The following is a 288358-nucleotide window of genomic DNA, read 5'->3' on the forward strand; positions in this document are numbered from 1 at the left end:
TCTTGTAACTAACACTCCTTTGTATGAACCCAAGTACTTTATTAGCCTTGTTACGAGCAAAAACACATTGTTTACTTGGCTTAAGGTTCCTACTTATCATTACTCCTAAATCTCTCTCAAAGTCGGATTTCTCTATGGATCGTTGTTCATCTGGTATCTGGTTTCCCTGTTTACATCTCCTATACTGAGTACTTTACATTTGTCCACATTGAATTTCATCTGCCATTTTTCAGACCATTCGAAAAATTTTTTTAGATCCTCCTATAGTTTTGCAGAGTCCTCGTCAGATTTAATAACACGTCCTATTTTAGTTTCATCAGCAAATTTACTTATGCTGCTGTCTATGCCGATATCTATGTCGTTTATGTATATAATAAATAACATTGGTCCAGGTACTGAGCCTTGGGGAACTCCACTTGTGACGTTGCTCCAATGGGACTTTGTGCCGTTAATGATCACTCGCTGTTTCCTGTCCTGTAACCACGCCCTAATCCATTTAAGGATGTTACCTTTGATGCCATGTGCTTCTACCTTTCTAATTAGTCTTTCGTGGGGGACTCTGTCGAAGGCTTTGCTAAAGTTGAGATATACCACATCATAATTGTGCCCCTCGTCCACCGATTCGAAAACTGATGAAAAGAATGTTAATAGATTAGTTAGACAAGAACGTCCGCTTGTGAAGCCATGCTGGGAATCATTGATCAATAGGTGCTTCTCCGGGTGATTTCGTATAGAGTTTGAAATGATTGCTTCTAGTAATTTGCCTACTATTGATGTTAGACTGATTGGGCGGTAGTTAGAGGATAGTGATCTATCTCCCTTCTTGAAAATCGGTATTACATTCGCTATCCTCCAGGATTCTGGTACTACACCTGTTTTTAAGGACATGTTAAACAACTTTGCTAAGGGCTACTAAGCTCTTCCTTACATTCCTTTAATACTCTGGCAAATATCTCATTGGGACCAGGTGACTTATTAGGCTTTAGTTTGTCTATTTGCTTATTAACATCGTTACTAGTCACTACTATCTCGCTAAATTTGTTTTCTTCACTATCTCTGAATAGAGTCGGTGCCTCGGGTATCATGTTTAAATTTTCAGTGGTGAAAACTTTTGAAAAATATTTATTCAAATTATTGCTCATTTCTCCGTCGTTATCAGTGAGCTCGCCGGTATCTGACCGTATTGGTCCAATCTTTTCTCGTGTTTTACTTTGATACATTTGGTAGAATCCTTTGGGGTTTGTCTTTGCCTCCCTTGCTATCCTTACCTCATTATTCCTCTTGGCTTTCCTTATCTCGGTTTTAACCCTACTCGCCAATATCTTATAATAATCCTGGAGGTAAATTTCGCCATGCTTTATCCTTCTACCTATAGCCTTCCTTTGGGTGAAATAGGAACCGAGTCTGTATGGGTAGAAATCATGGAAGGAAGAGAAAAACAAATTTTGGGAGTGATTTATAGGCCCCCAAGTCTTGGGAAGGAAGCAGCTCAGCCCATATGGCAGGAAATGAGTAGGGCAGCAAAATATAACAACCTGTGCATTATGGGGGATTTCAACTTCAGAAATATTGACTAGGACAACATTGTAGGTGACTATGAATCTGAAGACTTCCTAGACGCAGTACAGGACAATTTTTTGAAACAACTAATTACAGAACCTACTAGAGGTGACAATATATTAGACCTAGTATTAACAAATAAAGAAAATATTATCAGAGATATCACAGTAGGGGAAGAACTAGGTAACAGTGATCACAGAGAAATCAGGTTCACCCTAAATTGGGAAACGAAAAACATTGACAATATGGTTGGCGGATTATCAGGGGTTAAGAAGGTACCTAGGTGAGGTCACCTGGGAACAGTCACGTCAGTCACCAGTAGGAAGGGGTGAGGTCATAGATGACACAACAATTGATCATGACACAACAATTGATCATGACTATAATATATTCACTAGTATACTATATAAAGCACAAGAACAAAATATACCATACAGAAAAATTAGGTCAAATAAGAATGAGCCAAGGTGGATGACCAGGAAACTCAAACATGACATAGGAATAAAGAAAGGAATATATAAGAAATTAAAGGGAGGGGAGGAGCAGCTCAGAAATAGGTATAATGAACTATCGAGGAATGTTAAGAAAAATGTAAGGAAAGCAAAGAGAGACTATGAAATCAAAATAGCAAGAGAATCCAAGGCGAATCCCAAGGGATTTTTCCAGGTATATAGAACAAAGGTCAAGGACAAAGTTGGGCCTTTAAAGTCAGGGAGGGGAGAAGTGATAAATGGCAGTGCAGAAATAAGCAAAGCATTGAACAGCTACTTCTTATCAGTTTTCACAGAGGAAATTCGCGATGAAATTCCAGAGATGGAACTGATATTTAAGGGAAAGGAAGAAGAGAAATTAAAGAATATCACTATTAGAAAAGAGGATGGTCTTAAGAAGATAAATAAACTAAAGAAGACAAAATCCCCAGGGCCGGATGAAATTTTCCCTAGAGTCTTGAAAGAGTGTAGGGAACAGATTAGCGGACCCCTCGTAAACTTATTTACAAAATCGTTAGACACCGGAGTTGTGCCAGACTTGTGGATACAGGCAAATGTAGTACCCATATTCAAAAAGGGAGACAGAGCATCAGCGTCAAATTACCCGCGGATCAGTTTGACGTCAGTAGTGGGGAAATTTCTTGAATCAATTATAGCAGATAACATCCGATCGCATTTAGAGAAAAGCAAATTAATCTACGACTCTCAACATGGGCTTACAAAGGGAAAATCTTATCTAACAAATCTGCTGACATTTTTTAGGAAAGTCTTCGAGGTAGTAGATAATGACGAAAATTACGATGTTATTTACTTAGACTTTAGCAAAGCATTTAACAGAGTACCGCATGAGAGGCTTCTGAGAAAAATTTAGGCTCATGGTATCGAGGGAAAAGTTTTAAATTGGATAAAATCATGGCTCACCGATAGAATGCAGAGGGTCAGCGTAGATGGTGTTATATCTGAGTGGGGTCGTGTAACCAGTGGGGTTCCCCAGGGGTCAGTACTAAGCCCACTCGTGTTCATAATCTACATAAACGATCTAGATACTGGGATCAGCAGTGACATAAGCAAGTTTGCGGATGACACCAAAATAGGGCGGCAGATTAATTCAGGTCAGGATGCAAATGCATTACAGGAGGATCTAAATAAACTGCAGGGGTGGTCTGAAAAATGGCAAATGAAATTCAACACCAGCAAGTGCAGCGTACTTAATATTGGAAGAACAAATACTGTCAATGTATACAGCCTTAACAACATCAACCTAGAGAAGTCGACTTGTGAAAGAGACCTAGGGGTACTTGTAAGCCCGGACCAACGGCCTAGAAAACAGTGAGTTAATGTTCGAAATAAGGCAAACGGAGTATTGGGTTTTATATCTAGAAGTGTAAGTAATAAGAGTGCAGAGGTCTTATTGCAACTATATCTTGTGCTAGTCAGGACGCACCTCGATTATGCGGTTCAGTTCTGGTGCCCTTATTATAGAATGGATATCAATTCACTAGAGTCGGTGCAGCGAAGAATGACGAAAATGATTCCGGGACTTAGAAACCTTCCATATCAGGATAGGTTAAAGAAACTAAACTTGCATTCCCTAGAAAGACGAAGAATGCGGAGAGATATGATAGAAGTATTCAAGTGGGTGAAAGGAATCAATAAAGGTGATATAGATAAAGTCCTTATAATATCCGAGCAGGATAGGACTCGGAACAACGGATTCAAGTTGGATAAGTTTAGGTTTAGGAGGGAGATAGGAAGGAACTGGTTTACAAATAGGGTGGTGGACGAGTGGAACAAGCTTAGCAACTTTGTAGTAAGTGCTGGAACGCTGGAAAGTTTCAAAGGGAGGCTGGATAGATTCATGGATGATAGAGAGTGGTAGTAAATCTCGACAGGAGCTGCCATGCACAGGCCAACCGGCCTATTGCAGACTCCTTATTTTCTTATGTTCTTATTACTAATATGTTAATAAAAAGTAGCCCAAGTTTGAATGTAAATGGAAGTGTTTATTGTATTCCATGTAGCAAATGTAATTGTAATTATGTAGGACAGACAGGAAAAACATTGCAGCTCAGAATCAGACAACATAAGTACAATATGAGAACAGCATCTGAAAGCAGTGCCCTGTTCGTTCATGTTAGGAATAATAATCATCCAATTGCTTGGGAAAAAAGCTTCGAAGTACAGTATTCAAATCATCCTGTGTCGCAGAAAGACTTCTGGTTGAAGGTAGTTTGATTAAGGAATTAAAATCAATAAACCTTAGTGATGGTCCATGTAATCCAGTTGCCTCTAAAAATGTCTTGAATAAAGTTGAAGGCTAAGGTACTCCTTTGTTTCCCTTTTCCCGTGTGATTTTATCAAGATTTATCTTATCCACGTTTTCATTGTGGATCTACATGAAATATAAATAAATAAATAAATAAATATATATATATATATATATATATATATATATATATATATATATATATATATATATATATATATATATATATATATATATATATATATATATATATATATATATATATATATATATATATATATATATAAACAAGAGGAGAACCAGGGAAAACACAAACATCTTGTCTGTTTTCTATTGGTTCTGATGATGGACAATGATTTTTCCGAAATGTTAGTAATTAAAGCAACCCAACGTCAATACAACCCATCTTTCATTTTGGTCACAAATTCTTCAAATGTAGAAGACATGTGAAAATAATTGAAGAACTTAACTTCATTAGCTTTCAGATATAAATAAAATGTGTAAAATACACCTTGTAACAGTCTAGTGCTGGTTATTGGATGGACCAACTACTACGCTTCAGATTCGCTCAGCCTGGCATTAACAAAAAAAATAATCGTCAGAAATGTCCATCGACTTTGTTTTATATTTGATAGGGACCAAAAGATTTTCGTCCTTGATAACTGAATCAAGTTTAAAATTGATGATACCAACCATTTGTCATGTGTTTTATGAACAATGGATCCTTAGGCATGAAGGCCCGTTAGGATTAATGTGGATACACAACACCTTATACTAATACTTCAGTACACAAGTAGGCAGCACGACTGGCACTGCCTCTAACCGCCTACACTTTTCCAATTATAAAGTTGAGTACCTATCTGCAGATAAGTGGCCTGGGTTTACTCCAGGATCTAACCAGCAACACTCGGGATAGGAGGGGATTGATGTATCCACTCTGCCGCAGCATTTCTTTAATTTACAGACAAGATTTAATCTAAGGCACACACGCAAACGCTTTCGTTGAAAAAAAATTGAAGAATAATTTACACTTTAATACACTCTAAAGGAAAATATATCTACTTAACGTTATCATACACTGCTAAACTCCCTTAAGTAATACAAGCCACAATATACTATCCTAGCATTAATGTGCACAGATAATATGAAAAACTTTTTCTCATGTGGTCTCCATACACTGTTGTAAGTCTAATCTTGAGTATTTTTATCAGCGACAGAGAGATGTTGCTGGTGATGGTGGTGGTCACCACAGCCGCTGCCAGCATCCTCCCGCAGCTTAGTTCCTCTGGTATGTAGCAACACCAAATTGATGACCAACCTATTGCCAGGTGATAAGTCTATAACTCTACCGCGACCCTTATTCAATATTACTGACCTCATGCTCACCGCTAGTCATCTTCCCCATCTCAGTCATGAACCACCCAAACGTCTGATCATCCTTGAGTTATGCCCGGTTAAGGATAATCCTCGTCGTGTTCCTGGCCAGACACTCGAACCACTACATATAGTTTCTGTTTATATTTACAATTTCTAGTTGACACTGCCGGGATTATTGTTATAACTTGTTCCTTACTTGGTAAAACTGAACCCTTAAGCCAGCCAATAATCAAACTCCCAGTCCAGTTGTTAACCTCCTTTTTACCAGTCTATGTTTGCAACATGGCATCCACATCTCCCCAACACTATATCTAAACATAGCTTTAGGCTCAGTTAACATTCTCCATTGTACTGTAAAGAAGTGAAACCTAACTTCATCTTTCATTTCTTTTGGCAACTTTTAAGAACATTTCTATATCCAATTTATGCGTAAAAAATGTTCTCTTCATAATCACACAAATATTCCGGTTACTGTCGTTAACAAGGACCTCCGTAATAATTCGATCTTTGAGACGCGGTACAGCTTACCTGCTCTGTTTGACCTAAGCACCTGGAAATAAATTTCGATTATTAGCACAAATGTTCTACTTACACTTACTTTTCATTAAAATTTCGTGTCTTTTCTCACATATATATAGTCAATTCTTCCATATATATAGTCAATTCTTCCATATATCATCCAAACTATCTCCAAAAGTTCCAGCATTAACAATAATTCAAAGTACGGACTCAACACACACTGTGTGTGTTATACATATGTTACATATTTGCATGTAATACATATAATACACAATAATTATATTTGGTACACCTGTAATATAACAATAAATAAATCACTACTTCTCTCTCAGGTGTGGGAGACTTGTTGTCAGTTGCAGGTGGTGCTGTGGGCGCCGTACTGGAGGCGGTGTCTCAGCCCACCTGCTCCCTCATCCTCCTCACAGATGGCACCACCTCACCCTCCACCATCCTCAAGGTGATGTTTGTTTTATGTAGCCACCTCCTGCTGTATGTTCTTATGTAGCCTCCACCTGCTGTATCTTTTTATGTAGCCTCCACCTGCCGTATGTTCTTATGTAGCCTCCACCTGCTGTATATTCTTATGTAGCCTCCACCTTCTGTATGTTCTTATGTCGCCTCCACCTGCTGTATGTTCTTATGTAGCCTCCACCTGCTGTATGTTCATATGTAGCCTCCACTGCTGTATCACCTGCCTCCACCTGCTGTATGTTCTTAATGTAGCCTCCACCTGCTGTATGTTCTTATGTAGCCTCCACCTGCTGTATGTTCATATGTAGCCTCCACCTGCTGTATGTTCTTATGTCCACCTGCTGTATGTTTTATGTAGCCTGCTGTATATATGTGTTCTTACCTGCCTATGTGTATGTTCTTATGTAGCCTCCCCTCCACCTGCTGTATGTTCTTATGTAACCTCCATCTCCTGAATGTTCTTATGTAGCCTCCACCTGCTGTATTCTTATGTAGCCTCCACCTGCTGTATGTTCTTATGTAGCCTCCACCTGTTGTATGTTCTTATGTAGCCTCCACCTGCTGTACGTTCTTATGTAGCCTCCACCTGCTGTATGTTCTTATGTAGCCTCCACCTGCTGTATGTTCTTATGTAGCCTCCACCTGCTGTATGTTCTTATGTAACCTCCACCTGTTGTATGTTCTTATGTAGCCTCCATCTCCTGAATGTTCTTATGTAGCCTCCACCTGCCGTATGTTCTTATGTAGCCTCCACCTGCTATCACCTGTAACTAATAATATTTTACTTAAGTTTTCTTCTATATCTTCTAACTCTCCTATTAATTAATTGTTTTACTGAACCTCCTGATCACTGATGGGTGATCTGAGATTTTCTTTGTAGCAGTTTTTCTCTTACACACTTGACTGTTTGATCAACTCCGAGGGCTGTAGTCCTTGGTCTTGGTGTATTTCTTAAAGGAAGGGTTGGACCATCATATATTACACAGGCCTGAGGTGGGTTACAAGGTTTCGTCCCTCTTTCTCTGGACATAATATTTTTTTTTCCACTGTATGGTTAAACCTTCATGAGCTTAATTACCAAACTTTACATTGCCGAGAGCGCCCGTTTCTACCCTCCAGCCATTTTGAGGCAAAATTAGTAGCTTTTATATATAATTTATATCGCTTCTCTCAGGAGGAGAGTGTAGTGCAAGGGACCCCCTGGGGTGTGGGGGTGTTCGAGGTGACACTGGAAGGCCAAGAGCGAAACGTGACACAAGCGCTACTTTCCCATCTGTTTCACCAGGCTCGACAGGTAGGTCACTCTCCTGTCTTCACCATAGGTAATTCAATTTTGTACCTGTTACACCAGGCTTTATAAGAATGTCCTTTCCGTGCCTGTTTCACAAGGTTCCACAGGTATCTCAGTTTCGTACCTGTTCCACCAGGTTCCACTCAGATAATATAAAGTTTAAGGCAACCAAGATATCCTCCTTGGCTTTTGCCTACATAAGGATACCAACTAATCTCTTCAACTTAACCTGACCTCCAACCTGATCCAAATATGGCTTTCGTTCTGCCAGGGATTAGCTGGATTAGTCTGTAGAACTGAGCCAGATTTATTTAGCTGATTCCTGGTGGTATGTAGCGCCACGCCACTGACCTCAACAACGGAACTACGCCTTCGGCTCTCAAATGATTTTCAATACGCCATATTGTCTCCATGGGAAAAAATAAATAAAGAAAGAAAACAATTAGAATTTATGTTCCAAAGCACATTTATGTGATATAAATTGAATGCAAAATTTTGTCCCGGAATCACTTTAGCCCATCAAAATTCATCGAACACAATGATCACGATTTGTGCTTCGATCAAAAATATACTTCTAAAGGGTCACAAAGCACAGTCATGGCATCTTACCAAGTGGCATACTTTTGGGGATGAAGCATGACTCCTTCTTTAAAAAAAATGTACATAAACAAGTCTCACAACTAGTGAGGAAAGGAGGCCACTTATATTACTTGCCTGTTAGGTAAGTTACACTCAGATTATTGTTGTTAAGGCTGTTAAATTCCTTTCGCCTTACAGTACAGTTATAAATCCAAATGTCAATTATAACACATAGATAATTATCACAGATGCAAGTAATGGTGGTGTTGAGTCATGATCTCCGCAAGCCACAGGTGTGGGTGGCGATGGTTATTAATGACCCGGTCGTACACAGGTGAGAATGGGGTCTCGGTGTGTGCTGGTGGTGGTGGTGAGTCACGACCCGGTCTTCCTCGACACCTTCGCCGAGTGGTCCCTCAAGGGTCGCCTCCTGGTGTGGGCCACCAAGCTACTGGTGGTCACCAGCCTCCCACTCCCACAGCTCCACTCCCTCCTGTCCTCCCACTGGACCTTCTCCATGATGAACACCATCTTCCTCAACCTGGAGGACACACCACCCAACCTCAGGTAATATACACAATGAACACCATCTTGTTCAACCTGGAGGACACACCACCCAACCTCAGGTAATATACACAATGAACACCATCTTGTTCAACCTGGAGGACACACACACACCAACCTCAGGTAATATACACAATTCATGTTATTCTAGCCCAGGGGTCACCAAACTACGGCCGGCGGGCCGGATCCCAAGTCCTTCCCCGGCTCGTGGTAGCTCCGCCTACGCTCTGACGTTACCAGAGCTTTCGTTCTGGCTTGCAAGTATTGAACAGAATGATTATGCGGCCCGCGCTCGTCATTCTTTCAGTTATCCGGCCCACTGTGAAAAAAGTTTGGTGACCCCTGTTCTAGCCTAATGTTTATATGGTCATAATATAAACTTCATTGAATTTTTTTAATAATCACATTCAATATACAGTCGAACATCTTATGGTAAAAGTGAAGGTAGTTATAAATATCAATGTATTATGAAAAGATTTCTGTGATAACCTGTAACATAAAGATTCAGTTATTAATACAATGTTTCTCATGCCATGGACAGGGTCAGGATGTACACCCACCTGCCATACAGTCCAGAGGGAGCCCAGGTGGTGAGAGTTGCCTCCTGGTTGCCGGAACGCGGCCTCGTCCCAAAACCGGACAGTTCTCTATTCTCCTGTAAATTCTCCAAGTAATTATGCGTATATATATATATATATATATATATATATATATATATATATATATATATATATATATATATATATATATATATATATATATATATATATTTATATATATGGTCGTGTACGTACCTTTGTTTTGTCATCATGAGAAATTAATCATTCATGTTTCCAGATAATATTTGAGAGCATAAAAAATAATAAAAAAAGAGCGCTTCACATTGTATTAACACTGCCATTGCATACTACAGCACGTAAATACCATCCTCTTATCTCTAAGTATGCAGACTCTTAGAATCATAGTCTGAGTTTCTTTCAGTTTTGTTATAGGATTCAGGGAACAACGAATGTGTTCAAAGGAACTGTCGAACTCTGTATCCCCTTAATCTCATCACTTCTGGAGAGTCTCTGGCAGTCAGACAAGTTCCTTTTATTTACTTCAAACTGAAGACTACAGATTTCATCAATTCTAAGATTCCTAATCCTTAATCATCAATGATCGTTCTGAAGTCATCTAGAATAATATTACCACAAGACAGAAGCTGACTGATATAAAGATTTACATACGTATACAGTTCTCTATCGCATTCGCTCACTTCAGTACAACATAAAAAGAACTATATGATAGGTTCTGTTTCACAGGCACTACATCACCCTCCCAGACCAGTACAATAACTTGAAAACAAAACTATTTTAATTTCAAGTGGACAGTTATTCGTGCAAATATGAGCCTCATTCAAATGATCCTCGCTACGGACTACACTTTGGTATGGACGTGGTGAACAATTTCCTCGGAGCAGCCTAGTCGCTATGCACTCTTGGTCAGCCACTGTTCACTGCGTCGTACAGTCAAAGAAACAATACAACCCCAGGCAGCACGGATTTAGAGAACACAGAGGAACCCATACAGCCTTAGCCCTAATTTACGAAAACATAGCAAACGCAATGCACAACAGGGATCAATGTAACGTAGTATTAAAGGACGTAGCAAAAGCATTCGACAAGGTCTGGCACCTAGGGCTCAAATACAAAATTACCACCCAAGAACTTCCCAACAACTTTACTTCCTTTCTTTGTAACTTCCTTGACAATAAAGAGGCCAAAATTATCATTGGTAACCATATAGGCCCAAGCATCAAGTTATACAGCGGAATACCACAGGGAAGTAACCTCTCGCCCACACTCTACACAATATACACGGCGGACATGCCACCTCCTACACACGGAGAATACGTAGCTTATGCTGATGACGTCACCCAAATTATCCGACATCCAGGCAAGGGCAAACAGATGATGGCACGAAAAACAGCCCACGCCATCGAACAAATCAACGAATATGAAAAAAAGTGGAAAATACAAACCAATACACAGAAACTAAAGATCATACACATTGCCAAAATAAACCCAGCACCAATCACAGTCAACAACGTACCTATACACTACTCCAACGAAGGCAAAATTCTGGGACTCACAATAACAAGAACAGGCATAGCAAAACACATAACACAACGCAAAAAGCTTGCCCAATCACAACTCACGAAACTACGGAGATTTAGCAAAATGGACACCAAAATTCAACTACATCTATTCAAAGCACTTGTCCGCCCCCACCTACAGTATCCACCAATACCACACAGCACGATCAGCAAAACCAGCCAACTTAAACTTCAATCAGTACAAAACAAAGCTATCCGTAGAGCATCAAAACAACTCCCCCCATACACCGCCAAAATACAAGAACTTCACGAATTATACGATATCGAACCACTGAACACACGTACACACAGCCAAGCCCAGAGAATATGGAGCAAACTTGAAGAGTTGGAGGACCCATTATTCTCCCAGTTAAAAGAGGAAGCAACTACTAAAACACACAGCTCGTGGCCCAGGAGCCTCCATGCTAATATCGAAGAACAAGACCCACTTTACACATATATGTGAACAAATAACACCACCATCTAGCAAACATAAATTAACACCCATTACACTAATGAATACCTAGCTAGCTTAGCTCCCCCTTCACTTGCCTCCCTTGAGCGGGCGGGCGTCTGCTGCGTGCGGCCACCACCCCAACCTATCAACTCGTCTCAGCTAGGTGGACAGCCCACCTGCTATCTCCCCCTCCTACTCTACTTCCCGTTTCTATGCTTTCCTTCTCTCTCTCCTCTCCTTTCCCAGGGCAAAGCCATTTGCCACTTTAATGCATTATCATCATCATCATCATAAACTGAAGGAGTTGCTTATTCACGAGAATAAGACATGTGCCTCACTTACATGTTTCGAGTAAAGATTCCTGTCAATTAACTTTTATATTATTTATCACGGGCACTATCTTTGGAAATGAATCTTCAACAAAATATACACATTTCATCTTTTCTTTGTAACGTACAGATTTATTAAATTTAGGTGTGTTAGGATTAAACTTACAGTATATCATAAGAATGTTCTCTCCCAAGAGATTTGCATAAAGCAAGACTTTTTTTACCCTCAACGGTAAATGCATATTAAATTTTATGTGTTTTAATCATTTCTGGCCTTCATTTTGCTGTGTAAATGCCTCAGCAATTAACCCCTCACAGTATTTTGTTTTCTCTTACGGGGATTAGGCCACCCGGGCACAGGTCATCGACCCACAACGGGGCCTGGGGGGTGAAAAAATAAGAGTAAAAATAAATTAAAAATAGAAAAGAAAAAGATCATATTAATCTACACCACGAAGATGCCGGAAAACCAGCTTTTTAAAGTGAGACAGATTGTAAGAGTATGGCAACAGAAGAAGACAGAGCATTCCACAGTTTGGCTGTGTGAGGAAAGAAGGATGTACTATAACGGGTTATTCTCGTGTGACCGACATCCACAGAGAAACTGTGAGCACTGCGGGCAAGACGAATGTTAGGAGCCAAGGATCTTGCCGGCGTTGCACAGGATGCCAAATTCACGGAACATATGCCGTTAAAGTGCCTGTAAAAGAGAGAGAGTGAAGCAACATTGCGGCGGAGAGAAATAGAAGAAAGATTATCAACTAAAGGAGGAGAGTCAATAAGACGAAATGCTTTTGATTCCACCCTATCTAACAGCTGGGCAGAAGAAGAGCCACCCCAGATATGAGAGCAGGACTCCAAGTTAAGACGATTGAATCCCTTATAAACTTGAAGCAACTGCTCAGGAGTAAAGTAGCTACGGCATCTGTACAGCATTCCCAGCTTTCGGAAGGCAGCTTTAGCAATGTTGTGGATGTGTGGCTTCCATGACATATTAGAGGAAATGGTGAGACCTAGCATATCTATTTTAGAATTTGGCAGAATGATTGCGTCCTGAAATGTGATTGGTGGGAGATCATCTAATTTGGAAAGTGTAATGGGTAAATATTGAATTTTATTACAAATGAATTTAACCAAGTTTCTACCTCCCCATTCGGAGATGCTGCACAGATCTGCATTGATAGATGAAATGATATCAGTTCGAGAAACAGATCTAGTTTGAGAATTCGGGGGAAGGAAAAAATGTGAAGAGCTGAATCATCAGCATATTTATGGATAGAATTAATCGTAGTGTGAAGTAAATCATTGATAAAAATAAGGAAGAGAGTAGGTGAAAGAACAGAAACCTGTGGGACACCACTATTGGTAGAGAAAGAGCGAGAGGTCGATCCCTCGACAACAACTGCCATGGATCAGTTCTCAAGGAAGCTAGAAATGAGAGAACAAAGTGGGGGAGAGAAACCATAAGAGGGAAGTTGAGAAGCAGAGACTTGTCCCATACCCTGTTAAATGCTTTGGAGATGTAAAGGGCCACGACGAAACTTTCCCCATAATCCCTAGAAGAGGATGACCTTAAAGATCCGTGCAGTAGGAGAGCAGATCACCAGTAGATTTCGCCTGGTGAAAGCCATACTGGTGATCCGACAAAAGAGAAAAGCGTTCAAGGTGACGGAAAAAGTGAGAGTTTAAGATAGTTTCGAAAATCTTAGAGAAGGATGAAGCTAGGGCAATGGGGCGATAGTTAGAAGGATTAGAATGGTCACCCTTCTTCGGGATGGGCTGAACCAATGCATGCTTCCAAGAAAAAGGAAAAATTTAAGTTTTGAGGCATAAGCGAAAGAGGTGAGCAAGCACGGGGGTTAGAATTTCAGCACACTCCCTCAGAACACGAGGGGGTATTCTGTCCGGTCCATGCCCCTTGCTCACATCCAACCTGGATAACACACTAGCAACCCTACGAGTAGAGATTACAGGAAAGTGCATACGTTCAGTAGGAGGAGCAGGAGTAGGAGGGATAGAGTTGGAACCATCTACGGTGGAGTTAGAGGAGAATAAGGTGCCAAAGACATTGGCTTTTTCGGGGGGAAAGCTGGCTATAGAGTTATCAGGTCGGAAGAAAGGAGGAAAAGAGGGAGTGCGGTAGTTATTACAGATGTTTTTGGATATACTTAAAGAAGAGTTAGTCAGGTCAGCGGTCTTTCTTTCAATAAAATTCCACTTGGTCCTACGAAGAATAGCCTTACAACGATTCCTAGCAGTAATGAAAGAGGAGTGGGTAACAGGAGGAGATAGTTTCATAACTTGATACAAGTGATCGTGAGCCCTTCGTGCCCAGTTCGCCGTCCGGCTGACAGCATACAGCGACATCGCTTTCCAGTGTAAATAAAATGGTTAATTAATGGCTTCCTAAAAAAACCATCGACATGGGACGAGGTTTGTTCCACTCTACGATTTTTTTTGCGATTTTTCCACCAAGTTTGATGAAAAACGATTGTGCCGTTTCGGCTGCCCAGAACAGACACACACACAGACAGACACACGGCTATTCCTATAGTATATTAGATGCCCTATCTCTCTCCCTACATGCAAGAGAACAGGAGCAATTAAACCGTGATTGCAAAGTGGAAGTTTTGGTAGAAGATAGGATAAATGCACTCATACCACCCTGTATAACCCCAGCAATGCTGTCAGCACATACCGAGGCGTCCCGAGTGGAAAAGCTACATTCACCCCAAGGAAAGTCTGAGAAGAATGGACGAATTAACGGTTCTGGTTAAACACAAGAAATACTCCCTGCCACGTTCGTAGGGTGATACGGTATAAATAATTTGCAATAAAAGTTTAAAGTCCTGCTTTAATAGTAGAGATAAGTTTATTTCTCAAGAAACAGGGCCGCCATTTGCAATGACGTCACTACCCTGCAAATGATGCAGGATGGAGATACGAGTCAATTTAGAAGTAATGACATTGTCTGGACTTTGTTTGAGAATGCATGATGCTAGGTACACATGACAACATAGTGCTGTTATTGTTTTGATGATTAACTAATGAATCACTGAGATATATCATCATTTATATTAATGAATGGGTAAAATTTTACTTTGACTACCATATGTATTTGGATGCTTATATTCGAGATAGGCTATATTGGGAAAATTTTAAAGTGTGGTCATCCCTTTACTTAGACGTGCAGACTATGTTTTTCTGATGGTTTGCGATGTGTTATGAATGATTTAGACCTTCATTTCTATCGGAAATCACTAGTTTTGAGTTACTACCCCCCCCCGCCCCCAATGTATGTTAAGCTAACCTTATAACTCATCATACCCTAACCTAACCTAACCTAACCTAACCTAACCTATCATATGACCTGCATTTTCTTATGCGATCGAAAAATGTTTTGCGACTAAAATCCCATAGAAATAATTTGTCTTATTGTTTAAAATACTTAATCCTATAGTTAGAATCTTAAGGTTACCCAGATGACCAAAACCAAAATAATACCAATATTTTTTGGAATGTTTATACTATGAAATTTGTAGCAAGGGCAGCTAATATCCATTGAATTAGTTAATGTGCTTAGTAATATTTACATATTCAATATAGCATTACTGTGTAGCACAGTAAAGCACAATTAATTATCTAAATATATTTATTAACAGAGCCGATCAGCCGAGAAGGTTGGACAACTACTTCCAGGATTCATCAAGGATGATGAAAGAATGTTACCAAAAGTAGATGTTATTATGATAGTTAGTATTATCAAGAACTCGGCCATCCAGCTATTAAGCACGTTAAATTACAAGTCTACGGACTTGGCGCACCCTCATTCAACTACTACTACATGTTGTCTGATCATCTCAAGCCCATCCCCTGGTCATGGTCGCCCCTAGTCCTTCCACAACATTAAATATAAACATCAGTGACGAAAACATACATTATCCAGACGTGAAATAGAAAACAGTGATGAAAACTTCCATGTTGGAGTTATCGGTCTTTTGCATCATTTTGGCATCCAGCAAGTAAATACAAGCGATGATACACGAGCAGTAATTTATTTTAACCTAAAAATCAGGTATGCCTGTACAGTATATATCAACATTGTATATGGCCACAAGACCTGTATTTCTGCAAGTAACAACACATATATCACAGCTGGCTGGGCGGCTCGCAATAGTCAGTGACGTCACAACCAATCACAGAGCTTTTCGCAGTCACGTGAATTTTTAACAACTTTAACATCTTTTTACACACTTTTTGACCTAATTTATTTTAAAATATCATTACCATAGTGAAGTTTATCATTTTCTTTACCAATGGACCTGCCATCTTACCAACAAATTCGACCGCCAACTCGTCCATTCTCGCAAGGATCGCCGGTTTACCCTCCGATAGTGCCTTAGTTGGCGTTTAGAGGTGGGGTGGGGGAGGTGGTCGTGCCCAATTTGATTTAATAGAAATAAGATTGTGATCAGAAGACCGTAATGGGGCAGAAATTGAGTATGAATAGTGTGAGGGGTTAGAGGTAAAACAAAAATCAAGAATGTTATCAAGTTGATCGTGTCGATATGGAACACGTGCAGGGGTGTTTATTTGCTCCAGATCATTAAGTAAGGAAAACGAGAGTGCCTCAACTCCACCTGGGTCATTCTTGCAGAGCCAAGCCACTGTGGTGCACAGTGAATTCCCCTAGGTAGACGATCTCGGTGTTGGGGTGTGTGAATAGCAACGACTCATGGCAAGAAGTGAGATAGTCAAAAAGTTCCAATTAGTTTAGTAGAGTTGGGAGAACAGTATAGGAAACAAAGAAAAATAGTCATAGTTGTTAAGAGATATTTTGAGCCAGATGACATCATAAAGAGAAGATTCAAGAGCCGTGAGTCTAGCTGTAGGTGTACGTGTGTTGCAGTAGGTGCATACACCTCCCTTAGAACGGAAAGAGGTATAAAGGTTGTAGTTGGAGACTTGAAAATGTTTGGGTGAAGCTGCCTTGGTCAGTTGAAGTTCAGATTTTATTCTTTACAGAGACCAACATACACAAGGGTTTTAAAAACAATTAATTAAGCCTAACCTAATATAACGGTATTTTGATGTTAAAGAATCGAAACTAACAACTTAACCTAACAAAACTTATCCTTTAATATCTTGTGTTATTAACTGCGTTTCTCTTCTCTGTAGACATAGGGATTATTACCCTGGCAACAGGTTGCAGTTTTTCTAAGAATGCATCATTCGTAGAGATGTGTATTAATTTAACAATGTCTGAAAAGGAATAACTACGATTATTACACACATCCACGTTTCAGGAGAGGCAATGAACAACTGAAAAACTTGGCGAGAAAGATAAGGAATATTAATACTCGCCATTGATTGACTGAAACAGAACCTCCCCGACATTAATTTGCTAGACAACCAACATGGACCATCGAATCCGGGAAAAATTGCCCATCTTTTTTAAAAAATACCCGCGTCTGTATTAGTTAATATCTATTTATGCAAATTCTCAATGCATATGTTCATGCGTGGTATTTTCCCCTGTCTTTTTAAAGGGTAAATTTTCGAAATCGATAGGGCGGGTTTAAATCGCCAATTAACCCCCTCAGATTCTACGGTGCCCAGGTGAATGTGACCGCCATACCGTTCGCGCCGTTTTGGGACGAGGTGAAGGGACCTGACAACACGACACAGTACTCCGGCACTGACTACATGTTGCTGGCGACCATTGCTGACGCTCTCAACTTCACCATCTACAATGTGCCCGGCCCCACCACCTGGGAAGAGGTAAGAAACAACATATGGACATCATTTATAACTTTAAATATCCTTAACTATGAGGATGTAGCGTACCGTCTCTTGGCTCTCATTTCTGTCCGGGAAGTTCTCCAAGAAAACTAAAGCCTTGTAGAGTAAAGTTCTGTCTCACGCGGTCTTCATACATTCATTTATAAGTTTAAGTAACTTGTAAGCACTACTTTTTAACAATAAACATTCATCAAATAACTTAAATATACGGTATACCATAATTATACACAATTCGTAAGATTAAACTGTTGTAACTCCGTCAAAATAAAGTCAGAATTTGCTGAAACACGAAGTCGTCAACGAGCTTAAGGATATATTGCTTCTTCATAAATTTGGTTAAAATCAGACATTATATGTAGATTTCTGCATAGCTAAGGAAGTGTCACGAAGGGGGACAGAAAAGGGACGGTTGGACAGACAGACGAAACCATCTCTCTTCTGGGGGTGCAGAGTCAACATTCACAGAAAAGTCAATATCAGATATATAAATTAACCACATTAGAAAATTGAAACTAATATTTTAACAACACAGTTGTATTTCCCAGTGACATTTTCTTCTGTTGTGAGTACAAGTGACACCTTACATCTGAATGAAACTTTTGAATAAATATATTTAAAATGTCCTGCACCACCTGTCAAAATACATAACGTCATTGTGAAGGCTGTGCTCCCACGGTCAGACCCGCCCCTTGTGCTGGGTCTGACCTGGTGAGTTATTTTTTTTAACGTACTGGCCATACATTTCAAATGCCATTTAAGTAGGTGTGAACATGAAGCATGATTATTAATGATTACATTATGAAGAGGTGACACACACACATATACGATGCATAACTTTCTAGTGTCAGTGATACAATTATATTGACAGGTTACAGACCTTGTGGAGGAGAGAGTATCCTTCATCGCCCCAGTATACCACATCTTATTGCCAGAACGTCTCGAGCGCTATGACCACTTGTGGGTGTACGAGTACGGGTCTCTGGACTTCAGTATGGCCCAGCCGGGTATCAAACCACAGTGGCAGTCGCTCTACTACCCGTTCATTGACTTGGTGTGGGCGGCCGTCCTGCTGGCGCTGCTGCTCACCCCTGTGGTCCTGCTGCTGGTGATTGGATGTTTCCGTTTTATTTCCAATGTGTATTATTTTAACATATAATGCGCTTAATCTATATTTGCACATTTAGTTTGGTTAAAATAAGAAAAAAAATAAAATCATGTTTATATCATATTAAAGTAGAATGAAGGATTATCTTCCATACTATAGGACTAGGCGTGTGTTTGTTTGACTGTGTGTGTGTCTGTTCTGGGCAGCCGAAACGGCACAATCGTTTTTCATCAAACTTGGTGGCAAAATAGCAAAAAATTCATAGAGTGGAACAAACCTGGTCCCATGTCGATGGTTTCTTTAGGAAGGCATAAGATAACAATTTTATTTACGATGGAAAACGATGCAAGTCTACGGACTTGGCACACCCTAATTAACCATGCAAGTCTACGTACTTGGCACACCCTCATTCGCTATATGCTGTCACGAGCGTTCAAACTCTCACAAGGGCACGAACGTGCCCGCGATCACTTGTTATAATTATTAGAACAAGTTTACTCATCAGTCCTATGGTACCCACAAAAAATGAAGCAGGAGCAAAGATAGATACGTAAATAACTATTAAGCTGTAAAAATGAAGTCGGTGTTTGCTATCGTCCGAAGAAATTACAAGTGTACAAAATATTAAAATTACTGTTTATATGCACCATCAAGGACAAGTAAAGATAATCACATAAAAAGTGTTCGGTTTATGGGATCATGCCTTCAAGTTCAGCTTCATTAAGTGTATCTAAATCCTGACAATATTAATTGGTCGGTCACTTTGCCAAATGGTTTAGTAGTACTTCCAGTGACTCATCATCCCCAGTGTGATCTTCTAATCAACCACAAGATGTTCTACCACAGGGCTAGGGAGAGATGATAGATAAAATACAGACTACTTCCTGATTTACCCAAACAATATTTTTTCGTGTCTCATTTATAATTACGAAATTATGAGTCGAGTAAATAATCTTTGTTTAACAAGTACTAGTTTTGCAAAATTTAGTAACAAATGTTACAATAGTCTTGTTCATGTTATTGAGGATTTATTGGATATGGTTTCTAGGTGCTTCGAGTCTAAATCGGCAATGACTTTATTTCCATGTATGTTTTGCTGGAAATGCAAGGTATTGAGGATAAGGGCTGGCAAGACATCCTTCTCATCGGAAAATATGGAAATGGGATATTTCCTGCCGGCCTTCGCATTGTCATAAGACGCATTTCTATATTACATTTACAGCATTAACGGTATTTTTTTTTTCGGTTACCTACTAATATCACTTTACTTCTTCATAATTATACTTTTCAATTCATTATAATTATGTTTGCCACCCTTAACCAATAACAACAGTCAAGAAACCAGGCGAAGACCATGCCAAGGGCAGGTTTTATTATTAACTCTATACGTATTCCTTGCACTGACAGATCGCTCACAATAACTGTTACATGTTACCTGCACAATAAGTATCGATGTAAGTAAATCTCTGATACGTGATGTTAACGACAGATTATTCGTGGGAGTGAGTGGAGGGATGGCGAGAGCGGGATAGAGGCAGCGGTGGTGGTGCATGACTGTACTGGGATGTTGTTAGGGCAGAATCTTCCACGACGACTGCCCAGGACCAACTCAAGCCGTGTACTCGTGGCAACCTGGCTGGTGTTTTCTCTTGTAATCGGGACTGCCTACCGTGGCAACCTCACCGCATTCCTCACGCTACCGAAGTACCCACCCCGAGCTGAGACACTTGAACAACTCGTTGCTGCGACTGACAGGTAGTGTTAACGCTCCCCCCACCCACAACACACTCGAACACAAACACAATGTGTATATATATATATATAATTTAGAAAAAATCTTACAGAATAACGATGCCACCATACGGAATAGTGTTCAAAAATTTCTTCAGCAAGTCAGATTCACGTCTGTTCCAAAGACTGGCAGAACGAATAGAATTCGTTCCAACAGTAGTCGTCGGACAAGAAGAAGCCATTCACAAGAAGTAAGCCATTGTTGTTGTTAGTAGGGAGTAGTGTTCAGTCTTCTGGATAGATACTGTTATAAAAAAATCTGTTGCTGAAGAATTAACTCGTTTAGACGACAACTTACCCCTTAGCTATTTTAATCTAGGTAACAACCAGACGATTTTATTCACCGGCAGGGAGCCCCTGCCCTCTAAAAGGTTAAAACCAGGAGTGATTATATATATATATATATATATATATATATATATATATATATATATATATATATATATATATATATATATATAGCAGGCAGCTACCTCCTGGGAAGAAATTGGAAGCATAATGTTTTGTCTAATGTTAGAACCTACTGCCAATGGCATCACAAAAATTGTGACAATGTCCCAGGTTGCTCATTTGTCTTTTTGCCTCATTTAAACACAATTGCAGGGTCTCATTTGTTTCTCTTATTTGACAACACATCTTTCATATACGTTCCTTATTTTTAAGTTTTTATTTTTTTATTTTTTATTTATTACTAGCGGAATCGCCGCCCTCTGGGCGGCTCTTTCGCTAGGCCACGGTAGGACGCCACTCCTCCGGGAGGCTCCACATTGTCTCACTGTAGTGCATTAAGGTGTCTGCTCTGATCCTAACTTTGTACTCGTCAGAAGGCATTTTTTCCAGGGCATTTTTAAATGACTGTACATATGTGTTGTGCTCATGCATCATTTCTTGGATAGATAGGACAATGTCATGTCTGACACCTTGAATGTTGCCACACCTGATTGTAGTCTGCTTTTCATGATCTTCCATGAAGTAGATTTGGAGGAACTTTGCCTGCTCATCTTCCAGTGATAAGAGGGATCCTGCTTTGTGATAGACTTGACCCTGGACTTTGAATGTGGGCATGTATCCGTGCTCACGAACTACTCTGGTAGCTCCAAAGGATGTCATCTGGAAGCATGAATTATACTTCCGTATATTTTCCAAGAAGTGTTTTGACTCTGGTGTTGTTCCCAGCATGAGAGTCTTCAATGGTTGTGGTGGTTTTTCCAAATTTGGCAGTCGTACTTTCCCATGAGAGCAGCACAGTCCAGCAGATTCTCCTTTGTACTTCTTTGCACCGCAGTATTCACATTTCTTATCCATGTTGCCAATGACAACAGAAGGATACTTTTCATATTCTATATATAACATCATCCACCATCACTACATATAAAACCATCCATCATCACTACATATAACACAACCCATCATCACTACATATAACACCATCCATCATCACTACATATAACACCATCATCCATCATCATCACTGCATATAACACCATCCATCATCACTAAACACATACACACACACACACACACACACACACACACACACACATATATATATATATATATATATATATATATATATATATATATATTTATATATATATATATATATATATATATAAATATATATATATATATATATATATATATATATATATATATATATATATATATATATATATATATATATATATATATATATACAAAGATGTATATGTTATATGCACGATGATGGATGTGTTATATGTAGTGATGATGTAGTATGATGGATGATGTAGTGATGATGGATGATATGTAGATGATGGATGGTGTTATATGTAGTGATGATGGATGGTGTTATATGTAGTGATGATGGATGGTGTTATATGTAGTGATGATGGATGGTGTTATATGTAGTGATAATGCCGTTGTAGTGGAATTTACCTACACCGTTAATGAACTATTGATGGAAGAATAAGTTTTGGGGACTGAACAATGAGACAATGTGGAGCCTCCCGGAGGGTGGCGTCCTACCGTGGCCTAGCGAATGAGCCGCCTGGACCAAACTTGGCATGGATAGCAAGTGTCATGTGGGGATCTCAAAAAAACTCCAACCAACCCGGTCCGACACACCCAACCCGATCCGACCCGTTAAACCACACAGAGGTTGAAAAGGATGTGGAAATGTTGTAAAGTCCTCAACTGAGCTCACTAACATGGTCGACCCAAACATTATCTACCACTACAAGGATCACAAGTGGCTGCGTGAATGCGCAATTCTGGCACCAAAGAATGAAACAGTGGCTGAAATCAACATGACTCTACTCAGACAGCTTCCAGGCAGTGAGACCCCATTCAAATCTGTTGATACAGTAATCGACCAGGACCAAGCAGTCCAGTACCCTGCAGAATTCCTTAATTCTTTGGAGCCCGCTGGAATGCCTCCTCACCACCTCACTCTCAAGATTGGAACTCCTATAATGCTCTTAAGAAATCTTGAACCACCAATCCTCTGCAATGGCACAAGACTGGTGGTGAAGAACATGATGCCACATGTACTGGAAGCTACAATACTGACAGGAAAAGCTAAAGGAGAGGACGTTTCTATACCAAGGATACCTCTCATCACCACTGACCTGCCATTTGAGTTCAAGCGACTTCAGTTCCCGGTTAAAGTGAGCTTTGCCATGACCATCTACAAAAGCCAGGGACAGTCCCTAAAGATGGTTGGCCTAAATCTGGTGTTTCCTTGCTTCTCTCATGGACAGTTCTATGTTGGATGCTCCAGAGTGAGAACTGGCAAATATCTGTACATACTTGCTGCTAATGGCAAAACCAAAAATGTGGTCTACCTTAATGCACTACAGTGAGCCAATGTGGAGCCTCCCGGAGGGTGGCGTCCTACCGTGGTATCGCGAAAGAGCCGCCCGGAGGGCGGCGATTCCGCTAGTATATATATATTCAGAAAAATCCTGCAGTCTCCCGTTTAAAACACTGCACCTTTTGCGTACCCACTTCCCAATACTCCCTGCACATCTTTGTTACCACCAATCTTACAGACAGAATATGGCCATTTTCGAATTTCTACCACGATTTCTTCATCCACACTACAAATCAATACTTTTGTTTTTGCCACACTCACTCTCAAGCCCCTTGACACCATTCCATCCTTTAATTTCGTAAATTTCTCCACTACCTCTTCAATAATATCAGCTATAAACACTTAAGTTGTCAGCATACAAGAACTTGGCACCAGTTACCATGTAACGCTGTCCAAGGTTCAAATATTACAAGGCCAATTAAAATGGGATGAAGGAAGAGGTGAAAGGGTGTTCACTGGCCTGACACACTAAGATATAAGAATGCAGACACTACATTGAATAACGTGGCCAGTAAAGTGAACTATTTGATCGATAAATATATACCCAAGACCAAACCCACTGGCTCCATGAATATAAGAAGAAAATTAGATATGAACCATGTGGCGGTTGGCAAAGTTAAGAAACACTTCAGAAATTCGAGACGTGGATTGGGACATGCAATGTGCATGACAAGAGGATGCATGCCAGATCCGAGAGCCAAGCAAAGTCAGAGTGTAAGAGGGATGAAAAAAAGTTCCAGAGGCAGTTTGCAAGCGAGGTCAAGTCAAACCCAAAGGCTTTCTACCGTAATGCAAAATCGAAATTAAAAATGCATGTAAGCATATCAGATCTGAGGCTTGAAGATGGTATTTACGCAGATTCAAACCAGGACAAGGCGGAGGCACTAAACAAATTATTTTCCTCGTTGTTCATAAGAGGATGCAAACAATCTATCTGCATTTGAGGAAAGACGGTTTGACACAGCGCTGACCCACATTGTGTTCTCAGAAGAAGTTATAAGAAATAAATTGTCATCCCACTAAGAGAGTTGTGAAACGAGCTTGCTGAACCCCTGAAGATCCTGTTCTGCAAATGCCTGGATGAACAAAATGTCCCCAATGACTGAAAAATGGCTTATGCGAGTCCTAATTCCTATATAAAATAAGGGCAATTGTCACTCCACGAATAATTTTAGACCAGTGAGCTTGACCAGCATAGTGTGTTGAGAACTAGAGAGCATCAAAAGAGATGCCATGATGGAACAGCTACTATGAAACAATCTTGTAAAGGACTGCCGACATGGTTTTATGCTGGGATGCTCCTGCTTAACATAATCACACAAGGTCCTGGCTGTTTGGACCCAAATTCTGAAACAGAGTTGCAATATTGACACTATATACCTAGATTTTGCCAAGGTTTTCGACAGCGTACCCCATGAAAGGCTGAGAATTAAATTGAAAAGGTACGGTTTGGGGAAATGTCAAAGTGTGGATTGGAGACTTTCTGCATGACTGCAGACAGTGTGTGGTGATTAATGGTACGAAATCGTTATGTGTACCTGTGAGAAGCGGGATACCACGGGGCAGTGTCTTGGGCCCATTGTTGTCTGTTTGGTTATAATGATATGCCATACGCTATACACTCCCCCATACAGATGTTTGCAGACGGCGCCAAGTTATTTAGAGACATTAAGAACCAAACACACTGTGAAGAACTACAGAAAGAACTCTATGAGCTTCAAAAATGGTCTAAGAAATAACTGCTAAGATTCCATGTCACGAAGTGCAAGAGGATGCACCTGAGTTGCACAAACAGTGAGGAGGCGTATCACATGTCTCAAGAGGACGAAGAACCTGCATTAATTAAGACCGAATGTGAAAAGGACCTAGGTGTGTATTTCAACAAGGAACTTAAATTCTTAGGCCATTGTGAGAAGAAGGTGAATCAGGCAAAGAAACTAGTAGGACTTATAAGAAAGTCGTTTAGATATCTGGATAGCCTGTCGCTCATCAAGTTCTTCAAGAGTGAGGTGCTTCCCTGTCTGGAGTATGCCACGCCGTCTGGTCCCCGAGATATGCTAGAGACTGTCAATTGATTGAAAATGTACAAAGGAGGGCCACCAGACGGGTGCCTGCTCTGCAGAACCTCAGCTACCCAGAGAGGTTAGAACATCTGCAACTGCCTAGCTTATACTACATACAGGCAAGGGCGACCTAATCGATGTGTATAAACATCTGAGAGAGCACTACTTGGTCGAACGTACATACCTGGAGCTGGCAGACGCTTGCTTCACAAGGGCTCACAGATTAAAGTTGAAGAAGTCACAAGTTCAGAAAACGGTGAGGGCAACTTTTTTTTGGAGTGAGAATTGTGAACTCTTGGAACAATCTGCCAGAGTGTTGTGACGGCACCGAGTGGGAGCTCATTCAAGGCCAGGCTTACCTAACATTGGAGCAGGTTCCGATATATTCAGGAGCCAGTTCATGCCCAGTAATTGCCAACAGTGCATAACAGAGACAGGCGTCACCGACCGCCCAAGCAGTTAACAAGCTCATTAGCGTAGAAGAGGATAAAAATAAAAGTAAAAGTAAAAAGAACATTATAAGAGATGCCATGATGGAGCATCTGCGAAACATACTTGTGAAGGACTGCCAACATAGTTTTATGCCTGATGATATTGTATTCTCTAAAGTACTATTATTCCATTGAAATACTGTACAGTATACTGTACTGTATGGTAAGTTGTTTCTTGAAGTTTGCCCTTTCACGTTTTCTTTAGCTTTGACCGAATCAATTTCGCACACTAATTAGTGCAGAGAATCTGCATATTTTAAAGACAATAAAATTCCCTCAAACCAAATGTTCTCCTCTTTGGCCAAAAGCCATATAGCATATCCTTTCTTAAGATCCTCAGGATTTTTTTTTCCTTACTATACCTTATAGCAGACAAGCACACATGGAAAACCGACGTTACCAGCAGCTGAAGATAGCAGAGAGGTTCACCAAGGCGGATGGGACCCCCAAATTATACATTGGTCGGGACAGTATGCTTCCTGGCCAGGCTTCCTGGCCTATTCCTCATGATGCTCCCTACAAACCCATCTTAAATCGCTGCCTCATGGCTGTCATTGAGGTCAGTCACTAAACGCTTGGACAATGGAATATTACACCTGAATCTCAACTGAGAAAGTATGATTTGTTAAATCAACAAAAAGTGAATGTATGTGTAGAAGTTCTCCTTTTTCTTTTTTCCTCTTCACCACTGATCGGCTCGTTAGCCGCTTGGGCGATCGGTCACGTCTCTGTTATGCACTGTTGGCAAGTACTGGGCATGCACCGGCTCCTCATTGTACAGTCTAGTTTAAGATTCTTCGAACACTGCTGAAGACAGCTGGCAACTCAAGGCCGTTTGTTTACTATAGTATGTAGAATAATATAATATGAAACAACAAAGCCCAACCATCAAATTAAGCAACGGGGAACGAAGTAACCAATCACAGATCACTTTTACATTTATTCATAATTTTTACTACGTACTATAGTAAACAAACGGCCTTGAGTTGCCAGCTGTCTCCAGCAGTGTTAGAAGAATTTTGAATGACACTGTACCTGAACCAGCTCCAGTGTTGGTCAAGTCTGGTCTTGAAAGAGCTCACATTCGGTGCCGCCACAACACTTTCTGGTAGATTGTTCCAAGAGTTCAGAACTCTCACTCAGAAAAAGTTTGCCCTCACAGTTTTCTGGACCAGCGGCTTCTTCAATCTTGAGCTGTGATCTCCTGTGGGGCGAGCGTCCGCCAGCTCCATGTAAGGACACTCGACTGAGGAGGATGTATGCAAGAGCCAGAAACCAGGCAAAGGCAGAGTGTAGAAGCGCTGAAAAGGAGTTCCAAAGGCTGGTTGCAAGCAGGACAAGTCAAACCCAAAGGAGTTTTACCGCTATGCAAAGTCAAAATTAAAAACGCGAGTAGGAGTATCAGACCTGAGGCTTGAAGTTGGTAGTTATGCAGATTCTGACCAGGATAAAGCTGAGGCATTGAACAGCTTTTTTTCCTCGGTGTTCACAAGAGAGGGTGCGATTAACCTTCCTGCGTTTGAGGACAGACGGTTCGACACACTGACCCACATTGTGTTCACAGAAGAGGGTATTAGAAATAAACTGCCAAAGCTAAAGGTCCATAAGAGTCCCGGCCCTGACATGGTGCATCCCAGAGTGCTAAGAGAGTTGTGCAACAAGCTTGCCGAGCCCCTGAAGATCCTGTTTTGTAAATGCCTGGATAAACAAAAGGTCCCCACTGATTGGAAAGCGGCTTATGTGAGTCTATCTTCAATAAGGGTGATCGTTACCCCACAAACAACTATAGACCGGTGAACCTGACCAGCATAATATGTAAACTCTTACTCTTACTCTTATCCTCTTCGCCACTCATCGGCTTGTTAGCCGCTTGGGCGATCTGTCACATCTCTGATTACTTTTCCTTTTCATTTATCTTTTTCACCAAAAGATCGGCTCGCTAGCCGCCCGGGCGATCGGTCACGTCTCTGTCACGCACTGTTGGCAAATACTGGGCATGCACCGGCTCCTGAATATACCTGAACCCGCTCCAGTGTTGGTACTTGAGAGTATTATCAGAGATGCCGCAATGGAACATCTACTACGAAACAACCTTGTAAAGGATTGCCAACACGGTTTTATGCCGGGGTGCTCCTGCTTAACACAATTGCTCAAGGTATTGCATATTTGGACCCATATTCTGGAACGGGTTGGTAATATCGACAATATATACCTAGATTTTGCCAAGGCTTTCGGCAGTGTGCCCCACGAGAAGCTGAAAATCAAACTGGAAGGGTACGGAATTCGGGGAAATGTCTTCGCGTGGATAGAAAACTTTCTACATGACTGCAAGCAGTGTGTGGTAATTAATGGCACGAAATCATCATCTGTACCTGTCACAAGTGGGATACCACAGGGTAATGTATTGGGCCCACTGTTGTTTGTTTGTTTCATAAATGACATGCCCGACGTTGTACACTCCTCCATACAAATGTTTGCCGATGACGCCAAATAATTTTGGGAAATCAAGAACCATGCAGACTGTGAAGAGCTGCAAAAGGATCTTTGTGAGCTCCAAGAATGGTAGAAGAAATGGCTCCTGAGACTCAATGTCACGAAGTGTAAGAGGATGCGCCTGGGGCATACCAACAGTAAGGAGGCGTATCATATGTCGCAACGGGATGAAGAACCTGCACTATTGGAAACTGAGTGTGAGAAGGACCCAGGTGTGCATATTGACAATGAGCTGAAGTTCTCGGGCCATTGCGAGAAGAAGGTAAATCAGGCAAATAAATTATTGGGTCTTATGAGAAGGTCGTTCAGGTATCTAGACGGTTCGACCCTCATAACGATCTTCAAGAGTGAAGTCCTTCCCCATCTGGAGTACTGTCACCCCATCTGGTCCCTGAGATATGCTAGGGACTGTCAGTTGGTTGAAAATGTTCAAAGGAGGGCCACCAGACTGGTGTCTGCACTTCAGTACTTCAACTACCCTCAGAGATTGGAGCGCCTGAACTTGCGTAGCTTATACTACTGACAGGCAAGGGGTGACCTAATTGAGGTGTATAAGCACCTCAGGGGGCACTACTCAAGTCGAGTGTCCTTACTTGGAGCTGGCAGACGCTCGCCCCACAAGGGGTCACAGCTCAAGATTGAACAAGCGGCAAGTCCAGAAAACTGTGAGGGAAAACTTTTTCGGAGTGAGGGTTATAAATTCTTGGAACAATCTACCAGAAAGTGTTGTGACGGCACTGAGTGTGAGCTCTTTCAAGACAAGACTTGACCAACACTGGAGCAGGTTCAGGTACATTCAGGAACCAGTGCATGACCAGTACTTGCCAACAGTGCGTAACAGAGACGTAACCGATCGCTCAAGCGGCTAACAAGCCGATTAGTGGTGAAGAGGAAAAAAGTAAGTAAAAGTTTGACCCAACCCCCAAACATAGAGTTCTTGATTTAGGCACTTGCCATTAGTTAACACCATACAAGACACATGTACACAAAAAAATTCTCTTCTTTGCTTCCCATTCCCAATATTTTACTCAGGGGTTTTTGTATAGTAAAAAGTAATTACTACTGACCTCAGAATATCTCCTAAGATCAAGTGCTCGTTGTGCTCGCCATGTTCCCCCAACCATAAGTTCTTGGATCCCTCCCCTTTTGATATTCCTGGATTTGCCCGTCAAAGGTCGACTTTCTAAATTCGTCTGTACCATATTCTGTCTTCAGCTTCACAAATCTACAATACAGGTTGCTATTTCCTTTTACAACCTTCTCCTGAACTTGCATTTCATCGATGTTCATTATCTTCATCAACCTCCGGTCCACTGCTCATTCTAGTGCCTCCATAAGATGCTCCATCAGTTTAATCCCATTGTAGTTTCCACAGATTCTTATGTACAGTATTACCCCGCTTTACACGGTTTCACTTTCCGCGATTTCTCATTTACGCGGTACCTTGCCAGAACCGGACTTTCACTTTCCGCGGTGCATCTACTCATATACGCGGTGAAGTAAAATTTTTTTTTTTTATTTAGCTCATAAAATTCATACAAATTACCCGGCCAGAATATAATTTACATTGCTGGAATTCTTACAATATGATGATCATTTTGAATATAAACATCATGGATTTTGCATTAGACATACAAATTTTAGGTCTAATGTAATAATTTGGTTTACACAAAGCAAATATTTTGTCTTTTGTGCAAAATATATGAAGTTTACATTCAAAATATTCCCTGACCTGCAAGGAATCCAGAAATGTCAATTATATTATCCTAACTTTAGTCTGAGGTATTATTTATTACTAAACGTCAAAATCTAGTGTTTTCAGCCAAACATTTCTCTGGCAGGGAGGGAAGGTGGGGGGTGGGGGGGAGGGTTGGGACCAACCACCCAGCTGGCGTGAGTGTGAGGAGAGGGGGAAGGCAAGGTGGGGTACTTTGATTGACAGATAGTGTCCTTGAAGAATATTTCTTTGTTTATTTACTGAAGATATTTGTTTTAGCTCATAAAATTCATACAAATTACCCGGCCAGAATATAATTTACATGCTGGAATTCTTACAATATGATGATCATTTTGAATATAAACATCATGGATTTTGCATTAGACACACAAATTTTAGATCTAATGTAATAATTTGATTTACACAAAGCAAATATTTTATCTTTTGTGCAAAATATATGAGGTTTACATTCAAAATATTCCCTGACCTGCAAGGAATCCAGAAATGTCAATTATATTATCCTAACTTTAGTCTGGGGTATTATTTATTACTAAACGTTAAAATCTAGTGTTTTCACCCAAACATTTCTGAGAGAGGTAGGAGCTAGTGAGCTGGGAAGAGGGGGGGGGGGGATTTGAGTCCATTATTTGAATGGACATTAACCTGGCGACTGTATTTTTCTTAAATAGGTATTGTGTCGGAAAAAGTGGAGTTTGGGGGTCGGGCCAGTCTCTATTGGAATTAATCCAGTATGTTCTGTCGTTCACTTTGCGGGGTTTTCACTTTCCGCGGTACCCCGTGGGTTCAATTGACCGCGTAAATATGGGTACTACTGTATAGTAAACTCTCTGTTAGCCAGAATGGAAATCAGGACCAAAAAAATCCGAGAAAACAACTGGGTCTGCAAACGAGTTTCCAGAGATGAAAATCAGATGCATTTTCTGGAAAAATCCAGAGAAAATCTCTCCAAACATTTCCATTCCAAGAATGGGATGAAATGTTCTGCGAGTTCCAAGAGATTGCATTATGCTCTGCAGCATCCTTTCGTGCCCAGGTGGGTAGATGGGCTGGAGGTTTATGTGCTGCAATTGGCTAATTCTGTCATGGGACTGCATGGGATGCCTGTGATAGGCTGATGCATCTCCCAGGTTATTACCCCCTAAGCCAAGCATCATGACATGACACACTTTGTTCAAACTGTACAGTAGTCCTCTGTCATTGTACAAGGTTGATCCCTCTCTCGCTGCAGTTTTTGCAAAAATTTGCGTTCTGCGGTACTGTACATTACTGCACCAGGACACAATCAGCTAAAAATACCTGTACAATGTTAAACCAGTGTTAAGACATAAACAATGATTACAGTGTGTATTTTACTGTAAATTAACATTGTTAGTGTGAGCATCATACCTACGGTATCATGCATAAGAGTGGACAACAGTGTTTGCGTTCTGTAGCCTAAGCATCGTACATATGGTACCGTGCGTGCCTGCATCAGAAACTCAAGACAGCAGCATTTGGTGGTGAGTACAGTACAGTACAGTACAGTACAGTATATTTTGCTCATATATAATTATAGTGTATACTGTACAGTATTATACCTGTATCTTATTTGTTTATACAGTGATCCCTGGGTTAACGAGCGCCTTGGTTAAAGAAATTTCGGTTAACGAATTACCTTCCATAAGATTCTTAACTTCGGTTAACGAGCATTCCCTTGATTAACAAATTCCTTATGAGCGCCCCTCCACATGTTTTCGCTTGCATACTAGCTGTCATATTAGTCCGCCAATACAGTAATCGGTTCTAGGGCTTAAATTCCTTACTACTGTATTTTAGTAAATATCAAGAAGTTTGTACTATTCAATAGTTTTAAAAGTCGTACATTAAATTTTTTTGTCATTTTAACAATTATTTAACATAATTTAAGTACATTGTACAGGGAAACTAGTTTTTAGCATGCCAAACAGCCTGTCAACACACCATACAGGCGTCAGTCTCTGTGTCTTTTCAGTGGGGGTAACATCTTGCTTGAAACTCTCTTTAACATAAATGCTTTTTTTCTGTGTTTCCAGTCAAATTATTGGTCATTTTGAAATTTATTTTACATATTGACAATATATAATGCAGTACAGTGTTGATTTAAAGAAAATAATCTTTAATTACACCAAGTGAACTAAAATTTTATGGGTGAAATGGTGCCATGGGGTGAGTTCTCTTCCACCCCAATGCCTTCTCTTCTCCCTTCTCCTCCACCCCCATTCTAATTCCCATCATCATCTAGTACATGCACACATAAAAGTAAGTGTACTTTACTACCTTTTTTGTTGACTTTAGGCAATTTTCCGTGAGCTGGAACCAATTACCCAAAAACCCATTGAAACAATGGTTTCGGTTAACGAGCAACCTTCTAGAACGAATTGTGCTCGTTAACCGAGGGACCACTGTACTGTACAGTATAGTGTACACAATAGTACTGTATACATCATTTTGTTTCTTTACAGTATATTGCATTTGAACAGTGGCATTTGCATAAATAAATACAACTCTGTGTCTGTCCGTGCAAATTGCGTAGTTTAGACTCTCGGGAAAGCTTTTCCCAGCACCAATGTGTAGTTATAATCACAGAAAACTTTCCTCAGCACCCAGAAACATTCTGGGGAGTGTGTGATACTCTGAGTTTTATCTTTTACTTTTACCCTCTTCGCCACTGATCAGCTCGTTAGCAGCTTGGGTGATCAGTCATGTCTCTGTTACTCACTGTTGGCAAGTACTGGGCAAGCACTGGCTCCTGAATGTTTCTGAACCTGCTCCACTGTTGGTCAAGTCTGGTATTACATGAGCTCACACTCGGTGCCGTCACAACACTCTCTGGCAGGGTGTTCCAAGAGTTCACAATTCTCAGTCCGAAAAAGTTTACCTTCACAGTTTTCTGGCTTTGTGGCTTCTTCAACCTTGAGCTGTGACCACTTGTGGGGTGGGTGTCCGCCAGCTCTAGGTATGGACTCTCGACTGAGTAGTTCCTTTTGAGATGTTTATACACCTCCATTCGGGCACTCCTTGCCCATCTGTAATATAAGCTAGGCAGTTGCAGGAGCTCTAATTTCTCTGAATAACTGAGATGCCAAAGTGCAGGCACCAGTCTGATGGCCCTCCTTTGGACATTTTCAATCAACAGACAGTCCCTAGCATATCTCGGGGTGACAATACTCCAGGCGGGTAAGCACCTCACTCTTGAAGATCTTTACGAGGGACGGACCGTCTAGATATATGACCTTCTTTTAAGACCCACTAGTTTAGTTGCTTGATTCACCTTCTTCTCACAATGGCAGTATCTGTCCATGTGAGATATACTGTATAGTTTAGACTCTTGGAAAACTTTTCCCAGTTCACCAGAAAAATTCTGGGGATGTAAGATTTTTTCCGGATTTGAGAAGTTGTTCTGGCTAATGGAGATATCACTATTGCCTGTAATTTCTCGTCCCTCCACATTTCCAACCCTTAATCAATCACCCAACACCCTCACTACCTCTACTGCTACCGCCGATGTTGTACAAGCCTTCCCTCTGTCCATCCTTTCTAGTTCCATCCTCTTGTCCTTTTTCTGCATATCCATCACTGGTCCTTCATTTGCCACTATTTCTGCAAAGACTTGTCTCTTTATTTTCCACATTCGGTACGCTCACTTTCTCCTAAATTCTTCTTTTTCATCAGTCTTGCATTTGCTCCTCTGCAGATGTTTTTCTCTCTATGTTGTTGTGCAATTCCTGTACAGCTTCCCACCTCGCTTTACCAACTGCTTTCTTCCCTTGCCAATTAACTACTTTACATTTTTCCTCTGCCCAGCCATACCCTGTTCTTTTTCACATCTTGAGGATTTTTTCTCTCTCTCTTCTTTATATTTAATTTTCTTTAATGTTTAAATTTCCCTACAAATGTCCAAGGTCTTTGCTTTCACTGACTTCACCATTGATCTCCACTTGTGCCCTGGGCCAGAGACCCAAACCAGGTGCTACTGTATCATCCAAGCCAGATGGACCTGGAGCTCAAGGACATCATATAATTATAAGCAAATCTAAATGGAAATGGTAAAGTTAATCATGATAGGCCTACCTACCAAAAGGTATGAAGCACCTCAGGTTTGTCAAATAATGCTTACCGGTAAGAATGTATCTGATGAACTGACATGACTTGTGTAATTGTTAAACTGATTTAGTGGCAGAAGATTTGACTTCGTAACTTAAGAGTAATAATTTTCACTTGCACCTGAAGCTGGATCATCAGACCTATTTACTCCATGTTTACATTCCCTAACTACATTTCTGTCTTCTGCTCATTCCTTGATCATTCTAACTGGCCATCTTCACAACAAATTAAAAAAAATTATATTTCTCCTCATTTTAGTTACTGTATAACCATATATTTTGTATATGACTACAATAAACATAATGCAAATTTATCAGGCATGTTTATCATGACTCAGGATAAGTGTGGGTTCTCATATCTAATCTGGTCAATAGGCTGGACTGTATGAGAAATGGAGCAAGGACCTGTTGTACCAAGTCCAGATGAACAGCCGCAGGAGGCAGCAGCAGCAACGGGCGCAGCAACAGGAGGAGGAAGAGTCTCAGAAAGAGACAGAGTCAGGCAGTGGCATCAAGGCTCTCACCATCACACACCTGCAGGGAGCATACATGCTCCTCCTCTTGGGCTCTGGTCTTGCAGGACTTGTCTTTATCACGGAGGCCTTTCCCAAGTGGCTTTTGCAGGGAAAAAAGTAATTAGTTGTACTGGGTATTTTATTATCTGAAATGTGAATACTGCTTTACTTAGGTATTTCTGCAATAGGAGCATGCATAGGGTGGTCCAAATTAATACACACTACAGTATTTGGAATTTTAAATAATTTACATACTGTAGTATTCTAATGCATATCTTTTAATTTCAGGGTATATAATTAAGACATCCCACAGTTATGCTAGCCATATACAATAGTTCATCATGCCAGGTCAGCTGACTGTGTGGCACTGAATGAACACTGTGGAATGGCATTTAGCCATGAACTCTTTGGCACAAATTCAATGTAATTTTAAGTGAGAGTGCAGTACAGTATCATGTTTGCAAACGAGCAACCAAAACTACTATTTTATAAATATTAGACATGTGGAAAACAATAGGTTGTATTAAAAATCATGATAAAGACCACAATGGGTGGTCAAAAACTGTCAGGAATAAGGAAAACATTGATTGACTCAGAACAAGTCTTGGATGCTCTCTACAAAATTCAAAACAGTGATTATATCACAAAAGTTGGGAACCCACTGTAAGGGCTGTAATGAGCGGGATGGTTGTCCACCGCTCGTTTGCTTGCTCACGGACCCACTAGAGGGGTAAATGGAGGTGAAAAGGTCGCTGCTGCCTCGTCGCACGCCAGACACGATCCAGCCATCACCACAGCTGTACTTCGCCCCGCTGTTCGATTCCAACTCTGGCTGTGTACTCATCTGAGGTTCCTGGGGCTCGTGGGCTGATTCCCCAGTCCTTCACTATACGGCTGTCAACTCCGGTCACCTACTCAAGCTACTGCTGCGCTGCCACGTGATTGCCACTTCCTCCACGCCCTATCCACCATTCGTGCCCTGGCATCTCTCCTGTGTGGCAAGACATCGCCCACCAATGCTGGTGCCAAGTGAGGAAGCTGCCCTGGACCTTCCCCCTGAGAGTGTATCACCGCGTTACCAGAACATTCCACTGTGCTGGTTAGGAGAAAGATTTATCGGCAGCCATAGGAAGTACCTGTTCTTTGTTGTATTGACTGTTTTGTTTTAAGTAATTGTTTGACTCCAGTGCTGTTTATTTAATATTTGTGTGAGCGGTGTCAGAGTTAAATTATTGTGATTATTTTCGTAGTAAAGAAATGTCAATCTCTAATGGTTGTTTATTACTCCTTGGAAACCCATGGTTCTTGACTTTCCTTTTTATAAGATCCTCATTAGGCTGGCAAGGGATTTATATCCCGAAGGCCAGGCCTTTACACCCACATACAACCATAATGAGAATAAGGCATAAAGACATGAAAGACAACAAAGATACCAGACTGAGAGTTGGCAGGGAAATATCAATGAGGATCGAAAATAATGGGATAATCCCATTCAACTTATTGGACATACTAATAAGCCAAGCATGTGGTTCTGGGACAGTGAGGACACCCATGTTTCCACAGAGAAACACCGAGTGTATAGCAAGTTAAAGTGTGGTGTGCTTTTGGCAAAAATGGGCATCACAGGAACCTTCTGTTTCAAAGATGAGCTTGACAATTCTCTTACCATCAATTATGAATGGTACCAAAATCTCATCCAAGGTAAATTCTTGCCAGCACTGAAGAGATGCAGAAAAGTGCAGATGGGGTTGGTGGTGTTCCAGCAGCATGGAGCACCACCCCCACCATATTAAAAGCCAAACTAGAATACCTACATGGTGCATTCAATAGTGATCCCCTCATCTCAAACAGGACTCCTAACATTTGGCTGCTGCATCCAGCAGATATAAACCCATGTGACTGCTTTCTCTGGGGTTATCTTAAGGATTGCATGTACCATAAGCACCCACACACCATTGGAGAAAACAAATAAATACAAATTTGAGACCTAAAACAGAACATTATCAATATCATCCAGATTACACTTGACATGCTGGAGCAAGTTGTTGACAACTTCAATCTTCATGTGACCATAATTGAAGGGTGAGGAGCATGGATCGAGCATACAGTATCATTAACTAACTTGAATGTTTACTTTTTTAACGTGTGGCCACTGCACAATGCAGTACAGAGTAATGGTGTCCACTATTTAAAGCTTACATCTTTGCATGACACATTGTGATAAAATAATGATGATGCCATGAATTCCCTTTTTTTATCCTCTTAACCACTGATTGGCTCGTTAGCCGCTTGGGTGATCAGTCACATCTCTGTTACGCACTGTTGGCAAGTACTGGCTCCTGGCAATGATTTTGTGGTTGTAGGCCTCTTGACCTGGGCTGTACCTCCAACTCGGTGGAGATTGAGTTTTCACAAATACAATCACGTCTAGCACTAAAAATCTTACATTGATTTACACTTTCACATCACTAAGACAATCTTAGTGATCTTATGTAATCACTGTCCAATTTCTGCCTCCCAATAACAAAGGCCTGAATGCCGAAAACGCTTTGTTACAGAGACGCAACACGACCCAACCCGCGCGCCCAAGGCCTAACAAGAAGAAATTGAATTCCCTGTGGACAAACTTCAGGATGGATTTACAGTGTCTGAATCCATGAAATCTGGTGCTGGTGTTGAAAATATATATAAAACAAGCCTCTGGTGGATGTCATTATTATCAATGCCAATTGTTATACTGTACTAATTTACTTAATTATTGATCTTAGGAAATTATTAACGTGATGTTGTGTGCAACACCTTTTCATTTCCATAATGAATCCATCCTCAATTTTTTTTTTTCATTTAAGCAATACTGTATTTGTATCCTTACTTGTATATAATCTTTGAGACACTGTATTATAGTTAACAGGTTTTTATTATAATTTGGCCTACTGATTGTGGCGATATAGCACTTAAGAATTTCAGGTCCTCATATGAGTTCCCAGTGGCCAGGAACCGCAAAGTTATTGATAACCGCTGACTTGGAAGAATGGCTTCTTCTGCTACTGTATATTTTTTTTCAATGAGTGGCGTGACCATCTGCAGTAACTTGTCAAAACATTCTCCATCCATTTGCAGGAAATTCTTGTAGTTGACCGGCTCATTGATAGCAATTCAGGTAAAAGATTCTCAAGAGTGTAATGATTCCGCTTCTTCAGCCATGTTTTGGCCATCATATCCGTTTGTGCCTTGTTTTCTTGTCCTTGCCTAGCGAAACTGCGAGAGCAAGAGCTATACAAGCGTCACTGTCAATATTCATGGTTGGTGATACAAAACCTCATGCGTCAAAGACAAGTCCGCAACTGATCATTGAACAATATTATTGCACTGTTAGTGGCAGACACATTTTGACGAATTATTGCTGTCAATTATACTGAGTAAATTTTATTGATCATGTATGGGCCACTTTATTCCCGCCTCTCTGCACTTGTTTACACTTACCAGGTGTCTCTGACTTCGTGTTCTTTCATTACCAACTTCATGTGTTATGCAATCATGCCTAAAATCCCCAGTGATAGTTCCTCAAGGGGGCAGTTTGATGTGATGTGATAAGGCATAATAAGAGTGGTGATGGACCAGCAAAGATTGGTAGAGACATGAACTTGCCACCCTAGACCGTCTCTACCATCCTCAACACCAACACGGGTAAATAAAGGTCCCAATTTATGCTTTACATTCCTTAATTAATGCTTATTATGCTTGCTTTATATGTATGCTTTATTTTCTTGCTTGACAGTGTGCACAGCAGAGATATATCAAGGGTAGATGGAAGTGTTTGAGGGGTGGTGGGTCCTTAATCCCCTGAATTTGTTATACTATGAGATTAATTGCTTCAATAACCATTGATTCACTAACCAATGACTTTTCACAGTCCCCACATGAGTGGGTTATCAGGGTATGCCTGAAGATGTTATCGTACAGGAAGCCAGACATAGACGCCAATACCACCTGGTTCACAGTCACAAGATGATAAGCTTTACGGCTGCACCCATTCTGGTTAATTCTCCTCCATCAAAAACAAACCCAGACAACAGTGTACCCCTAGCTAGTTTTAAATATAACTGAAAATAGAAATATGATGAAGATTCCTTTACAAAGAGTATGCCATGAGAATATCATAAAAAAAAAACTTTTATAAAACATCAGAACTTTGGTAAGATACATACAGCTACAGTCCTGCATCAATACAGTGCCATCTCCAGGCTATCTGACTCATGTAACCGAGCTAGGTTCAGTATCACCTTTGGCACTGATCATGTCACCAAGGTTGTTGAACTCAACGACACAGTCCAAGGATATATCCACAATGTAGAGTTTCTTCAGCTTTGCTAAGGCCACAAGATTACCTGTACATAGAGTACAGTACAATTAAAATAAGGAAAATCCTGTAGTCTGCCTTTTACACCACTACGTATCTAGTACTGTCTATACCTACTTTCCATGCTTATTTCACATCATTTAGTTGCTGCCAACACCTTTCTTACAGACAGCACATAAGTCATATTCACTGGTCCTTTTGTTTTTGTCAATTTCATTCTCATACCCTTGACTATTCCATCCTTCCATTCCTTAAATTTATCCACTACCTCTTCATTACTATCTCTTATCAACATAAAGTTATCAGCATACATATAACTCCAAGGGCATACTAGTCCTCAAATCCTAGAATACAGTACAGTAGCGCCTTTAGCACCATGATAACAGGAGGAGGCTCAAGACAGACTCTTGACAAATTCCTAATTCCCCTCACCATAATTTTACTGTCACAGATGTTCTTGATCTCTCATACAATGCCAAAACCATTGCCCACTGCATTAACTCAAGATTAAATGTAAAACACATATTCCAGAAATTGTATGAGAGAATCTTGAGGCAGCGGTGGTTGTAGCTACATTGCCAATTCATAAATATAATTTTCTTGATTATTTAAGCAAATATACAAACATATAGAAACTTCTCATGATCTTAATTAACGATGAATAGTTTATTATAAAAATGCTACCTTTGGATTATTTAATATTGATCCTGACAGTGATACTACTAAAAATAGATCCACCTGTCACAATCCCCATTGCATACAGCCTTACTTAGCCAAGTATTGCAAGGTAAAATTGCGAGTTCAAGTGCCAGGGCGAGGTCAACGGAACTTTGGCTGACTATACATCTGATTCACACTACAATCCTTGGTGCCAAAGGACATCATTCTTGGAAAAGTGTCACACAGTGAATGGTGTCATGTACGTAATGGTGGGAAGCAGAAAAAATAAGATTATAAACAATTGTGTACACAGATGCTAGAAATTAGTTGGTTGCAGGAAAGTGGACCCTTCTTATCCTCTTAATATTGCCTGGAAATCACTGCTCAAGAAATATTAAACTTCCAGAGCTAATAGAACACATTTGTATTTGGCCAAATCATGATGAAATTCCTAGATCGTAAGCAAAATGACCTGCAGCTGCAGGTCTTTTAGTATCCTATGATGTGCTTTCTGCATTACATTTAGACTAGGTTTTTATCTTTATCATCCATTTTCTATACAGATAATTATATACCTACCTAATTTCCCTAATGATCATGACAACTTGAAATCACTTCGACAGCAAGGAGGATCCTCCTCACTGTTTTTGATAGCCATCTTCCTGTCATCTTCAATGTACAGGTATGTTCCTCCTGATGAACCATTTTCTGTTTCGTATTGATTGATGGGAAGTTATTATGACTATTTACTTTCCATTCCTCTTGCTATATCATGCAAAGAACAAAATTGAAAAGAATATTAGTGTAATTGGATTTTATTTTTGACAAAGTAAATACCACTCATATTTACAAAATATAATAATAAATAAATGACAATGGAAAAGTTAAGTACAACATAAATGACAAAGTCCCAACCTAGTAATGAAAACAAACAAACAAACAAACAAACAATCCATCAGGGTCACTACAAATTTCAAAAGAATTTTTGTCTATCAAACAACTAAATACGTACTCAACTAAGTACAATACAGTAAAGTACTGTACTGTAAACCAGGAAAAAAAATTGATTTCTGTACGTAGTTTGAAAATGATACAGCACTGTACTTTAAGACAATTCCAGTATAATTAAGCCACCAAATAGCTAAAACACAAAAACAGGGATATATTTCTTCTTCATAAAAATGCATGTAGTACTGCAAATGATTTTGAAGTATAAATGAGGTACGTACAACACAGCACATACAATTTTATTTTCTTCTTTGATTTTCTCCACTCTGAGGAAAGATATTCCTTTAAGTGTTTATGACATATTTTGAATAATGTCAACATTAATTCTAATAAAATGACTAATCAAATAATTAGGGAATGACTAACATAATTTTGGCAAACTATTACAAATTATAATAAATTGATGATTAAAGAGCATGAGGCACTTCTTACAAATAAATTACATTGGCTTTGGATGTTAGGTCCAACTCATTATAAGGGACCAATCCTCTCTTTATCTAAAACACAGCTACAAGGGTATAAAATATAACTACAGTATCAATTATATAAAATTAGTTCATATTTATACACTAAAATTAGTGAGCAATATCATAAAATGTCTTTCAAGAACAAATAGAGAATTACTACATAATTTTTACCACTCCCTGAATATTACTCAAATATCACCTACATCTTCACTATGTCTGCCACACATTCTTTTACATGCACAACACCAAAATATATTAAATTTCGTTACCCTTCACACACAAAAGAAAAAACAGAACTTTGTACACAGGACTGTTAGGTACCATAAAATGACCAATTCCTAAAACATCAAATTACTATTAATCAGTCCAGTTCATGTAATGTTGGTGACTGCAGTGATTGGTATACTTCATTAAAATCTTCAACAATTTAAAATAATCATACTGTATTCATGTTAGATCATGATGCTTTACATGTTTTTAATACATTGTACCATGACCTCAATATAATTTCAATCTGGTATACTACAGTATATAAACCTCACTCTGGCCTTTCATCTTCCTTTCACTATTACTGAATTGCTGTTCCCCATTTAACATACTCATTTTATTCATTATTCTTGTGCAAAGCTCAACCCATACCAACACTATACAAGCAGCTCACTTGTTACATCGACCAACAGTACTATATTTCCCTATATTGTGTTAATCACTTACATTTAACACAGTTTTCTACAAGTTTCTAGCCCATGTTGGCACTCAACTGTTATAGATGAAAATTTAACTAGCATATAATAATGTGACTACTATGATGAATAATACAGTACTGTACAGTGTACTTGAAAAGCTATCTTAAACATAATAATTTACATTTCCCCCCATTGTTTTGTTGAAGTTCCATTAGTTTTCATGCACTAGAAAGTCTTTGATATCTTGTCATCATTTGTCATTTCTTCTGAAAATCTCACCAGAATACAGTACAGAGTATATCAAGTCTTGTAACTTCCCCAACTTATTTCTTTAGTAACATTTCACATTTCAATTTTCCTCTTTCGTAATATGCAACTGCCATTATTTTAGCTTAGTATTTCTTTTCTGGTACACTTCAAAATATTCTGCTGGCTGTAGTCTGATACTCAATTGATATGGGACTTGCAGCCATCTGTCAGAATTTTGCTTACTAGTAGTAGTCTACTCGTTGCTGAATTTGTCTTCACAGCCAACATTTTTGCTATTTTAATGACATTACCTACTATTTTTACATTTCAGCCCCACTTTCAAATTTTTTGCATCTTTAGTGATTCCTTGAGTGCATTACAAACACATGAATTTTTAGTCTCTACTCTCCCCAGTTATAGAGATTTTAAAATGGTTACATTTAGTTAGATGATGGGGGTGCCAAGAAGATTTCTGCTGTGTACCAGCTCATAAAAGAATATGGGGTAATGAAATGGCATATCGAGCAGTGAAACCTCGCGGCCACATCGACTTAAGCACCCCCACCCCTTTTGGTGATTACCTGCCAGGGATAAGTACTACAACCTATGTGGTCTGGTAACAACAATGGGATTGTGGTTGTAACATGTTCTTGGATGTATCCCTTTTTTGTCATGGGCAAAGGAAATAGCCCTTGGCCAGTTACATACAGTATATGCCAGACCTAACTTAGTCATGGATATTTAATGGAAAAAAATGGCAATGCTGTAACCTTACTTTGTAAATTGTACTATTACTTTGACTATGCAACACATGCTGGTTGAGTGTCCAAGTCTTGAAAACATAAAATTTTATCACCTTACAAAGCTCCATGAGAGAGATGGTACATACCTTCTCTCCTCGGTACTGTACAATACTCAGTGAAGATGTTAATTTGTATTGAAAGTATAGTTTTTTTATTTAATGAGTAACCTGGCTTCCTTGCATTCTTCTATTGTACCTGTATATGGCATTTAAAAGATTTTATCATAACTTAAATTCTATCTTTTATATATTGGATTTACTATTGGCATAATTTAGCCAATTTGACTCACTTTAGTCATAATTAATTTAATTTTTATATGTAATTAATCAATCTTATGGCACCAGATGATAGCAATCAAGCAATCGTTATAACTAAAACTTTTCAGTGTCACAATCAATGTATCATTCAATTACAGCCAATCCAAAAATTATCAAGACCCTCAAGGTACATGATTTATGTCTTTGTTTGATGTTTCAGGTGCCTGGGGTTTCAATACACCTTGAACTTATGACCACACCCTTTAACTTCCAACCCTGTCCATACTCTAATTTTACAACACTATTTTGCTAAGTCAAAACCTCTTTCACTTGATCATCACTGTATACATTATGCAACCATGCAGATGCAACTACAACATATTCTTGTTCCAACTATAACCTTCAACCAATTGCTTCCATTATATTGCAAATACAGTACTTGTATGTCCTACCTTGTGTATTAAAGCCCTTCAGTATAACTTACTTACAACACACAGTGCTATATATAAACTTTGGTAAATGTTACCATCAACAGCATCAACACCAAACCTGGGACACTTGCCATCTGATAAAATAGAGAAGTTTTCTCTATCATAAGTGTTAAATCGAAACTATAATTTATCATCTGAAATTTAACTATCCCTGCTGAAGTTGACATGTATGAGAGCAAGATGAACATACAATAAGAAGGTTAAGCCCCCCCAAAAAAAAAGAAAGAACAAAGCAGGGAGGTATATGAACAAAAGAAAATTAATGCTAGAAGGGTGTAGAATGCAAGCATTTCACAAGTATGTACAGTACAGTATAGAAATTCTTGGATGTGACATTGCCTTAATTACCTTACTCAATAATGTGAAGTAGGAAAAGATCTAAACCACCCCTCTATTCTTTTAAGACAACTTCCTTGAATCTTATTATTATTTTCTATTACATACTGTAATGTGCACAGTACACACTGCATACATTACTTCAAACTCACTACTCTAACACATTTTATCTCTCTAGTCCATACTTCCACCTTCTGGCTACAATTACTATAGCTTCCCTGTACAGTGCAGCACAGATCACATCTCTTAAATCTTTTATCTCAAAGCACTTTTTGGGGGATGTAGTCCACTTTATGCTTGCCTTTCTTGAGTCATTAATAAATACTTTTCTGAGGAAGCTTTTCTGGGTAATACTTTTAATTAGCTTCTTCATACCAGCCTCTCAACCCACATAATACCTCCATGCAAGTAAGAACCAATGGTCAGGCTTTTAGCACATACCCTTTTTCCACCACTTTTTTCAGCAATGAGTATGCCTTTCACCTAGCTCAATGTCTCACTTCTGGTGGCACTTTTTGCTGGAGTTTTGATTTAATACACCTGGTGGCACTCTTGAAGCACGCACGCACGCGCACACACACACACACACAATCAATTCTCACATCAAAGTACTGTATTGGTAAAAAAATAACCATACACCAAGTACAAAAGTGTTTGATAAACTAGTGCACATTATATTTTAATGCAGAGAACATAAGTTATGAGTAACTGTAGATTATCATAATTTGATTAGGTTAGGATTTAATTTGATTAGCTTAAAGAGGGCATAAGACCTTGGCAGCATACTTCAGTTAGCTTAAGTTAGGTTAGGGGTTAATGTGGTCATTATAAAGAGGGCAACCAAGCTCAGCAGCATGGTTATGTTAAACTGGGATTAATTTGATTCAGGTATCCTGAAGAAGTCATATGATTTCAGGAGAATCCTAAGTGATCATCATTCAAAACACTGCCTTTTCACAAAAATAAAAGTTAGTAATAACAATATGTTTCAGCACATTCACTTTTTTTTGTACAAAAGAAAAATTTTGATTAACATAAATATTTACAAATCTCTGGAAGCATTTACAATAATGCCGAAACAAATAATATGTCACAGAAAGTAGAACATCAGTAATGACCATGAGAATCTAAATACATTAGTTGCTGAATATACACAGTACTATATATACAATATATGTACATAAATATGCACATGCGAATTAATAAATATAACATTTCCAGTAACATTTTCTAAGCTAAGTAATTGTTATCATATAACTCCACTCTATATAAAATACAATACATGAAACTAGTTCTGATAAACATTTTGTGACCTACTGTAATATCACAAAAAAATGAGACCATGATTCATTATTTCACCAAATGTGATGGACATTAACAACCGAGTCTTCTTTTCTCCGTATTTAAAACTTGTAATTTTTTATATCCAAATAAAGAATAATTATTTTTAGAGATGTGAATTTAGTCCACATACTTCTTTATAACCAATCACTGCATAAATTAAATAACTTTCACTGTATGTACACATTCAACTGCACAGTATTAAAAAAAAAATTGGCTATAAATCTATATTCTGGTTTTCTATAGCCAAAAAAATCTTCCCTGACAGTTAACATTTAGGAACATTTTCATTCCTATTTTGCAAATAAAATCATGTACAAAGGTAAGTCAAAAAATCATCCACAATTTGCCTGACTGTTTTTTTCAGTATTGTCTACACTGCTGACTGTTGATGGCACTGCAATCACTGAGTAAACAGATCGCTGCTTTGAGCAGTTCATGCCTTGACACTCAGTTTTTCAGTTATAAACACACTGCTTACATGGCAACACCCTTTTTGACATGCACTAAAGAGGAGCAGTATATTATCATGTTATTCATGGACTGTAATTCACAGATTATTTGTACAGCATGGTGATCAAGTTTTGAGACAGCAGACCATGTTCAAATGAACTGAACTTTTCATAAATGGAAGAAAATGTCTCGCTAATACAGTTCATTAAGGGCTGTTATTCACATTGACAACTTAATGATAAAACTGAATACGTGTGCAAAATGTTTCTCACTTGACACCTTGAAGTAAGCCACCATTTTAAGACTGAAAGCAAACAGCAGTGCATGTAACAGAAATACATGTCATCTCCTTCAAAGAAGTTCAGAATTCAGCCATAAGCTGGTAAAGTTAAGCACTAGTTGAAGTTTGAGGTTCTTTATCATTCATCCCACAGCTCTGACCTTGGCCCATCTGATTTTCACCTGTTTGGACCTCTGAAAGAATGTTTGCTAATAGTTGAGTGAGGCAGTGCATGTGTGGCTTCATATGCAGCTAAAAGCCTTTTTTCTGATGGTATACAAAATCTTGTGCACTACTGAACCAAGTGTGTAGACAAGCAGGTTAATTGTATGGAAATAAGAGACTTTCCAATCATGTAACATGTAAGTGTGAAATAAAGAAGCACTTTGGATACATTTGGAATATCCTTTATAAATATTTTCACATGTTAAAACTGTGGTACTGTATCTATATATGAAAGGCAGCCTCATCACTAAACTTAACAAAAGCTTATGACTAGTGTTAAGAAGTCAACTTCATCCTTTGCACTTCTTCCTCAGTACAATATAAACTTTGGCCAAGTGGGAAATATTTACAATATTCTTCAAAATGCAGTTTAGCTTAAAACACAATATTACTGGTTGGAAAAATTATAGAAAAATGGTGGTACTGTATATGGACCATCAGGCAAATGGGACCCACTGTCACTTCCCACTCTAGCTATAATCGAACTCGTAACACTTAAAAACTTTCCATTGTCACATCCCTAAAAAAAAAGTCAGCTTACCTACAGTATAGACAAAAGTGTTTAATAATTAATAAAGATTGTGCATGGATGATAAACTCTCAGCAGTTTCAAGTAGAAATGTCTTTGCAATATAGAAATTTGTCATACATGAATACAACCATACAAATAAACCAATAAATACCTAAAAGAAGACAGTCTTTTTAAAAAAATAAATGCCTACCTTTTATATCTTTTACAATAATTACTTCCAAATTATGATGTCTGGTTACTATAAATTTTGATGATGATACAGTACAACCTTTTTCTTGAGTAGCCCCAAAAGGACTTATTAAAGAATCACTTGTGAATCAGTGTCCCCTAAAAATCTGATAAGTCAACCTGCATGCTGCAATAAATTATTTTAGCACTGTACTACTTTTCAGGTCTAACACTGCTATTTCAAATTGCCCTTACTTAAAAACAGGACTTCATGCACTTGAAAAAGTGTTATACAGTACAGCCATTTGGAAATCTTAGTTTTCTGTTCCTCATCTTCTAAGTTCAGAAGCTCTTTTGTTTCAATCTCTCTTTTCTTTTGAAAAATATATACTGTATGTAAATAACACCATAATTTTTTGCCCCTTCCCTCTCCCATAAAAGTTGGCAATAACTGCATGAACACAACAGACTCCTTAATGGTAAGTGTGGTATTATTAATTATGAATTGCAAAATCTTGGTGTGAAGCAGCTAAGAGGCCTTAAAACCACAGTGCATACCAAACAAAACATAACAGATCAAATTTTGGCTAAATTTCTCAAATTCAAAATACTGTACAGGTATTAAAAAAAAAATATCTCGTCAGAACAAGCTTTGAAGATCGTAAAACAATAACAATGTAATCAAAATGAAAGTGCCCTTAATATTTACTAAAAACACTTCCAAGATTTCAATGTTATGAATAGCACTGATTATGTAAAATCCCCAAAGTTAAATAAAAATGCAGCTTGAGGATACATCATCAACAATGAACTGTTTTGGATAAACACCACACACTACACCCTGATTTTAAAATAGTCATCTCAGTTACCAGCTCTTCAGGAACAAAATTCCTAATTACAGTACAGTACTTAAAATTGAAGTGCACTTATATAACACTGATAGCAAACATCTTGAGGAGTCTAGTTATTAAAATTTTACCCAAGTAAAATCTGAGTGAAACAGCATATGAGACTTGTAGAAAAACTGGTTGTAGTCAACTGTACTGAATGCCAGTAAACACAGACATATATGTTAAACTTAGATGACTGCAAGTTGATGAACGTAAGTTAAATGTGGATGATTTCAGGATAACCATGGATGAATGCAAGTTAAAAATAGATGACTGCCTGTTAAATACTGATGGTTGCAGATCAAAGATAAATGAATACAAGTTCAACAGGTATAAGGTAAATATGGATGAATACAATTTAAACATGATGAAGTAAAATATTAACTACTGCACATTAATCATGAATGAATACAGTACAAGTTAAATATGGAGGAATACAAGTTATACACATTAAATATGGATGAACACAAATTTAACATGAGTATGACCAAGGTTTGCAAAATGGTTGCTTAAGTTCTCAGGGATTTTCTTAGGTGAGAAATATAAAATTGAAGGATATATGCTACTGCACTCTAAAGGGAGTGATATTATATACTGTACTGTATATACAGCAAGAGTAAATCTTTACAATATTTCAGGAAATATATGTATGTATAGCATATAGTATTGAGATATTTAGTATGTTCTAATGAAATGGGTAGAAGGAGTTGATAGATTAAAAGGTTCAATGTAAAGGCAGCAAGAGGTTACTGCGAGCCTGTGGATGACCAGTATCTAACAATTGTACATATGGTAATCAAAAAGTTTTCAACCATCCAACTGGATAGGAAACTGATAAAAGATGACAAGGATGTGTAAGCAATCATAGGTAAGTATACATAAGGAAGATGCAAATTCGTCATGCAAAAATGTTGAGTAAGTTCATAATGTAGAATAAGTTTTTTTGTGAAATACCTTAATATGGTGTGTCCACTTTTTTTCACAACAGGCATATACCGGTAAGTCAATCAAAACAAACATATCCAACTTAGGAAGCAGTGAATGTGGAAGACTCTATTCAACTTGTTAAGATTCTTAAAAACACTAATGCATTTCTTCCACTGTACTTAATTGGGAAATAGACAAGATAAAATTATTGTCATGGGTGAGTTTTGAATTAATGGTTAACCACTCCCTTAAATTACCCCCCTGCGATTTCTGAACCCTTTGATCTTCCTACAAAAAACATAGTAGAAGAGTCAAAACACTAGATATAAATAAAAAATGTTATTTACTATACAGTACTAATGATGACTGGCTAGCAACTTGCTCACAAAAAAGAAAGGGACCACTGACTGAAATTTCTTTCTTGATGCCAGCATTTAGGACTGTTGGGCTTATATCACTTGGTACATTATTGGTTGTGAAATATAAATTTCTAAAACCAAGCAAGTGTAATATGTTTTTCTGAAAACAAACTTCTAAGGACATTTTCAAGTTCTTTTATGTTTTTATGTCATTTTACAACAGCTGATGTTGTAATATTTGACATTCTAAAAAGTACAATACTGTATTACAACATTTTCTGAGAAATGTCTCCTTTATTAATGAATTTACCCAAAATTGCAGTGGATTATTTCACTATTAATATAATTTCATTTAAGTTTAATTATAAAACTGGATATCTAAAGATGATTTTAGCCATTCTCTCTACTGTACTGTTTCAACATGTGAACACACCACACACACACAATGAATGCAATTTTAAATTACTGCTCAATATATCAAGATGATATTCTGATTGACCCCATGAAGACTGGCTTCCTCAAATGCCTACCAACAAATACAGTAACTCACAACGTCCTCCATTACCTTTACATCCTCACAAGACTTTAAGCATTCTTCCATTTCCCATCCCTTTAAACTGGTCAAATTTACCTTACTAATACTCTCTTTGCCAGTCTATAAACCAATATCCCTTTCACAAAAGGCCTTTTTATCAACCCTGTCACTACCTTGCAATCCCAGTATGGAAAAAAAAAATTACTAGTAAACCATTATTTCTTCTGACCAAAAGCTATTTTGACAAATACTGAAGTACTATAGCACTTTACCTTTGTGGTAAATATAATCATGGCGTCATTTACAAACAAATGGATATACAGACAGGCAGACGGGGTCAAACCTAAGCTTTTCTCCAGTTTCACATATAGGAAACAAATGCTCAAAAGTGTTATACAGTACGTACACATAGTACGCAAATACGAAGGTATGGAAAATACTGTCATATCATTATTAAGACTCATTTCATAATACCTGTGAGACTCCTGAAATTTAGACTGATGTATATACAGTATAGTCTTCATTTACGCGGTCAATTGAGCCCGTGGAGGTCCGCGTAAAACAAGAAACGCGTAAACGAAATAACAGAACAAAAGGGATTAATTGAAATAGAGACTGGGCCGACCCCCAAACTACACTTTTTCCGACACAATACGTACGTTGTAGTAAAAATAACATCTTAATTTTATGATGGTATGCATACACAATTAATATTTAAGAGAAATATCAAGAATATTAGGTTTTTTAACACTTACGTTAGTAGAAAAGATGGCTGGGCACACGGGGATGGGGGGGGGTTGGTTCCGAGGCAGAGGGCAAATTATTGGCCCTCACCTGTATCACTTGTATCACTATCCACCACAGAGGCTTGCAGGGCCTCTTTGTCAAACCCCTCAAAGTCCATATAAGTCCATATCCTCACTATCACTGACTTGGGCCGGCTGTGGTGGGTGGCGGGTGAAGAACTCGGTAATGTTTTGTTGACTGGGCGACCTTGTGCGCACCCTGCCCGCGCCGCTTCCCGCGTGAATGATGGAATGAACCATGTAAATAAAAATTGTCGGTCTGGCAAGGTGCCGCGTAAATGACCAAACGCGTAAACCAAATCCACGTAAATCGAGACTATACTGTACAGTCTTTGTTGTTTCTTTACTGGTTATGCCCCAAAAAGTGGTCTCTTAGCAGATTGTGCTCAATTGGTATTTCCCAACAAATGTGATGATATAATATAAAAAATTACACAGTGAATATGGACATAAAATTAAATAAATGAATTTAGAAATTTGCAATAATAAAAGTCCAACAAGGCATTTAACAACTTGCATTTGAGATAATTGCACAGAAGTGCCTTAGCTGAGTTTTCTTATCTGTAAGATGTTTTATTAAAAATACATCTTTATTTATCTTGCAATTGATAAACCAAGTGTCACAAAGTATACTTGATAGCTGTCTTTAATATACAAAGGCCAATTAGATTATGAAAATAATGATAAAAACATATTCCACAACAAAAAGTCTCTCTGACAAATGGCCGTGTAGTACAGTAATTGAAAAACAATTCAATAATCTAAGTGGAGAATTTTATCTTTAAAATTTTATCTTACTTTATCTATTGTCCATCTTATATCAAGACTGAGAACTCATGTTGCTATATAATCATAAGAGTGATAGGCACCAATTCTGGTTAACATAAGATGGTTTGGGTTTTTTCTGAGCCATTAAGATTTATCACTAAAGAAATTTGGGATACAGTATACAGATAAAAATTTCTGGCGCATATTTTAGTGCTGTTATTTCTATAATTTCTCTGTTTTATTTATTAATGTTAAATGAGAAAAAAATCATAACCTTCCAAATATTTGTTCACTTAACTCTGTGTCTGATCCTACTCCATAAAATATGCAAATTAATCTGTTAGATGACTGGTCAAATGAACTCCAGTTTTAAAAGGTCCCAAACTTACTCTAACAATTAGGATTGGGGTCTAGTTCTAATGGATACTAATCCTACTGGGCCTCAATACTAATTATCAGGTAATAATAAATGGGAAGGAAAAATACTGAGCAGTAAAATGGTAGGATGAAAATACTGTACATTGAAGTAATATCTATCATCAAAATGTTAAAAGATGTGTATTTAAGTACATGCAACACGTTCATGTACTCTGCAAATTACTTATTGAATAGGAGGTAGTTCTGGAGTGAAGTAAATGCGTCTAAGTTGCTCAATATGCTAAAAAAATTGCAAAATAACAAGTCATATTTTGTGCAAATTACTTTTTGCACAACTTTATCAGCTTTTACTAAAGTTTCAGGCTTACACAATGTTGCTTTTATACCTTTTATCCTCAAATTATAACACAAAAAAATATGCATTAAGACCTTAACATCCTAATTATGAAACTTAAATTTTTTTTATCTAGTACTGTACTGTACAGTACTTTCAACATCTAGGAAAGCTCTGCATAAGAGAAACCTTTTATGAAAATTCCAGTGATTGAATGCAGAGCTCTCCAGTTTGAATCATGTGCTGCATATCAAAATATGATATAGATGTTGATTACAGTAAGTTTAAAAGATAACTTGAAAATTTTTTTCAGTAAGACTATCTTCCTTGAGCACATTTGTGTAATGATTTATTTATCACATGACCCACAAATATCTCATGGATCCTAGGTAAAACTAAAGCTATTGTACAGTACTACAGTATGTAGGAGTCCTAAATTGAATACTTAAAGGTTTTTATACTGTATTACAAATTTTTCCATCCACGAATCTAGCTGTATTTACATACACATCTCACGTTTTAATTTATCACATCAACTGCTTGTATGTCCGTTTCTTTTACCCATATTTTCTCCTACACGATTAATTTTGTTAATAAAATTACTGCCTTGGTACACTAATAATTTTCAGAAATAACTGCCAAAGCCTGTGCAGCTGGGTGAGAGCTGCTATCAGGTAACCATGGCTAAATCCTAAAGCAGGGAAAATGGCCAGAAAACAACGATGATGATGAATTATATTGGAGTCATAAAAAATAAGATTTGATCTCTGGGCTTGGCAACCTGAACACTACGTATATGCCTTACAATGGCATGCATGTAAAGCTTGGTATTAAATGTAAAAAAGGCCATCCCAGTCATCAGTAAAACTTTTCCAATAATACTGATACACAGGGCAGTGAATTGATAACTTTAGAAATTGGCACACAACTGACGATGTCACAATTTGTAATGTACGTATATATATCGAATGGACTTAAGTTTGATATATACAGTACAGAAAGAAAATGATTAAGATGTTATTATTTCCAATACTGCTGTAGTCAGCAAAAAAAAATTCTGCACCCCTTGGTCTAATGGCCTCTGCAACGATCACTGACTGAGGCCATGTTAATTTGGTAAAGTTGGTATTTCTGGTTGTGTGATGCATTGTATAACCGGTATGTTTTTGTTTTTTTAAATCACATATAGTTAATACAGGGAAATTAACAGGAATCACTCGGTGTGTCATATTGTATAACACCATAAAGGTGAAGAAATTTTTGTTGTTGACTGTACCTCTGGATATTATCATAAGGTTACAATGCATAATTTCATATTCTTTCTAACTCAGGTTCCTCATACTTTAATTTATTCTTGGCTAGCTTCCCTAAATTGAATTTTTGTGCCACATTCACAATTTCACTTTCTTTTAGAGGCTGGGTTTCAAAACTGACATAATTTAAACCAAATTCCCTATTCTGTTGCATTTGCCAGTTCCCTATTTTTAATTTTTTTCCTAGTTCCTTGTTAACCCTTAAGCCCCGGACTAGGGTGCTGGTGGCAGTACCTCCCCACCCGGGGGTAAATCGAGAAAAATAAACTTTTCCAAAAATAATTTTTAACCTTTTAAAATAATAAAACAATAAAAATTAAGTAAGAACTATATATTGATGCTCTAGAAACTTTCCTGACTGCACAGAAGGAGGGGGGGGGGGATAAGGAGACAGTGTTGGTTTGATAGCTGACACTCGTGGTCCCTAAGCACTTAGCTATTTTTAGCTCGCCTTTGTGTCCGAAGTGGCCGATACTGTATGTATTTACTGATCTTAATACTTATTTGCTATAAATAATTCATTTAGAATATTTTATTTGCATAATTTTTCATAAAAAAAGTCCTTGGCAACACTCGCCAGTCGGTCGCCAGTCTGCCTGGCTGTTTTTGTGTTTGGTAGAGCAAGAAGTGCATAAAATAATAATAATTCCACAAATAAATACATTTATAACATAATCACAGCATTGTTTTACAGTAATACTACCCTATAATACAACTACACTACTTTTAGCAATATTACTTTGACACAACATGATAAAATGGACAAACAATGAAAATGAAACAAATAAAAGTAGGTAATTATGTTCAGGAAGTTTCCCTGTGGCTGAGTGAGTGGTGTGAGAGGCAAATAGTCACACTGGAACCTGTTAACCCACGCTGGGCATTTAAACAGTGGCGGGAATAGGCGCGCATTCTGGAATGTCACCTGGGGCACGCTGGACGGACGTTCTGGAACGTCACCCGGGACTTAAGGGTTAAGTTGAATTTAAAAAAGTTCCTTGTTTAATTTTTTTAAAGCCGTAACCCCTATTTCACATTTCTTCTGGCTAAGTGACTCTATTTCTCATACTTTTTGTCCAGGTTCTTCATTTCACATATTTTTGCCGTGTTCCCTGTTTCCAGGTTAGCAAAAGCATATTACCAAAGATGATATCACTGCTAAATGTACAGCATTACAAATGAAAAAGTAAACAAGAGTTCTAATCTATCATAAAAACTCTATACCTACTAAGGATCTGCTTCTATTCTTTATAGCTACTAAAAAGGGGTTTTACAGGTGTCGGTGTTGTCTCCAAAAAAAAAAAGGTTCTCAGCATCATATTTACACAATTTACATAATACTCATTAATAATTTAACTTTGAATACACTGCAGAGGAGCCAAATTCCCCACCAGCACCAAAACATTAAATAATACAACACCATACAACCCTCACTCAAGTACTGTACTGTATATCACCATAACATAATCAAGAGGGACATCTGCTGCAGGTTATCAACTGAGACATTTGCTGCAGACGTGTGCTGCAGTATATCAACCTGAGGCATGTGCTGTAGTATATCACCTGAGACATGTGCTACAGAGTATCACCTGAGACATGTGCTACAGAGTATCACCTGAGACATGTGCTGCAGTATATCAACCCAGACATCTGCTGTAGCTTATCAACTGAGATATCTGCTTTACTATATCAACCAAGACACCTGCTGCGGTATATCAACTGAGACATCTGCTTTAATATACCAATGAATCACAAGTGCTACAACCATCAACCAAACCATGTTACAATTATCAACCATGACACCTGTGCCAGCCACCAACTACTGTATATCACTACAACCCTCAAACAACATAACCATCAACCATGTATGACAACTACTATAACTCAAGAGTGATTTGTGAAGATATTGTTAAATCTTTAATCAAGAAAACTTCTGCAGTCGTAAACTTTGAAACCTCCAATACTATAGTTATCAATCAAGACAACTATCAAAATCATTAATTAGGACACCTAATATAATTATCAACCAATAAACTATCACACTCATTAACCCTTTCACTACAGGGATGCCAATTTTAACATTTTGTTTGGCTAATAACAGACGATTTATTCACCTGGGGGAGGGGGGAGGGGGTGCGAGCGAGCGTACATAAGGGGTTAAGAACATCGATAAGACATCTGCTACAAAATGATCCACAATTCCTGCCATTACCATCAACTGTAATTCCTGTCAATATCCATCGACCATTACAAGCAAGTTTCTTTTGAAATGAAGACTTTAGAAACTTCCCCGCTATAACAAAAGAAGTTATGATAAAGATACAGTACTTTTAACTAAGTAGTTTGATGTACAAACTCTCTCCAGTGCTTAGAGTTGCAGCAGCCCAGATTCACTCTAATTGTTGTCCCTTTCTAATGTTCTCACATGGGCTAAGGCCCATGAAACCTAACAATTCAGGACACAAATAATATACTATTCTAATTTACAATAACAAACTATTTTTCTGTTACACATTTCAATTCACTGGATAGGAAAGGATACTTAAATTTAATCCTAGGTCCCTAACAGACTTGACAGGGCACTGTTTGCTATTAAGCTGGTCACACTATGATAATTTCCCTTAACACTCGCATCTAAGCTTTCTTGCTAAGGAATGGAATAGGAAAAGGCTTAAGCACATATTTACTCACCATTTCCAAGATTCTATTTCAACCTGGGCAAAATTATTATCACTGATTAACCTTAACTAATTTGATTTACATTTCTCATTAAATTGAGAATTCTCTTAGTGAAAAGTGTACTACGTATTTCTTTGTTCTGGCTTAAACATAATGAGGCAACAACATTCATATTCAAGAGTAAGGAGAATTCAGGTTCATCTAGCAATGTTTGGTTTTGCCCACCACTATGTCACATTCCATTCATCCCCAAAGACATATACAAGTTTAACCAATGCAAATATAACAACATACAGTAAACACTCGAAGATCTGGACCCGGGAAATCTGGATTTCGGAAGATCTGGACAAAAAATTTAGGGGTTCTGGGCTGAGAAGCCTCCTAGAAATTTTCCCAAGAAACATTCCCAAACCAGAGCAAACAACATTTTAGGCCCGTGGGCGCTGCTTGACCCGTCAGTTGCTTGGACACAGGTGCCCGAGGAGGTGGGAAACATAAACACAGACACAGTTGACAATTGTTGCTTGTGGGAATATTATTTCGTTCGCTCTAGTAATGATACAATGCTTCTTATTATGTTATCATAGGTAAATACATGGTTTATATACAGTAATTTGTTTATCACTACATTAGTACTGTATTTTTGGTGTTTCTCAGATCATTTATTATTCGCCGAAAAATTCGGACAATTGGCTTTTCCGGACAGGTTGGTCCCCCCCTTTTAGTTCGGATCTTCGAGAGTTCACTGTATTGTAATGTACTAAACAATCACAAAGGATGCTTTCATGTGCCATATACAATCACTCAATTCATAATAACCATCATCTAACCATAGTCTATTGTTTTAACATCAAACTATTAAAGACTAGTTACTGAATATTTTGTCATTCTACCCTATATTATTTATATCTCGCCTGCCTAATAATAGCATACTAATTTTACATCATTATTGATAAATAAGTATACTGATAATTACACTGTCTCTGTAATATAAACTGATGACATCTCTTGTATTGTAATGCATTTAATAATAGTTTGCCACATCATATTAATATTATTTACATTCTTAACAAACAAAGCCTCATTTCAGTAACTTAGTTTCATCAACTTGCCAGATTTGATTGTCAAAATTATTTTATTTATTTATTTTTTTTATGATTTAGACATTGAAATATAATATATCAGAAGAGGAAGTAGAAGAAGGAACTGTTTAGTGGAGGAATATAGTTGGCACACTGACAAAACATTATTTTACCTTTATTAACAATAAGGAAAATAACGGCATTTAGATATCACACCAAAAATATAAATGTTCTTTTGTTGGTAAAGCATATAATGTTATTGTCCGCTATTATGCTATGTTTTGGAAAGAAATGAGCAACAGGAACTTTGATAAAAGGCCATCTTTGCCTCTGACATTTTTTTACCTTGTAGTTCAACAAGAGTGAGAGCAGACCTAACTCCAAGATGGGTTCCAGTTTGTTGCAGGTATGAGATATCACCAGTCCAAGGAAGAGGCTCTGCTGTAGCTCTCCAACAAATAGGGAAACAACATGAGCGAAAAATTATTTATAATAATAATAACTGCTTAGTCATTATAATTCTACTCCACTACCTATAAAGGTATTTCTAACATCACTATAAAAGGAATGCTATAAGTCAACTTTGTACCAATCTTTTGTTAAATACTTTCCAATGCAATTCAATAGGAAAACTCATTAACCTCTTGTAACAAATATCCCTGTACATTATTGCAAACATAACTTACCTCTTACTATAAATGAATAAAAAAAAAAAAAAAAAATCATAGTTGTGTACACTCTACTTCCCCCCCCACCAAGCTGCTGGCCTTTGACCGAGAGAAAGAAGAAAGAGTATCTGGAATGGAATTTTGCTCTAAACTTCCTTCAGTTTTCACACTTGAATTATTAATCACAGAATCTGTTCTAGCTACATTATTACCGGGGCTCCAGCTTGGTTTCAAAATATCTAATTTACCTAAATCTAAGGTCTTCCTTAACTTCCAACTTGTGTCATTTAGAAGTGTCTCTTGAGAATCAAAGCATGTTCGGTCCACTCCAGAAAAGGATGATGAGGAATCATGGCTTAAGTTATCAATAGTGGAATAAGTTCCTTCACTTATAGTGCGTAAGAGAGGTGGAGGGTGTCTTGAATCTGGTGTTGGGGCCTCTGGAGTAGATGCTTCAGATGAACTACTTTGACCTCTTCCTGCAAAGATATGATACAATTTGATAATTGGAATTTTTTTGTAAATTCTTTATTACTTATCTGTAATCTCTTTGAAATGTACCCTATATATACCGGTATTAAGGATACATAATAATAATAATAATAATAATAATAATAATAATAATAATAATAATAATAATAATAATAATAATAATTGTACATTAAAATCCCATACTAACGAAATGTTAATTTTATTCAAGAAAAATAAATAAATAAATACAGTACTGTATAATAATTGTAATTGTTTCTTTCAAATCATCTTTAATCACAAAATATATAGAATGTCTCAAAATAATGTATACACACTGTCTTACATATTTTTTGTGATCACATGAATGCTTGTATTACAAGAGCAACATTGTCCTCACTCAATGAAGTGGGTGCACATCAAAAAATTAGGACAATGTTTATGCTGTAATACATGCATTCATGCAATCTCCACAAAAAATCAGTAAAGTAGTGTATACAGTATGTATATATATTTCTGAGACATCCTTTATAAATGGTAGTATACTGTACAGGGTACAGTATAGTTATAGGTGCTATACTTATACTCTGTACATAAAGTGAAATACAGGCAGTCCCCAGTATAGTACTGTACTATTTAAAAAGAATGCATCCTGAGGAAGTGGCTCTTAATAAAAAAAAATGTATCGTGACTGTGTAGGGGTAGAAATGACATCGTAGTTAAGAAACTAAGAAGAGAGGTTTGCAAGAGACCATGCAGCATGGAAAGCTGCCATCAGGCTATTCAGTTAACCCACAAAATTGTGGATAATAGCAATAAAAAGTTGATGAAGATTTTCCCATAGACATAGTACTGTATAACAGTAGGAGAACACATTTATGGAGGCTGATTACCGAACACCCTACATAACCAAATCTAATCAAACTAAATATTAAAGACATAAAAACTCAATAAATCAAACCAGATCATCACTAAATATGTAATTAAATACTGTAAATACTTTACAGCTGAGCGCCGACTGCTGCAATATTTATTCAAATAGAAAACCATAAATGTTGTGGCTATATCATTTTAATGTTCTAATATGACTTATAAATAAAGAATATATAACATAAGTATCATTTCAATGCTCTAATGTTACTTACAAATAAAGAAAATATAATGTAAATCTAAAATATGATAAAAATGAAGTGGAATAAATTCAGTGTGAGGGAGAAGTAGGGAGCAGGGCGGGTGGCTGGCTGAATTCACGAGAAATTCCCCAAGCCACAGCACCTTTATAACAACAGTACTGTATGCAGTTTCACCATAATATCCATATCATTTAGGATCATTTAGCACCGGGTTAATAAAAAATTATCATAAAATAATAAATTTTCCAGAGAAAAATAATTTTACACTCAACTCCAGATAAGTTACTGAGTTGTATTAAACTCCTGGTGGTTTGTTTACATCATTGGTGAACAGCAGACTAGCCAGCCAACCAGCAAGCCTATCTCCTTGTTGGTTTAATGGTGTCACCCTTAGGATGATAATGAAATGCTGTTTATGTAATACAGAACTACTTTTGGCACAATATGTGTGTTACTGTATTTTTTATTTATTATGTGCAATATTTAGTGTTTATGAAAGCAGTTTTGGAACATTTTATATGTATTTTTTGGCCTCTGGTACCTAACTAATGATTTCCATTTAAATCAATTACAGGTTGGACCTCGCTAATCCGGGAAGCCTGGGACCAGACCGCTTCCGGATTAGCAAAAATTCCGAACCATCGAATCTGATGTCAGAAAAAGGTAAAATAATGCCTAAAATGTACTATTGCTGTCTAATTTCTTCAGTATAGACACCTTTTCTAGAATAGTTAATGTCACATGCTTAAATTTTGCCGTATTACAACCACTTCCACTGCTTGCTGGTCTCTTAGGAGGCATATTCGTGGTAAATTTTAAGTATTTGAAGGCAAAATAGTGGCAACAGCCACTAGAAGTGAGCTTTGACAGACGTCCCAAACCATCGAAGGTGCCAGACTATCAGTTCCCAGATTAGTGGGGTCCAACCTCTATATTATAATTCATGATTTGATAATTCATGATGCCTTCTGGTACAGTCTCGTTCAAGATTCTTTGAACACTACTGGAGACAGCTGGCAACTCAAGGCCATTTGTTTACTATAGTACGAGTATAATATAATATGAAACAACAAAGACCAACCAGTAAATTAAGCAACAGGGAACTAGGTAACCAATCACAGATCACTTTTACTTTTATTCATAATTTTTACACGACGTACTAGAGTAAACAAACTGCCTTGAGTTGCCACCTGTCTCCAGTAGTGTTCGAAGAATCTTGAACGAGACTGTACCTAACACCAGGGCCGGATTTACCAATAGGCCAAGTAGGCCATTGGCCTAGGCCCCACTGGTATCTGGGGGCCCACTGAAACTAATTTGCCGCGCAGCGTGCCAGCGTATAACCTTGTTTCAAGTGTACACCGAGTATTTCATTATATAATATATTCACAACCATAAGGGCCCCTGTACAATAAGCATTGGGCCCGGAGTATGGGGCCCCTGTACAATAAGTATAGGCCCGCAGTGGTCTTCAACTGGTGGGCCATGGCCCACTGATTATTGAAACATGCAAACATTTCTATAAATTTGGGGGCCCACTGATGAGTTTGGCCTGGGGCCCACAAGTAGGTAAATCCGGCCCTGCCTAACACATGAATTATCAAGACTCCACTGAACCACTTTTGGACTGAAAGTTTCTGGAAATAGTGACATTTATTTGGGCTACAGTCGTGGACAGCCACATGGAACCTACACAGTTACCTTTGACATTGAAGAAAATCATAAGTTAAAACTATGATATGATATAAATAAAATAATAAGTTTAATAAGATTCAAAATTAATATTTAACTTATATAAACACTACTGTACTTTAAAAATCGCATGTGGTTAGTAACCTTCTTGCAGTTAAAAATTTTCCCCCTTGCCAGAGGTCACCCACGTAGGTTCCGCACAGCTGTCAACGACTTGTAGTCCTAGACTATAAATTGCACTAAGAGGAGAATCTAACAAACCCTCAACTAAGACTGTATTACTAGTTTATCTGACCATTCCTAAGGTAGGATGACAAGTGTACTGCCAAACCATCCTCTGAAAAAGAACTTTTCTGAAATTCCAATCCCGACTAAACTGGTATATCCTCAGGCCAGATCTTTCAACTGCAATAAAATCATCCTATAACTGGCTGAGCTACTGTCTTGTGAGTAGCAGCTTTTGGTCACAAACCCACAAATCAACCCTGAATTAGATCATAAAGTAACTGTCAACATTCTTACAGTGCAATAAAATACACCTATCCTTATACAGTGGTCCCTCGGTTAACGAACACAATTCGTTCCAGTAGGTCGTTCGTTAACCGAAACCATTGTTTCAATGGGATTTTGGGCAATTGGTTCCAGCTCACCGAAAATTACATACAAACTAAAAATAAATGCAATAAAGTACACTTACTTTGAGGTGTGCATGTAGAAGGCTCCTGGTTGATGATGATGATGATGGGAATTAGAATGGGGGTGGAGGAGAAGGGAGAAGAGAAGGCATTGGGGTGGAAGAGAAGTCACCCCATGGCGCCATTTCACCCATAAAATTTTAGTTCACTTGGTGTAATTCAAGATTATTTTCTTTAAATGAACACTGCACTGCATATTGTCAATATGCAAAATAAACTTCAGAATGACAAATAATTGTACTGTAAAAACATAAAAATAGTTTATGTTCAAGAGAGTCTCAAGCAAGAAGCTTCCTCCACTGACCAGGGACACACACTGACGCCATTTTGGGTGAGTCAAGTGGCTGTTTGGCTCGCTAAAAACTAGTTCCCTGTACTTCAATTATGTTAAATAATTGTTAGAATGACTAAAAACTTTAATATAAGACTTGGAAAATTATTGAATAGTACAACCTTCTTGAAATTTACTCAAATGGTAACGAAGTTAAGCCCTAAAACCGATTACTGTATTGGTGGACTAATACTACAGCTGGTGAGCAGGCGAAAGCAGGCGAAAACATGTTGGGAAAAATTCGTAAGGAATTCGTTAACCGAAATTTTTTCATTAACCGAAGTGAAGAATCTTATGAAAGGTAATTCGTTAACCGAGGCGTTCGTTAACCGAGGGATCACTGTGCAGCAAACTCTTGATAACTCGGTACATATGGGGCTCTGGCCTTGCCAAGTTATCCCAAATTCCATCTTATCAAGACACTTTCCCCCCCTCCTATAAAAATACAACAGTAAAAAATGATCAACCCATAGATGTGTACAGTACATGTAATTACTAAATGTAAAAAAGTAACACTTACCAGCACTGCAGACAGATGCATGGTAGGTGCCACAGAGGCATGGTAGGTGATGCAGTTGGCCAGATATGACTAGATTTTCTCAAATAATTTTATATATCTCAACATTTCCCGAGTTATACTATAATACATTCCGAGACCATATCCATGCCGAGTTATATGAAATTCCGATTTATCAAATGCCGAGTTATCGAGGGTTTACTGTACTACTAACATGACTGACTATGTGGCAAAAATCAATCTCCGAGATGTGTCCAAAAATATTGTGGGGAATTACTTGGTTGCCAACACAGCAGAGTAAGCATGATGATGTCCACACAGCTTGCTCATAATGTATAACCAGAATTGAGGTGGTCATCCCTTAAATAGCACCTCATAGCCAAGCATATGATGATCAAAGAACACACTGGTATTGGTGGGATGGTACGACTAACTTCTTTTAGCCTTCAGTGGTAACAACTGTATTCAAGTTTTCAGTTAAAATCCCAGATTTAAAAGAGAAAGGTAAAACTAAATTTCAGATTACTTCCAGTCATGTATCTGGGCCCTGGGAACTCTGGGTTTTCAACCCACAGACTTGGTGACTACACCTGAGCCATGCATTAGGTTATAAAATATATGATAACCAAGTGAAAACACCGCACAAAGGAGCTGCCACACATGAGTTGCTCACCCGAAGCTCTGAGAGTAGAAAATGCTACTGTTACATTCATACAGGGTTAAGGAACCATTTATTCTTAACCTTACCATCAAAGTTATATATGTCGACCAGTAGGTTGGCTGGGACAGGAACTCCAACAGCAAAGTGCATTGCCAATCCTTCCAACCAAACCTCCAGTACCTCAAATGCTGGTCTGAAATAAGCAAACAAAAATATACCTTACATAACCCTATCTTCTTATATTCAGTTACTATAAAGAAACAAAAGCTTATAAATGGGATGTTTGAATGTGCATAGTTGTAATTATGAGTGATAAGCACAAAGCTTGATTAGAAGTCCTTGTCTTATGTGATACATAGTTTAATTGAAAAAGGTGTAGAGTTGGAGATAAATGAAGAGTGAGAAGTCAGAAATATCTAATGAAGTACAGAGACTTCACAATTCAAAATGCAGTAAAAGGGAAAACTTTAAACATGCAATTTCAACTGGAACCTTCTAGATGCATAGAAATGCTTTCAGGAAGAGTTGTTTACATGTGTATGCAATTATTTCCTTACAAATCACCCCAAATTGTGCACAATGAGTACAAAAACAACTTCTCAGTGCTTCACAAAAAACACTTTTTATCGAGAAACACAGAAAGCATCGCATTTTAAAGGTGAAATTAAACATTATTAAAAAATTTGAGAAGTTAGAGAACAACAGCTGACACTCAGCTTGAAAACACACAAGCTTCTAAATAAGTGACTCATTTATGCATTTTAACAGTTATTAAATGCTTGTTGTCTTAATAATGGGTGTAGATATCTAGCTGGTGCAGGTGGGTTAATAATAGCTATGAGATAGGATATTATGCACACACCTTTCCTTTGTACAGCATAACATTTACTTGGTAATTTCTATCAATCTTAAAGTGTTTCTGTACAAAAATATTCTTTTGGGTGGCATGGCTGTATGAATAAAATTAAATTGTTTGAGGATATAGGATCATGAGTGTTGTGATAAAAAGTACCCAACTTTGACAGAATGGCCTGGGATGAGTGAATTCTATAGGACTAAATATTATTTTCATATCACTTGTTATTTAATAAATTTATTAACTATGTAGTGTAAATTTTTTATCCAGGTACAAAGAAATCTATTATGTTAAGGGCATTAGGCTAAGTGTAGCTTCGGCTAATGCACCATTAATTATTATAAACCTTCTATTCAATGGGAATTGCTATCATCCAGCACAGCCCTAGTCCTAAGGTTACCTGATAAAAGAGGGTCAACCTGTACAGAGTGCCAGAAATGAGTTGGAATGAAGAGAGACCGATAGAAATGTGTGCTGAAAAAGGATTGACAGTGAGCAATATACAGTATGGGTAAATAAGGAAGAATTTCAAAAGTAAATATGGATTGATTGATTGTGGTAATTACATCCCTGGCGATGCAACAACTTAGATTATATGGCACCAAATTTAATTAAAAGCTTAAAAGGCTTAAAACAAATAATGCAAGGCAAAAAACATAAATAAAAAATAGCATAGAACTTTCATAAAAATCAACCAAATGTTAATAGATAAAAATCAAAGCTTTTATAAAAGGCCGGCTTCCTTCACGTAGGAGTAATAAATATGGAAGTACTACCTCAGGTTCCCCACCTTCTTTAATATTAATATGTTCTTTTTCTCTATAATTTAATCAATGTTCTTCCTATAAAATCTTTGGATAATATTCAACAATATCTAAATTAATACAAACATTTTCAATACTTCCCAAATCAATTTTCAACCTACTCCAAAGCATACCCTTAAAATTCCCGGGGGTTAGATTCCCAAAATGGCCGCGAATAACATTTGCTGACCGGGGGTACATTTTTGTTGTGTACAAAGAAATGTATATTCCCTTTATGTGTTTGCCCTTAGGACAAATATTTCTTTTACCTGCACAGTACTGTATATATGTGAGTGTGTGTGTGTGTGTGTGTGTGTAGACACACACACAAAACACATACAAATAAATAATAATGGGAAAATCCTCTTACAAATAATCAGTAACAAGACAACAAAATGTGTTAAAAATGTGAGGGTCTACCCTCAAGTCACACACACATATATACAATAGTACAGGTAAAAGAAATTACTGTCTTTAGAACGAATGGCTCCCTGTCCCATTAGTGAAAATGCCAGCAACTTTAAAACTAGCCTTAGACATTCTTGGGTACATCCTGGGTGTCATTCGCAAATAATCGAGGTCTGTGAATTGTCAGGGCATGCTGTACAGTAAGTTCTCGCTTAACATCGTGGTTCCGTTCCTGAAAACCACAACGTTAACAGAAACAATGTTAACAGAATCAATTTTCCCCATAAGAAATAGACAAAATACGGGAGTTACGTTCCTGAGCCTCCCTTTGTCCCATGACATACATTACATAAACAGAAATTCAATGGCATTTTTATAGAAAACAGTATACAGTATATATATAAATAAACTAAATCATTTTGTATTGTACTCACTGATGGACGGGGGTGGTGGAGCGAGTGTGTGGTGGGTAATGGAGCAAAGGAGGAGGGCGGGAGAGGAGGAGGAGGAGGAGGGTGGCGAGTCACTGAGACCCGGCGGGTGGCTCCTCCTCCCGGTTTAAAACCTCCATTTTCGTAGCAAGGCTAATGGTCTTATGTTGCTTCTTCACAAGACTAGCATAAGTAGCACTTGATGGGCACTTGGAAGCCATTTCGAATTGTTAGAATAGAGTATTAAGACCAAAAACACTTAAACATACATGAACGCTGTGGAAGCCAAACGAAAACTGAAGCTACTTGGGGACGCTGTGACACTCCGTGAGTGAGAGGAATCGCGCCAAGACGAGAGAGGGTGTTGCGCCGTAAAAACTAGTCCGTGACGTTGCTAAAAACGAAGTTATATCGAGTCGTCGGGACGTTAACCAAATTATTGCAATCTAAAGAGTAGCGACATAACAAAACAATGTCATCGGGGGCAACGTTAAACGAGGACTTAATGTACTACAAAAATATTCTTCCATTTTTCCAGCACCTATTTATTTATTCTCTTCAATACACAAACTTAATCTCTACAGGCATCCTATTCATGTTTTGAACCCACATTGCTTTTCCCACACTGTACTGTACTGTACATTCTGTTTCTGGTACAGTAGAACGTCGATATAACACGAGATACGTTTGAATAGAGATCACTTTAAACCGAATTCGCACTAAATCGAGGTGTTGTTTCAATGGAATAATTTAGTTTGGTACTTGAGTGAAACACAAAATACTAAAAATATTGTCTACCCAGATGCACCTCAGCCCATCTCCTAAAATAAACAAAACATTGTTTTTTGTAGTATTATGTTAAAACAAACACTCATAAATAAACACAGCTAAAATTATGGGACATGAAATGGTCTGTTTACTAGCGATCAGCTGATAGGAAGATGGGAGGGGAGGGGGGGGAGAGGTGGGGTAATATGCTTGACAGTTGATGCCAAGGTCTAGTGCTTATTTATTTATCTGACTAAGTTTTTCTCTTATAAAATGTCACTGAACTGTCATGGGAGAATATAATTAACATTTCCAGAATTCTTATAAGACAGTGATTAGTTTGAATATATACAGGCTATAGTTTGCATTAGACATACAAACTTTAGTTTTAATTAATTTTATTACAAAGGCCAAAATTTTTATCTCCTGTGCAAAATATATGACGTTTATATTAAAATTATTTGCGGTCTTGCAAGGACTCTAGCAATGCAAATTATATTCTCCTAACTTTAGTCTGTGATATTATATAAGATAAAAATTGTAAGCCTATAACAACCACCCAACCTTGGCTGGGAAGAGGGGGGGGGGTGTGACAGTGACACGTTTGACAGTTGGGGCTGAAGGTCTAGTGAAGTATTTATTTGTTTATTTATGTCCTTTATATTGAGTTTTTGTTTACAAAATGTCACAAAAGTGATCAGGGAGAATATAATTTACATTGCTGGAATTCTTATAAGATAGTGATTAATTTGAATACAATCATGCTATAGTTTACACTAGACAAAAATTTTAGTATCATTTAGTACATTATTTTGAGTACATGAACAGTACAGCTTTGCCCTTAAAACAGTGTAGCATGCCCAGAGAAACATTAAGTGCGAATTTTAAAATATGATTCGCCAGATTGACTCGCGCAAAATAGGAAAGATTTGCTTTAAATTAAAACATTGTCCTTAAATGTGGGTGTCACTTTAAATCAATAATCTTAAATAGAATCGCTTTAAATCGACATTCTACTGTACCAAAGCTGCAAAACATAAGAAAATTCTGCTTTTGTAAAATTCAAACCCATATTATTAAACATTCTCACTAACAAATACCATAACTTTCATCACAGAAATGCACAGTACAGTATAACACTTAATAATAGTAATCTTCCCTTTAGCCAGAATAGTTGGTGCAGATCGTTTCCGGATTTGAGAGATTTCTGGGTATTGAGATAAATTTTCTCATCCATGGAATTTTTCATAGCACTGTCGAATGCTACTACATCGGACAGACTCAAGAGCTGTACAGTTTTTATTTATGTAAACACTACTGTACACGTGCAATATATTGTAAATAAATTAAATATACTATTGTATACACTACATGATGATAAAGGATAGCCTGCCTGCCTGGCCACTCAGCCAGACTGCAAGCAAGCTGGATCTCTTGGAACTTTGCCAGTTAAGTCAAATACAAGCTTGCTCACTGACTTTTCAAAACCAAAAATACTAAACTCGTTTAACCAAATTCTTGTTTATAGGGTACCTGTTCAGTGGGACCTAACTGCACAAAGATACACTTTTCATCAGTTAAGCACAGAATCAAAATTCAAAGAGATATTTTAGGAATATCATAATTTCATCAGCATTACAACCATAAAAAAAAAAATCCCCATTCACATGAAAAAGTAGCCATATTCAACAATAACATATTTGAGCTATTTTGGATAAACCGATGGAAATACACCCCATTCTCATGACCACTGTGATGTTCTCCTCTTTTTAAGCTCTAATGTCCTTTTCATGAATCTCCAGGCTTACAAGTACAGGTATCTCATAAATACTTTAATATTTTTTAATAGCTAATTGAATGATATCAAGCAACACTATAACCACAAAAAATAATTTGACACTGTAAATTCATATTCAGTATAAACCAACCTATCGTCAGGATTTATGTTGCAACACATAAAGGCAATTTTGTAGAAAGGTTCAGGGCAGTTTTCACAATATTTGGTAAAAAACACCGTCTCATTGAGGCCAAAATCCATGGATCGTGGCATGTAATCAGGATCAGCTTCCACTCGTCCAATGATCTGTGACAAGAATAGCAAGTTTAAATAATTTAAAGGAAGTGCTGAGAATAATTACATCATCAATACCAACTAGTGCACCTCCAATGACATTCCAAAATTCATAGACTCCATTACCATAAACTGTACACTGAGTACAGTAATCCAGACACACTGACAATGGGAGAGCTGGATATGATAAGGAAGAATAGAAGATTTAAAATGACATCCCTCAAAAATCTTCAGAAAATCAAGACAGAATATACACAAAACATAATAATAAAGCACATGGCCTAGGTAAAGGATAACATTGTAAAAGATATCAAGCAATACACATACTAATTATGGAAAAACAGAGATTACCAACAATAGCAAAAAAGGAAAATCTGAGGATAAACAGGAAGAGGAAGGCCAAAGAAGACATGATATGTGCCTGTGGGCTATTAAAAAAAAAATAAATGCAGCAAGGAAGGGGGGGCTGGTGGAGGCAATGAGATAATCTGAGGATTGGGAATACTGTAGTGCAAAGCTCTAGTCAGGAAGTCAACAAACTCCAACAAAAAATCATAACAAAATAATTTTATATCAAGTTCAGTTCATCCTCTTCCCTCAACAATAAATATATAATATTCAAACTATCTTCTAACCTTGAATTTTCTCTGAGGTACAGATTTACACTTAACACATACATAGTTTCTCCTAAGTCTCATCTATGTCAACAATTCTTAATAATTCTCTCAACTTTTTAGTAGTCAACTTCCTTGTCCCTATTTATCAAAAATATATACTTTACTAGGTGACACTGTGAATGAAACATCCTAATATCTTATACATGTAAAACATTTATTAGGATAGCCATCAACAAGAATAATAAGAATAAAACAGAAGTTTTTGCTTTCATAATCTTTCACATCATCGTATCACCCCTATTACCACCTTAAATTAGTGTCATTAAGAAACCTCATGCAAGACTATGCATAGAAACCTCCCCCTCCTTTTTTTTCTGTCAAGACATTTTTGTTGCCCATGATTTCATGCTTATAAATATAAAATGCCATGTGACTGTAAAAGAAAAGTTCACAACAAATTAAGCATATCAAAATGTTCACATGGCTAAATTGTATACACAGTAACAATTAAAATTTAAAAAATTATATACTACAGTACAGGTTGGACTCACTAATCCAGGACCCAATAGTCCAGCAACTTCGATAGTTCGGGACACCCATAGTGAATACTTACTGTAATTTACGGCATATAAGATGCATTTTTTGTCTGAAAACTGGCTAAAAAAATCACCCTGTGTCCTATATGTGAAGTTGCGATCTCCCGTAACCTAATAAATCCCCTTGTTGCTGAATCCAGTAGGCTAAATTCTACCTCACCCAACTCCAGAATTAAAAATGTGTTATTGCTTACTTAAACATAATTATTTTTTTTAATTAATTAAAAAATAAGTCTTGTAAATATAAAAGGTCAATATATAACTACCGTACTCTGTACTGTACTGATGACGATAACCTGAGACGATTAGCGTCCATAAAGCAGACACCCAATTCTTTAAAGGTAGCTAATCAGTAACCATTTCTGAACTCTTACAAGCATTACAATCTACAGTATTAATGCCATACCTACAACATTTATTTTTTACTTTCAGTTATTGTATTTTGTCTATCTATTTCTTCTTTTCTCTTAAATTAAGTGATTTTAGATGTATATAAGGACTAAGGCTACGATATACCTGTAGTGGGATTTTAACATTGTTCTGTAAGTACTGTATACACATAGGGTATGTGTTTCGACATAAGAACGCCCATAGGAATAGAATTCGTACGTAACCCAGGGACTGCTTGTACTGTATGTACTGGACATTCAGGATTTAACCACAAAGTTAGTGATGCTGTTGATGGTTGATTTTTCAAGTTATATTTCTCCTTCAAAACTTTTGTAGACACACCTTTCTCATGAACTTCCAGAAGAGCTTGCTTGTTCTTCAAACTAAATTCCTTTCTGGCCATATTCTGACTTTCTTTTAAAGTTGTCTCGCCTTCAGAAGCCATGGTAATTAGTCCACAAAATCACAAATAGTCCACAGGAGTTTAAGAGATGCACACACTAAAGTAATAGCAGTGTGACTGGCTTGTAAACAAAGCAGCTGGGACTGGCGTTCAGGTGCGCCAGATGTTAATTCAGATTGCCATCCGGAATTTCTTTGCTTAATTCAGACTTTTTCCGGATTAAAGAAACCCCGTCCAGAAATCACTTTATCAGAAAATTAACCTAATATAGACTGGATTTCCCCCCATTTAGTACAGATTAAGAGAGTTTTACTGTATAAATCAGTCTAGTCACTATACTGATTTTATCGGTTAAAAATATAAACCTCTTTAGTTTGTTATTGTACTGATTCTTATTAGTTAATAATAATAATAAACAGCTTAATCACTACACTTTCTGCATTAGTCAGTAACTGTTTAACCCCTGAGGCACGACAATAAAAATTTTAACTCGACCCTTCAGTATGTGAAGTGTTTTCCAAAAGTCACAGTAACTAGTATCTACTACAAAATAGTAACTTCTGACTCACCTCACATAAGATAATACCAAAACTGAAGATGTCCACCTTCTCGTCATATTTATTTCCCTTCATCATTTCTGGGGCCATCCAGTACGGGTTACCCACAACAGTATATCTGTTAAAATTATTGAAAGATGATCACCCTGTCAATTATTATAGAATTGCATAAGTTACACCCATCTTTCCTATAACTTGTATAAAAGTAAAGTTCCATGGAAGACTAAATGTACAATACAACCCTGGGTAATTCACGGATATTTTACACACACTTCAACACAAGTACATTCCGTATAGGCAAAGTTATTTCTAGAGTGAGATTATTATACAGTAAAACAAATAAAACTAAACCAAAAATTAAGTATGGTTTTACGTAAGTATGACAAAATTCAACCATGAATACATATCAAAACATTACCATACTAACTACACCACTTAATTCTAACCTTTTCTTTCTCGCATGTTTTTTCCCAAACTTTTTCCTCTCAGCAGTCCAGTTGTTCTGAGGCATAATTCTCGCCAATCCAAAGTCTGCAACTACAACCGTCTTATCCTGAGAGAGAAAAAAATTATGAAGGTGATACATTTACCAACCAATTATCTGAATCCAGTTATAGCAGATGGAGATGGAGCAGACACATCTACAGCCTGTCAGCAAACAACTGGGACTGAATATGGGTTATATAATGTTGGGTAACATCTTGTACCTGAGAACAAGCAACTAGATATGCGCACTGGTTATGTGGCATTACTCCGACAACCTTCATGAATGGGAGGCTCTTACCTTTCTGAGAGTTCTGGTTATAAGGGGATGGAGAAAAGTATGGATATTAATTGGGGGCTAGACTTGGTATTAATCCTCAGAGTTAGCTGGTGTAATGACATGGGTTCTCCTGGATGATTATTAGGTTAGAAAGGTCATTCTGCAATAAACCAGATATTGGTAACTATGGACATAAGGTGCCTGTTACCCAAGGATGGCACATGAGGGCTACCCTCAAGTCTTGAAAGGTAAGGCTATGTCCCATGTGCGAGCATCCTGCAGCATTGAGCAACCAGGGCGTACACGCGCGACCTACATTCCACAGCGACCTGTATCCCACCTGCCAGCGTCTGTCAGCATAAACATGCCGTCTACGCAGCGCAGACGTTTGCTGGTACTTTTAGAAAATAATGTTTTTCAACGCGTTTCCTGCAGAGGTAGCCAAGAAAAAACACAGGAATGTACAGTTGAGAATAACACAGCACCCTCTAAGTCTAGAATAAACAATGCTTCACATTTTTCTGTAAAGAATGTGAGAGAAACATTTTGCAGCTACTTCAATAGTCCACAAGGATCTATTTCTTGGTAAGATCAAGCTGTTAACAGTGGAAAATGAATGTAAAACCTTCTTTAGTCTTGGTGTAGAAAGCGAGGACTTGCACAACTGAGGAAGCGACGAACAAAACATTTGATCGCTGCTTCCAGGTTGTGCGTCTAGTTCCCGCTTCCTGGTCACTTGTGAATGCTTCACTCGTCTAAGTGGGACACATCAAAGAAAACACATATATTTGTCTGCTACGCCAAGGTAGCACGTTTAATCGTGTGGTCGCTCGATGTGGTACGACACACACACATGGGACATAGCTTAAGCAGTTGTATGGTGAAATGCCTTCATGAGTTTGTAAAATGCTGTGTGATTGGCTAAGGACAGTGGCCAAGGCAGCATTGAATGGCTCTGTGAAAACTTTGATATTAAATTTAAGCTTGGTTAAGGATGAAGCAGATGGAGGTCAACCATGGTTCAGGTTGTGCGATCTCACAGGCTCAACAATCAGGTCAACGCATATAAGTGTTAATCTTTATTTCTCCTTTGATATTGGAGAGCAGTCCTAATTTTAGTTAATTTAGTCCATTTACCATTTATTTTAAATAAGTCAGATTAAATGGTGCCCTAGCTTTTAATGATACCCTCCCATTCTGAATACAATTACAGTATGGGGTAACATTGTGAACTAGTAATCACAGAAGACAAAGGAAAAAACACACAAGAAGGCAAAGGGACGTCATTTCTGGTCCTTGGGTATGGTGTTCGAAGGAAATAGTGTAAAATTTTACAAAAATCAAGTCAAAGTGAACTACCGTATTTTACGGCATATAAGACGCATGGTCATTTTAGCAGGGAGAATTTAGGAAAAAATTTTTGGGTGTATTTTCCTCCTGTACCCATAGTTTTCTTAAAATAATATATACAGTACCAGTAACTGTGAGGAATAATTAAAAATACAAATAAATAAGTTACAAAAAAAATACTACTGTATAATTGCCAAACCAATTTTTAAAAACCAAATGAAAGATTAACACAGTCGCCATTTGTATATACAGTACATGCATCCACTGGGTTACAGAAACTCTGGTTACGGAAATTCGCTCTTACGGATTTTGTAAAAAAAAATTTTTTAATACTATTAGAAAAAATTCACAGAAATTATAAAATTTATATCGTGTGTACTTCTTGGTGGTTGTTACAATACTGTACAGGGCGAGGCAGGAGCCAGTAGTACCCCTCCGTGTCCCTCCCAATAACTCTAATTGCACCACCTCACCTAATGCAGCACTCAACATCATTTGAGGTAAGTTAAATTCAAGTGTTTTGTATACTTATCATCATATTATATCATAAATAATCAATGTACTGTGTTAAAAGTAATTTATTTTCATTCAAAATGTTCTTGTATTACGTCCTTTTGCCGAAAATATTTCCTTGGGAACACATCTCCAATTATATAATGGAAGTCAATGGGAAAATAGGTTTCACATTACGGAGAAAATTTCAAGGATACCTACCTTCCCTAACCCAGGGGATGCCAGTACAGTAATACCTTGATAAATCAGTCTTCAGTATTATTCGAATTAACTTTTTGGGGGACTCTTGAGGTGCTCTGGTCACCAGAAATACTAAAAAAAAAAAAAAATTCATGTGTACATGTGTTAAGAAATGGGGAAAAATTTTAAAAAAATAAGAAAAGAACAATACTTGCACACTGAATACTGTACAGAGGTCTAATCAGATTTACTATAGGCCTACTGAGAACTTAGATACTCAAGTAAGTGAGCAGGCTGGGGCTGATCAGGTGTTGCCGCATTTGTCTGGTTAATTTATGTATTGATTCAGTATTATATTCTCATACAATTGGCCTCTTATGGTTTTGTGTTCATCATGATTAATATAACATCTTCAGTATGAGAGAAAAAAGAAAGTACTGTATGTAATGTGTAATATGACTTGAGAGTAAAAGGATAAGCTGTATCAGAAGGTTATTTACTCAAGATGCATTTGTGTGAGAGCTTTCAGCAAATAAGATTACAACATGGTCACTACGACACACTGTATAGTATTTGATATGAAGATACTTTCCTAACAATGTTATTTACTACCTTTGAATGACACATGATGGCTGAACTTGGATACTTGTACACTTAACTGATTAATGAATAAACCAGGGTATAAACAAATGCATAATACTGTACACTACAATATTACTTATTAAGTGATGATTAATACACTACAAAAATATTTATTAAGTGGTGATAATTACACTACAATAGTATTTTTTTAAGTGATGATAAATACACAACTGTACTGTACTGTAATAATTTATTAAGTATTGAAAACAGACATTGTGGTAAGCAGCTAAGCCTATCAGCTATTTGCCCTTTGTAAACAAATGACTTATGGTGTTGAGTGTGGGATTCTTTTTTCAGGAAAGCCGATTCTTTTAGGATAATATTTTATCAGCCTGGCACCAAATGATCTTAAATTATATGAGAAAAGTGGTGGAATTGAATTGCATAAAGATGTGTTAAAGGAATCTTCAGGGGGGGGGGGGCACCCATGTGTGCTATCCCCTCCCCTCCCATCTGCTCCCAGATATACACTCATCTTCCACACACAATATACACTCCTACAATTATTTGTTCTTATTTTTATCTTTATAGTACTGTACAGTATACAGTGTACTCTTTATTCATAAGACAAATTCTGTGATTGTTTACATATAACACTTGACAGTAAGTAACAATCATCTCAGTGAAAACGGTTGTTGACAACCAGACTTGAAGTCTGATTTGCAACCCAGAGAGTTCTGTTTTATATTTTTTTTACTGTTGATGTAATATTCTTTTAATAACCTTGTTATACACTGAAAGACCTTAGTTGTTGAAGTGCAGTAATAACATAACAGCAACAATTCAGAAAGGCAATGTTATCTCCACGCCCCCATATACAGCATGCCCTTCAAATTCGCAAGGGTTAGGTTCTCAAAACGGCCGCGAATCGCCAACTCCGCGAATAACATTTGCTGACGGAGGGGGGTACATTTTTACTTGTGTACAAAGAAATGTATACTCCCTTTATGTGTCTCTACACACACACACAACTCCCGATTTATGTACTGTACAGCCCTGTAAATGTATTCAACGCATATTATATCAATATGTCTAAAACAAATGTAAATCTGTATATTTTCAGCCACCGGCTGCAACTCTATTAATAAACTGCTCATTCTTATTATTACAGTCACGCGTCGCTTTACGTCCGTCCAAACAACGTCCGATCGCATATACGTCCATGGCCCATAAAAATAATGGGGATAAAAAACTCGTTCGGACAACGGGACGTGGCGGACGTAAGTGGCCTCAGAGGGGCGCGCTCATGCATGCATCGCGTGTTCTTATAGATTGTGCTGCCAGGCGTATGATGATACAGTATAGTAACTATATATCCATAATATGTTTTGATAGATATGAGAAATGCCTATGTTACTGGTTTATGTTGTTAACCTCTTGTGTTTCATTAGTTGTGTATGTTATCTAGTGAATTCAGTCAATATTGTACAGTACAAATACACTGCAATATTCCACATACACGTAAATATAAATACAAAGTTCACAATGTGACGTTCGGACAACGTCCAAATCGGTTAACGTCACGTTTTCAAGAACGTATCTAGGACGTTAAGTGATGCATGGCTGTATTATTATTATTATTATTATTATTATTATTATTATTATTATTATTATTATTATCATTATAATATATGCAATACTGTACAGGTAAAGGAAATTACTGTCTCTAGAACGAATGACTCCCTGTCCCGATCGCGAAAATGCTGGCAATTTTAAAAATACCAGCAGACATTCTTGGTTACATCCAAGGTGTCATCCGCGAAAAATAGAGGACCATGAAATAAAAATCTATGAATTATCTGGGCGTACTGTATTCACTTTTTTTTGGACTGGGGTCTGCCCCAATTAGTACGATTTATCAAAGTTCTACTGAACTCCCTACTTCACCATGGCAACGGAGACCATCAAGAATACTACCTCCTCCAATTCCCTAGCAACACACCCCCCCTCCCCCCCTAACTCTCCCATGTGCCACACCCTCCTCCCCCACTGAGCCAGCTAACTCATGTGCAAAGAAATGTATATTTCCCTTTATGTGTTTGCCTTTAGGACAATTATTTCTTTTACTTTTTTTACAACATGTATGTAGGATGGTGTGTGCATGTAACAGAGTAAAAATAAATTTAAAAAGTTACGTATATCTACCCGAAAATATTAGATGAAAAACAACCATAACACCTCACAGCTTGGCCCAGTAGCCTGGTGGTTACAGTGACAAGTCTAACCTGACTACAATACTGCCAGCGATGTTAACAGACTCAAATGTGAAAAGAAAGTTATCTGTAAATCTTCATTTGTATCAATTATATTGTATGTAGATTTAAAAATAAATGTTGCAGGTATAACATTAATAGATTGTATTGCTTGTAAGAGTTCAAAAACGGTTACTTCTTAGCTACCTCTAAAGAGTAGGATGTCTGCCGTACAGATGTTAATTGTCTCAGATTATCATCATGAGTACAGTAGTTAAAAATTGAAATTTTATATTAACAATAATGATTCTTTTAACTAATTAAAAATAATATTAATGTGTTTAAGTAAGCAATAACATATTATTAACTCTGGAGTTGGGTTAAGTAGAATTTAGCCTACTAGAGACAGCAACTGGGTACTCATTAGGTTACGAGAGATCGTAGGCTGAATTTTTTAGCCATTTCTCAGACAAAAAATGCGCCTTATATACCGTAAAATACAGTAATTCTCATGGTAATGACAAAATATACAGTAATTGCAAAATCATAACCATGAAGTTTGGTGACTAGGATTTTGTGACCTAAATCTCCCCCACAAAATCGGGTCAAAAGGACCAGTTTTTCACTAGTTGTTATTTATTATATCTAGATAATCATGCACATCAGACCTATCGACTCCAGAAAAATACCAGTACAGTAGGGTCGGGATATATCACAACTTTTTACAACCATTTTTTTTTATCGCAGCTACCAAAATTATCGACATTTTCCTACATATAGCGATAATTTTTTTTTTATTTCGCCAGTGAAATCGGGCAGGAAATATTTCAAATTTATCGCCATGGCAAAAAGAGGCGCCACGTGGCCGCCAACTCACACCTTCACGCTCACCTGCTCAGTCTTGATTTGGCTCTCACCGCATGTAGACACTTGACTCTCACTCTCCAATCAAGGTCACCACGTTCTCTACTACTGTGTACTGTACCAAGATGCCAAAGTATCCTAGTAATACTAGTACCACTCCTAGATCAAGTGAGAAAAAGAACAGGAAAACCTTCAACATTGGTGATAAGGTGAGGATTCTGGACAAGCGGAAAATTGCGGAACTTAAGGAATTCACCTCCTTAATATCTTCTGTCGTCAAGTGTGTTAGGAACAATGGTCCTGATGTGGAGAGGGCTACAGAGTATGTAGATAACTTGTACATGCTCTTTTCTACCTACAGTCATCTGCTGGACAGGAAGATAGCAAACCAGTAGCAGAGGTCCATCATTTCCTACTTCTGACTCTTCAGGTAAGTTTAGGTTTGTGTCTTTTATTGAAAAAGTGAAAAAAGATGAGTTTTATAGTTGTGTGCAGTGGTGGCGAGTGGTCACGAGACTCAGTGAACATGCACCCCACCCTCTCAGCTGTCTGCGTAGAGTCTCGACTGAGTGCATTATGCCAAAGATAAAAATTAAGTTTTAATGATTCCTGTGCATGTTATTTTTTTACAGGTGAAGTGGAGGCTGGACCATCTGAGGAGGAAGCAGGACTGTCAGAGGTGCAGGCAGGACCGTCAGGTGTGCAGGCAGGACCGTCAGGTGTGCAGGCAGGACCGTCAGGTGTGCAGGCAGGACCGTCAGGTGTGCAGGCAGGACCGTCAGGTGTGCAGGCAGGACCGTCAGGGAAGCAGGCAGGCGCTACGCATACTGACTCAAGCGATGAGGAGGTAGCCGATGATGTTAGTGAGTTATCACATTTACATTCATTCAGGCATGTTTATTTCATATTTCCATGTGAAAAAAAAATATATGTATGAAAACATGCACTAAAACATGTAATGTTTCATTTACAATTCTGTGTTTAGGCACGCAGTTGCTACGTGACGCAGAGGACATTGGCTGTGAGTCGAATGGCACGAGTTATGAGTCAGCAGATTCCGACTTTTAGAGGAGTGTAAATGGGTTGCTAGTGACGTGAAAAATGAAATGAAGATAATGAAAAGCTTAAGGGAAAAGATTTAATACTGTAACTAATATTTTTGGTTTGTTCCTTTAAGTAGGTGTGGGAGGCATGTGGCATCTGGTGTTCCTGATACGGTGTATCACCTGCCAAGTCTGGTGTTCCTGAGTCTGGTGTTCCTGAGTCTGGTGTTCCCAAGTCTGGTGTTGCCGAGTCTAGTGTTCATTGGTGCTTTAGTTAAATTAGTTGCTAGTGATAGTGAAAAGTGAAGTGAAGAGAATGGAAGGCTTAATGGAAAATCTTTAATACGTACTCTAACTAATATTTTTGTTTTTTTCGCTTATTTAGGTGTTGGGGGCAGTGTGGCATCTGGTGAGCCCGGGATGGCGCTTAAGATGGCACATCAGCTGTCGAGTCTGTGTTCCCAACATGACGCGTGGAATAGCGCGTCAACTTCCGAGTCTGGTGTTCATTAATATTGATACTGATATTGAAACAGCCTGTTTTTCCCCGAGTCTAGTGTTCATTGGTACTTTAGTTAGTAAGAAAATACACTCGTTAAGTCAAGTTTAGTCATTTCTGTTGGCCTCCAGAACTTAACCCTATTTTCCCCATTGATTACATGTGATTATATATCGCAATTTACTATATAGTGAACATCGTTGGACCCAATCTCGCGATATATCCCTACACTACTGTAAAAGCAAAAAAAAAAAGTTACCTATATTTCCCCAAATTAATATCCCAAAACCTAATTTTCAAAGAGATGACCAGCAGCTATTAGATGATCAAGCCTATGAAATTTGGTAACTGTTATGTTGCATTAGTGTAGAGTCACCGCTGGACACAAAAATTAACATGACCTCTACTTCTTCACAAAATAAGTCACAATGACCTGGATGCCAGAGTGGTGGTTCGGTATTTGATGACCATGCCCATTCAATCTGGTGCTGGAATTGTGCTTCATCCATGCAAAATTACTTTACATGTACTTATAAAAGGTTAACAATTGTTAATGCCAACAATGACACCACCACCACCTAGGTAGTGCAGAAGTTCTTCTGCTAAAAAGAGTAATACAAATTGTGATACAAAAAGGCATACACTTCACATTTTAAGCAAATAGTTTATACTAATACTGAGCTATTGCTAAAGGTTTTCCAAAAAAGCCACCAAAGGTTATTATCACCCCATATTATATTGTACCACGTGATTGCAATAAGAGTGTATAAATGAGAGTATTACTTCACCTATCCAACTTGGGTAGGTCCAAAGGACTCACACAAGACAATAAACTTGTACAGTATAATCCAAATGAAATTCTTACATTACCAGCACTTACTTCTCTGACTAGGCAGTTATTGGAGTTAAGATCCCTATGAATAATATCACAATTATGTAGGTACGCCATGCCTGAGGCTATGTCTTTCGCAAAACTAATTCGTTGATCCCAAGGTAAAGACTCTTCTAGGTTGTGTATAATCTCCTTCAGGGTTCCCCCACCAATGTGTTCGGTGAGCAGGTGAAGTTTACGGTCCTTGTAGAGGACTCCAATAAATCTTAAGACATTCTTGTGACTCAAACTTCTAAGAACTGCAACCTGTAAAGATTAAAATTACATAAGTACTCTAAGTAACAGGATTACACATACAGTATACTGTACACAGGTATCCTTCATTTAGCATTAATTCACATTAGCAAATAAACATTTTTGACACCATTCTTGCTTAATGTTCGATCAAAATTGGGTTTAGCGATAGCTTAACTCACTGGAAGGGAAAAACACTGAGGATGAGGTGGCCTGTTAGATGTCTATGCATGATGTGATTGTTACCACATTTTAAGGCATATAAGATGTACCCTTCATATTAGCAGGGAATATTTAGGAATTTTTTTGTATATTTTCCTCTTGTAGCCTCCTTAAACAATACCAGTAAATGTGAGGAATAATTAAAACATCAATAAATAAGTAAAAACAAAAAACACTGCTCAGTATTGCCATTTGGCTGCTGGACAATTAAATTTGTTAATACAGTACAGTGGTCCCTCAGTTAACAAGCACAATCCGTTCTAGAAGGTTGCTCATTAACCGAAAAACTCGTTAACCGAAACCATTGTTTCAATTGGTTTTTGGGTAATTGGTTCCAGCTCACCGAAAATTACCTAAATTCAACAAAAAAGGTAGAAAAGTACACTTACTTTTAGGTGTGTATGTAGAAGGCTCCTGGATGATGATGATGATGATGAAGATGGGAATTAGAATGGGGGTGAAGGAGAAGGGAGAAGAGAAGGCATTGGGGTGGAAGAGAAGTCACCCCATGGCGCCATTTCACCCATAAAATTTTAGTTCTCTTGGTGTAATTCAAGATTATTTTCTTTAAATCAACACTGCACTGCATTACATATTGTCAATATGTAAAATAAATTTCAAAATGACCAATAATTTGCTTGTAAACACAGAAAAAGCGTTTAGTTGAAGAGTCTCAAACAAGATGTCACCTCCACTGAAAAGACACAAAGACTGGCGCCTGTATGCTGTGTTGGCAGGCTGGATGGCGTGCCACAAACTAGTGACCCTACCTTCAATTATGTTCAATAATTGTTAAAATAACTAAAAAATTTAATATTAAACTTTTAAAATTATTGAATAGTATAAACTTCTTGATATTTACTAAAAGGGTAAGGAATTTAAGCCCTAGAACCGATTACTGTATTGGCGGACTAATACTACAGCTGGAGGACCGCCAAAGGCAAGCTAAAACATGTGGAGGTCGGCTCGTAAGAAACTCGTTAATCGAGGGATTGCTCGTTAACCGAAGTTAAGAATCTTATGGAAGGTAACTCGTTAACCGAGGGACCACTGTACAGTAGTTTCACAACACTGCATTCTCTTCCCCATGTTCTAAGCTTAGGTACCAATTTACAGCTGGATGAACTGAAAACGCCCGGGAATCGAACTAGTGACCCCTGGAACAGGAAACGAGCGCTGTATCCTTTCGACAGCCATGCTCCACCATTGTATAATAACATTTAATTATAAGAAGTAACACTGAGTTAGCTGAGTAGACCTTTAAATAATATATTAGTTTAGAAATACATGTCGAACAGTGACTGGTTCCAGAGCTTTTGGTAGGGACATAGGCCTGCAGCCTGCGAGACACCAGCAAAGCTGCTTAACTCACCACCCTAACAACACGAATCACAACGAGAATCGAGAGTGTTTATTCTTTTACGTTTACTGAATTGATTGAATGTAACTTTTATCAACAATGGCTTAAGTCTTCTGAGAACTTCATTAAAGATTCATATTCTCATCCTGCAATAAAGCTCAGTATCTGATAGTCTAGAGGAGAAAAGTGGGCTTTTGGAGACATGGATGAGGAGGTAAGCCTTCATTTTTCAAATTTATTAAATTATTTATTGTGTGTATAAAAAATTACCACCAGTACCTTCTTAAGAAATACAAAAGAATGAGTATCCTCTACACGAATTATACCTGCTGGAAAGGTCCAGTTTCATATGAGGATGTTTAAAATTAACATATGATAAACATAATAAAACCCTTTATTCTTGGGAAATAAGGATATTTAGATTTAGGATTGGAGCAGGCAATACTTTCTCTATGAAAATTTTTGGAGAGTTTTCAGAAAGAAAAAATTCTGTATACGGTATATAACTGGCCTTCAAGAATACATAATAAATTTTACAATTACTTGTGAAGTAACTATATCTCTAACATAACCTTATCTGTCTTTCAATGGGAATACATCTACAGTACATAACTACACAAACAGTAAAATCTTGCAATGGTTAGAAGATGAGAAGGGTGGAATTAGTTAGTCACTGGAAGAGAGGGGATGCACATACATAAAGCAGTGATGTGCATGAATGATGGCAATAGGATTTTGAGGATGAACATGATGCTGAAGAGTGATTCTAGGGTGTGTGAAGTCACAGGAATAAAACAGAGGGATACTAGGGCCTTGTTGTGGAAGGGGAACAGCATAGTAAAGAATATCAGTTATAGTAGTTGGAAAGTGATGACAGTAAGTGAATGGAAAGTCTGTGTTTACTCTTGATCTCAGGCAACCTGTATCGGTAGGAACTTAAAAGTACTACAAGCAGAGAAAGCCACAAAAACACAAATACTGTACCTCTTTCAGGAAGTTCTTCTGGGCTTGCTCATCTACTCTGTACAGTTCCTTCAAAACCATAACTTCACCTGTCTCTGAATGTGTCATTTTATAAACCTAACAAAACAACAAAAGAAACAAAATCAGCATTAACAATCAATTGAATATGCCTATTTCTTTTAGATATAAATAACTCATCTACAATACAGTAGGATCTCATGTTTCACGACTAATTGGTACCGGTTTTAGAGTCGCGAAAGTTAAAATCACAAAACGAATGACATTGAAATACATATAAATAAGCCTAATCAGTTCCACGGTGTCACCCAAACCCCCCTATAATGACCTACAACCCACCTAGAAAATGACATTACTGTAATGTATTCATACATATTATATTGTACATATTGTTGACAACAATATTTATATACACTCATCCTGTAGAATAACTTACCTTGATGGAGTCAGTGAAATGCTTGACGGGGCTGGTTGATGGGTTCCAAGGCAAGGAGGGCTGGTTACTGCTTCCTCCCTGCTCCCTCCTTTACACCTCCTCTAGCCTCAGCATCAAATCCCTCAAAGTCTTAAGGCAGCTCTTCCACCAGTAAGTCACCCAACACTTCAATATCATCATTGGTGGTGCCATCATCATCTCCTAAAGCAATATTTGCCAAGGCATTAACAGGCTGGGCCTTGCACAGGTACAGAGTAATAAGGGCCTGCTGACGAGCATTAACACGGGACATGAACAAGGCCTTATATTCCTCCATACCCTTATCAAGGTGCAGAACACATAAGGTTTTGAGGATGAGGCCTGGTATCGTATTCTTCTAGCTGTTCACTGAGACGTGTGATGTTTGTGAGCAACTCAGTCAGCTGGCGTGTTGTAGGTTCACCAGGCTTAACGTCATCCTCTTGTGTTGGTTGCTGTTCTTCTTGTTCTTCATCATCCTCCAACATTTCTTCAATTGTCGGTTGCTGCTGATGTTGACCAACGATTTCTTGCAAATCTTCAACCTGAACATCAGAAAATCCCGGTGCTGGGACTGACCGTGCTGCCTTCACTGTGTCCATTAGTGTTGCCACCACAGACTGCCTCTCCCCGCTTGCCTCGGTCTGCTCTGCCCCACTTATCTCGGAGTTAGAGAACAAAGGCTTCCATACGTGTAGCACTGTTGCAACATTAATCTTACGCCATGCCTCAACAATCTGTCAATTACATTTTTAATATTATATTTCTTCCAAAATTCACAAACTGAAAACACTTCACTGTTGCGGGGTGGTGAGGTGCTTGGAGTCAGGTCGTCTACCATCTCCTCCTCCTGGTTAGCTTGTAGAGCCTGGTCACTGTCACAGAGTTCTGCCTCAATTTGTTGTAACTTAACTAATGAGTCTGTCTTCTGACAAAAATATTTATAGTGACTGATAGTACAACAGTTTAACATTACTGATGAATTCGTGGTCAAGTGGCTGCAGAAACTATGTGGTGTTAGGAGGAAAGAAGATAACTTGTACATTAGGGTGGCATCCAATTAGAAACTTAAGAGTGTCCAGGAGCATTATCCATCACCAGGATCACTTTGAAGTCAATGTTCTTCCTCCGGCAGTACTGTTTGGCATCAGGAACAAAGTGCTTGTCCAACCAATCGGTGCATAAAGACGTTGTAACCCAAGCTTCTTATTAGACGTCCAAAAAACATTGAGCTGCGACATACTGGCATGACGGTAGGCTCTAGGACGGGCAGCACGGTTAACAAACAGGGGTTTCATCAAGAAATCTCCACTTGCATTAGCTGTGAACAAAACTGTAATCCTGTCTTTTGAAGTCTTTACTCCCTTTGCCTGTTTTTCATCCTGAGCAATGAAAATGGTCTTAGGTGAGCACTTCCAGAAAATGCCAGTTTCGTCACAATTGAAGATCTGGTCTCGGCAATAACCACCCTCTTTCACAAGAGCTTGAAAGACAGGTAGATATTTTTCTGCTGCTATGACATCAGCCGATGCACTCTCCCCATGGTAGTGGGCAAACTTGACCTCATAATGCTTCTTAAAAGCAGCCAACCAACCAATAGAAGCATTGAATGATGGTGGAGAGTTAATACGTTTCTTCTGTGCAACTGCAGCATAATAAACACGTGCCTTATCTGTGGTCCAAACAGGTCGCCTTGCTCACGGTTTCTTCTTTCCACCCACTTGTGAAGGTAATGTTCTGTGATAACTAACATTAGGTTTCATTGTGAAGTATAGGAGATCGTCCTGCTACTTCGGGGCAGTTGAACCTACGCATGATTTCACAGGTACGAGCACCACTTTTGATCATTTCAAGCATCTCTCGTTTTATTTTAAGGGTGTATTTCCTCTTCTTGACTCCCTTATGGTGGTCACGCTTGGCTTGGGGGCTTTCCTTGTTGACCTTCTCTATGGCCATCATTACCACCAGAACTGCTCCAGACATTTACAATACGCACTTCACTCATCGTTAATACACAAGAATCGCTAATACACAAGAATCGATAATAGTCAAACAAGAATCTAGCAAAACATAAGCACAATGGGTTATATAGTCCAAGGTCACTGCACCGCTCGCTCATTCAAACTAACTGCTGTTACGCCGTAAACAAAAAACACTTGGCGGGTCGACGGATAACAAAAGACCCAGACAATGAGCGCTGTCCACAATGATTCATGAAACCAGTAATGAAAATCGTCATTCTTGAGAGGCTAGAAATTATAAAAGTGACACGAAACATATAAATAGCAAATCTAAAACTCGCTAAACTTGAGACCCTACTGTATCATATTGGTTTGAGAAACATAACAACTATGTATAAAAACTCAGATCTATGGAATGCTCCCAAACAATGTTAGCATAAGTGATGAATATGCAGTACGGTGCTATCAAACCAATGCAAAATCTGAATAATAAGTGAAATCAATTTTCTGTTAAATAGGTGTAGGTAAAAATTTAACCCACTAGAGCAAGTGCTTTTATCTAAACAATATATATTCAAGTATTTCATGTGTTAAACAAATCAACATCTGCAGAGCTCTCAACACTTTAAAACTCCCCAAGACAATCAAAACTATTGACATTTTAACCTCACCTGTCCAAAGAAACCTTTACCAAGAAGTTCTCCCTGAGTGAGATCAGATGCACGGAAGATTCGATGATTCTTTGGTTCTACACGGAATGACTTAGTTCTACTCAGATCATAGTAGCCAGATTCACGGGGAGAGTCACTAGGGAGAGGATAAGTAAAGTGATGAGAGAAAGAAGTAGCACAATGGAAGTTGTCATTCATTGTTTTACTGAATTTCCACATTTCAACTTTACAGTGCAGTACTGTATTAGGTTTGCTATGACAGGTTTGATTTGGTTGAATTTGATAAAAATCTGGCTGAGTCTACATGGATAGATGTAATTTAGGTAAGTTAGGCATGGTTGAATTAGATACAGTAATAAATAAATACAAATTTGCAAACATCATAACCATACTAAATACTTATCCACCTAAACATAAAAATTTTCAGCTTCCTGTGTAACAACTCCACTGCACATAAAATGTTGTGTACAAGCCACTATATATCTCATCAATGGTTAATAGTAAAAGGATACAGTAATTCTGAATGGTTCTCTTTAGTAAGTCACAAGCATCACACATGCCAATTCATAATACTGTAGGGTTATTATATACAGGTAAGGGACCGTTTATCCAGAGTCCCAGTATCTGGAATGCTCCAAAAACCACCAGCTATGTTCTGGAATGAATTACTTAAATGAGCTTCCAACCTTCTACAATGGCAGCAGAATATGAAGTAAGGATCCAAGCAGCTAAGCCACTCTTGCACCTGGTATGTGGGGTGGCATTGGAGTATGATACAACCTCTCAGATATTTGTTCCCAGGCTCAGAACGGAGAGGTTTGTTGAGATTTTCTCGTAATTTTTCCAGAAAATGCAGCTGATTTTTATCTCCGGAAACGCGTCTATAGACCCATAATTAAGATAATTTTTCCGGAAAATTCCAGACCGATTTCAATTACCTGTACATCTCCCCGGCTTACGACCACCAGCACTTACGACCTGCCTCAGTCGTACCAAAATTTTGTCAAATTACATATTTTCGAGTCCCAACGTTTTGTGGTGCTGAGAAGAAAAAGAGACACCCATTTGAGATTTTCTATGTATTATTTAAGCATTTTTGACTTAACAACCATTTCGACTTACGACCTGGATTTGGGTCCCTAACCCCGTCGTAAGTCGGGGAGGAGCTGTACTGCTATTGGAGAGTTCCAGGGATTCCGGATAACAAAAAGGTTACTGTATATGAATATATTTCATATTTCTTGGAGGTTAGTTTACGGTAGGTGGTATCATGAAGGATATGCCACTGACATTAAGTGAAAGATTAGTAAAAAGTGTAAAATTTGGAGGTGGATGATAGAGCAGAAAGGTGAAGACCAAGAAGAAAATGGAAGAATGAGTGAGGAATGCAAAAAAAAAAATGGAGTGGAGAGCAGTAAGAATAAATAAATGACAATGAATGAGAAAATGTGTGCATCGGCTGTTATTTCTGGCCATGTCACATTAACCAGCAAAATGATGGAAGGAGTAACAAAAATAATTGGACACCATATTAATGTTCTGTAGTAATGTATTTCTGTACTGTCTGAAAATAGTAAAACATAAACAATACTGTACTTAATGTCATAAAAAACTATATACAGGTTTTTACCTCTCTAGTCCGGCATTCTGTGGTCCGGAAACTCCCGTGGTGTGGAACAATTTTAGTTTGCCCAATAGCCAACATCCCTAATGTACCTCAACTGTAATTTTAGTTACAGTACCATCATTTCACTTTGGAAGAATAATTATGGTAGCATTATAGGTAAATGAAATAGTATTTTAACAGTATTACTTTTTCTTGTTTATTTATTTCCGATCTTAAGTTTTTATGCTTTATGCAGGGTGTTTCAAGGGTAAATTTCCATGGTCTGGAAATTTCCATGGTCCGGCACCGGTCAGGTCCTGAGGTTGCCGGACTAGAGAGGTACAACCTGTACTGTACAAACATCTATAAGAAGATATATTTAACGAAACATACTCACCAATAAAGTATCCAAGTGAAGGCAAGACAATTTCATGTTTTGGTTCAATTCCAGATAAAAAAGCATTCTAGTTATTGTAGTTTTATGTCAGAAAATTTTGCATGCATGCACGCATTCATGCGCACACACACACACCAAAGAAAACAAACATTTTATGAGCACCTTTGTTGTTATTCCTTCTGTCTCCTAATACTTACTTATCTAATAACTTAGGAAGGGAGGATGCTCTCTCTTTGCACCCTCTTCCACGTCTTAACTGACGACTGCGTTGTGTACCGGATACATAGCCTTCATCCCTTCGCTTAAATAGACGCTCTCGCAAACCTGCAATAAATATGAAAAAGAAATTCTGTCAAATCTCCAATAAACAGGCTTCTATAGTTCCACACAAATTAAATAGGCACTGGTTAATAATTGTAGTAAGATTTCTCATCTAAAAATATTTGACAGAAATGCCATCTACAGTAAGTTCCTCCTTAACATCGGGGTTACGAAACAACGTTAAGCGGATAAATTTCCCCCCTACGAAATATATAAAATACAGGATTTACGTTCCTGAGCCTCCCTTTGCCCCACGAAAAACATTACAAATACAGAAAATCATTGCCATTTCTATAGAAAATAGTATAATATAGAACTAAGAGTACTAAGTTTGCATTAGTACTAACCGATGGGCGAAGGTGGTAGGGCGAGTGTGTGGTGGGTATTGGAGCGAAGGATGAGGACGGCAGGAGGGGAGGCGTATGGCGGGAGCGGAGGAGGGTGGGAGCGTAGCAGATCGTGAGAGGAGGGTCAGTCACTGAGACTCTGCGGTTGCCTCCTCCTCCTATTCTGACTGGGGTTTCTCCGCCCGTTTGCTACTCCTCCGTTTAAGTTTGCTTCTCCTCGGCTGCTTTGTGCTCCTCCTTGGCTGCCGGCTGTTGTGAAGAAGCTGCTTCTACCGTTCTGTGACGAAAAAATGAATCCAGTGTTGACCACTTGGTGCTACTCTTCTTCTTATAGATCTCAGTGTAACAACCAAGAATGTCCTCAATGCTGCATTGCACTTTGAGCTACGTTCTCTGCTTGGGTCGTCATCTAGAAGCATTTGCATTGCTTGTTGGAACATGTTCAATGATTCTGCCATCCTCTTGGAAGTTAGCGTTCGTTGAAGTTCTTCGTCGTCGTCGTCGTCTTCAACAGGACTGTGTTCTGTTAATTGTTGCAGATCTTCATTAGTGAGCGCTTCAGTATGGGATGCCAGGACGTCCTCAATATCCTCCGATTCCAGCTCATCAAAGCCTGCCTGTCTAGCCAAGCTGAGGATATCCCTATTCACAGCTGGGACTAAGTCCGTGAATCCCGTAAAACCGTTGACACACTAGGGCCACAATTTACGTCACACACACCATTCAGGCAACTTTCTGAAACTTCTTCCCAAGCCTTGCCAATGTTGTCAATTGCATGAAGAATGTTGAAGACAAGCCAATATTCTCGGATTGTGGTTTTATTTTCTCTGTCCGTAGCCTTAAGCAGCTGGGCCATGGTACGGCGTAATTAATACGCCTTGAATGCGGCGATGACGCCTTTTGGTCCATAGGCTGCATCAGTGCTGTCATGTTGGGAGGCAGGAAGACAACTTTTACACTGTCATGCAAGTCGTCGAGATTGGGAGGATGAGCTGGAGCATTGTCAACAATCGTAGGAATTTTGAAGTCAAGGTTCTCCTTGGCACAGTATTCCTGCATTGCAGGGACGGCGTACAAGTTTAGCCACTGGCTAAATGTGGCGCCGGTTATCCATGCCTTCTTGTTTGCCTTGTAAATGACAGGAAGGTGATCCTTAGAGTAACCTTTCAGGACCCGTAGGTTAGCAGTGCAAGAAATCAGCATAGGCTTCAGCTTGAAGTCGCCAGCAGCGTTCGCTCCAAGCAGCAGCGTCAAGCAGTCTTTTGCCACTTTAAAGCCTGGTGCTCTTTTCCCTTCCTTGGAGATAAAGGTCCTCTCAGGCATCCTCTTCCAAAAGAGACCAGTCTCATCCACACAGAAGACTTGCTTCGATGAGTAGCCTCCTTCCTGGATAATCTGTTTGAATTCAGGTGGGAATGTCTCGGCAGCAACCGTATATGAATTGGCAGCTTCACCAATCATCTTAATATTGTGGAGGTTATACCTCCGCTTCAATCGTTGAAACCAGCCTTGTCTGGCTGTAAAAGTCTCTTCCTCCAATCCTTCACCCTCTTCGTCCTTTGTCGTCAAACAAGGATCTGGCCTTATTATGGATAACCATAAGGCTCACAGGCAAATTGCACTGATTCTGGTCCTCCATCCACATAGCCAGCATCTTTTCCACTTTTTCTATCACAGTACTTCTAGTACGAGTTATTTTAGTTGCACTGAGAGTAGTACCACTTCCAGCACTAACCTTAATCTTGTCAGCATTGGTCCGGATAGTACGCACTGTTGTGGGGGTTAGATCAAGCACAGTGGCTACGTCCACAGCATGTTCCCCTTTTTCAAATCGGGTTAATACATTAATTTTCATAGCACTTGTTGGGAACTTGGAAGCCATTTCAAATGGTTAGAGTACAGTTTCAGAGCAAAATCACTTAAGCACACATGAATGATGTGAAATCATAACAGAGACTGGCATAGCGTCGCTTGGGGACGCTGTGACGTTCCGCAAATGAAGGCAGCGCACCGAGCCGAAAGAGCGTAGTGCGGCCAGACAAGAGCGGGTGATGCGCTGGAGAAAGTAGTCTGTGACTACGCAAAACGACGTAGTATCAGATCACTGGGACTTTAAACGATATTTTGGTCTCTAAAGTTTAGCGACGTATTACCGAAACAACGTTAAGCGGGACGACGTTATACGAATACTTACTGTACAGTGATCCCTCGGTTAACGAGCGCCTCGGTTAACGAAATTTCGGTTAACGAAATTTCGGTTAACGAATTACCTTCCATAAGATTCTTAACTTCGGTTAACGAGCATTCCCTCGATTAACGAATTCCTTACGAGCACCCCCTCAACATGTTTTCGCTTGCACACTAGCTGTCATATTAGTCCGCCAATACAGTAATCGGTTCTAGGGCTTAAATTCCTTACTAGTTTAGTAAATATCAAGAAGTTTGTACTATTCAATAATTTTAAAAGTCTTATATTAAAATTTTTAGTCATTTTAACAATTATTTAACGTAATTTAAGTACAGGGAAACTAGTTTTTAGCGCGCCAAACAGCCTGTCAACGCACCATACAGGCGTCAGTCTCTGTGTCTTTTCAGTGGAGGTAACATCTTGCTTCAGACTCTCTTCAACATAAACGTTTTTTTCTCTTTCCAAGCAAATTATTGGTCATTTTGAAATGTATTTTACATATTGACAATATTTAATGCAGTGCAGTGTTGATTTAAAGACAATAATCTTGAATTACACCAAGTGAACTAAAATTTTATGGGTGATATGGCGCCATGGGGTGACTTCTCTTCCACCCCAATGCCTTCTCTTCTCCATTCTCCTCCACCCCCATTCTAATTCCCATCATCATCATCCAGGAGACTTCTACATACACACCTCAAAGTAAGTGTACTTTACTACCTTTTTTGTTGACTTTAGGCAATTTTCAGTGAGCTGGAACCACTTACCCAAAACCCATTGAAACAATGGTTTCGGTTAACGAGCAACCTTCTAGAATGAATTGTGCTCGTTAACCGAGGGACCACTGTATAAGCAAATGGACATACTGTACAATAGTGTATGCCACTGAGGGATTTTTTACAAGAAGGTAAAAAATCCCTGTAAAGCACACTGTCTGATCTATGATAAAAAATAAGGCCTACACTCTCAGGCCAAGTTCCAAGTAAGATAAAAATAAGTTGTGTTAATATCCTCTTTAAGTTGTTTCTTAAATACAGAGGAATACCTGTACACAGGTATCGGACCATTTATTCAGTGTCCCGGTATCCGGAACGCTCCCTAAACCAGCTAAAGTATGTTCTGGAAAAAAAAATTATTTAAAATGAGCATCAAAAGTAATTCCCAGGCAGAGCGGGGATATTTCCAACCATTCCCTACCCGTGACTTGTATGTTATGGTTATTTTGCAACTCATAATTTCAGGTAGATACACTATATTAATTTTCTTCATTTTCTTTACTCAGTTACATACACACTTCAGTCTTACATCCAGAAAGTGAAGAAAAAAAGTATTTTTCAACACATACAGTCCACATAATTTTTTTTTTTTTTACTCAGTTACAAGCACAGTTACTGCAAAAACAAACTCTCCATACAGAAAGTACAACAAGAATTAAAAAATATAATTATCATAAAGTAAAAAGCTTTGTGGATCTACAGGTTTCCACCACGGAGCCATGTGGCGAGTGCGTGGAGGTCAGAGGAACTGCGGCGGAGCACCAATGCTAAGGACGCTGCTGCAGTGCTAAGGCAAGTATCTAGGGCAATTGCAATGCAGTGTGAAAAAAAAAAACACACACACACACACACACACACACACACACACACACACACACACACACACACACACACACACACACACACACACACACACACACACACACACATGCATGCACACACGCACACACACACACACACACGCACACACATGCACATGCACACACATGCACATGCACACACACACACACTGAAAAATAAATGTAAAACTAAAGAATTCCTTATCAAGGAAACTATGCATATCATGAAAAATTATCTACACAGATTGAGACTGATTTACCTTCTTTCTGTTGCTGGTCATGGATGGGCGAGACGTTCCGACATGGTGACACAAAGGGAAAACTTTGTCGTCTTGTCGACACCTGCTCTGGATCATGCTCAATGGTTAACTGAAAATCAAAATACATATATGATTTTGCTATTATAGAAATGATCAAAACTGAAATTTGTCCCATGAATGGAACATCATCCCAAAAACATATACTGTGCTGCACCATTGTGTGCTACCTGCTGGCAAAGCATTTAGTTTTTGAGAAATCATCTAAATTTTAAAATTAAAAAATATCAACTGTTTCAGTACTACAGTAGAGGCACATGTTAATGTACACCTTGATACTGATTTGTGATAATGTGACACTCTATTTTTTACACCCACTAATATGTATTAATGCAAATCCAAAACACAATAATGTGAGCATTGCAGTGCAATGGTGAGCCATGGAAAATTTTCCTGCCTAGTGCATCAGCTTTCCACCAGGGTTCAACACACCATATCATGGCATGCGCAGACAACTATCTCTGTGTTGTTTATTTCATTATATTGTCGCAGTGGTTGTACTGAGTTCCCATATTCCAATTCATCATGCCTAAGCACCCACCTTCAATATATTCTGGTAGCACACATGTGGCTGTACAAGTGATGATTATGATTACAATTAAAATTGTCAAATATTAAATTTTTCCATTAACATAATGATTACACAATCCAAATATGAGTACTACTGTGCAACATATTCTGGATTATGGTTATTATTACAATTACAGGTAAACCTCAATTTACAATGTTCCCATCTACAAAACATGCATTAACAATGCTGATATATTAAGATCACTCCCCTTTTTGCGATGTAAACAAACTCTCATTAACAATATTCATCTTCCCTTCAACTTGCCAAGTCGGCAAGTGCATCGCACACCTATACAGGTTGACAACCCTTTATCCGAAATCTGAAAAGCTCTAAAAACCTAAATTTTTTTGTGGGGCTTTTTTTTTTAACAGGGAATATTAGCCCACCCAGGTACAGATCACTGACCCACATCGGGGCCTGGGGGGCAAAAATGTAATAGTAATAATAATTATAATAATAATAATAATTATTCATAGTAAATAAAATTTTTAATAATTATACACCAAAATAAAATAATAATGATTACAATAATAATAATAATAATAATAATAATAATAATAATAATAAAATTAATAATAATAATAATAATAATAATAATAATAAAATTAATAATAATAATAATAATAATAATAATAATAATAATAATAATAATAACAATAATACTGTAATAATAAAATAATAATACAGTAAAGAAATACAAGAATGAAAAAAAGATCAAAAGTGAGAAACACGACCTAGACCTATGAATTATTATTATTATAATAATTTTTATTATATTTTAGACCCCCAGGCCCCAATGTGGGTCAGTGATCTATGCCCGGGTGGGCTAATACACATATATACAGTATTACCCCGCAACGCGCTTTCACTTAACGCGTTTTCGCATATACGGTGCCTTGCCAAAGCTGAACTTTCACTTAACGGATTTTTCCACAGCAACGCGGTGAGTGTCCGGCTCGAGAGCTATTTTTAGATTCGCACCACCCCCCACCCGCCACCCTGCCTGACTGCCTGTTTTAGCTCATAAAATTCATACAAATTACCCAGCCAGAATATAGTTTACATTGCTGGAATTCTTATAATTTGGTGATCATTTTGAATATAAACAACATATTTTTTGCATTAAACATACAATTTTTAGATAAAATGTTTAATCTGAGTAAGTATGTTATCTTTTGTCCAAAATATATGACATTTATATTCAAAATATTCCTGGTCTTACAAGGAATCCAGCAATGTCAATTATATTATCCTAACTTTAGTTTGAGGTATTATTTATTAAAATTTAGTGGTTATCCCACACATCTCCTTGGGACGGTTGGTGGGGGGTGGGGGGGAGGGAGGGACCAACCGACCGACCATCTGTTACCCGGTGAAGAATTATTTTTTTTTAACTGAAGATATTTGTTTTAGCTCATAAAATTCATACAAATTACCCGGTCAGAATATAATTTACATTGCTGGAATTCTTATAATTTGGTGATCATTTTGAATATAAACAACATATTTTTTGCATTAAACATACAATTTTTAGATAAAATGTTTAATCTGAGTAAGTATGTTATCTTTTGTCCAAAATATATGACATTTATATTCAAAATATTCCTGGTCTTACAAGGAATCCAGCAATGTCAATTATATTATCCTAACTTTAATCTGAGGTATTATTTATTACTAAATGTTAAAAACTCTTGAATGGAGGATTGGTGGGGGGTGGGGGGAGGGTTGGGACTGACCGCGCGGTTGGAAGAGGGGGGGAGGCAAGGTGGGGTACTTTGATTGACAGATAGTGTTGAAGAATATATTTTTTTTTTTATTAACTGTAGATATTTGTTTTAGCTCATAAAATTCATACAAATTATCCGGCCAGAATATAATTTACATTGCTGGAATTCTTATAATTTGGTGATCATTTTGAATATAAACAACATATTTTTTGCATTAAACATACAATTTTTAGATAAAATGTTTAATCTGAGTAAGTATGTTATCTTTTGTGAAAAATATATGACATTTATATTCAAAATATTCCTGGTCTTACAAGGAATCCAGCAATGTCAATTATATTTTCCTAACTTTAGTTTGAGGTTATCCCACACATCTCCTTGGGACGGTTGGTGGGGGTGGGGGGGGGGGAGGGACCGACCGACCATCTGTTAGCTGGCTGTGTACTGTAGTGTGAGAGGGGAGGGAGTTGAGTCCATTATTTGAATGGACATTAACTTGGCGACTGTATTTCTCTTAAGTATTAATTGTGTGCATGTACCATCATAAAATTAAGATGTTATTTTTACTACAACATAGTTATTTGTCGTCAAAAAGTGGAGTTTGGGGGTCGGGCTGGGTTCTATTGGAATTAATCCCATATGTTCTGTTATTCACTTAACGCGGTTTTCACTTAACGCGGGACCCTCTGGGTTCAATTGACCGCGTTAAGTGGGGTACCACTGTATATAAAAAAAACTAACCATTCTGAAAACCGAAAAATTCCGAAAACCGAAATGCCTCTGGCCCCAAGGATTTCGGATAAAGGATTGTCAACCTGTATCATATAGATTTTTATTTTTTTATGTATATTTATTTAACCATACTAGTAGATAAATTATTCAGGATTATTTGAGTAAAAAATGGTGCTTCTAACTCAATTAGAACTGATTTTATAGACTCCAGTATCAACTTTTTTTTCATAAATGAATTGATTCCCATCATTATATCATGTCAAAAATTATATTTAAAGAACTTTTATTGGAAGTCTTGTAGATATTTTATTCAGGATGATTATGGTATAAAATTCATCTCTCTAACACAATTAGCACAGATTCTGTAAATAAAAGTTTATAGTACACTTTTTTGCTCGGATTAGGAGGCGGTGCAGTGAGGGAGGGATAGTGCGGTCACTTTCTCCCAATGGGAGATTTCCGGGTAATGAGATGATTCTCTCAAAGCTGAAAAAAATCCTCCATCCCGGAATTTTACGGGTTACGGAAAAATGTTCTCAGAAGTTCCAGAATAATAAATTTTTTCATCTCTCAATGCTGGAAAAAATCCCTCATCCCTTGAATTTTCCGCGTAACGGAAAAATATTCTCGGAAGTTCCAGAAGTTGTGCATTACCCCATCTTTTAAACCTGGAAAAAAGTCCCCCATCCCCGGAAGTTTCCGGGTATCGGAAATTTTTTAATTCAAGCTATCGGAGAGTTCCACGTTTGAGGGATTCCGACTAAAGGAGATATTACTTACCTCCATCCCTCCAACCCATTGTGTGTCTCCAACTTCTGCCTCTCGCTCATTCTACTAGAACTGTCATTCATGATGCAACATTGTATATTTGTTATTCATTAATTAGTAAAGATACGTTACTGTAATAATCTGTGCTTATTAATACCTGTACCCTTCATATACAGTACTGTTCTGTATATATCTCATAGGTAAAAAACAATGTCACCAGGAACGAATCTCCATATATGCAATGGAACCAAATTAATTTCTCTAACACAATTAGAGCAGATGTTGTGAATTAATTATTAAACATGTTTTTGCTAGCAGCCTCAAAAATACCTTAGCTTTTGTCTTTATCGAAGACATCCTCAGGTCATGAAACCCACTAATCCCCCACCCTGACAATGGGTGACCTGACATTCTATCAGAAGGTCAGTAATATGATACCACTATTTCCCCACCCCACCTCCACCTGACACTGAGCAGGGCAGGTCAATAACATGAGATCCTACATCGTAACATTTCTTACATTTTTTTTTCATTAGTACTGTTATCATGTTTTTGTGACTGAAGTAAGCAGTGTAACTCTGAAAATGTCTGGCAAGAGCTTTGCTCGCCATCTTTAAAGCCAGGATGAAGGCTACATTGCCAGTCCCCACTCATGGAACTCCACAAAGTGTGTGTGGGACTCAGATTGATGTCTCCACTCACCTTAAGAGTCCACTTAACCTTGAAGAGACATGTGACGACCAGAATTGTTCTTAATGATGCGGTGAATGTTGTTTAATTGTGTTGTAGTGATTGTAGTATTGCAGGAGTTCTTATTTTTTGGGTGATACATAAGGGTGTCCGACTGACCAGGAACCTATCCCATTGAACCCCTTATTTTGACCTGCAATGGGGTTTTCAGGAACCTAATCCCATCGCAAAATAGAGGTTTACCTGTACAGTATTTCCTTTATTGCAATTACAATATAACTAAGATTACATTAGTTTCAGTACAGTAGTCTTATTACGATTATGATCAAAATCATTTTCATATACAATACTGTATTACAATTACAATCATGATTACCATATGTACTGGACTCGAGTACAATTCAAGTTTTAATAAAATTTTTATGCAAACAGTAAGGGGACGAACTATATACACATAATATTTTTGAGAGATTAAAATTCACCCATTTTCGTGGTGTACAATTGCTACCCGGGACATGCTCGCAGTAGGCTAACCTTACTGATTGATTGATTGATTTAAAATAACGGCTTAAAAGACTAAAATCAAATACAGTCTCTCCTCGACTTATGACGGGGTTCCGTCCCGACGACCAGGTTGTAAGTCGAAAAGGCGAAAATAATACATAGAAATTCTAAAATGGGTGTCTCTTTTTCTTCTCAGCACCACGAGAACTCTCACTTTTATGCTTACCAGCCATTTTAAAGGGAATTACAAACAAAAAAATTTTCAGTACACAGAGCGATCACTAAAGTCAGGACTCGAAAATATGTAATGTGAAAAATATTTTATACGACCATGGCCGTCGTATGTCCGAGTTGTCGTAGGTCGAATATGTCGTAAGTCGAGGAGAGACTGTAATGCATGGTAAAAAACATAGGTAACAAATACTGTAACACAGAACTTCATAAAAAACAAAACATTTAAACATTAATAGATAACACTCAAAGCTTGTGTAGAAGACCGGCTTCCTCCACAATGGAGAGGACATCCTCTCCAACATTACCCAACACCAAAGAGAGACGGTAAGACCCAACTCCCCCCGTCATTGGGAGAGGTGCTTACTATGAAGATCTCTGAGACTAGGGCACTCCACCAAGGGGTATTGAACAGTCAATGGGACCAGGCAGTTATCACAATGGGGAGGGGGCGCCCTCTCCATTAAAAAAAAAAAAATGCATCAACCGTGTGTGGCCAACATTCACCTCAAGGCCGAAGTGTGCATAAGCATCTGCGTAGGTGTCAGGATTTTCTGTAGGTCCCATTCAGTGTGAGCGACAAGGGTGAGGTCGTCTGCATACAAAAGTTCAGCAATGGAAATTGCTGACACCTTTGCTCCTGCCTGGAGTCATCTTATGTTGAAAAGACCCTTCATCTGGTACTGTATCCACCCCGCCCCAAATTGGAACTGGCACAATTAAGGAAGGCAGTCAAGAAAATGAAAGAGAGAGTTGGTGCCAGTACACATCCTTGCTTTACCCTCGTTTGCATGGGGAAGAACTCAGACTGGGTGCCATTGTGTAAGACACTGCCATTCATGCCATCGTGGAGTTGTCTCACAAAAGCAATGAATTTTGGTGGGCAGCGAAAATGACTGAGAGTCAGTCAGAAGGCTTCCCTGTTGACTGATTCGAAGGCCTTGGTTTGGTCAATGAAGGCCATGTACAGGTCACAACGCTGTTCTCTGCACTTTCCCTGTATCTGGCGGGCATTAAACATCTTGTCAGTGGTGCCACGTGATGGTCTAAAGCCACATTGAGATTCTGGGAGGAAGTTTTCCACCTCAGGAAGAAGTCTGTTTAGGAGGACTTGGACGATAATCTTGCCAACTCCGGACAGCAGCGAGATCCCGCGGTAGTTGCCACAGTCTGACCGGTCTCCCTTGTTCTTATAAATGTTGACGATGAAGACATGTTTAAGAGATTGGGGGATTTCCTCCTTTTCCCATATATTATCCAGGAGAGAGTGAAGGCAGTTGGTCCTCCTGCTTTATACACCCCGGATGGGATTCCATCAGGCCCTGAGGGTTTGTTATTTTTCATCTGTTTGATGGCAGTAGCTGCCTCATCCAGGGATGGAGGATAGTTGAGGTGGGTCAGCTCTGGATGCTGAGGGACCTGCTGGGTAGTCAAGACAACTACATCGGTGTTTCGATTGAGCAGCGAATGGTAGTGCTCTTTCCAGCACTGAAGGATGCCTTCTTTGTCTTTAATTAGTGAGTTACTGTTGGATGAGCGTAGAGGGGCTGCGCCATTAGTGATTGGCCCATAAAATGTTTTAATGGAATTGAAAAATTTGCACAGCTTGTGTTGATCTGCAAGTTTTTGCATTTCATATGCTTTAATTTTAAACCAGTCGTTCTTTAGATAGCGAAGTTCATGCTGGACCGCCACTTTCTTCTTACGGAAGGTATTAGCTTTGGTTCAAGACTGAGGGTTGTTCTGCAAGTGAGTTGAAGCAGCACATTTATCATTGACGATTACATTAATTTCTGGGTCTTTTCATCAAACCAGTCCTGGTGTATTCTTTCGATCAAGCCGAGGGTCTCTCTGCAGGTTTTTGTCGTGACAGTGTCAAGAATACCCCATTCGGCACTGGGATTTGGGTTGTTTGTTGTCAAGTTGTTTATCAGCCCATGTTCGAGCTGTTCTCTGAAGGCAAGTGCTACTGCTGGATCCTCCAGACGCTTAGTGTTAAAACCTCTTCTAGAGGCTTGTTGCCTTTGCCATTTTGGAGCGACACGAAGCGAGAGCTTGGCTTTGACGATTCGATGATCAATGTCGCAGTGGTCTGAGCCAAGCATGGCTTGGGTGATGAGGATATCACGGCAATCTATTTTGCTAACAATAATGTAGTCAATGAGATGCCAGTGCTTGGATCGTGGGTGTTGCCACGAACCCTTGAACTTGTCGGCCTGCCTAAACAAGGTATTGGTGATAGGGAGATTGTGTGCAGCACACATGCTGAGGAGGATTAGGCCATTGGGATTACACTTGCCTAATCCATTTCTCCCTATGATTTCCTGCCAATTGTCAGCATCTCTGTCAACTCTGGCATTGAAGTCACCAAGGAACACAACCTTTTCTTCTCTGAGGATAGAGAATAGCACTCTGTCAAGATTGGCATAAAAAGCCTCCTTGATGTCATCCTCTGCATCCAGTGTTGGGGCGAATGCACTGGTGAAGGCATGACATGAGTGATTCAGTGGGACTCGGAGCGTCATGAGCGGCAGAGTTGTCCACAGCGTCTTTCCGCTGTTGGCGCGTGTCTGCCTCAGTATGCAGTCAGGCTAACTCGAAAGTATTGACACTTTCTTGTGTGGTGCTCCTCCAAGCTTTACGGTGTGGAGTAATCGTCTCACAGGTGAGGGGGTGGTTTTGGCACTTTTCAGGTTTGTCTTTAGACTATCCTTATACCTTTTCAGTTACCCGCCAGCATTACATTTATCATTCGTTAGGTGACTGTAAAGTAAGAGCTTTGGCAGTCTACTGTTGTCCATGCGGTTGCATGACCAGTCCAATGTACTGTAGTTGTTCATGGATAATGGTAGCCTCGATGCTCCTACAGTTGGCGTCAGCGAGAATACTGGCATTTGCTCTCGTCTTCCCAACAAACTCAGAGGATGGAACGTACACTACGTTGGTGAAAGTTTTCAAGTGCCTTGAGGTGCCTCCTGTATGTGACCCATGTCTCTCTGCCATATAGCAGGGTGGGGAGGACCACTGCTCAATATACGTGCAACTTTGTAGATAATCTAACCCCTCGCACTATTCATACTCAATTTCTACCCATTAAGGGTCTTCTATTAAATCAACCTGGGCACGACCACCTCCCCCACCCCCTCTTGGTGCCAACTAGGGCACTATTGGAGGGCAAACTGGCAATCCTTGCCAGACTTTATACAACATGTGTGAAGAAGCTGAAAATTCATTCACTATACTGTAATACAGAAAGAGGAGATACTGAACAGACTTGCTACGGATGAAGATTTATTGTCTGTACCTAAAGCTTGCAGCCTAAATGAGTTGACTGTAATTACAGTGAAAAGAAATATGGCAAAAATTAGAACAAGCATTGCTGCAAGTATCGCACTTGTCAATGCCATTGACACCTTCACTCCACACCTTCCATATTGTTCAGGCAAATCCTCGTGCTTCTGGCTTCAACATTAACAATAAATCAAATTCATCATCCTCATCACCATTAAAGGTGAGGGGCAAATTTACTTATCATTAAAACTGTTTAATATTCTGTTGTATTTAAAGTACAGTATATTAAGTTATTGGATGAATGAGAAAGATCATTTTGAGACTGGAACCTAACTGCACTGTAACTGCTTGGGTACTACAAGCCTTAATAAAAAATAAACCACATATTCTACTGTATGAGGAAAGAAGAAACAACTAATTGAAGAATAGTCTTTCTTTACAAATAAGACAGCAAAAAAAAGAAAAAGAAAAAGAAGAAGATATACAGTCCTAAAAACTTGCATAACCAGAAAAAGACAAGAGATACCTTACATAACCAGACTAAAACAAAAATTATTTATATTCATTCACTAACCTGCAACACATCCTGAGAGCAAGTAATAAGGTTTTCAATATCAGCAATACAGTGGTCTTCAACAGGTCTTCCATTCACTTCAAGAATTCGATCTCCAACATGCAGAGACATTAAGTCTGCTGCAGAATCCAACCTGAGATGTAAAGAATATTGTTTTTTATTATACATAATTTTCATGTTTTGGTCCCACATGCCTAAAAGCTATATATAGTATAATGCATATGGAATTGTATATAAATTACTGCTTAAAAGTGTTTAATTAACAGTCATGAGTGGGAGTGCCTACATGCAGTCTTAAAACCTTCTCATAATATTTTCCACACACACACACACACACTTCCCTCAGCCTTCATAGGGTAAGGACGTGTGTATTCGGCACTGCCCGCTCACGCGGCCGTGGTCTCTTGATCATGGAGACAGCTGCCAGCCCGGTGTGTCGGGCCCTCCCCTTCCCCATCTCCTCCTTCCCATCTGGATTTATCAACATCCTCACACCAACAGTACAGTGCAAAGATTGACCATTAACCCACAAGTGATATACAAAAGTGGCAATTTCAACTCGAAGGAAAAGCACAAAAACACAGCAATACTGATTGTGGCTGGATCTGACCTGACCTCACGGCTTCACCTGACCTAACCTGAAGGATGGAGCACACCTGCATTGCCCCAAGCTATTGTCCTGGCCACTTGGCCACACACCTGCCCAACCGCATCCAGTCCATACGAGCACGAACTGACTGCTACAAGAACAGCGCAGTCTCAACCTTTGTAAAAATCGTCAACACCTAATTATTATATATCATATTTGTATCACTTATGCTACTTGTACTTCATTAGTAAATCAAGAGAACCATTCCCCAATTATGTAATTGTATATTTTCAGCCTTCTGGCTGCCATGCTCTTTCAATAAACCGTTAATTATTATTATTATTATTATTACACCACTTCAACAACTTCAAGTCAACTTATCAACCTTAACTCTCACTTGTAAATGATGGGTGATATAGGTGTATCAAGCCTCACAACAAAATAAAACATCATCCTAGCAGATGCAAACCTTTTCCATGAACCAAACTATGGCAAGGTATATACAGTGTTGAATAGTGATGCTGCTAGAGTAAATTAAAGTAGTCACCACTGGAGATTGTCTCATTTTATTGCTTTCTTTAGCCTTCGAAAAACCCTATGTGCTAACATTAGTGTTCAGAGTAGCAGGGGTTACTAATTTAGCCGTGGTAGCTGTACTGTCATACCTTTGGAAAAAAGTAGTAAAGGCAGTCTTGGACATACATCTTAGAGGAATTCCAACCACTACTCACTACTTTCACAGTACAGTCTCTCCTCGACTTACAACAACCCAGACATATGACGGCCATGGTCGTATAAAATATTTTTCACATTACGTATTTTTGAGTCCCGACTTTAGTGATCGCGCTGTGTACTGACAAAATTTTTGTTTGTCGAGGAGAGATTGTCCTGTACTTTATTTTTGACAGTGCATTCCTTAGAAAATGCTACAACAACTTACTAGAAATCATTTACACTGACTCAGCAGTCTTTGAGCATGTGGATCCATGTACAATATGTGTGTGATTTGATCCCTATTCCATTTTTGGCAGCCAAATTGCCACTCCTTGGCATTTTTCACTAGCTCTTTGGCTTTTGCTCCGGACTTGTCTATATACTGTACTGTATGTAATAATTTCGGCATTTTTCTCACAATGTACTATTTTTTATGATAGTATGGACTATGTTACACACTAATGGTAAATATTCAAGTATTACTACTAGCCTCAGTATTGTCAGTGACAATTCATTAAAAGTCTATGATTGGAGGAAATCTTAAAAAATGCAAAAGAAAACGCGACATGTGTGGTTGCAATACCTCACAAAATTTGCGAGACAATGTGAGCTGTAAACATGACTGCAATTAATGTTTACAAGTTTGAATCAAACTAAAGTGAAGGAATTTAATGTCTCTGGATTTTCTTAGTATCTAACAGAGTGGTGGTCTAGTACATTGAGGCTTGGAAGAAGAGAAAGGTATCCCTCATGGTAAGAATTATGATTCTGAACTAATTAGATTTGATAATGCATAAACATTCACTTGATTTTTTGTAATATTCTGGAAAACTCACTTTGTGGGAGATGTTTCCCCTAAAAATCTCATGAAAGAAGACACTAAGGAATACTGAACAGTTATACCATATGAAATTTTAATATGATCTCCTTATAACTGGTCATTAAGCTTGTAAACATGATCTTCAAGGATGTGATCCTAGTCTGCTGTGTAACTGCTAAATGACTTAGTAATTTTCTAAATTCCTATATCCATATCTCATGGAAATTGATACACAGTATTGAATTATCATATTTCACAAATAAAAAGCGATCAGTGGAACCAAATGAAATTCTTTGAAAGATGAACCAGTTGATCTTTGAACTCTAACATATTACAAACATTTCCTGAATTTAACACGTGACACATTTTCTGATCAAGCTGCATATTTGTGTAAAGTTTCAAATGAGTTCCTTGACTTGTTCAGAAGCTATGTATTACATGCAAAATTACAACAAAACAGTCAAAGCAGCAAATATAACTTCCTAGCTTTTGAAAATGCAAATGTTCTCATAATACAAAATTATTTCCTATATTACAGTTAGGCCTCAAATAAACATAAACACTGTTGGTTTACAACTGACCATTTTGTTTATCACCTTACGAGTACTGTATTAACTTCATCACTATCAAATGCTGAGAATTAAGAACACAGTACTGTACTCACTGTACTCAACTAAAAAGTAAATAATGCTATATTTAAATAGTTATACTCAAAGGTGTACTGAAGATTACCATATCTTTCTTTGTATATTTTTGTTTGACAGTCTTAAGCCTGCACAATAAGTGTTAGCAAATCATTTTAAAACATTTCAACAACAATACAAATTTTGATTTTTTACTTTAAAACATAAATGTGATGCTGATGAATTTGCTAAAAATTCCTTTATTAGGGAAATGTACATGTTACACAAATTCTTTCAGCTTACTCGACTGAAACGGCAAATATCAATACAAGACATTAAAATGCTCCAATGACTTCTCATAAAATGTCACAGAAATCCGTACAAAGTTTAAATGATTAGAATGTCAACGGAGGATTAAGGCAGAGACAGCCCACATTGTTAACCCTTAGGCCCCGGGTGACGTTCCAGAACGTCCGCCTATTTTCCAGTCATTTTTTGTTTGTTTTGTTTTTGGAAATGTTGATTTTTTTCTCGATTTAACCACGCGTGCGGGGTACTGCCAGCAGCACCCTAACCCGGGGCTTAAGGGTTAAGAAAACTTCAATATTTAGTCTATAATACAACAAAACAGTAACATATTGAAAATTATTAACCCATTTAATAATCTCCAACAGAAGGAAACAGTCAAGACAAGAGCAAAATCGATATCACTTTGTAAATCAATCTTAAAATCAAGTATAGTAAGCAAGACAAACATTAATACAACAAGAAAAAAGAATGATACAAGAGAAAGTGTCAAAATTTAGAGCAAATTAGTTAAGGCACCATCAAGACATTGTCGAACAAACAAGATCCCTTCAAAGCTACCACAAATTTTTATTTCCAAAAAATGTCTACTGTATCAGGAAACATTATCATAAAGTAGCATAAGTGCTTCAATTCTGCAACACAAAGGGTGAGGCACTATAAAAATATCATCTGGAAAAAAAAAGATCGCTAATGAATAAAAAAGTTATAGCACAGTACTGTACTTCCAAAACTTTTATCAAAATGCATATCATCCCAGACCAATGCAGCACATTAGTTTAAATTAATTTTGCTTTTCATAACTGAAAATTGTCCTGAGAAAAAATTCATAGATGCAAAAATAAAACTAGATGAATATAATAAAATACAATATGTACAGTAAGTCCTCATTTAACGTTACCCCCGGCAACATTGTTTCGTTATAACATCGCTATTCTTTAGATACCCATGATTCCGACAAAGTCCCGACCAATTCGTTTTAACGTCATCACAACTACTTTGTATGGCGCATCGCCCTCTCTCATCTTGGCATGCTATGCTCTCTCGCGGAGCATCACAGCGTCCCCAGTCTTTGTTAGGCTTCCACAGCGTACGTGCATGTTTAAGCGTCTTTGCTCTAAATACTGTACTGTAACCATCCGAAATGGCTTCCAAGTGCCCATCAAGTGCTAGTGATGCTAGTGTTGTGAAGAAGCAACGTAAGACCATTAGCCTTGATATGAAAATGGAGGTTTTAAACCCTCCGGGTCTCAGTGACTCGCCACCCTCCTCTTCTCCACTACCCACTCGCTCCACCTCCGCCCATCAGTGAGTACAATACAAAATGATTTAGTTTATTCATTTTTTTGGATGTATAATATATACTATTTTCTCTAAAAATTCCATTGAATTTATGTATATGTAATGTACTTTATGGGGCAAAGGGAGGCTGGGGAACGAAACTAGCGTATTTTATCTATTTCTTACGGGGAAAATTGATTCCGTTCATGTTCTTTCCGTTAACGTTGTGTTTTTCAAGAACGTAACAATGACGTTAAGTGAGGACTTACTAATAGAAGGATAATCAAGTTTAAAGTAATATTTAGAATATCAGTTTTAAAACTAAACTTTTCTTTGGGGGGAATAAATCTGAGAATCTTTACCCAGACATAATAAAGCTCCTTGTATTTTGCCAAGACTTGTGGATGCCATATGTGAAGAAAAGTAGTTGATGAACTGTTGATATCAACTAGAAACAAAACACTTCTTTTATCTTTAGACATGTTCAGCTGCAGTCAAACAAAACATAAATACTAATAAATGCTGTCTTCTCATCTTCTCCATGTGTTTTAAAAACATGCCAATTCTCTGGAGCGCTTCTCAACACTCCGTCTACCACCTGGCAGACGGCAAAGCCCATAGCTGTTGCCACACAGTGAAGACCTCAAGTGATCACTGCCACCCACACTGTGATGTACTTACCTCCTTTTCCTCATTTTTACTTTGTTCCAATCATTATTTAGATACATCAAGGTATGTTTTGTAGGTGTGCATGTTACCAATATTTATCACAATACAAAAATAAATAAATATAGAACAGCATACCCTTAAAATTTCGCGGGGGTTTGGGTCTCAAAATAGCCGCGAATAGCCAAATCAGCAAATATCATTTGCTGACCAGGTGGAGGGGGGGAGACTGAGCATCCCATCCCTCCCCCTTCCTGAGCTGAGCACACATCCAACTTCCTTACTACAACATTATGTAAATTCACCATAATTCCCTTATGTTATTTAGGTTCATTTGGTAGGTGGTTAATATTTTGGGGGGAAAAATAATATGTAAATTAAAAAATAAATAAATAAAAAAAATCCCAAACTCAACCCCAGAGTTATTGTATGGCATTAAATTCCTGGTTCTTTGTTGATGTAGTGTGGTCACAACCAGCTGTGCACCTACCTGCATGTGTCCAAGTTGGTGCATTGGTGCAACTTACATGATGAGAAAGAAAGGAGCAGTTTATGTAATATAGAACTGCTTTTTGTACAATTTCTGTGTGTTACTGTATTTTTTTTAAGAATTATGCACAATATTATTTCTATTTAAATCAATTAAACTGTAATTTGCAATTTGATACTTCAGATTGTCATTTGATACCTAACCTGTGAATTATCAAGACTCCACTATATCTCCTAAAACTAATAACTCCACTTTGAAAACAAAAACAAAAATTAGTTTTCAAAGTGACATCAGCCCAGCAAATGATTGTAAACATATCAGTGTAATAAATCTGATACAGACTAAAGCACTGACGAGATATGTTCCCACAGATATAGAACCCATAAAGATGAGGATGGGGGAGCTTTCTTAAACCTACCTCAAACTTGCAATATTACCAAAACAGTACAATATACTCTTATCATTTGATTCCAATGTCTTTTCACTAATATCCAAAGTGAAATGGCTCAGGAATTTAAAAAATAATTCCAAGACAACGAAACCTAAATAATATGTGCATGTGAAACATATTAACACAAATGAGTAATGAGTAATTAAGTTTAGTGAATTAAAGGGTAAGTTCCAAATTATATTAGTGGTCATATGAACACTGATGTAGGTTGTACTATTCCTTGTAATGTTAGAAATCAACAAGGTTATAGTAATCATGACCGTGGACCTTTTAACTTAAAAATCTTTAGGCTCAATCAGATTCTGAACCTATACAGTTTGGTAAAGATGCAGTTACCTCCACATGAACGTCCCATGGCCTTGGTGTGTGTGGGGGCATATTTACGAGATGTGGTAATGCAGCGCCGTAGTCATGGCCATGAAACCATGGATAACCCTGTTTGCCAGTTCCCAGTAGTACAGTCCTAGTCACTCATTTGTGGCTACACAACAATGCTACATAACATGTATTAGAGAGTTCATTTTTCGGTTTGCCTCCTTTATTGCTTGTATCTTGTTGCAAACAGAGTAATTTCACTGCTTCATGTCCATTCATTCACCCCTGACTATGGCACTGCAGTGCCACAGGTCTTACCTGAGCCTTCACACACTATCAAGCTTGGTACGTTCATGTGGAGGTAATTGAGTTTTCCATTGGTATATAAGCATTGAACAAATGTAGTACAGTACACATATTGTACTGTATATACAATTACTATACTTACATGATACAATACTTATTTATTAATTAAAAAGTAGCAATAGGGGCATAGGAAAGAAAGATAAGTACATACAGTATATACAATTAAGTAACTACAAAACTAGTGTTAGGATAGTAATTTCATCTCTATCTCACAAATAACAAGTGGTTGCTGCTTTGTTATTACAGTGAATTTTAAAGGAACCAAGCCTTTCACATGTCCCTTTACACATGCCCTGTCCTTCACAATCTTGTGTACGATTGAGATAGTGAGACCAAGTTCACGTGAGAGCATGGCAATAGTTTTCCACCTTCATACTGCTGATTTACTTTCATTTACTGCTCTAGATCTATTACAAATAGGTTCTGTACACCTTACCGTCGCTTTGCTAGGAATACGTTCTGTGAAATCCCTGCATAACTTGAAATTGCATAAAGTGGTTTCTTAATCTTATGGCGAAAATGGGCATGTGTTCCACAACCATTTATGGAGCTCCCCTAACCTTAATTCTGGCACTTTTTCATAAAAAAGAAACACTAAATGTCAACAGTAATGCTATAAGAGTTGTGGAAAATTTATTACAATACTGTATTCAAATGTGTCTTAGAAAAAAGGAAAATATAATATAAAACTATAAAATAAGACAACTGGCAACATGCCATCTCACAGACCACCTCATCCCCTGTTTTTTCCAATCTTATATCTTACACAGAACGAATAATAGCAAAAAAAAATTCACAATAAGTGAATTGTGGGTAGAAGTAGAGTCCCTGCATAATTGCAAATTCACATATAGTGAGTCAGGTGTACTCTTAGTATCATTTTGCATGACAATCAAGGGCGATATACAAAAGAAAATTCAGGGAATTAGGGAAGAGTATCTGTTAAGTCAGAAATCTGTAACCCGAGGAGTTTCTGTAAACAGGTTAACAATATTCAGCATAATAACAAGCACACATTTGCTAGAGTTGTTCATTGGATCAAGTAAATTTTGATTAATTACAACTTTCTTTTAAATGCCGTTCACAAAAGAACATGCTTTTACATACTAATGTTTGTACTGTACATTCACATAAAGAAATGTCAGCAAATTCACACTAAACAGACACAGCATAGCAACAGTTATAAAATTTGTGATTATCCACATATCACACGGGTTATTGTGGGGTTATCAATACAGTACACTAAAAATTCACATTTCACATGACTGCCTTTTTGTGTAAGTGCTAACTAAATACAGTATCTACATCTTAAAGATGCCATATTATGAGCAAAGGCAAAGTTTGTAGTTTTACTTCCTCTGCTGTAAGTTAGCTTATCATTTTGAATGAGAAACTTCAAAACAATCAGCTGTAAATGATGGCAATTAGAAAAAAATATTACACCAATATTAGCTACACACATGGTAAGCACCATCTCCTACAAGAGCAACAAGCAAACATAAAAGCTTACAGTACATCAGTAATCTGAAAATACATATAACATTTTGAAGCATTTTTCTCAGCATGAAGATAAAATCCAAGTACATAGTCAAATAAATACAGGTATCCCTTGATATACAAATGGGTTAGGTTCCAAAAAACATTCATCAAGTGAATTTTTGTGTCTCGAATAACAGAACGGGAAAAACAGAGTTCGGCTCCCCAATGACAAAAAAACAAAAACAAAATCATACAAAAAAAATTAAAAAATCTATTCCTAAACAAGAAAAAACTACCTAACTAGTGATAAATAATACACAACTAATGTAATTTACTACCTAACACATGAATAACCTTAATAAAATACAATTTAGATGAAAATATGCAGCTAAAACTATTAAGCAAAAGTTAAATCAAAGTTTAACACAGCTGCCAGTGGCACAATTTGCATAGAAGCTGGTTGCTTCACATGTGGCCGCCCTCAAGCATTGCCATAGCAACACGGCCCGACCACCTCTGCCTACCCTTAGCAATGCTTCCATTCTCACACACAAAAAATCTTTATTCCCTTTATGTTTTGACCTTATGATAATTATTTTTTTACATTTTGTATGTAGGATTGTGTGTGCATTAACTAAATGAAAGTGCTGTAATATGAAAAGTTATATTTATACTGTATATCCAAAATTACAAGTTGAAAAATAACCGTAACTCCTACTTTAGCCTGATCGGGAGGGAGCTAGGGGGATGTGGCCGCCCCAGCTGACTCCTGGAGGCGTGCGATCAGAATTTTTGGGGGGAGCCAAATTCATATAAGCGGGGGAAGCTTTTGCAACATGAAAAAGAGGTAGTAATTTAGCCAAAAAAAAAAAAAACATATAAGTGAATTTTCGTACCTTGAACGTTCGTATAACGAGGGATGCCTGTACAACAAAATAAGACCACAGAATAAAAATCACCAAAAGAATAAAAGTTACCAAATGCATCCAGCACAACAAGCGCCATTCCATTAACTAGTGTAAAAACTTTCATACCGTATGTTCAACCCTAGAAGAGCTACGATCACATTCTGTACTATGATAATGCTCAGTAGATAACCTGTAAAAAAGAAAGGTTGGCTTGAGAAGTGTACATGCAAAGATACATTTACGTACAGCCATGGGTGCAAATAAGCCTGGTTTTCAGAATTGAGAAAAATACTCATCAGGGTGTTTCAGTAACTGTCCATGCATGCAGTACTTGAAAATGTTTATAGACAGGACCCTGTGGACTTTAGTTATTCAAATATTACTGAAAACTGGGTCCAATCTTATCCATAACATACCTCTGCAAAGCATGAAAATATGAACTACATGTCACTTTAAAACACTTGTGCATAAACCAGTACAGTATTACACAGCAATACACACTTCTGTTACTCTACACTACATCAACTTCATGCTACAAAAGGAAAATAAGTGTGTATAAAGCATCTGGATTAATATACTCACTGTTGTAACCTTTCTTTGAGTGATGGAACACTGAAACATAGGGATTATTGTTAGTAAACCCGTTTCATTATCAACAGTCTTAAGAAATTCTTGGCTCAACAAAACAATCCATTATCGAACTTGGTTACTGGGATGTCTATGACAGCAAGTTTTATTCTCAATACATGTCCTTTAGAGCTTTATTATCTAACCAGCAAAGAAGAAAATTAAGCAATATCTAAGAAACATTATAATAACTTCAATTAGTTATACTGTAGTGATTATTATCAATTCCCTATACTCATCTATTGGCTTAGAGAGGAAGAGAGAAATAGGTTAGTCAATAAATGCTACATACTGTATATTCATAATACAGTAGTACAGGTATAGTTAAAAAAAATAAATAAAATAATAAAAAAAAATATATATATTATATATATATATATATATATACTGTGTGTATATATATATATATATATATATATATATATATATATATATATATATATATATATATATATATATATATATATATATATATATATATATATATATATATATATATATATATATATATATAAACCAAGAACAAGTGCAACAAACTGTTAATAAACATTTTATATGTACCTGTACATATAACTATATAAAAGTACAATGGAGCCTAGAAATCAGGACTCAATATCCAGGACATCACTTAAGTGCAGTTCATTAAAATTTTACGAGATAGTTTAGTCATGTCTTTCAATCCCAAACACCACATGTCACAATAATCAGTGTTCTGGACAGCCCTGAATCATAGCATTACCAGGTAACTGGGAACATATCAGTTTAAATGATGGTACAGATATAGGTCTGTCGTCAAATGGGTGGGGGAAACATTACTATCAAAGACTGGACTGAGGTGACTACTGCCATACCTTGACAATGGTTATGACCATAGGATGGGGTAGGAGAGACTGACATCTGTACAATAATCAGGGACATGGTAAGTTACTAGGAGTCCAGATCAATCAGGGTAAAGCACAGTGGGCAGGGATATTTACTGGGAGACTGTATACTTAGTAAAGCCTTGGTAAGGTCACTGAACTCCAGATGGTAGTGAAGTGAGCACCACATGGTGCAAGGATAGTGCTCCTAAAGTGGTGTTGTGGTAGCAATTCAAAGCTTTTGATACAGAATCATGACTGCTGAAATGCTAAATGATTTATAGCAGGGGTGGGCAAAGCGCGGCCCGCGGGCCAAATTATTTCTGTGGCTCGCCACTGCATTTGGCAATCAGAAAAAAAATTCTTATTAATTACAGAAAGGACAATTTTGGAAGTTGGGTGGACATAGCAGCAATACTGGCTCGTCGCTGTTAACCTGTGGCCCGCGAAGTGTGCCACCATTCATGAAGTGGCTCTCCATCAAAAATAATTGCCCACCACTGATTTATAGCTTCCTTGTCCAGTACAGGTAAAACTCCGCTGTGCTTCATAACATCAGTTAAAGGAATGTAGACATCTTGCTCATTGATTGATGGTAATGCAATACATGAAAGTGAAATCCTGCAATTGCTAGTGAACCTAATCAAAGTGTAAAGTATAAAGTGCTCATGTCTAGCTATTCAAAGCTAGCTCTAAACTACTGCATGTGTTTTATAACCATATTCATAGGACATCACTCTTAAATGGACACTTGGCTGAAGTCCCACGAGTGTCCTGACTGCCGAGATTATACTGTAATATAAACACAACCTATCACAAAACATAACCATTGCTAAATGCCTGCACCAACCAAATGCTGGATGAATGTCTCCCCTTATGTGTCCACAATCTTCTGTCTCATCCCCACCACATTCAATGAGAACCTTCTTACTTCCTGATTTCATCTGCTCGTCCAATAGATGATTTTCTTGGTAATTTTCTGTCTCTTGGAATCAATTGAGGATCAAATACTGAACTGCTGTTCTTGCCTTGGTTTTCTCAATACCATTTCAGTTTCTTAGCCTTTCAAGTAATTTCTCATATTGTACTTTAGTTGGAGATATGACCAAATAATTTCAACCAATGTTCTGAAGAGTTATGCCTTGCAAAAATCTTTTTAAGTTTCACCGAGCTATTGTATTCAATCAACCTGTTTCACATTCATATACAGTGGGGTATGCTATAACGAACGTAATTGGTTCCAGAACCTCGTTCGTTATAGCATTCGTTCGTTATAGGATTAATCCGTTCCAGGCCCCCAAATACAACCGCTTAACACTGAAAAAATTCTGTGGAAAATGTAAAAAATACGGTACTTTATCTTACCTTAGTGTTATTCAGCATGCAGGTACCCCTAAACACTGGCACATCACTATCACTTCCACTGGGAGTCTTGGCTTTAAGGTCCTCAAACAATTGTTTAGCCTTCTCACAAATTATAGCTTCACTAATGTTACCACCTGCCATTTCTTTCTCCTTTATCCACACTAAGAGTAAATTTTCCATCTCTTCAATCACATTACACCTTGCTTTGCTAAGTCTAAAGATTCCCTTAGCCACTTGCACAGTTTTTAACTCCTCTTTATTCTTCAAAATCGTACATATAGTCGATTTAGCCATCCCATATTCATCACTAAGTTTCGCAATGCTTCTTCCATTCTCACGTTTCTTTATAATTTCTTTCTTAGTTTCAAGGGTTATTAGCTTTCTCACTCGCTTTGGACGACTCATTGTTACAATTGTATACTTGTATAACAAAATAGTTATACAAATAACGCGAATTTCCACATCAAAAGACGAAATTTCAACAATAACAGTGGTGCACTGGCTACACAATGAGACAAAGATGGCGCCTGACGCTCTTGTTGTGGGTCGCGGTACAACAATATTCATGTGCCAGGCGAAATAGTCCGGTATTCATCCGCGTTCGTTGTAGGAGTTGCGTTCGTTATAGCATTCTCAATTTTATAGGTAAAACCGTTCGTTATAGGAATATTCGTAGTAGGATCCGTTCGTTATAGCATACCCCACTGTAACAACATTGGTAGAACACACTAATCATATTATTTCCTTTTCAAGCTATAAGAGATGTTACTTTTCAATATAACAGTTAACTTCAAAGACTCTCCAGGTCATTTTATCTCCTATTGTAAATTTCCTTTGTTTATCTTCAGTAGACAATACAGTACCACCTATCTCAAGTACATATAAAGTAGAATCCCAGTTATCCAGCACCTATGGGGATTGAGAGGTGCTGGATAAAGTCAAATAAAATCAATCTTTATTATTAGATTGTTTCCATTCATAATTTCTTTCCATTTTTCTTGTTTATGTGATGATTTCACATATTTTGATTCCCTGTGAGTAAATTAGCATATTTTTTTATACAGCCTTTTAGATGATAGTTTAGGACTGTACATAATTATCAGATTATTAATTTATATTTCTTATTGCACAACTGATTTTTTTCACTCCAGTTTTAAATCTGCATACTGAAATGTAAACAGATATGGAGTACAGTATTGTGATTCTATGTGGATGCTTAGATCAATTTTAGGATTTCAGAAAACATTCAGTACAGCATGCCCTTCAAAGAAATGAATATTCCCTTATGTGTTTGCCCTTAAGAAAATTATATCTTTTACCTGCATTGTATATACAGTATATGTGTGTGGCTACACACACACACATATACCTGGTATACAGTACAGGTAAAAGAAATTATTGTCTCTAGAATGAATGGCTTCCTGTCCCGGCAGCAAAAATGCCAGCAACTTTAAAACTACCCTTAGACATTCTTGGGTACATCCAGGGTGTCATCCGCGAATAATCGAGGTACGCAAATTAAAATGCGCAAATTTTAAGGGCATGCTGTACTTTGATATTTCTACATGCTTTCTTGTCTCTTTCTATATTTGTCTTGAATCACCCTACATTATTTTTTCCCCTGGAGTTCTCTGTACTCCCTTAATCTATTCTACACAAAATTGGGAGGGGAGCAAGAATAATTAATAATGTAAACAGTCTATTACCTATAAAAATTCAAAATATATTTTTGAATTTCCAATGATATAAACTTGTTTAAATGTGCAAATTAGTATACACACACATGCGTGCAAGCATAAACAGTTACACACTGATGCATGCACAATAAAAATAAGCATATCAAAATGCAATTAACTATTTATCACAAATAATATAACAAACACAGAATTCAACAATTAAAAAAAATCTCTCTCTCTCTCTCTCTCTCTCTCTCTCTCTCAGCTGGCAAGGTAGGGTCACTACCTCCTGCACACACCTAAAAAACTAACTTGTGGCTTAACACCAATAACCTCACCTCACCTGGCCCACCCAACTGTACTCACCCACCCTTCAACCTATGTAGTAATTTTTCAATTACATTTCATGCCACATCATCTCTAACCGATGTCCTACAAGTGTTATTTACACACACACACACACAGAAAATCTTGTCTCACCCAGGCCTCAGCCCAATGGATGACATTTTTCACTGAATTTCACTCAATACATTATGTCATTTCTATTTTACTCTAAATGTGAAGGCTTTCCTAATTCATAGAGCACTAATTTTGGGGGGTTGGCAGTGTGTGTACTTTCAAGGTAGAAAACACAACTCCCCATTTCCCAAGAACAGTTAAAAAGCACAATATGTAATTCATACAATTTCAAGACATTTCTATATAGAACCTTGAAGTTTTGCAATGAAATGTTGAAAGAACAAAGTTACTGCAAGTGCAAAAATATAGAAATCATTCAATTTAAATAATTTATGTTGGCAAGACTAAAGCTTACAGCAAATATTCCTTCTGAACAAACCTCCTTGTAGCATTGGAAAGAATGAATCAATATACGAATCCAAGTGGCTAAAGAAAGTAAGAAACATAATCGTTTCATCGGCAAAACACATCAGTGTATATTTCAGGTACTCCAATGTAAACCAGTCTAAAATACCCCTGTACTGAGCTCTCAGCATTTTTGGTTAAAAGATAATTCTTATTGACATAATTTCATTCAAAATACATTAACAAAAAACAGCTTATAATTGGACAGATTTTTCCCTGAAAGAGCACCATTGGTCAGTCTTAAGAGATGCTTATTTGTAAGATAACAAACCGTACATAAAGGACTGTAAAATATCCCTTGTTTAAAATCTAAATCTAATACAAAAATGTAGTCTTACTCTGCAATGCGTAGACCTCTGTAATTACTGAGTCCTGCAAGAGGGAAGCCCTTTCTTGAGTCAACACTAAGCTTGATTCTACGCTGATTATCAGACTTGGCAGGTAACTCTGTAGTGAAACAGACTCATGAATAATGTTTATTTAAACAATTTCTTCTTCAATAAATAATATACCATGAACATACCATAAACTCTGCAGCACTTTAAGCAGGAGAACTTAACTGGATGTCACTCGAATAAGTTACTGTACAACAGAAAATATTTTTCATCACAACTGTTTTTCCTCAAATCAGTCAGTAACAGCAGAATACTCTGTAAGCTCAAAGCAGTATTAGAACAAAAACTTAAAATATTATCTACCACATGAAATTAAACATTTTTGAAAACTAAAAGTTCAATGTAGTATGTACGGTACACTAATGTACAGTTCCATTCAGAAGTTCGTTGTACACCCGCAGTGAAGGACACACCCTTTCTGAATGTCAGGTCACTCCACTGAACTTCCCACCAACACACAAGAGTGGAACTGACAATAGAACAGTTTGAGTCGAATGAAGACACATCAAAAAGAGATGGGAAGGATATTATCAAGTAATGAGAATACTGGCCAACTTTAAGGAATGTGTCCATTTGAGAGTAAAGTGCTGTCAACAGCGCTCCTATCAAATGGACATGAATCTGAGAGTAACTGTCAGATAATTCGTGCTACTGTCTGCGAGTTTGCTATTGTGTGGACTCATGCTAGCCCACAACTCTCACGGTAACTCTCAACTATACGAACTAAGTTCACGACAGAGTTATTGAAAGGTGATTTGGATTTGAATGGAAATTACATAAATATATCAATAGGTATAATTCAAATGTCAAGCGTACAGTCACTCTAAAAAGTCATGTTCAAGGCCAACAGATGATTTTTTTTTAGGTTGATTACCTCACTCGGGCACACGTCACTGACCCACATCGGGGCCTCGGGGGCAAAAATGTAATAATAATAATAATACAGGTAATAATAATAATAATAATGATGATAATAATAATAATAATAATAATAATAATAATAATAATAATAATAATAATAATAATAATAATAATAATAATAAAGAACCATAAATAAAAAAATAAAAAAATATCAAAATTAAGAAACAATATATGTTTGTTGTGTTGTCAACAGTACGAGAAACAACTGAGACCCTGCAATTGTGTGTAAATGAGGCAAAAAATAAGATCAGCAACAAGGAACTTGATCACAATTTTTGTGATGCCATGTGGCAGCAGGGTCTACCATTAGACAATACATTATGCTTCCAATATCTTCCCAAGCAGTAGTACCTCCCTGTTTGTGGGTGTATTTCACTTCTAATTAACTAGTATGGTTATTGGATTACTGACAGTGAATTAACAATGTATTAATTGAAGCAACTGATGTAAGTTATTTGAGTTTAACCACTTGAACACCAATACTATGTATTGACATTTGACAGGACTTTTGAGAGTGACTATTTTCTTTATTGTGACCATTACCCACTCGTGCACTGTAATGGCTTCCCTCATCCGTGTGCATCTCTTGAAAATTAATGGTCCAACCAATTTCACCAACACTTCTACCTGAACTGCTGACAAGCACGTAAAATTACAGAGTTGTTGAGTTTCTTTTAACTGTAATTCTCTCACAAGCCTATTATTAGTGCCCAATTCAACTCGTCATTCCACCCATTGCCTTAGACAACACTTTCTTTTCTGTTTTTGCTTTCTTTTTTTCTAGCATCAACATGATTATTACTGCAGCAGGAAACTTCCTGTCTTGTCTTCTAGCCATTGCTGCTGACTGAGAGTCACTATAGCGTGTAGCTCTAGTTCGGGTGGACACACCATTGAGTTACTGCCGGAAAAACTCTTGAAAGCTGAAATTGGCAGAAATTTGCTCTCGTATATATATATGATATGATAAGTTTGCCTGTGCTAAGAACTTCAACATAGACTACTGAAAGCACGTTGTAAGGTAATTTAGCCTATTGTAATTTGGTGAGCTTCATCTGCTGAAGGCACTGCACAGCTTTTCATTACTAATTGGTACATATTTACATTTCCATTGTTTACTGGCAATAAATGGTAAATGTTTTTCATGTCTAAAGCTAAAAGTTGCTCCTCGCCCTTCCCATCATGCACGGATTCAACCTAACGAAACTATTACCCATGTAGAGGTCGACCCCCAATTTTTTACGTAAAAATTTGGTCTTAAAAACTCGAACTACACACAAGTATATACGGTACTTCTTATAGTGTTCACTCGAAGCCAATTTCCCAATTGTGTTCTAATATTGGATTGAATACTCCTATCACAATGGTCTTCTTCTTCTCATAAGCAGGATATTAACACATCTTCATCATCCATCAGCAGTTATGTTGGCTAATATTCATATTAATATCCTTCGCACCTCTTTTTGACGAGTCTTCGTTCAAGTAAAACTGTTCCATTGTTAGTTCGACTCTGTATGTTGGTGGTAAGGTCGACATAGTGATCTGATGTCCAAGAAGGGTGTGACAGGTTATGTGCCCTTTACCGCAGGTATATAAAGAACTTCGGAACGGAACTGTACAAGCAAAAATGTATACAGTACCATATAGCTTCCACAACTCTCTGAAAAAACATTACTATTACCAATAAAATGAACCTTGGCCCTAATGTTTCCCTTATGACATAAACACAATGATGTATAATTAAATTAAGCCTGTGATTTTCCTTATTAAAAGAACTCGAAATTTTATTACCATGCAACTAGAAAAAGTCTACCTTATGAGGTTTTCCTAAAAAATATTCAAGGATATTTCCAATACCAGCAATGTGATGGTGATGATAATGACAATGGTATTCAATGCCAACAAGAGCTGCAGTGCACACTGTGGTGTTCCACATTAAACAAGCTAATACAGTAATACAGCTAGACCCCGACTTACGACTGCTTCGACTTACGACCGCCACAGTTGTGACCATTTTTTTTTTCAATTTTTTTTTCAAATGACGCACGCATTTTCTATACCGAAACGTTTCCAGTTAATGTAGTCTCCATGTATAATTAGAAAATTATGTGGGCCCCATGTGCATTCAGCTGACTACATTAAAGGTAAGTGCTGTCACACTGTATCCATTCCTCATTATTTATTACTTTCACTGTACTGTATCCATTCCTCATTATTTATTACTTTCACTGTATCCATTCCTCATTATTTATTACTTTCACTGTACTGTATCCATTCCTCATTATTTTTCACTGTACTTCATTATTTATTACTTACTGTACTGTATTTCATTGTAGATTTTTATTAAAAAAAAAAAAAAAAATTTTATCTATGTCGGACTTAAGACCATGTCGGACTTACGACCTGGATTTGGGTCCTTAACCCCGTCGTAAGTCGGGGTCTAGCTGTAGTTGTTTCACAAATGCAATGAAAAGTGGGTGCAGCAGATACCTAGACAGAGTTACATGGAAAGACACAGTCATTACCCCTGTTGATAATTCTGGATTAGTGAAAAAATTAAGGTGCTTAAGAAGTTACATACAGTGTTTAAAAAGAAAAGAAAAGTAAGGACACAAAACTCCCATTTTTAGTTAGTACCTTCATCAATGAAGAGTAACCCCCAACATTTGTCTGATGTCTAAAATTGTGCAATGCCTATTCTAGTCCTAGTTAGAACAGCTACAAAACTTTAGCAAAAATTGGATTAAAATTGTGAATGCCAACATGTGAACAACCAAAGAAATAAGTAGAAAACCAGAACCACACACAAAACACATCAATATATTAAGCAAATCTTTTGTTAAATAAAAAAAATGCAGAATAGTAGAGGGATAGGGAATTATAGGTATCTGGTATCATTATTGAGCAAATTGACACAACAGGGGAACATTTAATATCAATCTAGATAAACTTACCAATAAGCTGGATACTGTGAGGTTTCTTTGTATATGATGATGACTTGTTTAATGGTTGCATCTGTCTCTTATAACACAGTCCACTAAAACAAAAAGATAAATAATTGTTACTAAACAAAAATAACAATTCCATATAATGAATTATATCAGCATCAAATGCAAACAATTCATACACTGTACATGTTTAGGTAATCAATACAAGTACACCATACTGTAATTTCCAGATGGTTATACAGGTTGACAATCCCTTATCCGAAATCCTTGGGACCAGATGCATTTCGGTTTTTGGAATTTTTCGGTTTTCAGAATGGTTAGGTTTTTTTTTTTTTTTTTTTACAGGGATCAGCCCACCCGGGCACAGGTCACTGACCCACATTGGGCCTGGGGCTAAAATATACACACACACACACACATACACACACACACACACACACACACACACACACACACACACACACAAATAATAATTCAGAGGTCTGTAGGTCGTGTTTCTCACTTTTGATCTTTTTTTCATTCTTGTATTATCTTTATTATTATTATTATTATTATTATTATTTTATTATTACAGTATTATTGTTATTATTATTATTGTTATCATTCTTATTTTATTTTTGTGTATTTTTTATTAAAATTTTATTTACTATGAATAATTATTATTATTACTGTATTATCATTATTTATTATTACTATTATTATTATTATTATTATTATTATTACTATTACATTTTCACCCCCCAGGCCCCGATGTGGGTCAGTGACCCAGTGTAGGGTGCAGTTATCCCCCCCAAAAAAAAATAAATAAATAAAAAAAATTGCTCCAAAAAAATTTCGGTTTTCAGAGCTTTTCGGTTTTTGGAATTTCGGATAAAGGGTTGTCAACCTGTAGTATAAGTCAGTGTGTTAATCTATACTGTATATGTAGTATAAATATAGATACTTTGTATCTAAAAACTACTAAACCTAATCATTTACACTGTGTGATGTACTCAGTTGGTCATAATGCCTTGATTTTAAAACTGGTCGATCAAAAACATCCCAAAACCAATTTTTAAAACAGACCTTATAGTTATGCGAGTACTGTATTAAAGTACTGCATATAACTACTTATCTTAGGTAAAAGAATAAAGATACTGTACTCTAACTTTACATCAATGCAGTCAATGTTAACTGAACATATGTTAAGCATCCATTAATTTCCCATAGAAACCCATGTAATAAATTGAGATTTGCCCCCATTTTTTTTTTCTCTGAATTGCCTCTAATTATGACTAAATGGTGAAATGTAACCACACAAACTTGATACAGTGAACAAGTATAAAGTACAATAGGAATGTTGTCATGTACAGATGAGAGAAGAACAAAAAGGAAGAGTGTTATAGTTTAGGTGTGAAAATAGATATGATAAGGCATTTTGAAAAGCAAAAACGAACTATGAATATCACTAGAGCCCTAGGCTGAATGTTTAACATCATTTGTTTATTTTCATAGTTTTTCATCTGATCTTTCTTTTTTGTTAAAAAAAATCTCAAAAAGCTTCATCTGGGGTAAATCTTTACATTCTTGGCATTTAACATTTTTTCTGATGTTTTCATATTTTTTTCTTTTTCTTCCATTCTTTGTGAAAAAAAGTTCTAAGTTTTGTGTTTTAAGTGAAGTAATGTACTGAAAAGTACTCCTTTTGGGAGAAAAATTTCATTACTGGTGGGCCAGTCAGATGACCTGGTTGCTGCTATCTCCAGGCATCTTAACCTGTAACCCACAAACTTATGTTCACACATCACTTCTAAGTGTTCAACAAAAATACTTAAAAATACAAAAAGAAAATCATGTGTACAGTACTGTACTGTAAAAATATCCTAGAGTATATAACCACAACTAAACCATCTACAACTACAGTATGTGGCAAATAACAGTGGTGTTAGTGGGTGAGAGAAAAATCATTGCTAAAATATACATAATGCCCTATCTACAGTATTGTACATTGTTATGACAGATTAAACCAAACCCCATCAAAACCTAAAGTACTGTATTGAAGAATATCTAGGCAAATTTATGTTTACTATAAAAATTTCTTAAATGCAAGAGGCAGGAAGCAGTGGTATAAGCAGAAAAACTGCATCAAACACATCTGAGGCATCACATAATTCAGCCCATAAGAGCCCGCACCGATAGATATAAGAACAGCACCATCCCATCTATTGTTAAAATAATAAACAACTCCTGATTTATGTACTGTACAGGCCTGTAAATGTATTCAATGCATATTATATCATTATGTCTAAATCAAATGTAAGTCTGTATATTTTCAGCCACTGGCTGCAACTCTATTAATAAACCGTTTTTTATTATTATTATTATTATTATTATTATATACTGTACCACAGGAGCGTACAATACACACCAATGTGGCATTTTCAAGTTAAGTCTACCAAGCTGTTCCCCTGGCCTTCCCCATGTATTGAAGATGCCTGAATGGCTAATATATGCCTTTCTGGTACTGAGAATCCCATTTGTTCTAATGAGTAGCAGTATCAAACTGGGAACACAGGAGTTAAGTCTGGGCATTCCAGAGAGCAGTACCAGTCACAACACAATCAACCAGACAAGAGTCCATGTACTGCCACAACCCCTAGCTCAGCCATTCAAGCAGCAACTGGAGACACTATTCCCATCAGGTTGCACTCATACTACAGTATCTGTATATCCTTCACAACAGTGAATGTGTAATATTATCGACAACCAGAGATCATCCCAAGTGTAAGACTCTTGCGATAATCTTAGCCCAGATGATCCCATCTTGTTTACTGAAGATACACCAGATGTATTTCAAACCCTTCACCACAACTGGGAATCATCTTTAGCAAGAGTGAGTATCCAATGACACATTTATGTTGATTTTGCAAAAACTTTTATGCTGTACCTGTATTGAATTTAGGATGAGGGAGGAGTCGTTTTTTTATTTTTTTTAATGAAATTATGCAAATTTTAGCCTTTTTCAAGTAAAGAAACAAATTATATATGTTAAAAAGAATAAATAAAAACTGTTACTATATGCATATCACTATTGTTGCGTACAAGGTGGTAAATAATTTAAACATTTAAATGCAATCATCTGGAAATTTAATTTTTATGCAAATGCCCCTATGGTATGCACTGCCTCCTTTGATGTCTAGATCAAGGAATTTATGTATAAGTTAGCCTGCCGATGTTATTGTAATGTAAGTAGACCTTAGCATTCAAAAACTGAAAATATCTAAAACTGAAATGCAACTGGAATGCCATATCTCTGGACAAAGACTGCTAGACCTGTAACATACCAGAACCCAGCAGTCCTCATATGATCTGTATCATACATTGAAACTGGCTTTTTGAGGTATAAAATATACATAAAGTGCCATACATACTCTGATGTCTAAAAACAGTCCTATATTTATTAACATCGTATTTGTGAAATAACGTATACCCCTGTATCTGTAGTACAGTACAACATATAATAACTTTCTGTCCTATATCCTAAATAGTTGTATAATATTCACTGTAGCTATTCTACCACAATGAATCTCAAAGGAAACAACATAAATTTCAAATATTGGTAAAAAATATATATTTAAACCATGAATTTTTTCATTCTGATTTAAATCACATGATTTAAATCATAACAACCCTGTGTGGAACATTCTCATGGAAGCATTTTAACTTGGCTTACCAGTATAACTTAGATCTCTCAACAAGAGCATATGACTCGCCATCACCAATAAACGCAGAGCATGATGTACAGATGAAACATTCTGGGTGGAACTTGTGGTCTCCTGCCACCATGACTGGACCAGTGATAATCTGCCAACAAAAAGAAATAAAAATAAGAAAAATTTAACCAAGATACTGTATCTCATTTTATGGCCTAAGGATTATCCTCAAGTATCTTGCATGATATACTGTACAGTAGGGTCGGGATATATAGAGACTTTACAAAAAAAAAATTTATATCGTGGCTACCAAAATTATCGACATTTTCCTTTATATATAGTGATAATTTTTTTTTTTTCACGAGGGAAATCAGGGCAGGAAATATTTCAAATTTATCACCACTACTACCAAAATAATCGAAATTTTACAATACAGTATATAGTGATAAATTTATTTACAGTAGACTCACAACTTACGTGGGGTTATGTTCCTGGGACCTCACATAAAGCCAAAAACCATATAAAGTCAGACACTCTCCTAAAAATCCCCTAAATGGCTCCAAAATACGAGTTGAAATTTTTTTGCCTCTTCTGCAAAATATATGATGAAAACTTTAAGCCTAAAACGACAAATAATCTTGCCAAAACTGGAGGGGGGAGGTGATTTATTATGACAGCTGGGCCGGAGAACAGACAAAGGTTACCTAGTGTGGTATTTATTTATCTGTTATAAAGGGGAAGTTTACCCTTTTCTCTCATAAAATATCAATGAATTGACTTAAGAGAATACAGTATAATTAATATTGCTGGAATTCTTGTAAGAGTGATTAATTTGAATATAAACATGCTATAGTTCGCAATAGACATAAAAATTTTAGTACCGGTACTAATTAATACATTTTAGTTTAAGGACTAAAATCTTTATTTCTTGTGCAAAATATATGATGTATTTAATAAAATTATTTGCTTTCTTGCAAGGATTCCAGCAATGTAATTTATATTCTGCAAACTTTAGACTGTGCCATTTTATGTAAAGTTTAGTCACTTTATTGGCCTCCAGAACCTAACCTATTTTCCCATTGATTACATATAATTATATATCGCGATTTAGTATATGGCAAACATCCTTGAACCCTATCTCACGATATATCCCGAACCTACTGTACAGTATCTGTCAGAATACCCTGACAGAACCTTCACTTTTTGGAGGACTGCCTGTATTCTTGAGGCAAGTACAATAAACTGTTCATCTGCATCAGTGCAAGACTGCTCCATGACTAAATGCCTAACCGAATCAGAGTTTGAGATCCATACTCCCGACCTCAGTTCTGTGGTTGCTTCACAAGCCAGTAAGCTTAAAGGTACATTCAGCAAAAAAGGTATCTCACCTTTTCAGTGTTATACAATATGACACACTGGACTCAGAATTCTGACAAATGCTCTTGAGTTATGCTGTATGTTGGTAACCCTGCATTCCATATGTCGAGTTGCCAGTTAGTATTTATCTTCTGTTTTCTATAAGGTGTTTAATTGTCAGTGTGCACAATTTGTTTCACATAATACAAATAAAGCAGTGAGCATGATTTATTACCATATGTTATAATAGAGGTTTTGTAAGCTCATTTCATAACATACGTACAGTATTTAATTCTTTACAGCAACTCATCCTCTGATGTGATATACTGTATGGCTCATAAAAGGTAGCTATTTATATTGTTCTTCCTCTTAAATGAGATCTTAATGTTTTATCCAATAGTGTTACTCTAAACAAAACACTTCTCATAAGACTGAGGATTACGGGAACCTCGCTTCATCTCATAATATGTGATTTTCCTAGATGACAACTCATTTCCTATAGCAGAAGACATTTCGTAAGTGGGTAATAAAACCTAGTACAGGGTAATGTTTATAATTTAAGTGTCTGTTTTTCGTTAAGGTACATAATATACAGGATATACCGTATTAGTTCCACACAATGCATCACACATCAGAAAAAACCAACCCTACCAATAGTCATTTTGAAGGCCATCAGACCAGGGATGAAGATCCTCCTTTTGCTGACTGTACATCAAACTGTACCCAGAAATAGCTCTCTTGATTCAAACCCCCTGGTCATTACCTCAAGTGCCAGACCACAACCTCCACGTCTACCTACTAAGGAAACCATTCAAGTACGAGTCACTTGATTCTTCACTGCAGCCATAAACTGAGTTCTTAAAGTTTGACCCTTCATTCTACCGGAGAATGAATAAGGCAGTCTTGTGCCCAGGAACAATTTTTTTTCCCTTCAAATGTAAAGAGAATTAATCACAGGTACAGGTACTCCTCGACTTACGACCTACTCGAGTTACGACCACCCGGGCATACAACTGCCGCAGTCGTATAAATATTTTTCAAATTACGTATTTTCGAGTCCCAACGTTAGTGATCACGCTGTGTACTGACAAGATTTTCGTTTGTAATTCATTTTAAAATGGCTGGCAAGCTTAAAAGTGAGAGTTTTGTGGTTCTGAGAAGAAAAAGAGACACTCATTTTAGATTTTCTATGTATTATTCAAGCATTTTCGACTTACAACTTGGATTTGGGTCCCTAACCCCGTCGTAAGTCGGGGAGGAGCTGTATTTATGGGGGCACGAGGCTTGAATAGAGCGGAGCGTGACAATTGAGGCAGCACACATGAATGCCAGATGTGTGAAAGCGCCCGGCAACACGAACTGCTTGGTGACTCGGCGTACATTTATACTGAGCACTAGAACCAAGCAGCCGAAAGAGTAAAAGAGACCGAGGAAAATTTCATTTTTTCCATGTTAAAACCCGAAGCAGCTAAAAAAATTGTTTATATGGGTGCGAAGTCTAGGCTAAAAATTACCGCACAGTAGCTTCGGTGTTCTCAAGTAGTCGAGTCGAAAATGCCCCATCCTCTGGAATTTTCCACCTTACAATATAGACAGATAATACACATTCCCGCCCAACCCAAAATTTCGGCCAAACCAGACAGGCTTCTCCCCACCCATTAGTCCAGATTAGAGGAAGTTTACTGTATACTGTAATTTATCAAAAATATTGTACACTGATAATTACCTCAGAACACATCTCCATCTATAAATGAGACCAACTTGAAATATATTTTCAGAACATGAATTAACAGCTGTACCTTCATTATACTGCATGTTTATATTTAACTCCTATTTATTAGATTCAGAAAGACTATCACCTTTGTTACATATATGCTGTACAGTCAAAGAAATGTACCCAGTAATTCTTTATCACATTTTTTTAATCACTGCCTTTCTCAGGCCTATTAAAAAGTTACTGAGCCCAACTCACCTGGCCACAATCTTGGCAGGCCTCTCCATACTTCTTCCAATAATCATTTTTACAAAAGAGTAGACCATCCTTTTCAAAGTACCAGCTGCTTAGGGTTACATCACAGGCACTACACCTGCAACACAGAAGGAAAGGTTCAATCTCAAGGAAGCAAACTAAATGCACACTATTTCTCAAAAGATTAGGAAAATATAAGCTATTTCATAAGAATTAATCTGAAAACACACTGCAGTATTTCACAAAAGGTGAACTAAATCCAAACTATTTCATTCTGGCAAGAGAAATACACATTAATATATAATTTGTTTAGCTTCACACACACACACACTACAGTACCCCTGAATGAATAAATATCAAGTCATCACCTATTCAGTACTTTTTTTTACAGGATTAGTCCACCAGGGCACAGGTCAATGACCCAATCAGATTGATATATCACAAATAAATTGAAAAGAATAGAATTTTGATGAATTAACTGTGTTTTACACTTCAAGAATAAGAACACAATTCATACCTAAAACAATCTGTATGCCAGTCTTGCCCTAGAGCTGAGAAGAACTCATCTTCATCGATGATGTTCATGCATCCTGCACATTCAGTTGTCTCCTCTTGACTCTCATCTGAAATGGAAAATTTAGTAAAGTTAATTTCAATAATTATGGAGAAGGGTAAATAAAAAAAAATATATATACGTATACATATCCACAATTTATGTACCAACAAGCTATAGCCTGACGAAACCCAGCAGTCAAAACGCATCAGTTGTAAAAGGTAGTTGAATAAACTCTTCAATACTTACTGATATCCAGAGATAATAAGACTTTAATGAATTTGCTTTCTCATTTAACCCTTTCAATGAGTACTGTACCGTACATGTACAGTACGTACAGTATTTGGATTCTACCGCAGGTACTCTGAAATTGTCACTTGGGCACTAAAAATTTTGGTGTTCACTTGGCCTAATTTTTAGTAAATGTAACACTGAAATGTACACAAGCTAAAATCAAGTTATCCTTGTAGTATTCAGATATCCAAACAATTCTAACCAAACATAACATAAACAACCTAACCTAACTTAGTGTAACCTAACCGATCTAACCTAACTTAATGTAACCTAACCTAACTTAATTTAACCTAACCTATATCTAACTCAACTGCCTCAGACGCCCCCTCCCCCCAGATTCCCTGGATGAACGAAACTAAATTAATACAGTACCGAAAAATCTGTGCTTAACATGCATTCAACATGGTGAGCAGAAGATATGAAGGACCCACTGATGGCATGACAAGTGGAGATGTGCCTGTTATTTAGAAATGCACAAATACTGGCTAAGAAAGTTAGAGCATCTCGTGACTTTGAGCAGCCAAGCACTCCCAATTTTTTTTGTCACTAACTTAAAGTAAAGTCTCCCAGCCTCCAATGTTACGTGCAAAAGATCTTTTAACATCATAAAACTTCTCAAGACTGATTATAAGTCCTCCCCTGATAACACAGTTAGAAGTCATAATGTAATGTGTATCAATCTGGAGGGAAATTATTGACGACTGACCAGCTGCCGATTTTTCATAGAAAATTATTATAAAAATACCACAATTTCACTGTGTTTTATAGTGGACACTGACGTAGTTTGTGGAAATGTGCTAAAAAATGGTTACTTCTAACCTTAGTTGATATGAAAAACAAGTGGCAGAAGCATTGTTAGAAGACCTCACCAACCTAACCAAACAAACAAACCTACCTAACCTTACCTAACTTCAGGACCCCCCGGTATATTTAACAGAAAGAACTTACTACGATGGTGTAATTTTACGTTTTTTGTGGACAAGAGAGCAGCCGCCCATACTTAACAGTTCTTAAACATACACTAAGCGTCGGTGCCGACCCGGCCCGGGCAGCGGTATTTTGAAATACGTCAATATGATTGGCTGTTTACATCCTGGGATGAGACTTCACGACCGCATTACCACCGAGAAGACAAAGTAGTGCGAGCCTAGACGCCTAATTATCAACCAATCGAAGCATTTGCCCAAGAAATGATTATCATATCAGAACTCACTGATGAAAATATAGCAAGAAAATAAACAGCAAACCAAATAACTCATCCACAGATCAATCGTCAATATTAATCAAAAGATATCCCAGTTCTTGATCATGACACAAAGTGATGTTTCAGCTCCTGGTAACTAAATTAAGTGGTCTCAATTGATTGGTCATAATTATAAGTGATGTTTCAGCTCCTGGCAACTAAATTAAGTGGTCTCAATTGATTGGTCATAATTATAAGTGATGTCTCAGCTAATGGTCACTCATCTCTTGCTTACCACCCTCCTTGAAGTCTCAGCACACCAGACAAAGTTCTTATGTCTTGTAATTCCCAAGTAAGAGGATTTGTGGGGGCGGGGGAGATGAAGGCCCTAGTGACAACCCAACACTCGTTTTACACCTTAGCAAATTCATTTGATTCGGTCTGACATGCACGTCGCTGGAAGAATAAAGTATCATGATCTTATTATTTAATTAGTATTATGTGTACAATAGGTAATTCTTGGAGAAACAATGTATTAGTTTACCATGTGAAGTGGCTTCCTCCTCTTCCATGTTTTTACTATGGTTGTGACACTGACTGGTCGTTAGGGTATATACATCCTGTGACTAAAAATGATAATAGATAATTTAAGATTTATTGTGTATATATTATAAATTTCAACAAAATTTTATTTAATTTATTTAAAATAATCAATAAACTGTTTTGATTATAATAATACAATTATATGTCATTTTTAAGAAGGTGTCGAATAAAAATATTGAATAATGACATTGTTCAGTATCTATTTATTTGATATACTTTAGATAAAAACCAATTCAGTTTTAATTATACCTTGAATATTGGATATTGTTTCTCAAGTGTTAAGGAGTGACACCTGCCTGAGACAACGCCAAGTGTAAACAGAGTCAAGTGAAGGAAGGCGACGGTCACTAAGGTACTGTTAACAGGTCACTAAGGTACTGTTAACAGGTCACTAAGGTACTATTAACACCATATCCCATCACATGTCACCGCATTTAGGAAAAGTGATAAATATTCGGTAATTCTGTATAAGTTGTCCATAATGTCCTCCAATGTTTTTTGGGGGTTAATAGTGACAACTGACCCGTGGATGACTTATTTGTTTTACTGTTTACTTTCTTATTTTATTTTCATCAGTGAGTTCTGATTTGATAACCATTGTGATTATGAAAAACAAACCTAATCAACCGCGCCAAACAAACCTACCTAACCTTACCTAACCTAACCTCCCGGATCCCCCCCCCCCCATTTCAACAGAAAGAACTTATGATATGGTGTAATTTGAAGCTTTTGTACTGGACGTGAGATCATGCGGCCACGACGGCGCTTATGTAGTCCATCGAGCCATTGCGTTGAAGAAGTGATGAACAAATTTCTTTCCGGTTTGAAAGCACAATGGAAAGTCTCTATTTAAAGGAACAATGCCGTGGTCTTTGAACAATTGAAGGGTCTCGTTGTCTTTATCCCTAAAGTCGCAAATTATGTCCATGTAAGACCAGCGACAACCTTCACACGTCATGCTGAAAATGAAACTGCCGCGAGTCCGGGGAAAAGTGCCACAGCAGAGTACAGCCTCATTACTGCCGGGAAGACAAATTAGTGTGTACCTAGGTGCCTAATATCTACAAAACGAAACATTTGCACAATAAATGATTACTATATCAGAACTCACTGATGAAAATAAAGTAAGAAAATAAACAATACAGTAATACAAATAACTCATCCACGGGTTAGTCCTATATATTAACCACCATTTCTTGTGCAATGTTTTATTTGGTAAATAATTAGGTGCCTAGGCATGCACTACTTTGTCTTCTCGGCAGTGACGTCTCATCCCAGGATATAAACAGCCAATGATATTGATGTATTTAAAAACTCTGCCGCCCGGACTTGATCAACGTTGATGCTCAGTGTATGTTTAAGAACGTTCGGTATGGACGGCTGCTCTCACGTCCACAAAAATGAGGTCTAATAACAATGCTTCTGCTGCTTGTTTTTATATCAACTAAGGTTAGGTTAGGTTTAATTTAGAAATAACCACTTTTTAACATATTTGCACAAACTATGACAGTGTCCACTATAGAAAACAGAGAATTACGGAGTTTTTATACTCGTTTTCTATGAAAAATTGGCCACGGGTCAGTCGTCAATAATTACCTTTTTTGGTCCAGTTCTAGGTATGTTTCATCATTTTTAACAACTTTTTTTAGTAACGTTTCCATTGCAAATGATTAGTTTTTCGAGAAAATCATACTAATTTGTTAGGAAGTCATCAAATATTGTCTAAATCCAGTGTTGATGTTTCCTGCATCCTCAGAGAGTTCCTGTGTGTTTGTATGTTTGTTACTAGTCTGCTGTACACATGCACTACTATAGTCTGACTTTTCAGTTAGGTTAAGTTAGTTTGCTTAGGTTAAGTTAGTTTGCTTAGGTTATGTTAGGTTGGTTGCTTCAATATGAGCTATGTTGGAGGGTCATGGGGGCAGAGCCTCCCCACCAGCCGGGGGATTCCAATCCGCCTCCCTTGGTTAAGTAATACAGTTACAGTACTGTATATATATTCTGAACAATGGTGGTTAAGTCAGGTTAGGTAGCACAGTAATTGATTTTGAGATAAAACCTAGCTTTTTCCAATGGGTTTTCATGTGATTCATTCGAATTTGATAATAATTTTTCACCAAAACTTGCCTCAGATTCTCTTTTTTTTTTACTTTTTTTTTATAAAAATGGAAAATCCGAGCCAACTTTGGTCATTTACAGTTATATAGCATATCACTCGTTTCCCCGTAATAAAAATAAATAAATAAATAAATAAAATAGTAAAACATAAAAAATCATTTATGAATCAAACAAACAACAACAGACCCAATACACTACCCTGTGGTACCCCACTTGTCATGGGTACACATGATGATTTCGTACCATTAATCACCACACACTGTTTGCAATCATGCAGAAAGTCTCTGAACCGCGCTAGGACACTACCCGAATCTTGTACCCTTCCATTTTAATTCTCAGCCTTTTATGGGGTATGCCTTCATAAGCATTTGCAAAATCTAGGTATATATTGTCGATATTTCCATCCTGTTCCAGAATTTTGGTCCAAACATCCAGTACCTCGAGTAACTGTATTGAACAGGAGATTCCCGCATAAAACTGTGTTGGTGCTGTACTCCTTTACAAGGGTGTTTCGTAGTAGATGTTCCATCATGGCATCTCTTATAATGCTCTCAAGTACTTAACACACTGTGCTGGTCAGGCTCACTGGTCTATAATTATTCGTTGAGTGACAATTGTAACCTAATAGATGATAATATAATTTCAGATGAATCAGGAAAGACTTCAGAAAGCTGAGCTGATTGTTCTTCAGAAGGAAGAAACAACTTTGAAAGAGCTGATTGATAAGTACATGAATAGTCTTTATAAGCTCAAGGTAAATTCTTTTTAATCAGGAATTATGGCATGAATGCATAAAGAGGTACTCTGAAATAAAACCAATAAAAAGTTTTAAACAGCTTTTTGGGAATATACAGTATTGAGCATTGAAAATTAAAACAAAAATACAAAGGAGAAGAAGCATTAGCCATAGGCCAAATCATAGTGGGCTGATACATGCAGATTAGTCCATGCAGACCAGGTGAAAATGTTGTCTAGATAAGAAAATGAATCGGTCATATGCCATTGATATTCATAGAGTAGAATCAGTTAAAGCAGTAATAAAAATTTTAGAATATACTGAAAATGAAATTATAGTCTTAATAGCTGATTGCAAGCCATTCTGAGTTAATGAACCCAGATCTTTATCAATTGCAGCCATTTGTGTAGATTTGTGATTATTGATGGATGGGGGGGGGATTAAGTCTGAATGACTGGAAAATGGTAAAAAATTTGGCTAGGTCACAGACCTGTACTTTATTTAAATACTGTACTGTACCATAAACAAGTACAGTATGGTAAAGTAATAAAACCAAAACTGCTTTAAGGTGGTTGTTAATGACATTAAATGACTTCCACAGATTGACGACACAATGTATCATGGCATTATAGGTATGTACAGTACTGTACCTGTTTTTGCACAAATAATGAGACAAAGTTAGATGTCATACTGCTCCAACAGCGACCACTGGATCTTTTCTCACTTTTCCATCACAGCTTGGTTTTGTGAGTGGCATGGTTGGTAACACAAACTCATTGAAGCAAATTTTTTAACCACACTTATTACTATCAATAATTCCATGGCGGTAGGCACAAGTAAAATAAAAATTCATCCACAATTATACTGAGCTCCGAGCTTACCACTACTGTACAGTACTGTACATTTATTTTGCCAGGTCTAAAATCAAGTCATGGCTCGATTATTCTAATATTGGCTCTTCAAGAATTAAAGTAAAAGTGAAAATAGATTTGTATTATCCTTTTGATCTTTTATAATGCCAATGTACATAATTTTAAAATACTTTAAATTCGAGGGCCAAACTTATATCATGGATGTTAGGGTGGGGTGAATGTTGCACTCGGCCATAATTTGGCCACCCCTGATTTACTCTTTCCACTTATCAAAACAAAATAAAAACTAAATTACATAAAAATAAAAATAAATACTATGGTGTCTCAGTACTTCTATGTTTAAGCCAAACTCAAGCTAAAAAGAGTTTGAGCTTTTATTTGTTACAGTATTATCATTATTATGATTACTGAATTTTGCAGAACCCTTGTGTTTTGGGGAACCCTGGTTGGGAACTACTGATCTAAAGGTTGTGATCACCTTTTCTCTTAATGGGTTCTAAAGAGTCAAAATTTATCTTCAACATTGGCTGACTACAAACATGGGGAGATACATGTCAACATTGGCTTCAACATTAACATCGTTAACATCATTGATGACAGGTCACATGAGTTCACTGACACATGTAAAAGATTACTGTTTTAGTCTAATACTGTACTGTATTAGCTTCCTTTTGTATTACAATGCTATTTTTATTATCTCTGCTTGCCCTTATCACAATTTCCTTGATGTTTTAATGTGTTTGCACTGCGATATCATTTTTGTATACTGTAATGGCATCTTAAAGTGGAAATGGAAGTCTCTGGAAAGGACCAAAAAAACATAATTTGTCTTGGGAGATAAACAGAGAAACCCATACCTTCAGACCTACCCACCACATAAATGAAAAACCAGCCAGTGGCCTTGGCCAGTCAGTAGTCTTGGCCAAACCATACCCGTAATACCCAGTTTGACCAATTACACACATGAGAGCCCATCACCACACTGTCTATCCCTCATTCCTCAATTTTGTCAAGGATTGCTCACTCACTGATTGCTCATATTTTTGTATTTTTAAATACAAAAAATAATAATATTAGTATGATACAGCAATAGTACAGTACGTACATGTTCTATAATGGGTTATTAAAACTCACTCAGTCCATAGTTTAATTAACCCTCTCGCACTCGCGTCATATTCATTATAAGACCAATTTCACGGTGACGCAAATCGGTTAACCAAACGTTAAAAAATTTGCAAAAAATTAAGTTTTCAACAGAATTGCATCAAATTTTGATGTGTCATAATAGCTAGTAAGTTCTATCGTATAAACTAGTTGGCAGCTCTCGAGGCCTATAGAAGGGAAGACTGTATTATCTCAGCAGTCAGACCGTGAGTGTGAGCCTTGTCCATTTAAATTTCCATCACTCCGTACAGGCTGCCTCAACTCCTGGATTACAGTGCTTACCGTACTCCCTGAAATAATTTCTTTTTAGTGTTAGAGAAGTGAAGTGATAGTTGTGCAATATATTTTGTTTTCATATTTACAGGGAAAGTGTTTAGTTTTCAGAAGCCATTACTGTATCAGGCTTTACAACCTCGTAATAGTGACATCGTCTTGAAAAAAAGTCTCTGAAAGAGGATGATTTTCTTGACTTACCCTGTACTTGTATTTTTTCAGTACCATTCTCTTTGTTATAGTGTTGGCTACAAGATGCAATATAATTTATATCGATATAAAACATAGGCACAAAAATAATCAAAAAATATATATAAAAAATAGATTTTATCATTTGAGAATAAACTTTTTTGCTATTTTCTCAAAAAACTATAGGTCATATCTGAAATTTTATTGCTTCATTGGAAAGCTCATAAAATTCCACTTCTAATCGTCAATAGTACTGTACTTACAAAGTTGGCTGAGACAATTTTGAGCTATGAGGTTGTAAACATATTGGTGTGCAATTTTTTCATTTTTATTAGACGTTACAAAAAATAGCTACATATTTGTATTATTCTTTTTTGTGGGGATGGGGGCTTATGTTGCAGAGCAAACAGTTATGATGCCAAAGATATATGGTTTATGCCAATAAAAACAAGTTTTTTGGGGGGAAATTGGTAACTTAAAACTTATAACGTGCACGAGAGGGTTAATGAATTACCAGGTACAGGGGGTTCCCGAGTTACGATGGGATCCGTTCCTGAGGACATTCTTAACTTATAAATGTACGTAAATCGGAGCACATACCCTATGTGCACTATATCATCGCCCAAGTCCTTTTATACAACTCGAAACACTTAATTTAAGAGAAAAGAAGAAATTGAATGACAAAATACAGTAAAGGAAAGTAAAATTTAAAGTTTAACACTTACATTGAAACCTGGGGCTGGCTTGCATGTAGAGGTGGGCATTTGTAGGAGGGACAGAGGCTTTATTAGGATGGTTGAACTGAAACTTTCTTCTTTTTGTCATAAATCTCTTTGTAGCATTGTAGATATTCAGTAATATCTCTATGAATCTTGGTGAAACTTGCTGTATTGGTATCTAGCTGTTTAAACTTAAATAATCCTTCAATAAGCCTGAAATCATCTGCCATTGGTTCTGAAATTTCAGATTTTGATCTTCCACCCATATCACTAAAAATCTTTCCATTTCAATTAACAATCCATTCTTTGTTTTGTTATCACAGTTCAGTGCATTGGTGTAGATGCTTTTACCTATTCAAGAATTTTGTTTTTGTCTTTCAAAATTGTTCCGTCCGTTGACCGACTGAAGCCCAACGTAATTACATCAACTTTCACTTCCATTGTAATTGTTTTCCTTTTCTTGGATGCACTACTATCACTTGCATCAGGTTTGCATTTGGGAGCCATGATGAGGGCCAAAAATTAGTTAATAAGCAAAAAACAACAGTTTGCACTTGATCACACATGTAAAAGCATACTGACGCTCCCTCAAGGCATGTGGCATCTTGCCGCCTCCCCTCTATGTCATGCAAACTAGTTCTTGTACGTAAATTCTACGAACCAGTTATACTTATGACAGATTCTTAAAATAATTTACCTTATGGAACCTCGCTCGTATTACCGGACATTCATAAATCAGGGACCCCCTGTAGTCCCAACCACGATTGTCAAGGGGATTCTTTAGTTTTAAGCCCATAGACATGGTTTAATGAGATGCAAGTCATTTAGACTAGACTTTGTCATTAAATGGGATTTCTAATTTGGTCCTTTTTTTCACATTTTTCTGTTAGTTAACTTTATATTGTAGAGTAAGAATTTGTAAAACAAGTACAGTGACCCCTCGTTTAACGAACACCTCGGTTAACGTAATTTCGATTAACGAACTGCCTTCCATAAGGATCTTCAATTCGGTTAACGAAAAAAAATTCGGTTAACGAAGTTCTTACGAACCGACCTCAACATGTTTTCGCTTGCACTGACCGGGCAACCAGCTTTAGTATCAGTCCGCCAGTACATTAATCGGTTCTAGGGCTTAAATTCCTTACTAATTTAGTAAATATCAAGAAGTTTATACTATTCAATAATTTTAAAAGTTTAATATTCAATTTTTTAGTCATTTTAACAATTATTGAACATAATTGAAGGTAAAGTGACTAGTTTAATGCGCGGCATCCAGCCTCTTAACACAGCAAACAGGCGTTAGTCTCTCTCTGTTTTCACTGGAGGTAACATCTTGCTTGAGACTCTCTTCAACTAAACGCTTTTTTTCTGTGTTTCCAAGCAAATTATTGGTCATTTTGAAATATATTTTATATATTGACAATATATAATGCAGTGCAGTGTTGATTTAAAGAAAATAATCTTGAATTACACCAGAGAGCTAAAATTTTATGGGTGAAATGGCGCCATGGGGTGACTTCTCTTCCACCCCAATGCCTTCTCTTCTTCCTTCTCCTCCACCCCCATTCTAAATCCCATCATCATCATCATCATCATCCAGGAGCCTTCTACATACGCACCTCAAAGTAAGTGAACTTTTCTACCATTTTTGTTGAATTTAGGAAATTTTCGGTGAGCTGGAACCAATTACCCAAAAACCCATTGAAACAATGGTTTCGGTTAACGAACGACCTTCTGGAACGGATTGAGTTCGTTAACGGAGGGGTCACTGTACAGTATAGTCTGCATTTACGCGGTCAATTGAACCATTGGAGGTCCGCGTAAAACGAGAAACGCTTAAACGAAATAACAGAACATATGGGATTAATTGAAATAGAGACTGGGCCGACCCCCAAATTCCACTTTTTCCGACACAATACCTAGTTGTAGTAAAAATAACATCTTAATTTTATGATGGTATGCACACAAAATTAATATTTAAGAGAAATATCAATAATATTAGGTTTTTTAACACTTATGTTAGTAGAAAAGATGGCTGGGCACACAGGCATGGGGGGTTGGTTCCAAGGCAGTGGGCAGATTGTTGGCCCTCACCTGTGTCACTTGTATCAATTGTATCACTATCCACCACAGAGGCTTGCAGGGCCTCTTTGTCAAACCCCTCAAAGTCCATATCCTCACTATCACTGACTTGGGCCGGCTGTGGTGGGTGGCGGATGAAGAACTCGGTAATGTTTTGATGACTGGACGACCTTGTGCGCACCCTGCCCGCGCCGCTTCCCGTGTAAATGATGAAATTTACCGCTTATTTAAAACATTTCATTCTGGCAAGGCACTGCGTAAATGACCAAACACGTAAACAAAAACCACGTAAATCCAGACTACTGTATACTGTATCTGTACCAATATGCTCAGTTTGCCTTGACAGCAAAAAGAGAGCAACCATTATAAGTTTTAAACTCATCCTATAAGAAAAAATACTGTATTAAATGTCTTAAACCATTTTATATATTTTACTTTAGTTTTTAATAATTTTCTCATTATACTTTTTTCCTTTTGTTACTGCTAGGTTGAGGAGCTAACTATCAAGCACCAGCTGAGTCGTATACAAGATGTTGAGTTAAGGTCGCAAAACAACACATCGCAAGAAGCAGTCATGGAAGATCCATTACAACTTCCTGATATGTCACTCATGATGAATGACCAGCACCCTAATACAAACCAGGTAATTTTTTTTATTTTGGGGGCTTTAAAGACATTGAATATTGACAGCTATAAGTTTAAGTTAGTTTACCTTGGGTTGGGTTTGACCAAAATAGGGCAGGATACAGGTTTAACCTAACAACTGCATCATTTGGGAAATCAGGGGTACAGGTACCCCATATGCAATACTGTACCACAAAAAAAAGCCGTTTTTTTTTTCAAGAAGTGGTTGTGATGACAAATGACGTGGATGTGGTGGTGCAGCAGTGGATTGTGCTGCAAAGTAGGAGGTAAACCCTTATGTAGGTGGTAAGACAGGCTGTGACATAATAGGTGTGGGGCCACTGACAACAGGAGGAGAGTGATGAGGCATAAATAATTCCAAATCATTCAAAGATGATGATAGCAAGTTGTAGCAAGTTAATTTGAGGCTCCACCAGCCATGTGTTTCACTCTAGTATCTACCAATCATCGACTTTATGTTCTTTGTATGATTTTTGGCACATAGCTCTAAATTCATGGCCCCAAATGCCAATCGTCTTAAGATGACAATGGCAAGATTTCAGTAAATCATCCAAAGATGATGATAGCAGTTAAAGGGTTAAGGATGAAGCAATGCAGTATTTTCTCTATTTAATGAACTAATTCAAGCCACCCCTTTCTGTTAAATAGAAATTTCCACCAAATCAAATTTCCGTTATTTTCGCTCAATTTAGCAAACTAGTTCACTAAGTCAAGCAAGATTCCGTTAAATTCCGCGCCAAGTGCGCCGCTTGGCGCGTGGGGTTTGTTTACATCCGTTCAGTCTGTGTCCTGCGCTACCGTGTGTGTTGTTCACTGCTACATCTCAGTCTACAACTCGGTCAACTAACTACTGTGTTTAGACATCATGGTGTGGGAGGAGAAAGTCAAAAGAGTGCGGCTGTCAATATATTTCACACAAAGCCTGTTCAACAAGCTTATGGCGCCGTGAACCTCTAATGGGGACTACCCGTATCACGTAGGTGGTCAGAGTAACGTTTTACCAAATCCGGCTTCGAAACACGAGGATCCATATATATTTCATTAGCCCAATATATATATATATATATATATATATATATATATATATATATATATATATATATATATATATATATATATATATATATATATTTTCCGTGTGATTTTATCAAGATTTATCTTATCACGTTTCATTGTGGATTTACATGAAATATATATATATATATATATATATATATATATATATATATATATATATATATATATATATATATATATATATATATATATATATATATATATATATATATATATATATATATATATATATATATATATATATATATATATATATATATATATATATATATATATATGCCTGTATTGGTTATGCTTTATTTGTGGAATTATAATTGTTTAACGTTTGATGCTGTCTTAATCATTTTCAGATGATGGTCATCATGAATGAACTTCACATTAACAAGAGTGCCCTGAATTTGGAGGCTGCTCCACTGATTCAAAGTTAGCATAGTTCATCACTGTTGTTCAAAAAAACATTTAATATTTTTTGTAACTTTTGACACCCTATACTGTGATATCTCCATTAGCCTAAACAATTGGTGCAGAGCACTTTCGGGATTGAGAGATTTCAGGGTAACGAGACGACTCTCTCAAAGCTGAAAAAAAATCATCCCGGTAATTTTCCGGGTCCTAGTGGAAAAATATTATCAAAAGTTCCAGAAATTGCACATTACATCATCTCTCGAACCTGGAAAAATATCCCACATCCCCGGAATTTTCCTGGTACTGGAAAAATTTTCTCTGAATTTCCGGAAAATGCGCCTGATTTTCATCTCTCAGACCCGGAAAAAAATCCCCCCATCCCCGTAAATTTCCGGGTACTGGGAAAATGTTCTCAGAATTTTCCAGAAAATGTGCCCCTCAGAAAATCATTCCCAAAGCCAGAATTTTCAGGAGAATTCGGGCTTTGGGAAGGATTTTCCTAGAAAATTTAAATTCCAGCTGTCAGAGAGTTCCGGGTTTGAGGGAATCCGGCTAAAGGAGATATCACTTATATATACTGTATACATGTATACAGTACACAGGTATTATTATTAGGGAAACTGTACTTCGTGTTTATCACCCTGCTGTTTGAACCTGTTGTTTGCCCTCCGTGCTTTGCTGTTATCCAATGTTTAGATATAATTTCGCTTAACATTAGGTTTTTCAGGAACGCAACCTCATCCTTAAACAAGGAGTATCTGTATACAGTACTTACAGTATATTGTAATAAAACATACCACTGTACAGTACTATTCATAATTTTTTATTAGCTTCTGGATCATGCCATTTCAAGTGCTATCTTCAGAAGATTTATTGTAATTTGTTTTAGTTGTACAGATATTATGTCTAAAATAAATTCTTGCATACCGGTATTATAATCACTAATTTTTTTTATATTTTCAAATTTAAGTTTTTAGGTGTATCATTGTGTCATCAAACAACAAAGTTCATTGATAGGATTGAGCAAGTTAGGAGTTTTAATTTAAATTATATATATATATATATATATATATATATATACACACTGTATATTAATTGTCTATTTCAGGAATGCTGCATGACTCTGAGGTATATGAAGAAGAGGAAGAAGATGAAAAGGAGAAGGTTGACGTTTTTGAAGAATGAGGAATATGATAATTTATTACAAAATTTACCTGTAAGTGCAGGGTATTTGAAATTAGTAACTTTCTAGACTCATATATTGTAATTGATGATGCTGTACATAATTTTTGGGGGTGTTTTATGTTAGGCCTCCAGAGTCATGTTCATTTTATTTAGTGTTTTGTATGTTATTCACATAGAAGTTGTATATTGTTAATCTGCCTATATTCCCTCTCCTGGCTACTGTGGAGTAAGCATGCAGTGTTGGCACATGGCATGATAAAGATATCACCCTTGGGGGAACTGTTGAGCAAGGTCACCCTCACCTTTGTTGCAACAGTAGCAAGGTGTAGTCTATATATCCTGTGTTAACCTTGACTCTTATTTCAGAGTGTGTCCTAATTAATTAGTCAAAGGAGTGAGGCACTGCTTGATTAAGACATTCTAACAATAGTGGGACTGTGACATGTTTTATTATTTAGACAAAGTTAGACAAAGTAATTTGTAAAAGAATTGCCATTGATGCTACCTACAGTATATGTTTTATTGTTCTTTAGATACTTAGTAATTTTATAATAAATTGTCATTGACACCACTTAATGTTGTTTTAGATACTCAAAATATTAAATTGAAAAAAAAATTAACCCTGTAATGCCTGAATCATTTTGTAGCATCCCAAAAAATATTGGGTTCTATAATCTGCATCTACCCACGTGGTGGCAAAAATAAATAAACACTTCTGAATCACTAACCTGCAGTATATATATATATATATATATACAGTATTTTTTACGTGTTTCTACATTTACGGGTATCCTGCCAGAACTGGAATTCCCACTTTACGCGATGCATCTACTCATATACGCGGGTGAAGTATAATTTTTTTAATTAGCTCATAAAATTCATACAAATTACCCAGCCAGAATATAATTTACATTGCTGGAATTCTTACAATTTGATGATCATTTTGAATATAAACATCATAGATTTTGCATTAGACATACAGGTTGACAACCCTTTATCCGAAATTCCGAAAACCGAAACTGTACAAACTGGATAATTTCGTAATTAAGAAGATTTGTAACCAGGTGAGAAGGTTGGGTCATCTTACCCTTTGACCTGCTGCGGTGCTTATGAAGATTAGTAGGGTCACTACCTAGTGACCGGACCATTGTAGACACTCACTGTCCCCTAGGGACCTGATCTCACCCTCCTCTACTGTATATATATATGTCTTGTTATGTATTTCTCCTTAGTCTGTACTCACCCCTGAAGATGTGAATTACACTTAAGAACTTGGGAACTTCGTGTTTTCTTTTTTCCTTGTGGTTATCAGCATATACCTGGCTCACGCGCACCTACAGTGATTTACTTGCTTATATATATACACACACAGTAATACCCCGCTTAACGCGGTTTCGCTTAGCACGATTTACCGTATACGCGGTGCCTCGGCAGAGCCGAACTTTCACTTAACGCGGGTTTTTTCCACGTATACGCGGCGAGTGTCCGGCTCGAGACGCTATTTTTAGATTCGCCCCCACCCGCCTGCTCCCACCTCCTCCCTCCGCTTGGGCAAGCCGCGCTGTAAGGTTGCGCAGTGCATGTCTCTGTTGCGTTATCACTGACGTCATATGCCGTATCGGACTGTGATTGGCCATGCATCCCTACCCTCCCCCTCTGCTGCTAGCTGTAATTGTCTTAAAGTATTATGACATGTCCACCCGGGGGAGGGAGGGAGGAAAGACGACGCTTCACCTAGCCGCGGCAGTTTCATCCCTCCAGGCCACTCCGTGTATACGTGAATCCATTGTTCTGTGAAATGGCTTCCGCCGGACCACCACCGTCACCAGAGAGAGACCTTTCCTTACCTGAACCCAGCCGCCCTAAGCCCAAGAAGACACGCCGTGGTCTAAGCTACGAAGTGAAGTACCAGATCATTCAAGATTTGGAGAAAGGAACACGGCAAGTTGATCTCGCGCGCCAGCATGGCGTCAACGAATCTACGATTCGCACTATCAAGAAGGATGCAGCCAAGATCAAAGAGCACATGAAAATCACAAAGTCTGCAGGTGCTTCAACGATCAAGTATTGCCAGAACAGGGTGCTGGCAAAAGTGGAAAATTTGCTGGGGAGTTATTTGATTCGTCAGGCGCAACGCAACATGGCGGTGGACATGCGCTCAGTGCAGGAGTACGCACGTGAGCTATACGCAGCAGTGTCACGTAAGCTGGGAATTGCAGAGCCCAAACCCTTCAATGCTTCCTCTGGTTGGCTGCATAGGTTTAAGAAGAGGAACAAGATCACCAACATCAACATTGGTTGCATGGCATACCAGGTGAGAGGAGGAGTGAACCTGTGACTGGTGAGGTTCAGACTGTTGCAGTAGCAGTGGACCTTGCCAGAGAAGCTGCGCTCAATATTACAGCTGAAGGCTTCTCCGAGACCACCAACGAAGACATCCTGGAGGTGATCAGAGATCCTGAAGTGACTGCCGACGAGATGTTGGAAGAAGATCACGTCAGTGAAGAGGAGGAAGAAGGTGCGTCATTCTCCGAAGAACACAGTTTAAGTCATAGTGATATTAAGGGTGCCATGGAGTGTGCAGAGAAAATGAAGTCCTTCCTTTCCCGCGACAATAACGATGACCGCTATGAAGTCTTCCATACCCGGCTGGTGCAGGCTATGGAGCCGTACATCAAGGTGTATCAAGACAACATAAACACCAGCCGTCAAAAAAGCATAACCGAGTTCTTCGCCCGCAACCCACCACAGCCAGCCCAAGCCAGTGATAGTGACAGAGGTAGAGACAGTGAAGATGACTTTGAGGGATTTGTCAGGGAGGCCATAACAAGTGTGGGTGACAGTGATGGTGACTCACCTGAGGGCCAGTAGCCTGCCCTCTGCCTCGGAACCAGCCTCCATCCCCGTACGCCGACCCATCTCTTCTACTAACGTAATTGTTCAACATAACTTTTAGTTTTCCTAACCTAACCTCTTCTATATTACTTGTTTTTTCATACCATCATAAAGTTAAGATAAAATTTTTACTACAACATAGTTATGTGCCGTCAAAAAGTGGAGTTTGGGGGTCGGGCCAGTTTCTATTGGAATTAATCCCATATGTTCTGTTGTTCACTTAGCGCGGTTTTCACTTAACACGGTACCCTGTGGGTTTTATTGACCGCGTTAAGCGGGGTACTACTGTGTGTATATATATATATATATATATATATTTATATATTTATAAATATATACTCACCCCTGAAGATGTGAATTACACGAAAGCGCTTGGGAACTTCGTGTTTTCTTCTTTCCTTGTGGTTATCAGCATATATATATATATATATATATACAGTGATCCCTCGGTTAACGATCGCCTCTGTTAACGAAATTTCGGTTAACGAACTACCTTCCATAAGAATCTTTAATTCGGTTAACTAAATTTTTACGAAATCGTGTCAACATGTTTTCACCTGCTTTCGCCTGCTCACCAGCTGTAGTATTAGTGTGTCAATACAGTAATCGGTTTTAGGGCTTAAATTTGTTACCATTTGAGTAAATATCAAGAAGGTTGTACTATTCAATAATTTTCCAAGTCTAATATTAAAATTTTTAGTTATTTTAACAATTATTTAACATAATTGAAGTATCTGTACAGGGAACTAGTTTTTAGCGCGCCAAACAGCCACTTGACTCACCCAGAATGGCGTCAGTTTGTGTCTGCTCAGTGGAGGAAGCATCTTGCTTGAGACTCTCTTGAACATAAACTACTTTTACATTTTTACAGTACAATTATATTGGTCATTCAGAAATTTATTTTACATATTGACAATATATAGTGCAGTGCAGTGTTGATTTAAAGAAAATAATCTTGAATTACACCAAGTGAACTTAAAATTTTATGGGTGAAATGGCGGCATGAAGCATGGGGTGATTTCTCTTCCACCCCTTTGCCTTCTCTTCTCCCTTCTCCTCCACCCCCACTTCTAATTCCCATCATCATCATCATCAACCAGGAGCCTTCTACATGCACACCTCAAAGTAAGTGTACTTTACTGCATTTATTTTTAGTTTGTATGTAATTTTCAGTGAGCTAAAACCAATTACCCAAAATCCCATTGAAACAATGGTTTCGGTTAACAAAATATTTGGTAAATGACCGACCTTCTGGAACGAATTGTGTTCATTAACCGAGGGACCACTGTACTTGAGCTTTCGTCTTTATTCAAGACATTTTCAGAAAATGATCTTGATTTTCAACCTCGGAAAATTTGGTCCTCCACCACCACGCACTAGCAGGGTTTGGCAGTGGACTACTGCACCATCCTCATCATCGCCACCTCCTGCCACCGGCATTCCCCGCCCACCTCGCGCAGTCCGCCATTGCAACAAAGTTCAGCCCATAAGAGCCCGCACTGGTAGATATAAGAATAGCACCATCCCATCTATTGTTAAAATAATAAACAGCTCCTGATTTATGTACTGTACAGCCCTATAAATGTATTGAACGTGTATCATTATGTCTAAATCACATGTAAGTTTGTATAATTTCAGCCACCGGCTGCAACTCTATTACTAAACCGTTTATTATTATTATTATTATGATACAACTCCTTACGGTTGGTACGTCCCAGGTGTATCCTCTTACACTTCGTGACACTGAATCTGAGCAGCCAATATCTTCAACCATTCTTGAAGCTCACAGAGATTTTTCTGCAGCTCTTCACAGTCTGTTTGGTTCTTAATTTCTTCAAATAACTTGGCATGTGTGTGCCTGACAAATGAGACTTTATTGAGCACAATATATTACCTATGAAGTACAATAAGGAGAGACTATTGAAAATTTTCTCCAACCAGCCTACAGTTGCCAAATACTGCCAGAGAGCAGTGTTGTTACCCCCTAAAATTCTTAATAGTGTGACAAAATTGATACAACCGGCAGCTACTCCCTAAGTTTTGTCTTCTGGGCCTGACAGTCCCTTGATTCAAACGTGAATGCAATCGTCACCATCGTCCTTATAGGGCAGTGGTCCCCCAACCTGTAGTTTTGGTGCCCTCCACTATATTTACAATGACAAATGTGGCCCAGAGCCTACAAAAGGTTGGGGACCACTGTTATTGGGATAAGAAATTTAGCTTTTAATTTTTGTAAGTCTTTTACCTACATACGAGTAAATCAGGGTTATAGGGAATCAAGAGTAAGAAACACAGGTTTTCCCATTATTCAATCTCAATCCTCTTTAGTTGCTCTAATAGGTGTGTTATTCTATGGTTTTAAATTTCAAACAATGTTTCAAGATTAAATTTCAGGGTCACTTCGTCATTTACAGTGTGGCTAATGCCTTCTTGTATAACTGATGCCAACTAGAAAATGAAGAGAGATGGTACTAAGTGATCCATCTATTAGTGTAACATAACATTCTGTATGAGTTAACACCTACTTTCTGCAATACTCAGGCACAGGGAAACGAAACCTAACCTAACCTAACCTAGCTTCCTTGTCATAGTAGCCTACAAGTGATTTAGCCACAGACCAGACACACTTGCAGGAAGAACTGGATAGACATCCTACCCAAAAGGGCCACTGAAGACATAATGCGCCTCAAGATTATTACCCTCCCCCCCCTAACCTTAACTTAATTGGGATTAGCAATCAGCCTCAGGCCTATCAAACTTCAGACTGTGAGTGGGAATCCCGCTCTTCTTGCCTATTTTTTTCAGCACCTCCAAGCAGACATGGGGCTGAAGCCAATAGAAGGTCACAGAGCCAAAGCCAAAGCCAGCCATTTAAGAAGAATTGAAGCCAAAGCCAGCCATTTAAGAAGAATTGAAGCCAAAGCCCACCATTTAAAGTCATGAAGCCAAAGCCAAGGCTTTTCAAGGCTACATGAAACTGTAACACCATTACTTATATAACACAATATAAGTACTGTACAGGTTGACAATCCCTTATCCAAAATCCTTGGGACCAAATGCATTTCGGTTTTGGGAATTTTTAGGATTTCAGAATTTTTTTTTTTTTTTTTTTTACAGGCATCAGCCAACCCGGGCACAGGTCACTGACCCACATTGGGGCCTGGGGGCTAAAATATAATAATTATAAAAATAATAATAATAATTCATAGGTCTACTGTAGGTCGTGTTTCTCACTTTTGATCTTTTTTTCATTCTTGTATTTCTTTATTATTATTATTACAGTATTATTGTTATTATTATTATTGTTATCATTCTTATTTTATTTTTGTTTATTTTTAATTAAAAATTTTATTTACCCCTCAGTGACCCCTCGGTTAACGAACTCAATCCGTTCCAGAAGGTCGTTCGTTAACCGAAAAGTTCGTTAACCGAAACCATTGTTTCAATGGGTTTTTGGGTAATTGGTTCCAGCTCACCGAAAATTTCCTAAATTCAACAAAAATGGTAGAAACGTTCACTTACTTTGAGGTGTGTATGTAGAAGGCTCCTGGATGATGATGATGATGATGGGAATTACAATGGGGGTGGAGGAGAAGGAAGAAGAGAAGGCATTGGGGTGGAAGAGAAATCACCCCATGGCACCATTTCACCCATAAAATTTTAGTTCTCTTGGTGTATTTCAAGATTATTTTCTTTAAATCAACACTACACTGCATTATATATTGTCAATATGTAAAATATATTTCAAAATGACCAATAATTTGCTTGGAAACACAGAAAAAAAAGCGTTTAGTTGAAGAGAGTCTCAAGCAAGATGTTACCTCCAGTGTAAACAGAGAGAGACTAACGCCTGTTTGCTGTGTTAAGAGGCTGGATGCTGTGCTTTAAACTAGTCACTTTACCTTCAATTATGTTTAATAATTGTTAAAATGACTAAAAAATTGAATATTAAACTTTTAAAATTATTGAATAGTATAAACTTCTTGATATTTACTAAAATAGTTAGGAATTTAAGCCCTAGAACCGATTAATGTATTGGCGGACTGATACTAAAGCTGGTTGCCCGGCCAGTGCAAGCGAAAACATGTTGAGGTCGGTTCGTAAGAAATTCGTTAACCGAATTTTTGTTCGTTAACCGAATTGAAGATCCTTATGGAAGGCAGTTCGTTAACCGAAATTTCGTTAACCGAGGCGTTCGTTAAACGAGGGGTCACTGTATTATTATCATTATAATTATTATTATTATTATAATTATTATTACTATTACATTTTCGCCCCCCAGGCCCCGATGTGGGTCAGTGGCCTGTGCCCGGGTGGGCTAATACCCATAAAAAAAAAAAAAAAAAATTGCTCCACAAAAAGACTTTCTGTTTTCAGAGCTTTTCGGTTTTTGGATAAAGGGTTGTCAACCTGTATTACCTTACATGTTTATGGGAATACATATGATATTCTGAGTTGCAGCAAGGATTTGAGATAAATTGATTTTAATTTAAGCTGATTGTTCTTGGGGTAAGCTTTGACTCTCCCTATAAACTGAAAAAGGTTTTTTATAGTAACAAGGTTGTTTATAGTGACATCACTGAGGCTGTAGCACTTACCTTGGCTATCTTAGTTGGTCAGGTCATTGTGGGAACAGAATGGTCTGGGATCAACTCCAGTGATGTCACAGTATGGTCAGTGTGTCTGTGTAAAGAAGAAAATCTGAAGCCAGGACTGACATTGAATCCTTAGTGGGTGCCATGCCTTTGGCTTCAATTTCATGCCTGCCTCCAAGATACTCTATTTTTTTCTACTTCAACTATACTGTACTGTGAAGCCAAAGAGGCTTGATTGTTCTTAGGTCAGTCCCACAGTTACTCAAGGAAATATCTAGTACTTGAACATTTCTACTAATCAGATATACCCAGGTTCCTTCATAAGAAGTCTCCAACTAATCTACCTCTTTAAAATCAAGCAGAGAAGAAAGTTAAATTACAATCCACATGAAATTTCTGCAGACAGATTAATTGGTTTAACACTTTACCTTTAGCCTGAAAGATAACCCATAATCTGTCATCACTGTTTATAAATGGCGAGACAAAGTCGTGAACAGTGTGTCAATGCCAGTGGAGATTTATAGTTCCAGTACAAGCCTATAGCCTCACGAGGTGAAAAAAATCATACATCATAACTCCCCAACCATGTAGGCCATCAGCCAGGCTGAAAAAAAAAAGAGACGATTATGAGGCGAGATATTCATATCAGCCCACCTTTCCTTTATCTTTCTCCCTCTCTTGCCCCCAGCCTCTGTAAACATAGTAAGTTTTACATGCATACATACACAAGGTTCCAACAATATAATAAATAATTTGTAATTTCTACATAAAACACACTTCAGTGATGACTTCATGAAGTTATATATGATAATAGAGCATACATAAACGCAAAAAAATTTACTTACATAACAACATAATTATGATTTCAGCACTAAACAATACCATTGTCGGGGCTACAATTGTGCTTGTGGTGTTGGCATCAACTTTCAATTTCTCTATATACCAGGTACAGTATTTTTTTTTTTGCATTATTTTTGCTAAATCTTCTTGTAGAATACTATAAATAAATAGTTCAACAAAAATACATGACATCAAAAAGAATTAGAAAGATTCCGTTTTTATTGTCACAAAATAATATTACACAATAATGGCAACAGTATACCTCACATTGTCTTGGCACCACAGGGTGAGTTAACTTAAGGAAACCAAATTTCATGCATTCTTCGTGTTTTGCATCAAACTATACACCATTTTTAGCGTCAAAAAGAGGGTATTTGGGGGAGGGACATGATAAGACATCTTTTGATATTTTAATTAGACACTGTATGGGCTAAAGCCAGAGAAGGAATAGAATCCTCAAATTGGACTAGCAGATTACCCATAGCCCAGAATCTGGCATATTAACAAGTTTGAGGCAACTGCTGCCAGAAGAGCTTTCCTCATCAAGTTTCATGGAACCTGATGGTCAATAGTTATTGCCTACAAAAAAACATAAGAAAAAGAGCTTCTCAGGAACACAGATGCTGCCATACAATCAAATACAGTATGTACCTCTCTAGTCCGGCATTCTGTGGTCCGGAACGATTTTAGTTTGTCCACTAGGTAGATAGGCAGTTTTTTTTTTTTTTTTTTTTTTTTTTTTTTTTTTTTTTTTTTTTTTTTTATTACTTATCTGAATTATTATTATTATAGGAGTATTAAATTTTTGCCCCTCAGGCTCCAATGTGGGTCAGTGACCTATGCCCGAGTGGGCTAATCCCCGTAAACAAACAACAACAAAGCAGCGGGAAATTAAGGTTTGTTTACATCAGGCAGTTCGGCTGCTCTCTCTCTCTCTCTGCTTGTCTATACAGAGTACATTTAACCCTTCAATATATATGAGCAGTAAATAAGTGTTGCTTTCATATTCTTATGTAGAGTAATGACGATATGTTTTCACATGTGCGCACTTACATACGCGCAGTCTCACTTTTTTTTTTAACATTAATGGTTAGCTACTTATATTGTTCCATTTATTAACATTAAATAACATTACAGGTACTTCAAACAACCATATTAATTTTTTTACATTAATTTTACTACAGCTACAATCAGGGTCTTATTTTCTTCAGTTTTATATTTAGAACCAATCAGTCACTGGTTTTGTAAGCTTTAACAAAAACAAAGCCGGCAGCCGTCTCGTATCCTCGTGTGTTTTAATATTCCACGTATTATTAATAAATTGTATTGTTAATTTTGCACACACAAACATTAATTCAATAAAAACAAATTCAGAAACATTAATTAAAATATATATGAACAATAAATAAGTGTTGCTTTTATATTCTTATGTAAAGTAATGACTATATGTTTTCACATGTGCGCACTTACATACGCAATTTCTCTTTTTTTCTTTACCATTATCGTTAGCTACTTCTATTGTTCCATTTATTAACATTAAATAACATTACTTAAAACAACCATATTAATTTTACTACAGCTACAGCCAGGGTCTCATTTCCTCGTGTTTTAATATTCTACGTATTATTAAAGAATTGTATTGCTCATTTTGCACACACAAACATTAATTAAATAAAAAAAGACTCAGTAATAAACAATAATGAATCTTTTGTACATAAGAGAAATGACGCTGTTTACACGATTGTGCACGTCGTCTGAACGTTGGTGGGCCGTTCAAACCCGTCGAAATTCGAGTTTCCGCCGTCAAAATTTTTAAATGTGTGTTTTTTTTTGTGTGTTCAAATAGAAAACGTTGAATTAAAAACTCGCGAAATTTGAGAAGCTACTGTACGACATTTAACCCTTAAATATGTCCTCAAAGAGACCATGAAGCAGAGAAAGTGGTGCTAGTGCTTCCAAGCGTAAGCACAAGTCACTATCTATCCAGAAAAAGGGTGAATTTTCATGGTCCGGAAATTTCCATGGTCCAGCACCGGTCAGGTCTCGAGGTTGCCGAACTAGAGAGGTACAACCTGTACTACCAATTACAGGTATATTTTTGCAGGCCTTGCATTCCCTAAGCACAGACCAGTCCAATGCACAATAAACATGCCATGGGAAAATAAGAATCTCTAGTATGGAACAATTTCTTACATACCATACCAGAACATATTTTACAATCATTATATACATATATTTGATATAACAAGACCAATGTGAAGAATGTTGATAAAAATTTCACTTCTCTTTAGGGCGTACTCCTGGGTCACTGTGTTTAGTTACAGAAATCTTTAACAAAATGGCCACCAGTCAACCAGTATGAATAAGATTTAAAAGATGTTTGACATGCATAGCTCCCCAACTGTCTTAAAGACTTTGCCAAATTTCATAAAAATCTATCTTCTCATTTACCCACAATCCTTGTCCACAGAACTTGGAATGGACAGACTTGTGGAAATATTGATACTGTACATAAAAAGACAAGATTACAAGTACAGTATCCCCCATTTATTATAGGGTTAGGTTCCTGAAAAACACATCACAGGGAGAAATATCATAAATCAAGAACATTATAACATGGAGTTCAATATGATACATTCCCAGCCAGTCGGACACCCACATGTATCACTGAGAAAAAATTCCTACACTAATAATATGTCGACAAAACAATTAAACAACATTCACCACATCATTAAGAACAAGCCTAGTCATTATGACATGTCCCCTTTGAGGCTAAGAGGGCTCTTGAAGGTGGAGTGGAGATGTCACTTTGACTCCCACAGCCTCTAGGGGTGTCTCATGCCACTTTACAATGTCAAGCTTTACCTCCAGAGACATGTTTTTTCCTGGGTGTCTTGGCCTTCCCAGACATTTTTAAAGTTACACTACTCACTTCACAGTTACAAAAACAAAGCAAAAGCACTTGTCACAAAAACAGAGTAAACAATGGTAACATCATTGCAACCAACACTGTACAGTATTTTGTTTAATTTCTAGTGCAAAATGAAAATAAGAGCTATGGGAACATAATTGCATTAAATCAAAGAAGAAAAGATAAAATTTAAGTGATGGCAGTATACTGTAAGTGCAGGAAGTGATTCTATATTACCAAGAAAAACAAATTTTCAAGAAAAAATTTAAGTGATTCAGCATTTTGAAAAAAATCAGAATATCAGAACAATAACAGTTTATACAATTTATAAAACTCTATTAAATTAAGACATGTTCAACGGTTCTGTTGAATCAGTCACCCCAGCAACGGTGAAGAACCTCATGTTTCATGTAGTGATTTGTTAAGAAAAATGACGGGATTGCTGATGTTGTCAATTGATACTAAATATTCTAATGAACTCATTTGTTAGAAAAAAATTAAGAAAATGTTGGTGTTGTGTTGTGATATTGATTCTAAATGTTCTAAGAAATACATGTCCCTTAGTCAAGCAGTCATTTGCAATAAAGCCCTTTCTCTATTTTAAAGTAAATCAACAAGAGGATAGCAATTCTTCAGAAATTTTGAAAGCCAGTTCAGGTTGGTTTCAAAATGTTAAATGCCATAGATATTCATAAAACTTGTATAACTGCTAAATCAGCAAGTGCTATAAAGAGGTACTGTAGCTGTGAAGTTACTGATGACCTTATGGCGACAATTGTCAATTATGGTGGGTACCTCCTAGCTTGTTTTCAATGTGGACAATCCATTTAAGTACAGGTTATAAACTGTTTCTTTACCAAAAATTTGCTTGTGAATGCAAAGACCCTTTGGAATGCATCTTTTGCACTAACAAGGCATTACTATACTTACATAAACCCAACCCAACTGTTGCTGCAAACAAAAAATTCACATAGGTATGCTCACATTTCAGATTATAATCATGAATCTTCTTGTTCATTAAGTACTCTATTTTCTACTCCCTTACACACTGCACCAAATGGGTCGTTTCTGTAGATAGGATCCTGTTGAATTGTCATAAACGTCTGCATATCTGACATGCTGAAAAAAAATTAAAGTGTTATAAATTACGATATCCTCCAATAAAACTGGACCTAAATTGATCTGGCCTAACATAATGTATAAAATATTTATTTTGTTTGAATACTCATTTACAATGGATAAAACATTATGCCAATGATGGGTAAATGTTTACACAATGCTTAATAAGATAATCATAAAGGAGATTATGATAAAGAGCTTCTGGTGGATGCCTGCAACATGATAGAATCATGTAGCTCCATATATAGGATGTGGTGTGACATCAATAGGGAACAAAAATGTGCATCAACATAACTGGAAATAAGTAGTAAATGTGTATGAAAAAGTAAATACTGTAATACAAACTTACATATGGTGCTAACTCAAACTAGTCTCCTTCATAAATGGGAAAATTTTGGAGGAATTCATATGAATCATTCAAGACTACATTTATTAAATACAGTAAACCTTCGCCAACCGCTTTCCTATCGGTGGATTCCATTTATACACAGTTTTCACTCTGTATACCATTTCACCAACCGCGGTATTTAGTTTTATGTATCCACGGATTAGCGTGGCGCCACTTCTTTATCCCTTAGCGGTCTAGTGTATTCTTCCATAAATGTGAAGAATAATTATAAATAATACTAATAAATACACTAAAAGAAAAATTACTGCATTGCCATTTGGCAATTGTTTTACTAAGGATACTCGACTTACAACCACCCGGACATATGACTGCTGCAGTCGTATAAAATATTTTTCAAATTACTTATTTTCGAGTCCAGGCGTTAGTGATCGCGCTGTGTACTGACAAAATTTTCGTTTGTAATTCCCTTTGAAATGGCTGGCAAGCGTAAAAGTGAGAGTTCTCGTGGTGCTGAGAAGAAAAAGAGACACCCATTTTAGATTCTTTATGTATTATTTTTGCATTTTCGACTTACGATCAATTCGACTTACGACCTGGTCTTCAGTCCCTAACCCCATCGTAAGTTGAGGACTGACTGTATATACAGGTAGTCCTCGACTTACGACCTACTCGACATACGACCATCCGGACATACGACCGCCTCAGTCGTACCAAAAATTTTTCAAACTCCGTACGTATTTTCTAGGACCGAAACGTTTCCGTCCCGTACGAGAGCATCGCGTGAGCTGGGTCGCCTCGTGGTGTACAGCGTCCACGCCGTAGCGCGCTCAGTTGGTGTTTGGCTATCGTTGTTGTTGGTAGTGATCTTGCTGTGTACTGACAATATTTTCGTTTCTAATTCCCTTTAGAATGACTGGAAAGCGTAAAAGTGAGAGTTCTGGTGGTGCTCAGAAGAAAAGGAGACAGTCAATTATGGGAGTGGGGAGGAACATCACCAATTGCTCCAACATATAACAACATGTAAATACAGAAATTCAATATTTTCTGTTAAAAATTTTATGTAATATTTTTATGCATTACATTTAACCAATAATTTACAATTATCAATTCATATGTATAATTTATATGAACAATATAGAAATCCTAAGCGAGGAATATTCGCATTTGGGAGCTTGAGAGGGAGCCATGCACTACAATTTGTGTTATACTCATGCTTACGTATAGATTTAATAATTTTATTATGATTACTTACATTAAATTACTTGTAGGTATATAATGTACAGTATTTACAATGCTAATGCAACAAACCCAACCTTTTTATCTTCAACAGTAAGCTTCCTATGACTCGATATGTATAATTATCTTTTGCATTCTGAGGGAAAAAATTAATACAGTGATATCTCCGTTAGCCGGAACAATTGGTGCAGAGCACTTCCGGGAATGAGAGATTTCCGGGTAACAAGATGACTTTCTCGAAGCCTGAAAAAAAATCCCTCATCCCCGGAATTTTCCGGAATTTTTCCGGGTAACGGAAAAATGTTCTCGGAAGTTCCAGAGATTTCCCATTACAGTACGTACATGATCTCTGAAACCCGGAAAAATATCCCCATCCCCGGAATTTTCCAGGTAATGGAACATTTTTCGCAGAATTTCCAGAAAATGTGCTTGATTTTCATCTCTCAAACCCAGAAAAAACTCCCCCATCCCCGGAATTTTCCGGGCACCGGGAAATACATGCAGTACAGTACAATACAGTAAATAATAATTTTATACCTGGACTTGATAGAAATCAGATGAGTTTGGAATCAAAAGTTAACACTATGAAACACAAAGTCAACAACTCTAATAATTATTTTGCCCTAGTACTACAGTGACTCATTATATAATTTGAAATAGGTTCTCTACAAAAAAAATCCCATACTCGACCTCTTGCTGTTGCGTCTTCTTACAATCCCACTGCTTTGTTCACATGGTGCAAATGATGCTATCACAGATACTTGAGCTATGATGATGCTGGTTCAAGCATCAATCTGGGTGTGCTCTGCACTCTTTGTCTCATATTGATTTTATTCTGCTTTTAAAATTCCCTCAAACAAACACAAAAATGATAGAACTGAGTTTAACAAAGCTATAAGTAAATACTGTATCAGTGCTAAGTGTAGAAAAACTTTAATTTTGCAAAAAACTAAAAATTCAACAGCACTGTGATTTCACTGTAGGCTGGTTTCAAATGTTTAAAAGGTGGTGCCTTAAAGCCATTGGAAAAAAATCAGCAATGAGAGGTGCAAAATGCTATGTAATCAAGCCACCAGCCAGCCAACTAGCTTCTCAACCATCAGTTGACACTACACTCATGCATTGCTAGCATTCCACACCACCAAAATTTTCTTCACTTCCAAATTCCACACTTCTCTTACAACTCTACACCTTTATTGCACATAATATGCATACAATAGTATGAAATTTAAGAATACAGGATGGTTTTCTTTTATTAAATTTTTCATACATTACATGAGAGTAAATGAGGAGAAATTGGACAATCAGGCAGCTGGCTGAGTGACTTTGTGCATGGTGAAGATGAGTCTACAGTACTTGTACTTGTTCAGTGAATCCGAACAGTATTTTATCTGGTGAATATAGGAGAATGACACACTGAAAGCTTAAATGTAGACTTAACAGCAATGCAAGTGTTAGAGAATAATGAAATAAGTAAGCCTTGAGGTTTTTGCCTTTAAATCAAAGCATGACACAAAAAAGTTTTTATAAGTGCAAAGATTCATAAAAAAAAAGCTAAATATACATTCACATTCAGCAACTCATTGGAAATGATATCATTAAGCCACTCAATTATCAAACTTTAGAAGCTATAAATGATAAATCCTTTGTTGTTTCCATGGTCACAGGAAGAGAAAATATTCCTATTGATAAGGTTTACATCAAGTAAGCAAATTATGGTGTGATTTTATAAAAATATTCCAAAATGTTAACAGCATGGTATGTGACTATATTTTTTAAATCAATATTTTTGGGCAAGAGAACTTCTTTAAAATCACCTTCCTTGAACATTAAGAGTTACAGGTACAGTAGTACCCGATTTACACGGACAATTGAACGCACAGGGTACCGCGGAAAGTGAAAAAGTGAAAATGAAAAAGTGAAAACCGTGTAAAGTGAACAACAGAACATATGGGATTAATTCCAATAGAGACTGGCCCGACCCCCAAACTCCACTTTTTCCGACACAATACCTATGTTGTAGTAAAAATAACATCTAAATTTTATGATGGTATGCTCACACAATTAATATTTTAGTGAAATACAGTCGCCAGGTTAATGTCCATTCAAATAATGGACTCAAATCCCCCCCACCCCCTCTTCCCAGCTCACTAGCTCATACCTCTCTGAGAAATGTTTGGGTGAAAACACTAGATTTTAACGTTTAGTAATAAATAATACCCCAGACTAAAGTTAGGATAATATAATTGACATTTCTGGATTCCTTGCAGGTCAGGGAATATTTTGAATGTAAACTTCATATATTTTGCACAAAAGATAAAATATTTGCTTTGTGTAAACCAAATTATTACATTAGATCTAAAATTTGTATGTCTAATGCAAGATCCATGATGTTTATATTCCAAATGATCATCATGTTGTAAGAATTCCAGCAATGTAAATTATATTCTGGTCGAGTAATTTGTATGAATTTTATGAGCTAAAACAAATATCTTCAGTTAATAAAAAAAAAATATTCTTCACGACACTATCTGTCAATCAAAGTACCCCCCCCTCCTCACACTCACACCAGCTGGGTAGGTTGGTCCCAACCCTCCCCCCACCTTCCCTCCCTACCAGATAAATATGTGGGTGAAAACTCTAGATTTTAACATTTAGTAATAAATAATACCTCAGACTACAGTTAGGATAATATAATTGACATTTCTGGATTCCTTGCAGGTCAGGGAATATTTTGAATGTAAACTTCATATATTTTGCACAAAAGATAAAATATTTGCTTTGTGTAAACCAAATTATTACTTTAGATCTAAAATTTGTATGTCTAATGCAAAATCAATGATGTTTATATTCAAAATGATCATCATATTGTAAGAATTCCAGCAATGTAAATTATATTCTGGCCGGGTAATGTGTATGAATTTTATGAGCTAAATAAAAAAAAAAAAAATTATACTTCACTGCGTGTATATGAGTAGATGCACCGCGGAAAGTGAAAGTCTGGTTCTGGCAAGGTACCGCGTAAATGATTTCTAAATGAGAAATCGCGGAAAGTGAAACCTGTAAAGCGTTGTAAAGCGGGGTAATACTGTATATGATCCACGTACAGTTGTGTACTTATGGTGGGAATAAAAATGCCCAAATAAACTCTTTTAACATGTAACCACATGGGACTGCTTAAATTTGGACTTGACATATACAGTACTGTTCATGAACTTACAGTAGATAATTATACCAGTGACAATGATAGACAGGAACACTATTGACAGTACATATTCCCTGGCGACGTTCTGTAAAAAAAGGCAGCCAGAGATGGTTTGGACATGTGAAGAGAATGGATAAGACCATATGTGGAGAGAAGTGCCAGGGGCAGGCCAGAATGATATGGAGTAAGGTTGTAAGAAATTACACTAGAGTTAAGAACCTGAAAAGAGAATGCAGCATGGATAGCTGCCTTCAAATAAATGCAGCTAACCCACAAAAGCATGGAAAATGGCCATAAAATGTTGATGATGATGATGATTATGATAAACACCTGAATAAATTATTTTTCACAACTCAAGGCAACTGTAAACTACTGATTTCTGATTGAATCTAGAAATAGCGTGTGTTTTGGGACTCTACCAAGTTCCATGAATATGTATAAATTATGATAAATTTTTTTTTGCTTATTACTACTGGTTCACTAAAATTAAGAATGGGATGGTCCTAGTTCAGAGGAGCAATGGAGGTAATAATTACAATATTGTTAAACTATCATGGATTTAATAAGTGCTGGAAACTAAGAAAGAGGGAATAAGTGTACCATAACCTCATATTCAATTAATAACTTTAGTATGTGTTGATGGAAATTATATGTTTGTATTTGTTTTAAATTGAAAAGTTACTTACAAATCTTTTTGTGCTTCTTTCTGTTTCTTAGTTCCCTTAACTTCCTTTATTATCTGAGAATCTTTATTTTTGTTGGAAGAGGCAAAAAGTTCTTCCAAGGAGGGCAGTGCATTTAGCAATGGGTGCATATCTCCAACTACTGCAGTCTTTTCTCGTTTCTTGCGCTCTTTCTCAGCTCTTGATGAAGCTCGTACAACATCAATTTCTATTTGAAAGAAACAACAGAAAAAAATATGAACAGAACTTTACATTCAACTGGAGAAAATCTATTCTTACAAAGTAATTAATATTTAATTTTCTGCAGACCGCATTTTGATTGGATATGCAGCAATATATTAATACACAATACCATATTGCAATCAGTACTGTACTGTCAGTAAAATAAGTATCTACCCCCCCCCAAGGTTGGTGGAATAGAAAATGAGCAAATGAGCAGTAACCACAGGTATACATTTACAGTCTTCAAAATATTTCATAAGCACAGCAGGGTGGTCAATACTTCTTTTTTATTGACTGTACATGATATAATATAAATCAAAACATTATTTTTTTACCAATTCATTGCAATATACCTCTCTATGATTACTCAAACTGTAGGGAGGTAATCTTTGTTTTGCCAAATAATTTTATTGAAGATGCAAATCCTTTCCAATTTATTGAACACAATATACACACTGACAGCTTCCCCCATCTCCTCCTCCCCAGCATGATTTATCAACAACTTCCCACCAGCAATACAATGCAAAGATTGACGATCAACCCCCAACTGATATACAAAAGTGACAATTTCAACTCAAAAGAAATAAGCAACTGTTAGAGAGTGACAATCAGTGGTCAATGGTGACCTGACTCAGACCTCACACACCCAGGGTCCACCTTAAACTCATACCACCAACACTGGATGAGAAACCAGGAAAGACTACAAAATACAATATGAGAGAAATGAAGACTCCCTACTTCATCCAGGTGAGAAACTATGAATTCATAACTACATCACATGAACCCTTTCCAACATCCTGTGTGAGCTACCAAGACCACGTGGTGGATGTGCTACACACCTGCAGCTGTAGGGAACGAGCGGCCCTTAGCACTTAGGTACGAAGGCCATCCGAACCATGGGAAGGACTTAGTTGGAGCCACTAATAAATCACAAGACTGTTAACAAGAGCAACTCCCACAGTAACAGAGCTATAGTTAATCTATATGTTGCCTATGTTTCTTAGCTTTTTGTATTGAAAGCTTTTGTCAATCAAGTAACCCACTCCCCAATTTCACCATATCAAACTTTTCAGCTCTGTTTATTGTACTGTATACAGTACTTTCAGCCTTTTGGCTGCCATGTTATCTCAATAAAACATTAATTATTATTATTAATATTATTATTATTATTATTATACACATATACAATTTACTGTAAGCAATTGAGAATTACCCTGCACAGTATATATGTTACTTTTTTTGTGGAATTGGTTATTTTGCAAAATGACCAGCATGCATATTGGTAATTTTGCAAAATAACTTACAAGCAGACAACCTAAACCTAACCTTATGGTTTGGACAGCACATCGTCCAAAGTAAAAAAAAAACAAAAAAAACAAAACAATGACCACTTAACTGTGTATCAAGCTACACAAACCATCCTGACCTGACCTAACCTAAACTTATTCAACCATAAGGTTAGGTTAGTTTAGGTTGTCTGTTTGTAAGTTATTTTGCAAAATTACCAATATGCATGCTGGTCATTTTGCAAAATAACCAATTCCACAAATAAAACATAACATATACCTGTACATACTCAGGCTCCCTGACAGTCACTCCTGGATGCTCAAGCTCAAGGAGTGGCTGCTAAGGATTATGGTTCCTAGGTTGAACCCAAGGAAAACAAATTAAAGCTCTCTGCTAACTAATGGAAAAGTGATTATTGCACATCTTCAGGGTAGCTGGGACTGTAATCAGAACAGAAGCAACAAGTTGTACAATCATTGTACTGTACCTGATATTTACCAACTTCATTTTTTGTTACATTAAGCAGCTCCATGAACACCAATATAACTACCGGTAATAACAATATCTTAGATCTGCTTCAGGTATTCACCGTTATAATAAAACGTACTTTGCATGAATTCTTCGTGTCTCTGTTTTCTTCTCTCCTTCTTGCTACCACTTCTATCACGTCGACCAGAAGAAATGGTGCTCATAGTGTCTGATACATCCATACTTCCAGTTGGAGGTGTGCTTTCTGCTTCCCCTAATTTGATTTGCAAACCAGCAAACATATTACCACTGAAAAAATAACAGTTAAATAGTTACTACTACAGGTTGGACCCGGCTAATGCGGGACCTGATAGTCCGGCAGCTTCGATGGTTCAGGATGGTGTTTGAATCTGGCTGCCGTTAATTTCCAGGTATCAGTAGGCCTATAATATACAATTTTTTCTTTGCTTTTTCTGCTAATCTACTTGTGCCATATCACTAGCACTTTGTCATAAAGAGGTCCAGTAAGCCTGGGCTAGATTTATGCTGAAATAAATTGTATTGGTACCAGTAATAGTACATTTTATGCATTACTGTATTTTAAATTTTTTTAACCTCGGCTTTGATGTTTCAGAATTTTCGCTAATCTGGAACCAGTCTGGTCCCAAGCTTCCCGGATAAGCGAGGTCCAACCTGTACAGTAATAATGCAGGGTTCTCAAAGTAAAGGTAAGGGACAAAAGCATAAGGTAGAGCGAAGAATGATATACCTGTACTTGTTAAGGATACAGAACTTATTAACATAGCAGATATATACAGGATACTGTAGTAAACTTTTCTTTCATTATGCAAAACAAACATTAACTACATATAACTTAAGCAGATAGCACCCTTGAGAGCAGACTGCAGCACTGGTGGTCATCAGTCTATTTTTAAGAACTCTCATAATTTCATATGTATGGCAAGTTATTTTCAATTTTACTTCAAGGCCAATTCAGAAGGCTTGTAAAGATGCCCCCAAACGGTTACCTATACTAAAACAATCATTCAATGAGAAAGTGCTAATTCTGAATTCAACTGCTGTACTGTGAACAACAAATTTATCATTATAGTATTCTTAAATCTAATCTTGATAAATCTAATCCACACTCATATCACAATGTTGATACAAAACAGTATCATGTTTGTTGCAGGACACCTGAGGAACCTTTAGTGGGGATACAAAAACCCACAATCCACTGTTTACTAAAAGATGTACCGAAACAAGGTGTTCAGTGAGTTCAGTAATAAAAATTAAATAAATGAGTTGTTTCATGAAAAAGAACAAATCTGAATAGCAGTAATATCAGAGGAAATGTGACCATTATTAAATTAGATATGACAGATATATATCCTCTTTACTTTTAAAAGATAATTTATGAACAAAAACATGTGTAGAAGAAAATAAAGGTTAGCCACAGAGAATGTGAAGCACTATAGTAAAAATGTTGCTCTCATTTACTATACTGATGGTTGTTTTTTAGACAAGGACAGTACTGTACGGTATAAGCCAAAATTGATAAAAAAAGGCAGGTCTATGTTCCCACCTACAGCCAAAGTTCCTCTTTTGATAACTCTGTTCTATAATAAGTTGTCATGCATACACTAAAAGCAATTGAACACTGTGCTATTAATTTTATTCTGTTCTTTTCTACACGAGGAGAGGCTGGCATTAGGTGAGTGTAGAGAACTACATGACTAGTCATTAGCTTCAAGCAACTGAGATTTTGGCCATCTCAAATCATTAATTTTACATGTTCAGTAGCTAATGTACCACTTCCGAATCCATTGGTTGAATTAAGGAAAAGGTGTTGGGCAGCATAAATGTCACTCAAATACTAAAGTGCAAAATCAGTTCATAAACCAGTCTTCAAAATGTGCTGTTACCTAAACTTCTTTATTTGCTCACCCATGAACAGGTAGAGTATCAGGGAATGAGAGTTCTCATGTACGCACATGGAGTACAGTACAGTACTGTATGAAGAGTAATATATCATTTGGTTTGGGTCTAAGGTCAACATATAGAGAACAAATCTACGAATTTTGGGTATTATGAGGAGGTGAATTGCACAAGGTCAAGTAATTCCCATCATGTTCCATTTGTCAGAACCTATGGTTTGCTTTATTTTAGGGCAAAAGAGTTAAGGTTGCCTGATAACAATTAATGGCAACTCCACTCTCCCTCCACTCATACGACACTTCTGCAGATAATTCATTAACCTTCACAATTAGCATTGTGTCTCCTCCTAATAAAAGATGTAAGTGAGAACAAGCCTTCCATAATTTTTTGAAGAACTCACTGATTAATACTCAAATTAATGCAAGGCAGATATGCCTTCTTAAGATGTATTGAGATCTTCAATCAGGTAGCAAATGTTGGGAATCTCTATGCATCAAAATGTGGCACAGTATCCCTGGAAAGTTAGGAGGTTAAGAAAGGAATTTTTTCATATAGATGTTGCAGCATACAAGATTACTGTAGACAACAACAACCAAAGGGAAGTTAAGAAAGTCAGATCTTGGGATGTACTGTATTTGTTTCTATGCATTTAAGTCACAATCCCAACTGAAAATGAGTCATTTCTGAATCAGAGGTATTGAACAGCTTTCAATTAGAGGTGAGTCATTTTGTTTTTTCATTATCATAATTTGAGTCATTGTGACAATTGCTTACTTAAACAAAAATGCAAGTTGAACTAGCTTGTGCCCATTAGGGAAGTTTAGGATAATTTTTTATGAGCTGTGTGAATGAAAATACCCTGTACTGTATAAGAGTTCAAGGATCTTTCATAGCGAACACAGCTGCAGCAACACTACAACGCATTAGCTTTCATCATAGAGTGGCAACCTTTGCTACTTCAAATACCCTTTGTAAATATATAGTTGCAACAGAAAGTTATAACTAATCAGTAAATTTGTCAGTCATCATAACCTAGAGTTAACTGATTTTCAACCGAGAGCCTTGATCGGATTATACAGGAGTTACTTACACAATTCATAAGATCATAAAGGCTGATAATGATGGTGCAACAGAAATTACCTGGAACCGACTCCATCAGTTGTTGTCTTCTTAACCACAGGCACTAATTGAGGAATTCTAGGAGCCGAAGCAAGACCATTAGATTCTTGATCTTTTCCATCCTTACTCAAACTGGCATGATACTTCTGCCTAAGTCTTCTTATTTTACCCATTATGAGGTAATTGCGACAAAGCAATCACAATATAACTCTATATTCTGAAAAAGAAAATCAACCCTGATAATAAAACATTTTAGTTTCTCATCACCAACATCAAAATGAGCCATGGTGCAGTACATTATGTATTATAAAACATAAACAGTAAAACCCTCAAATATCTGGACTATTGGGAGGAGGGATAGTCTAGAGCAGGGGTTCCCAAACATGGGGTTGTGACCCCAGATGCATCATAAGGGGTTGCATAGAGATCACGGGGTTGATGGAGTAGCAAAGAGGTCATGGGGTCGATGGGGTAGCATAGAGCTCATAAGGTCTTGCAGCGAACACATGTGATTTTTTTAGTCCAGGTGTCAAGGAATGAAGGACATGGCCAATGGACCATTGGCATATATAGGGGGCCACGTGACCATGCCCTCCCCACCCCCCCTTCTGCTACTGCCCTCAACTCATTCAACCCATCGCAACCAGTTTGCGAGGACATGGATATAGAATTGAATGCTAATGATGTCATCAAAGAATTAAGATGTAAAATCAGATTAGTATTGTACTTGACTTCACTTCACAAAGTGAGTTACTGGTACCATGCTCTCTCTGTCCTTCTCACCCTCTCTATCTCCTTTATTACCCTGTACTTAGTTCACTTCACAAAGCTTTAAACATATCCTGTATGAATTCTTCCTATAACCTATCTTTGATACATGATACAGCCACATTTGCATTATTCAAATATACAGAATTTGCATCAATAATTATTCAGATAAATTAATTTGTTAATCAGAAAAAGTTATTTGGTGAAAGGGAATATTATTTGTTTTCTACAGTAGTTATAGGAAACGACTACAGCTGTGCAGTATTTATTTTTTTTATGTTTCAAGACATACAATAACGAATGATAATAAGTTATCAAAGGAGCTTTGTACATGTAACATGATCATAACAAAATAAACAGATTAAAAAGTTACTGATTGAATAATCTGCCAATGGGATGACGTACTAATATTGACCATAAAATATGTCCTACTATTCAGTGCAGATGGCTCCCTACTTACACCACCCGATGGAAATAAAATACAGTATAATGTCCCTATCTTCAAGTCTTGGGCCCCCCTTTCCAGAAACTTTTATACACCACTGGTCTGGGCTATATATTATAGTTTAGGACTTTCTTTGTGTCAGGTTAGGTCAGTTCAGGTCAGGCTTGCCCTGATGATACATTTCACAACAGAAGTTCCACACCCCTACTTTTGAACTGTTCTCAGCTCAGTCACTCTCTACTTTTCATGGTTACGAACAGAAATTTCAATGAGAGATTCCCTGAGTTCCTTACTGAGTCTTTTGATTTTGTTTGATTTTGATTTTGGGTGAATTTTGACGTTTATGATGACACAACAAAATTTTGGATTACTTTATCAAAAGAGACATTCAGCAGTTAAAAATTTAACTAGTGTACATTATCAAGGTTTTGGTTACAATTTGGAGGTACAGGGTACCATGTCTGTGAGGCAGCTTTCTTGTTAATGGTGCTTATAAACAATTATTACTATAACCATATTTCAAATTCCAACTTAAAAATTGTATGCTATGTTGCTTAACCCCATATACCCCCAGGTATAGAAAATTAATCAATGATGACACACACATATCAGATATGAAATATGACACAGTTGTACCATACAACATTTGACAGAGTTGTAATTTAGAAAATTGTATGCAATGAATTTTAATCAAATACAGTAATTATACCTCCAGTTAATAGAAAATGTATTAAATGAAAATACAGTATAGTACTATAGTACACAAAAGTCACATACAAAATATGACAGACTTGTATACTGGGGTACAGTATAACAAAATTGTATATTATGCTGCTTAATCATGTAAATATACACCCAGGTATTGAACATTAAATGATGATATAAACATGTCACATTAAACATGACAGAGTTATACAGTACTGTACAGTAATCTGTTTCTGCCAGTTATTTACTTTTAGACTCCTCAATTGTGTAATATTTGTTTTTACAGTTAAATATGTATAAAAACATTTATTGTAAGAATCCTCATACTGTACAGGCATACAGAACAGTATACTGTATGCAATAACTTGGGGTCACTGGTTATATGACAGCACTTGATGGGATTGCACTGGTAAATGCTTGGGAACCCCTGATCTAGAGGATCCAAATTTCTGAAATATCTGAGGTGAGGTTCCCTGGCTCTGGTATGAACTTATTCACAGGTACAGCATCCCTATATATTGGGTAAACTGAAAACAACCAACCAGACTAAAGGCAACACTTTATTAAACAACTTCTCAAAAATGAAATTTCACACCTGGCTACATTACAGTACTGTACCTTCTAACTCATCATGCATGGACAGAGACCTTTTCCTAATACCAATAACCAAGATTAGTTACTGTATTTACCGGCATATAAGACGCACCACCGCATAAGACGCACCCCTATTTTACAAGGATATTTTGTGGATTTTTTTTTAGTAAGTTTTGTCATACAATTACTGAAAGTGATTTTAAAGTGGTTTTGTAGGGGAAAACATATGATTTTGTGCATATAAATGCAATATACCTGTATACTGGAATCAAGTAGTTAATCATATACGTACTGTATAGTAACATTATACTAACCCAACTCTACCTCTGATCAGAGCAGCTTGTTTATATTTCGGTCAAGAGAATTACAGACAGGATGTGAAACTCGTATTTTTGGCTGTGATGTTTTGTGTTGCCGCGATCGGCCACCAGGGTGTAGCACCATTGCTATTGTTTTGGCGTCATTGACTCATTGCAAATGGCTGACTGGTAGCTGAACTTTCTGTTAACATTTCTTTAATCTTTCTTGGGGCATTTTTCATTTAGATAATAAACAAATGTTTCTTAAAGGTAATACAGTCTTTAAATAATGTAAGATCTGATGTGGGTTACCGGTACGTATGATGGGGAAGGAGGTATAGTGAGATGTTGTGAGCTTCCCTCCGCCGTTAAGCCAATGTAAGCCATTATTTACGTCTTCTGCAAATCTGCCGTAAGTTTGTAATTGTAATAATTTGGCTTGTTTTTCAGTATTTTATTAAGAGTAATATTATTAGCAACAATTTTTGTGCTTAGTGGACTACTGCTCGTCCCAGTCTACCTAGCTAGGCACCTCCGCCTACGGAGCTTGGCCTGCCATCCGTAATACGGGCGCATTAGACGCAGGGTAATTTGGGATACATTTTTAAAAAAATGCGTCTTATACGCCGGCAAATACGCTAAGTCTTTCACATTTAGAACATAATCCAACAGTGACAATGCCACTCCAACAAAATATAAGCACAGTAATTAAAAAGATGAGGAATCAATCAAAAAATTTCATTATTAACCAAACGTGGACCAATCGCCTCAAGTATCATGTTCACAAGCTATCAGATTTTACTCCAGGATTCTTATGAACTACATTATAGAAAACTAAAAAATAACTAGAAAACTAAAAATACAGGCATATCCCAATAATCAATGCAATATAGGGACCGTGAAAAGTTGTTGGTTAGAGAATCAGCGGTTATCAAAGCAATTAATCTCAAAAGAATAGTACCTGTATAACAAATTAAGGCGGTTAGGGACCGGCCACCCCTCAAAAAATCCCATGTACCCTTGATATATCTCTGAACTGTGGACTGTCAAGCAATAAAATAAAGCAGACAGATAAAGCAAGCATAATAAGCATTAAATAAGGAATGTAAAGCATAAATTGAGAATGTATTTATCTGCATTAATGACGGTAGAGACACTCTAGGGTGCCAAGTTCAAGTCTCTACCAAATTTTGTTCGTCCATCACCATTCTTATTATGCTTTACCACATCACAACAAGCTGCTGCTAAGAGAGGCACCACAAGAGGAACTATCACTGGGGTGCTTAGGCATGGTTGCATAAAGCACAAAGTCGGAGACAAATAGTAAGTGTAAACAAGTGCAGAGACGGGGGAATGAATCAGAGGCAGCACGCAGAGCCATCTCGTTGCAAAAATTTGCACCATGCCATCACCCGCCAAATTCAAAACAGCTGCAATTAACGAATTAGCTCCCATAAGGATTTTCAGTTCGATTAACAAACAAAACTTCGATTAACGAAATCCTTACGAGAAACACGCTTTGTTGTGCGCATCAGCTGATCGGCTAGTCCGCCATTACAGTAATTGGTTCTATGTTTTCATTCGTTTCCAATGGAGTAAATATCAAGAAAGTTGGTCTTTTGAATATTTCTGCATTTTTTATATTAAAATTATTGGTCATTCTGAAATTTAGTTCACATATTGATAATATACAATGCAGAAATTATTATGAAACATGAAGATAGCATTAGAAACAATGCACTGTGTAAAGAATATGGCATGTCATCATCGACTGCCTCTGCCGTATTCCCGGCAGCTTTGTTTACATATCAAACAGCTGATTGCATACATACCTCAAAGTAAGTTAAAATATAGTATTCTAATGTTTTTTATTTATCATTGTACAGTATACTGTATAGTACAGTACTGTATTTAGTTTATATTTAATGTTTTGTTAATTCCATTACCGGTATACAGTACTTTGTATGTACTTTTTCTGTGAACTGGAACCAATTACCCAATATCCTATTGAAATACTGTAATAGATTCAGATAACAAAATTTTCGGTTAACGAATGACTGTGGAACCAATTGCGTTCGTTAATCGAGGGACCACTGTATTTTGATATCTGGTATCAAAATAAGCAACTTTGTTAAAGCGTCATGGTGTAATTTTATGTTTTTGTTTTTATAATCTTTCTTCCCTTTCTCTTCGCTGCAATGTTGCTTCACTCTTTCTCATTTACAGGTACCTTAATGGGCAATGTTCGGTGGATTTGGCATCCTGCGTGCCGCCGGCAAGGCCGTGGGCTCGTAACACTCGTCTTGCCCGCGGTGCCCACTGTTTCTCTGTGGATGTCAGTCACACTAGAATAACCCATTATACGGAAGTACATCATTCTTCCCTCACACAGCCAAACTGTGGAATGCTCTGCCTTCTGTTTTTCCATACTCATACAATCTGTCTCACTTTAAAAAACTGGTTTTCCGGCATCTTCGTGGTGTAGATTAATACAACCTTTTTCTTTTCTAATTTTAATTTATTTTTATTCTTAGTTTTTTCGCCCCCTAGGCCCTGTTGTGGGTCGATGATCTGTGCCCGGGTGGGCTATTCCCCGAAAATAAAACAATAGCATAATATGGTAAAGGTGTAGTTTAGGGCTAACACTAGAAGGAGTTTGTTGATTTTCTTTAGTTTTGTTATATTTATTGTTTTGGTGATTTTAAGTATATTAAAAGAAACGACCACTTTCTAGTATAATTTAAGAATTATTTTTGGGGTTAATATATAGGACTAACCCGTCGGGGTTGCATAGCGCCGATGCGGCTGTATCATCTCAAGTCCAGAAAATGCCTCAAATTTCACCATATCATTGTAAGATCTTTCTGCTTAATATACCGGGGAAGTTAGGTAAGGTTATGCAGGTTTGCTTGGTTTGGTTGGTTAGGTCTGTTCTTCATACACACAAATGTTAAGTGCAATTATTTTAAAAATATCCATTCTTTAACATATTTCCACAACTACAACAGTGTCCACTATAATATAACAAAGAAAATCCGACATTTTTATAATTGTTTTCAATCAATTTCGCTTATTTTTGTTGTCTACCTCGCTGAATCCCTCTTCAAGAGAAGATATCAACGATTTCTAGAAACTCCTGGTGTTAGCCCTAAACTATACCTATACCCAGAATATTAACTCTTTCTATATATACTGACGGGGACATTAATACGAATCTTAACCGAAATGCGATATATCTACATTCAGCTTAAAAAGCCAATTACAGTAAGATGTTCACTTTTTATTAATGACTGGGCACCAAAACAAATATTACCCTAGACTTCTACTAAATCACCGGTATTTTTGCATTTACACATTCCACATTCCTACCACTAATCTATTATCATATTCTAATAAGATGTCTAATTATTATAAGGTCATTTTCATCTACTGCATTACATTACCATCGCAAATGTATAATAACGGAGATAGCATATCCAAAATTTCCTCTATTTTCTTCCATTAATCTTCTGCCATTATCGCCTACCTCACCTCTCACACTGCGTGTCTCCTGCGTGTGTCCTTCATAAATCATCACGCGCATGCGTTCCTGTACACGTCACGCGACCAATCAAAAGCGTTTTTTTTTTTTGCAACCAATTAAAATGATTTGTGGTTTAATTCGCGGTATTTTTGGCCCAATCAAAATCGATTTTTAGTTTGGGTCTCTCATATTTCGAAATTGAAATTCATTTCCGACCATGGAAGTCTGCGATGGGTGTCACTTCAATTATATGGAGCCGATTGAAAGTTTTGGGGAAAAAACAAAGAAACTATAGCATTTTTTCGATCGCATGGTGTTCTTCCAACCTCAGTAAAGTGTCCTAAGTGCAAGACTGAATGTAAATATCACAAAGACCAACATATGTGGCGTTGTGTAAGAATTTCAGAATCCAACGACAAACAAGAACCAGCCCAATAAGGTAAGAAATAGGTGATTCCATCATATGGTGAGTCAGTTAGGTTAGGTTAGGTTTGGTTTTTGATTTTCTAGTGTGTTTTGGTGTATTTTTTATTCGCTTAGCCATTATTTTTTTTTCGAAAAACGTCCCACGAAAAAAAAGATAAAAAAACGGCCAATTTCCGACGGAAATGAAGGTCATACTCGGTCTAAACACACACAAATACACTATAATAATATATTTTTGACTTTCTAACAGAGTGGGAGAGGGAAGTGCAAATTTACCAAATCGCCTATTGCTCATCTATAGTATAAGCTAGGCAAGTGCAGGCGTTCTAATCTCTCTAGGTAACTGAGAGTGAGATGCAGTAGTGCAGGCCCTAGTCTGGTGGACCTGTCAGTAGACCCCTCCGATTAAAACGGAAAAAATCATTGACTACAATATACACATATCTTCTATTATTATTAACATAATAATAAATATTTCTACTTATACGTATTAATACAGTATATGTAAAGTTTACATGAAATATTAATTTGTGTACCTCAACGTTGTCTTGTTTACATATCCAGCGTTCACCTAACACAGTATAGTCTATTCGCCACTGATCAGCTCGTTATCCGCTTGGGCGGTCGGTGACGTCTCTTGTTATGCACTGTTGGCAGGTACTGGGCATGCACTGTTTTCTTAAATCTGAATGTATCTGAACCTGCTCCTGAATTGGTCAAGTATGAAAGAGCTCAACACTCGGTCCATCACAACAGTCTCTTGCAGATTGTTCCAAAAGTTACGATTCTCACATTACTGTTTTCTAAACTTAGGGCTTCTTCAAACTAGAGGGTTTTTTTTTTACAGGGATTATTTTTATAGGGATTATTTTTACAGGGATTATCACACCCTGCAGTGGCGGCGCCAAGGGGTGGCTTTCGGGGGGAGGGGTGCAGTTGCCTCCCCACAATCTCCATTAGCCCCCCAAAAGCCACCCCAAGTAATGCATTTCACTGTGGTATCAAAAAGGAAAATTTAAGAGCTGAGCTCCATCAAGTACGACGTCTTGAGAGAAAAAACAACAGGGTCATACTGTTACTTCTCCACTTGAATTTGCTATTTTGCTCAAATCATACCGTGATACTTTCATAGATCTGTATAAGCTGGTGTGCATCAGTGTGACCTTGCCAGTTAATTCTGCAGCATGTGAACGCAGTTTTTCCTGCCTGCGACTGACAAAAGCTTACTTGAGGAACAGCAGTAGTGATGGCAGAACAAGTGATGTTGCAGTTATATCTATAAATTCGAAAAGAGCCAAGAGTCTGAATGTTGAAGACAGCATTGATGCTTTTGCTTCTAACCACAACAACCGAAGATTCACACTGCTATAACTTTTGTTTTCAGTTAAACTGAGCTTTCATCTGAAAGTAGAATGAATATATTACGTTCATGCTATATATAAGTTATTTCAAGTTTCTCTCATTTTTGTTTCAAATAAATTTCTTCATTAATTTGATGGCGTGCATATTGATGAAATTTCATGATGTAATTATTGTTCTTATTCTTTTGTATGTACAATTGCATGGTTTCTCATTCTTATGTAAAGTGTGAATAAATGCATCTTCAGAAAACTGCTACTTTTATTGATATGTAATATGCGTTCTAAGTAAAATAGTGTGCTTGTTCTCCAAATGTAGCATCGAGACAAGTCCCCTAGCCCCTCTTCCAATTAGATTACCACCCCTAACTTCTAAGCCCCTCCTGTATAGAAATTCTAGAGCCGCCGCTGCCACCCGGGCACAGGTTACTGACCCACATCGGGGCCTGGGGGCGAAAATGTAATACAGTATAGTCTGCATTTACGCGGATTTGGTTTACGCGTTTGGTCATTTACGAGGCACCTTACCAGAATGAAAATTTTTAATTACGTGGTTCATTGCATCATTTACGCGGCGAGAGGTCCAGATGCGCCGCGCCAATTATGATTCACGCGGTCCATTCTTGACACAATACGCGGGAAGGGTGCGCAGTATGTCGCTGTTGCGTTATCGCTGACGTCATATGAGGTATCGGACTGTGATTGGGTCACGCATCCTTACCTCCCTCCGCCACTAGCTGTGATTGGTCTAATGTAATATGACGTGCCCAGCCACGGGAAGAAAGAAGCCACTGACCTAGCCCGGCCAGTTTCATTGTTCTCAGCCTCTGCATATACTGTTCTCTCTTGTGCCCGCTAATCTGTTCAACAATGGCTTCCGCTGGACCCCCACCACCCCAGAAAAACCTTGAATTACCTGGACCAAGCCGCCCCAAGCCCAAGAAGATACGACGCGCCCTAAGTTACGAAGTAAAGTACAAAATCGTCCAGGACTTAGAAAAGGGAACCCGACAAGTTGATCTCGCGCGCCAGCATGGAGTTAACGAATCTACGATTCGTACAATCAAGAAGGATGCCGCCAAGATAAAAAAATACATGAGCATCACACAGTCTGCAGGTGCTTCAATGGTGAAGTATTGTCAGAATAAGGTGCTGCTCAAGACTGAGAATTTACTGGTGAGCTACTTGATTCGTCAGGCAAGACGCGACATGGCGGTCGACACGCGGGTAGTGCAGGACTACGCCCGTGAACTCTACGAATCTGGCACGCAAGATGGGAATTGCAGAGCCCAAACCCTTCACTGCTTCCTCTGAGTGGCTGCAAGGGATTAAGAAACGTAACAAGATAACCAACATTAACATTGTTGGTGAAGGAGCCAGTGCTGACCGTGCTGCCGCCATGGATTTTCCTCCATTCTTACGAGACATTATGGAGGAAGGACAATACACCGACGACCAGGTGTTCAAAATGGACGAATCCGGTCTGTTTTGGAAAAAAAATTACCTTCCAAGACCTTCGTTGTCAAGTCTGCCAGCAAGTGTCGGGGCCGGAAGTTGCAGAAGGAGCTCATCACCGTCCTGTTTACCACCAATGCCTCCGGCACCTGTAAGCACAAGTTGTCGGTGATCCACACAGCCCGCAAGCCGCACGCCTACAAGAACATGGATATGACCAAGCTAAATGTCCACTGGCTAACCGCACGTAAGGCGTGGATGTTCACTGGTCTGTCCCTCTCCTGGTTTGATGACTGTTTCGTTCCAGACGTTAAGAAATTCTGCGAGCAACATAATGTTCCATTTAACATTTTGTTGCTCTTTGACAACGCACCAGGACACTCGCCCCTACTGTTGGATCGTCACCATAGTGTAAAAGTGGTCTTCCTTCCTCCTAACACTACGTCGTTAATCCAGCCCATGGACCAGGAGTTGATATGCAACGTTAAGGCTGCATTCTCCGCAAAGAAGTTTAAGCTCCTGAACGACTACACAAACACCAAGGATGAGTTGCAGAACCTTCTGAGTGGCACAGATAGAGAGAGCGAGGACGAGGATCCAGAACAAGAGTTGGCGGAGCATGAAGTGCGAGTTAAACAGTTTTGGAAAATGTTGAACGTCAAGAAAGCTGTTGATTTCTTGGTGGAGGCATGGGGGCAGCTGTCTGTGGCAACGATTCGTCACACGTGGCCGCATGTGTTGCAGGGTATCCTAGGTTGGAGGCAGACTCAACCTGTGGCTGGAGAGGCTCAGTCTGTTGCAGTGGCAGTGGACCTTGCAAGAGAAGCTGCACAGAGTGTTACAGATGCAGGCTTCTCCGAGACCACCAGCGACGACATCATGGAGGTAATCAGGGATCCTGAGGTGACTGCCGACGATATGTTGGAAGACGATGATGTCAGTGAGGAGGCAGGTGGTGCCTCAGTACCAGAACAGAAGTTAACACATGATGATATAAAGGAGGCCATCGAGTTTGCCGAGAAACTCAAGCTCATCCTTTCCAAAGACCCTCTCAATCACCTATATGAAGTCTCCAATAACCATCTACACCAAACTATGGAGCCGTATATCAAGATGTATCACGACCACACCAACGCTAGCCGTCAGCATAACATCACCGACTTCTTCGCCCGCAACCCACAACAGCCACCCCAAGTCAGTGATAGTGACAGTTATGGTGACTTTAAGGGGTTTGTCAGGGAGGTCCTGACAACTGTGGTGGATAGTGATAGTGATTCATCTGAGGGCCACTAATCTGCCCTCTGCCTCGGAACCAGCCCCCATCCCCGTATGCCGACCCATCTCTTCTACTAATGTAAGTGTTAAACCTTGATTTTTCTTTTACCTGGTACAGTATATTATTCTCTTGTTTTCTTATTGATATTTCTCTTCTATATTATGTGTGTGTGCATACCATCATAAAATTAAGATACTATTTTTAATACTACGTACGTATTGTGTCGGAAAAAGTGGAGTTTGGGGGTCGTCCCAGTCTCTATTTCAAATAATCCCATATGTTCTGTTATTTCGTTTACGCGCCTCTCGTTTTACGCGGACCTCCACGGGTTCAATTGACCGCGTAAATGGAGATTATATTTTTTTAGAAAATTTACTATGAATGTTTTAAATAATAATAATAATAATAATAATAATAATAATAATAATAATAAAATTAATAATTATAATAATAGTCAGTAGGTTATTGACATCCCACTTTAGATATCTAGGAATAATTTCTCAAAGCAACACATTGACTATTTTGCAGTAAAATACAATTATTTGTCTACTTATGGGCAAACAATTATTTATCTTTTTTAAGTAGGACTTCTTCTCTTGGCATGGACACCTCTAATAAATTTTATTCTGTAAAATATCCGTACAAGTTTACACTTGGTTTGGCACGCATAAACTATGCAACAGGTCAGTATGTGTAAAGAACGCAGGTATACATACACCGTGGAGATATAGTTTCCAATGCACTGTATACCTACCTGCAGACAGTGCATGAGTGCGGGTATACAACAAATGTAAACAGTAAGGAAACTTTGACCAAGGTTAGCCGACAAAGTCATCAGTTGCTTATTTCCAGTAGTCCTTTGCTTGGGCTTGGTTATTAAATAGTAATAGGTTATCTAAAGGAATATTACTGAAAGCTATTATTATTATTTTTTTTTTTACGGGGATTAGCCCACCCGGGCAAAGGTCACTGACCCACATCGGGGCCTGGGGGGCGAAAATGTAATAATAATAATAATAATAATAATAATAATAATAATAATAATAATAATAATAATAATAATAATAAAAATAATAATAATAATAATAATAATAATAATAATAATAATAATAATAATAATAATAATAATTATAATAATATTAATTCATAGTTAATAAAATTTATAATACAAAATACAAATTTGAAAATAAAATAATAAAATAATAATTATAATAATAACAATAATAATAATAATGATAATAATAATAATAATAATAATAATAATAATAATAATAATAATAAAGAACCATGAAGAAATAAAAATATGAAAAAAAGATAAAAAGTGAGAAACAATATACAGTATGTGTATTGTATTGTCAATAGTAAGAGAAACAATTGAGACCCTGTATTTGTGTGTAAATGAGGCAGAAAGTCAGATCAGCAACATGGGACTTGGTCACAATTTTCGTGATGTCATATGGCAGCAGGGTCTACCATTAGGCAACACATTATGCTTCCAATATCTTCCCAGGCAGTAGTACCTCCCTGTTTGGTAGCTGCCTACTACCTAAGCAAGCAATATCGTCAAATCCAATAAATATTTGTTTTCACTAATCAGCAATTAGCCCTATTTGTGTAGTGGAGGTGGAACGTGGGGGAACGGTGGTCCTAAACCTTTTTCCTCTTTGACAGCTTGACACTTTCGAACAGAGGAGGGGGACGGACAGACTTACCTGTTGTAATTATTCCCAGAGTAGCAACAATAGCGATGTGTATGCTCATTCACGCACTTTTAGCTGTATAATTTTGTCAATAAAACATGAAGATTAAAATAATTTGTATTAATTAAAATGATAATTTATAAAGTAGCGTTTCACTACGACCACTTGTGGCATGCATTAACTATAATAACCATATTCTGTCTGAAAGATAAGCTCCAACAAACATTGCTTATCAAATAATCTCAAATTTTTTGGCATTAATATGATAAACTTCGCACAACAGCGGTTTAGTGAATTATAAACATTATTATATTATAAGAATTTAATACAACAGTAACAATCGGTAATGGGTTCACTTTTCATAGTAGTCTCGTCTCTCACTATACGTATCAGCCGATCAGCAGCAAGGGGGCGGGGCGTATTCACTTGGAAATTTTAAATGGACTTCAGTTGATGAGTTGAGTGCGGGAGCTATAATTATGAGGCCAGTGTCTGGCCCTCGCCCCTTTGGCCAGTGTTTTTCTGTCGGTGATTACTCAAGTTATAGGTGAGTTGTTGGTAAATTTTTATAAGTGCACACAACTCTGTTAAAAAGTAAAAAATATGTTTTTCTACTGTATTTAGGTGTGTTTAGATCGATTATGACTTTCATTTCTGTCGGAAATTGACCGTTTTTTCATCTTTTTTTTTGGAGGGGGTGGGGGGGCGTTTCCCGACAAAAAATATGGCTAAGCGAATACAAAATACACACACAAAACACTAGAAAAACATAAACCTGACCTAACCTAACCTTGTAAGGTTGTAGGTAGATAAGCAGCTACCAAACAGGGAGGTACTACCGCCTGGGAAGATATTGGAAGCATAATGTGTTGCCTAATGGTAGACCCTGCTGCCATATGGCATCACGAAAACTGTGACCAAGTCCCAGGTTGCTGATCTGACTTTCTGCCCCATTTACACACAATTGCAGGGTCTCAATTGTTTCTCTTTGACAACACAACATACATATATTGTTTCTCACTCTTGATCTTTTTTTATTATATTTCTTTATGGTTCTTTATTATTATTATTGTTATTATTATTATTATTATTATTATTATTATTATTATTATTATTATTATTATTATTATTATTATTATTATTATTATTATTGCAGTGTTATTATTATTATTATCATTATTATTTTATTATTTCTATTTTTGTATTTTTTTAAGTTTACTTATCTGAATTATTATTATTATTATTATTATTATTATTATTATTATTATTATTATTATTACATTTTCGCCCCTCAGGCCTCGATGTGGGTCAGTGACCTGTGCCCGGGTGGGCAAAACTGAATCACCATATAATGGAATCACTTATTTCTTACCTTATTGGCTTGGTTCTCTCTCGTTCGTCTTTGGAGTTACCACAATGCCACATATGATGGTCTTGACGACATTTACATTCGTTCTTGCACTTAGGACACTACTGAGGTCGGGCTAACACCATGAGATCGAAAAAATGCTATAGTTTCTTCTTTTTTTCCCCCCAAAACTCGTAATCAGCTCCATATAATTGAAGTGACACCCATCGCAGACTTCCTTGGTCGGAAATGAATTTGAATTTCGAAATATGAGAGACCCAAACTAAAAATCGAATTTTATTGGGCCAAAAATACAGCTAATTAATCCACAAATCATGTTAATTGGTCCCCCCCCCCCAAAAAAAAAAAATACGCTTTTGATTGGCCTGGGGATGTGTACGGGAACGCATGCGCGTGATGATTTATGAAGGAGACACGCAGACAAGGGAATTCATACATGCCAATCGCCTCTTGTAGACTGATTTCATCACGGGATCTTGAGATGATTAGGAATCTAGCAAACAATGATCTCTCCTGTTTAAGTTTTATAGCTTGTGAAGGTAATTTGATGGTTGAAGTCTTGTTTGTTGCTTTCCATGACGAGATTAACCTTGGACATTTTTTCCAGAATTTCATGCTTGACATTTTCTGGCAATACAGGTTCTGTCACCAAGTTTAAAAGAACATAATTTTCCTGACAAAATGGAATACAGTCAGCAATAACATTGTGCAGTTTCTGTACATCACTATATTGCTGGATGACAATAACTGAAGAGAGAGTTCATGGTGTTTTGTTCTTTTATAATCCTTATGATTTTGACATTTTATGTAATGAACTTAATTTGAAAACCCAAATGGTAGTATTTGATAATTTATCACCTTAGACACTCGCCTCTTGCCTCTCGAACGATTTTTTCCTCGTTTACTTCTCTGGACAAATGCGACCTTAAATCACACCAGAAAAAAAATACACCATATATTTTCTTAAACTATAGATTACAAAGTTTAAAATGATGTAAGGTGTCAAAAATTAACATTAATTTTTTACGGGACCACATATTGTTACATTAGCCCCTACACTACTAGTGTCAGAGATGCAATATCCCTCTTATTTACCCATTATCAGTTTCTGTCAAGAATCAATAACAACTTTATCCGTTACGTTCAAATACTCGTATGCAAGGTAATTAATTTCAAAAATTTGAAATCTCGTTTTATTGTAAACAAAGGAATTTGTACAGTAGATACATAACAACGTTACATAATACAAATAAGAGTGCATCAAATTTTCATGCAGTAAACAACAACTAATAACACGGGTAAAACCCAAGTAAAATGACTATATGAAGCGCCTTGAGCAAACATGGGAAGTCCTCTTCGTTAAAGCGAAGTAATTGGGATGCCCCAGTCCTCCTTCAGTAAGTCAGCGGCTTTCTCGGCGATCATGATGGTGGCGGCGTTCGTGTTGCCTGAGACGACGAGCGGCATGACAGAAGCGTCTACCACCCTTAGCCCTGACACGCCCCGTAATCTGCACCAAGAACACAACGTCAGTATCTCCTCTCCCTATCGCCTCCATTCTTACCGCTTGATGTGCCCAATCCACCCAGTGTGCTACCAAACATCACCTGAGGCTGCTATCTCGTTAATGACTGTTAACTGTATTATCTGAATCTCATAAACAACAGTTGCCTGTGTCATCTGAACCCTATCCGAGTCTATTGGGGAGGGAAGAGGAGAGTCTTACCTGAGCCTGTGGTCTACGACTGCCAGGGGGTCTGAGGCGGGGCCCATCTTGCAGGTGCCTGCGGTGTGGTAAGAGGAGCTGGCCAGGTGGCGGATGAAGCACTCCCAATACGCGTCTGTGTAGGCCGTCTCGTGCTCACACCCCCTCAATGGCTGTCAGAATACATACGCAATTATACATACACCCACACTGTGTCAGCCAGCCGTCAGTAGTTGGTCGTAGAAGCTGTCTACAGAGGATTTAGCATTGAGACATATACTGATCAACCATTATGGTTAGAAAAGATGCAGGCTGTCAGCCATAATGTTTCAGAAGGGCTTATATAATGTACTATTAGCCTATGATTAGTACAACTAGTGTCAGCTATAGCAAGGACTGGCCCAGGCATCGTCAGTACACGTCGGCTAGTATAAAGATGACGTCCAATGTAGCTTGTCCATGTCATCAGTGTCAGTATTATCTTCACCATTTATTTTTGTCGGGTATTTTAATTCTATCTCGTTATATTTAACTCACTGAAGAGGATCTAAAACATTACCCTGAGGTGAAACGTGAACCTCATGAGTATGATGCCAACCCCTTAACCCCATGAGTACAATTAAATTGGTCAGTGAGTGAGAAAAATTAACCTCCGGAGTAAAATGATTGAATCCGTGGAGTACGATGTCTTAACCCTCTGAAGATGGTGAGCTATTTCATTGAGTATGATGTCTTAACCGTCTGAATACTGTGACTCTGTGAGCTATTTCATTTGGTTACGATGGCATGGTACTCTACCTGTCACTGTGATTCAAGGTACAGATAACAACGAAAGCCAAGCATGGAGAGGGGGATGGATAGGTGTGTTTATCTCTCCTAAAAGGATTATCGGAGTACATAGGAAATCCAGAGTACTTGACAATACTCTAAAGAGTCTAAGGGGAGGGTTTTAGGAGTGTGGAAAGAGGGGCAGGCGGTGTGAGACAAGGGCAGGTGGTATGAGAGGAACAATTGGTATATATAGACAGGTGGTATAGAGAGGTAGGTGCTGTGAGACAGGGTCAGGTGGTGTAGGAGAGGGGCAGGTGGTGTGAGAGAGGGGCAGAAGGCGTGGAAGATGGGCAGGTGGTGTGAAAGAGGGGCAAGTGGTGTGAGAGAGAGGCAGGTGGTGTGAGAGAGGGGCAGACGGCGTGGGAGATGGGCAGGTGGTGTGAGAGAGGGCAGGTGGTGAGAGATGGGCAGGTGATGTGAGAGGGCAGGTGGGTGTGGGACAGGCAGGTGGTGTGAAGGGGGCAGGTGGTGGAGAGAGGGCAGGTGATGTGAGAGAGGAGCAGGTGGTGTGGGAGGGAGGGGGTGTGTGAAAGAGGGGCGGGTGTGGTGTAGAGAGGGGCAGGTGATGTGAGAGAGAGCAGGGGTAGGTGGTGAGGGGGAGGGCAGACAGGGTGTGGGCAGGTGGTGAGAGGGGCAGAGTGGTGTGAGAGAGAGGAGCAGGTGGTGGGGACAGGGGCAGGTGGTGTGAAGAGGGCAGGGTGATGTGAGAGAGAGGCAGGTGGTGTGAGAGATGGGCAGTGATGATGGAGAGAGAGGGCAGGTGGTGTGAGAGAGGGGCAGGTGGTGTGAGAGAGGGGCAGGTGGTGTGAGAGAGGGAGCAGGTGGTGTGGGGAGAGAGGGCAGGTGGTGTGAGAGGGCAGGTGGTGTGAAGAGGGAGAGAGGGAGGTGGTGGGTGAGAGGGCAGGTGGTGTGAGAGAGGGGCAGGTGGTGTGGGACAGGGGCAGGTGGGTGTGAAGAGGCAGGTGGTGTGGAGAGAGAGGCAGGTGGTGTGAGAGATGGGCAGGTGATGTATGGTGTGAGAGAGGGGCAGGTGGTGGAGAGAGGGGGCAGGTGGTGGAGAGAGAGGTGGTGGAGAGGGGCAGGTGGTGTGAGAGAGGGCAGGTGGTGTGAGAGAGGGGCAGGTGGTGTGAGAGAGGGGCAGGTGGTGTGAGAGAGGGGCAGGTGGTGTGAGAGAGGGGCAGGTGGTGTGAGAGAGGGGCAGGTGGTGTGAGAGAGGGGCAGGTGGTGTGAGAGAGGGGCAGGTGGTGTAAGACATACCTTGCTGTGGTATTTGGCTGAGTGTTCGACCCGGAGTGCTGGTGCCTCCCCAACCTTCAGTGCCAGTTTGATCCCTGCAACGCCAACACAGAGTTATAAAATATTCTTTAACGTATGTCAGATCCCTGGGTGAGAAGTGAATGCTAGTAGACTTAGTTATATGAATACAGAAAATACAATTCATCATTGCGTATGTGTTGATTGGCTGCAGATATTTGGATATGTGTCCAGACTCCAGGGCACATGATGCACTGCCCACCACTTTGTTTTTCTTGGAAATTGGCAATCATTGTTTAATATTATAATATTAAGTTCCCGCTCAAGAATTTTTACTAGTTTAATCAATAGACAATAATTTTATGAAATTTTGCCTGCATAAGATGTCAAGTATTTCATGCCATCGTTGATTTAGCAATGGTCAACATAAACAAATCTTATAAAAAATCAAATGGCCTATAGCATAACTCGTTAACACAGTTGTCGTCAGGTAGAGGAAGTGTAAGTTGTAAACTGACCCCTGACTAAGGCCGAAACGTCGTCGGGGTGACTTAAGAAGTTTGGGTTGATTAGGGGTTGGTGGTGGGGGTTACTGGAGGCCAGGGTGATGTCGCCCCGGCTCAGGGCTCTAGTCAGCAACGGTGCCAGAATGAAGCCCTCCTGACCCAAGATGTCTTGGAAGTGGTCGTAGTACTCCTGCCAGAAGAAACAAAAACGGCGCGAAGATAAGAACTATTAGCATAATTTATATATTTCAGGGCATAAGCATGTAAAAAGAGAATGCAGGAGAAGGAATTACTGCAAATAGCGGAAATTATCTATATAAAAAAAAAACGGAGAAAGACGTGATGTGGCAAGCGTCTCGCCCAGGAGGTAGATACCTATCAGGTTTTAGTCCATATTCTCTGTAGACTCGCTGCTAGACGTCATGAGGCTGTAATTATGACTATGACAACACTGGTATAATGACTGACATTGTATGGGTGACAGTAAGCTGCAATAGCTAGGAGTCCTTGGTGACTGTCCAAATATAAGTCATTAATTCAGGAGAACCAGCGATGATAATTTCAATTGTGCGTAACACCGAATATCCAACAAATTGTAACTGTTGTATTAGACATTTTCAATCCCTTCTTTGAGTTTCAAGGATTACATTTTTTATGCATCTGCGGGGACAAATTAATGTCTTTTGTTTTATGTTTTATATATTAGTTAAAGGGAAATTTATTTCATCGCATAATTACAAACCAGAAAATCGGGTTATAGAATGTCAAAAAATGAAAGACGTAGATTTATTTTTATTATTATTTTTTAAATGGTACATTGACAAAGTAAATTTGACTCTTTCTCTTATTAATAATCGTACAGGTTTGATTCAAGGCATCGTGGACGTGAACCCTTGACCTAGGTAATTGGGAAGTTTTACATAAGAGTATTTCAGAGTGAATGATAGCTTTAACGTTGATAGTAAATGGTATAGTGAAAGACCGAGGCAAAATGACAGGTTGCTCATCAGACCTTCTGCCTCATTTACACACAAGTGCAGGGTTTCAATTGTTTCTCTTTGACAGCACAACATATGTATATCGTTTCTAACTATTGATCTCTTTATTTATTTATTTATGTATGGTCCTTTATAATTATTATTATTATTATTACTCTGTTATTATTATTATCGTTATCAATATTATTACTATTATTATTATTATTATTATTATTATTATTATTATTATTATTATTATTATAAAGTACTGTATTATATTTTTATTTAATAATTTTGTATAAATTTTTATTGATTTCTATTATTATTATTATTATTATTATTATTATTATTATTATTATTATTATTATTATATTTTCGCCCCCAGTCCCTGATGTGGATCATTGACCTGTGCTCTGGTGGGCTAATCCCGTAAAAAAAAAAAGTCTGAATGAATTCGGAATAAGGCAAGGAAAATGTAAAAATGTACTGTATATAAAAGGTGAACAGCTAGAAGCAAGTGTTACATTACCTCTTTCTTATAGCCGAGGACCTGGACTGACAAGAGCCCAAAGTCTTGTGCTGGGGTGCCGCTCACCATTGCAAGCTGTAACTCGGGCCAGTTAGGGTCGCCCTCAGCAGATGGCACCCACGCGTTCCCCTCCGTTCCCACCGGTGACGTCAGAGGACCTACCGCCACCCAAGAAAGTAAATAAGGGAACTAAGAAATGTATGAAGAGAGAGAACCGTGTCAGGGAGATAACTAAAATGTGAATTGTGGAGTCTTAAGTTAAGAAGCAGGAGCAAATTCGAAGCAACAGAAATTATATTGTGTTTGGGAATAAATAGGATGCAGAAAATAAGAAATGAGGAGACCAGAAAGTGAAAGAAGTGTCTCACACAGACCCTATTAGGGTCTGTTAAGGCGGTATGGATATAGTGAGAAAATCAGAAGAAAAATTGTTTGTTAAATGGAGTATATAATTAATGGGCTGATGATAGGTGGGTGAGGGGAAACTCTAGAAAGAGATAGAAATATGGGGTGAAGGTTGCACGAAAAGTGAGGAGGTAGACGTCCAGGAAGTAACAGTGAGCGTAAAGGAATGAAGATCATGGTGTCGGTGGAAGCGCTTTTAATATTTGAAGGGACGGGAAAACAAGGTTTGGGGTTATGTTGTGGAAGGGGAGTACTGTAGAAGAACACGTATAATGCAGCACTGAGGATGAATTAAAAACAACGAATGAAGGGAAAATATACATGTGTATTTCGTTTTAGATTCCAACCTTTCTGCATTAAGCAGATAAGACCCGAATCAGACTGATAAATTCTAATTTACAATTTACTAAAAAAATTCTTTAGAAGAAATCTAGTACGTTTTACCCTCATAACCAATTAACACCTAGCTTATTTAATGTATAACGAAACTTGTTAAAATAATTATTTCTACCATGATAGAAGGGTTTCATCAGACGTTGAGGGTAGCCGTCTATCTCCCAGGCGGCCTGCACTGTATTGCAGTCTGTATGATGCTTCAGCATTAGTTGTCAGAAGTAGCCACCAGCTAATAGAAACGTCTACAGCAAATTTGCTATCAATGAATAACCTGAATTATGAATATCACCCTTCATGTAAAGTAGAACCTGCGGAACTTGTAGATATTTGAAGATGTATTAAACAGCATGAAACTAGTTTGACTAATGCCGCTATAACAAACATATATATTAGACTCATACTCTACCAAGCACTAACCTTCAGCGTTATGTATAAAGTTGTAAACGTTTTTAGGATTTGCGAGGAGGGTTGTGTTGAAGGAGGAGCCCCGAGGAACCGTCCACACCAAGCCACCCACTACCGGGTGGTCTTGCAGATTCTGACCAACACCAGGCACGTCTTCCACCACCGGGATCTGAAAGGAAGTTCATTGGCATCATCGAATGAGCATCTTTCATATGAGAATTATAAAAATTACAGAGAAGTTTCCCAAAGATAACAATGTCAGAAATTCGAAAGTTTAAGAAAACTCCAGGAACAACCCATAGTATGAGCTCAATAAAGCAAAAAAGATCGCTAAAGCAGATTACCTCAGCGGTAAGGAACTGGTTGAAAAAAGATGTAGTTGTGGACGAAGGGAAGGGGGGAGGGTACTCACATTGTGTTGGTAGAGGTGGGCGGCAGGACCCACCCCCGACAGCAGAAGCAGATGGGGGCTCCCAACAGCACCAGCGGACAATACCACCTCCCGATTTGCTAGCACACTCCTCTCCTGGGAAACACACACAGTGATATTATTATCTATTTACATTCTATGCACCTTAGCAATGATTATTATCATAATTACTAAGTTGGTGAGGCAAATAGAGTCCCGGGAAGTATACGCATATCACTGTTACAGATTTTCTCTTAACTCCACATGCCTCATATACATGTAGGTAAATAATTATCTGGTGTTAATTTACATGAATCGTTTACTTATGTAATACTCCCAAATTTTCAATAGAAGGGCGCACGGACGGACGTATAGCTCCCTCAAATGTTTCCTCTCTGGGGGATTCCCTTACGTGAGCCCGGGTTTGACTCATGCCAGTGGGAGACATGAGATTAAAGGGAACATTTCCATCAAGTTATTCAGTATGTATTGCCCGGGAGAAAATATCCAGATTGTATATAAAAAACATACACACACACACACACACACACACACATATATATATATATATATATATATATATATATATATATATATATATATATATATATATATATATATATATATATATATATATATATATAGTATATATATATAGCATATGCAGTATGTGTGTGTGTGAGTGTTTTACACTGAATTCTGAGGGACGCCATCGTCCAACACCCATCAACGCATCACAACGCGGTTCAATGGAACAGAAATCCTGGCTAACAAACTTGCCCACGTTCATTGAAACAGTAACAGACTACGTGGACCAAGACTTATCAGTCGATGACTGTGTTGTACATGGATTTCTCCAAGGCGTTTGACAAAGTCCAACATATACGACTAGCCTCTGAGATCGAGGCACATCACACGGGCAAGATTTATAAATGGTTAAACAAATGACTCAAACACAGGCAACAAAGAGGTGGTAATAAATGGAGTACATTCTGAGTGGAAAAAGGTTCTCAGTGAGGTATATTGGATCTACATAAATGAAAACATATCGAGCCACGTTGTCAAGTTTGTGGACGACACAAAGATATTTGGGAAGGTAGCAAGTAAAGACGATGACGCAACAATGCAGAATGACCTGTATGAGCTGTTCAAATGGTCTCGAGATTGGCAAATGCTCTTTAACATTACAAAATCCAAGACCCAACACGTAGGATACAACAACCCTAATCACAACCATTCTGTTAACACTTTCCTGAATACTGTCGAAAGAGCGATCATTCGCTGAAGGCGGCGCAACAAGTGTGGGCAGCATTGAGAAAAACAGAGATTTGAGGATTATAAAGCGTACCTTCGACTGCAAAGATAGAAAAATGCTCCTTCAACTATACAAATATCACGTACACTCGGTAGAAAATGTATCTTTACAATTCTTGTGCGAAACAAAATAACACCACGAACGAAGATTTTTGATAAAGGCTCATGAGGCATACTGTTATTCACCAATCATAATGCAACGAACTAATTTTATATTTTGAATTAAATAACTATATTAGGCCTACTCTAATAGGTAGGAAATGTCTCATAATCATGCCTACCAACCCTAACGAGACAACAGGATTGTTCAGTTCAGTTCCAAATTCACCGGACCCCTCCTGAAAGAATACTTTTTTTAACCGAGTGTACGTCCCACTCGGGATGACTCTACAGGCATGTAAATCCTACCTCCAGAAAGACCTAATATCTTTGCAAAATCTTGAAAGCGATGGAAGGTGTGAATCCAAGCCATTTCTTGGTGATGTTACTTCTATGTATTTATCTTTTTGAAAACTTCTCACTGGCCATAAACGATCATGAACGTCATAGAACTACATATAAATGAATAATTTCATACAAAACCTAAACTAACCAAACCTTACCTAATCTACTTTTGATATGATTTTGCTATATTATGATAGTAAACGACACCATAAAGAAAGAGAAGAAATTTTACCATATACAAATTGATTAACATTGATATATAGCAATAAAAACAAAGCGGTATATCTATTCACCAAAAACTTCAGTAGCACATTTTCAGGTCAAATCTGCGATCATCTCATATATATATATATATATATATATATATATATATATATATATATATATATATATATATATATATATATATATATATATATATATATATATATATATACACGGTTATTCACCAATCATAATGCGACGAACTAATTTTATATGAATTTTATGTGTGTGTGTGTGTGTGTGTGTGTGTGTGTGTGTGTGCGTGTGTGGCTATATGAAAAGATCTACGTCTGGGTAATGAATTTGTGCAGAGAATCACTATTAATTACAATTAATATAAGAAACAGCACACCATACCTTCCCCTCTTTCTCGAATCTCACGCCCACTGCATTCTTCTCGTCAAACAGGATCTGAAAAGACCAAGTATTTTGTTAATAAAAATCCTAAATTACATATGTAGTGAATATTGTATACTGTATTTATCACAATAGGAATAATCATTTTGAAGAATGACTGTGTGAACGTTGTGACGTGTACTACGTATAATATGACACACATGCGTGACGTGAGCGTTGAGAACGACGTGTAGATTGGGTCTGGCCTGGGAAGCCGGTCTAAGGTAGGCGTCAGCTGCCGACCAGCGCCGCCCGTTTCGTAGCGTCACATCAATCATAGAAAAGCCTGGCGGGATACAATTTACAGTCACACACACCCACACACCCCCCTCTACGCCAGATTAATTTAATACATGTTCGTATCTCAATATATTCAAATGTATTAAATGAATCACAACGAAGGTCATCACTGAAGACTGAACTACTTTAGTGATTGTGTTTCTTGGTATTTCTCTCCCTCTTCTCTCTCTCTCTGTGGTTGTCAATACAGTAAACAACAGACGAAATCAATTAACACTAACTTTATGTACAGTACTGTGAATGGGTAGATGGCACATAATACACAAACACAACTTTTTAGGGGACACAGTTGTCACTCAACCTCTACCTCGATAAAAAGGGAAAGTAATGTTGTATATTGATTTAAGTAGTCACAGTTGGTGTGAACTCCTCTTCAGGTACTTAAAAATCCAAATACACAGCCTATTAAAAGATTAATTTTCTTTGAGAGAGAGGGGGGGGGGTGAAAAATAAACACAGACACTTAACTACTGTAAATTCGAGCATACGGTGATGGTACAGCGTGGAAAGCAAATAACCAGAAAGTAGTTTTCAGAAGAATATGCAACTTATTTTTATTTGTCAGAAATGACTACTTACTACTTAGAAATGATTACTTTAAATCGGATAAGACATTTCAATCATTTATCCTATATAAATTTTTCAAATGTATGATGAACCTCTTATTTTCCAAGAAGTGGTTTTACCGACCAGGTGACGGGTCTGTGTTTTTCCTGGAGCTAATGCATTATTATTTACCCTGTGTACACCCACTAAAAAATTAGTCGGCACCTGTGTCATATTGTATCACGCCGTAAGGGTACCGAATATTTTTTTAGTGAGTGTACAGTACAGTACAGACCGACCAGAGAGGCCATCCCGATGTGTGCCAATAAGTTGTACACACACTAAAAAATTATTCGGCACCCTTACGGTGTGATACAATATGACACGGGTGCCGAATAATTTTTTTGTGGGTGTACAAGGCTTTTAGAGCATCCAAGCTCAGTGAGTCGCATCCTGCAATAGAGAATAAAAACCTGACCTAAAATTATCTGGTTTAGTTAGCGAGATTAGGTCTGCTTGTTTGTGTTTCCGTTGTCATGAATATAACTTTGTAGTGTAAAATACTCAATCAATCAGAGTACCGTCCTCATATCTGAAGGCTGGCGACCACAATCCTCCACTCTAAACATTCTCGGGCTGTTTTTACCAATTCTCCAAGATTTTCTATCCCTCTGGGAACCCAGATATTTATTTCATTCAACCATCCCAGTCTCTGCCTTTCCCTGGCTCTCCAACCCTCAACTTTGCCTATTAATATTTGTTATTATCCCCTAATCCTTCATTATATATATATATATATATATATATATATATATATATATATATATATATATATATATATATATATATATATATATTTATTTATATATATTATGGGGACCAGCACACCCGGGCAGAAGTCTCTGACCCACATCAGGGCCTGGGGGGGTGGGGGATTATAATAATTTTAATAATAATTTTAATATTAATAATAATAATAATTAATAACAATTGATAAAATAGAAAAAAATACAAATAAAATAATAATAATGACCAAAGTATCTGTTTTTCCTTGGGGATTTTTGCCGATCTTGGTACGTCTTCATTTGTTGTCCGGTCAGTGTAACTTATTCTTAACATTAGCCTATAACACCATGTTTTAAAGGCCTCTTGCCTCTTTTTGGTGTTTGTTTGTTGGAAGTGTCCACACTTCTGACCCATACATCAGTCCTTGCCTTAAATAGCCTTTTAGCAGCTTTCTTCTTAAATTGAAGGTAATACCCATTTTCATTAGTTCTTTTAGATTATTAAAGGCTGTTGTTTGCTTGAATTATTTTTGTTATGATTTCTTCCGTACATCTACCATTACAGCTCATGTTACTTCCCAAATACAATTTTTTTTCCAAATGTTTAAGTTCCCTGTTGCCTACTATAAATTTTATTTTAGGATTTATTTCCAATTTGGAAACAACCATAACTTTCGTCTTTACAGCATTAACTCTTAACCCACATTCTTCACCTTTTTCCACTAATCTGTTCATAAGTTTTTGTAATGCCTCTTCACTATCCGTGATAAGAGCAATGATATTTGATATATTTGATATTACTTTACCATTAACTTTTATTCCTTCATTGTCACTTATAACTTTTCTCATTAAGAATTCTGAATATATAATACACAATGTTGGAGATAGAACACAGCCTTGTCTTACGCCCTGTATAACTGTGAACCAATTAGAAAATTCATTATTTACTAATACTGCAGCCTCTTGTTGCCAATATTGTTTTGTTTTAAATTTTAATATCTCCTAAATTGATGTCTATTTTTACAAGACCTCATATGTGGTCTGTCTGATATACCACTGTTTTGTGCGCTGGAGCAGAGCAGCGTGTGATGGGGATATATATATAGGGTGTCCCGGAGAAATGTCCCTGCCTCCATCCCTCCCTGCTTGCTCCCCGAGGTCTTTTCTTGTCATATTCACTGCTATTTCTGTACTGTCCCGCCATTGCTACTTCTGTCATATAGCAGTACAACATACCTCTCCAGAATGGCCAAAGCAAGGAAAGCATTAGTGACCTCTGGGTATGACATCCAGGTGGTCCAGGCTATTTTATTTCCTCTATGATTGAACGAAGACACAGAGTCACAACCTATGAAAGGATGGAACACTGATAATTCTCGTGCTTTTTTTAGTCCCAAGAAATTTTGCAATAAGCTGTGCTGAGATGCATTGGAAATTATTTTCAGTGCCAATGCTTCTCAAATTTTGTGGTGACAGATAAAACTGACACCACCACATCACTATTACCACAATCCTGTGTTTCCAATCCCAAACTTAACCCAAAATGAAAAAAAATCTTTAAATTTACCTAAGAAGCAGCAAGTATACCGGGGCCACAGCGCCTGCACTGAATTGGAAAAAAGTGGTGTTCTAAGTTTTATTTAAGCAGGAACGATCAATTAAGCAGTACCAAGCTTGGTTTTCGTCAATTCGCTGAAATGTTGAAGACCATGGCCTATTTCCTACTTCTTAAGAAATTTCAAAGTAACTTTCGTGTTTCCTTCTCCCCACCCCCGGATTAATTTTCTATGCATTAAGCCAAATTTTTGAGCGAAAATCCGCCCCCCCCCAAAAAAAAAACGAATTGTTATGAGGGGTATGAGCATACTATACATAATACCTTTACCTTAATTATCATTAGTACATACTAAATCCCTTGTCTCTCATAGTTACCAATCTGCTCGGGTCCATTAGGGTCGACGACGGGGTATCCTAGCTGTTGCCCCGCCTTCACGAAAGCCTTGGCCACCGGAGTGCTCCAACGCTTGTTCTCCACTGTCAAGGGCCCCCCTTTTCCGTGGTACTTGGCTGCCGCGTCACAATGGCCGGTGGGTGAGTCAGGTCAGCAGGGAGAGCAAAGGAATACACTTATTATGATATGAACCCGTGTTTTGGTACAACTTTATATGATTATATGATAATCTACATAAACGATCTAGATACTGGGATCAGCAGTGACATAAGCAAGTTTGCGGATGACACCAAAATAGGGCGGCAGATTAATTCAGGGCCGGATGCGAATGCACTACAGGAGGATTAAATAAACTGCAGGAGTGGTCAGAAAAATGGCAAATGAAATTCAACACCAGCAAGTGCAGCGTACTTAATATTGGAAGAACAAATACTGTCAATATATACAGCCTTAACAACATCAACCTAGAGAAGTCGACTTGTGAAAGAGACTTAGGGGTACTTGTAAGCCCGGACCTACGGCCTAGAAAACAGTGCGTTAATGTTCGAAATAAGGCAAACAGAGTATTAGGTTTTATATCTAGAAGTGTAAGTAATAAGAGTGCAGAGGTCTTATTGCAACTATATCTTGCGCTAGTCAGGCTGCACCTAGATTATGCCGTTCAGTTCTGATGCCCTTATTATAGAATGGATATCAATTCACTGGAGTCGGTGCAGCGAAGAATGACGAAAATGATTCCGGGACTTAGAAGCCTTCCATATCAAGATAGGTTAAAGCAGCATTACTTGCATTCCCTAGAAATACGAAGAGTGCGGGGAGATATGATAGAAGTATTTAAGTGGGTGAAAGGAATCAATAAAGGGGATATAGATAAAGTTCTTATAATATCCGAGCAGGAGAGGACTCGTAGCAACGGATTTAAGTTGGATAAGTTTAGGTTTAAGAGGGAGATAGGACGGTGGACGATAGGGTGGTGGACGAGAACAAGCTTAGCAACTTTGTGGTAAGTGCTGGAACGCTGGAAAGTTTTAAAAGGAGGCTAGATAGATTCATGGATGATAGAGAGTAGTAGTAACTCTCGACAGGAGCTGCCATGCATAGGCCAACCGGCCTATTGCAGACTCCTTATTTTCTTATGTTATGTTCTTATATATCATCACTAAACATAGTGCACAACGCTAGATAGAGTATTCAAGTCTGTGTTATTAGTCAGTCACAGTTTCAGATCAAATGGGCGTATCATGTGTCTTTTGCAGTGCTGTATTAATGTCTTAACGAGTAGTAACAGCCTGTGACTGGACTGTCAGAGACTCATGCAATAACTTTTTCAACTATCCTGTATCGCAAAGATGGTGTCCAAATCGAATTAATGCTGTCCAAAAAGTACAGAGTCGTAGGTACTGTTATTAGTTGCACAATAACATACTAGTTACCTAAATTGATGTATCAATTATATGAAATAAAACTGTGACAATGTACTGTACCAGTGCCATAGGGTCGTGTGTAGCAGCTGTTCACCCACCTGTCTTGGTGGTGTAGACGCCTCGATAATCCTCAGACTTCTTGAAGTACTTGAGGACGCTGTCATAGTTCCAGCCGGGATTGCCCAGCGCCTCCCAGTTATCGAAGTCCCGCCTGTTGCCACGGACGTAGATCATGGAGTTGATGGAAGAAGACCCGCCAATGGTGCGTCCTCGCGGGTACGGAATTGCCTGTCAGTTAGTCTCACATAGAATGATGGTGTCTACTTTCTCTAATGTAATGAAGGTTCTGTTCATTAAATTAATGAAGGACAATATATATATATATATATATATATATATATATATATATATATATATATATATATATATATATATATATACAGTATATATATATATATATATATATATATATATATATATATATATATATATGCAAGTAAATCACTGTAGGTGCGCGTGATCTAGGTATATGCTGATAACCACAAGGAAAGAAGAAAACACGAAGTTCCCAAGCGCTTTCGTGTAATTCACATCTTCAGGGGTCTCACCCTCCTCTGTATATATACACCTTGGTTTGTATTTCTCTTTAGTCTGTACTCACCCCCGAAGATGTGAATTACACGAAAGCGCTTGGGAACTTCGTGTTTTCTTCTTTCCTTGTGGTTATCAGCATATATATATATACATACGGACTTCAATACACAAACATGGCAAATAAATTAACTACAGAACTTAATGATGGTCACACACCATAAGTTTAATATCTCAACCCCCCCAGCTCTCTTTACATTGTCCATACCAAAGGGACATGGAGGTCACATGGTTACTTCCCCTGGGTCCCCTATGGAGAACTAATATAATTTCCTTACATTATTTTTGAAAAATCTAAGAGAGTGTGTCTGCGGTGTAGTGTAGAAGTTCCAGTCTGCATCGCTCTGAAACAGGAAGGTGTTGAAAGCTGGAACGTAGCTCTCCGGGGGTTGTTCTCCCCCGGCCTCCAGCAGCAGCACCCGCCAGCCCTCCACCTCCGCCAGCCTCTCAGCCATCACGCTCCCCGCCGTCCCACCGCCCACTGCCACAACAAAAAACACCACTTCAGCTTCATTGACTGGAATAATTGATTGTTTGAAGACAGTGATAACACTGGCATGTGGTATTCCTCACAAGAATAATTTTTTCCCAGTAAAGTCCCTTACCCTGCCATCCATATCTGTTAACACATGAGAGGCCCTACCGATAATGAAGTCGTATTGTGATGCGACTTGGTATCGGTAGTCATGGTCATAGTTCGCCTCCCGCACCAACGTCGCCACCAGCAGCCGTAGGAGTGCCACAGGGATCACCCGCAGCGCCCTGCTCAACAAAGTCATTCTCCTTCACGGCCCCGTCAACCCCTCGGCTGACTGTCTTAGTCACTCCCTCAAATGGTGTGATGTTGTCACCTCTCACTGCAACGGGATATAGTGACACCTATGAGATAAACTTTCTCTACTATACTCTCATATCGCTAACAGGTTCTTTTTGTACGTGTGTAATAATTAGCGGTTAATTTAAAAGCATAGCAGCCAGAGGCTGAACATAGACAGTGGACAAAACTGACTTTCAGTGTTATGTATAGTGGCATTGGGGAGTGAATTGTTTAACAAAATCTGTAAATACAAAAGGAGACATGGAGTTAACATACAGGTTAAAATAAGTATGAATCACTAATGACTTGTTGTAGAGGCAACACGTGGTTATAGGCCTGCCTCGTTGGTGGTGTTGTAGGGGAAACACATGAATGCAGGCCTGTTTCGCTGGTGATGTTGAAGGGGAAACACGTGATTGTAGGCCTGTCTCATTGGTGCTGCTGTAGAGGAAACACGTGATTGTAGGTCTGCTTCGTTTGTGTTGTTGTAGAGGAAACACGTGATTGTAGGCCTGCTTCGCTGGTGCTATTAATAATAAACAATAATAATAATAATTGACGGTTTATTACGATAACATGGCAGCCCGAAGGCTGAAAATATACAACGAACAGAGGTGATAGGCTACAGAAAAATTAGGTCAAATAAGAATGAGCCAAGGTGGATGACCAGAAAACTTAAACATGACATAGGAATAAAGAAAGGAATAATAAGAAATTAAAGGGAGGGGAGGAGCAGCTCAGAAATAGGTATAATGAACTATCTAGGAATGTTAAGAAAAATGCAAGGAAAGCAAAGAGAGACTATGAAATCAAAATAGCAAGAGAATCCAAGGCGAATCCCAAGGGATTTTTCCAGGTATATAGAACAAAGGTCAAGGACAAAGTTGGGCCTTTAAAGTCAGGGAGGGGAGAAGTGATAAATGGCAGTGAAGAAATAAGCAAAGCATTGAACAGCTACTTCTTATCAGTTTTCACAGAAGAAATTCGCCAGGAAATTCTAGGTGGAACTGATATTTAGGGGAAAGGAAGAAGAGAAATTAAAGAATATCACTATCAGAAAAGAGGATGTTCTCAAGACGATCCTACAGCTCAAACAGGGTGTTTAGGAATTCCTAGTTCTCACCTGGGTGGGGTAGGAAGTCCTCAGTTCTCTCCTGTTGTAGTTAGGAGTCTTTCTTTGCTTCTCATCCAGTGTTGGTGGTGGCGAGTGTACGGTGGACAGGGTGTGTCTGGTCCTGTCAGGTCAACATTGACCGCGAAGCACTGACTGTCGCTCTAAAAGTTGTTTCTTTCTTTCTAGTTGAAATTGTCACTTTTGTATATCACTTGTGGGTTGATGATGGTCAGTCTTTGCACTGTACTGTTGGTGGGAGGATGTTGATAAATCCAGATGGGGAGGAGATGGGGCAGGGAGTGCAGACAAACCAGGCTGGCAGCTGTCTTCGTGGTCAAGAGACCAAGGGCAGCGCCGACGTCCTCACCCTAGGAAACACGTGATTGTAGGTGCGTGTTTGTTCATTTTTATGTCACACTGTAATTGTAAAACAAAACCATGAGTGCCGTGGTGGTGGTGTTACTATTTACAGTACTCATACAACACAAAAGTTCAAGGTTAAGGAGCGAGGAAACCTGTCCTCTGTACTGTAGTACATCATGCCAGCACAACATTCCCCACGCACACCACTTTCTCACTTTTTACACAAACAAGGTCACGGTTGATATTGCACGCCAGTATCACAGAGAGTGTTGTCTCTGGAGCAACAACAACAAAGGGTCAACTTACGGTACTCGGAAAAAATTGCACAATTTTCATACTAGGAAAAGCTGGCACAACAAGTTTCACTTCGAGCTAACAAACCACAAACGAGTTAAAGAGCCTATATTTGAAGCTATGCAGCGTATTAGAGTTAATAATGATGTTTGGTAATTTGTTATATCACCTTTGTTTAGCCCTGACCTCCATTTATACACCTCGATCATATCGCCCCTCACTCTACGTCTCTCGAGGGAGTGCACATTCAGATGTTCTAATCTGTCCCTGTACTCAAGGTTCCTAATGCCCGGAATTAGTCTTGTCATCCTCCCCTGTATGCTTTCTAGGAATTCTATACCCATGCTGTACTACGGTGACCAGACCTGAACTGCATAATCCAAGTGAGGTCTCACAAGCGCAAGTTATAGCTTTTGGATAACCTTGCTAGTCTTGTAACTAACGTAACTAACGCAACGTAATGGAGTAAAAGGATCAAGCAATCGGTGTCCTTCCAACCAAAGTTGTTGAATGATCTACTGCTGCCTTGGCTATCTGAACAGCATCACCAAATGCTTTCATTACTTCACAGTCCATTTTCATGAGCTAATCGCAATCAGGTCGACCAAAAGCTGCCTATTGCAAGCCCATGAAAGGAACTGCTCGTTTTTCCTCGAGAATTTTGACTCAAAAGTGAAGTTCATTCACAATAGGACATAGATTTTGTCCTATGCCGTCTTCGATGTCAAAGGACGTCATCTATGTCAACAAAATACCAACATGACGTATCTAAGTCATATGTGTGTATTTTTCAACTTTTCTATTAATTTTCTAACTATTTAATACTCTGAATTAGCTTGAAATAAACAATACATCGAAAACAAGCACATTTTATCTTCTTTTTTTCTGACTGGCGGCTATCTTGAAAATAATCCAGTTTTCGAGACTTTCCCGTCACCGGATACGTGCGGGTTTTTAGTATATCATTCCTCAGGACTTGTAGTACTATGAGCCATCAAAAAACCTTTTGTTGCAATTTTTTGGAAGGTTGGGCCCCTTTTTTCGTAATAAAGCAATGTTATACAGTAGTTCATACACGAAGTTTTGTTGGGTCTTTCAACTTATTTAGTGATATTTCGTATAAATAACTTCATTAAGAACACAGAATATAAGAACATAAGAATAGAGGAAACTGCAGTGGGCCTATTGGCCCATCCTGGGCAGTCCCGTTAACACTCAACCCCTATCGCTCATATATCCGTCCAACTTATAATAAGCTACCCAGTGTGTTCAAGTTAGTGATGATGTTCGGTAACTTGTTCCACTCATCCACTACTCTGTTTCTAAACCAATGTTTACCTATCTCGCGCCTAAATCTAAATTTGTCTGATTTAAAACAATTGCGATAAATTTGCTCCTGGTTGAATAGTTAGAGTACCTTTGCTATATCACCTTTGTTTAGCCCTGACTTCCATTTATACACCTCAATCATATCGCCTCTCACTCTACGTCTCTCGAGGGAGTGCACATTCAGATGTTCTAATCTGTCCCTGTACTCAAGGTTCCTAATGCCCGGAATTAGTCTTGTCATCCTCCCCTGTATGCTTTCTAGGGATTCTATACCCATGCTGTAGTACGGTGACCAGAACTGAACTGCGTAATCCAAGTACAGTAAGGTCTCACAAGCGCAAGATATAGCTTTTGGATAACCTTGCTAGTCTTGTAACTAACACTCATTCCTTTCAAAGCTTTCTTTACTTCCTCTACTACCAGGTTGGTTGGGCACAGCCACCCAACTATCTGGCTTTCCATCCAGTGGATCGAAGCTGACCATGCTGTTGTATCATTTCACATCATCAAAGAATCTCGTGGTGAGCCATTCAGGAAGCGTCAAAAACGAGTTTACAAGAACGTCCAGACAGGACAGCCAAGCTGGTCGTAAGTCAGTCCAAGAGTTTGTGCAAGGCGCTGGCTATAACATTCGTTGGAAATCTTAAACAATAATATGTAATGTGACAGTTTTAATTTTGTAATTCATTTATGTACGAGTTTTCACTAACATACGGTAAATGTTTTAGTTAAAGTTAATAAATGTTTTATGTTATGAGGTTGATATAACTCGAAGCAAGTTTCAGTAGCAAACGCTATAAAGTTTTCTCGAAAACTTATCAATTACAATTAATGTGCCATTTTTTCCTAGCCTAATGATTATGCTTCTTTCCTGTGCCATATTTTCCTATTGCCATTTTTTCCTGTGCCATTTTTTCCTACATTCTCAACTTACACCTTGTTGGCATAGAAGAATCCGCTTTCTCCCTTCTTCCTACACGCACTGACAGAAGCTAACTTTCAATGACTAATCTAGAGAATACGAAAGTATCTGATCATTATAATGTCGGTATGGTCATGTTGCTAAAACACAACAGTTATTTATACAGTTACATTTATTGAGGACAAGCGAAAGTAAAGCGTATCCGTCTGCCCATACTAATTCCTACACTTAGAAAGGAGGAGAGTGGGATGAAAACCCCGCACTGGGCAACTCATAGTAAGTTATTTTTGTTTTTTATTCCTTATATTTAAAATATTAAAAACACGCATTTTGTCTTCAATTTCACTTTCATTTGCACTGAAAAGAGTTCCAATTACGTGTAATTCATACCAGACACGTATTTCAATATAGTGTTATTGTAAACTTTATTTGATTTCTTTGATTCTGAAATGCTGGACAGTAACATAATGTATAAAATGTTTCATCGTGAATAGTGGCAGTGCATTAATTCTGTTTTTTATATAACACTATTGATGTAAGTGTGTTATCACACATATACTGTATGTGTCCCTCGCACTCAAGAGATTTTTTGTATTGCCTGTAAATTGTTATGCTTGATGAGATAGCTGATTGATAAACAGTATAGTTATCACGCCATTTGTCATTTTTATATTTTCTCGAGGTAAGAAAGATTGTAGGTTCTACAGGAGATAAAAAACAATCTGTTAAATACATTGGAGAGGTAATGGTGAAAAATTATAAATTGTATTTTTTTCCGAATTTGACAATTATGCCATTTTTTCCAAGTACCATTTTTCCTACAGTCATTTGACTCTCCCTATACAAGATCTTTGCTCGTCTGCCCCAACTAAAACATTACCGTACACTATTTCCAGGGAAACTTGTAAGTGCAACTACATGAATTGTTTGAATAATTCTCAATTAACATTTCTTTACAGTACAAAAATTAAAAAACGTTCAAGTTACATTCCAGGTTTTCAGATTTTGAAAAACTTGTAAAGAGGTTTTAACTAAATAACAAAACTATGAGTCCTTGTATCATGACAAGGTGTCGGATCAGTTCTGTATAATAGGATTTCTGTGTCAGGTTCAGAGATTTGCATATAAATGATCTAGGTATTTTAGAATCAAGCCAACAACTCAGCAAGACCCATTATTACGTCAGTTGGTTCATCGTAAACTGTTTAAAACTTTAAATGGTTAGTGTCTTCACTAATCCCTTTAGTTGGCAACATAAAACTTTAATATTAAGAATAATGTGGTCTTGGAAATATATCAGAACAAACACTTAATATATCTAGACCATAATCTTCATGGGGTTAGCATTTACAGTATATTAGCGGCATGTCCATGTATAGTACCGTAGTAATTATTAAATTTAGATTTTTTCTTCGCCATATACATTAAACATATTAAATTCTATACATCATACTTTTATTTCCAGGGTCAGAAATCTGGTTGACAGTGAGCTGTGCCGTTATGTCTGTAATGGTGATGGAGAAGTAACGTTGAAATTTATCTCCAAAGTCAGAGGTTCAATACCGCAACTGTCGTATTAAGGTATTACCCACTTTTTTTCTGCCTAAAACTACATTAGAATTTTCAATTTCTACTAAAAACTTAACAGTTCATCAAACTTAAAGGATCCGGAACCTGGTTAGGATCAACACAAACATAACCTAACCTATTCACATTAGCATTTCCTCTGAAGTGTGTTCTGTTGTTGACTCATTTATAAAAAAATAAATACAGTACTTTCTTGTCACTTCTCCATATATATATATATATATATATATATATATATATATATATATATATATATATATATATATATATATATATATATATATATATATATATATATATATATATATATATATCATGTAAATCCACAATGAAAACGTGGATAGGATAAATCTTGATAAAATCACACGGGAAAATGGAAACAACGGAGTACCTTAGCTTTCGTCTTTATTCAAGACATCTTCAGAGGCAACTGGATTACATGGACAGAGAGAGGCTTAAATATACAGGGTGACCTAAAAACATGAGGTCAGGTCATAATGATGACATCCACTAATCACCACACCAACACACACGTAGAGGAGCTTAAGAGAAGGGTGGTGACGTGGGTCCCTTTTTTCTGACCTGACCTGGCTAGTCACGTCACCACCCTTCTCTTAAGCTCCTCTACGTGTGTGTTTTTAGGTCACCCTGTATATTTAAGCCTCTCTCTGTCCATGTAATTCAACCCTAACCATAGCACCCCGTATACTGTAGATAAATAATTGCTTTTATTTCTTAATCCTAATCCTAATTAATCCCTAACTCTACCCTGTTCCATACATGCAGAACACCATGTACAGTAATTCTTTTGTGGTGACAGTATAATAGTTGATGCCAAACTCGATGTGAAAATAAATGTCTACAGACTACTTCACCGAGTAAGAGACACCTAGTTAATATCGGTGCCTTAATACACAGTAGGTGGGAAAAGAAACGTGTTTAAAATTGACTTAATTTAGTCATATGCACACTTCGTAATGTTGGTGTTGAGGAGAGATATATCGACGCCTTGCTGAACACCTCTTTATCCTCTCTCTCTCTATCCCCATTCTCAGTGTCCCTCTTTTTTCTTCTCCCCACCTTTTCCTTCACCTCCTCTCTACCCCTCCTGTTAAGAGTATTTACTCCCTGCTCACCACGTCTGAAGAAGGGGATGACGACACAGATGGTCGGCATTGTTTCATTAAAATTCATAACTTGACCTCGAGACAGTACCCAGTCCTATCTCGCCCATCACTCACACCCTAATGGTCAGTTTGTGAAGAAAGTCCTGACCGACTTCCCTTCTACTTCTGGTCTCGCATGCTTATCACCCACAAACAACCACCTCAAGTCCTATCAGTGCAGATTTATCATTCCTGCATTCACCTCACACACGTACACCCTATCCCCCGTCCCTTCACCCTCATATCCACACAAATCCTTACTATTTTCCATTCCTTCAAAATTAACATTTCCCTCACTCATGTGTCCTATTATCGCACGCCTTCACCCATGGGCCCCTAAATACCACCATGCCCTCACTCATGCGCATATATTACAGTGTTGATTTTTTTATGGACATGTAAGCATGTACCTATAATGTGCTTTTTCAATTAGAAATCTAAAAAATATAGGCGAATTTCCTTTTTTCATTAAGTAAGCCCACCGGGGACCAAACTCATTATGTAGGTGAAGGTCGCGGTGGCCGCGCGCTGCCACAAAGTGAGAGTGGGTGATCGTTTTGGCTGAAGGTTAACGTGTTGGCCAGTTTTATTTATTTATTTATTATTTAGGTTATGCTACAGGAGTATTTCTGGGGGCACTGGGTGTGAGGACGTGTATATCAGTTGGTAGAAATTACATTGCAGAATAACGCTTTGGCAGAGAAGGTTTGTTGAAATCACAATTGTTAAGCTTTACCAACATTGTTGCGTTGGTGTTGCTCAATCTTCACAGCTTCTCGGCCAACCTTGAGGGACACAAAAGAATAATCACTGGTAACTCCAGACGGAAATACCAGTCTCCCACAAACCTACCAAATACGACCACACATCTGCTAGATTCTATTTTGTATTACCCAATACCACCAAATACTACAGGGTATTACATATCATGGAATACCTAAGGGCCTCCTAGGCGAAGCTTACTATCGGATGAGAGACTACGGAATAAACAATTCCTGATAGGAGATGGTACGAAGCAATTAAACCTAAACAAAAGAACTTGGATTATTTTTTATTAGGTTAAGTTAGATTAGGTTTGTTAATGTCTTCTATTGTGAAAAATGATACATCATGTTGTCTCCAATCCGAAAGTAAGCTACTGCATGTTGCATTCTGTTATACTGTGAAGGGAAATCGCTCTGTCCTTTTGTTTTAGATACGGGGAAGTAAATGATCACGTTAGTAAGTGATAGTATGGTGTATTTTGTGATAGTATATTGTTGTAATAGATAGATATTGGGTAATTGTTTCGACCTTTCACTCCTATTGTGTCCCGATTTAAATATTTATATCTACAATATCGAACAAAAAGCGTGTGAAGTCGCAAACACTGTAATTCCCATCGGCAGTAAAACTTTCATATTCATTCGGCAAAATCCAATAGGCTATATGAAAAATTATCGAGCAATTACATCCCTAGCTCTAGCAGCGTGTACCTTAACCATTGCATCGCTTCACATCGTATTTTATATAATTCATTCTTACCTGCGTATGTGCTAATATTGGTGAATTGTCGCAGTTGGTTGCTTGTGTTCTTCAGTTTGATAGTAACGTGTTAGCTTCGTTTTCAAAGATCTTTACTTCTTATGACTTGACAACTTTTTCACTAAAATCTCACAGTTTTTCCACCAATGTTTCAGAGTGCGTATTTCCGAGTCGTCAGTGATTGATTATTGAGAACTTTTGCATTTGATGACGAGCCTTAATCGAGATTTGAGTGACTTCCCATGTAGAAAGAAACGTGTAAAAACGAGTAGATGAATTTCAGTAGTCTCCCTTATTACTGCTCACAGAGAATGTGTGTTACGTCTGAGGCGGCCAAGAACTAACTGAGGCTGAGTACCTCTAGTTGATATCCAGACGTCACTCACAAGTTGTTTACCTTGGAAGGTGTGTGGTCGGATTATGTAAGAGAAGAACGGGAGTAGTGGAGGAGACGGCTTATACTACAAAGAGTTTCTCTATTTCATTAATTTTTTCCACAAACATTGAATGTTGTAACTTGTTTGGATGAATAATAAGTAACAAAAACTATATGACGGCCGCGGTGTGCGTCCTGTTGCCGCAAAGAGAGAGTGAGTGGTATTTTTGGCTGACGGTTACACGATTACTTAATTTAGTTTCTTAGCCTTCGACAACTCAGGTCATACACCACGTAATCTTGCTAACATGATCTCTTCCTTTTGGTCTTCTTGATTTCCTTCTGCACTTTCCACTCTTCTTGTTCTTGCGGTTCTTGTTATTCTGTTCTTATTGTTCTCCTGTTTGATCTCGATGTTTTTCTTGTTCATGTTCTTCTATCTTGTTTCTCCTCACTTGGAGAAGCGGATCCCTATAGTTTAATTTCTTGATTTGCTTCACCTTGGCGACCCTGCACTCCTCCCTCCCTTTGGGACATTTCTGGTCGGTGGGGCGTGGACCGGCATTGTGACCGTATTTCTGGTACTTGATACACCTCCTGGGTCTTGGTACGTATGGCCTCACTATCAAATGTGTGCCGACCTCTACTTATATTCATGGCCCCTTGGAAAAATCTTTATCCACTGGGAGATTTAAATGCTGTCTAATAGTGAGCATCACTGCCAACACCCTATTGGTGACGTCACCAGTCTACTGACATGTAACTGCTGACATTAATCAACTACTCACATCAATCAACTACGAATTTCATTCAAGTGCTGACATCATTAAACTGTTGACATCATCCAACTTCTGATCATCAACTACTGACATCATTCTATTTATGACTTCAACAAAGCAATGCCATTACCCGATTAAAAATTTCACCTTACTACCGAACTCGTAACAATGGCTTTAAATTAGAGAAATTTAGATTTAGGCGCGAAATAGGTACACATTGGTTTAGAAATAGAGTAGTGGATGAGTGGAACAAGTTACCAAACATCATCATTAACTCGAATACGCTGGATAGCTTCAAACATAGGTTGGATGGATATATGAGCAATTGGGGTTGGGTGTAAATGGGACTGCCCAGTATGGACCGATAGGCCCGCTGCAGTTTCTTCCATTCTTATGTTCTTATGTTCCAAAATCACTAAACGATTAACATTACCCTGCTCCTGACGTCAACATAACAAACTATGAATATTCCCAAACTACACATTACACCCGAATGCTGATAGCAACAGTCTAATGACCTCACCCAGCGACTGACATCACCTAATCATTTACATCACCCACCTGCTTCCTTCACCCACCTGCTTACTTCACCCACCTGCTTCCTTCACCCACCTGCTTCCTTCACCCACCTGCTTCCTTCACCCACCTGCTTCCTTCACCCACCTGCTTCCTTCACCTGCTTGTGCTTCCTTCACCCACCTGCTTCCTTCACCACACCCAACTGCTTCCTTCACCCACCTACTTCCTTCACCCACCTGCTTCCTTCACCCACCTGCTTACTTCACCCACCTAGTTACATCACCCGATCACTGTTGTCCCTTGGACATATTATCCAACTGCTGACAACATTCGGTTCTATTTGCTAACTGCCTTCTGTGTTCAGTTGTTTGTATATAATATTGTCTATTTTCTAGTTCACAAGGTATTTCAATGAATAACACAATGGAAGTTAGATATATTTTTGTAATGTATGTGCAGTATGTTAAGTATATGAAAAGTACTTAGCCTAGGCCCTTGGAGATGTAAACAGAGAAACCAGATATCAGATGAACACAGTTGATAAAGAGAAATCCGAATTTGAGAAAAATTTAGGTGTAATGATAAGTAGGAATCTTAAATCAAGACAACAATGTGTATTTGCTCGAAATAAGGCTATCAAAGTACTTGGTTTCATACAAAGGAGTGTTAGTTACAAGACTACCAAGGTTATCCAAAAGCTATATCTTGCGCTTGTGAGACCTTACTTGGATTATGCAGTTCAGTTCTGGTCACCGTACTACAGCATGGAAATAGAATCCCTAGAAAGCATACGGAGGAGGATGACAAGACTAATTCCGGGCATTAGGAACCTTGAGTACAGGGACAGATTAGAACATCTGAATGTGCACTCCCTCTAGAGACGTAGAGTGAGAGGCGATATGATTAAGGTGTATAAATGGAAGTCAGGGCTAAACAAAGGTGATATAGCAAAGGTACTCTAACTGTTCAACCAGGAGCAAATTTATCGCAATTGTTTTAAATCAGACAAATTTAGATTTAGGCGCGAGATAGGTAAACATTGGTTTAGAAACAGAGTAGTGGATGAGTGGAACAAGTTACCGAACATCATCATTAACTTGAACACACTGGGTAGCTTATTATAAGTTGGACGGATATATGAGCGATAGGGGTTGAGTGTTAACGGGACTGCCCAGGATGGGCCAATAGGCCCACTGCAGTTTCCTCTATTCTTATGTTCTTATATTCTGTGTTCTTAATGAAGTTATTTATACGAAATATCACTAAATAAGTTGAAAGACCCAACAAAACTTCGTGTATGAACTACTGTATAACATTGCTTTATTACGAAAAAAGGGGCCCAACCTTCCAAAAAATTGCAACAAAAGGTTTTTTGATGGCTCATAGTACTACAAGTCCTGAGGAATGATATACTAAAAACCCGCACGTATCCGGTGAAGGGAAAGTCTCGAAAACTGGATTATTTTCAAGATAGCCGCCAGTCAGAAAAAAAAAGATAAAATTTGCTTGTTTTCGATGTATTGTTCATTTCAAGCTAATTCAGAGTATTAAATAGTTAGAAAATTAATAGAAATGTTGAAAAATACACACATATGACTTAGATACGTCATGTTGGTATTTTGTTGACATAGATGACGTCCTTTGACATCGAAGACGTCATAGGACAAAATCTATGTCCTATTGTGAATGAACTTCACTTTTGAGTCAAAATTCTCTGGGAAAAAAAGAGCAGTTCCTTTCATGGGCTTGCTATAGGCAGCTTTTGGTCGACCTGATTGCGATTAGCTCATGAAAATGGACTGTGAAGTAATGAAAGCATTTGGTGATGCTGTTCAGATAGCCAAGGCAGCAGTAGATCATTCAACAACTTTGGTTGGAAGGACTCCGATCGCTTGATCCTTTACTCCATTTCATTGACGCAGACAAGGGCCTGTATTTCCCATCAGATAAAGCAATGTTTATGACATCATTGGCACAGAACTTACATCGCACTTATTGTTTTTACATTCTAGGACTGGTTGTGATACCACGCTAAGGATCAATGGGATAGGTAAGAAGTTAACTTTTCAGAAACTAGTTAAGAAAGACTCTGCCTTTGATGATGATAATGAAGTAAAGTGGCAAATGACTTTGCCCTGGGAGAGGAGAGGAGAGAGAGAAGGAAATCATAGAAACGGGAAGTAAAGTAGTAGGGGGTGATAGCAGGTGGGCTGTCTACCGAGCTGAGATGAGTTGATAGGTTGGGGTGGTGGCCACACACAGTAGAGGCCCGCCCGCTCAAGGGAGGCAGGTGGAGGGGGGCTAAGCTAGCTAGGCATTCATTAGTGTAATGGGTGTTAATTTATGTTTGCTAGATGGTGGTGTTATTTGTTCACATATATGTGTAAAGTGGGTCTTGTTCTTCGATGTTAGCATGGAGGCTCCTGGGCCACGAGCTGTGTGTTTTAGTAGTTGCTTCCTCTTTTAACTGGGAGAATAATGGGTCCTCCAACTCTTCAAGTTTGCTCCATATTCTCTGGGCTTGGCTGTGTGTACGTGTGTTCAGTGGTTCGATATTGTATAATTTGTGAAGTTCTTGTATTTTGGCGGTGTATGGGGGGAGTTGTTTTGATGCTCTACGGATAGCTTTGTTTTGTACTGATTGAAGTTTAAGTTGGCTGGTTTTGCTGATCGTGCTGTGTGGTATTGGTGGATACTGTAGGTGGGGGCGGACAAGTGCTTTGAATAGATGTAGTTGAATTTTGGTGTCCATTTTGCTAAATCTCCGTAGTTTCGTGAGTTGTGATTGGGCAAGCTTTTTGCGTTGTGTTATGTGTTTTGCTATGCCTGTTCTTGTTATTGTGAGTCCCAGAATTTTGCCTTCGTTGGAGTAGTGTATAGGTACGTTGTTGACTGTGATTGGTGCTGGGTTTATTTTGGCAATGTGTATGATCTTTAGTTTCTGTGTATTGGTTTGTATTTTCCACTTTTTTTCATATTCGTTGATTTGCTCGATGGCGTGGGCTCTTTTTTTTTAACTGTGCTCTAATCTTCTACTCACACGGAAAGGCCAGCGGTACCATAGTGGCTGTTGAACGTCTTGCAATGATTCATCTGTTTGGAGGCAAAACAACAGAATCATATGTATCATTAGGACACACTATGCTGAGTAAACGAAATGTTACACCCAAATTATTCGTGACACCGGAGCAACTCCCACCACCTGAGTCTGCTACAGAATATATTATCAACCGGTAATCCGGATGGGCACTAATCAGGGAATGGACCCAACTGACTGGGGATAGAACCTTCAAGGTAAACATTTTATACAGATCATAATGAAAAAAAGATCCTGTACCTCAAAGCCTTCTGAAAATGATACTTTGTACTTTAATTGCACTACAGCAGTGGCGTGTATTCGTAAGAAGCAAGGTAAGCATTGCTTACCCTATAACAATGATTCCCTTCCAAATAAAAATATCTTATTTAATTAACATATTATTTAATTCAATCGTGTATAGCATTGTGCATTTTTTTTTGTCCCAGTTAATTTGTGAAACTTGCAAGACGGGCATTTTCCGCTTGAAAATCTATCCCTCAAGTACTCAATAATCCACTGCAGTACCCTTGTTCCCCCACGCTCACAGCGTCAATGGTATGCCATTGCCAGACGTAAGATGAGAACAAATAATTTAACTTATGTTACTCCCCTTTTTCCAAACCCATGTAAATAAGGTTCAGATCAATTTAATAAGCTGTGGAAAGCATTCTGATGCTGGAATGTCCCCTCAATAATATTTGTTATTATCAGTCAGTATAATTAATTGTGCTAGAAATTTGGACAACGTAAGCACAGCGTCCTCCCTGGTCCCCCTCCCCCACCCCCTATACTCGCTGCCAGCAGCACCGCAGCATTACCAGTTCATTAATTTTTTTTTCAATGATAAATTCGTATCCGTAAATAATAATTATCTGACCTTTTTTATGTTTCACAGTTTCGTAGACTATTGGACTCATTATCATAGTACTTGAATAATGTCATTGTCATTTTGGAATAATATAATAAATTAATAATGGCTATAAACTTTTTTCGAATTGATAGATTTTGTTTTGAAAGAGATGGTATCACTGTATGAGGCTACGGTCTATGTCAACACTCAACGTAAGAAATTCAGTTGACTTTCAGAAGTCATGATGTGTGAGTGCGACGCATTTATTTGGATTAATATACCCCCAAACTGAAAATGCAGTCGCAGGAGGAGCAAAGTTCAGCATGTGCATGCACTGTATGTGATCTACTAAAGAATTCTTTTAGATCTCGTGACTTTACAAGTAAGAAAGCGTCATTTGCTTACCCTAGCATTTTTCTCACGACACGCCACTGCACTACAGGATGTCGCCCATCAGGGTGTAGTTGCAAGGGCTACGGACTCGCTTGCACAGCAGCATGTGGACCTTGTCAAGCAGACCTAATATGCGACAATGCTTCATTAGTGGTGGAAGATAATGATGACGATGAGTTAGACTTTGAGGATGAATGAATAAAACTGGTGTGCGTCATCAAGGGTTGAATGCGTTTCAGGAAATGTCAGACGTGGCAATGTCATAAAATTTAATAGGGATGATAAGTAATGCAGCATAAATTGTTCTAAAAAACCAGGGTCATTTATAGGTTTTGTATTGTTCTTTTAGGAATTTTACAAATTCCATACGACTCTTGTAATTATTGACATGTCCACCATCCTTCAAAGCTCCTGAGGTACTTAAACTTAGACATGCAGCGTTCGTCAAAAAACGATGATTTTTATTTTGTTTCAAATTGACGTCATCATGGTCTTTTTTATGTCATACATTGTCATATAACTAAAAGTAGCAAAGTAACTATTTGACTGATATAGATTTTGATGCACAGTTATTATATATTAACTTCATTGTACTAAATGATGGAAGCAAACTAGTGTCTTTGATTTTAATATTGCACTGTTGCCTATTAATTTTATTATTATATTTCTATCGCTGATAGTATTACTATTTATACTGTTGCTACTTATTTGTATTATTGCTTTGTAATATTGCACTTCATAACTGTGTACTGCATTATTACTATTATGCATGATATTATTTTCACCATCAATATTGATTACCCAAGGTGCAGTAAAACAAAATGGTGGCTACAGTACCTCAAGTTAGAGGGGAAAAACTAATGTGAGAGATTTTTTTTTTCCAGGATCATGTTTTTACATTTTACCCCACGGCCTTCTAACACTTACCAGTTACGAACAACGTCAGTGTCCTCAGTGAAGTTTTTCGAAAGCCAAGTCTTATTGATTCAGGTTTTAACGTGCCAAAAATTTCAGTGATACATTTTGCAATATGAAAAATCTATTATGAACTGCTTTCAATTACCGTATGTACTTTTGATATTCATAACTCAAATCATCGATTTGATTACTCGCAAATTAAGTTGTCGGTTTTAAGTATTCATGTATGGACAATGAAGTTGTAGATTTACTGTTGTGAAGCGTCAACAGGAACTGTTTCCCATTATAGTTGTGTCATGTTTATGGTCACACGTACACAGTTTAAATGATCATCACGCTTAGTACGAACAGCCTCACGAACACACAACCTGCGTGCCCATGATGATCTTGTCGCCACTGGCTTCTTTAATGTGCCGCTTACTATTCTGCCATCAGTCCGAGGGTATGTTTGTCTGTGTAGTTGTTGCATGTTGTGTATGAATTAGCCGATTAGGTTCGGTTTGTTCTTTTGTATAAGCCGTTGTCTTATCAAACTTATCTTACCGCCAGAGTAAACAAGTGATACACACTATTAAAAGACCCGCGTCTCTAGAACCTGACATAGAGTTAACAGTGGTGCCACGTGATGCGACTTTGCCCCCTTGTACAGTACATACCCCGGCTACCCTTGAGCTGTCAAAAGGACAAATTAATCCAATGTATATGAGAGTTAAGAAATATACCATAAATCATTATTAGTAATGCAGAAATTAAACTAATACAATTCAGCCCAAAACTTTGCCTAGGGGGACGCTGACACAATCTTCTAACAAGCACATTCAAAACAAAATGTATCACATTCACGGAAGTCTTTCCAATTCATAGTAAGTTTATTTATGAACTTTCATGATACACAATAAGAGGGCCTGAAAAGTAATGTAATTAGCGGTTAAGATAATGTAATTCCTTACAAGTAGTAAACAATTAAAATAGAACAAAATGTCGACTTATCCACATCCATAGCTAGAATGAGTCACCCAATGTAAATATTTTAACCTCCTGCGACGGTGGCATCGCCAAGCAGCTGCTAAGTATACAATAAACACAGTTAAGCACATTGCACCTTACATGATATTGTGCGATAAAGGTCAGTAAGTACAGTAGTTGTAACGTACTTTAAAAAACTCTGCCAACTTTTGTTTCTCAGTGGTTTATCTTTAAGAATATGTCAATTAATGTATTACAACGTGTTACCACCCGTGTATTTGTCCTCTTCCTTAAAAAAAAAAAGGCATATTATTAAGAACCCCAAAATTTCATAAACTAGACACCTATTTTACAAAGTAATGCCATGAAATGCAAGATGATATATACTAATGTTATAAAATAATGTAAATACATGATTTACAGTCAGGGGCGGATTAAGGTCTGGGGGGGGGGGGCACTTATGGGGGGGTTAATGCTATCTCATAGTGTTCAAAAGAAATATTATGAACTTTTATTTCTTGTTTTCCACCAGAGAGCCTCTTTGAGTAGGGCGGCCTGGGGCAAGTGTCCCCTGGGCCCCCCTTTAAGCCAGCTCTGTTTACAGTCTAATTTAACTTTTACGACATTAAAAAATTTACAAAATTGCAATCAAAGTAGTGCATGCGCACTTAAAGTACATGCAACACATCATTTCTCCGATCTTTAAAAATCATACATTATTCAGTATAGATCCTGGCGACATAAGTGTTGAATATATAAAGAAAAATAGGTGTTGTATTTAATATAAGAAACCAGCTATGAACTTGTTTTTCCCAAAACAGTATTGTTAATGTGAAATTAGTCTGTTGCTTTAAGAGGTTGTTCTTGTGCAGTGTTCATGCATATATCACCACACCCGCACACAGCTGTTACATAGTAACTAATTTTTTGAGGTATCCACACGACTTTCTGTTACATGCTGTTTTGCAGCTACACTGATAAAGTTCAAGCAGTGCTTCAGGAGCAGGTGGATTAAGGCAGCAGCTTGGCATCAATCAGTCGTCCACAATATTCCAGTGGTAATCTGTAGGTGGAGGAAGTTATGGACAAGATCTTCTTGAGGACTTCCAAACCTAGGCCATGTAGTGTGCCCTCTGGGTGTGGGGAATAAGTGTTGCTGTAATTTTATGGGTGTTTCATTGTCAGCAAATGTCGCAGCAAACTGCCAGTCTTTACAGTTCTCTACTTCTCTGTGAATGTTTTCAGAAGCTTTGAACAGAACGAACATGTCATCTTAACTTCAGCATTTTCTAAGGCACCAGCCATGATTTTGTCCTTGGTAGCTTTAGAGAGTACTAATTCCTGCTTAGGACCACGCTGTGCAAAATCAGTATCAGGAATTCTTTCTGTCATGGTACTTTTTATGTGTGGTTTGTAATTTCTTTCAGAGCTAAATGTGATACCATGAAGAGTTTGAGCTCAGTAGTATGCTGAAACTCATATTTCATTGCATAAATGACTTGTTAAAGGTAAACTAAATGCAAAACTAATGTTGGGCACGAATTATATTTGGGAATGTTAGATTGCTTCGTAATTTTTTTATTATTTTATTTTTATTTTCGTAGTTTGCCATATTAAACATGCTCCCGTGACTTTCTCCACCACTTTTCTAGGGGCTTACAGGCAGAATTCTATTCGTATATGCCTAAGTTATACAACAGATGTCATCAGCAAAATAGGCAAAAGGGGGAGGGGGGTTGTCACCCCACGGTCTAATATGTTGACTAGGGAAATCTTGCTGACACAGTTGTAGCTCCTGGACCTGTAGATTAATATCTGGAAACATACTCACAAAACTGCAGAATCATTGTTGGACCTTAGGGAAAAAAGTGCATCAGGTTACACTGAAACAGTAGATTTCATCTTTTCGATGTTTGGGTCAACTTAACTGTTGCCAGCAGACTTACGTAAAGATTAAGACCTGTACTGTACCGCTCATATCTCACTAACACGAACATAATGGAACTTATGGAAGCAGCTTTTACTAAATTTGAACCTTTCACAAAAATTGCAGAGGACAGTCAGTCTCTAATTTCATACTACTGTAGTCTCTTACTAACCATTTCCTATGTACTGTTGAATGTGACATATAATTTCTATGTTTCAGTAATATTTATTTCCACCCATTAGGTTACTTAAATTTTTGTTCTGTATACATGTACTTGTCTGAATAATATATGGTTTATTTCTATATGTCTTAATGCTCATTTCAATATTTTATTGTTCTCAATTTAATACACATTACAAAATTACACTATGATTGCATTGCAGCGGCCGGTTACCGATTTCTTGTTTGTAATGTGGCTAATCACTATAAAGGTTGCGGAACCCTGTCATACAGTGAGTAAGTTTGTATAAACCTACAATTTGACTTTACATCTAATTGTTTAATTCTTAACAAACTTATAATAACACGTCGTTCTTTGCCATGCCTAGACCAAGGAATCAGTACGTGTTTGTGCTGGGAGATCAGCTGCCGTTTCTCTCTGAAGTAGTTTCTTGCTATTGTGAAAGTTGCCCCCCCCACCACGCCTTGGGTCCAAAATTTCTGTGACATAGTGAACGTCTTGACAAATTGCATTACGGTTTGACGTAAAGATTATAATATGGAATAATAAGTTTAAAATTTATAGCAACGAGGTACACGTTAAATTCCAACACCAAATAACTGATATGGAGCTACAGCGTTTGGGATAGAGACAGCAGAATAATGTAGTGTTCAATATTCTAGCTAAAGGTTGTGATCCAAAAAGTTGTTGGTAATGGGGGAGTGTTCTTTATGCACAGTCACGCCTGCTTCTCAGTGGCTACATCGCCGCCATGGTGGGTGTGGAATACGAAGAACAGAATGTTTCTACCATTCCCACAGCTGCATTACCAGCAGAGAAGTCTGCTTCAAAAGAAAAAAAGTTAGCGATACCGAAGATCCATCTACTTCCAGTGTAGTAAAGACAGACCCGTCTTTGTCAATAACAGCACCGTAAAGTACTTACAGGTTTGTCCTTGTAAGACTTAATATTTCCGGAACATGTCATGGCGCAAGTAAAGAAAGTACTCGATCGATAAGAAATCAGATAGAATCACGATTTCGTCCCCGAAATCAAACCTACGTACAGTATGCAATAGTGTCTAGCAGGTGCAGAATATCCGTAGATGTATTCAGAGTAACCGTGCGAACAGTATGTGAACTTAGGTAGGAACACAAATACTATCACAGGAGGATCAAGCACTGGTCGAACTTGCAGATGCAGCTAATCCTGCTTGTACACCCATCTCATCAGCTCCTCGGGGTCGTAAGCGTAACCAATCAGTAGGTGAGGCAAGAAGCTACGCATAATCTGGGAGTGGAAAGTCAGTCCTCCCTCACTCTGTGGCCGGTTATCAGAGCTAAAGGTACGTTCTGCTGTGTGAAGGTTTGAAGGAAACCAAGTATCTCCAGTCTTCTACGTAAGATAAAGGCGCAGGTTTCACGTTGTTCAGCTATACTGACAACTGACAAGAGAAAAACAACGTTAAACTATAGATACCATTTCCTGGAACCACATCGATTGTGACTGGCCTTTCTTGATACTTGTGTTTTGTGATATTGAGAGGTTGCATCTTCGATCATTATTCTTGGACTCTTAAAGATAGTAAACAGAGCTCCCAGCTTATGGTGTAAAGCCTAGATCGTCTTGTTGTAGCTGCTGCCCGAGAAGATTATTTACTGTTAAACAGCTCTGGAGACAAGTGACTCATTTTATGACGAACGCTGTCGAAAAAGGTTGGAAAACCCTGTAATTCAGACGCTGCAGCTCCGAACATGAATCGATTCATGCGCACTCGAAGCTAAAGGTTAAAAAATAGTGGTAGCGATTATAATCGCTACCTACCCAAAAAAAGGTCAAGTGGTAATTTTTATTTTTGTAAACGTGCCAGAATGGGACTCTGCGACTTCGAGAAAAAATAACAGTGGATGACATGACAACAAAAATTAAGAAAAACGGATATAAATGCACCAATACAAAATTAAGAATATGTGTTCTGGTATAATAACAATCTCAGGATAAAGCCTTAAAGTCTAGTTGTGTTATGTAATTCAGGACAGTGATCGTTGACAACATACGTATTTACTTGTTTGAGTGCTTCTTTCATTGCCTGAAGCTTTAGTTAGGGTCTTAACTCTGATCAGTAAAAATGAAAGCGTACCTTTAACACCTGACATAGCTTATGAGTTGCATCTCATTAATGATTGATATAAGATGGTCAGTGTCGAAATGTGACCATGTTGGAGAATTTAAAGCATACTTATTTGGAATATATTTCTGCCATAATATTGACTAACACCTACAGTACTCACGGACACCATGTATCACTGCACCAAACGCCAATAAAGCATTCTCAAGTTAAGATGAGCAAGGCAGAGTCAAGACGAGACTCTACAAACATACTTATCATTACCGGCGGCAGTTCACACCCTCCGTAGAGCCGTGTTTGTGTTCAACTGATGAAGGACTGGAATATTGATTCAGTTTATCGAGGAGGCAGTGTGGTTTGTGAACAAAGATATGTATTATAGATGATAAATTCTGGTTTATGTTCAGGAATACGTGTTCTGAATGATACATTCTAGTTTATGTCCCTGGGTATATATTTAATTTTCCTCACGTACTACCAACATTTCATATCCGAGTATCAAACATTAGGACCCGCCTGAATTATGATTTTAATTCTGACTGGTTTAAGTTCTAACTGGTTTAAGTTAAGTGGAAGACAACGGACTTATTTGTTTACTTTTTCTTTTTTTTAAACTGCAGAACACTGTGAAGGGAAACTTTACGCCGTATTAGGTTACGCGAACCTTTCTATAAAGTTCTTTAATAAATATCTATCTATCTATCCTTGGGGATGCTGCTGCTTGCTTCACACAGAGATAGATAATAGCTATCTGGAGAGTGCTACCGTACTGGTTACATGAAACTGCCGCTTAGTACTGCACTTTAGATAGAGTCCGCTCTACCTGAACTGCCTGAAGATTGCTAGTTGTTAGAAAATCGTTTGAAATTTCAATGTCCTTTAGGCCTATAAACTATAAGTGTAAGTTTATATCAACGTAACAGAAGTGCATCATATTTGATTCAATTAAAAATTTTCATGGCGTTACAGTAGAATTAGTGGGAAAAATGAACTATTGCAATTTCGCAAATTAATTCATAACATTTATGTTAATAAAACGTGAAAAAATCATTATTTTACCCTTGATGCCAGAAGTAGCTTGGGAGCTTAAAGTACCTGTAATTCAGTTCGCAGTTCCTGTTATTGGTGACGATACTTATTCTAGAAAAAAATGGATTCCTAAGTGAATTTTACCTCCAAATATCACTTAAAGTTGTATTCGTAACCCAAAGTATCATTCAAAACATGTTCCATATGAAGGTTTCACCCCAAAGAAATTAGTTTTTCATAATTTATCAATATAATTGCTGAATTGGATCAACGTGTTCGTATTCCTTTTATGTTATTTTTATCACCAATGCTTTCCACGAGCAAATATTGGCTACCCCAAGTGCGAAAATTATCAGAGATCAACTCAAAAAGTTATTATTCCTTAAGATATCAGAATATAAATACTATAGATTAAATATTAAAGAACTATAGGTGAGGGTACACACTGCTGTGATCATGTCATGTCGTCGGAAGTGGTCAGTATTGTGAAGTGTGACTCGCATAAAAGGATGTTCGCATACCTGACTATTTTCTCCGGTAACTAAATAAATAATTATGATGCTTGGCCCGGACACACATGAGAAGGGTGTTAGTGTGATCCTACCAAATTCCTCCTGTACTAATACTAGACAGTCAACTGCCCGATCGGCTAGTAAGTTGATGTGGTAAAATGATAAATAAGTAAATAATTCAGCTGTTCCAAACAAGTGACCCCGATGTGCGGCAATGCTGCCTCCCCCCATTGTCATGTAGTTTGACTAACATACGTTACAGCACAACGATAATTGAATAAGTAAACTTCTGAAAACTGCAAAGTATCAGAGATTCTATCTTTTGTACTTACGTATACCATTTCTGCAGTATTCTCTGATCTGATTACGACTCGTAATGAAATATGTGAACAAAATTCTTTCAATAACCTGGCCAGTTTGTTTCTGAGGGTATAACTGTAAGAGTCTTGTTACTGACAATAGCTTAGCTTAGTAGCTGTAACAGTAGTTGGCTGAATGTGTGCTTAGAGTTTGTGAACATAAAATGAAGTTACGAGTATTATCTTAGAGTCTAAGGGATTGTAATTCAAGATGAAGTTTAAGATAGTCTGAATAGATGTTATAAGCTCAGGTGACTAAGATGAATATTAAGTTCCTCTTTCATTGAACTGATATGAAGAAGAATTCAATTAATATTCCTGTAAATGGAGGCTTTCTATAAACTGAGGTACAAAATGTGTTCCCTGACTTTTCGAAGTGTATATCCAAAAAAGAGTAATTTATTTTCACCCTCACGTTCTGAAGTGAACTGTATAGTGCTATGTCTGGAGTTCGTGTACAGTATTCTAAAAAGAGGGGAATGTGGTTAAAAGATCGTAAGTTAAACTCTGGAGGACAACCTCTGAGCCATTTAGTTTCATGTTAACAGTGAAAGGAATTAGTAAGGGTTAGTTCAAGTGGAATTCTCATTGCAACGCCAACAACTTGACTGTATTTTCTCGTTGCTCTGAAAAAAAAGTCCTTGGCAGGAAGAATTAGTAATTTATGACGAAGTCATTGTTTTCGAAAAGTTCATCTACACATTTATCAATAGATGCACCAAGAGGGATCTTCGTAAACAACAATTTAACCTCATATGAAGCCATAACATAAATATTGCTTTCCTTAGCGAATGTATAAACGAATCATTGACTGTGTGACCTTTGTGGTAATATGCTTTAAAATGGGGCGGGGGAACTCACAATTTCGACATTTCGACAGGTTATATAATTAAAAGTACGTATTGTAGAGAGAATTGGGCGGTGAGCAACCTTTATTGTGCACTTTCAACATTTGGATAGGACATTTAACGACGACAGTTAATGGAAACAATTGTTAAGAATTCGTATCTGGGGCTTGGCCATGGATAATGTATCGAGTACTAATTATTATTTATTTTACGAAGTGGTCATTCGGTTACTCACAAATCTGGTTGGGGAAGGTTACGTCAGATTGTGATGTAATGGTCAGCATGTTCACCTCGACATTGGGTTCATAGAGCTCGTTAACCTAGACCCTAGTAGTAGACTTGGTAAGTGCTAAAAATAGGATGATCACTGCATTTCATAGTGCAAAAGTCCCACTTAGCATAAGTGTTCCTTGGGGCAAGAGGAAATTTTTTTGCCCAAAGAGACACTTTGTCTCTATGCATAGAACCCACTAATTAGCATAAATTATGCTAAGTAGCACTCGAAAGAAGGCAATTTCTAACCTTTAAACCATGTCGCCCAGAAACATGCATGATTAATTGAACCTGGCGAATTTTAGGGTCAAGAATCCATTTTGGGGGTTATTTTGACAACTGGCGGCCATTTTGACCCTCAAATCCAAGATGGCCACTGCCCGCCATCTTGAATGTAGGCATACTTTACATTTTTTAACCGTTTGGGCTACAAACTTGTGTGATATATAAATTTCTACTAATTTAGGGTTGAGGAAATCATTTCTGGCACTGCATATGTGATAGGAGGTCATTTAAAGGTGAATTCCAGGATAGTTGCCTTTAGCTATCTTAAAGAAAAACTTGATGCATTAAACATATGCTGATGGCATTTAAACTCCTGTAATGCACGTTTTCTGAGGTCACAGCTGAGACAAAAACATCACATTAACAAAATTCATTGGAAGCTTTTTTTGAGAGTGCACACAACGCAGATTTCAAAATAGTCACAAGTACATACAGTTCTTGCTGCTCTGACCTCTCAAGTTCACTGTGTGTGAACAGCTACCCTTACATCCACAGAGTATTGTACAGGGCTGGTCATCCATGCAGCAGGTACAGTAATTGGGGGTTTACATTCACTGGATCAGCCACAGATGGCAAGCTCCGGTAACTTCCTCGAGATGGTAGGTACTGTGATATAAACTGGTACTGGGGCAGTGTCCAGGGTCTCCTGTTTGCATCCCCATCCGGTGGGAGGTACTGGTTGATATGATATGATATATGGACTGTAGTTGTAGCTACAGATTTTAAATCTTTTAAATCTAATAAACAAAATCACATTAATCAAAAAATACATGGCTCTAAAGATTTTCATTATTGAGCAGTTATACCTGATAAGCAGCTCTGAGGATGTGCTGGTGTAATGCGTCACTGCTGGGAGGCATATGATCAAAGTTCCGACCCTTGTGCAAGAAGAGATCAAGCGTGCAGCATCCACTGTTGTTATGTCCTCATCCACAACACCGTAGAGCTGCTTCACAAATTGATGGAGGACGGGGTGTGTCGCTCAGTCATCTCCAATGTTGGGTTGGAACAGGACATCATTTGGAGCGGGAGGGTGAGTTCTGGGAGAGACTGCCACGCCGACCATGCAGACTTCTTGCCTTTGCTATAAGACGCAGATACGGTGTCGCAACCAATGAATGCATGAAATGCCGGCAGAGCCATCGACTTAGAAGGCTCAGGACTGCGTGCAATTTAATGAGCTGGAATGTACCTGAAGATACAATAAATTAAGTATTAAAACATCACTGAAATATCAGCAACATGTCAGTGTTGAAATGTATTTCAGAGATATTGCTAATATTTTTTACGAGCAACATGTAAAACAGAATACCTGAAGTTGCGGCCAGCCTCGAGTGCGACCCAGAGTTGATCAGTTCTCTGTCGCAGAATTGCCACTGCCCAGACAGCCAGCACGACCACGTCACTATCACTCGTGCGGATGATCACCTGACGATGACCATCATAGGCAGCTGCAACACCTTCCTGTTCCCAATGAGCAATGATCGAGTTGGCAATGTCAGTGCTCAGCTGACGTAGACGGTGATACGAAGCACAGATGCCTCGTTCAGCTAGCATGTCAACAAGACTCTCCTTGCCGGTCTTCCTATACACCTCCATAGCCAGCATCAGAGACAGTGGAGTCTCTCGCTCACGCCGATGACGAGGCACACTCTGGGGGTTCGGTGACCTTTTCCCCACAGAGTTGTGCATGATGGTCTAGGCCAGTGATAACAAGATCTTCTTTGATGAAGCAGGTGGGATATCGACATCAATACCAGGGTCATCTAACAGTATATGTAGGAAAGATCTCAGTGTGGGAACAACGGAGTCAGCTTCTGAGGTGCTTGAGAAGGAGCCTGAAAACACCTGCTTTTTCTTTAGGATATTTCGTCGGAAGAACTTGGCTGCCTGTGCCAAAATTCTCATGTCTGTTGAGATGGTGTCCTCCATCTCCTCAACAACTTGACTTGGGATCTTCATTAAACACCAGCTCCCAGCAGCCAGATGAATTTTCTATCGCCCCTAATGTCAGGGAGCATGTTGACAATATCTTGGCGAAGTCGAGTTGTGTGACCATGACTATGGGGACAACCAAGAGATACGAGATGCTTATCATAAAGTGCTGTCAATTTAGCCATACTCAGAACAGTGCCAGATCCATGGTGGTCCTCAATGCAATCAAGAAGCTCATTGAAAGCTTGAGCTTTTATTACTTTGGCAACATAGCTTTCATTTGAATCACAATCAACTGCATCTGCCTTTTTATAAAATCTACTCAGGCATGCACGGTGGTACACAGCATCTATCGCAATCATGTCTCCTTTTGACAGTTTGCCCTGAAGTTTCACATCACCGATTGTCCTTGCAGCATCATTGGCTCCCTGGTTTAGGCCAAGAGTGGAAGCATTTCTCAAGTCCTTCTTATCTCCAGACTCTTCACAAAAGAACCATTTTGTTGCAGAAGAGTCCTTGCCTTCAGTTGGTGTAACCTGGGACTCCTGTGTGACACAAACTCCATCAGAGCTCATCCGCCGTATTTTCCTTGGGGTTCCTCGGTGCTTACTCCTCCTTTCTACCTTACTCTTGGCCCGCTCCACCTTCTGTTTGTTGACGTTCTACTATACTGCTTGCACCACCCCCGCCACCAATGTCATCTAATACTAAGAAGCTGGGTAACTCACCTAACTCATAGAGCTCTGAGATATTGTCCAGAAGTTCTTGGTAACATGCTTCTAGTTTCTTGAGATGGTCACGTAATTTTATAGATGATGCAGGATCTATACGGCTTCATTTGTATCTGACTGACATATAAACCATAAGTTCCAGTCACATGTATCCATACTGGTCATATTGAATCAACTAGCTCTCATTGTAATTAATACTGTAACCTGAAAATACCAAAAAAATCACACATTATAAAATTTGTCCTCAATGAATTCAAATGTTAATATGTACTTCTAGATAAGTTTGATGCATTATGACTTTCTGATATAGCCAATAACAGCTCTCTTGAAATTCACCTTGAAATGATATTTTAAATAACGTCCTATCACAAAAGTAATGCCATAAATGAATTTCCCAGCCCAGATTAGTAAATTGATATATCACACAAGTTTGTAGCTCAAATGGTTCAAAAGTTGTAAAGTATACCCTACATACAAGATGGCAGCCAGTGGTCATCTTCGATTTGACGGTCAAAATGGACGCCAAGTGTCAAAATAACCCCCCAAATGGATTCCTGACCCTAAAATTAGCCAGGTTCAACTAATCACACATGTTTCTAGATGAAATGGATTAAAAGTTAGAAATTGCCTTCTTTCGGATGCTAATTTTTTTGACGGGAATTAACCCACCCAGGCACAGGTCAAACAACCCACAACGGGACTTGGGGGGCGATAAATAAGAACAGAAAGAAATTGAAAATAGAGAAGAAAAAGGTTATACTGTGTTAATCTACACCACGAAGATGCTGGAAAACTAGCCTTTTAAAGTGAGACAGATTGTATAAGTATGGGAACACAGATGAAGGCTGAGCATTCAACAGTTTGGCTGTGTGAGGAAATAAGGAGGTACTATAACGGGTTATTCTCGTGTGACCGACATCCACACAGAAACGGTGGGCACCGCGGGCAAGACGAGTGTTACGAGCCCACGGCCTTGCCGGCGGTACACAGGATGCCAAATCCACCGAACATTGTCCATTAGCATAATTTATGCTAATTAGTGGGTTCTATCCATAGAGACAGAGTGTCTCTATGGATAAATTTTTCCTCTTGCCCCAAGGAACACTTATGCCAAGTGAGACCTTTGCACTATTTAAATGCAGTCTTCACTCCCTTAGCAAGTCTACTGTAGGGTGAAGTTTGTTGTGGCGACAGCTTCTACACCTTAAACAAATTCACGTTTATAGGTGCCCCTGGGGTCGGCCAACATCGAACACGACGGGGCAACCATTACCATTTCTTAGGTTTGTTAGGTTACCAGATAAATATGTTACTGTTTACTCATGCGTTGGTGTTGTTATTCATCCTGTATATATAAGCGTAATAAATTGTTTAATTTTCAAGACAAAAGCTTCAGTTGTCATTCAATTGCTGTTAGGAATCCCAGTAACTTGAGCTATTGTAATTTCTAGTATAAATCAGCTGCTACAATTTCAAGAACTGTATACTTCAACTGTTGCGATTTCTAATATACTTCAACTGATGTGATTCCTAACACTGTATACGAATACTTCAGCTGGTATGCGTTAGTTGTGATTTGTAGTATTTTCAAGCTATTGGTATTGCTAGTATACTTTAGCTATCGTGCTTCCTAGTAAACTCATAATGTTCCAGTATCAACCACTCTTATGCTCCGGCCATAATAGATATTCGCATGTTCCATTTCACCTATAATGATGTATGCTCTAGCCTTAGCTAATCACCATTCTCCTCCAACAACGTGTCTGTCATGCCCCCGGCTACTAAAACACCCCAGGATGCTCCAGGAACAACGCTCATGGGGTGAGTATAATAGAAGGGATGCTCGCCACGCTTCAGACAGGCCTGGCATGCGCCGCCGCCACGCTCCTCTTGCTTGTAATTCCCCTTCGTAAGAGGTAATGGTGGGTATCCCCGTACACTCTCCTTCATCTGGCAATTCGTATACTCGTTCATCTCATCTCTCTAGTTGTGTTATCGCTTGTCTTTTGTTTCTCCTATCTTTCGTTACAGTTCCTCTATTTGCATTTTTAGTGAAAAAACCTAACTAGTAATGAAAAAAAAGGGAATTCAAATATTTCGATCGGTATTTTTTGAAGTGGGTTTGATTTGATTTGACTTTTCCAGACAGCCAGTATCGTCGTTACAGAGTTGAGCGTAGTGGGTTGCACGTTCCAAATCTAAGGTAGATTTTTTTTCCTCCCCATGTTCTCACCGTTGATATTAAATGGGAAGCGTGAATGCGGCGAGACAGGAGTAAGTGTGGTAATGTGTGAAGCAAGCCATTGTTTGTGTGGTGGGCACACAGCATCACACAGCCACCAGCCACCCACCCGCTAGGGGACCACTGCCTTACCTACGCCCTCACCATTATTCATTTGTTATATTTCCTCCCACTACTAATTTTTCGATTACATATATTATCCGGATTTGTAGGTAATGTTTTTTTTATATAGAAAGAATATTATGCAAGCTGGTACTAAGGAATTGAGGGAATTCATGTTTTAATTAAAAGTTGGAAAGGGTAGGTGGTAACTGAATTTCATACCCTGGCCTCATCTTTGTAGCGTCTTGGAGAAGGCTTGGCTCGGTGGAGGTGGTGGTAGTGCACTTGTTGGTGTGGTGGTGTTCACACGGCTCTATACTAGCTCGTTTTGTGCCCGTCTTTTGTGGATGTCCACTCTTAATATTGCATATATGGTGAATAGGGGAAGAGAAAAAATGGTGTATTAATATTCAGTGACTTCTACGACGTCCAAATTCAGTGGTGTCAGTGTTAGTTTGGTTGAAAATTGCTGTGATTTGGTAGTTGCAGCCACTGAGCTAATCCTGCATTGCTCACAGCTCACCTTGGTCAGGTAAGACACCGCACAAATTTATGCACTTATTTAACACATCTCTGTCTTAAGCTGACGACATATACATTATGAACTTACGAACACCACTGTAGTGCAGTAAGTGGAAAGAGCCATTTGTTTACGTGTGACGAGCTCTGTTTTTAGTTATGCGTCAAAAACTTATGTTTACAGACGCTAACTGTCAACTGACCAAGCTGGTGCATTCCTCCGTGGCTAGCGCCGTGACCAAGCTAGGTCGAGTGTCACCCTTCCTGACCTCACCCATATCCATATTGACCCATGCCCGCCGTCACCCACCCGTGTCCATACTGACCTATGGTCGGGCTCACCCAACAGTGTTCACATTGACCCATGCCCGCTACCACCCATGTTTCCATATCAACTCATGCCCGCCGTCATCCACCCGTGTCTAAGCTGACCCATGCCTACCCTCACCCACCCGTGTCCTTGCTCATTCATACCCACCACCCATGTCCATAGAAACACAGCCCACATCCATCCACCTATGTTCATTACTAACTCATGCCAACCTTCACTCACCCATGATCATTACTAACCCCTGCCCACTTCCACCCACCCATATCCAATACTGACTCATGCCCACCCCTGCCCACCCTTATCCAAGCAACCATCCCAACCCACCCATATTTATATTAACCCATACTTTTAACAGGTGGTCCTCATATCGGCCACACTTCTACAGTATCACTTAGCACATACATTAGTGACCAAACCTACTCAGTCTGTAGTCCATACAATACAGGCACCTAACCTAACCATAACTGATACTATAAGATAAATATCACTGTTTTCTTTTACTCGTGTCTTATTATGTTTAGGACATTCACAATGAGGCCCATGTGACCAGACACCGTGGGAATTATTGGCATCTTCGGCGGTGATCACTTTAATGCTGCTGATAATGACGGTGTGACTGGAAAAAAGAAAGTTACAAGAAAAAGTCATAATTTTGGCTAGGTTAGGTTAGTTTAGGTGAATTTCTGAGGCTTACAATATTTCCATGTGATTTGTTTTCCTAGATTCGATGTTCTGTCGTCGACAAAGCTTACTGGAAAGATGATTTGTAAATATATACTGCATAATTATAGTCATATAATGACGATCCAGTGATTGTTTAGGAAAGTAATATCGAGTTTTGTCGGTGAAAATGAATTAGCAAGGACGTTAGATGGCAGCCGTATGAAGTTATATGCGTTATGCTGAGGGAACTGAGGGGTACAAGGTAATTTTGTTGGGATATATTGGAGACTGATTACGACTTTGTGAGACGTAGTGGCTTGCAGCAGCACACTGTAGAATATGTTAATGTTTTGTTACCTTGCCAAGCCTGTTCTTGCAGATATTCCGCCAAGTCTCAGTAGTCAGGGCTACACTGGTTCTTAAATGTGTGATACACAATCCACTTTCCCACATAATCATGACCTTCTGTTAACTGAAGTACATGATGTCATGGTTAAACAGCAGTGTATGATTGGTGAATGGCCAACAATGTTACTTATCCAACAAAAGACCAAACTATCACTTTCCTCAGTTGTGTAGGAGGCGAGAACTTAACTCCTCCCGTCACACTCGTTCGCTCAGGAAGATCTGCCTGTCAAACCCAGTATTTTTGCTTTTAGAAATATTGAATGTACAAATTTATGCTGAAAGTACAGGTAGATAAATTAATGTTTGATGATAGTATCATGAGGATGATGCCTTTACGAAGTCATGTTCACTTAAAAAATGGAAGCGGATGGTGGTTTATCTTAGTTGGGAATATAGATATGCGACCAGGAATTTAACTTTTTCATTTACACTTAGTAATGTTCTCAGCCTGCGTCATGATCACTCGGAAAATAGAGTACTAACAGTGCCAAAATGACATATGATGCAATTTCAAGGGCAGAACCAGAGTGGCTTGTCTTACACCTATGTAACTGTGTCCACAATTCTGGCCAGGGGCTGTAGCACATTGGACCCCTTCAGCACATACAGAATGCTGGGTAAGTTCAACCAGACTTTACCCTACCTATCCTAACGTAATAACCGTACTTAATCTATGCTACCAAGCAAATATGTGGAAAGGGGCGAGGCAATGTTCAACCCAGCACGTCCTTAGCCCCCAACCCAGAGCTTGGCCACACTCCTGTGAGCTATAGTTGAGTGTGGGCTACAAGTCGAATTTCCCTGGGGAGGCGTTAGGCTCACCAACAAGTTTACAGTTACCACAGAGGCAAGAGTGTGGTGGATGAGTCTGGGAGGTGCAGGTGTAAGGTGGGTGAGTTAGGGAGGTACAGGTGTAAGGTGAGTGAGTCAGGGAGGCGCAGGTATAAGGTGGGTGAGTCAGGGAGGTGCAGGTGTAAGGTCGTTGAGTCAAAGAGGTGCAGGTGTAAGGTAGGTGAGTCAAGTAGGTGCAAGTATAAGGTCGGTGAGTCAGGGGGGTGCAAGTGTAAGGTGGGTGAGTTAGGGAGGTACAGGTGTAAGGTGAGTGAGTCAGGGAGGTGCAGGTGTAAGGTGGGTGAGTTAGGGAGGTACAGGTGTAAGGTGGTGAGTCAGGGAGGCGCAGGTATAAGGTGGGTGAGTCAGGGAGGTGCAGGTGTAAGGTCGTTGAGTCAAAGAGGTGCAGGTGTAAGGTAGGTGAGTCAAGTAGGTGCAAGTATAAGGTCGGTGAGTCAGGGGGGTGCAAGTGTAAGGTGGGTGAGTCAGGGAGTTGCAGAATCTACAGTAAGATCATCTTGACGTAACCTCCACACCGCTTCCACTTGTCAAAAAAGTTAATACTAGATACCCTTGGATGGATAAATTTGATATTGTAAATTGCTCCTCGTACTAATATCTTATCTTGAATATAACGCAAATAAATATGAATTATAGGCGAAAACTCCAGGTAATATTTGAGAAAAGTCAGTTCGAGTGGCGAGCCTACCCAACAGGATGAGCCAGACTCGACCCTGGCTGGCTGCCTGCACTTGTTTTGCCCTTGCCAGGGACACCTGCTTCCTTGTCGGGGGAAAAAGATTTATGAAATCTCGCCCAGTTAAATGGTTTCATGCCATGTGCTCACCCTGAAAGTGATAATGTTGGTCCAATAGACACACTGTATGCTAAGAGGCAGCGTGACTTGTGTTTGGTGATCTATCTGTACTAACTGCGATCGCTACTGACTTTGGTGAGGGGTACTTGCCCTAACGCACGCAATTCTGTTCAGATTATATATATGCCTATAAACATGGTTTCTGTGATCAAAAGGGAAATTTAGACATTCTCCGTTTATGACTTAAACGACATAAGACGAACTTACCTAACCTTACCCTTAACGATGATGGAAGATATTTTAGTTAAGGTTAGTTTAGGTAGGTTAGTTCATTTTCTCAAGAATTTAAATATATAATTAAAATTATTGTTAATAGTTGAAAAAGATTTAAAAAACATCCTGAGCAGAACACTATGTACTAGGGTGGAAAAAAAAAGTAAGAACTTTTCATGGCGAAGCGGTGTCTCCTCAGGCCTGATGCGATAACAGCGGATGAATACTGTTCTGTTATGGACAATAGATGTGAGCAATTCATGGTGGCAATGATGGAATTTGCCCCCCCCCCCCCTTCAAAAAAAATGGAGACATGACTCAAGCAAACGTTCCCTCACTAAAAGCATGCCGCTAGTTAACTTTCGGATTTACTCGCCGGTGAGTGAGATACACAGTAGTTCATTGTGTGTCCATAAGAGAAGGTTAGACCTACTCTGTGTTGAAACAGATGGTGTTCTTTAATTTGCAAATAAATTTAAGGACTTTGACTCGAACAGCGAAGATAAAGCCCAGGTCAGTGTTTATGCTGTCTGCCAACTATTGTACGAGATGGAAGAAGGCTGAGGCTGGGAACAATAGTCACAGTCTGGCCGGAAGTGTGGGCAGCTCGACAGCATTCCTTGTGTGTAGAGGAGGTGGCGCACCTCCTCCACACAGCTCTCGCTGCACATCTGTTGACTCTCATCCTTTTGTCTGGAACTTGAAAGCGTCATTCCTGTGATAGTAGTGAAGCAAGTTAATTGGTTATTTTGGGCACCACTGAGGAGTCCCCGTCCCAAACCAGTTGTGGTCATTCTCCGGTGAATTTTGTAAGCCCAACCAAACCTAACCCGGTGGACTTGATGTCACCTAAATTAATTGACCCTCCGAAAATACCCCGATTTAATCAAACCCAATAAACCTAAAGTAACCTAACATAACCTATTTAATTTAACATGCATAAGATGACCAAATTTAGCCTAGATAACCTAATTTAACCTATCACAACCCAAATCACATAACATAACTCAAACAACTTGACCTAAAGAACCTAAACTAATCTAACCTAATTTAACGTAACCTCACCAGATTCAACCCAAACAACTAAACATAAAGCACCTAACATAATCAAACCTAACCTAACTTAAACTAAATTAACAAAAATGTTGGGGGATACTACAGTTGTCTGTTCTTTCTGTATATTAAGCTCTATATGGAGAGATAATCTATGTAACTGGACAAGAAAGAGAACACCACGAGCCCAGAAGATGTTATTAACGTATACAGGTTGTAATAGTATGGATAAAGACATACCTATAGGAGAAGAGTCAGGAGGAGGAGGAGGGGGGTGTATGGAGAGAAAGTTTTCTAAATGGAGATGTAAATGAAGAGAAAGTTTTGATTGAAGATGTAGGTAAAGAGAGAAAGGTGATGGAAGATAGGATGAGAGGGTGATAACAAAACATTCCCTCACACTGTTTGTCTTGTGAAGGCTTGTAAGGGATTTCAACGCCTAGCAGGTCATGATCTGGTCTCCCTGCTACTACGGTCATGACGTGTGGTGTGTGTCTGTGTGTTATCTCAGTAATTATTAAAAAAAATAACTAAAATTAAAAGACTAAAGCAAGAGATCTTTGAGATGTCTTGTGTACCAAACAGATTGAATTCTAACAAGACTGCAGGTGGTACATTATACATGTGATACAGCTGTAATAGAGGCCGAAGAATACTTATGAGAACAGGGACGTGGATCATGAGATAATTAATCGTCATGATGAATTGCACTTTAGAAATCAGTTAGTGAAGCAGATGTGTTTTACTGAGCAGGAGAAGGAAGAAGACAGCATCAGATGACATTAAAAACACAGTTCCCGAGAGGAGGAACAACATTTCTGTTAAACTTAATTTAATGTTCATGTTAGATGGAAACAAAAGCGTCGTGATTTTTAATGTTTGTGTAATATGTTGGTTTGGTCTGTCGTTGAGACAAAATACACACACACACACACACACACACAGTGTGTGTGTGTGTGTGTTAAATGCGAGTTACACTTTATGCATTTTCAATTATATTAGTTTTAAAAAATCAATTTACATCACCACAGGTAAAATATGTAAGTTTGGTCAAGGTAAACTAGCTATAACAGTTTAATAAGCGCCGCACTGCCGGCCAGTGACAGGATATTAGTAAAATGTCAGCTTGTGTAACTCTCTAATTTTATATTTGTCTCAGGTAATAGGGTTTGATAACCGTAATGTATATTTGTATTGATAATTCCGAATAAACTTTCCAAATTCACAGTGAATCATTATTCATCGCTGAGCCAGCCTGGTGATGTTGTACCAATGCTTCTAGTCCACGAGTCAGTATTTTGATGCCACTGTACCCGTAATTTACACCTAAATCTTTACTGGTCCTGATATTTTTTAACTTATTTCCTGGCTCTGCATTGTCTGGGGCACACTCTTAGTTACACCAGCTAGGCTAATTGTTTGTGTGGAATATTTAATCACCTTCAGTCCTGAGTCTGAAAGGTTCATACAAATAAGATTTTCAAAACTTTAGATATAAGATTATACCTAAATGGTTAGTGTAGGCTAAAGGTTAAATATATTCTCCAAAATTGTATTAAAATTACACTAAAACTTTAACCGCACTAGTTTCGTTCAATTATCGCCAGACAGAGTTAACGTAGCGTACTGTACATCATCTTGAGAAAAGGTTCACTAACTTAATGTTACCACGTACCTGACATTAAGTGAAGGTATCTGCAGTAGTTAAGGCAGTCTGGGTATAATTCTGATGCTATTTTTGGACATCAATTTGTACGGTTTAGCTAAAGTCACTCAGGTGTATTCCTACATCTTTAGGTGCAAGGGATATTTACGGTTCAAACCTTTGAGAAAGGGGACCTGGCTTTTAATTTTATATATTTATTAATATTAGAAGCACCTGTCTCCTTTATATTATGTTTTAAAGCTGCTGAATTGAAGAACTATACATAACATTATCATTAAGAAAATTCGTAACAGTTGGCATCTCTTCGTGGAAATAAATAGCAGCTGTTATCTCTCTTACCACTTAGAGAACTGTTACGATTACGGACAGTATTTGTGGTCCAGATCCTGCAGCTTAACCGAGGAGGAGTGTGTGTGTGTTGGTGGTGTGTTGAGTGAGTGTACGTAGCATTTAAAGAGAGGCAAGTGTTTGTGTTGGCAGGAGGACACGCTTGCTGTGGCTACAACTTATTATACTATGCTGTACATGTCCAGCGTTTCCCACATGTGCAATATTGTTAGTCACGTATTCTATCTTTTGATATTAATAGAGAGAGAGAGAGAGAGAGAGAGAGAGAGAGAGAGAGAGAGAGAGAGAGAGAGAGAGAGATTATTTCCTTGCAGTTACAATATCTAGTAGTTCTCAGTATTCGCTCATGTTCATTTTGCTCCTATTTATTTAATTTATAGTTGTTTACATAATATAACTGCAGATTATATTACCATTCAGCTCTGTAACTTTTGTCTTCTTGACGTAAGAGTAATCATTATTTCATCTTAATCTTGTCTTTTCATTATTTCCATTTGTGTTCTGTGTTTCTTTGTTGTAAGAGTTTCTTTACGTTACTCCTGACGATACTCTGGAGAGACAGGGTAGGTCCCAGCCCAGCCCCTAAGGGTACGCCACCACAACCTCACGATCCTTCCCTTTCATCGCTCTACCACTTGCCACCAATCACCTAGGCCTACTTCATCCACTCCCTCAGGCTAATATTATATAGTTCTCGTGCTGAAAACCCAACACACATCGTAACGCTTGGAGGATCACCACACGAGAAGGTATCAATACTTTCGAGTTAGCCCGACTGCATGACGAGGCAGACAAACGCCAACGCCACAAAGACGCCGCCGCCGCCCCTCCCGCACAAGATGTAGCCCCCCACATGTGCAACATCTGTGATCGACCCTGCTGGTCCCGTATCGGCCTCTTTAGTCACCTCAGAACCCACCAACCTAGGTGACTTCCTTAATAACTCATATCATTGTATCATAGCTGGATGATCGTCTTACTTGATTCCGAGTGACAGCAAAGTAGTACAGTACCGAAGGCCACTTTCCTTTTTTTTCGCTTCTGTCACGATTCCATATCTCGGCTCGTGTTTTGGAGCAGCAACGGAATAGAGGCTTAGGTGCTGGTGATAAATTAGCACTATCGTCATGGGATAAGAACACACCTGACACACACACTCACTCTATCTCTCAAACCTGGGAAGGCTGATGAAAACCTTGTGGCTAGGTCTACCACATCACGGACGCTGTGGTCGACCACAAACCCACAAATTGAATTATATGGAGAGAAGGGATTGTGGATCCTTGACACTGAAGAGGTATTATTTTAAAGGTCGCAATCACCTGGGTCATTATTATCATCATTACCAGTACAGGTATTTTTAAAGGTACTGAGACATTGGTAATACTGTATATCAGATGATCTATTGTAAATATTTATGATATTAGGGTCAACATTAGTATTATTATTATTATTATTATTATTATTATTATTATTATTATTATTATTATTATTATTATTATTATTATTATTATTATTATTATTATTATTATTATTATTATTATTATTATTATTATTATTGCTGTTGTTCTTGTTGTTAAAGGAAGTATCATTTTATAAGAATCAATATTACTTATATCGTTAATAGTAGTATCTTTATCATCAATACCAATATTTTATGATTAATATTAATATACTGTAAATACATTATTATCCTTATTAGTGTCAATGATTATAATACGTTCTCATTATGAGGGCCAATGATTATTTTGTCGTTAATTCAAGTGGCAATATTATTTGGTACTTTTCGGCTTTACAAATGTGAGTTGTGACCTCTATTGCAGTAATTGGTGGACTGGTGTAGTTACTAACTTAGTTACGCTCTCTTAGTTGTTGAAGTGCAGTCAAAACAATACCCTGTAACTTGAGCAACAACACTATTACGTTCATCACCGGTAATATACATCATTATTTTCAGGATCAGTAGAGTAGATATCTTTACTGGAATCACTATCATTATCACCGTTATTGCCATCATCATCGTTATCACCATTACCATCACCACCATTTTCATTATCATCATCATTATTATCATCATTATCACCATCATTATCACCATTATTATCATCATTATCACCAATATTATCATTAGTATCATGATCATGAACAGTCACCATTATCACTATCGTCATCATCAATATCACCATTTTCACTACCCTTCATCATCACCATTATCAATCTCTGCAAAGGAACTATATTAGTAACAGTGTCATTATTATCAGGAACATTAATAACAAGTTGTGGTGACCAGGATAACTTCGGTCTCTCTATCACAGGAATCAGTATTGACATCAGTTACAGGAAGCTCCCGCCTCAAGCTGTACCTCTTGTGTAGTCGTGTCGTGTAGGTGTGGTCAGGGGTGCCGGTCACATAGCGCATCCCTGTGTACCGAAGGCTTTAGTATTCAATGTGCTGTATCCAAGCTGCTCCTAACGGCTGGTCAGGTCTATGGGACACACTTAGAGCCGCGGTTATTACGTTGTGGAGAAAATATATCTTTTTGATTTGACTCTTTATTGTATTTTGTTTTGTGTTGTTGCGGGGGTTGTACAGTATATACGGGATGTATATACCGAAGAGAGGTGTCGCCTAGGGTAGCTGAGTTCAAAGGTTAACTCGGAGGTCATGCGTGTTGACCTTCCGTTCTGACCTCTGCCTCTTCACCCCCTGTCTGTGTCAACGACGGTCAAGCTAACTGGAAGGGAGAGGACATGATGATCTTGTCCTCTGAAGGTACAGAACAAAGAAGCCGGGAAATAACGCAAAAAATTACACGGAGACTGTAATATAACTTGATGCGTCAGGGGAGGAATTAACGAGCAAGTTTTGGGAATCCTGTCATTTTCTTATACCCACTAACAGCACAATGAAATGCCTACGATTGGGTATATTCCTGGTGCTGGGTGGAGTTAGCGATTACGTCAGTCATTAAGATGTAATGTGAATATCCTCTGTTAAGTGAAGCGTAGCCGCTGGTTTTGTGCCGTCATGCAAGACTCGCTTCGAGGATCTTGTAGTACAGTCCGTGGCAGGGTTCATCTGGGTCTTGGAACGAGTGAAAGTTCGTGGGTTTTATATATAATATTTTCACGCTAAGAGAGTCATGAAATTATATGAAAATGATCAATGCAAACATTAAATACACACGTACAAGTAATCATCAGTGCCGGATTTAGACCTGTGGAGGCGAGTGAAATTTTTGAAATTTGAACACTTCTTTGGAGAATTTTGAAGCCATATGCAGTTATATTGAGGAAATTAGAACACAGCGCCCTGATGGCATTCGTAATGGAAGTGATTATGAAAAAAATATTTTATTTGTTTTCTTTTAATCTCAATTTCGTTATTCCATGTAGTTCATTTTTAATCAATATATGTTTGTAGAATTCTAAATATATTATTAGCAACACAAACAATAGCATTCATTAAAAATATACTGTTCATAGGAAAACCAGGTATTCATGAATTTCACGGAGTAGCTAGCCTAATTTCTATCACGCTTCTTGCTGAACATAGTTTTACGTGATGGAATAGATCAACATGAATTTTAAAGAATGAAAATAAAAATAATCCAAATAAATAAACAAATAAATAAAATATTGTAATATGTGGAGGCCCACAGATTGTGGAGGCCCCTGGGCAGCTGCCCACTTTGCCCACTCCTGAATCCGGCCCTGGTAATCATTGACGTCACGCAGTGTGTTGTGCTGATTTCGGAAAGGTTGGAAGTAACCTGGTGGACATTACGGGAATTATTTATCCTCCTTTTGACCGAAGGGATGTGGGGGGTGCGGTGCTGTCATGGTGCTGCCTCGTGTGTGTGTAATAATAATAATAAACGTTAATTAATAGAGTTGCAGAAGGTGGCTGAAAATATACAAACTTACATGTGATTTAGACATAATGATATGCGTTCAATACATTTACAGGGCTGTACAGTACATAAATCAGGAGTTGTTTATTATTTTAACAATAGATGGGATGGTGCTATTCTTATATCTATCAGTGCGGGCTTTTATGGGCTGAATTTTGTTGTAGTGGCTGACTGCGCGAGGTGGGCTGGGGACTGCCCGTGGCAGGAGGTGGCGATGCCGAGGATGGTGCAGTAGTCCACTGCCAAACCTTGCTAGTGCTTGGTGGTGGAGGTCACTGAGGGATGGTATTTCCAGGGTGGAGAGAGCGTTGTTGTAGCCCGAGTAGTCTGCGCCGAGCATAATTCTGCAGTGTGTGTGTGTGTGTGTGTGTGTGTGTGTGTGTGTGTGTGTGTGTGTGTGTGTGTGTGTGTGTGTAAACAAATAGCTTTCCATAATAACTAAAGTTTATTTTGTGTATTACAACCAACCAATACACATCAGATCTTTAAATATACAACTACAATAATTATGCTTGTCAGTTTTGTTTGGGTAGTTTCTGGATGACACCTCTCTAGAACGTGAGCGGCTTATAAGATGAATCATTACTTGCTATCTACATGTCTATTATATTATTTATTTCTCTCTATATAAATAACTTAAGTATATCACTAAAGGCATCAATTACAGTATATGCCAATGTCATTATGTGGGAATTACTGCATTCGCCTCCTGTTTAGCATTCAGAACACTCCCAGGTTATGAATGGGTACACTTTAAAATGTTTGGGCAAAGTTTTCTCTCACCATTTCTTTTATAATTTTTTCTTAAAAACTTTTCCCATCTCTCTCTATTTTTCTCTCTCTTGTTTTCTTGCTTCTAAATAGTATTCGTGATTGTTTTCTCTCTTTAAAAGTTTTGATTATTCGCAGACGAGAAAGGAAATCATTAAGTGGCTGGAAGTGATCCCACTCAGGTGAGCGGGGCTGATTGTTATCAGTGATGGAGCAGCTGACCGATTTAGGCAGCGTGTGGTAAACATGGAACTTTTACTTGTTTGGGAATGTACGTGAAGTATACTGGTTTACCTTACACTCCGGGGAAGGTAGACTAGGTCTTTCCTGCGTTGGTATACTTTGCACACTGAGAGACGGAGACAAGCATTGTCAGGGTTAGTTTACTCAACAATGATCCTTCTTGGAGACCCCACAGATTGGCTACACTGAGCTTCATATAATGACGACTTTCGTGGTTTAGACACAAGTACTGGTGCAGCGTGTTTTATAACAGCACTGGGTATTCATTAGTCACTTTAAGCAATATAACATTACAGTAGTTATCTGTCTATGACCATCTTCCTCTCTCTTGGCGTGTTGTGTTTATGCCCAGGGTCACACACCTGCCCTGGAGGGGATGGTTCCACCACTTTGGGGGTAATTTATTTCAAGTCTATTAACAACTGTCCCTTGTACAGCTTCGTCCAATTAATGGTACAAACAGTTAAGTACATCAAGTCACCAGAGATAGTAAAAAAATTTGGCTCATAACTTTTGTTGATTATATATATATATATATATATATATATATATATATATATATATATATATATATATATATATATATATATATATATATATATATATATATATATATATATATATATATATATATATATATAAAATGGCATCGGTGCGCCAGGGAATGTGGGAGTCAGATTTTAAGGCACCATACTTATGTAGTTAGTAAGGAAGACCAGTGGTGGGCTGATTGTGGAGATGTTATCTGACCACAAAACTCGTAATGTGGCGGTAAAGGGAAGAGGAGATGGGGAAAGGGTGGAGGTGTTACCTGATCACCACACACCACCACTCAGGTAATGTGATGGTGTTGTTACCTGGGGGGGGGGGGGTAGCCTGTTTACTTACTCCAGCCTATATGACCTACATGGAGACTGGTGGGACCTACACCCCTCCTACCTTAGGCTAATCTACCTAACCTAACTAGGCCTCCAAACTTAACTTGTATAAGTGCTTGAGGTTTGAGCACGGAAGTACAAATGATAGTCTCCATTATGTAATTTTCTGTAAATTCAAGCATTTGTAGGCTCTTTTTTATTATTTCCATGGCCGAGTAGGTTCAAGATAACTATGTAAGTCATGGTTAGAATCACCTGGCAGTTACCGTACCCACTCAGCTTGTTTCAACAGATGATTAAAAATACCCTAACGCTACATAGGGGGTTAGGTTAAGTTAGGATAGGTTAGCGTTGGCGTTAGAGTGGTTAAGATGAAATAAATTAAGGGTTAATCTTCAGGTGATCCCATGGTTGTCTTCCGTCCTTCTGTCTGTCTGTCTGTCTGTCTGTCGTCTGTCCGTCTGTTTGTGTTAAAGATATTTGGCCTTCACACAAGACTTAAGTTGATGCTGGTGCGTTACAACTTAACATTCTTATTTTTTTTTGCACACCGCTGATTAACACGTTCGTTTTTGGTCACGGTAAAGGGATCAACCATTCTATTACTGGCTCTTGTTTCACCTTGTTCAAGCTATTTATTGAGATTTTAGACATAGTTTAGCCATTATCGACCTAGAGTGTGTATTGCTCGAGACTATGTATAAAATTATGTTTGTTTGTTTCACGTTTGTAAGTCTTGTTCCGTTGTGAAGCAGCTTGGCGGGAATCAAGCACAAACTGTCTACCCTAATTTTCCGTTTGTACTTGTCTCCCTCTGTGGTGTTCCTCTGTGGTGTTCCTCTGTGGTGTTCCTCTGTGGTGTTCCTCTGTTGTGTCCCTCTGTTGTGTTCCTTTGTGGTGTTCCTCTGTGGTGTTCCTCTGTGGTGTTCCTCTGTTGTGTTCCTGTGTGGTGTCCCTCTGTGGTGTTCCTCTGTTGTGTTCCTCTGTGGTGTCCCTCTGTGGTGTTCCTTTGTGGTGTTCCTCTGTGGTGTTCCTCTGTGGTGTTCCTCTGTTGTGTTCCTCTGTGGTGTTCCTCTGTTGTTCCTGTGTGGTGTTCCTCTGTTGTGTTCCTGTGTGGTGTTCCTCTGTGGTGTTCCTCTGTGGTGTCCCTCTGTTGTGTTCCTCTGTGGTGTCCCTCTGTTGTGTTCCTCTGTGGTGTCCCTCTGTTGTGTTCCTCCTCCACAACAAAAGTCAAGACGACCCCACTGGTTTAGTCCATGCGCCCTGGTTCACACACCCAAAGCATCACACATCAGCAACACGCTTAAAATTCATTTGCCTCAGATGGTAATAAGCGGAGGTTGTTTTTCCTGGCCACACTGCTCTGGTATACTGTACACCCGGGGCAATGGGGCAGTGGTGCGTTTGAAACCTTGGACCAGAATTCTATCAGAGGTTCCTATGTGGAATTTTGGATCAAGTGAAGATTAGGCACCTCAGCTTAATTTCACCTTTGGGATAGCCAGCTTAATGCTAACCTAACCTAACCTAACCTAACCTAACCTAACCTAACTTAACATATTATAAACTAACCTTAAGTTGGTAAATCATCAGGTGAAACAAATTGGAGTTCCTAATCTTCAAATGATCTGGAATTTTATTCGTATCTAAAGATATGAGGCTACACCTAACTGGCTGACGAAAGTTATATCAGAAAATTAACATGCAAAATGACATGAAAATTGCACTGGGACACTGGGACTCTGGCCTTGGTACCGTTCACTTAACACCAGTTAGGAGACGAAATTAACGTGAATAATGAATCCTAATCTAAATCCCTCACTACTCTTCCTTCTTAACCAAATTCCTTTCCATAATCCTTGTTGTTCTCATTATTTCCTTCTTCCTTATTTTAATCTCTTACGATAATCCTTGTTTTTGTCACTCTTCCCTTTCTTCCTTTTCTTACATCGCCTCCCCCTTGCCTCCTATTCTTGCCCACCTCAACTCTGTTCCTCCTACCTCCTCCTCTATCAGGCCTGGAGAGGGACGGAGGGAGGGAAGCGAAGGGCGTATGTTTATCACTTCTTTGGTGATTACCTTGATCAGTTCTCCCTATCTCTTCTCCCATTTTTTCTCCTCCCTCCTCTCCCTTTCGCCCTCCTTCTTATCTGCCTTTCCCTCCCTCCATCCGTCTTCTCTCCTTTTCCCATCCCTCCCTTCCATTCCCTTCCCTCTACCGTGACTACCTTCTACACCTCCCCCTTACATTTCCTCTCACTCCATTTGACCCCTCACAGGTCAACCTTAACACCAGGGAAGATTAGGTCATATGCCATACTGAGGGTCAGGTTATGGCACGTGTCATACTGAGGGTCAGGTTATGGCACGTGTCATACTGAGGGTCAGGTTGTGGCACGTGTCATACTGAGGGTCAGGTTATGGCACGTGTCATTCTGAGGGTCAGGTTGTGGCACGTGAGGGTCAGGTTATGGCACGTGTCATTCTGAGGGTCAGGTTGTGGCACGTGTCATACTGAGGGTCAGGGTTGTAGCACGTCATACTGTTGGCACGTGTCATACTGAGGGTCAGGTTATGGCACGTGTCATACTGAGGGTCAGGTTGTAGCACGTGTCATACTGAGGGTCAGGTTGTAGCACGTGTCATACATACTGGGACGAGGTTAAGACAAGTGCCTAGAGTCAGGGCGTAAGTGAGAGTGCCAGGATGGGAGGAAGTCCGTGGTAGGATGGGGGGTTATAATGCCACAAACAAAGAACATCATCACTTCCTCCTTCACCGTGGAGATGGCGACGGTACTTCTCAGGAGGTGAGGGGGTGAAGAAGACTCTGTTAGTGTGTAAGACATTATTATGTATTGTCCTTTCATCTTTATACTCGATAAAGTTTCTCCCTCGATAAACTTATATAAATGTCGTATAAGATGATCTTATTGTTTTCATATGTCTTTGTTACTCTTGTTCCACTCACCTTAACATACTCAAGCGGGCTCACACACACACACACACACACACACACACACACACACACACACACACACACACACACACACACACACGCCAGTAATAGTTTTTACGACCAAGACCTGCCATTTGTCACCTTTTTAATTTACACCCGCTACCCTCCACTCACTACTGTTAACATCACCCCACTCTTTGGCTAACCTCCTCTTGATATTACAGTATGTTACCTTTTTCTGTTTCGTAATACTTCACCGTCACCACACTCGTAAATTTAGAACATACTGTAAACAAGACAAACTGGAGGTGTAACCAAACCTTGTGTAAGATGCGGTCAGCGCGGATGCATGCAAGTTGTCGTGTCTTATATGTTCGTTGGTAATGTGGTCCCGTCGGCTACTTTCTACCTGGTGATGTAAGCGCCTCTTGGAATGTGCCCCTTTACACTGCGAACATTGGGTTGATGGGTAAACGCCGGAAGCCAACCATTAGGCAGAGGCGTGGACCAGACTGTCGACAGGTGTTCACTCGTATCTAACACACACACGTACACACACACACATTACTGAGAGAGAGAGAGAGAGAGAGAGAGAGAGAGAGATGCCCCTATACGTGCTTGTTCCCGGGTTGATGAGAAGAAGAGACGAAAGTGTTTGTCTGTCTGTCAAGCCTCGTATGGAAGGCGGGTGTGTATGTTTGGAAGTCTGGTGTAAACAACTGTGGTCAGGTCAAGGTTACACTACTTTGGTGTCCTATGAAGTTCGCGACTGCTCAGCTAAGAACACATTTTAAAGCTCAGCGTGATTCACTATATGAAGTTCAGTGTTACATATTAACAAAACGTTACGAAGGTCATGGTCACATAATTAAACGTTATGAAGTTCAGGGTCACATAATAATACGTTATGAAGTTCAGGGTCACACCGTTATGAAACACATGTAGCTTTGGGGGTCACAGAGCTATGAAACGCTATGAAGTTCAGAGTTCCTCAGCGACGATATGCACGCTGGCCGCCGAGTGTGCATGATGCGTGCCTCAACTGCTTGATGGTCTACGTGATGTTTGCTTGAAAGGTCACCTCGTGGACGTGAATCGTAATAGCGTGGGAGATAACAGTGTACCCAGCTAATGAGGGTTAGGGGAGATTGTTTCAAATTGTTTCAGTTTTTGGTTGTGTTATGATGAACTTATACGATGTTATATTACTTATATAATGGTAACGGTGTGTAATTTTTCTAAGGTTACGATGCTGTTTGTTGAGTTTTGGTGTTATGTTACTATACGGTAATGCAGATAATCGTCATTATGTCATACACACTGAAAATTATGATCAACAATAACAGCCTTACCAGAAAACCTCAAGCCTTACACTCTTCCGTTTCTACACATTGACACACTTCCAGTCAGCGTTATAAGCCTAATGAAATGTACTCGACTGTGCCATCACCCCGTACCCACCATCGACCCACGAGAACACCTGAGGACACTTATCATTTCTATCAACATTTCAACTTACAAAATCCTCTGCCTACCATAACTCATGCAATCCACGTACAATCAACTTTCGGAACTCCTGATGCAAAGTGATGTTCCTGTATCATACAATCTCCGACACTTAAAACATCTTGCTTCAAATATCTTTAGGTTTTGCCACGGGAATGTTGTGATGAATAAATGTGTCGGCCATTCTCCTCTGAGCTTCTCTTGTGTTTTCCTTTGTTAAATTGACGAACCGGAGGCAATTTAGATGACTCCTATGATTATGTTTCTACCAGTATGTCGTGACAATGCAAGTATAACTATATGCCTGGCTTAGATACGTAAAGACATCACAGAATACGACCAAGATGGAATCGAAACTTCACTGAGACTACCGGTAATAATACAAATGCTGATTTTATTTTAATCACTGGAAGGATCTCCAAAAATAGCATAACCTAAATTGGTCAAATCTAACAAAAAGTGAACCAAACCCTAAGTAAACCTAACCTAACCTCACCTAACTTAACTAGATCTAACCTTAATTAAACAAACCTAACTAAACCTAACCTAACCTCTGCTAGACGTATACCGTATGTTGCCGTAAAGTGCAAGACTCGATAAATCTACCTGTCGGAGTCTTATAGATCGTGCTCAAGACTGTGACCTTCACGTCTCGGGTGTACTGATGAGAGGCGATACTGGGTCAGGGGCCAGAGTTCATGTCCACTGTTTGGCTGTATAACATTACGTCCTCATCTCCTCCTCCTCCTCCTACTCTTCCTCGATGTCCTTATGCTTCTTCCTCCTCATTATCCCCCCTCCTCCTCCTCCTTTTTCTCTTGATCATCTCTTTTTTCTTCCTCATTCACTCATTCACTCTTCCCTTCTTTATCTCCTCATTCTCTCTCTCCTTCGTGTCCTAACTTTCTCCCCTTTCTTCCTCTTTTTCTTCTCCTTCTTATCTCATTTGTCCCTCCCTTTTGCCTTCCAGCCTCAGAAAAGAACCCCAATGAGTCTTTGCATATTAAGTAATCTATTTAAATGTTATTCTATTATATATCTTATTCTTGTGTTTTTTATGTGCACACGTTTTGTTTGTTAGATTTTGCCTAATGTTATATCATTCTCTGTCTATTTATTTATCTATCGAATAAACACACACACACATAAATACACACACACACACACACACACACATGCACACACTCATAAGTACACACATACAAACAAAAACAAAACACGCACGCGAATTGCTGTTCGTCACCACAACCGCATCCAGCCCACACGAGCACGTACTGATCGCTATAAGAACAGCTCAGTCCCAACCATTGTAAAAATTATCAACAACTCGTAGTCAACCAGTGTGTTCACTCCCAGCCAATCTTACCTCTTTGCACTGTCACTATGTTGAAATGTCCTTTAGTATAAACTTTCTCGCCGCTTAGTTATTATATATCATATTTGTATCACTTATGTTACTTGTATATTATTTGTCAATCACGTGATACATTCCCCAATTATGTAACTGTATATTTTTTTAGCCTTCTGGCTGCCATGCTCTTTCAATAAACCGTTAATTGTTATTTTTATTATTATTATTATTATTATTATTATTATTATTATTATTATTATTATAATTATTGCTATACACACACTACTACTACTTTGCTGTCACTCGGAATCGAGTATGACGATCATCCAGCTATGATACAATGGTATGAGTTATTGAGGATGTCACCTTCGTTGGTGAGTTCGAGGTGACTCGAGAGACCGATCCGGGACCGGCAGGATCGTCCACAGATGTTGTCCGTGTGGGGCGTTACATCTAGTATGGGGGGCGATGGCAACGTCATACCGGCGGTGGCGTTTGTCTGCCTCGGCATACAGTCGGGCTGACTTGAAAGTATTGACACCTTCTCGTGTGGTGCTCCTCCATGCGTTACGGTGTAGAGTAATCTTCTTCCAGGTGAGGGGGTCGATTTGGCACTTTTTCAGGTTTGTCTTAAGACTATCCTTATATCGTTTCAGTTGCCCGCCAGCGTTACGTTTACTATTCGTTAGGTGACTAAAGTAGCTGCCTTGGCAGTCTACTGTCGTCCATGCCGGTAACATGGCCAGTCCAACGTAGTTGTTCATGGATAATGGTAGCTTCGCACACACACACACACACACACACACACACACACACACACACACACACACACACACACACACACACACACAGTCTTCCATTGGCTGCCCAAAAGTGATACATTGTGTAAGTGTTGGTAATAATAATATTCTCTTTACTTTTCAGGTGTTAGTACGTCCGTCGGTGTGTGTTGAAGAATTATAGGCATATCACCTGCAGCTGCCTCATGCGACAGCGGTGGTTTGCAATGAGTTCCTGAGTCAGTGATGGTCATCTTCAACACATTTGTCCTTGATAAAGCCACGATCACCCCACAAGTGTTTCTGTAAAAAGCTCTCTTGAAAATCAGCAGTTGCCATGCATTCGTGTGAGGAAATGTTAACTTGATAAGAAAAGATAACATCAACAGTGCTGCCCAAATATAAGTGGCGAAGGAAAATTTCCGTGATTAGAAATTGAGAACTGTTGTGATCTCGTAAAGGAAGACATAATATGCAAAAATAAATGTTGGGGTATAGTGGAGTGTAGCAAGGGAGTGAGTGAAGGAGTGTGTACCTAGAGTGAGGCAGGATGGCCGTGTAAGGTCGCCACTATCATGAGTGCTCAGAAAATCAAGAACAAGAAGGCGCAGCTCAGGCAGAAGCTCGGGTAAGTACACATCTTCACGTTGTGTAACTGAGAGAAGCTTATGATAATATTGGTTTGATTCTTGTTACTGCACCTTGAGGCTGGTAGTGTGTGTCTTGTACCAAACTGAAAGCTGTTAATGATAATATACATCTGATTCTGTTTTGTGTTGACATGCAGTGTGTATTTTGTTGCGTCATCGTTGTGCTTGTAAGTCGCAGGAAGATTATTTAGGACTGTTTTTTTTTTTCGAGAGGAGATTGTAACTAAAGACGGCAGGCGCTCCTTCCTGCCGCCACATCAGTAGTACACACTACACACAGGATGGTGAGGACTTGATCCTGGTTTGGGCCACTTCATCACATTCCTATCAGCGAACAGGATACTCAGCTCGAGGTCATAGATAAGATGCGGTGACACGACAACGACCAATTAGCGGTCACCTTGTGTGTCTACCGCACCTGTCACTTCACTCAGCACTACCTGTTGAGGGTGTGTCTCTTCCCCTCCTTTGTGCGTGTTTGCTACGACCACGTCTGGTCGCGTTTTACGGCTCTTAAGTGACAGTCTGCCTGGCTGCTTAATTGAGTTCACCTGACAACAAATGGCTCGCTCTTTGCCGTAGAAAAATATAATCGGAGCGGTCGTTAAATTTAATGGCTACAACAGGGGACATAAAGGTGGGATAATAGACTATGTGATGGGCGTAAACAGGGCCGGCCAGCTGCTCGGGGCGGCAGGCCAGACAACTTGAAATCTTTGAGATTTTTTTTAAATTTGGCAGCAGGTCAATTGAGCACTAATCATCGTAGGTCCCCCGTCCTCTTAGGCTCCAATATTAATATGTTCCAGTTCTAAGAGGCCCGAGTCTAGCTTAACCATTCGAATAGGAGCCACTCAGGAGTGAAACTCTTTAAGACAAGGGACAATTAGTACAGGTTGAAGCCTACTAGAACTAGTTGCCTGCTTGACCAACTGCCCCCATTTTTTTTCGAATTATATGCCTGAAGATTAGGCAAACCAGTTTACTTCACCTGAATTTTAACCACCCTAACGCTACCTGAAGGGGTTAGTTTAAGTCAGGAAAAGTTAGATTAGGTTGGGTCAAGTTAGGTTAGGTAAGTTAGACAAAGAGAGCTGAGGTTAGGTTAGGTTAAGTTAGACAAAGAGCGCTTAGGTTAGGTTAAATTTGACATAGAGAGGTAAGGTTAGGTTATGTTAAGGTAAGTTACGTTAGCTTTATGGTGGATGATGTCTAGGTGAAGAAAGAAGCCAAGGTGTCTGTTTTTCACGTGATCCATAATAGAGAAAACACATCTAACTGACTCACTGAAACAACGACTCAAAGATGGCGTCAGAGTGCACTAAAACTTGACCTTAATGACTGTGTGTGTATTCTCTCACCCCCAGTCAGCAAGGAACTATTGTAAGATTGTGAGGATCTGTGTGTGTGTGTGTGTGTATGTGTGTGTGTGTTTCTGTACGTATGTGGGTTTGTTTGCTTATTTCCCCCCAGGTGACCGTCTTGCAACATGTAGTTATTGCAGGAAATTAGAGCCCAAGCAGACGGTATCTTGTCATACTCACACAAACACTAGACTTGGGGACACTGGCTATAATAACTTTACCTTCACTTCTACCCGCTGGTCCAGTATCTACTTGCAAGAGAAAGTACATTTGTCGTTTATTCAGTTTATATTACACAATAAACAACCATTTTCCTACTTAACAACTCTCTCTCTCTCTCTCTCTCTCTCTCTCTCTCTCTCTCTCTCTCTCTCTCTCTCACACACACACACCTCAGTGAGTAAATATAATTTTGTTCTTCCGTCTATTCGTCCGACTTATGTTTCGTAGACGAATTCAAATGAAACTTTACAAAACAAGTAAAATATAAATCAGAGAGAAAGAAACAAACAAAACTTAAGAGACAGCGTGACAGACAGACAGACAGATATGTAGACAGACTGAGACAAAGCACCAGAGAGACAGAGAGAGATAATAAACAGAAAGACTGAGGGTAAAAACAGATACCAAAGAGACAGAATATTAAGCAGGCAGATAGACTGAGAGACAGGCAGAAAGACTGAGAGACAGTAAATAACAGACAGCTAGACAGATGGCGTACCTGAGAGACAGATACAGGTAGACAGACAGAGAGAGAGAGAGTGATAGACAGAAAGACTGGGAGACAGATAAACAGAACCAGAGACACAGACAGAGAGACTAAGAGACAGAGAACCATTTAATACCAGCTGTGTAGGGAGCTTTTATCAGTGGACAGACCCGAGTACTGTGAGTAACCTTGGTAATGAGGTAGTCAACCCAGTCACCTCTCCTCCAGGTAGGTCCTCAACGTACACACACAAAAGTATACGGGGAGTAGTAGGAGGAAGAGGAGGGGAATGAAAGGATGTAGAGGAATTCACAAAAGAGGGACATTAAATGTGAAAATAATGGAAAGGTGATAAAAGAGACGAGGGAAAGAAACTGCCGAATATCAGGTAGATAAACATACAAATAATTGAAGATGGGTAGCTATAGTGAGGGGGGGGGAGGGGTGTTGGATAATGGGACTGATTGAAATGGGGAGTAAAATGAGGTGAGGGGGGGAAAGAGAAATTAAGAGGAGATAGGTGAGGATAAAGCGATCAAAGGAAAGGGAGATGAGGCAAGAGAAAGGAAGAGGAATCAAAAGGAAGGATGGCAGAGGAGAGGCAGGGAGTGTGAAGTTGATAATCCCCATATTTACAGCCGCCATAAACACAGTAATGACAGTCGTGGTTGACCTACCGATCAAGGTCTTATAATTTATCCCGTCCCAACTCATTCATGAAGTTGGAACTCTCTGGGGACTGTTGGGACTCTCTGGGGACCTGTTAGGACGCCGCCTGGGGGGAGGGGGTTATGGAAGGTCAAGGGGTAGGCTGGGGTAATACGGTAGAGACCAGAGAGGAAGGACTGGGGAGAACAGATAGGTATTGGGGGATGGGGAAGAGGTCGAAGGTACTGATCCGTGACCTGACGTAATTGGTGAGCTATGAGCACGTGAGCCTGCCGACCCATTGTGGTGGTGTTGCTCTGAGCTACTGATGGTGGTGACAGCGGTGATGTGAGTCTACGGTGATGCTTGTTCACTTGCTCTGAATGTATAATTTCGACGTCTTCAATAAACAAAATGTCCATATATTCGTTTTTGAAATGAGAATAAGTTGACGCTTCTTCTATGTTGAAGTCAGTTATGAGATTGATGAATAGCAGGGGAACAAGTACAGTGCCTTGTGAAACCCATTCTGTGTACAATATAAGCCCAATATTTCGTATAAATATCTATTGCTCATTTTCACAAGATATATTTCTGTTTATATCGATGCACTACGGTATTAGCGTTGTCCCCATAACAACTCACGTGACCATCTTTATGTTACTCTGCTGACAACAAACAGGTGAGATTAATGACATGTAACGTGGTACAAGTTTGTGTAGTTGTTGGTGCTGGAGGGTAAACAGGTGAGCATAATGCGCTGTACCCGGGCAGGAGCTGTGCTCGTTCACTTGTTTTTAGGGACTAAGTCGTGTTGGAATGTGACGGCTGTTGATATTTTAACATGAGTGAAAGAACAAGATAAAAAACAGGTTTACACAATGAACAATATTTATAACCACCAAAACGAGTTAACTTGTGTGTACCAGAAAATGTATGAAATAATGAAGATCATTTTCTTTCCTGTGTTAGCGATAAAAGAATTTGTCTAAATGTAAGGAAGGTACATTTTCAGGAATTTTATTTAGTTGAGTTAAGGAAATTATTTTTCTTTTTATAAATAAAAAAAAAACTGAGATTCTCGGAACACAAAGGAGACAGCTACACAACTAATTAGCCTTAACATCAACAAAGAAGAAGAAAGGTGGAGGTACCTGAGGGCTGTTGATGAAACTCTCCAGAGATGTGCGAGGCCTCAGTCTGTACCACACCGTCACCCACCTCCCCATTACTAGCTTATCATCCATCTCAATCATCCCTCTCTTTCTTCCTCACTCCTCTCCATTTACCACCAACTCAGACCTCCCTCTGCCACCCCCACACTCCTCCCTCTCCCCTCCCCTGTCCCGGAACAGCCCAAAACAAGTCAGGAACCAACCAAAGATCCACCAGACGCTGCCCCAACGACGGATATGAGAGTACTTGAAAAATCTTGATAAGTCCATGAAAACAGATCATTATTTTCGTCTTAAGGTTTTTGAATTTTTAGCTAAAATATTACAAGAACAAAACACTGGTATATACTTCCTAGATTAGTCCTGTGACGTAAATATTAAACAGAGGTGCGATATTTTTTTGCTTGAACCAGAAATTTTATGTTAGAAAATATTACAAAACGGCAACTTGTTGGTGACATTGAACGACCACAACTTGTAGACAAACCTGTGGGTGTCTGTTGAACCCTGGCTGTGAGTGTGTTGAACCCTGGCTGTGAGTGTGTTGAACCCTGGCTGTGAGTGTGTTGAACCCTGGCTGTGAGTGTGTTGAACCCTGGCTGTGAGTGTCTGTTGAACTCTGGCTGTGAGTGTGTTGAACCCTGGCTGTGAGTGTGTTGAACCCTGGCTGTGAGTGTGTTGAACCCTGGCTGTGAGTGTGTTGAACCCTGGCTGTGAGTGTGTTGAACTGGCTCCCTGGCTGTGAGTGTGTTGAACTCTGGCTGTGAGTAACTCTGGCTGTGGAGTGTGTTGAACCTGGCCGAGTGTGTTGAACTGGCTGTGAGTGTGTTGAACCCTGGCTGTGAGTGTGTTGAACCCTGGCTGTGAGTGTGTTGAACCCTGGCTGTGAGGTGTACCCTGGCAGAGTGTGTTGAACCCTGGCTGTGAGTGTGTTGAACTCTGGCTGTGAGTGTCTGTTGAACTCTGGCTGTGAGTGTGTTGTGTGTGAAACCCTGGCTGTGAGTGTGTTGAACCCTGGCTGTGAGTGTGTTGAACCTGGCTGTGAAACTCTGGCTGTGAGTGTGTTGAACCCTGGCTGTGAGTGTGTTGAACCCTGGCTGTGGTGTGTTGAACCCTGGCTGTGAGTGTGTTGAACCCTGGCTGTGAGTGTGTTGAACCCTAGCTGTGAGTGTCTAATGAACGTACACTTAAGGTTTACTGATGAATTGGGGTGGTGGGAACTTAAGTGTAAAGTGGAAACCAATGAACATGGGTTTACGGTTGATGAAAAGCATTATGGGTTGATGCCAAAGGACACTGAAATGGGTTGATGGGAACAGTGTAGCTAATGGGCTGATGGAAACACTGAAATGAGTTGATGGGAACAGTGTAGCTAATGGGCTGATGGAAACACTGAAATGGGTTGATGGGAACAGTGTAGCTAATGGGCTGATGGAAACACTGAAATGGGTTGATGGGAACAGTGTAGCTAATGGGCTGATGGAAACACTGAAATGAGTTGATGGGAACATTCTAATAGGTTGATGGAAACAGTGCAATGGTGGACATATGCATAAGAAGATGATGGAGACAGGCGTAATGGGTGAGAAGTTATCAATATACAGGAATGAACAGCTAGAGTCCCCTTTTCCCTTCCAGCCCCTAACACCCCCTAACGAGCCCCTAAAACCCCATAACATCCCTGACCAGCCCCTAACACCCCCTAACGAGCCCCTAAAACCCCATAACATCCCTGACCAGCCCCTAACACCCCCTCACCACCTCCTAACACCACCTAACCATTTTGTTGCGTGCTCTACCATTCGACAAAGCAACGAGCACACACACAACACACACACACACACACACACACACACACACACACACACACACACACACACACACACACACACACACACAACACACACACACACACACACACACACACACACTCATTACTGCATGGACGCGCTCGCACCCGACTATCCTTACCATTTAATTAAATTTAATTGCCTCGTATTAAACGATGCATAAACACTGAGGAACGCGATGCATCATGAGATATTACCAGGTGCCGTGACGGATGAGGGCGGCCAGCTCGGGTTTTCGCCTTCTTCCCCCCGATTAATGAGGATGTGGCCAGATGCTGTGTTATCATTATTATTAATATTATTATTATTATCATTATTATTATTATTATTATTATTATTATTATTATTTTTGTTGTTGTTGTTGTTTTTATTGTTTTTGTTGTTATAATTATTATTAGTTTACAGATCATCATTTTCAATTAAGTTTTGCACGTCCTGAGCGGGTATGTATGTATGTATGTATGTATGTATGTATGTATGTATGTATGTATGTACAGTATGTATGTATGTTAGTTTATTTTTAATTCCAGTTTTGAATGGTTTGCCTGGTTAAACTTTGTGTGTTTGATGCTCAGATTGTTGGTGAATAACAACGAAAAGTTGTAGCTTATCATTAAGCGCTCCTGGGATGATTTATTCAGATCAACTAGAAATAGCTTAGGTTTTAGTTTGGTAAGGTGAAAAAACACGTCTTTGTTTTTGTTCATCCTGGGAGAAGTATTAGGAAGGCGGGTTATGGTGATCTGGGCCAGGCATAAGAAAACGTCTACAGTTTTCCTGGAATTTGGGCGATATTTTGATCACATAGGGGCGCGGCGACTTAGCGGATATACAGTACTGTATAAACTGTATACCGGTATATCACTCTATCTGACCCACGGGTGGCCACTGAAGGCGGGGGGGCGTTCGCAGTCGACCCAGCTGCCGTATGGGTGCCCAAATTTACAGTTTGGGAAGTTAAAGGCAGAGGTGTGCAGTATCGGTCACGCTGTACTGAAGGCTAAATTAAATCTTCTCTTCTATGTTCTGTATCCACAGTCCACACTGTCTCTAACAGGTCCACAGGACCCTTTTACACTTTGTGTCTTAGTTCATATAAGTCAGTTTGCTGCATTCTTAAATATCCAGTCAGGGAAATTTATAACATAAGAAGCTAAGAACCCTTAAGAATTTATGTTCAAATACTCGTTATTTTTTGTTTATTTTTTTACCGTGGGAGGAAATAAAGACAAATGTAAATTACACCACTGCTAATTCTTCCGTAGAAGGAAAAATCAAGAGTTTATTAGGGTCTGTGTTAGGTAACAAATGAATGGAAGTTAAGAAAGAAAAGCGAGATTCATTTGTTTTGATTGACGCCTTAACGGTGAGTGGGCGGGACCTGGCGTACAGGGTGCTGCTCCACCACACGACATAACCTTCTCTTCCATACACCCCCTAAAACTTTATTAATTGGGCCTTGACCTCGCTATTAAGAAACGGGTAGAATATAACCAATTAAACGAGGCGACGCTTTGACAAAACGTATAGAATTAGTGTGTTTTATAGCCAATGTTGGGGAGTATAAAGTGTGGTAGGAGAGTGGCAGCAGTGTGGAGCGTGTGGGAGGAGGGGGGGATAGGATACCCTGAGTCGATACGGATCACTGCGGCCGGCGGTGAAGAAGGTCTGAGTATATGCTAATGAGACCCCAGAGAGATGATAAAAAAAAAGGTATATACCAGGTTTACGTGTGGGATGCTCTGTTCCCTGAGGTCAAGCATCTGGCCCGGCAAATTCTAACAAGGATTTACTGTCGTGTTGCTGTTAATAAATATATGTGGGGGCAGTGAATTATGATGGCTGCTGCTTAGGCTGGAAACACGCTCTCTCTCTCTCTCTCTCTCTCTCTCTCTCTCTCTCTCTCTCTCTCTCTCTCTCTCTCTCATTGCATCACTGTTCTATTGGCCTATACACACCTTCTTAGTTTTTCCCTTTTGTAAGATTTCTGTACAAAATCCAATTGAAATCATATCTTAAAGAGTGACTGTAGCTTATCCTCATTTTCTACAGCCACTTCCTCGTTCTTGTTGTTACCCATACGAGGACTCCTCTCTTGGTACAGTATCCCAGTATGTGTATGATAGTAGACGACGCTCTCTTACTTACCTCTTCCTGTCACCACAATAATACCTTTGGCTTCCATTCTCACACCGTTTTATCTTATTCGTATTTGTAAGTAACGCAATTTGAACAACGCTAACCTAACCTATCTTTATTCCCCCAAATAGTGTCAGGGTTATCAATCTTTAGGTGAAATAAGCTGGAGTGGAGATTCTTCAGGTGATCCTAAGGTCAAATTGTGTCATTTACATGTTCTTATGTGTCGCTCCTTTCTTGAGTTTACTTTCGACTTGCCTTACCAGAAGAAAGATATGAAATGTGACTTTAAGAATGAATCTCTTTAAATAAATGTTCATACTTTTATCATGGTAAGGAATGTTTACATAATTAAAGTGTTTTATCGTAAATGTAAATTATTATTAAACAAACACACCGGTATTGGGCTCCGGCACTCTAATTAAAGCCATTTTAGTCAGCCAGATGTCCTAAAGAGTCAATTTTGGTTACAGTATTAACTCTTACTCTCGTCACAGTCTAGCCAGCATCCCACCAGTGCAAGATTGGCTGTAATTCTAGCTTGCAGAACGATCAACAATGCCAAGCAAGATACTGCCTTAAGAATTCTCGACACTGAGCCTGAAATTGATACACCGAGTCTGTCAGAAGTCATCAGCTGAACGATGTTTGTTAAGGAAGGATAAACAACACTGCCTAGCTAGAGAGATGTATCCCAGTTGACTTTTATTTATTGATGACTAATGTACTTTATGATTTATAGTGACTCTACAGTACACGCTTAAAGGCCTTAGTTATTAAAGTGTAGTGATACATTATAACATCAACACAAACACCGTTATTGTGATATCCCGTCCAGTTCTCAATTACGGGGGGGGGGATCACCTGAATATTAGGCATCCCAGCTTATGTCATGTATATATATATATATATATATATATATATATATATATATATATATATATATATATATATATATATATATATATATATATATATATATATATATATATATATATATATATATATATATTTATAACTTGATAAAATCACACGGGAAAAGGGACACAACGGAGCACCTTAGCTTTCGTCTTTATTCAAAAAACAGTGATCCATTGGAATTTTTAGACAAGCTTAATGATATTGTCCCAAGTATCACATTCAAAATTGAAAGAGAAATAAATGGATCCCTTCCATTCCTTGATATGCTTATCATGAGAAATGGCCAAAACTACAAATTTAAGGTATACAGAAAGCCCACACAGGTAGACAGTTTCATACACTTTTTATCGAATCACCTGGAGTCTACCAAAATGTCAGTTTTTTCTGCTATGTTCTTAAGATGTCTGCGTATTTGTGACTCTGAATTTATTGATGATGAATTGAAACACATTCGTTCCATTGCACAATAACTCGGGTACCCTTCTGTGTTTGTTGATCGTTGTTTTAAAAGGGCTAAAAAATCCTTTCATTCCTCTCAAACCAGACAAGTTCCTACACTTAAGAATATTTTGACTCTGCCCTATCGTAATGAATTTGTCCCGTTAGTTCGGTCCCTCAAGCTACTAAATATTAATGTTGTTTTCAAGTATGACTCAACCATTACCAATATGTTAATAAGGAATAGCCCAAGTTTGAATGTAAATGGAAGTGTTTATTGTATTCCATGTAGCAAATGTAATTGTAATTATGTAGGACAGACAGGAAAAACACTGCAGCTCAGAATCAAACAACATAAGTACAATATCAGAACAGCATCTGAAAGCAGTGCCCTGTTCGTTCATGTTAGGAATAATAATCATCCCATTGCTTGGGAAAAAAGCTTAGAAGTATTCAAATCATCTTGTGTCACAGAAAGACTTCTGGTTGAAGCTAGTTTGATTAAGGAATTAAAATCAATAAACATTAGTGATGGTCAGTTCAAAACTGATATGTTACATAAATTTATTTGTCAGTGGCCCAAGGTTAAAAATGCTTTGAAAACCTTGGATCTAGATGTAGGATAGTTATTTAGTGGGTCCCTTATTTTTGACCTGACCTGACTAGTCACGTCGCCCCCTTCTCTTAAGCTCCTCTACGTGTGTGTTGGTGTTGGGTGGGGATTAGTGGATGACATCATTATGACCTGACCTCATGTTTAATAAGGTCACCCTGTATATTTAAGCCTCTCTCTGTCCATGTAATCCAGTTGCCTCTGAAGATGTCTTGAATAAAGACGAAAGCTAAGGTGCTCCGTTGTTTCCCCTTTTTCCGTGTGATTTTATCAAGATATATATATATATATATATATATATATATATATATATATATATATATATATATATATATATATATATATATATATATATATATGTGGTGTGACCAACACAGTCCCTTAATTTGGAAACAGGCGGCACTACCGGCCCGGGTCACCACCACCTTATTTTTGTCCTTATGGTACACCATCGCGGTGCTGTGTAATAATGACACCAACAGTCCACTGAGGTAGACTCACAGATTGCCCTTGAGAATTATAGTTGAGTTGCAGTTTTATACTATTAAAAAATAGTGAAGTTGACTATAAAGTGTGGATTTTGTTTTAGCTAATAATTATTTAATAAAAACATCAATGGGCGTAACAGTTGTTTATCTTGGTGGTGCTGGTGGGGGTGTGGCAGGTCCACCGCACTAACTATCAGCTGAAGAAGAACATCACGGTGTTGTAGTGAGTAACGAGAGTTATTATGGTGTGCTCCTCCGTCTGGTGTGTTCGTGTTGAAGCTCAAGCAAAGGGAGTACTTGCGAGACGTGATGCTCCAGCAGGAAGAGAGGGAGGTCTGGCTGGTGTTGGGCTTGTTGTTGCTGCTCCTCTATAGATGTCGTCTCTGGCGAAGTTTGGTGGAGTGTAGCTGTGAGCAGCTTTAGGGCAGGTTTGAGCATTGCTGTTGTGGGCAGCCTATGGGCAGCTGTGAGCATTGCTGTTGTGAACATCTGTGAGCAGCTATGAGTATTGCTGTTGTGGGCAGCCTATGGGCAGCTGTGAGCATTGCTGTTGTGGACAGCTGTGAGCAGCTATGAGTATTGCTGTTGTGGGCAGCCTCTTGAAAGCTGTGAGCATTGTGTTGTGAGAAGCCTCTGGGCAGCTGTGGGCATTGTGTTGTGGACAGCCACTGGACAGCTGTGAGCATCGCTGTTGTGAACAGCTGTGAGCAGCGTTGTTGTGGGCAGCCCCTGGGCAGCTGTGAGCATTTCTGTTGCGGGCAGCCTATGGAAAGCTGTGAGCATTGCTGTTGTGGACAGCTGTGAACAGCGATACCCAACCATCAGAGCGGGTGGACGTGCTGTGCTTCGCTCCCGGCTCGTGTTCAAACTTGTTGACCGTTACGACTTTCAGCCTTGTTTTTTACGTTGGGGCTCGCTCTGGCTGCTGGATATTATTATTCTTGCACACTGCGCTTCTTCCCTATCCTGTCCTTTCGCCTAGAATCCCTTCTGTTTGATAACGACACGAACCCTGCGGGCAGAGCCACAAGGGGGCCCTCAGAGGGCTACTGAGTTGAGACAGTAAAGGTGGCAACATTTTCTGTTCGGGATTCGGCAGTGCTTCACAACCTACCGCTGTTAGTTGTAAGGGCTTGGCTCGGCCCCGTCAGGGGATTGCATTTTCACACTACCCCTAGACCCGTCTTTACTCGCCCAACACCTGGACAGTCCGACAGAAGCCGCATCCATGGGGCTAAGCTGAGTTGGACAGATTAGGTAGGATTTTCATGTACAGCATTTAACTGACCATGACCAAAGTGAGAGTGAAGATCTCCGGAACCCCGACCCAGGGGTCTCAGATAGAGCTAAAAAGACTATTAAGCGACCGAAGGGTGAGAATAAATAGACTTGTGGATCTGAGAGATGGTTACATCATCCTCACAGAAACAGACGAAGATGCTGATAAACTACTTAAGTCTAGTGCCATGGACAAAATGAAACTAACGGATACGAGGTCATTGTCCCACGAAATACAGCGCCAAGCTCACCCTTGTATGTAAGATGTTGGATGTGGTGGTAAATAATGCAGAAGAAATAAGAGATGAAATAGAAAAGCAAAACAATGTCATGATTATGGAGGTGTACCCTATGTATGCCCATAATATAATCAAGGTTCGCCTTGCAGACACAACGGATGCAAAAAGAATGAAGAAGGGGCTCTAGGCACATTGCACTTACATCTCCCACACCAAATAGAATATGAAAAGTATACGCCTAATCAAACCTGACCTGGCCTTCACCTTAATCCAACCTAACCAAACCTACTGTAACTTATCCTCACTTAACCCTACCAAACAGGTAAAATATTGTCCGGTAGCAAACTGTCCGGTATGGTTTTCACTCTGATTGGATTTTCTCAGGTGTGTTCGTGTCAGTACACCTGCTTGGTCATCCAGGTGCAGTACGCGCTGGCTGCTGTACCGTGGTGGTGGTGGCGCCTGCAGGGTATGTCCCGCTGCCCCACCCGTGACACAGCACTATCTGTTGCAGTGTACCGCGCTCTCTTCTGCTGTTGTGTGGTGCATTGCCATCTGCTGCAGTGTACCGAGGTGCTTAGTCCATTGTTGCCAAGAACAGCATTGTTTGCTGTGCGTGTGTGCGTACCGTACTGTCTGCTGTAGTTATTTTGTTGTGTGTCGCATTGTCTGCTGCTGTGATGCCTCTGTGCCGCACTGTCTTCTGTTGAATCGGTCTGTGTTTTGTTCTTGTTTAAGACACATCTTTGAAGCACAGTAGTGAACTCATCAAAAAATAAATAAAAATACACAACATGCCACCTGATTGAGGTCATTAACCCTTGACTAAAAGAGATATGAAATCAAAACAGGAAAAAACGCATTGAATCCGTAATTTTCTATGACTATATATATATACATATATTTTTTATGATAACTGGAAAATAACTGGAATAAGCCCGTCGTCATCGTGTTGGCCAGTCATGCACGGCCGAGGTTTGTCTCGAGGCCATGCATGACAGCAGGAGTTGTGAAGGATTGGTGTCAAGGTTCCTGGATAGTAAGTGTAGTAGTCCCGGGAGTTGTGGGCGCCGCTCACCACCACACATGCCAAGATGATGGGTATAGGTCGTCATGCTGCTGAGTGGTGCTCCTTCCTCGGCACAGTTTTCAGGTTTTGTTATTGGAGATGATGTTTTTGTTATTGGTCCCGTAGCCTCTGTGTGTGTGTGTGTGTGTGTGTGTGATAATAATAATAATAATAAACGGTTTATTAATAGAGTTGCAGCCGGTGGCTAAAAATATACAGACTTACATTTGATTTAGACATAATGATATAATATGCATTGAATACATTTACAGGGCTGTACAGTACATAAATCAGGAGTTGTTTATTATTTTAGATGATGGTGGTGCTTCTTATATCTATCGGTGCGGGCTCTTATGGGCTGAATTTTGTTGTAGTGGCGGACTGCGCGAGTTGGGTAGGGGGCTGCAGGTGGCAGGAGGTGGCGATGGCGAGGGTGGTGCAGTAGTCCACGGCCAAACCTTTCCAGTGCTTGGTGGTGGAGGTCACTGAGGGATGGCATTTCCAGGATGGAGAGAGCGTTGGTGTAGCCGGAGTATTCTGTGCCGAGCATGATTCTGCAGACCCTTTTCTGTACCTTCTCTAGCTGACGTTGTGTGCGTGTGTGTACGTCATTGAATAGATTTTACATAACACGACAGATGGTTTGAAACTTATCCACTGGAAACTTCTCAGTCTGGTTTTGTAAAGGGTAACGACGCGTCTCTTCCTGTTGAATGTGAGCTGAATCCTCCGTAGAGTTGTGAAGAGTTATTCCTGCTGTTATTCCCACCTGTTATTGTTTTAGTTTACGAGAATCATGCACCTTTAATCTGACTGCAGTTAATTACTCGTGTCAGTGACCTGGTTAAACTCGTTGGCATTCGTGTTAGTGCTAATAGTTATCCTTATAATTACTTTAACATCGTCAATTTAATTTAATGCAGAGAGACCGTCTGTTGTCAAGGTCTGACCCGGAGAAGAGCTCGCAGGATTCTGATGTTTGCTCTCTCTCTCTCTCTCTCTCTCTCTCTCTCTCTCTCTCTCTCTCTCTCTCTCTCTCTCCGTAATAAAAAAAAATACATCGCAGGTGTATTTATGCGTGAGGACCAAAATTATGTTGGCAAGGATACATCACAGTATTTCATTTGTGATATACGGCAGAAATTTAATTTTTTTTCCCTTACCAATAGTGAAACACGGGGGTGGGTGGCAGGAGGGCAGTAACTAGCTCCGGGCAGGAAACAGTCACTGCGCGATGATTCAGCGGCTCGTAAACTGTTTAATTCGCAACTAGAACATCAATAAAGAACAGCGGAGTGCATATGTGTATATCCCTGAATGCTGCCTATTGTTCTTTCGGGGAGTATGATGTTTGAAGCTTGTATCTTGTATGAAAGGTATATTTCTAGCCTAAGTTTAGGTCAGGTTAAATTAAGTTAGGTTAGGATAGGTTAGGATTACTACACTAAAATATTTGCCCTCGTGATCCCATAAACCCTGAGGAAACTTTTGAATGTTTTGGGAAGATCAGATCATTAACAGCTAAAATCCCACACAGTTTGATATGAGTAAAACAGTAATGCTAGATATGTAGAGAATGATCGAGATGGGAAAGAGAAATGTACTCTTGACATGATTACCTACTGCCTGAGGTGTGTTCTGGGTGGAGGCGTGAAGGGGAACACACCTTAGTGAATGCGTAATGATCTCACGAATCTATGTATTTTTTTTCTTCCTCCGTGACCACTTTGTGTAAACTCTCCCATCACTGTGTTTATTCTATTTCTTTAAAGGTATTTCTTGCGTGCTATTTTATTGCCACAGTCAACGAAATTACACTTGCTTCTTTTTTGCCCTGCGTGAGTTGAGATATACATCCACGAAGGGAAGAAGAACCACCGTCCAGGTTAATGACCATAAACATCACAGGTGAGGCAGGAGGTGTGCGGGGTAAAGTGTTTATTTTTTCTCTCTCCCCACCAGGATTTCATTTGTGGTTTCGACATGACATGACTGCCATACGAGTCTTCCACTTACGCTGCGTATTAGCCCTGAATAGATGGACTTCCATCTTAACAATAAGGATGTGCAGCAGGATTTCTAGCTCCGAGTGATGCTTGAGTGTTTAGTTTGTGTACTGTGGTTATTTCCGTGTAGGGGGACGTATGAGTATAACTTGCCGCTCCGCTTACATAGGGAATTAAGCAAAGCAAAGAGGTGGAGTTAGAGGACCTCCTGAGACGTGGTGGGATGTTCCTAACCCTGTGCGACGCTTGAATGGCTGCCGGCTTTATACTGTGAGTATTTTTATGTGTGGGGAGACTGACACGAGGATTTGGTCAGATGGGCTCTCTGGCACGACCCAGGCAGCATTATGTGGGGGTTTATACCGCATGGAACCTTCCCCTTGCCCTCCCTCGCCGGCCTGTCTGCAAAACAAAGACTTCTCTCCTCTGGTCGGTGGAACAGCACCAGCCTCCACCCCCGCCCAGGCCAGGTGATGGCGCTGATCACCACCACCGGCGGGGCGAGGCTCACCTTCACCTCCTCCTCCTCTCCACCCACAGGAGAGGCCACTCACCTCCTCCTGACCCCTGCCTGGTGGTGGGTGGCTTACTCACCCACCTGTGTGACCCCTGCCTGGTGGTGGGTGACTTTCTCACCTACCTGTGACCCCTGCCTGGTTGTGGGTGGCTTGCTCACCCACCTGTGACCCCTGCCTGGTTGTGGGTGACTTTCTCACCCACCTGTGACCTCTGGCTGGTGGCGGATGACTTACTCACCCATCTGTGACCTCTGGCTTGTGGTGGATGGCTCGTGGCTTTAGTGAACTGGAATTGCCTTTGTTGTAGACTGCTTAGGTTATATTAGGCCAGATGAGGTTAGATTAGGCTTGTCTAAACGAAAGTCGGTAATGTTATGTACAGGATAGGTTAGTCTAAACTAGGTTAGGTTAAGTTAGATATTGTTCTAAAATTAAATTACAGTTGGTTTAGTGGGTCATATTTGTTTAGGTTAGGTGCATGTTTGGTTAGTTTTGGGTTAGATTTGATAAGCTTAGGTTAGTTCATCTTAACTTAGGTTATGCTACGTTAGGTTAAGCGTACGGATTTAGATTCGGTGAGGGTAGGTGTAGGTTAGATGAGGTTGAGTTATCTTAAATTAGGTTAGGTGAGGCTAGGTTAGATTTTTTTCCAGTGGGTAAATTAAATGGTGGGATTTTGTTCAATATTAAATCATCTTTTGGAATTTTGTCCAGTGTACCGTTGTAGTTCGGGGGTAGGGGGGCCAGGGGGAGGGAGGGGAGGAGTCGTGATGGGTCAAGTGAGCACACTGATAATTGTGGCTACTCTTGGTTGGAGTTGCCTCACGCCCCACACTATAATACCACCCCCTTCACAGCACTAACCCCACAGCATCCCCCCCCCCCCCACAGCACCCCTCCTTCCCTTACAGCACCATACCTCCCATAAAGGAATTCATCGTCCAAAAAACCTTTCCTCCCCACACATTATCTCATCTCTTCTCCACAGCATAACACCACCCCTTCCCCCAACAGCACCTTCCCTCCACAGAATCAACCACAGCACCTCCCCTCCACAACACCTTCCTCCCACAGCACTTTCCCCCGCAATGCCTATCACAGTAACATTCCTCCTCTTCTTACTGCCTCACCCCACATCACTGCCCCACCCCCACAGCACTGCCCCCACAGCCAATATCTCAGCCCACAGCATCGCCTGGAGTACTGGGAGGGGGAGGTACTGGGGTGTAGTGCGTCACGGTCGTGCCTCACTGCCATCTCCTGTAAAGGTTAATTACTGTTTCCGTTATAAAGATTTTCTCAGATAAGAATCCACATTCTCGTAGGCTCGTACATCAGCGTTTAAACCCCCCCCCTAACTGGAGTTGTGAGAACGCATATAACTGACTCGCCTAAGTTACGGTTCACGGGTAGATTCTCTAGGAATTTACCTCAAATAATTGGCATATAAATGGTTCACTAAGCTACGACGCAAAGGCAGATTCTTAAAGGTAACTGGACTACTTGAGCTAAGGTACAGTAGTAGATTGTTATACAGTAGGTTCGGAAGTAAAATTTTCCTTTAACTGAAAATACTACAACGCGTATAACTGTTTCACAATAACTACGACACAGTTTTTGGAGTCTCAGAGGTTCCTGCGTTACGATTTTTCTCGTAACTAGAGATAAGGGAATACACATAACTGGTTTGAATTAAGTGTAAACATGGGGGACAAAATGGCGTAATGATAACCCCATAGACTCAACCGTAATGAGGCTCGCTCCCTCTCGTTATTTTCAGTTAGTAATTATAAATTGTTGTGTACCAAACACCCTTGATTTATAAACCAGGCCTTCAGTCTTTCGTGGTTGGACTATATATAGAGTGTATATTAAGTCTGCACAGTGTAAATATGGTTTGTGTATAGAGGAAACACGGACTTTTGATGTGTAAACACCACAGTGTAAATCGTTGAAGTTTTGTACTGTATACAATAAGGGAAAATGCAGCAAACGCGAGACTTTTTCTAGTACCTGTATACACATAAGTTTTGTAGTTATTTTGTAAACAAGGTAGTTTGTTTCTTGTAAAAACATTTTTGCATACAGTAATCATGGGATTTTTCTATTATATAAACAAAGAATTCTTGTAGTGTAAACATATAACTTTTGAATAGTGTAAACATGAGTATTATACAGTGGAAACGTTCCGTCTCCACTCATCTCAATTTAACTTTTTTTTTATATTCTGCAAATAATTACAGTAATTTTTTTTTAAATATGAACATTAAATATGTTCATAAACACAGAAAGTTAACAGAGTTCTCATAAAATGTAAACATCATATTTTCTACTGTGTAAGCATAGGATGTTAACAAAGAAGTCATATATATATATATATATATATATATATATATATATATATATATATATATATATATATATATATATATATATATATATATATATATATATATATATATATATATATATATACAGGTGTATTAGTTTTGTACTGTGTAAATATATAAATTTATGACTATGCGAAATGAAAACATAAAATTTTTAATAAGGTTTGTAAAGTAAAGTACTACGGTATGTAAATATTTCACGGCATTAAACATAATTTTGTGTAATATAGATAAAAGTCTAAATCCTGTGTGAGAATTTTTTTACAGTTTGATGATAACTTTTATAATATAAATGTGATTTTCGTACTGTGAATAAGAATTTATTTGATGTGTAAACATAAGGTGTGAACCGAGATATTTTGGAGTTTAAACATTTATGTACAGTGCAAACAGATTTATTTGGGGGGACTTAGGGTAAAACATACAGAGCAAAAGCATTTTTTACAATGTTGAAAATGTATTTATTTATTTATTTTGTCGTGTAAACATAATTTTGTACACTGTAAGCACCGCAAGGAAAGAATTCTAGCAATCTTTGTACAGTACAAGGCGAACAAAATTGTTAAAAATTTTGCACAGACGAAACAAAGAATTTTAATAGGACTCTTGTACTCTGTAAACAAAACAATGTTACTGAATATTTGTGCAGCGTAAACACAGGACCTGGACAACGCAACCCGGACGCAGTAGTGTGGTGGGCGAGGCAACAATGGCGGTAGAGTGAACAAGAGACTGGAGGAGCGGGTGGGTGACCTTGCGTGACCCAGCCTCCACATGTTTTATCCCGGGTAATGATGGATGCTGCCTCATCTGCATACCTCGGGCGGCGTTGGGTGGCGGTAGCGGTGGGTGGCAGGCGGCGGTAGAGGTTCTTCTCTGGTTCGGGGGTTGGGTGGCGGTGGAGAATAAGCAATGGTCAGGAGTATAGGTTGCAGGTGATGGGTGGTGGATAAGCTCTGTACCAGGAATGGATGGTGGGTGACGAGTGATGGATCAGCAATAGAGAGGATTAGGAGTTGGGTGATGAGGGCGGTGGATGACGAATGGATCGTAGGATGACAAGCAGTAAGTGTTTGAGTGGATGAGTAGAACATCATCATTAACTCGAACACGCTGGGTAGCTTCACGTATAGGTTAGACGGACATATGTGCGATAGGGGTTGGGTGTAAACGGGACTACCCAGTTTCCTCCATTCTTGTGTTTTTATCAGTGGATAGCGGGTGGTGAGCGTTAATGGTAGGCGACGAATATACAGTGGGCGGTGGCGAGTGGATAGGCGGCGGATGGGTGGACTAGAGGCGGCTATTAAAATGAACTACACAGACGAGTCACACTATAAGACCAAAATGATAGGTTGCCGTAAGGCCAAACTAGAGAGGCGCCGACTAGGCTTCTCGGCGCCATAGTAAACATAGTGCACAACTCTTTTGTAATACATACCTGCAGGGCGCCCTCTTTTCCTTCTTTTTTTTCAAAACTGGTTCAGCGTCGCGCCAGTGCTTGGGAGAAAAAATGAGGAGGAGGAGGAGGGACGCACCAAGGACCTGAGTGACAGCACCACTATTACCCGCTGAGTCGTGCGGTGTCTCCGTCTACTGATATGTGTGTGTGTGTGTGTACAAGTAAGTTAAATATAGATCGATATAATGTTATGTGTGTGAAAAAAAGAGAGAGAGGGAGAGAGAGAAACCATCATTCTGTCCAGCATCTCGAGTCAGGGTGTTGTAAAGGTCAATAATGGTGCCTCTTGTGTCACGATGCTTTGATCCCTTACAGAAGGATTTAAAAGAGAAGCTCTCTCTCTCTCTCTCTCTAAAGAACTTATTCAAATTATCATCTATCTCCAATACGAGAAGTGCCCCTCACACACACACAGTGCCATAGGGGTCAGTGACCTGGGGGGGGGGGGTGGATCAGCGTGTCATGAAGCCTATCTCTGTCACACCTTTCCACAACCCACCGCCCACTTTTCAACCCTCCCCCCTCCGCCCACCTCTCTCCACCCAGCTTAACTGTGTGCTTGCTATTCTCTGCCCGCCCACACCTGCTAATTGGACCTGTACGATGGCTGCAGAAGGCTCCGGTACCATTCTCTCATGTGCTATCACGGTAAATTTACACTCTTGACACGTAGCCTGCCCCCATGATCCGTGTCAGTCTGTGCCCTTGTTTGGGGGTATGTGTGCGTGTCCATGTTTAGGGTGCGTGTGGGTATATATGTTTGGGTATTTGTTGCACGTACAGTACGAGGTTTTCGGTATTTTTATGCGTGTCCTTGTTTGGTTGTGTGGAATTGTAATAATAATAATAATAATAATTAACGGTTTATTGAAAGAGCTTGGCAGCCAGAAGGCTGAAAATATACAGTTACATATTTGGGGAATGGGTTACGAATTACAAATAATATACAAGTGACATAAGTGACACAAATAAGACATATAGTAACTTAGATGGGGATCAGCTCAAAATACAGTTCATTTCAACATAGTGACAGTGTAGGGAGCAGTGTTTACTGGGAGTGAATACACTGATTTATTACATGTTATTGATAATTTTTACAATGGTTGGGACTGGGCTGTTCTTATAGCGATCAGTTCGTGCACGTATGGGCTGGATGCGGTTGTGGTGTCGAACAGCAATTCTCGGACAGGGGATCTCAGGTGGTAGTAGGGGCCGGTGTCGGGGATGGTGTAGAAGCTTCTTACCAAATTTGCAGATGAGGTCGTGGTGATGGTCAGTGAGAGTCGAAAGGGTCAGTGTGTTGAGCGCTTCTTGATATGTGGAGTAGGAAGGGGAGAGAATAATCTTGCATGCCCTCTTTTGCACTTTTTTCTAGGTGTTTACGTTGTGTGGCATTTAGGGAGGAAGACCAGGTGGGGAGGCATAGGTGAGCTTGGGAAGTATGAATGTTGTGTAAACACTGAGGAGCTCGGGTGCAGGAACTCCGAGGGACTTGAGTCGGCGGAGGAGGTGGAGACGGAAACTGGAGGATTTGACAACTTCACTGACGTGTGGTTTCCAATTTAGTTTGTTGTCTATGGTGACGCCGAGGAGCTTCGTGGAATCTACAACCTGGAGTGTGTTCGGACCTAGGGTAATGGGAGGAGGTGGGACAATGTCGGAGGAGAGGTTGATGTGCATAACCATTGTCTTGGTATGGTTGATGGTGACATGGTTGTTGGTGGCCCAGTTTTGGAGACTGTTCAATAAATCCTGAAGGGCGGTATAGTTGGGAGCGGAATTGTTGACGCTGATCCCAATGGTGGAGTCGTCGACATATTTCCAGCGAGCAGGGGCTTCTCTTAGGGTGTTTGTGTATTTGCATGCCCTTGTGTAGATAGACCCGTGTGTGTGTGTGTGTGTGTGTGTACATGTCCATGTCCATGTTGGATATGTGTGTACGTGTTCATGTTTGGATAATGTAAGTGTATTCCTGGTCTTACTCTGTTGTGTGTACACTTGACCTTGTTTGAGTGTGTACGTGTTTATGTGTCTTTGTTTAAGTGTGTGTGTGTGTACGTATTCGCGTTCGAGTTTGTATATGTATTTGTGTACATCTCCTTGCTTGTGTCTACCAACATATCCACAAAAAGTATTCACAGGAGTGTCACTGTTCATTAATCTTTTGCATAGCGGCAGTGACAATGGTGGTAGTGATGGTGGTGGTGATAGTGGTGATGGTGAGGGATGATAGTGAATGTGGTGATGGTGGTGGTGGGGGATGAAAGTGAAGCTGATGGTGGTTTTAGTGTTACTGATGATGGTGATCGAGGTATTAATGGTGGTGTTGGTAATAAGGTGGTGGTAGCGATGGTGGTGATGATGTTGTTATTAGTGGTGACTTAAGGGGTAATGGTTTCGGTGGTAAATGTGGTGATGAACAGTCGCGGATTTAGGGGAAGGGGGCATCCTTATGTTCAAAATGGTCGAAATTGATAACTTTACCTCTCTAGTGACTTCACTGACTTCACTAGCGTGGCTAATCTTCGGGTGAAATAAGCTGTGGTGAGAATCTTCGAGAGATCTTCCAAGCTTTAACAATACTGAGCTTACTTTCTCAACACAGCCAATGACTGATTCTAAGCCGCCCTTGTTTACAGTAGCCGTGATGAGGCATGTGGAGAGTGAGGACAAGTTGCCGTACTCAAATCCACGGCTTGTGTTGGTAATAGGCAAACTCCACGGTTACGAGGGCTAGGCGTTCGCTGATGGGGGGGGCTTGACAACTGTAACGTCACTGTAACCGGGAAACATTGGAATTCTAGAACGTTGTTGAGTGATATATAAATTGTAATGACCTCAAATATGAAGGAAACTATAGTCACTGTATTAATTAATTTATCATGGTATTTATATACAATTTTATTTATCCATTACATTTTCTTTTTATCATTCTCAGTTTATCTAATTTTTTTATTCTATTTTGTTCAGTTTTGTATCATGATGAAGTTGTATGGGTAACACTAATTGTTTTATAAGAGATTAATGTGCTAATGGATGAGTGAACAGCCCCCCCCCCCATCCCCAGGGTTGTATTATATCAGCGTAGGAATTTAACAGCACTGTGGTTAGATCAGAGTGTAAACCATGCTGAACGAGAGGATTGTGATGGTAGTTGTGGTGATGGTGGTGGTTGTAGTGCTTGTGGTAACTGTGGTGATGGTGGCAGTTGTTGTGATGGTGGTATGTGTGGTGATAGTGGTAGATGTGGTGTTGGTAGTTGTGGTGTTGGTGGTTGTAATGGTGGTAGTTGTGGTGATAGTGGTAGATGTGGTGTTGGTAGTTGTGGTGATGGTGGTAACTGTGGTCATGGTGGTAAATGTGGTGATGATGGTAGCTGTGGTGATACTGGTAGTTGTGGTGATACTGGTAGTTATGGTGACACTGGTAGTTGTGGTGATACTGGTAGTTGTGGTGATGATGGTGGTAATGTTGGTGAAGGTGGTGGTGAATGCTTATTACCAACACTCGGGGCAGGTACCGGTAATTACAGATCCACTCCTCGCCTCACCTCAGACGCCCACCTGTGAAAACATTACCCTTAATGAGCTTAGTTATTAAGGTCACGCTGCCGGATGGACTGTTATGTTGTGTTGTGTTTGAGGCTGGGGTGACCTCGAGGGGGCGTTGGCCTCACACGGCGCGGCGGGGTTATGACCAAGTTTGACCCCCGATGACCTTAAATTGTGGTATATTTCGGACCATAACCAGAGTTTTGTGACATCGTGGCACTAGGACGGTCTACAGAGAGGTCAAGGTATGTGATTACCTTTTCATGGTGGCGGGATGGCAGGTTAGGTCATATTTTTATGCCATCGAGAATTAGTGGTGGTACTGGCAAGGTTATTCCACCTGTAATGATCTCAGGTTATCGGGTGGGGGCACCAGGTAACAAGACGAAGCCATCTTGAATAGGGGGGGGTCATAGCCTAACTGAGTTGACCCGAAGTGACCTCAAGGAATGACGGCACCAGACGGAATGGCGCCACCGGTCATGACTTAAATGTGGTCACTAGACATCACTTCTGGCTTCATGTGATAAAATTGATATCAACCAACTGCTGTAATGACCTCAGTTAACCAAATATTGTAACCCAAAGCTCATAACCACCAATGTACTTACTTGGTTGCCGGTTATGTTAAGTCATTGTAGGAGGTGTATTAAAAGTGTACTGTATAATGAGACTGTTGTGAGTTAGTAGACAATGTTAGACATCATACCCACAATAAAAAGGGAAACCCATATTCATAACAAGACAATATCGACGTCTTCACCTGGGGATATAAGAGGATAATATAAGAAAGGATTTATTTTTATACTCACAGCTAAAGACAGTGTCAGTGTCTTGTTTGTGTCTGTCACTGTAGGTTTGATAATATACAAAGTTGATATTCAGGTTATTGTAAAGAAACTTGTATAGTTACGCTACAATATTGGCTGTAAGTGGTCATGTGTAGCTATAAATTGCCTATAATGGCTCTAATGACCCTATATTAACTTTATTGAACCATACTGAACCACAAAAAATTGGCCGCCTACTAGCATAAGATAACACAGTAAATATGATAGGCCTTATAAATGAACATTAATTGACCAGCCTGTGTAATTAGCCGATACTAAGCCATAAATTATTTTAGGTGCGCCCCTATAAGGGCGTGTCAGCTATACACTCCACTCCCTGATTTATGCTCGTTCCGTCCTAAAGATGTTTGACTGGTGACTGGTAGAGTGGTCCCTCCCCACTCACAAGAGGCCCTAACCTAACCCCGGCCAGGGGACACTAAGAGAAAGCATTTAGTATGCGATGGAGTCTCGGTAATATATGGACACCGTCTCAGCCAACACTGCGTGCTATCTTAAGTCAGTCGATTAGGCTAGATGCGTTCACTTAACTCCAGAGACAGTTTAGGGTACGAATCATTGACTTATTATTACGTTAAATTTGTTTCTCTTGCAAATGAGAATATTTAAGCTGAAAACAGAAAACAATAATAGAATTCTGAGTCTGTTTTCTATTCCTGTTTGATGCTGGTAGTGGCTTAGTTTTATAAGTAAGGAAACTCTGAGAGAGATCTTAATTATAGACGAAGAGTACAACCATGTTACGTAAGCCTGGCATTAGCAGCGTGTAATGAAAATAGCCTAATGCATTATTCAGTCACTTTGTAGATAGAAATCACTTAACAGGTTAGAAGGGCAGCGAGGTGTAGTACAAAGACGTATCCTCCTGCCAGTGTCTGAGAAGTGTGCTGGTACTTACCTTCATCTGGAAGAGCCCAAAACCGTCCGTAAGACGCCATGTCTACCACATTCTTCCTCACATGAGAGTAACACTGTAGGTGGTTAATTTGTCTGTGTGTATGGACGTCATAGTCATGATTTGTTACGTTATTAACACACTAAGTAAACATAGTTAATTTGCCTAAGTCTAGCTCTATATTATTACGTATCAATGACGTCATAATTCGTCTTGTCGCCTGTCTAAACAAATGGGCTGTCATTATCTGGTCTTCCTCTCTTAGGCAAATATACAATAGGTAACGTCACATAACTTCATGACGTCACGATGGGAGGAGCTGGCGGGTAGAAGTGTCGGGAGGTAGGGGGGGGTAGTAGTAGTACTAGTAGTAGTGGTGGTAGTAGTCCCGCTACAAACCCTGCTGCCCCGGGTGCTGTTCTGCCCCACATACCTCATCATAGCTCTGTTGCTGCATCTCGCTGTTGTTCACCCCTTCTGCTGTTACACTGCTCTGCGGCTGTACATTATGTACCTCCTTGCTGCTGCACCACTTCTCTTGATGCACCTTATCTGCTGCTGCATATTCTCTGCACCCACTCTGGTGTTGCACCCTTCCTGGTACTGCACATAAGAACGTAAGAATGGATGAAACTGCAGCCGGCCAATTGGCCCATGCTGGACAGTCCCGTTTACACCAAACCCCTATCGTTCATATATCCATCCAAGCTATCCAGCGTATTCGAGTTAATGATGGTTTTTGGTAACTTGTTCCACTCATCCACTACTCTATTTCTAAACCATTGTTTACCTATTTCGCACTTATATCTAGATTTGTCTAATTTAAAACATTTGCTACGAGTTCGCTCCTGGTTGGATAGTTTGAGTGCCTTTGTTATATCACCTTTGTTTAACGCTGACTTCCATTTATACACCTCGATCATAATGCCCCTCACTCTTCGTCTCTCGAGGGAGTGCAAATTAAGATGATTTAACCTATCTCTATACTCAAGGCTTCCTAATGCCCGGAATTAGTCTTGTCATTCTCCACTAAATTCTTTCTAGGGATTCTATGTCCATTCTGTAGTACGGTGACCAGAACTGAACTGCGTAATCCAAGTGAGGTCTCACAAGCGCAAGATATAGTTTTAAGATGACTTCGCAAGTCTTGTAACTAACACTCCTTTGTACGAACCCAAGTAGCCTGTTAGCCTTGTTTCGAGCAAATGCACATTGTTTATTTGGTTTAAGATCCCTACTTATCATTACTCCTAAATCTTCCTCGCTCCTTTCCTGGTGCTGCACTCTTCCTGGTGCTGCACTCTTCCTGGTGCTGCACTCTTCCTGGTGCTGCACTTTCTTCCTGGTGCTGCACTCTTCCTGGTGCTGCACTCTTCTGGTGCTTCACTCTTCCTGGTGCTGCTTCCTGGTGCTGCACTCTTCCTGGTGCTGCACCCTTCCTGGTGCTGCACTCTTCCTGGTGCTGCACTCTTCCCTGGTGCTGCACTCTTCCTGGTGCCACTCTTTCCTGGTGCTGCACTCTTCCTGGTGCTATGCTCTACCTGGTGCTGTACTCTTCCTGGTGCAAGCTCTTCCTGGTGCTGCACTCTTCTGGTGCTGCACTCTTCCTGGTGCTGCACTCTTCCTGGTGCTGCTCTTCCTGGTGCTGCACTCTTCCCTGTGTATGCTCTACCTGGTGCTGTACTCTTCCTGGTGCTGTACTCTTCCTGGTGCTGCACTCTTCCTGAATGCAGCACTCTCTTCCTGGTGCTCACACTCTTCCTGGTGCTGCACTCTTCCTGGTGCTGCACTCTTCTGGTGCTGCACTCTTCCTGGTGCTGCACTCTTCCTGGTGCAACGCACTCTTCTGGTGCTGCACTCTTCCTGGTGCTGCACACTTCCCTAGTGCTACCTCTTCCTGGTGCTGCACTCTTCCTGTTAGTATGCTCTACCTGGTGCTGTACTCTTCCTGGTGCTGTACTCTTCTGGTGCACTCTTCCTGGTGCTGCACTTCTTCCTGGTGCTGCACTCTTCCTGGTGCTGCACTCTTCCTGGTGCTGCACTCTTCCCTGTGATGCTGCACTCTTCCTGGTAGTATGCTCTACCTGGTGCTGTACTCTTCCTGGTGCTGTACTCTTCCTGGTGCTGCACTCTTCCTGAGTGCAGCACTCTTCCTGGTGCTGTACCTCTTCCTGGTGCAGCACTCTTCCTGGTGTGTACTTCTTCCTGGTGCGCTCTTCCTGGTGCTGCACTCTTCCTGGTGCTGTACTCTTCCTGGTCGCTGCCCCTGGTGCTGTACTCTTCCTGGTGCAGCACTCTTCCTGGTGCTGTACTCTTCCTGGTGCTGCCCACTCTTCCTGGTGCTGCACTCTTCCTGGTGCTGCACCTCTTCCTGTGGTGCACTCTTCCTGGTGCTGCACTCTTCCTGGTGCAGCACACCTTCCTGGTGCTGTACTCTTCCTGGTGCTGCACTCTTCCGCAGTGCTGCACTTCCTGGTGCAGCACCCTTCTGGTGTATACTCTTCCTGGTGCTGCTCTCTTCCTGGTGCTGTACTCTTCCTGGTGCTGCACTCTTCCTGGTGCTGCACTCTTCCTGGTGCTGCCTCTTCCTGGTACTGCACTCTTCCTGGTGCTGCCTCTTCCTGGTGCTACCTCTTCCTGGTGCTGCACTCTTCCTGGTGCTGCCTCTTCCTGGTGCTGCACTCTTCCTGGTGCTGCACTCTTCCTGGTGCTCTGCTCTCTTCCTGGTGCTGCACTCTTCCTGGTGCTGCACTCTTCCTGGTGCTGCACTCTTCCTGGTGCTGCACTCTTCCTGGTGCTGCTGCACTCTTCCTGGTGCTGCACTCTTCCTTGCTCTACTCTCTTCCTGGTGCTGCACTCTTCCTGGTGCAGCACTCTTCCTGGTGCTGCTCTCTTCCTGGTGCAGCCTCTTCCTGGTGCTGTACTCTTCCTGGTGCTGCTCTCTTCCTGGTGCTGTACTCTTCCTGGTGCAGCACTCTTCCCTGGTGCTACTCTTCCTGGTCTGCCTCTTCCTGGTGCTACTCTTCTGTGGTCTGCACTCTTCCTGGTGCTCTGCTCTTCCTGGTGCTATACTCTTCCTGGTGCTATACTCTTCCTGGTGCTGTACTCTTCCTGGTGCTGCACTGTTCCTGTGCTATACTCTTCCTGGTGCTGTACTGTTCCTGATTTGTACTCTTCCTGGTGCTGCACTCTTCCTGGTGCTGCACTCTTCCTGGTGCTGCACTGTTCCTGGTGCTGCACTTTGTTCCTGGTGCTGCACTGTTCTGGTGCTGCACTGTTCCTGGTGCTGCACTCTTCCTGGTGCTGCACTGTTCCTGGTGCTGCACTGTTCCTGGTGCTGCACTCTTCCTGGTGCTGCACTCTTCCTGGTGCTGCACTGTTCCTGGTGCTACACTGTTCCTGGTGCTGCACTGTTCCTAGTGCTGCACTCTTCCTGGTGCTGCACTCTTCCCTAGTGCACTGTTCCTGGTGCTGTACTCTTCCTGGTGCTGTACTTCTTCCTGGTGCGCACTGTTCCTGGTGCTACTGTTCTGGTGCTGCACTCTTCCTGGTGCTGCACTCTTCCTGGTGCTGTACTCTTCCTGGTGCAGCACCCTTCCTGGTGCTGCACCCTTCCTGGTGCTGCACCCTTCCTGGTGCTGCACTCTTCCTGGTGCTGCACTGTTCCTGGTGCAGCACTCTTCCTGGTGCAGCACCCTTCCTGGTGCTGTACTCTTCCTGGTGCAGCACTCTTCCTGGTGCAGCACTCTTCCTGGTGCTGCACCCTTCCTGGTGCTATACTCTTCCTGGTGCTGCACTCTTCCTGGTGCTATACTCTTCCTGGTGCTGTACTCTTCCTGGTGCTGCACTCTTCCTGGTGCAGCACTCTTCCTGGTGCAGCACCCTTCCTGGTGCTATACTCTTCCTGGTGCTGTACTCTTCCTGGTGCTGCACTGTTCCTGGTGCTGCACTGTTCCTGGTGCTGCACTCTTCCTGGTGCTATACTCTTCCTGGTGCTGCACTGTTCCTGGTGCTGCACTCTTCCTGGTGCTGCACCTTTTCTGGTGCTGCAACATTTCTGGTGCTGTATCCTCTCTGCTACTGTAACGTCTATGATGCTGCTTCTGCTTCCCTTGTGCTTCACACCGGTAATTTATCCCTTTGTTGTGAGTATTCTGTTACACGCCCATAATACACTCCTCTTCCCATACGTCAGTGATACACACCTCCTCTTGCACGACCATGATACACGCCTCTTGTACGCCCATTATTCACGCTTCTTGTACGCCCATGATACACACCTCCTGCCATACATCTACGGCCAATATATATAATTGGTTTTGCACACCAACAGCTACAGTACGCGTCTCACTTCCACGCCACTGCTCCACAACCTTTACGCTTCCGAGTCGCCGCCACCACCACCACCACCACCTCTCCCACCACCACCATCATCACCACCAGCTCAAGAGCTGGAGTGGTGCAGTCACAGTCTAGAACACACCCTCCCTCCCTCCCTCCCTCCATCATGCAGAGCCTGGAGCCCACCATTTCTCAGGGCTAGTCACTCGCATAACTGACTCCTGTTATTTCAGTCTGTACTAAGTCACACTCTTCTGTGCCTCTTATGGCGATATATTGTGCCGAGCACTTGGATTGATTAACTTATATATTGAGATGATAGCCTGGCATTAATTCTATACTGGTGAATACCTCTGGGATTAATTAACTTGGTCCAGCATCAACAGCGACTATCCTTGGTGTGTGTGATGGTGTCTCTACCTGGCTGTTTAATTTACCTATGCAGACATGCACGCACGCACTCCCCACATACCATGCACTAAGCACTCACACGCTACGCATAGCACGCATTAAACATACACAGATACATCCAATCGCGTTATGTACACACACACACACACACACACACACACACACATATATATATATATATATATATATATATATATATATATATATATATATATATATATATATATATATATATATATATATATATATATATATAAATGTTCTGTATTCAAAACATAAAGGCCGAGAACAAAGTAATAACTTAATAAATCATAACCTAACAAGACATCTCAACATCTGCCGGAGTGTCATCAACATATTAAGTGTCGTCGCTCGGTGACTAGAGTTCTAAAATTCACTCAGGCATCAGCGCGGAACATGACACAGTAGTGGTTAAAAGTTAAATGGGCCGCAGTCTTAATAGGCCCTCTCTAAACCTAACATAACCTAACCTAACCTAATCTTTCTTCTGACTCCATTATGACTTGGTACTCCCTTCTCACCTTTCAATGTCTTCACAAAACAAATAAATAAAACAAGATACAGTAACACTCAGATGTCGGGGAGCTGAACACAGGTCACATCACAGCTGAAAGGAGGGCGGGGTGAGGGGTGTGGGGTAAGTAGACGGGTTGGTGGGTGGCTGGTCATGGTCTCAGTACGAAAACCGTCGTCTTCACCCCTGCGGTGCTGGACGCTACACCAGGGCCGACAACGCCCCACCACCACCATCGCCTGAGTTGATGCTGGGTTTGTGGGAGTAGTGCGTGTGTCTAGGGCTAGAGGGTTAGGACTGGTTATGACGTGTGGGTGTCTAGGGCTAGGAGGGAGGGCTAGGACTGGTTATGACGTGTGGGTGTCTAGGGCTAGGACTGGTTATGACGTGTGGGTGTTTTGGGCTAGGAGGGAATGGCTAGGATTGGTTGTGACGTGTGGGTGTTTTGGGCTAGGAGGGAATGGCTAGGATTGGTTGTGGCATGTGGGTGTGTTAAAGGCTAGGAGGAGCTAGGACTGGTAGACAAGTGGTAGCGTGTGTGTAAGGGAGGAGTGGTCGCAACCTGGGTGTAAGGGAGGCGTGGTAACGGGTGTACGGGAGGCGCGGCAGTAGTGTGGGTGTAAGGAAGGCGTGGTAGTAGTGTGGGTGTAAGGGAGGCGTGATAGTAGTGTGGGTGTAAGGGAGGCGTGGTAGTAGTGTGGGTGTAAGGAAGGCGTGGTAGTAGTGTGAGTGCAAAGGAGGCGTGGTAGCAACCTGGTGGCGAGGCGGCAACGGTGTACGGGGCGTAGCAGTAGTAGTAGTGTGGGTGTAAGGAGGCGTGGTAGTAGTGTGAGTGCAAAGGAGGCGTGGTAGCATGGGTGTGAGGGAGGCGTGGTAGTAGTGTGGGTGTAAGGGAGGCGTGGTTGCCGCGTGGGTGTAGGCCGCGGGTTACCAGTGAAAAATCTCCACCTGCTGTTCGGGTGAGACACAGGCGCTGGGGGCAACGTAACTCTACCACCAGCACTACCAGTACCACTACAACCACTGCCATTGCCACCATCACCAACACTACCGCCATCTTCACCAGCGCTACCACAAACTCAAACACTACCCAGAATATTTCCTCCCTTGTCGCAGTAATTCCTGACAATGCTTCTTGTAACTCCTATGACGGGCGTTTTATACAAGGAATCCAGGTAAAAACTGGACTATTTGCAGCCCCTGGCGGCACTGCGGGGCGCTCGGCCCAGTCCCTAGGATGAGTCCTCGGCGTCAAGCGGTGGAACCAAGGAAAGATTTTTCATATCTGAATTAATTACGTGTCCCTCTCTATCTGTCAACTTACTAACCCAGTGTTAATAGATATAAGTGCCTCTACTTTCTACCTGCACAAAATGATGTTATAGTAAACTTAGGTTATGTTTCTATTAAGTTGAAATTTCTGCACCTGTCCTTGTATGAGCTTCCACATTCCTGTTTTTGTGGAATGAATTGGACTGAAAAATGTTCCCTGAATTTCCTGTACCTTATAACAGCATCTGGCATGGAGTTTTGTACATTTAAAAAAATACTCACGTTCATATTGTAAATTGTATTTTGCTCCTGACAGATGGCCAGTTGGTGTTGCAGTATTAATGAGTGAAGTTAGTAGATGCCTCTGCTTGCCTCGTACACCTATAAGATCATACACATTGTTTATATGGAATTTTTATTTTGAAATATCTACTGTACACTGGAACCTGTATTAGTATCTGTACTTGCACCCTGTATCTTTACCAGCACCGGTTTATATATCTGTATCTGTACCTTTGCCCACACCTGTACCTTTACTGTAGCTGTACAATTCAATGTTCTGTACCTGGAATGAAAATACAACAAATGTGGTCGTAGTTTAGCATCATGTATAGGCTACCGTTGAACTCATGAAAAATTAAGATAGCATTATTATTTTATCTCTTTGCCAAGACTGTCCCTTTGTCTTTGTCTTCAGTCTCGTGTAGATGAATTTCCCATCTCAACGGCAGCAGACGCGGTGAATAGGTAGGTGAGGCCAATTCACTTTTGAAGATTATGGTAAACACATTCTCACCTTGAGGCAACGTATCGCTCCTCCCTTACTCAGTCAGCCACTCACATCTGCCGCCTCCCAGTCCTATCAACTTCGCCTGTTGGTGCCCGCGCAGGGAAAGTGCTTAGACGAAAATGTTTTAATAAATTAATAGATGAAAGTAAGATATGGATGGATAAACAAATAATTAAGTGACTAGATAAATTAATAAAAATGAGTAAGATAAACATTATGAAGCTCAAAAAAGAATATTAGAATGAATGATTAAAAGAGAATGTGTGAAAATTAAATAGAAAGTGTTTAGTGTCTAACCACAGCTGTTAGGAAGAAAGTGGTGAAAGGAAAATTGGAAAAATGATGAAGACCACAATAATTGAATGAAAAAAAATATTATGTGCAGTTTCCATTTTTAAGAGATCGAGCTGAAAAATTCCGGAATAGAACGCAGTCCTGGATAAAATATTTTTTACTTGACAACGACAAATAATAATAAAAAATATAAATAAATGATAAATAAGAATATACGAAATAGCACACAATCATGGGAAAATAGCTACAGACAAAGAAAATATCACAAAAAATAAGAATGAAAAACATATGATGAAACAATGTACAAGAAAATATATTCATGGAGAAAAAATATATAAGACACCAAACAATAGCCAAAAATGGACACTGCTCAGTTTGGCCAGTTCATGACACGACTGGACAATCAATGGACAGAATCTGAAACAGCCTTCAAAAATAATTCTAAACCAGTGGCATACAGGCAAAGCAGTCACCGACCCTTGTAGTGCAGGGCTAAACTTGGCTATTGCACGTGTCATGAAACTTGACCTAGTTTTGATGGTGTGTAATCCAGGTGCATGACTCAGGTGTGTGACACAGGTGCATGACTGGTGTGTGACACAGGTGCATGACTGGTGTGTGACACAGGTGCATGACTCTGGTGTGTGACACAGGTGCATGACTGGTGTGTGACACAGGTGCATGACTGGTGTGTGACACAGGTGCATGACTGGTGTGTGACACAGGTGCATGACTCTGGTGTGTGACACAGGTGTCAGGTGTGTGGCACAGGTGTATGACTGGTGTGTGACGCAGGTGTATGACTGGTGTGTGACGCAGGTGCATGACTCAGGTGTGTACACAGGTGCATGACTCTGGTGTGTGACACAGGGACATGACTCTGGTGTATGACACAGGTGCAGACTCAGGTGTGTGACACAGGTGCATGACTCAGGTTGTGTGACACAGGTGTATGACTGGTGTGTATGGCACAGGTGCATGATTCAGGTGTGTGACAGGTGCACTCAGGTGTGTGACACAGGTGCATGACACAGGTGTGTGACACAGGTGTGTGACACAGGTGCATGACACAGGTGTGTGACACAGGTGTGTGACACAGGTGCATGACACAGGTGCATGACACAGGTGTGTGACACAGGTGCATAACTCAGGTGTGTGACACAGGTGCATGACTCAGGTGTGTGACACAAGTGCATGACACAGGTGTGTGACACAGGTGCATGACACAGGTGCATGACACAGGTGTGTGACACAGGTGCATAACTCAGGTGTGTGGCACAGGTGCATGGTTCAGGTGTGCATCGATAGTTGTGAAATAAATACAAAAATATAACCAATCGTACTAACACCTTTTACCGTATATATTAACTACTAGTAATGCACCATAACCGAGTAAAGTTGATTCACACTCATTACCTAGTCAAGCCGACACACCAGCATTACACAAATCCTTACATGGATATCAACTTAACATTATTATTATCCTTTTAAATGAGTAATGACTTGTCATTTGAATCTGCTTTTTGTCTTGTGCGTAATGACATGAAAGTGAAGAGATGAGCAGAACTAATATATATATATATATATATATATATATATATATATATATATTCCCACGTCTGTTGCCTTGTATGATAAATGCTGCATGTTTGTCATAATTTATATACTGTATAATTATTTTAGAAAATAAGATTATTCAGTGTATTTTTTGTTTTGTAAATAGCCTACTCTGGTCATCAACAATCAAAAACTAAGAGAGGTACATCTTCTGGTTAATCCTGCCAAGGACTTACTGCATATGAGGCAATACTTTTCACAGTTACGTTGAGAACTATGTAAGTCAGGTAATGTATATTTCCAACATGTTGTGTTGCTCTTTAATGCACTGAATTTTACTGTATGTGAATCACCATCCCTCACCGAGTGATTCACATGGTCTGAAGTTCGAAAATATCAATATTGCTGTCATAATGTGTTCATTGTGCAGTATTCATCTCTGACGTTTGTTCTAAAACATATAATTGTAAGCTTTGAGAATCTGAATAGCGCATCGGAAGAAAACGTGTCTTTTGAACTGCCTTTGGACATATTTAGTGTACTTTTTAGGGGGTGCAAGTTGTCAGTTGTCAGCTTTATGGTACCGGTACAAATTTTAAATTTACTTTTACTTTTATCCGGAATAACAGTCACTGGAATTCCGTAGATGTTGACAGTGCTAGAATAAATACAGGGTGTTTGTGTGTGTAATGCAGTTTGAACGATTTATATGTATATATTGCCTATAATATATACATGCATACATATATGAGTTATATAAATACATATATATATATATATATATATATATATATATATATATATATATATATATATATATATATATATATATATATATATATATATATATATGTATACATTTTTCAGCTTGCTCAAATTGTTATATGGCAATAATAAGTGATATTAATCATTTTACGAAACTTAGGATTGAAAAAAATCTAACAACCTAACAGTCATCCTGTTTCGGATTTTAATGAGCATTGCTTTTTTATGAATTTGGATATTTATAAACATGATGTTGGATTTGTCAGTAAATGTTACTAACTAAATCTTGTGTTCACTTCATTTAAGGTCTTGACAACTGTAAGATTGTATAGATCATTATATCATGCTAATGTTTCAACAAGTGGGCCAATACTAAGTGGAAAATAACTGTGTAGTGTGTAGAAGTATATACTCGCAAAAATACTTGAATTAGCCCTACAATAACATAGATGGTTATTTTCTTTCAGAGGTGAGGTTGGACCCGGGCGTTTTCTGTTCCACAAGAGCTCGCCGTCAGGGATAACCTCACTACCCAGCAACGCTAAGCCTGCCAACACCCACAAAGTCCAGCTTCAAAACGACCTTATATCTGGTCTACCTAAGAATGACACCTTGGGAAAACCCAAGCAAAACTTGGATATAATATCTAATTGCCCACCAGGGCAAATGGATGACTTCGATGGTATTGACCGCATTATAGAAGTCAGGTGAGTAGCTGTATGCTGTAGCCTACTGTACTGTATACTGTGGTGAATGTTGTGTTATCTATTATTTTGACTGGCTTTTTCTCTTCAGAATTGAACAAATAAATATTTGTATTCAAACTGCAATAGAGTGTTGTCTGGAGGCAATGGGATCATCGCCCATCATAATGTTGATGCTGAAAATTTTTTGGTATTAAATTTAAATATACAGTATATACAGTACATGTACGATGTATTTCAGCACGGAAGAAATACTGTTCTATTGTACTGTACATATACCAACACACACACACACACACACACACACACACACACACACACACACACACACATACACACACACACTGCTCATTACAAAGATTTTGGACTATTCTTGACTAAATGAACCTACTGTTTATCATTATTATACCTCCACTGCGTATGTTTACGCTGAATCAAAATGAAAATGCATGGCAATATTACCGAGTATGTAAAAGACTTATCTATCTAATGGTGAAAACTAGAAATTGACCTGAGTGCACAATGCGCACACAATTATTTGTTTAATTAACTTTATTTAATGATCTAGGTTCAAATAATTTATCTGAAACATGAGTGAAAACATATAATTAGATATACAATACAGGTACAGCGCTTCCCACGTGGTGATGGTACCGAAGCTAATGACTTATCTAGACATAAATTTTACTACAGTAGTATACAACCAAGGCATGCACAGTACACTCAACACTCGCCACTGAGTAACGTAATTTCCCCATGTGATCTCTCTGGATGTTGAAGACTTTAAGTACAAATGTTTTTCACTAGTCAATCGTTACTTAGTATATTTTGAGAAAAACGTTTAGTACGATCACAGAGCTCTGATAATATGTGGTATACTTCCACCCTGTCCGATTAGTATGTGTCACAGGAGTGGATACGACTGAGGCCTTCGTTCATAATACACCTAATTACCATAATTTAGAAGTAGCTAATTCTTGTTTTACTCGACCAAAAAATATATTGAATATGGTCAACTTAACACTATTCTTATATTGTTATTTCTGAATAATTTTTTAAACGCTTATCTTGACTATTTACTGAGCGTGTGGTGACCCAACCTTGTACAGCCATGTCGATAACTTTATTTGTCATCTTCACCTCTGGTAAACTTACTAGCTGCTCGGGCTCTCGGTAATTTTTAGGGTTGCACATTGTTGGTCCATAATACTGTACTTAGTGTCATCAGCAGACGTTTGTACGGATGAGTAAATACTCTCCGGACACCGGTTCTCTAACACACTACCTTGCTGCTCACCGATATCAGAAGTAAACTTGAAATTTTATACCATTAACCACCGTACATTGTTTATGATCAGTGAGTCACCAATCCATGTTGTGACATTTTGTATTCTGTTTAACTTTCATTTTTTTCTGAGATACTTTGTTAATTGCTTTGGCAGAGAGTAGACTTGATACAGCATCACTATTGTGTTTAAGAATCTGTGAGCACACACCCAGTACAGAAGGAAGAGGTGAGGAGTAATGGTGAAGGGGAACAAGAATAGATAAAGGGTGAGGGGGAGGAGGAAGACGAGGAGCAGCGCCGAGGATATTGGTATCGTCACCAGGTATTATGTTGCCAGAATTCACATCTACACTAGTCTGACAGGTGGTGTGACCCGTCCTGCTCTGCACCATTCCTTCCCGACAAGCCTAGTCCCCCTCCTCCCCCCACGACCCATCCTACCATGCCTTGCCTCGTCCCTTCCAGCCCCATCATGCCATGCTTCCTCCTCCATCCCTCCTTCGTCCCATTCTCCCCGCCCCGCCCCACCCCGCCCCGCCCCACCCCGCCCCGCCCCGATCTAACCCTTTGTCTCTCCCTATTGTCTCATCCCGTTGTCTTCTACCCTGTTCCGCCTCGATTACTCACGCTCCATCCCATGAAAATTTAAACATATAAATTTTATATATTTGTAGGTATGGCCGGACGGAAAACCATATCTTACAAATTTATTGAGGGACAAAATATTCCCGGAAAGTTATATATAAAAACTAAAAAAATAAAGATGATCAGTTGTAATTAAAAACTGCCCGACTAAAATAGTGTCAACAGTGAGTGTGCATTTCATTAGTGTTATGAACATGGATATGACTGTCCAATAAATAAATAAAAAATTGGAATGACCATATGACTCATACATCAACAGGCAGTATAATATTGTCTGTGCGTAAAACATTTATTCATGATGATGGTTTGGTGTTAGGTTATATTGTGTTGTGTTGTGCTGTATTGTAGTGTGTTGTGTTGTGTTGTATTGTGTTGTGTTGTGCTGTATTGTCGTGTGTTGTGTTGTGTTGAGTTGTGTTGTGCTGTGTTGTCGTGTGTTGTGTTGTGTTGTGTTGAGTTGTAGCATCACCTGGCTGTTGCTGGTCACTCCCATGTCCTCACACATTCCACGCCTCAACACCTACTATAATGTTGTTGTGGTTTGTACATCAGTATTCAGCAGAAGGAAGGACAAGTATAGTTCAAGATTGTTCATTAGTGTACAGCGTATAACAGTACACAGCTCGGCGTCTGTTGTTTAGTGTGGTGTATCCATATTAAACAAAGTACGAGAAAAGTGTCGTTGGTGGCTGGGTATTGTACAGTGTGTTAATATTACAGCAGTTGTCGTCAAACTTTCCTTTCTCTCCTCTACATGTAAGAGATTGGCCATTTAGCTTTTAATAATTACACTTGTCTGAAGTGAAATGACTGATTAATATTTATTTTTGCAACACGCGAACATTATACAAAAATAACCATGAGGATTAATTGACGTAGAGTTAATTAGAGAGATAATCACCGTGTTCATCAGCGGAATAATGGAAATCAGTTTTCTTTGAAAATGCTATTTGTAGATTTCTAGCGCTGACTGAACACTAAGTGGATGACTAATGAAGTGTGGACCAAGTCACAGTCACCATGATGAAAACCGACCGATTCTCCCACTAAGTTAAAGAAAAACTCAGAGTTAATGTAGGTACTAGTATGTACGCCAGGGAGAGAGAGAGAGAGAGAGAGAGAGAGAGAGAGAGAGAGAGAGAGAGAGAGAGAGAGAGATGAATAACAGTTACACAAATGGAAAAGGAGTAAATTAAACGGATAACAAACACATGGAGGGGGAGCGAGAGGACAATAAAGAATGATGGCATCACAAAAAAAAAATAAAAATAATCGGCAGTACAGCGAGGTTCCTGGTGTGTTTCCGACGTGTGCAGTATTTTACGTGTTTCTTGTAAATGTTTTATTCCTGCCTGCATCTATACTGCCCTAGCGATATATATATATATATATATATATATATATATATATATATATATATATATATATATATATATATATATATATATATATATATATATTTATATTTATATATATGCTAGAATCAAAAAACTACATGGGGTTGTACCCTACCCTACCCTACACTACCCTACCCTACACTACCCTACACTACCCTAACCTACCCATCATACTGTCCTCCTCTTCCTCCTCCTCCTTCCATCACTTCCTCTTAAGAAAATATTCTTCTCTGTTTCATCTCTTCTCATCTTTTATCTTTTCGACGTTTATGGATGGATTGATTCCTTCTTGTGTTTGAAAGCTTTGTCCAGTCTAACCAGTCAGCCTCGTCCAGTCTAACCAGTCAGCCTCGTCCAGTCCAGTCAGCCAGTCGTCCAGTCTAACCAGTCAGTCCAGTCTAACCAGTCAGCCTCGTCCAGTCTAACCAGTCAGCCTCGTCCAGTCTATCCAGTCAGCCTCGTCCAGTCTAACCAGTCAGCCTCGTCCAGTCATCAGTCCAGTCTAACCAGTCAGCCTCGTCCAGTCTATCCAGTCAGCCCTCGTCCAGTCTAACCAGTCAGTCGTCCAGTCAGCCCGTCCAGTCCAGTCAGCCCCGTCCAGTCCAGTCGTAACCAGTCAGCCCGTCCAGTCTATCCAGTCAGCCCCGTCCAGTCTAACCAGTCAGCCCCGTCCAGTCTATCCAGTCAGCCCAGTCAGTCCAGTCTAACCAGTCAGCCTCGTCCAGTCTATCCAGTCAGCCTCGTCCAGTCTAACCAGTCAGCCTCGTCCAGTCTCCAGTCAGCCTCGTCCAGTCTAACCAGTCAGCCTCGTCCAGTCTATCCAGTCAGCCTCGTCCAGTCTAACCAGTCAGCCTCGTCCAGTCTATCCAGTCATCCAGTCCAGCCAGTCAGCCCGTCCAGTCTAACCAGTCAGCCTCGTCCAGCCAGTCAGCCTCAGCAGTCAGTCTCCAACAGTCAGTCCAGTCCAGTCGTCCAGCCTCAGCCGTCCAGTCTCAACCAGTCCAGTCTCGTCCAGTCTCAGTCACAGTCTATCCAGTCAGCCTCGTCCAGTCTAACCAGTCAGTCAGCCGTCCGTCCAGTCTAACCATCCAGTCCAGTCAGCCCGTCAGTCCAGTCTCCAACCAGTCACAGTCCAGTCTACCAGTCAGCCTCTCCAGTCCAGTCTCAGTCAGTCCAGTCTAACCAGTCAGCCTCGTCCAGTCTACCAGTCAGTCAGCCTCGTCCAGTCTATCCAGTCAGCCTCGTCCAGTCTGTCAGCCTCGTCCAGCAGTCAGCCTCGTCCAGTCTATCCAGTCAGCCTCGTCCAGTCTAACCAGTCAGCCTCGTCCAGTCTAACCAGTCAGCCTCGTCCAGTCTAACCAGTCAGCCTCGTCCAGTCTAACCAGTCAGCCTCGCCCAGTTTAACCAGTCAGCCTCACGACTTCTGTTTATGTGTCAGTATTCTCTAGAATCGAGCAGTTGTAATCGTTTCGTCACCCCCGGGCTAACGATTGTACTGATGACGTGTAAATCCCTTCTCCGTTTCGTATATATTACTATACTGATGGCCTAACCTAACCTAACCTAACCTAACCTAATCTAACCTTGGCCTGACCGACGCCACACTACCGCATTCCCCGCACTGTGTCTGACCGGTAATAAGTCAGTGTGATCATATTTGGTTGGTACTGTACACTCTCTGATGAACTCCTTGCCACTTTGTCTTATAGTTTGTGTTTAGATTTTGGTGGTAAGTATTCAATGGTAATATTCTGCTCTTATTTTACACACACACACACACACACACACACACACACACACACACACACACACACACACTTTTTTCGCCGAATTACGAACCAGGACAAATTCTAACAATATTGCTGTAAAAAATACGAAGCGAATTCAGGAGCAGGAGACGAAGAGATGAAAACAAAGATAAATTACAAGAAGAAAACGCGTTAAAAAGTGGATGGCATATTGTACAGCCATTCGTAGTATAATGATAATATTAGACATCTTTTAACACTGAGGAAAGAATAAAGGCATTAAGAAATGAAATAAGAGTTTGAAATAATTATTCTTACAGAGCACGAGTGAGAAAATAGTGAAAGAAACGTGTACAGTTCTCATGTAATTCTCGTAAAAACATTGAGTGGTTCACGGGAAAAATCTTTGTAGTAATTGCGTCTTCTCTCTCTCTCTCTCTCTCTCTCTCTCTCTCTCTCTCTCTCTCTCTCTCTCTCTCTCTCTGTGTCCCATTGGAAAGAGGAAAATATATATTGAAATTGGTACATTCTATTGCATTTCAATCTTTTACATTGTTATTCCCCTCTCAGCTGTTTTATCGCTTCATATGTCGTGATGAGTTTCGTGTTGTTATGTTATGTTTATGTTATATGTTGTTATGTGGTGTTATGGTGTTATGTTGTTATGGTATATGTTGTGTTATGCTGTGTGTTGTTATGTTATGTTAGGTTATGTTGTTATGCTATGTCACAGTTTAATGTTGTTACGACTATTAGTTCCTTACCACTGAAACAATAAAAAACGTTGACCTGATCTCCGTATATCTGTCCGTCTTACGTGCATTAACCAGTATATATATTTCATTTATATTTATCACAAGTGTATATTAGTATAGTTCTCTATGTTACCCAGTCAACTAAAATTTTTGATCGGATTAAAAATGTTGATTTGGCGGCCATTATTCGCTGTTTGTGTTAAAGTTGAAGCAGCAGGTTGGGGGGGGGGGGCTCGTCGTGTACGTAGTGGTCCGGCTGTTTACTGTGTTAATTCATTCACCTTATTTAAATACTTATACTTCAGGTGTTTAATGTTTTAGTTGGTGTTGTTGGTATTATTGTTGTTGTTATTATTATTATTATTATTATTATTATTATTATTATTATTATTATTATTATTATTATTATTATTATTATTATTATTACTAATATTACAGCTACTATTATAAACTTGTGTTGTTACAAGAGTGTAATACTGTATCCCTGTCAGGGTTCACTTAGTGTACCCGGTCTCAGTGTTGTTATTGCCTTACAATCATATTGACTTTCGCGAAAACGTTCCAGCCCACTCTTACCCCCTCTCTATCCCCCCTCATTCTCTACCCATTTATACTATCCCCTTCTTTCTCTATTCCCCTTCCCCCTTCCCACTCTCCCCTTCACCCTTCTCTTCCCCTGCCCCAATAAAAGCCAATTTGGCACAAGGATCATCAGTTGCCTACCACTTGTAGCAGATTACACTGAAACCCCCCCTCCCTCTTCCCTGATCGACCCACCCACCCACACTCAACCCACCACCACCGCCCACCCAACCAAGCTCAGGGCGGCTAAGCTGGCCTGAGCACCTGCAGTATTAACTAGAAACTCCATTAAGCTGGGAGGATCAGGTTCGACTCATCCCCTCCTCCTCACCCACCTCACCCAACTCTCCTCCCCCCCTGTCTTCCACTCTACCTTTGTCTCCCTTTCCCCACCCTCTCTCCTCTCTCCCACCTCTCCCTCCCTCCTCCCCCCAATCACCCCTACTGACCCTCAAAGAGCGTAGTTGGCATGGACAAAACTTGAAGGGGGTTGGCAGAACTGTCATGGGAGTCACGAGTTCTAAGAATTGAAGGGGCAGTATTTGAGTTGAAAAAATATTTATTTATGGATGATTGATTTGAGCTGGGAGATGCAGATATTGAGGTGGGAGGACATTTTGAGTGGAACTGATAGAAGGTCGGGTTGGCAGAATTGTTGTAGGAGTAATGAAAGTTGAAGTGAACAGAAATCGACTCCTTGAAAAAGAAATGACGGGGGTTGATTGACGTATAGAGTTGATGAAAATTATAGAGGGTAATGAAGGCATTGGTGTTGTTACAGTATAATGTTAATACTGCGCTTCAACAACTAAGGTCTTTAAGCGCGTAACAAGGTTATTTTTTTACACTATTACATCAACATTTAAAAATTTTGAGAGATAGAACTCTGTGTAAGGATGATAGATGGATATTTATAATGTTATTTGGTATGAAGAATAAAATTATTTTGGAAATACCTCAGGCAAAATGGAAATTCTTGAAATTTTAAAAATTTCCGTCGAAGAATATATTGAAGTAAATTTTTTTTCTGTGGTACGGAATTTCTTTTTTAAGCTAACATTATGAAGGAAATTCCTGTATTCGAAGGAGGCAAAACTACCTTTTGGAATAACTACAAAATAAAAAGGTCTGATTTTGTTAGTAGAAGTTAGACCTTCTCTTGACGTACAGTGTAAATTAATTTTTTTCTGTGAAGGGAAAATTACCATAATAGTGTAAGTTTCTTTAAATAATACAAAACTCCTCTGGATGTAACTGCAAGAAGGAATTTTTTTCTATTAAATATAAAAATTATATTAGACTCCTCTTTAAGCACAGTATATAAGCAGTGGAAGTTTCTCTTTGTGTAAAGGGAAGGGAAGGTGTTTTTTAGAATAGTGTAGAAAGGGCTGACATTTAATTGTCCTCTCTCTCTCTCTCTCTCTCTCTCTCTCTCTCTCTCTCTCTCTCTCTCTATATATATATATATATATATATATATATATATATATATATATATATATATATATATATATATATGTATAAATGGAAGTCAGGGCTAAACAAAGGTGATATAACAAAGGTACTCAAACTATCCAACCAGGAGCGAACTCGTAGCAATTTAGATTTAGGCGCATGATAGGTAAACAATGGTTTAGAAATAGAGTAGTGGGTGAGTGGAACAAGTTACCAAACATCATCATTAACTCGAATACGCTGGATAGCTTCAAACATAGGTTTGATGGATATATGAGCGATAGGGGTTGGGTGTAAACAGGACTGACCAGTATGGGCCAATAAGGGAACAACTTAGTCGAATATATACAAACAAAATTAGTAAAGAAAAACTGAATGATTCACAGAATTCTCCAGTAGCCTGACACACACACACACACACACACATACACACACACACACACACACACACACACACACACAAGAATGACCAAGAGGCAGTGATGAGCTGCGCATGTCAGTGGTGCAGGGGAGGGGAGACCTGTATCATAGGCAAGCCAGGGACACGGGAGAACTTCACTCCCTTCAGTCAGGAAGGAAGGAAGGAAGGAAGGAAGGGTCAGGTAGTGTCAAGGAACCACCAGAAGCTCACGTGTACAGTATAAGCAGATCGTGTTGAAGGACCAGTTGATTATGTACAAAGGAGAGTCTCTTGTCACATACCTTAATATAATATATTCTGGAATATTATATTTGTGCGAGAGTCGAGGAATTGTTTTCGTTGTCATGCTGTACACTATCCCCCTCCCCCCTTTTCTATCCCCCTTCACCTCTCCCCCTCACTCCTTCGCTCCTTCCGCCTCATAAAATCCAATTTAGTTCAAGGATCATCAGTTGTATACAATTTGTTGCAGATTATTATTATTATTATTATTATTATTATTATTATTATTATTATTATTATTATTGTTGTTGTTATTACTGTTATTAGGAGTAACATTTTATCATTATTATCATTGTATCGTACGGTGCTCAAAAAACATTCATTTTACACGCATGCAAACAGACTAAAGTACCATGCTATGCAGTAACTGTGGCTGAGGTAGGTAGTGACTGGGAGTTTCAAACGCAATTAGTCGAGTAAATGGTTAGTGGTCGAATACCCTGTAGTCCCGGGGTTCCACTGTCCTCTTAACTGCAGATATACGAATGCATCTAACCGATTGACTTAATATAATGAAGAAATATTCACGTTCAATATGAGTCTTTATCTTAACTAGATAGATTCACTAAGCACCAGTTAGGGGATGACATTACCATATACAGTAGAGTATTTGGGTGAGCACCTCTGACGTCATCATGTTTACATATTTATCGTTACTGATAAATCTATGGACTAGCAGAGATATTATTGGGATACTATTTACTGATTTACCAGATTTATATTATACTGATTTGACATGTTAACAGATGTAAATTGTAGAAAGTGAGGGCCATGGTGAGTGAGCGAACAGAACGAAATTTTGGA

The 288358-nt window shown here is 38.9% G+C and overlaps 6 protein-coding genes across 12 annotated transcripts; 3 read left to right on the forward strand and 3 right to left on the reverse strand.

Moving 5' to 3' along the window:
* Positions 1 to 5538: 5538 nt before the first annotated feature.
* On the forward strand, positions 5539 to 18999 carry LOC121858786. Its single transcript, XM_042355422.1, has 7 exons — positions 5539 to 5605; positions 6546 to 6670; positions 7859 to 7978; positions 8889 to 9121; positions 9660 to 9788; positions 17645 to 17822; positions 18712 to 18999. The coding sequence occupies exons 1-7, from the start codon at positions 5539 to 5541 to the stop codon at positions 18997 to 18999; spliced, it is 1140 nt and encodes a 379-aa protein (XP_042211356.1).
* Positions 19000 to 20085: 1086 nt separating this feature from the next.
* On the forward strand, positions 20086 to 36374 carry LOC121858789 (ionotropic receptor 93a-like). The gene is made up of 5 exons (XM_042355424.1): positions 20086 to 20703; positions 20793 to 20930; positions 26517 to 26706; positions 34875 to 35131; positions 35303 to 36374. Exons 1-5 carry the CDS (start codon positions 20513 to 20515, stop codon positions 35313 to 35315), a joined length of 789 nt encoding a protein of 262 aa, XP_042211358.1. The 5' UTR covers positions 20086 to 20512; the 3' UTR covers positions 35316 to 36374.
* Positions 36375 to 40591: 4217 nt separating this feature from the next.
* LOC121858790 (LIM domain kinase 1-like) lies at positions 40592 to 130459 on the reverse strand. Of its 3 annotated transcripts, XR_006087511.1 has the most exons (19): positions 130422 to 130459; positions 128365 to 128470; positions 127851 to 127965; positions 124543 to 124673; positions 120837 to 120919; positions 116905 to 117013; positions 111757 to 111786; positions 102167 to 102299; positions 93022 to 93130; positions 88488 to 88614; positions 86288 to 86423; positions 83205 to 83300; positions 80393 to 80650; positions 71913 to 72019; positions 71479 to 71584; positions 68761 to 68915; positions 63653 to 63759; positions 57747 to 58548; positions 40592 to 40799 (listed from the first exon to the last, which is right to left on the reverse strand). XR_006087511.1 is itself a non-coding variant. In XM_042355425.1 (18 exons), exons 1-18 carry the CDS (start codon positions 130447 to 130449, stop codon positions 58124 to 58126), a joined length of 2361 nt encoding a protein of 786 aa, XP_042211359.1. In that variant the 5' UTR covers positions 130450 to 130459; the 3' UTR covers positions 51056 to 58123. The 3 variants fall into 3 exon arrangements, 2 of the variants coding, with proteins under 2 accessions (XP_042211359.1, XP_042211360.1); XM_042355425.1 differs by lacking the exon at positions 40592 to 40799 and having other exon boundaries at positions 51056 to 58548; XM_042355426.1 differs by lacking the exons at positions 40592 to 40799; positions 111757 to 111786 and having other exon boundaries at positions 51056 to 58548.
* Positions 130460 to 130745: 286 nt separating this feature from the next.
* LOC121858791 lies at positions 130746 to 142665 on the forward strand. 4 transcript variants are annotated; one of them, XM_042355427.1, is made up of 5 exons: positions 130746 to 130876; positions 133245 to 133352; positions 139121 to 139276; positions 140706 to 140778; positions 141869 to 142665. In XM_042355427.1, exons 2-5 carry the CDS (start codon positions 133245 to 133247, stop codon positions 141943 to 141945), a joined length of 414 nt encoding a protein of 137 aa, XP_042211361.1. In that variant the 5' UTR covers positions 130746 to 130876; the 3' UTR covers positions 141946 to 142665. The 4 variants fall into 4 exon arrangements, 3 of the variants coding, with proteins under 3 accessions (XP_042211361.1, XP_042211363.1, XP_042211362.1); XM_042355429.1 differs by having other exon boundaries at positions 130746 to 130832; XM_042355428.1 differs by having other exon boundaries at positions 130797 to 130854.
* A 9518-nt stretch (positions 142666 to 152183) lies between these two features.
* Positions 152184 to 172342, reverse strand: LOC121858793 (protein FAM207A-like). The gene is made up of 5 exons (XM_042355430.1): positions 172109 to 172342; positions 164834 to 165029; positions 161895 to 162064; positions 159782 to 159986; positions 152184 to 154305 (listed from the first exon to the last, which is right to left on the reverse strand). The coding sequence occupies exons 2-5, from the start codon at positions 164983 to 164985 to the stop codon at positions 154185 to 154187; spliced, it is 648 nt and encodes a 215-aa protein (XP_042211364.1). The 5' UTR covers positions 164986 to 165029; positions 172109 to 172342; the 3' UTR covers positions 152184 to 154184.
* A 7573-nt stretch (positions 172343 to 179915) lies between these two features.
* On the reverse strand, positions 179916 to 203689 carry LOC121858794 (glucose dehydrogenase [FAD, quinone]-like). 2 transcript variants are annotated; one of them, XM_042355431.1, is made up of 15 exons: positions 203339 to 203689; positions 196163 to 196570; positions 194866 to 195079; positions 194501 to 194703; positions 193670 to 193859; positions 192129 to 192263; positions 188727 to 188851; positions 188527 to 188580; positions 186151 to 186264; positions 185751 to 185907; positions 184533 to 184690; positions 183039 to 183216; positions 182524 to 182597; positions 180457 to 180608; positions 179916 to 180240 (listed from the first exon to the last, which is right to left on the reverse strand). In XM_042355431.1, the coding sequence occupies exons 3-15, from the start codon at positions 194999 to 195001 to the stop codon at positions 180090 to 180092; spliced, it is 1827 nt and encodes a 608-aa protein (XP_042211365.1). In that variant the 5' UTR covers positions 195002 to 195079; positions 196163 to 196570; positions 203339 to 203689; the 3' UTR covers positions 179916 to 180089. The 2 variants fall into 2 exon arrangements, with proteins under 2 accessions (XP_042211365.1, XP_042211366.1); XM_042355432.1 differs by lacking the exon at positions 196163 to 196570.
* Between the last annotated feature and the right edge of the window lie 84669 nt (positions 203690 to 288358).

The sequence above is a fragment of the Homarus americanus genome, unplaced genomic scaffold, assembly GCF_018991925.1.
Source record: "Homarus americanus isolate GMGI-L3 unplaced genomic scaffold, GMGI_Hamer_2.0 scaffold41807, whole genome shotgun sequence".
Lineage (NCBI taxonomy): Eukaryota > Metazoa > Arthropoda > Malacostraca > Decapoda > Nephropidae > Homarus > Homarus americanus.

Coding starts and splice junctions, on each gene's coding strand:
- LOC121858786 (XM_042355422.1), top strand. CDS start 5,539: ATGTTGCTGGTGATGGTGGTGGTCACCACAGCCGCTGCCAGCATCCTC. Junction 6,671..7,858: donor CACCCTCCACCATCCTCAAG/GTGATGTTTGTT, acceptor CGCTTCTCTCAG/GAGGAGAGTGTAGTGCAAGG. Junction 17,823..18,711: donor GCCCCACCACCTGGGAAGAG/GTAAGAAACAAC, acceptor TTATATTGACAG/GTTACAGACCTTGTGGAGGA.
- LOC121858789 (XM_042355424.1), top strand. CDS start 20,513: ATGTTGTTAGGGCAGAATCTTCCACGACGACTGCCCAGGACCAACTCA. Junction 20,931..26,516: donor GAAGAAGCCATTCACAAGAA/GTAAGCCATTGT, acceptor TATACCTTATAG/CAGACAAGCACACATGGAAA. Junction 26,707..34,874: donor GCCTCATGGCTGTCATTGAG/GTCAGTCACTAA, acceptor TCTGGTCAATAG/GCTGGACTGTATGAGAAATG.
- LOC121858790 (XM_042355425.1), bottom strand. CDS start 130,449: ATGGAAGAGGAGGAAGCCACTTCACATG. Junction 71,585..71,912: donor AAACATGCGAGAAAGAAAAG/GTTAGAATTAAG, acceptor TAATTTTAACAG/ATATACTGTTGTGGGTAACC. Junction 63,760..68,760: donor AACATAAATCCTGACGATAG/GTTGGTTTATAC, acceptor TGCTTATTTCAG/ACCAGCATTTGAGGTACTGG.
- LOC121858791 (XM_042355427.1), top strand. CDS start 133,245: ATGAATCAGGAAAGACTTCAGAAAGCTGAGCTGATTGTTCTTCAGAAG. Junction 133,353..139,120: donor ATAGTCTTTATAAGCTCAAG/GTAAATTCTTTT, acceptor TGTTACTGCTAG/GTTGAGGAGCTAACTATCAA. Junction 139,277..140,705: donor AGCACCCTAATACAAACCAG/GTAATTTTTTTT, acceptor AATCATTTTCAG/ATGATGGTCATCATGAATGA.
- LOC121858793 (XM_042355430.1), bottom strand. CDS start 164,985: ATGGGTAAAATAAGAAGACTTAGGCAGAAGTATCATGCCAGTTTGAGT. Junction 159,987..161,894: donor ACACGAAGAATTCATGCAAA/GTACGTTTTATT, acceptor TCTTTCAAATAG/AAATTGATGTTGTACGAGCT. Junction 154,306..159,781: donor AAAGAAGCACAAAAAGATTT/GTAAGTAACTTT, acceptor ATTTTTTTTCAG/CATGTCAGATATGCAGACGT.
- LOC121858794 (XM_042355432.1), bottom strand. CDS start 195,001: ATGACTTTGTTGAGCAGGGCGCTGCGGGTGATCCCTGTGGCACTCCTA. Junction 184,691..185,750: donor CTTTATACATAACGCTGAAG/GTTAGTGCTTGG, acceptor GGGTGGCGGTAG/GTCCTCTGACGTCACCGGTG. Junction 182,598..183,038: donor CGTTTCGGCCTTAGTCAGGG/GTCAGTTTACAA, acceptor TTGGCGTTGCAG/GGATCAAACTGGCACTGAAG.